Genomic DNA, 288,358 nt, shown 5'->3' on the forward strand with positions numbered 1-288,358 from the left:
GAGCCCTCTTGAGAAAATGATATCTTGGGCTGGGGAGGTGGCTTGGTAGATAAAACATTTGCTATGCAAACATGGCATCAGAATCCAGGGACAAGGCAGGCAGGCATGGGCAGCTGCCTGTAACCCCAGAACTCAGGAGACAGGGACGGGGATCCCTGGGGCAGAGGGGCCACCTAGACCAGCTAGAATAGGGGACTCAGTTCAGTAAGAGCTGCTGCCTTGACAAACAAAATGTCAAGAGGTAAAGAAAGGCACACAATGTCAACTTCAGGCCTCAATGTGTATGCATACATACATGCATGGAACACTCACACACACTTGCCTTGCACACAAGCAAATATCATACTCAAATGCATATACCAAAATAACATGTGACCACGTCAGGGGTCATAATCCATTGTTCATTCATCCAGCAGTGTCAGGAACCCAGGAGCATCACTAATTCTTGACTTAGACAGATGCACAAAAGGTTCCAGTGTTTAAGATGCCTTCAGAGGCCAGGAGGAGCACTCACCTGGACTCTCAGCCCTCTGAAGACTGAAGCAGGAGGAAGGAGAATTTGAACCTAAGCGACATAACAAGAGCCTGTCTCACAAAAAAAGGAACTTCCAAGAGCGGAGTCAGGGCTGTGGAGTGGAGGAAAGCCTGTGTCTGGGGCAAAAACGCCACAGGGAAACCAGAAAAGTGTAAGGAACAGAGGATCTGCCGGGGGTGATGAATGCATTCGGACAGTTTGTCAAGTACATGGGCCAGGACCTCAATGAGGACAGACACCAGGTTCCTGCTGTGATCATCAAAGTAACCAACACCAGAACCTCAGAGGTGTGCCCAACTGAGAGAGCGCTATGAACGTGCATCCCTGAGATGATGGCAGGAGACCCAAGACACTGGGGAGGAGCAGGATAGGCCAGAGGGAGCTGCACTAAAACTCCAAAGAAGTTGGTATCTGGCTAGGATTAACATCTGGAGTATACAGAGAACTAAACAAGCTAAAGACTAGAACACTGGCCAAGATGCTTGCCACCAAGCCTGACAACCTAAGTTCACTCTCCTGGACCCACATGGTGGAAAGGGAGAACAGACTCCTAAAAATTGTTCTCTGCCCCCCCACATGTGCCATACACACACATCTATACACAAACATGCAGAAATAAAATTATTTTATAAAAACTAAATATCAAAATAACAAACTAGTCAATAAATGGGCTAATGGAATGAGCAGATAGACCTTAAAAGCTAAAGTACAAATAGTCAATAAACACATAAAAAAACTATTCAACACCTTTACCATCAGAGAAACGCAAATAAAAACTACACTGAGATTCTAAGTAATCCTGGTCAGAATGGCACTTAGGAAACTGTGGATGCAGGTAAGGATGTGGGAAAAGGGAACCATCATGGCGGGAATTTAATCAGTCTAGCCCCTATGGAGGTTCCTCAGAAAGCTAAAAATGACCTACTCGATGGCCCAGGTATGTAAGTTAAAGTGTCACAGAGGCACAGCCTCAGCATCCCCTGTAGCACTATTCACAATGACCTAGTATGGCAGTTTGAATTAAGAATGGCACCCATAGGCTCATAGATTTGAATGCTTAGTCATCAGGGCATGGCACTACTTAGCAGGATTAGGAGGTGTGGCTTTGTTGGAGGAAGTGTGTCATTGAGGGTGGGTTTTTAGGCTTCAGAAGCCCAAGCCAGGCCCAGAAACTCTTTCTTCTTCTCCAGCTGCCTGTGACTCTGGGTATACAACTCTCAGTTACTTCTCTATCACCATGTCTGCCTGGGTGCCAGCATGCTCCCTACCCTACCATGATGATAATGAACTAAGCCTCTGAAACTGTAAGCAGACCCCCAACTAAACGTTTTCTTTTTTTTTTAATTTTTTTTTAAGATTTATTTATTATGTATACAGTGTTCTGTCTGCATGTACAGCTGCAGGTCAGAAGGGGGTGCCAGATCTCATTACAGATGGTTGTGAGCCACCATGTGGTTACTGGGAATTGAACTCAGGACCTCTGGAAGAGCCACCAGTGCCCTTAACCTCTGAGCCATCTTTCCAGCCCCTAAACGTTTTCTTTTGTAAGAGTTTTTTGGTCATGGTGTCTCAGTCCAATAGAACCGTGACTAAGACCCAAGTTCCAGAGCCAACCTAGGTGCCGATCGACAGAAGAACTGATTTTAAAAAATGTAGTTTATACACAGAATGGAACTTTTTCAACTATAAATAAGAATGAAATTGTTTGCAGAAAAATGGATACAACTGGAGACACTCATATTAAGTGAATTAAGTCAGTCTCAGAAAGACAAATATTGCGTTTTCTCTTATCTGTGGGCCCTGGTCTTTACAGATACATAAAGTATATATGCAGATGACATGGAAGTTGAAGCTTAGCTGTCTAAGGGAATGGAGGAAAACAGTTGGAGGGAGAGAGGGGCAAGCAGCGGGGTGTGACGGGGAGAAGCTCCTTAACGATGTACCTGTGAGGGAGTCTTGTGTGACTCTCTGTGACTGCAGAAAGTGAGGAGGGTGGACAGTGAAAGAGAGGAATTAAGCCCCAGCTCCCGGTTGCCCAGGCAACAAGGGCCGTCCTACAGAAAATTAGAATAAAAGGTCATATACAGATGAAGTAAGCTGCAATTAGGGAATAGTTCGCACCAGGTCTGCCCTTGAAGCAGCTAAGGTGTGGGAGAGGGTCCTGTGCAACTGACAAAGGAGGCCACCCTCCATGACCAGTCTGTGGCAGCCTGGAGTCCTCAGGGGTCCCATCTTCCATAATTGGGGTGTGATGCCATGCATAGCAGTGGTCCAGGCTGCAGAGCCCAGCTCACGCCTGAAGGAGCAGGTCCAGTGTTCCACACCCGCTACAAGCGTCTTCAGGTGAGAAAGCACAGGCGCGAAGATTTTAGGCTGCAGCCAAATCCACACAGCTGTCTGTGGCAGAGGCAGATCTGACAACTGGTCTCTCTGAGAGAACACCGAAAGCCATTTTCCAAGCAGGGTGTAGGGGTGCAGAAATATATTTCCAGTTCTTAGGAGGCAGGAGGATGGAGAGTTTGAAATCAGCCTGCTCTGCAAAGCAAGCACCAGGACAGACTGAGCCATACAGTGAGACCTTGTGTCAATAATACCAAAAAGTCTGCAGAGCAGGCGGCTCCCTGAAAACCCCGAATGGTGCAGCGCCTACCCCAACAGGTGACCCCACACGCAAAACACAGGATTCTTCTCCAAAAAATGAACCTCTTAGAGAGACTGAAGAAAACAAGGATTCATCAGACAAGAGCAGATAACTCCGAGAAAGGAGCTCACACAGATACACAGACATACACACACACAGACACACCTGCACATGGTGTTCGGTGGGCGTCTGCAGTGAGGGGACAAAGTAAGGAACAAAGAAGCAAGAAAATTGCTGGAATGGAGGGAGCGAGAATGAATGAAGACAGTGGAGAAGGATGGTGGTCCAAGCTGAATAAAGTCCACCATAGCCGTGCATGGACCTAGGTACCCTCCAGAGGAGGGCCTAATTGGTCCTTCCCCATGGGTCAGGGCACACAGGTCGTCTGCTTTTCCTCTGTCTGACCCCACCTTGAAAGTGACTCCTTCCTCACCGAGGGAGCAGTAATGGAGAAAAACAAGAGGCATTGTGTTCTGGCTCACAGCCCCGTCCATGAGGGCGGGGGGTGGGGCGGATGCCAGTGTCTAAAGTCCTGATTGATCGTCTGTGATTACGGCCTAAATTCAGAACATTCAGGTGAGAGACTGGGTGACCCTGATGTAGGAAGCTGCATTCAGAGTGCTAACTAGAGTCGCTTGTCCTCGGGGAGGCCTGCTCGTTTGACGGCGTCCCACACTTACTGTGTTTGAACAGTGGAGCGTCAGCCTGGAGAGGATCGCAACGATAAAGGCTTTGAAGTCACAGAAGCCTGGGTTGCGGTTCGGCTTTCTCCACGTCTGGCAGTGTGACTGACACATTTCTGGGACTTTCTGATCTCTTATTTCCTTGTATGCAAATAAAAGAATGATTTTACCCACGAGGCCAAGAGACTGCGATTCTCATCCCCCCCCTAAAGGAAGGGCTCTTTTCACACGCAGCAGCGCCTGCCTTCTGAGGGGCTAGCAATCACTTGCATCCTGGATCAGGTGACTGCTGTGGTTTGAATGAGAAATGTGCCCCAGAGGCTCCTTTAATTGAATACTTGGTTTCCATTTGGTGGCACTGTTTGAGAACCTTGCGGAACCTTTAGGGGGTGGCGCCATGCTGGAAGAAGCTTGTCACTCGAACCTGACCCCACTTCCTGGTCTCCCTCTCTACTTCCTGTGTGCAGGTGAATATGATCTGCCAGCTTCCTGTTCCTGCAGCTATGATTTCCCCAGCATGAGAAAGTCTCGTTGGTACGATAAACAAAAATATACCCTTTCTCCCTCAAAGTTGTTTTTCTGTCCTGGTATTCTGTCTCAGCACCAGAAAAGATTAATGCAGACTAATGGTGGCCACATGCCGTGTGTACCACAGGCAGGTGTGCTCCTGAGGCCCCCTCTGAGTTACTGTCCTTCAAATCACCCTTGGTGCTAGTGAGGAAACTGAGGCACACTAGGAGGTTGAACCTTGGAGTCTAGGTCAGATAGCAAGAACACCAGAATGTGCTAGAAATGAAGTCTACAGGCCCTTTTCACCCCTATGCTCTTGGACCTTCAAATATAGGCACAGAAGAGTGCTGCTCGGGTACACCATGGTGACCCCACAACCCCGGGGTATGTGGGAAGTGCTTACACCACACTACACCAGGTGTAAGCATGTGTATACTCTGTGATGTTCACACAGCAACGATATCACCCAACAAGGCAGTCCCTCCCATACGTACCTGTCATTAATCAACATAGGACTGTCTTGACCAGGGTCCCATCATGCTTTAGAAAGCTCTATAGGAATCAGCTTCGGTGGTGCACACCTTTAATCCCAGCACCCAGAATGCAGAGGCAGACAGATCTCTTTTAGTTCAAAGTTAGCCTGGTTTTCATAGCAAATTCTTCATCAGCCAGGACTACATGATAAAACCTTGTTTTGTTTCTGTCTTGTTTACGTTTTCAAGACAGAGTCCCACTATGTAGCTCTGGCTGTTCTGGGATTGCTGTGTGTGTGTGTGTGTGTGTGTGTGTGTGTGTGTGTGTGTGTGTGTTTTAAATTCTGTAACTAGGTCTCTGTTACAGCCAACAAGCCAATAGCCTTTGCTGGTAGAATAGGACTGTCGTCCTATCTACGTGTGTCATGTTGGGACTCCAGGAATGTGACAGATGCCGTCTATGAATTTAACCAAGCCAGAGGCCGAGCAGCCAGGCCAGGGTCATTGCATTTCCCTAGTCATTTTGAGCATCCTATTTCCTGTCTAAACCACTTGGACTACATAGCCCTCACAATCTTTCTTGGGAGATGCAGAAACGAGTTCAGAGGCTGAGGCCAGGTTGAACCCTCGGAGTCTGCGACTTCCTTCTCTGCATGTGATCCAGGAGGTCTGGCTAATCTGCGTGAGAGATGGTATAGCCGGCTGTGCTCCTGCTGCGCGGCCCCTCTACAGCCAGTGCTCCTGCTGCGCGGCCCCTCTACAGCCAGTTACGCTACTCTCCGCTGTTGAAGATGCTACGCCCTTGATGGCAGGACACGAAGAAAACAAGCTGGAACGGAGCTGGAAGGAAAATCGACAGGCTTACCCAGCTACAGCCCTTTGAGTTACAATAAGGACTGGCCTGGCTAGATGTGACCATTGGTGAAAGAGCTGCGTGTACGCTGTGGAGGTAATGAACTGCGCTCTGATTGGATTTGAGGCCTCCTCTACAGGAAGGAACATGTCTGGTACTGTAAACCTGGATAAGTCCTGGCAACTGGAAAGATCATAGGCCCTAGGCGGAACTCACGGTTATTACTTTAAGTGGACGTGTGATCCAGCTACCTTCTAAATAGTCACGTTTATATCTACAGACTAGCGATACTCTCAGCCTTTTACAGAAAAAGTTATCATAATAGGCAGTGATTAATGCAGAAACTCAGATTGAAGGACTGACTAAAAGGGGGCAGTGGAGTGCTTGGCCTAAATAAGTCATCACCCCTTCTAAGGCTGAAGGAGCAGAAGAGCCAGACGGCAGTTCTGCTGCGAAAACACATCTCCGAGGGGTTGGAGAGATGGCTCAGCGATAAGAGTACTTGCTGCTGTTGTAGAAGGCCTGGATTCAGTTCCCGGCACCCACACTGCCACTCACAGTCACTTGTGACACCAGTTCCAGGAACCCCTGTGCCCCCTTTCTAGCCTGCTGGGTACCAGGTATGCATGCGGTGCACAAACAATACACATAGGCAAAACACTTCTACATACAAAATTAAATAAATCTTTATTTTTTTTAATGTCTTCTCGGGGCTAAAGAGATGTCTCAGTGGTTAAGAGAACTGGCTTTTCTTCCAAAGGACCTGGGTACAATTCCCATCACCCAGAGGATAGCTCATAACTGTCTGTAACTCCAAGATCTGATGCGCTCACACAGACATTCATGCAGGCAAAACACCAGTGCACATTTTTTTTAAAAAAAAATGTTTAAAAAAACCCAAACAAACAAAGAAACAAAAATGTCTTCTAGACACGACATGGCCATTGCTCTCACTAACTCACCACAACTGTGATTGCCCCTCCAAGACCCACTCAAGACTGGGCCTGCCAACATTTCATCACAGAGGAGCACATGAGGCCCCGCCTTCCCTGAGGGAACAATTGACAGTGATGGCTTAGGGAGGAACCTCAGCTTCTTAAATGGTACAGCCGCTGATGAAGTTGCTTGGTTTTGCCCATGCGCTAGTAAATAACCTTCCATTCACGCTCGTAAATGCAACCCCAATTACACATGGTAGGTCACACATGCTAAAGGACATGAAAGTAGGCATGCATGGGTGGGGATGCTTGGAAGAAGAAGGGTTTGAGCAGGAGAAGAGGAGAGGAGAGAGGACAATGGGATGAAATGACAGACATCATTAGGTGTATATATAAAGCCGTCAAAGAGTCCATGTTTAAAGTGTTGGGCAATTTTTTTTAAGCGGGAATTTGAGTGGAAGGAGATAGGGTTGCCTGGTTTGGGGTTTCTCCACGAACACTTCAATCCAGCTGGGTTCTCCAAACATCAGTCCCTCAGGATCAAGATCACACTATAGGAGTGTGTGAAAGAACCAGACATTTTCTATGGTTTTTTTTTTTTATATAACTTTGACTCGAAGCAAATTCCAACTCACTCTGGAGGTTCTAAAGTTTGCAGCCTGAGTCTTCCAATCCTAAGCTCATTTCAGAACACATGGCACCTGTCACCCACCCAAGTGGACCACTTCAACTTTAGTGTTCTGTTTTCCCGTTGTGTGACTCTGATCACCTTCAGCTATAAACGTGGGTGTTGGACCATTGCCTCCTACGTTTCTGGTCTTAGAAGAGAACTCTTCCGTGTCTCCCACAGTTCAGGAGGGATAATAGGGCATCACAGGAAGAGCAGTTAGTGCTAGGGAGTCACTGAGTCTGAGCAAGAGAAAAGTCAAAGGCTGCACTAGACCTGTGACTGTCTCCTGACCTGGGTGCCTTCCAGGACCTTGTCCCAACCCCAGCTTTCCTGCTTCTTTCCGGCTGCATGGAGCCTGTTCTCTGTGTTCCTCTCTGTGTTACAGCACCGTATCATATGCCTGCCTGGATCCATCTATCCATCCAGACCAAAGGACTAACCAACGCCAAGGGCTGTGTCTCACCCTCCGAGGACATCCTCCTACATTATCACCCTTGCCACTAAGCCTTGCTTTGACCATGATGGCTGCTTCTCCCGCAGCTATCAAAGATCTAACAGTTGAAGCCTGTTCATTGAGAGGGGTGAAAATGTGTTCTCACTGCTTGGTTTCTCACTTCTCAGTAAATAGAGAGTGTCCTTCCTGGGGCTCCTGTTTCTTGGTTCTCCCTTCCCTAAGTTGAAAAATCACCAAGTCCTCTTACAAGGATATTTTCTTTTTTAATAAAATTTTTATCTTTATTATTTTTAATAATGTATAGGTGTGTGGTGTGCCTGTGGTGTGTGTGCATGGAAGTACATGCACATGAGAGCAGGTGTCTTTGGGGGCCCAGAGGAGCCAGGTCCTCAGCGGTGGAGTTACAGATGGTTGTGAGCTGTCTGATGTGACTGCTGGGAACCCAGCTCTGGTCCTCTGGAAGAGCAGCAAGAGCTCTTAATTGCACTGAGTCACCTCTCCCGCCCCAAATATTTGTTTTTATTTTATGTGAATGAGTGTTTTGCCTGCGTGTGTGTAAGTATACCATGCGTGTGCTTGATGTTCGTAAGAGCCACAAGAAAGCGTAGGTTGTCTTGGACCTGGAGTGACGAACAGCCATTAGCAACCGTGTGAGTGTTGGGAACTGAGCCCAGGTCCTCTGCAAAAGCAGCAAAATGCTTTTAGACACGGAGCCAGACTACAGGAATGTGTTCACGAGCTACGGGAACTCAAGGAAAGGATGCTGAGTCGGGTGCGGGTGTTAATCTGTGTTTCTTCTAGTCCTCGATGCCTGTATTCATCTGTCTGGCCAGATTCTTTTGTGAAGTTCTGCTAAGGAAATTCAGCCCACTGACATGTAAGCTATTGTGAATACATAAGCGTCTAAAACTTGCTCTATCCAGAACTTTCTATCCTCATCAACCAGCACTCTGTGAGCATTTATAAAGTCTGTAACACAGTCTTGTACATGAGAAATGGGATCACTGTCTTTTTTAAAAGCAGCTAAGAAAATAAACCAACATTTTTTGTTTGTTGGCCAGAAGCTGATGGTGGGTGCGCGTATGCACACACATATGTAAATACATGAAAAGCGTCGGAGAGAGCAGGGGTGTTTGGCTAAGACTAAAGGCGCATTGAGAAGGAAGGTGGTGGAATTAGATGTTGATACAGTAGGCGTTTCAAATGTCACGCCTTGGTGGTAATGGGAAGGAAGGGAAAAAAGACAAACGGCTCCTTTAGAACATATCAATTTATCATTTTCCCATTGGCAAACACTGAAAAGAGCAAGCGAGACTGTATGCTTTTCCTTGAGAGCTGCCCTTTGGTTCCCAGAGCGATGGAGTTTGGTCTGATGTCAAGGTTACTATGGAAACGATGTATGCTTATGAGCAGCAAAGCAAATAGACATATAAGACTCGGGTAAATCATTAATTCATTAATATTATTACTGATGGCGCTTGGAGAGACTTACATATTCCTTCTTTCTTCCAAGCTCTCAACAGTTTTCTTTCATCACAAAACAAACACTTGGATGGCCACTTTATGGATAATTATTCCCTCTTTGCCTCATACTCCAGAGACGAAGAAGGGCCCGCTTTCGGATCTTAATGGATCAAAGGAAATGGTAAGTCAGGACAGAGAAGTGTGCTTCACGGATTTTCTTTCTTGCTTTTTTTAAATTTTTTTAATTGATGGCTGTGGTTTTTGTAGAGAATAGAAAATGCATTAGGAACAGTTTGACTTAATCATCAAGCCCCTTCAAGTCTGACAAACAGGCTTGAATAGGAGGCAAGCCACATGGCCTGGCCCACGAACATGTCTGTTTCAAAGAAATCCTTTCCCATGATTAGATTTCATGGCAACAGGGTAGGCAAGGGGGAGCTGGTAAGAGATGCCAGCTTCAGGGGCTGGTGGGGTGCAGAGATGGCTGCATTCGCTGCCAGCCACCAAGCACCTGTGAATCCCTGTATGTCTGGGACAATGGAACATGAGGTTGGCCCATCCCCAGGAGGCGATTGTTGTGATGGGCACAAGTGTCCAGCTTTCTGTCTTTCCGGACCAGCAGGCGACAAGGAGTTGGTGTTTTCTCCTCTTTCAGCAGAGGTCAGCAATGATGGAGAAGCAAGCTGGACGATTGTCTCTCTTCCCCTCTGACTCTCTTGCTTCCCTCATATGCCCCATTTCTGGCTATTGCCTTCTCCCATCAAGTCTCCAACATCCGTGATTGTGGCACCTAGATTTTCTCCAGTGAGGAGCAACTTGGAATAGCAGAAAAGGCTGGCTAAAGCACCACATCCATGGGAATGACCTGGCACTCTGCCCGCCTTGCTGTGTGACCTGAGCCATTTGCTTCACCTCTCTGTGCTCTAGCTGCCCCCCCATACATGGTCCTGTCACCCACCGGAAGGGCTGCTTGAGAGCATTGCACACCCGGTAGTGTCACAACAGCAAGCGAGGCAGAAGCCTGCGAGAGACTGTAGCACAGCTGGCTACTCGTTGGCATTTTTTGTCCCTTCCCAGATGCATGTCTTCTGGGCTTCCGTAGAAACTCACATGAGGAGGACCTCCAGGTTTTATCTTGTGTTCCCCTCAGTTGATCAAGCAGGACAAATTATTGGAACCGCTGCGTTTCCTCTCAGGGTGAGCTTGCTGACGTGAGGGATACCAAGGTGAGGTTTGCCCAGCACACAGCTATCAGGGGAGGAAGGCAGGAAAGCTCCTGCCTTCCTGGCTGGAAGGTATGCTGAACATGGGGACACCTTCAGGAAACCCCTCCTGCTACTACAGCTTGCTCTGTGGTTCTCTGGTCACCTGAGAAAACACCTGGATGCAGACGCCAGCCTCATCTCCCAGAGACCGGAACTGGGAAGGTCCAGCCTGGGACCCAGAGGTGGCTTTTTCAACAGCACAGCTGATGTGGGGGGTTCTGAAGCAGAGAACAGTGGCGTGCAGATGACAGCCAAAGTCTTGGTCAAGGGTCACTGCTACCCTTTCATGGTAACTACATAGCCCAACAGTCACTAGGGGTCAGGGCTAGAGGGCTGGGCTCCCTCTCAGCCTGGGGTGGGGATCACGTGACTCAGCAATGTTCCCACAGTACTTTTTCGCCTGTCATCCCCTGTGCCCTTCTGTGAACTGCCCCAGGCACCTCTTCGGACCTAGAGACATTTAGAACCATCAAGTCATAGGGCGCAAAATGAAAGTCAACTCCTGCCCAGATCGCTGGCCTGTCTGTCTGTACCAAGTTCACGGTGCAAGGCTCTGGGTTGTGAAGAGCAGGGAGCTGACACAGACCCGATTTCCTTCTCTGAATCATGCGCAGTGCTTCCAAAATCCTGTTCCCTGGAGAAACAGATTCCAAACCTGGTTACAAATCTGAGCAACAGTGGGGCCCCTGCATCCCCACTGGCTCCCCGCGTGTCCATGTCAGACCCAAGAAGGGCCTGGGATGGCTGAGAAAATGACAGGGGCCACAAAGCTTTGTGCAGAGAGGCGTCTGCACGCTGCTCGGTGTCACCACCACGTCTGCCCTGATGGCTCCCCAGAAGACTCTTTCCTTTGGAACCAGGCCTCCCATGACAAGAACGGGCTCGTTCTATTTCAGCAGACTGAATTCTAACTGACACATTGAACAGGTTCCCTGCGGCAAGGGTTCTTGAGCTTTGTCGTTTTCACTAAAAATATGATTTATAATATATTCCTAGTCGCCAGCCACTCCTCGCCCAGAAATGAACACTTCCCACAAACAGGCGGTCGACTCCAGGTATCTTGACCCCGCATAACAAACTTTTCCTTAGTAAATGAACGAGGTGCAGGGGTCGGGGTACAGCATAACAGTCAGGTTACTTTCATTGACTTTTAATGTTTTAAGTCATCAAATACTTGGGCTGTGGATTTAAGTTCACTTAGTTTTGTTTTGTTTTGTTTTGTTTTTTTGCCTACTACTGTACGCGGATCTATGGTGAATGGTGGGAGACTGTGTGTGGGTCATTCTGCCGGCCGCCGGGCGGCGCTGACTGACAGTCACGGAACTACATGAGGTGCCGGGCCGGGAATCGAACTTGGGTCCTCGGGCGGAGTGGTTGGCTGCTCTGCCCCCTGAGCTGTCTCTCCGGCTGTAAGTTCACTTAGTGCCTGTAGAGAACTCTCACTGCAAGCACCAGGTGTAACAATGCACACTGTTATCCCAGCACTCGAGAGGTGGCAGGCGGATAAGGAGTTCAAGGCCATTCTCTGCTATAAAGGGAGTTCAAGACCCACCTGGGCTGTGTCAGGCCTGGCCTTAAAACACAAAGCAACATGCTCAAATCTTGAAATTATAACAGCGCAAGAGTGGCCCGCGGGTCCCTTCAGAATTCCGTGTTTAAGAGACTGAGGTGGGGGTGGGGGTATAACTTGACGGCAGAGTGCATGGTGCAAAGCTCTGGGTTTGGTCCCCAGCACAAGAGAGAAAGTGGAGTGGGGAGGGGCGGGGAGAAGGGGGGAAGGGCAGAGGGAGGGAGGGAAAAAGGAGCTGCCCTCCTTAACACTTTTTTTATTTTTTAGTTTACAAAAGAAAAACAGTATTTGTTGCTCCTTTAATAACCAATGTGACTGCAGAATTCCAGGTACTAGAAATCAGTCTGCACCTCTCAACCAAGCTTCCTCAGAGATCCTTTGTGAAAATCACACACACAAAAAAACAGGTAGGAAGCCGGCCGAGTGGCCTGACTTCTCGGAGAAGCCCGGGTTAAAATTGCAAGCTCGTTTTGCTCGAGATAACCTGGTACTCTGAGCCGCCCAAGTGGCAGGAGTGGGTTTGATATCTGGAGCTGATTGCTCAGCAGAAGTCAAGCCGTTGGTTTTTCAACAGTGTCTCCATATCACGAAACTTCCTAAAAATTGTCAAGGGGGAAACCTGAGCTGGCCCAAAGCCAGCCTGAGTGTCACTAGGACAAAGCTTTCCTTCCAAGATATAATTAGGGCGCTAGGCCTTTCATATTTGACTTGACAAGAGTCTTTTTTTCTTTGTTCTGCCTGCTACTCAGGGCTTTAGCAGGCCTTCACCGTTTCTTTGTTAAAAGGGATAGCTAGGGGGAAAGTTATACAATAATCATAATTTAAAATCAAACCCATCCAGGGCAAATGTGTATGTATAAAGGATAATGCTGGTTTTGCAGAGTGATGTACATCTCTTATTGAATTGTAAACCACCCAGGTTCTTTATTCGGAAGCACTGAGGGAGAATGGACTGACCATAAGAACCCAGGACAACCAGCTGCTGAGGCGAAACAGCAGCCAGAGTTGCAACTCCGGTTCCACGCGGCCATAGGAACAGCTGAGTGAAGCAGACCTCTAGAAGAGTTCTGGTTCCTGAGACAGGTAGAACTCTCCCTGGTGTCAACACTGCTGGTTTTGGAAAGCAATGGACGCCATCCTGTGCACTGTGGGCCTGTTCTCACTAGGGGTCAGTAGCAGCCTCCTTCCTCCAGGTATGACAGCCCAAAGGCCTCCAGACATTGCCAAGTGCTGCTTAGTCAAAGGGTAGAGTTGTCCTGGGCTAGGAATCCCACCCTAAAGAATGATGAAAACGGGGGGCACTTAGCTGTGTTTGCAAGGGAATGAGAAAGCTGCTCTTAGGTGTTGCGTGGAAACCAGAAGTCCCAATGAAAACAAACAGGTTACAACGGAAGAAAAGACGATTTTGATAAGGAACGGGGAGACCTGGAGGAGCTTCTAGTCCTCGTTTTCGTGATTAGCTCATACCAGCATCCTTTCTCCAACAGACGGCTCTTTGAGCACTACAGACAGCAAAATCCGGTGCTGGTGGGGGAAGGGAAGGGTCGGGCGGGCAGGCGGGAGGAGGGAGTCGATGGCGTTTAATCTCAGCTAGGAGCAAAGGAAGGGGCGCATGTGGTGGTCTGGGAGCCTGCAGAGGGTGAGAATCACAGAGAATTCCAGGACGGATCTCTCTCTCTCTCTCTCTCTCTCTCTCTCTCTCTCTCTCTCTCTCTCTCTCTCTCTCTCTCTCTCTCTCTCTCTCTCTCTCTCTCTCTCTCTCTCCCCCTCCACTTTTAAGGAACAGTAGAGACTTCCAACCCGTGTCGGACACTTGACCTGAACCCAGAGAGACCTCTGCAGTAGAGGACTGAACCAAACCCACGTAAAGCATTTCCCCTGGTGGCCACCAGGTGGCACTCTGTGGCCTCCCATAGCGTCATGTTGTACCACAGGCTTTTTTCTTTCAGACTAGTATTACATCTTGCTCTGCCTCCAGCATATTTCAGAATTCTCCATAGCAGGCAATCATGCTTTCGTCCGTCCTTCCTGCCTGGCCTTTCCAACACGCTTTCCCCCCTTTGGGGCCCCTTTCCCTATTATGTGAGTGACACCCCCATGCCTGAAAACACCTAGAATTCCTTAGAAAGGACCCACTGTGAGCTCCTGAGTGAGAAGATGAGGCCAACTGCAGTTCTGGGCTCTTGGAGCTTCCTGGTATGCCCACTACAGGAAAGAGTATTTCAGGAATGGTGCCTACCATGCACCTCTGCCCGCCTGCCTTTGTTTGCCCTGGCTTCTAGGAATCTCTCCGATTCCTAGGAATCTTTCCGACCTTTGTATTACCTGAAGGCAGTAGAGTACAGAATGCTTTGGCTGAATGTCGTTGAAAGGAACAAAATTAAACGCATGGTGGAGACAAGGAAATATTCAAAACTGTACCAGCTGTAATCATCAAAGGTACAAGCTGTCATACGCCCAAATAGAGAATGAAGTTAGGCTGGGGTGCGGGAGCTGTCTGTCTGGAGAGGCTGGAGGGCAGTGTCGATTTACAATGTGATGCGGGCTTTGGCAGGGCACAGGGAAAGAACACAGGGCACTCCGGTGCAGGGTAAGGCGTGTACTGTCGCTTGGAGGCAGAGACAAGAGACGCCAGTGTGGAGCAAAGGCCTCTAGACTTTAGTGGGGAGGGAGGTAGCTGGGGATTCCAATCCCCTCCCCATTTAGTCTGTTTCCTCTCATCCCAAGACATGCACAGCCATCTCTCCCAGAAGTCTAGAGTGGGGGAGGGGCAAACCATCAGTTACTTAACATTGTTTTTCTGGGATGCTGTCTGTGTGGTGTTGGGGTTGAGTACAGCATAAAAACAAAGGCAAAAAAACCAAGTTGGAAAGCACCTGAGATGTGTGTGTTCGGCAGGGGGAGTCATTCTGGGTGGGTGTTCATCCTCAGAGGAGTCTAGACGAGGCCACTGAGTCATGTCACTATCCTGAGGGGGCAAAGATGAGAGATGACCGTGTGGTTGGCAGGGCAACCTGTGGTGGTGATAATAGCTAACATACGGAGCCCTGGCCACACGGCAGACATTTTCTATGACTGTCCCTCACCCTCTTGTTGAGCTCACACTGACCACTGTCCACCTGCATCCTTAGAGGAAGACGGAGCCTGTCAGGGTTACAGGACGTGCCTGGGTCCCACGGTTGGGCAGTGCTCCAGGCAAAGATGTATGTGCTTGATGGTGGAGCTCTTCTCGGACACTTGGAGGGGTTGGACGACAGGAATGGAGCCGCCTCTGAAGGAGTCCAGATTGGTGGTTCCATGTTGGCCCGGTATCTGTTACAAGAAGCTAGGACAAACAGACATGGTGGAGCTTATCTGTAATCCAGAGGCAGGGAAACCCAAGTTCCGGGCTGCTTGGGTTGCATAATGAGAATTTGTCTCGAAAAGAAAGAAGAGGAGGAGAAGGAGGGAGGGATGGAGGAGGGAGGGGGAAGGAGGAGGTAGAAGAAGGAGGAGGAAGGAGGGGAGGGGAGGAAATCACACCGGTTAGTGTGGAAGTCGCAGGGAGAGAAGTGGAGATGATGTGAAGTAACTTACCCAGGAGTAAATGTCCTCACCCATGGAGTGTTGTAAGAAGAGCACTCATGCTTCTAACGGCCTCTGTAGCAAGCAAAGCAGATGTCAGTAACTCATTCCACGTATGAGAAACCGAGTCACAGCAACAACTCAAGAGTAGCTGGGCTCCAGCTCGGAAGCTCCTCCACTGCCTGTTACACTGTGGGGATGGTTCCATGGGGACGTGGCTGGCTAGAACAGTGCGATCAGGAAGGCTCAGCTTTGCTTTCTGACATTTCGCTTCCCAGCGTCTGCTCTAGCCTGAAGACACTAGATGGAGAATTCCAGAAATAAACAACTACTGAACTTTGAGTTGCATGGCTTTTAGACATCGCGTGATGAAGTGTTACCACTCAGCTCTGCACAGCCTGACGAGCGAATCGTCCCGGTATGCAGTGCATCCATGCTGTGTGTGCTACCCTCTCCTTAGGTGCTGAGTGGGCTTCTCTGCTACCCCAGCAGCTCCTTCCTTATCGCAATGCCTACGCGTAAGTAGCTTTTACATAGGGCTCAGCACCTTGTTCCGACGTCTAAGTCATTTGTTATTCTTTCTCATCATGGAGGCATTGTATCACCTCACAGAATAGCAACAAGATAGGTGGGTATGGTGTTGTAAGGCAATTTGAGAGCAGCCATATTTATATAATTTTTTTATAGTAAATTGTTGCGACTCATTCGATTTTTGTTTGGTTTGTTTGGTTTTATTTTGTTGAGACCGGGCCTTGCTATGGAGTTCTGGTTAGTGTGGGGCTCACTGTGTAGACGGCCTGTCCTGAAACTGGGGGAGTCCTCTTGCCTCTGCATCATTAGTGTTGGGATTATGGGCGTGTGCCATTTATCATACATGGCTTTCTGATTATTTTATTCTTGTTAATGTCTTACTGTATTAATTTACAAGCTTCATCAATGGTATATATACACATATGCATACATATTCTATAAGAGAAAACATAGTGTGTGGGGGCCTTGGTACTGACCACGGCTTCAAGCCTGTGCTGCGGTGGGTGGGGCACGACACATGCCTTGCAGGTAAAGAAGATGGCAGCATCTGCTGTGTGCCAGGCATAGCGATGACTAACATCAGTCAGTATTCCTAGTGCCCCGTTAGGTACGGTTTCCTTTGCTTAATGGATACTGAGAAATGTGACTTTACCCAAGCTCCCACACCGCCTCCCCAGCCCCCAAGATTAGCAGAGCCAAGTTGGAGACGACAGAATTGTGTGCTTCTCCCTGTTTGCTCTCAGGACGTCTGTTTTTGTGAGTGACTGCTGTCAATCAATCATTTCTCTCCCTTCTCTGGTTAGGCGTGTAACCTGGAGGGAGGGTTTCCCTTTCAATGCTTAGGAATGGCATGGACCTAGGCTGGAGCCAGCTCAGTGGCGAGCGCTTGCCCAGCGTGTGTAAATACCCAGGGTGGGTTGGAAGGAAAAGGATGCTATGGACAAAATAATTCGTGAGGTTTCATGATTGACAAGATGGTGGGAACAAGGCCAGAGAAGAGAGGGAGAGGAGTGACACAAAAATCGGGGATCAGGAAAGTGATGATGGGGGAGGTCAGAAAGGGATGGGTCCCGTTTAAAGAAAATAAGTTGTGTTTGAGAAAGGTCTTGCAGGGAGCAACATGGTTCACATGTCAGAAAGACAGCGGGACATCAAAGGGCAGAGGGAGGGTAAGAGGTGTAGGCAGAGAAGCCATCTGTGAGTCACCCAGACGCCCCAAGGCCTGCGTCAGGGGCGGGGGCTGCCAGATCTGTGCACCCTTTCCACACCCCGCGCCCGACCTTTACCTCCACTGCGCTGCGGCTGCCCGCTGCCCAGCTCTGTCATCACCAGGCGTTTCTAACTTCTCTCCGCGATCCCACTCCCTGACCACAGCTTCCGAGCCTGCCAGGCCTCTCACGCCTCCAGCTGGCCGGGCCCTTGACCTCATCCTGATCCCGGCTCCTTGCGTTTTCCCATGGCACTGCCTCCCCTCAACCGGCTCCCCACATCCAGGCCTCCCGACCACGGCATCGGCATCGTGTCCGTCTTCTCTTGCCAGCACCCCCAACTTCTTGGCCCTCGTGCTTCCTGCTTTGCTCATCAGGCTGAGCCGGGGATTTCGCGGCACCTGTCTCCTCCATCCTCTGCCAACCTCCAGGCACCCGTGGGGAGAAAGCCCCCACACATGACACCCAGAGTCAGCCGCTGGCTCCACACCGTCAGTGGCCTCCTCTCCCCAAACCTTTTCCAAACCCGCAGCCTCTCCTCTAGTTCACCCTGGAGGAATCCTGGATGTGCAGATGTATACTCTGACTGTGTTTCTATCTAGGAGTATACATGTTCTATGTACACACACAAAAAGGTATCCCATCATCCCGGGCCACCCCTCCTCCATTCTTGTTTTGCAGATGAGATTTCTGAGATTGAGTTTCTGTGATATGAGGGGTCAGAGGAGGGGGGATGTTGACCGCACCTGACCCACCTGAGACCCACAATCACTGAGGGGTTATTGTTTGGTTTATTTGTTTTGGTTTTTGGCTTTTCAAGACAGGGTTTCTCTGTGTAGTCCTGGCTGTCCTGGAGCTTGCTCTATAGACCAGCCTAGCCCCAAACTCAGAAATCTGCCTGCCTCTGCCTCCTGAGTGCTGGGATTAAAGGTGTGTGCCACCACCGCCCGGCTTCAGTTTGCTTTCTTGTAGAACCCAGGGCCACCGCTATGGCACCACCCATAACGGGACAGACCCTCCCTTACTAATCACTAATTAAGAAAATGCCCTCCAGGCTTGCCTGCTTGCAGCATGATGGGGGGGGCATCTTCTCAACTGAGGTTCCTCTCCAGTGACTGTAGCTTGTGTCAAGTTGACCCAAAACTCGCCAGCACACGTGGGGATTCTAAATTTAGTCACATTGACAGTGGAGATTAACCATGTTCTCTGCAAGAGCACCAAGTCTTAACGGCTCAGCCTCTCTCCGACCCGCGTCTTTCTCTCGGTGCTCAGTTTTGTCCTGTTCGGCTTCACTGGCACCTTCCTCCCCAGTCCAATCTCAGATGGTGTCATCGGATGGAAACAGTTTCTACCATCTTGAAACTTACACTGTAGAGAGACAGATGATAAGCAAATGAGTGAATGGCCACTTAAAGAGCTGCAGGCGGTGTCCGTGCCATCAAAAGGGAGCAAAGGCCAGCGACTGAGAACTTGGAGCCAAGTGGCTCTGATAATGTGGTCAGCAGAGACTTTAGCGGGAAGAGCACACCTGTCACCCACCTGCCCCTTAGGGGACATTTCTACCTATTCAAGGGCTATGCATCTGCCCATGTTCTAGTAGCCATTGTCCACAAATGAGGAGCAAGGGTCTCAGGGATGGGTGATGAGTTCAAGGGATGAGTTACTGGGATGAGGGGTGGGTGTGGTGAGAGGCAGCCAAGACTGATGTGGTAGCCCGGGGTGGGTACCTTGGCTCCTTGCAACAAAATGGTCCTGTGCACAATGAAAATAGGCTAATTAAGTTCTATTCAGCGGCCACTGAACATCCTGTCCTGGGTTGGGGCTGGCAGGTGGAGACTTAGGTGCAGAGTGTATATTATGGCCAGTTCTGTCTAGATCACTGTGGAAAGTGGGGAAACGGGAATGAACCAAGGGAGAGCAGTGGCTCTTCCTCAGTGGCCAAAGGACATCTGGAGCGTGTGGTCATCTGTGCTGTGGGGCCCGGGCAGGACTCAGCTCCTGCCACGTGGCCACTGAACTGGTGAGATTACTACCAGTTTCAGCATTGATAATGACAAAGGCCACTGGCTAAAGTCGTCTGCTGTCCTCCTGTATTGAACATTTTCTTTTCGAACTATTTATTATGTTTGATTATGCATGTAAGTGTCTGTGCACGTGAATACAGGTGCTATGGAGTCCACAAGGTGGCACTGTTACCCTGGAAGTGGAGTCAACAGCAGTTGTGAGCCACCTTGTGGGTGCTGGGAACTGAACCTCACTCCTTGGCAAGATCAGCAAGTGTTCTTAACAGCTCAACAGCTCCCTGGCCCTAGCTCTTTTGCTTGGTGCCCATTCCTTTAGCTTCATGTGCATCTTCCTTCCCTGTCAGATCTCAGACCCCCATGTTTCCTATTTCTGCCTTCTGAACGGGCCATTTGCCACTGCTCCTGTGTCCATATCTTGGACTGCTTCTCTTTCCACAAATGTGGTTGGGACTCACTGGGAGCACTCACCAGGAGCACTTACCAGGAGCATTCACCAGGAGCACTCACCAGGAGCACTCACTGCTGCTCCTCCCCGAAGAGTTCAACTCACTGCATTGTCTCTCAAATTGTTCCAGAGTGAGGCTTCAATCTGGCACATTCTACTCCTGATTTACTGTCACCTACCCAGTGTGACGGGCAAATTCCTCACCCTAGTCCCTGGCATCTGTGAAAATGTCAGATTCCATGGGGAAGTGGAGGATCAAGGGTCTCACCAGTTGGCCTTAAATACCCCAATGGGCACGAAATTAATCACAGGGTCTTCCTAAGTAAAAGTGGAAGTCAGGAGAGTGTTCAAATCAGAGAAGGAGAAGTAACCATGGAAACAGAGAAAACAGAGGATGGCAGGTGTGAGAAGGCAAATCTTCAGCCCTGTTTTTCTGGCTCTAGAGATACAAGAAGGGGCCAGGAGCCAAGGGATGTGAGTGGGCTCTCAGCTGGAAAAAGCAAAGAAATACATTCTTCCGTAGGGACCCCAGAAGGAAGTGGCCCTGTAAACACTTTGATTTCAGCTCAGTGAGACTCATTTCAATCTTCTAAATTCCAGAAGATATGGAATTATTTTTTGATATTTATATCATGTGTTATATGTATGGATGTTTTGTCTGCACAGATAACTGCACACCATGCATGCCTGGTCTCCCCAGGGGTCAGAAGAGGGTGTCAGGCTCCCTGCGACTAGAGTTACAGATGACTGTGAACCACTAAGTGTGTGCTGGGAATTGAACTCCAGTTCTCTGGAAGAGCAGCCAGTGCTTTTAACTGCTAAGCCGTCTTACCAGACCCGAGACTTGTAATTTGACGCAACCCTGTCTGAGTTCATTTTGTACAACAGCTGTCACAGAATCATGCTCCGAATGATTCGTCACCCAACTCTGCTCTTTGGCTTCTGGCCATAAGGGTTCCTACCTGTGTGGTCATAGGTCCCAAGAACTTAGGGTCATGCCAGTAACATGATGGCGGATGAGATGAATTTGGGCCATTGGCTTGTGCTATGTGGTTTTTGCTCCGAGAGTTTCCTGGCCCCCCATCCCGGGGGAGTTCTTTCATCCTGTCATGAACACTGTTGCATGAAAACAGGTCTGATGAGCGCACAGCTGCTTGAGGTCCTGATCAGGAGTGCCGTCCTTACACGGGCCAGGCTGCTAACAAGCCAGGAGGTTCTGTTTTCTCTAAAAGTTTGATGACTCTCTCTCCCTCTCCCTCCCTCCCTCCCCACCTCCTCTGTGTTTATTGTGAGACAAAGTTTTACTATGCAGCCTTGGCTGGCCTAGAACTCACAGATATCTGCTTGCCTCTACCTCTCAAGCATTGGGATTAAAGGTGTGTGCCACCCCCTTGATAAATTTGATGACTTTTAGGATAGACATGGTGACACACTTAGAAGAAGAAGGCAGGAAATTTAGTAGTTCAGGACCACCCCGGGCTACAGGAGACTCTGTCTAAAGCAACAAAACTCAAAACACATTTGCAATCTTTGTTGTTGTTGTTTATTGTTTACAGACTTCTCACTGTTTGGAAGTCTGGCACCTGGTTCTGTGTGAGCTGCAAGGGTGCTGGGGCTCCCACCTGTCTTTGTCTGGCCCAGTGGGTTCTCAGGGGGCGCACAGTCCAATATTCAGCCTAGAACTCACACAGCTTCTTACTGGTGTCTGGAATCTCCCAGCAACTTAGCTCTATCTTACCTTCGGAAGTTCCAGCCATGTGGGCTTGCCGTCTGTGACCTGGGCTCTCTGACTTCACCTGGTTTGTCTTGCTGTCTTTGGGAACAGCTTTCTTTCTATGAACTGGGAAGTAGGTCCAGACGGAAAGGCCAGGTGAGTGTCGATCTGCTTCTCATATCTCTGTTTGCTTGGGGATCCCAGGCTTGGGGTGCCTGGTAGTCAATGTCCGGAAGCTGTCCACAGCAAGAATGCAGATCTATTAGTTACACATCAGGGCCAGCTACACTTTTGGTTGTTGATTTTTTTTCTTCGTTTTTTTTTTTTGAGACAGGGTTTCTCTGTAGCTTTGGAGCCTGTTCTGAAACTCACTCTGTAGACCAGGTTGGCCATAAACTCACAGAGATTTGTCTGCCTCTGCCTCCCGAGTGCTGGGATTGAAGGTATGTGCCCCCATCATGGAGCTCACTGTCTATTATTTGTGCAAAATTAGATTCTCTTTCTTTTTTTAACATGATAACTCTTTTTTATTTAAAAAAATCTATTTTTCATTTTAAATACCAACCCTAATACTCCCTTCTTCCTCCCTCCCTCGCTTCCCTTCTTCAAACCTCCCCATCCATTTCTCATAGTGGGAAAGGCTTTCCTTGGGGACTCAGCAAGGTCTGGCATACCAAACTGAGGCAGGATCAAGGCCCCCTCTCCCTTACCCCCGCATTCAGACTGAGCAAGGTATCCCCATAGGCAATGGGTTCCAAAAAGCCAGTTCATACTCCTGAGACAGGTCCTGGTTCCACTGTCAGGGGCCCTCCCCACAACAGATAAAGTAATATAACTGTCAGCCACATTCAGAGGGTCCAGTTCAGTCCCACGCAGGTTCCCCAGCCGTCAGTCTATAGTCTATGAGCTCCCACTAGCTCCTTTCAGCTGTCTCTGGTTTTTCTGTTATGGTCTTGACCACTGTTGTTCATATGATTCCCCCCCCCCTCCATCTCTTCACCTGGACTAGATTCTCCTTTTTAAAGTGCATGGTTTGGGAAATTCTCAAGACAAGGGACGAGCAAGAACCCTGGCACTAGAGAAATTCCTAGGAATCCCCAAGGATGACCCCAGCTAAGACCCTAAGCAATAGAGAAGGTGCCTGAACTGGCCTTGCCCTGTAGACTGATGATTATCTTAAATATCACCATAAAACTACATTCAGCAACTGATGGAAACAGAGGCAGAGACCTGCAGCAGAGCTCTGGGCTGAGCTCCCAAAGTCCAGATGAAAAATGGGAGGAGTGAGAATATGAGCAAAGAGGCCAAGACCATGATGGGGACACCCACTGAAACAGTTTACCTGAGCTCATCAACTCCAGTCAGACAGGGAAGGAACCAGCCTAGGACCAAACTAGACCCTCTGAATGTGGGTGACAATTGTATGGCTAGGGCAGACAGCAGGGCCACTGGCAGGAGCACCAGGATTTATTCACACTGCTTGTACTGGCTTTTTGGGAAGCCATTCTCTTTGGAGAGATACCTTGCTCAGCCTAGATATAATAGGGAGAGCCTTGGCCTCTCCCCAAAACAATGTGCCTTACCCTTCACTGAGGAGTGGATGGGGGCTGGGGTTGGGGGCAGGGAAGATGGAAAAAATGGGAGGAGGGGAGGGAGTGGGAACTGGGATTGGTATGTAAAATGAAAAAGATAGTTTGTTTTCTTTTTCAAAAGATAAAATAAAATTTTCAAGATAAAATGCACAATTGCTAACGACTATCACAGCCACGGCAGAATAGTTCTGTGATCCTAAAACACTACCCTTCCCAGTGTTTTGGAAAAAGTAGTCCAGGCTGGCCTTGAACCTGTAGTGCCCTCCTAAATCAGCCTCCCAAGTGCTGGATTACAGATTGTACCACCATTCCTGGCTTTGACCTTTATTTCCTAGCCCCCCCCTCCAGTTTTATCCTTTTTCTAGAATTTCACTAGAACTTCATACAATGAGCTGATTTATGTTGGATTTTACCAAATGCATCTTCATACAGTGAAACTACACAGTACACAGTTCCTCCTGTTTGAATCATTTTGTTCAGCATAATTGATTTGAAAATTCGCTCATTTTGTTTTGTCACTATTGTTTCTTTTTATTACTGAGTGGTACCCCCTGTATGGACATACCACGATTTGTTCAATCAGCCATCACTTGGTCCCTTTCTGGGATGCTAACGGTTTGCATCTTCATGGGTCTTCACTCTGCTGCGCCCGCCCCCTCCTGGGATTGTCTCCACGCCTCTCTATTTCCTTTCGCGTGGGTCTGCCGGTGGTTATTTATATTTTGCAGCACATGGAAGATCTCAGCGCAGTATTTTGGCTTCTAGTATTTCTGCCTTAAATGCCGCCTGCTCGAATTGTCGCTCCCTGAAAAAGAAGCGGTGTGTTTCCTGTGGCTTATCAGGTTGTCTTTGTCATTCTCGCCAGCTCTACTCTGACACATCTATAAATACACTTCGTTTTGCTTCTCCCGTCCTGCTCTGTGTTCACTGAAGCTGTGGTTTAGAGCTAAGTATTGTTCCTAGACCTGGCTCTAATTCTCTTTCTAGGGTCTTCCTTCCATTCTGTTCATCATTCTTAGTGCATTCTTACTGTGCTAGCCCCCCATCTCTCTGTTCCAAAATTCCTGCTTCTTTTTAAAGATTTTGATTTAATTGCATTTGTTTCCATATGTTTTGTCTGCATGGGTGTCTGTGCACTATGTGTGTGCAGTACCTCTAGAGGCCAGAGAGGGCATCTGTGCCCCTAGGACTGGAGTTAACAGTTGTTTGGGAACTCTCTTGTGAGTGCTGGGAGTGGAATTTGGATCCGTTGGAAGAGCAGCCAGTGCTCTGACCTGCTGGGCCAGCTCTCCACTCCCTCTATTTCTTTTATTTTTTTTTAAGATTTATTTATTCAGTTTTTATTTATGTGTGTGTTCTTTGAGTAAATTAGTGGGTTGATGGACCTGAAGAAACTATCCAGCAAGAAGAAACAAAACTATTAAATATGCAGAAGAGCTAAATTAAGAGTCTCTTACACACATACATGGAGTATAGAAATGCTTTGGAGCCAGCCCTTGAATATTGCTTGCTGGCTTGCTTGCATATCTGTGCTTAGCTTTCTTACACAGCCCCAAATCACCTGCCCACAGTAGGCTGGTCCCTCTTGCAGGAACCAACAATCAAGACCATGCCCCTCAGGTGCGTGCCTAGGCCTATTTGATGGAGGTAATTCCTCAATCGAGGCTTTTCTTTCAAGCAGCTCTAAGCTGATTGGGACAGAAAGAGTGAGAAGACAGGTATCTGGTGGCATTTCCTGATGGCACACAGTTCCCATATAGAAGTTGATACACAGCAAAACTTCTAGTGAGAGGGCAGAAGAGGAACTGATGATGTCACAGTTAGCTTTGTCAACCTGACCAGCCGGGAAGAAGGAACCTGAACAGAAGAATTGCCTCATCAGACTGGTCTGTAGGTATGTCTGTGGAGCATTTCTTTTATTGTTGATTGAAGTAGGAGGGCCCTGTACCCTGTAGGTGGTACCATTCCTAGGCACATGGGCCTAGGATGTATAAGAAAGCAGGCTGAACAAGTCAGGAAAAGCAAGGCAGTAAGCAACACCCCTCGGTGGTCTCTTCTTCAGCTCCTGCCTCCAAGTTTCTTCCTTGACTTCTCTCCGTGGTGGGCTCTTAAGTGTCAGGTGATTTTCCCTGCTTTTCAGAACTTGCTTCCTCTCAGCTTCCTCTGGAAAACCACGTGCATTTGGACCAATCTGTTTGCCTTATACTTCATCCACTTGTGCCTCTGATTTCCCTTTGCCTGCCTGCCTGCCTGCCTGCCTGCCTTCCTTCCTTCCTTCCTTCCTTCCTTCCTTCCTTCCTTCCTTCCCTCTCTCTCTCTTTTTGATTACTGAAGTTCCTGGTTCTTTTTGTATGTGTGTAGTGGGCTCCCAATATAAATATATGTCACAGGTTACACCTGAAGTTGAATCCCTGTACACCACCCCGACGTGGTGGCTTGCTCATGCGGTTATCTTAGGCAAACAGTCACATAACAGTGAAAGACACCATTGAACCAAGTGAAATATTAACTTGTTCACATCCGTTCAGTCAAGGCTGGGATCCTCCATCGATTCTGGGTAGTCAATACCACATGCCGTTTGACAAATTTAACTTTCTTTTGTTTTTTTTTACCCATAGTTCTATTTGTGCATGTGTGTCATTTTGCCTTATAAAAAATATTTTTCCTTTACTTCCTCTTTCCCCCTCTTCCTGAACTCTTTTAATGGCTGTATTCCATCAGAGTATGCAATATTTTCTTGATCCTTTCTGAAAATATTGTATGTCATAAACTGTCCATTCATTAATATTGATTGTTCCATCATCGCACACTGGGCCTTTTTTCTAGGTGCTGGGCTGGAGACACAATGTTAGAAGCAAGCATCTCTATTCTTGCAGCTTGAGTCCTAGCAGTAACCAGGTAAGCAAAAATGAACAAAACCAGTATGTAAATTCCGCAGGGCAGAATGTGTTAGGCGCTAGGCTGATTAGATGTTTTCATTTGTTCGTTTTTTGTTAAATTGACACCAGCTAGGGTCACTAGCTTCACAGGAAGAGGGAACTTTAACTGAGGAATTGCCTCCATTGGACTGGCCTGACAGGAAGTCTATGGCACATTTTCTTGATCAACGATTGATGTGGGAGGGACCAGGCCACTGTGGGTGATGCCCATCTCTGAGCGGGTGAACCTGCGGTGTGTAAGAAAGCAAGGTGAGAAAGGCACGGAAAGGAAGCCAGTAAGCAGCGTCCCTCTGTGGTCTTGGTTTCGTTTCTTGCCTCAGGCTTCGCGGATGGTGAACATTAACCTGGAAGCTAAATGAACCCTTTCCGCCTCAAGTTACATCTGGTCGGGGTGTTTATCACAGCAACAGAAAGCAAACTAGAATGGGTGTTTAGAGAAGATTTCTGGGGCCTGGGGTTGGGTGAAGTATGCAGACCTAAGCCAACTGACCAGGAAGTTCATTAAGTCACTTGAGTTAGGTGTCTTGGCAGTGCCTGAAAACCCAGCTACTGGGGAAGCAGAGGTGGGTCACTCCAGCACAGGAGTTTAAATCTAGCTTCGACAACATGGGAGCTAGGTGCTCTTCAAGCAAATCAGAGGCAGAGCTGGGCATGTCGCTTGGTGGTAGAGTGCTCACCGAGGTTCAAATACCAGTAACACAGATGCACAGAAGGTAACAGTCTATTTTGGGAACTGGAGAGAAGGCTCATTGTTTAAGAATGTGTACTATTCTTTCAAAGGACTGAGTTCTGTTCCCAGGACCTACACGGTGGCTCACAAACCCCTGTGCCTCCAGTTCCGGGGTATCTAATGGTCTCTTCAGGCTCTTGCACAGGTATGGTGCACATGTATTCATGGAGGCTCACACACATACACATTAAGGAAAAAAATAAACCTTAAAAAAGAAAGGAAAGGTAATGCTCGTGTGGGTGGGGGAAGAGGAAAAGAAGATATCTGAGCAGGTGAAGGAAGCATAGCATACTCGTATCTGTGGGAGGGTATCTAACGCAAAAGGCACAACATGTGCAAAGTTCTGTGGTGGAGGGAAACTTTCCTGAGGCCGGAGGAGGTGGAACTTGGAAAATGGGGTCATCAGTAATACCACTTTGGGGTATATATCCAAAGGATGCTCAATTATGCCACAAGGACATGTGCTCAACTATGTTCATAGCAGCTTTGTTTGTCACAGCCAGAACCTGGAAACAACCTGAACGCCCCTCGACCAAAGAACGGATAAGGAAAATGTGGTACATTTACACAATGGAGTACTACACAGCAGAAAAATGACATCTTCAAATTTGCTGGCAAATGGATAGATCTAGAAAACATCATATCGAGTGAGGTAACCCAGACCCAGAAAGACAATTACCATATGTACTCACTCATAAGTGGCTTTTAGACATTTAAGAAAAAGCAGCTTACAAACCACAATCCCAGAGAACCCAGACAACAAAGAGGACCCTAAGAGAGACATACATGGGTCTAATCTTCATGGGAAGTATAAAAAGACAAGATCCCCTGAGTAAATTGGGAGCATGGGGACCATGGGAGAGAGTAGAAGAGGAGGGTAGAGGAAGGGAGAGGAACAGAGAAAAATGTAGAGCTCAATAAAAATCAATAAAATTTAAAAAAAGAAAATGGGGTCATAGTGGATTGTGGGGAGGAAGCTAGCTAACCATTTAGGGAATTTCAGTTGAATTTCTGAGTGTAATGGCAATTGATCAGTGGTTCTGAACAGAGTGAAATATTAATTTTTTTATTTAGAATGTAGTTAAGAGGTAAATAAGGGGCCTATGGCAGTATTCCAGAAAATGGGACTAGAGGAGAGCTGGAGTCATCAGAGAGGAGGAAACCTCAATTGAGAAAATGCCTCATAAGATTGGGCTGTAGGCAAGCATGTGGGGCATTTTCTTAATTGGTGGCTGATGGGAGGGTAATGGGGGTATATCTTTGTGGATGAAACCATCTCTGGGCCACTAGTCCTGAGATCTATAAGAAAGCAGGCTGAGCAAGCCTTGGGGAGCAAGCCAGTTAGCACCACCCCTCCATGGCCTCTGTATCAGCTCCTGTCTCTAGGTTCCTGCCCTGCTTGAGTTCCTTCCTGTCCTGACTTCCTTCAATGACAAACAGTGATCTGAAAGTGTAATCCAAATAAACCTTTTCCTTTCCAACTAGCTTTTGGTCATCATCTTTCATTGCGGCAATAGTAACATCGAGACAGGGGGATAATTTTCTAGAAGATTCAATGCAGCTTTTGTTTCACAATAGAAGTCAGGAAACTAAGAATGAAGACCTTCATATGTGTATTTTACTATCAACAGCTTCTCAAGGCAAAAATTGGCAGGTTTGCCTTGCTAGCCTGGCAATAACACTCTGAATTGTCCTGAGCCCGCCTGCCAGGTTACCTCATATCTGGCACTAAGTCACATAGCGATAGTTGTGGAATGGATGAATACGGAGTTAGTGAAATGGAAAAGACCCATGATACTTGACCCTTAGTGCTGTTATAGTTACACATTTTAAGTGGCATTAGTAATTGGGAGAGCTGCCAATCACAGCAATTTTCTCCAGTACCCTTGCTTCTTTGTTTCTCTCCCTCTAGACTGAGTTCCTTCAGGGTTGAAACATCTTTTGCCAGTCTTTGTATGTCTAGTTCCCAGTACAAGGTTTGACAAAACAATTCTTGTATGTACAATCAGTAAAGTATGGTGGATAGAAAATATATGGGTTATCAACATCTGCTAATTCTGATGAAATACATTCATTTCCTTTAAAAACGCATTGTTGCCTTACTACTGGCAATTTGAGTTTTTTTTTTCTTATTTACTTCTGCAGTTGTTTGGATAAGAATGGTCCATGAAGGCCTATGTATTTGAATGCTTAGTCACTAGAGAGTGGCACAATTTGAAATGATTAGAAGGATTAGGAAGTGTGTCACCCATGCCAGACCCAGGTACATGTTTGAGCCCCCCTCCCCCACACCTCTGCTTGCTTCTGGATCAGGATATAGTTCTCAGCTACTTCTCCAGCACCAAGCCTGTCTGTTTCCATGCTTTCTGCTATGATGATCATAGACTGACCCTATGAAATTGTAAGCAAGCTTCTGATTAAATAATTTATTTTATAAGTGTTTCTTTGGCCGTGATGTGTCTTCATAGCAATAGAACAAGGACTGAGACAACTTCTAATTGTGTGTGTTTTTCATTCATGTGCTTGTGCATGTGTGTGTGTGAGTATAGGGATGAAGGTCAAAGGACAATGTGTTGGAGTTGGTCCTCTTCTACCACACAGTCCCAGGGACATCAGGCTTGGCAGGGTGAGCTATTTTGCTGTCCCTCAGTGTTTTAAAACCTTGATGAGCTATTCTAAGTCCTTGACAAGTGACAAGTATTATCAATAGATGACAAGAAAACACAATGAGCCAGCTTTCAGGGTTTGAGACTTGGCACTGATGACAGGTTGCTGTATCTGAGGGAGAAGCACAGATTAAATACTTAAATGTGAGGATCCGGGTCTTCTATCCTCTCAGGGGGACCCACCCCCAACGAGGTCCCTTCATGTGGAGGCCTCTTTGCATCTCTTTGCCTTCTGCCCCACCTCTTATGGGGATGATTTGGCTGTGTGTGTGGATTTGAGACAGGATTTCTCTGTGTAGCCCTAGCTGTCCAGGAACTTACTTTGTAGACCACCAGGCTGGCTTCGAACTCACAGATGTCTGCCTGCCTCTGCCTTCCAACTGCTGGCATTAAAAGTGTGCGCCACCACCAGCTCTAGAAAGTACTCTTAATGTCAGTTCCAGTATGGGGATATTTCTGACAAGCCTCCTCTACCCAGGTCCCCTATTGTGATGGTTAAGATTAATGGTCAATTTGACAAGCCTCTGTGCATGTTTGTGAAGGATTATATTGATTAGGTTAACTGTGTGAATTAAATGTGGATGGTACAATTCCACCGCCTCTATAAAAATGAGGAAGCCAGTTAGCACCAGCATTCGTCCATCTGTGTCTGCTTCCGGCTACGGATGCGATGTGACCAGGTCCCCCCAGCACTTGCTTCCTGAGTCCCCATCATGTTGGCCTGTAACCTCAACTTGTGAGCCAGAATAAACCTATTCTTTTTTAAAGCCGCTTTTGTTAGGTGTTCTGTGGCTGCAACAAGAAACGAACGCCTCTCACGGAGACACTATTTTCCAGATTCCTCTCCTTGGGGAAGAGCTTCCTTCCTGTTTCTTTCCCAAGGGGACAGTTCTGTTCAGCTTCCTCTTCCCCTCGGGGGAACCTCTGTCCGAAGTCATCTTCCACAGGTTCTAGGTTTCCCAATGGGAGAACCTCCACTGCAAGTCTCACTCCAAGGAGCACTTCAAGCTAGTATCTCTTCCTTGGAGGGGAGTCTTAATTCCAGGTTCTCTTTCAATGGGACTAGGTGGCCCAGCAACATATCACCTGAGGGGAAGTCTCTTTCCAGGTCCCCTCTCACGGCCTATATCTCTGGTCAGTATCCCCTCTCCTCCCTTCACAAGGAGCCTCGTTCCCAAGACCCCTCAAAGGGCAGCATCCATTATCCTGGGGGCACCGCTTATGCCTGGTATTCCATCCCCAGAGAGAAACCTCTGCACGCTGTCTTCACCTACGGAGGCCCTTCCTTAGAACGAACAACTGTCCCTGACAAGACACCCTACCGCCCACCCCATCCCCGCCCCCTTCGGCTCAGTAGTCTGTCCTCTGGAGGGCGTGTTTACCCCGGTCGCCCCACTGAGACACCGAAGACCCCCCTCCCTCCTTCCCCGTGCATGAGCAGGACTTCCGCTGGACCCCCTCCCCTCAGGCGGGACTTCCGCCCTCACCCCCCCACCCCCCCTCCCGCTGCGCCGCGTCGTCCTCTCCGCCCGAGGCGAGCCGGCTAGTCTCGCGCTCTCTGCCTTGCAGCGGCACGGGATCTGGGTGACGCGGGCTGCGGAAGCCAGGACCGGGCGGATCCCGTCTCCGTCTCCTGTCCTGTCGTCTGTCTCCCCATCTCTCGCTCTTCTCTCCGCCTCGTCAGGCTCGGCTAAGAGCGAGTGGCAAGATGGCGGCGCCCAGGATGCCACCCTCCCGGCTGTCGGGCATCATGGTGCCAGCACCCATCCAGGACCTGGAGGCCCTGCGTGCCCTCACTGCGCTCTTCAAGGAGCAGCGGAACCGGTAACCACGCAGGGGCTGCTGTCTAGGAGGAAGAGGATCCATGGAGGGGCTCTGGGCTGGGCTGCTGGCGAGGCGGGGCTGCGGGCGAGACGGGCTCGGCCCACGCGCGGGTTGCGGCTCTGTGGCGCGCGCCTAGGCCTGCTCGGGACGACGGTTTGCCCAGGCTCGGAGGGGGCAGGCGGTGGCAACGCTGGTCCCCAGGCTGGCTGTGAGGAAGCTGTTGCTTTGGCTCCTCAGGCGGGGCCCTACGGGCGGGCGGTGGCCCGGGGAGGCGTGTTCTGGCTTCTGCCACTGGGTTAAAGGGAGATGCCCAGGAGCCTGCAGATCCGGACTGGCTTCTTGACATCTGCTCTACATTGCCTCCCACCTCTCTATTTCTCGCCTTGAAAATGGGAAATCGGGTGCATGTTTTCAGTGCTGCGATGAAATAAGACGTGGGAACAGAAGTACGCGAGGCTGTCAGGTCCTGTTTTGTAGGATTGTTTGTGCTGCGGTTTCCCTTTCTGTTTAATGGAGACGATGTTGGAGGTACCTCCTTAGTGGAAACGTAGTGAGAATTTAATGAGATTATGCATGTTATATCCTTAGGACACCTAGCACTAAACAAGCGTTAGTATTTTCTCTTTATAGTCATGGCCTCCCCTGTACCAAGCGTTGTGCTTAGTTATTGGAGCGAGAGGTCACCGAACCTTTGCTTTCTCGTGGAGGGAGCTATCATGCAATCCCAGTGTGTGGACAGAGAGCAGAGTGGAAAAGAGCACATAGGCTTGGGTAGGTTCAGTGCTTTCTAGAACTTTCCATTTAAAACAACAACAACAGAGAATTGCTCTAATCCCAGCACTCGGGAGGCAGAGGCATGCCAATCTCTGTGAGTTCGAGGTCAGCCTGGTCTCTAGAGTGAGTTCCAGAACAGTCAGGGCTACATAGGGAAACCCTGTGTTGAAAAACTAAAATAAATGAATACATAAATAAATTCTATACTGAAAAACCAAACCAAACCAAGCAAGCAACCAACCAACCAACCAAGTAAGCAACCAACCAACAAGGTAGATAGAAAACCGAATCAGGCACAGTGTCACCTGACTTCCTTCAGTCCCAGCATTCAGGAGGCAGAGGCAGATGGATCTCTGAGTTCAAGACCAGATTGGTCAACATTGCAATGGCTCCTTATCTCAGAACAAACAAACCAACCCAACCACAGCAACAACAACGAAAGATGCTGCTCTGAGCCCTTTCCCATCTGCCGTGTAGAAGGATGTGCATCTAAAAAGGGTGTTGAAGGCCCCTGGTACTGTTGCTTGGACTTGTGGGCAGGATGCTGATCAGTGTGATCCTTCTGGGAAATAATGTTGGCTGATCTGCTGCTTGGGCCTGTCTGAACCATCCAGGACCTCTGCCTTAACTGTTAACGATATATTGAGCACCATGAAACAGCCTTTGCAGGGGGCTGAGGTTACAAAAACAAATGTGAGGTAACTCCTTTCATCAAACATAATAGGGGGTTGCTGTGTAAGCGTACTGTGGTAAAGATCTACACGGTAAAGATGCTGCCTCCCAGAGCCAGCAAAGACGGATAATTGGAGAGGGCCTGGGAAGATGGTTCAGTGCTTAAGAGCAGCTCGTACTTTCCCAGAGGACCAGAGTTTGATTCCTAGACGGCTTATGGCCGTCTCTAACTCCAGGGAGGGGATTTGATGTCCCTTTCTGGCCTTTATGGTTATCAGCCATGCACACTGTATACATGGACATCCATCCACCCACACATGTAAAATTACCAGGGATTTGAGGGCTAGCTAGAAAATACAGTGTCTGTGAAGGGGGCATATACTGATTCTGTAGAGTTGCAGAGAAACAACACAGATCATATGTCTGGGCCAGAGGAGACAGCCTATCTTTGTTTCCTTTATGTAACTTGTTGAGAAGATTAAGACCCATAGCTCTCTTGACTTGGTTTGTTCTGAGAGGAGAACTATGGGAAACCACTGATGGGTTCGTTAACAGAAGTGGTTTGATAAAAATCTGTGTGTGAGGAAAGTCTTTCTGATCGCCATTGGAAAGGGAACAGAGAAGCAGGAGGGATGAAGCAGGAGGGATGAAGCAGGAGGGATGTTTCAGCAGAAGTCCCGGTGAAAAAGTACCCAGAATAAGGGCAATGTGGGGAAGGGTAGGGCAGTGATGAGGAACTTGTAAGATTGCATGGGAAGGACTCAGGGACCAACTGGCTTGTTGTGGGGTGAAGAGGAGAGTGATTCTGGGCTTAGGTTGCAGTTCCTGTGGAGCAGTGACCCTGTTTCCAGTAGTTTGGAGATCAGAAAGGATGGACTGGTGGGTAGGTGCTCTGGTGGAGAATGCAGTTGTACGGTGGTGCAGAGTTCTTGATTCTGGTTCTGCTTTGTCACCTAATTGTTTTTTAAGATTTAATTATTTATGTATTTGGGTATTTTGTTTATATGTATGTCTGTATACTAGAAGAGGGCTTCAGATCTCATTATAGATACTTGTGAGTGGAAGAACAGCCAGTGCTCTTAACTGCTGCACCATCTCTGCAGCCCCTCATTTGAGAGAGAGAGAGAGAGAGAGAGAGAGAGAGAGAGAGAGAGTCTTTTTTTCTGTCTCTCTGTATGTATGTGCATGTGCACAGGTGCCTGTGGGTCTCCTGGAAGTGGAGTTCTTAACTATGTTTTTGTGTGTCTGGGTAAATCTAGTGTTTTTAGCCCAGACTTCAGGTGTTCCAGGAGGATCTTTCCAGTTCTTAAAACACTTTTTCCCTCTTTAAATATCTGCTTAAAGATTTGCTTTTAACTTGCTTTCTAGTTTGCTAATTTTTCTTCATCAAACCTGCTATCATTGTGTTTTGTATTGCAATTTTGAATTAATATATTTGTTTTTATATTCCTGTACTTTGTTGAAATTGATGTTCTTTCTCATTTAATTCTTAAACATGCTGACTATAAAGACTGGATATGATAACTTTTTATTGTTTTTATCTTTTGTGTGTGTGTTTGATCATTTGGTTCTTTTTATTGAACGCTGACTATTTTGTGTGAAAAAATAAAAGCCTATTCTGGCTATAGTTTCTTTATAAGATATTTATAAATGTAAAACCAAAATCAACTTAAAGGACATTGTTTTCAAGGAGGGAACAACTATTTGTCTATTAATTGGAATAAAATGAACCTTGACCTACAGCTCAGACCAGTCCAGAAAGATATTTCAACATGGAATATAGATCTCAATATCTGAGTATCTAGAAGAGAATAGTTTCTTTGTGACCTAGGCAAACTTAAAAAAAAAGTCAGCCTCTTTTAGTAGTACAGAATAACGGGGTTTTTTATGTTTTCACATGTGATGTCATTGTCCTTTGTTATTCACACCCATCGTTACCCATAGCTGCCCCACCTCCCTCACTAAGCATCATTTCTTACCTAAGACATAATAACATTCTATTTAAGTGAAATACTTTATCCATTTAGACTTAAAATTAAACACTAGATCAAAAGACAAAATGATGGCCAGGCAGCGGTGGCACACACTTTTAATCGCAGCACTTGGGAGGAAGAGGCAGGCTGATCTCTGTGAGTTTGAGACCAGCCTGGTCTAAAAAGTGAGTTCCAGGACAGCTAATACTACACAGAGAAACCCTGTAAGAAAACAAAATGACAAGGCATAGACTAAAGTATTTGTAATACATACATACACACACACACACACACACACACACACACACATCCCTGATACTAACAAAAGATGGTTTCAGAATGTATAAAGTATTTGTACAATTCACTAGAAAGATAGTCCATTTTAAAAATTGGGCAAAACCTCTTGTGCTTTAATATAGATGTCCAAATGCCATTCAGCTTTATTCAGTACTCAGTGGCAGCTAGTGAAAAGCAGTGAATGTCGCAGTGAGATACCATTTTACACCTTTCAGCTGGCTGTTATCCAAAAAGATGGGAAAGAACAAGCATCGGTGAAGATGTGTAGAAATTGATGCCCCCATTTTTTGGTGGATTTGGGTGTTGAACCTTGGTCCTTGCACTTTTGAGTTAAGTATTCTGCTACTGAATTACATTCCCAGCCCGAAATCGAATCTTTATACATTGTTGGTGAGAATGTAGAATGTTGTAGCCAACATAAAACCAATTTGATGGTTCCTTAAAAAGCTAAGCGTAGATTATCACCAAGAAATTAAAGGAACTGCAAAAAGATAAATACTATATGATTCCGTTTATGGACCATAGGGCAGATTCATAGGGAAGTGAATTTAGAGGCTATCAGGTTTTGGGCAGCGAGGAATAGAAAGTTACTACTTAATGATTAAGAATTTCAAGTTTGGATATTAAAGTTTTAGAAATAGGGAATAGCTGGGCGGTGGCGCACGCCTTTAATCCCAGCACTCAAAAGGCAGAGGCAGGCAGATCCCTGTGAGTTCGAGGCCAGCCTGGTCTGCAAGAGCTAGTTCCAGGACAGGCTACAAAGCTACAGAGAAACCCTGTCTCACAAACCGAGAGGGGGGGGGGTAGGTAGTAATGATGGCTGTTGAGTTGTGAATGAAATATTGCAGACTTAAAAGTAGCCAACATGGCAAATTTCATCTTTTTTTTGTCATTACCAGAATCATCTGTTGTATTTATTTAGGATGATGATTTAAATCAAATAATTTGGGCACAGTAGATATTTAACATGAAAAGCAGTTGTATCAGAATGGTCATCAGAAAAATAGTAACAATTTTACACATAGTAGCTAGAATATTATTATATACTATATGTATATAACTAGAATATTTTTCTGTCTGATCACTTAGGATAGAAATCCTGAGAATGTTACTCTCTGAACAGTTAGGTTCTACCTGGTAACTGAAGGCTACTGGAAAGAATCCTTGAAAAAAGCCGGGAGGTGGTGCATGCCTTTAATCCCAGCATTCAGGAGATCCCAGGCTGGCGGATCTCTGTCAGTTCCAGGACAGCCTGGTCTACAGAGTGAGTTCCAGGACAGCCAAGGATGTTACACAGAGAAACTCTGTCTCAAAATAACCAAACAACAACAACAACAAAAAAGAGTCTTTAAAAAATGCTTTGAGGGAGCCCCCCCATGGTCCAAATGAGGAGCAGAAGGAGGAAGAACATGAAAAAAAAACCTCAGGACCGCAAGGGGTGCGATCACCCACTGATACAAGGGGACTGATCTAATGAGAGTTCACCAAGGCCAGTTGGACTGGGACTGAACGAGCATGTGATCCAACCAGATTTTCTGAATGTGGCCGGATTCTCTGAATGTGACTGGCCCGGAGCCTTTCTGAAAAGCCATGGACAATGACACTGGGACTTGTTTCCTCTGCATATATTGGATTTTTGGGATCCAGTCTGTTTGGATACTCACCTTCCTGGGCCTGGAGGGAGGGGGGAGGAACTTGAACTTCCCACAGGGCTGGAAGCCCTGACTGCTCTTAGGGATGGAGAGGGAGGAGGAGGGGGAGGGGGGGAGTGGAAGGGTGTTGGGAGGAGGGGCGGAAATGGAAACTTTCATAATTTAATAAACTTTGAAAAAAAATGCTTTGAGGTACAAATCACTTACATACTCAACAAAGATTTAAACAAATAGCTCAAACAGTTATAGGTCACTGGCTCTTAAGATGGTCTCAGTCAGGCTCAAGGACGCACTGTTCCACGATTTCCCGCAGGTTGGGGTAATCCATTTCAGCTGCCACTCGCTCTTTGTCATTTATCTGCTTGTTGATGTCTTCTTCTGTAGACTGAGTTCCTTCAGAATGTAGATTTCCAACTTGTGTTTGAACAGCAGACACCGCTGAAGTTTTACTCTTAAGCACAGTCCAATAAGAGTTGCCAAAGAGCAGTGAGGTGCTGTTGGTGTGAACTTGATAATAACCAAACAGTCTTCTTCATATATTTCCTGAACCTCCACACAACTCTCTATCACCACCTCCAGTTCTTCTAAAGTATTAGGCTTTTCTTGGTCCCGGATAGTTCAAATCAAATCATAAACCTCTAGCGCTTTCTCTTCCAAGAGCTATTTTAAAATACAGATCACACAGCATATAATTCACTCATTGAAGTATCCAACCACATACAGGTAATATACGTATTACAATGCGAATTTCTTAAATTGTGGTAAAATAACTGTAAGATGAAATTTGCCGACAGTCACCAGGGATGGCGGAACGTGAGGATGGAACAAGTGTCCGGGCTGCTCTCCTGGACGCTGAGCAGGGTCCTATGGCTCTCAGGCTTTTCTGAGCAGGGAGCCACCATGGAAGAGAAAGCGCTATATGAAGAAGACTGTTTGGTTATTATCAAGTTCACACCAACAGCACCTCACTGCTCTTTGGCAATTCTTATTGGACTGTGCTTAAGAGTAAAACTTCAGCGGTGTCTACTGTTCAAACACAAGTTGGAAATCTACATTTCTGAAGGAACTCAGTCTACAGAAGAAGACATCAACAAGCAGATAAATGACAAAGAGCGAGTGGCAGCTGCAATGGAGAACCCCAACCTGCCACCCACATTAATCATCAGTCAACAAAATGTACCACAAGCTTTGCCCACAGGCTAGTCTGGTGGACATTTTCTCAACTGAGGTTCTACCTCTTCCAAAATGACTAGCCTGTGTTGAGTTGACATAAAAGAGTAGCCAGCATAGACCTCCACATGTGCGCCATGGCACATAGGAACCTGCTTGCTCACCCACATACTCATTAGTTTTAGGGTCTCTATCTGTCTGTCTGTCTCTCTTCTTCTTCTTCTTCTTCTTCTTCTTCTTCTTCTTCTTCTTCTTCTTCCTCCTCCTCCTCCTCTTCCTCCTCCTCCTCCTCCTCCTCCTCCTCCTCCTCCTCCTCCTCCTCCTCCTCCTCCTTCTTCTCCCTCCCCTCTGTCTTTCTTCCCAAGACAGGATTTCTCAGTAACTATGAACTGGACAGAGATTTGCCTACTCCTGCCTCCCAAGTGCTGGGATTGAAGGCAGGTGCCACTACCACCTGGCTCCTCATTAGTCTGTACACACAAATAAAAAATATTAAAAATTAAATAGTAAAATTTGCTGTAAGAAAAGTAGAAGGATTGGGTATTGTTTGTTAACACTGCTACTAATCTGGTGCTTGGGGGTTTTGCTTCATGAACGTACTCTCTGTGCCAGACAGTGCTTGCTTTATGTTTCCAGAACCTGAGCTGAGCTGACTGATTAGTGAGTGAATGAAAATCTAGGGGGAAAAAACAAGCCAGCTAATGTAAGAACAGCTGATAACTGCTGTGGACAGCTGAGGCTCATTCCCCAGGAGCACATGCACTGTAGCAGCAGCTTATCCTGAAGATGCATGGCTTATGTAGTTGATTAACTTGTTCTTTGGTTGAAAATTAATCCTGATGTCATTGGCTGGCTGGGCCCAGGTGTGGCCTGAGTCCTAGCATGAGTTACAATCTACTCTTCTGCTTAGGTTTTCTCTGGTCTGAATCTGCCCGATCAAGGTAGCAACAACCTGTGGAATCTAAGACTTTTAGGAGGAGCACTTTTGGAGCAGGATATAGTCCAGCTGCAGAGGCTTTCACAGGGTAAGGTTCATCTGTCTCTACTCAACATACTGGATGTTCCCTGGGTTCATCCTGAAGTTTGGATGAGCCCTGTTGCTAAGGGGTCTGAGCCCTTGGCTACCTTTCCCTTGTTATTCTCGGGGTGTGACAGTTGCTATTTCATGGAATCACTAGTCAACGGAAGTGCTAAGATGTCCCAGTGAGCCCCAGAGTTCTAGATCCTTCCTTCATCTTGTTGAAGAAGCTATGACTTCAGGGTGTGCAGAGCTGATGCTCTCTGTGTTGTAGTAACTGCAGTCTTTGCCCTCTAGCCCCCTGCCTGAGAGCACACAGTAGTTCTCTGGAGAGAAAATTGCCGAGCCCCTTTTGTACTACCTACTGGAAGTTTTCTTTTTTGAAGGTACATTTTTGTTGATTGTGTGTGTGTGTGTGTGTGTGTGTGTGTGTGTGTGTGTGTGTGTGTGTGTGGAAACCGTATGGCCTGTATTCTCTCCTCCTATGCAAGTCTCAGGAATCGAGCTAAGATGGTCAGGCTTGGCTGTAAGCGCTACCACCCTCTGAGCCATTTTGTCAGACTGATGAGTTCTTTTGGGCCTAGGACTTAGCTCATTATAGCCTAGGGTTAAGTGTAAGGACACAATCTGTCAGTGGGTCACTGGGAGTAGTGAGGGCAGCAACCAGTTTTTCTTATTGATACTTTTCACTGTGAACCTTTACCTTGAGTAACAACTTTTTTTTTCGTGTTTCCTTCTTTCTTTACTCACTACACCTTCTGTGAAGGTTTTACATTTTCTTGTACCTGATCCCAGTGATCTTGGCTTAAAACCTGGTATTTTGTTGATGATTTAGATAGTAATAGTATTAGAGATCCATGTGTCTAGTTCCTGGGCAGCCAGCATCTTTGACCAGGTCCTTTCAGTGAAGCGCTCTGTGCTTCCTACTGGACATGGCTTTCCATGTAGCCTGCATGTGGGCTGCAGTGTTTGAAGGGCTTTTTACCCTTCACATGCAGAGGAGTCCCAGCCTGGCTCTGAACCACACGCATCACAAAGTGCAGGGAACATTGAGCCCCTGTCATCCAGTCAGGATTGGTCACAGGATTCTGCTTTGTGGATTTGTTGACTTTTTAGTTTCAGACTTGACTGTAAGGGAGTGTTCCCGTTGAGTTGCTGTGTGTGAAGGTATATATAGTTAGGCTCTACATTTTTAATTTTTATAACTGAACAAACTAAATTGCTTAAAAAGAGGGAGGTGTTAAAGTGTGAATTTTTCTCACTGTCTCTTCATTTCAAAATGGAATGCCCTTTTTTCTCTTTACATTTTTATTAGAGTGGGCATGTTTGAGTTCTTTCCACCTTAGAGGCCATGGGAATTGAGCTAAGGTTTTCAGGTTTGTTACTTTATTTACCAGGCCACTGTGCTAGCTCATTATAATAGAATACTCTTTCTCTACCAGTCTTTCCCTACTGGATAGCACTCTTATCGAGGGAAGGAACCATTATATTTGGAGCATCTCCTGGCAGGATGCCTAGATTGTTTTGACACTCAGTGAACATTGAATTGAATAGAACATTGAGGATAAACCAATTGACACCATTGAGAAAAAAAATCACTAGTACTTAACAGTACTAGTCAATAACAAGTATTTTTAACCCTAAAAAGCTGTTCAGGGTGCTGTGTTATTTATTCATTTGTTTGACTGACTATATTGTTGCTTTTCTCATTGCTGTGGCCAAATGCCTGACAAAAAGCAAGCTAAGATTTTGTCTCACTGACTATAGTTCGTCATTGCGTGAAGGCATAGTGGTAAGACCTGTTGTCTTAGTTAGAGTTTCTGTTGCTGTGGAGAGACACCCTGACCACTACAACTCCTAAAAAGGGAAACATTTAACAGAGTGGCTTGTAGTTCAGAGGTTCAGTCCATTTTCATCATGATGGGAAGCATGCGGAGTGTAGGAAGACATGATGCTGGAGAAGGAATGGAGAATTCTACATCTCGATCCGAAGGCAACAGGAAGTGGGACCGACACTGAGCTTGAGCATAGGAGACCTCAAAGCCCACCCCAGCAGTGACACACCTCCTCCAACAAGACCATACTTACTCCAACAAAGCCCCACCTCCTAATAGTACCGTTCCCTATGAGTTTGTGGGGGCCAATTGCATTCAAACAACCACACCTGTGAAGCACTGTTCACACTGTAATGAGGAATTGGGGTAAGGGGTGGGAGTAATGCTGGTGCTTTCTGGACTTCTCTTTTTTTTTTTCTCTTCTGCCATTTGGGCATCATGTCTTCCTCAGTTAAACCTTTCCAGATAACTTTCATAGACATGCCTAGAAGTGTGTCTCCTAGAATGATTCCAGATCCAACCAATTTGACAATGAAGATAGGAAATTTGCCAAGTTTTGTGGGGCAACTATAGGTTATATAGTAAAATGAGCTATATTTGGCTTGCTTCCAATACTAACAGAAATAGCGCAAGTGTTGTGACATTACATTTATAAACTCCGTAAACCTTCTTTATTTCTGTGTATATACACACTTGTAATTTTCTTTCTTTTTGTTTTTTGGTTTTGTTTTGTTTTGTTTTTTGAGACAGGGATTCTCTGTGTAGTTTTGGAGCCTGTCCTGGAACTCAGTCTGTAGACCAGGCTGGCCTCGAACTCAGAGAGATCTGCCTGCCTCTGCCTCCCAAGTGCTGGGATTAAAGGTGTGCGCCACCATTGCCTGGCTTTCCTTCATTATTTATTTATCATTTCAATTTTCGTTTTGTTATGGGTTTAGTATGAAATGACTGTCACTAGTCATGTGTTAAGGACTTGATTGCTAGCTGATGGGTTTTTGGGAATTGATTAAATCCTGATTGCTTTGATCAATGGATTAGTCACTTGATGAATTTATCATATGTTTGTATTGTTGAGAGGTAGTAAAAGGTAGGAGGTGGGGCCTAGTTGGGAGAAGTAGGTCACTAGGATATGACCCTAGAACAGTGTTCCTCAACTTTCCTAATGCTGCAACCCTTTTATATAGTGCTTCATGTTATGGTTATGGCTAAAATTAAAAAAAAAATTGTTGCCTGTAAATTTGCTATTCTTATGAATTGTTTTTTTATTTGTTTGTTTTGTTTCTGTTTTTTTGAGACAGGGTTTCTCTTTGTAGCTTTGGAGTCTGTCCTGGAACTCGCTCTGTAGACCAGGCTAGCCTCAAACACAGAAATTTGCCTGTCTCTGCCTCCCGAGTGCTGGGTTTAAAAGCGTGCGCTACCACCACCTGGCTACTCTTATGAATTGTAAAGTAAATATCTTTGGAGGTAGAGGTTTGCCAAAGGGGCCGTGCCCCACAGGTTGAGAACTGTTGCCATGTTATGCTTTGGTCCTCTCATGTGTTTCCTTTTTTTTGCTTCCAGTCTGCCATGAGATTCTTCTCTGCTGCATCCTTCTGCCAACAGGATGTTCCCCTTAAACTTAGAGGGCCAGGTGACCATGGGCTGAGCATACATATGCTCTGAAGTTGTGAGCCAAACTAAATCCTACCTCTTATAGGTTGTTTTTTGTTAGGTATTTGGTTATAATGGTACAGATATGATGATAATATTAGAAGTCTTTTCAATCTCTAGGCCTGTGTCCTGTAATTTTGCCTCTTTTCAAGACCATCACAGAGTATTAAACGCTCTCAATTACCTGCCATTCCCTCAGAGACAGGTTTCCTATTTAACTCTGTATTCCTAATTCTTACATTCACATCTAGCACATAATGGGCATTTGATAGTATTTTTATGATTTTCTTGAACCATTATATGTAAAATAAAAGCACAGAAGAGACTAGTTAAGAATATATAGGAAATATCAGTTATGACAGATAAATGATTTCAAGAGATAAAGAATGACTTGTGATTCTGAGTTGCTTGCATAAATATATTGACTAATTTTCATGAAGAAAGCAAATAATTAAGACTTTCAGAGGGTAGCATTCCACAGGAGTAAAATAGAAGTCTGACGGTGTACACTCATACACTTGGATTTTTCCTGAACATTACTGAGCCTGTGGCCGGCAAGTCTTTGAGTGATCTAGAAGAACAAAAATAACACCCCCCCAACAAAAATACAGACAAATCATCAGCTTAGATGCCATATGGCTTTTTGACTCAGCCATGATTCAGTTCAATTGTTTGAGAGAACATCAAGTTCCTCCATAAAAAGAATTATGTGATGGCAGTCTCCTTTATTTTTACCTATGCCATGAGCTGGAATACACATGGAACTATTTGGTAAGGTGTCTGACTCAGCTTCAAAATACAGAAGTGCTCAACGTGAGGCCACCTCTCATGCAGTTTTCTTAAGTGGGTGAAGTAGTTAGGAAAGAATTTGAGTCAGCAAATCAAAACAAATAAGGGTATGATTGTGACTCTCAGAACCCTGAGAAGGGCATTTTAGTTCTTTCATCCTTCCAGTCTTTTGTAGTGGTCACTGACTCAAGGGCTCGGTCAGGGATCTGTGAATGTGGATACTGAAAAGCAAAGGAACCCTGGGATTGTTATTCAGCTGAGCCAGGTTCTCTGGCCATAAGACTAAATAAGCTGTAGTGAATCTATGAGTGGTTGTTGCCACCGAGAAGTTAATGTGTACAACACCTAGAATAGTGACTAGCTTATGATAAGAACAATGTAAATGTTAGCCACTGTCTTTGTCCTGGTCACCATTATCACGATCATGATCACCGTAGAGAACAGAAATTATATCAAAAGACATTAAAGAAGACTTACATGATGAAATACCAATATATTATTGAAACAGCAACAACAAAGACATATCTTTCCCAGGTTGACTTGTGAACTTAGTGTCCTTCAAAAATAACATTTCAGTAAACATTTTGTTAGAAGTGCTACTCAGCTTCTGAGGACAAGCCTTTCCCAGAGGCTTTCAGCAGTGGGAGGTGTTTTCTGTCTTCTGCATTTTGTAGCTCAAGAAGGGCTAGGCACTCCCCTTGATTGTCGCCGGTGGTGTCAGACTTCTCTCCACCATTCTTGTCTCTCCATCTGACTCTTGGGTTTTTTTTGTGTGTGTATACACATACATACATATATGTGTGTGTACACATGCATATGTACATAATACATATACATATGTGTGTATATTATATGGTGTCTGTGTATGTACTTGTAGGTGTTGTGTCCATGGAGGCCAGAAGATGAGCTAGGATTACATGCAGTTGTGAGCTACCTGTAGTGCTCCCATCCTCTATAAGACCAGCCAGCACTGGTAACCATTGAGCTGTTTCTTCAGCCCTTTCGTTTGTTTTTGTGATATGATCTTGGCTGTGTAGTCCTTGCTGTCCTTTAGCTCAGCCTTTCTGCCTTAGCTCCTAAATGCTGGGATTACAGACTTAAGCCACCTTGCCTGGTCCCTTCAACTTTTTGTCCATGCTATGACAATATGCTTGTTGAATCAGTCTTGCAATTTAAATATCTGTGGGCCACCCATTCTATTCTTGAAAAGTATAGTTTTAGCATACAGTTAACTGTGTAATGATTTAATTGTCTTAAATCTTGGTCATTTCAGTGTTTGCATGGGCAATCCTTTCATTGCTCAACCGCATTCCCTTGACTGTCAGTGAACTCAACTCCCAAGTGTTCTCTCTTTCACATTGCCACGTGTTACACCTTATCTGGACCTTATTTTTCATCCAGCTCCTTTCTTCATGATCAGTTTCAGTAGCCCCACTTCTGGCACTTGACTTGCCTTTTCTCTAGGACCCTTACTCTAACCTGCCTATTGATTCTGTTTTCTATCTATTCCTCACTCTTTGTGCTTCATTCCCTTCCTAATTTCACATTTCTCTTTTTAGTTCTGTTTGGGTTCATTGATCTAAGCATTTCCTTACATCCATGGAATTAAAGTCCACTTGTTTGTGTTGTCACCTAAATAACTGGATGAGGCTAGAGGAAAAAACAGTCATTCTTAGCTTACTAGTCCTTTTAAATTGAAGATTGCCATGTAACAGTGCTGATTGGCATTCATAATTGTATGCATTTATGGGGTACACTGTGATGTGTTGGTATCCATATAATGTGATATGATTAAAATTTGTTAACATAAACATCAACTCTCAGATCTATCCTCCTTTTTTCTTGTTGGTTTTTCAAGACAGGGTTTCTCTGCAGCTTTGGAGCCTTTCTGGAACTCACTCTATAGAGCAAGCTGGCATTGAACTCACAGAGATCTGCCTGCCTCTGCCTCCCGAGTGCTGGGATTAAGGGTGTGCATCACAACTGCCCAACCCTTCCTTAAAAAAACCCTATTCTTTAAGTATAGCGATATAACTTGCATATTAAATAATTATAATAGAATGATTTGATATAGTTTTAAACAAGAAAGAAAGAAAAAAATTCAGGTTACAAGCCCCTACCCCTCATAATAATTTTTTTTAATCACCTTTTCTTAATGGGTCAATTCAATAAATGTATTCAGTGACGAAGTGTGTCTTGTTCCTGCTGCACTACTGGTCAGTGGAATTCTAAAGAAAGCGCAGCTTTCACAGTCGCTGCCTCAAAGGACTGACACTTGTCTTCTTTTGGAGTGCAAAGGTGGTTCTTGCTACTTCAGTACATAGAAAGCTGAAGTCACGTTATCTACCACAATTGTGTTAGAGTTGAAACTCAAAAGAATCAGCTTTATATCTTTGTTTATGATATTTTATTTTGGAGATAGGTTCACACTCTGTAGCCCTGATTGACTTGGAATCCATTATGCAGACCAGGCTGGCTTCAAACTTTGATAGATCTGTCTTCCTCTGTGTGATAACACTGGCTAGTGAGTTCTTTTGCCTATACTCCAGCCTTCTTCATACCTATTATTACCCTCTTTAGATCTGCTGCTAAACTTTTAGACTTCCCCAGTTTATGCTGTTTGGATATCTACACTTGTACAGTATAGGCTAGGATCTGTATATGAGAGAGAACATGTAGTTGTTCCTTTCTGAGTAGTGCTGTCTTTTTGAGTAATGCCCAAACTTATTTTTGTATTGACTATATTAATTTGCACTCCCACAGCAGTGAATAATAGTTCTTTTTTTCCCCATATCTACTCTCACGTTTGTCAGATTTCTTCTTTTCTTTTTCTTTTTCTTTTCTTTTTTTTATTTCTTGATAATAGCCATTCTGACTGGAGTGAGTTATCTCAAAGTGCTTTTAATTTTCATTTCCCTGATGAAGAGGGATGTTGAACCTCTTTAAGAATAGTTATTGGCTATTTGACTTTTTCTTTTAAGAAGCATCTGTTATTTTATTAGCCTGATTGTTGATTGACAGTTTTGTTTTCTTGGTGTTCAATTTTTGTAGTTCTTTGTAAATTCTGAATGTTATCCCCTTCTGATGTTAGCTGGTAAAAATGTTTTCCCATTCTGTAGGCTCTTTGTTTGCTTTGCCAACAACTCTCTCCCTCTCCCTCTCCCTCTCCCTCTCCCTCTCCCTCTCCCTCTCCCTCTCCCTCTCCCTCTCCCTCTCCCTCTCCCTCTCCCTCTCCCTCTCCCTCTCCCTCTCCCTCTCCCTCTCCCTCTCTCCCTCTCCCCCTCTCCCTCCCCTCTCCCTCTCCCTCTCCCTCTCCCTCTCCCTCTCTCTCCCTCTCCCTCTCCCTCTCCCTCTCCCTCTCCCTCTCCTCCCTCTCCCTCTCTCCCTCTCCCCCTCTCCCCCTCTCCCTCTCCCTCTCCCTCTCCCTCTCCCTCTCTCCCTCTCCCTCTCCCTCTCCCTCTCTCCCTCTCCCTCTCCCTCTCCCTCTCCCTCCCTCTCCCTCTCCCTCTCCCTCTCCTCTCCCCTCCCCTCCCTCCCCCTCCCCCTCTCCCTCTCCCTCTCCCTCTCCCTCTCTCCCTCTCCCTCTCCCTCTCCCTCTCCCTCTCCCCCCTCTCCCTCTCCCTCTCCCTCTCCCTCTCCCTCTCCCCCCTCCCCCTCCCCCTCCCCCTCCCCCCTCCCCTCCCCCTCCCCCTCCCCCTCCCCCTCCCCCTCCCCCTCCCCCTCCCCCTCTCTCTTTATGTTATTGTTATTTAGAAGCTTTAATTTTATGGAATCCCATTGTGAATTCTTGGGACTTAGTTACTGTGCTATTGGAGGTTGTTGCAATTGATTTGCTTTAGAACATTCTTGCTGAACATTCATTCTGTTTTCCTCTTGTAGTTTCAGTGGTTTAGGTTTTTAAATAAGGTATTTGATCTATTTCCAGTTGACTTTTGTATAGATAAAAAAATATCAATTTTTTTTCTTCCGCAGGTGGATATCCAGCTTTTTCAGTGCTGTTTGTTGAATAGCTAGCTTTTCCACTGTGTGTTTTTGCCACCTTTGTGAAAATAAAGTGACCATTGCTTTTTTTTTTTCTGTTTACTTTCAGGTCTCCTGTTACTATAGCTCTGTAGTATAATTTGAGGCTGGGAATTGTAATATCTCCAGCTGTTTTGAAACTTTCCTTAGAATTTTTTGGGCTATTTTGGACTTTTATAGTTCCATAAAGATTGTTGGATTGTTTTCTCTGATTGTGAAGTATTACATTAGAATCTTGATGGTTATTGTGTTGAATATATAGATTAAATTTGGTAGTATAGTAATTTTCTATATGTTAATTCTACCCATGCAGGAACATGGAAAGTCTTTCCATGATCTGAGTACCTTTGGTTTTCTTTTTTAATGCTTTGAAGTTTTCATTGTAGAGGTCTTTTACTTTGGTTAGGTTTAACCAAACTAACCCTGGGTTGTCTGTCTGTCTATCATCTATCTGTTATTACCTATTATGTACAAGACCTTGGGTCCCAGCATGGGAAAAACAATCAAAATCTGATTTCTGCCTACCTAGCTGGCCTTGCAGTGTCTTCTGTTTCTCTTCCTATGATCAGTTTTTCTTTCTTTCTTTCTTTCTTTCTTTCTTTCTTTCTTTCCTTCTTTCTTTTTCTCTCTTTCTATTATTTACTTATTTTAGGTTAATGTACAAAGTGGATTTCATAGACATTTTCATGCATATATATCCTTGTGCTTTTGTTCTTTTTTTTTTTTAAAGATTTCTTTATTTTATGTATATGAGTGCTCTATCTGCAGTATGCCTTTATGCCAGAAGAGGGCATCAGATACCATTATAGATGGTTGTGAGCTACTATGTGGTTGCTGAGAATTGAACTCAGGACCTTTGGAAGAGCAGCCAGTGCTCTTAACCACTGAGCTATCTCTTTAGCTTCCCACCGCCTTTTTTTGAGACAAGGTTTTTCTGTGTAGTAGCTCTGGCTGTTCTGGAACTCTGTGTATCAGGCTGGCTTTGAACTCACAGAGATCTGCCTGCCTCTGCCACCGGAGTGCTGGGATTAAAGGTGTGTGCCACCACTGCCTGGCATCTTAGTAATGTTTTACATAATTCTCTTTATTCTTTTGTGTTTATTTATTTCATGTATATGAGTGTTTTGCCTTTATATGTGTATGTGTACCATGTGTGTCTGATGCCAGTGAATGTCTGAAGAAGGTATCTGGTCTCCTAGAGATGGAGTTATGGATGGTTGTGAGCCACCATGTAGATGTTGGGAATTGAATTCAGGCCCTCTGCAAGGGCAGCTGGTCTGCTCACTGCTGAGCCATGTCTCCAGACCCTTACATGTATTCTCTCTCTTCCTAAGACAAAAATTTTCCAAGGTTTGGTGGTTGTAGTCTCCTGTATGCTCTAAGTTTCCCTGAAACTGCTTTTTAGGTACGCCTGTGGATCACAGTTGTCACAGAAAGTACACACCCCACTTTTGGAATAGACCATCCATCCCTCACCTTCACTGCTTTCATGCCAGCACTGTCCTGAGTTTTCTGTTACACAGACTCCTTTCCTGGTTCTTGTATCTGGTATAGAGCTTGCTTTCCGTCTCTGTGCTGCTCTGTCCTTTCGTTTATCATGATGCGTTGAGCTACGTTTGCTCTGATGAGGAAAGAACTGATTGTGATGAGGATGAGAGGAAAGGGGAAACCATGGTTTTGTAGGGTCGGGAGAAGACTATGGTATGTTAGGAATCTTAGTAAGGCAGGAGTTGCCAGACCTGGCTCACCACCTGTTTTATTATGGCCCATGAATGAAGGGTGGTTTGTACATTTAAGTAGTTGCCATCTGAAAGTCATGGGAACTTTAAACTGCGATGTTACAAGGTCTTGCTGTGTAGGCCAGAATGGCCTTGAGCTTGACATCCCCGTTTCTCAGCTTCCCAGATGCCAGTGTTACAGCACAATAAGCTACACGCTTGGCTGTAATGAAGTTGTTTTTTTAAAGATTTGTTTATCTTTTAATTAGGATTATGTTTGGGAGGATGTCTGTGTCCATGAGTGCCAGTGCCTTCAGAGGCAGATTGGTGTTGGAGCCCCTAGATCTGAAGTTACAGGAGGTTGTAAGCAGCCTGATGAGGTGCTGGGAAGGACCTCCAGTCCTTTGCGAAAGCAGTAGTCATTTTTAACCAGTAAGCTACCTCTCCAGCCCTGACACAGTAGAGTTCTATTGAACTTAGCCATGTTCATTTGTTTCACTGGCATCTAAGGCTCTTTCTGTGATAAAGGGCAGGGTTGATAAGTTGTTCTGGCCGTCAGAGCCTGAAATATTTGCTGAGATGCTCTTTACACACAACTTCTGTGACCCAGCAGAATGGATTGTTAGGGCTGTCAGGGACCACCTGGGCCTGGATGGGAGCGGAGAGGGTAGAATGCATAAAGAAGAGGCTTGGTCTTGGGAAAGGTGGAGTCCAGAATTTTGCTCTAGGCTCTTTGTGGCAGTTGATATACATAATTTCTGCTTTTGATCAGCCAGACCAAATCAGTAGGCAAAGTTTATGGTTTTATGTAACAACCAGCAATTAGAAAAAAAAGCTACGAGCTTTTAATTATTTTTCTTAGCAACAGTGGTTAAAATACTCTAAATACACAAGCCAGTTATTTTTAATACAGTGGTCGGTATTAGAATAATTCTTAAACAAGTGCGATAGTCTTAGTTGCAGTTACAATGTCTAGCAGATAGTTTCCTTTTCAGTAGGAGGTCTACTGATAAATTAACTGTAAAATGTGTATACATATGGTATATTAGGCTTGTCTAACCTGTGACATATAATCACAGGTAGTTTTCTTTAATTTTACTCAAACAGGACTTGCCAAGACCAACAAATGTGTTGAAACTTGAAGGAAATGAAATTCTACCTTTTGTGTAACTCCAAGGAATTTTTTTGTCCTCTAATACAACATTTCATTTATACATTGTCTTCAGGGTATGCATTCCTATCTAATAGGGACGTCTAACGGCTGAAGTTTAATTGTCTCCATAAGTACCCTGCCTTCTGCGAATGAAGTAGCTAAGCTTCTTAAAGCCTTTGTGAATATTTTTGTTAGTTTGGTTAAAGTAGAACTGACAGCAATTATTATTAATAATGTTTGTAATATGGGGACGACTGACTGATCTTTACCAGCTATTTCATTGTCGTTAATCATTACATATTTAGATGCATTACATTGTCCTGACTGTGAACACAGACTGTGCAGAACTGTAATGCCAAGTAGTTTTCTTTCAAGGCTTTGGAGAAGGGAGAGTAGTGGGGGAGAGGTGAATGCTTTTACTGTTGTTGAGAAGAACATCTTTGTCCTCATCTAATAGATAGTATTCATGTTTGTATTATTTCAGGTAGGATTAATTGAATCCATAGCTATTTGCCATAAGACCCTGCAGGAATTTTTTGTCTCAGCTTTTGTACAGGGAAACAAGCATTTAAGACATATTCTCCATCTTTGGGAAGTTTAAAATACAGTCAGTTTGAGCTATAGACTCTCCTTACAAATTAATCTGTTGTAGTAACTAATGGGGAAGGAGAAATGAAATATTCTAAATAGGAATCACGACATCTGCCTACATTAGAGCCACGTCTTACAAGGTGACTGCTTTTCTAGTTTCTGCATCTAGAATATGTGGCTCTCTTAATGGGAAGAAAAAGAATTAAGTTAATGTTTCTTAGGTACTGCCTCCATGTGTACCAACTTCCCTGGATAACACGGTGCAGGCCTGGACTACTTTCCTTGTGCTAGATGTCCTTGTTGTTTAAGGTAGAAATTTGAAAATCTGTTAGTGATGCAGTGGACTAGGGATACAAGAGCCAGCTTGTCTCTAGTTTGCAGGAGTACAGAGTTTAGGGCGTACAGATTGGAGTAGTGGATGAGTTTCACCAGGGATATGGTCTTCAAGAGATTTCTGAAAAAGGAGATGTTTAGGCTGGAGGGTGTAGCTCAGTGGTAGAATAGTTTCCTTAGAATGAGAACCACAGACCAAGTTCTTGAGGGCAAAGAACTGGGTGGGGACTGTGTGACAAGTGTATGTTGGTGGAAGGGCACAGGACATTGGGAGTGCATGGTGCTTTCAGGAACCCATAGGTCTAGAACCTGGGGACAGCAAATAACAAGGATCACTTTCCTGAATTATTATTTTTTTCATTCTACAAACACAAGTTATTTGTATCTGACATTTGTGCCATGTGAGCTTACTGTGTAGGAGCTATTTATGGTCATTTGGGTTTCAGGAATCTTTTGAAGGGTCTTCAGTTCCATTTTATTTGTTGCTATTAAAGTATAATAAGGACCCAGTGCATCCATGACAAATGGATTTGTAAAACTGGGAATTATATTTGTAGGTTAGTTAATGAACTTAACTGTTCTATACATTATAAAACACCACCATTCTTGAGAATAACTATCTTCTTCAGTCTGTCACCCTAGTTTTGTGCTGCTTCAGTTGTCAGTTTTAGTAAGGCAGGTGGTAAGAGCTCGAGGGATGCCTGGTTTTCAGGGAAGACTGTTCCTTGTGGACAGTGGCATCTGTGAAGGACCCGCTGAAAGAATTAAGACTAGCTCCGTCATCACAGGTGTGAATCACACCTCTTAGCCACCTGAGGAGAATAGAGAAATTACTGTAGATTATTCTAGTTGTAGAACTGTTTTCTTACTATTTTTGCGCTACTAAAGTTTGAACCTAGAATTTGCATACTCGTCAAATGTGGTGCCATGAGCTACCGCAGCCCTTTATTTTTATTTGTAAGACCAGATAATAAATGTTGAAACTGCATCAGAACACATACAGGTAATTAGATTTAACCTTGTCGGAAATTTGTGATACTCTTGTCATTCTCCAGTGTTTCACCCTCTTGAGTATTTTCTCCAGCATATTCGTTAATCCTTAATGCTATCACGGGAGTGCTAGTAAATGTTCATTTTTAAAATTTTCCTGCTGGTATCGTCAGCAAAAATGTGTTACATAAATGATTGCTTGTTATAGTTGCCGAGGCAGGTGAATTTCACTTTTTTGTTTGGTCACTAAGTTGCTAAAACACTGGGTGCAAGTTTTATGACCTGTCTGTGGAGACAGTGCTGACTGGAGGAATGAAGGTGCAAGCAGATAATTGTGTGTGTTTCTCAGTTTTTAGTTAGTTAATCAATACACTGCCTCTTTCCTGAAACAAGTTTCAGGTACCTTAAAATTAAATAAATTTAAAAAAAAATAAGGGAAGAGGGTAGAGTTGTAGGTCATTGGCAGTTGCTTAGCATGTGGGAGGCCCTGAGTTTTGCCTCCTGTTTATGTCTGTGAAAGAGATAAGTAAGGAAATTGGGGAGAAGAGAAAAGCAGATAAAGTGGAATTCAGACTGTTGTAAAACATGAGCTGTATATTTGTCTCTGGATTTTTCAAAGATCCAGCCATAGGAAAACATAGAATTTCTGTGTCTGTAAGACTAAAACATACTAGATAATACACAAGAAGCCATGGCTGTGTCCCCTGGTCCTGGGTGAAGGGACATTGATGGAATGTCTTTGGTGATGTCCAGGCAGCACAAGGTTGTTACTAGTTTGGAGTTTCTGTGGTCTGACTTAATCCTGTCATTCTACATTGAGGACAGAGGAGAATACTCAGAGATGGTCAGGACTGTCCCTAAGAGTTTCTTAAATATCTAACATATCTAACTGCTAACATGGCAGTTTTTCTTCAGTCTATTTATTTATGTATCAAGACAGAGTTTTTCTGTGTAACCCTGGCTGTCTTGGAACTTTCTCTGTAAACCAGGCTGGCGTTGAACTCAGAGACCTGCCTGCCTCTGCCTCCCAAGTTCTGGGATTAAAGGCGTGTGTCACCCAGTTTTTCTTCTGTCTTTATAAGCAAATTACTGTTTCTTTAGGGGATTTATGAAATGAGGAAATTGACTTTCATTTAAGTACCAGATTACACCAAAAAAAAAAAAATGTCATCTTCAGAGCCTTGGAATGATAGTAGGCTATACTTCTGGCATGAGAGAAGCATGCCAAGACTGAGGTGCCTGAGAATGCAGCTGTAGGTCATCTTTCTGCCGACACTCATCCTCATGGGGAGCTGGCACACTACAAACCCTCCTGCTCCCTCTCTCTCACCCTCTCAACGTGCAAAATTTGGTATGGTTGTTGCTGGCTTCATGGGATCTAAAGAGAACAGTGACAGTGTTCTCTTGTCCTCTACATAGTCCTTCTAGAATATTGTTTCCCAGAACCCAGGGCAAGGCCCATAGTGGGTAGTGACAGATCCATAAGCAAGAGACTTCATCTGTACTGGATTTGGATTGTCCTGGGGAATGCAAGTACTGGAACCAAAGAACTTTAATTGGAATTATGGCTCTGGCATTCATTTGGCCAGGTGATGTGGGCAAGCAACTCCTTCTCTTCCATTGCCCATAGAATGGAGAGGACACTGTTGATTAAGACATTTCAGTGGTGGAGCGAGAGAACATGTAAGGACGAACAGTAGCGCCCCACACATCGTAGCTACTCAGTCTACACTGCAGCTTATAACTTCTGTTTCATAATGAAGGAGCTGGAATAGGCAAACCTAGATTCCCCTGCCTCTGGAGTAGGTAAAGCAGTTTTGGGGATGGGACATTTGGAAATCAGTCAGTATATCCCGCTTGCCCCCCCCATCCCGGTTATAACAACTCTGTCTTTTTCCAGGGAAACAGCACCCAGAACAATCTTCCAGAGAGTCCTGGATATCTTAAAGAAATCTACTCATGCTGTTGAGCTGGCCTGCAGGGATTCTTCCCAAGTGGAGCACCTGGCTTCCAGTCTTCAGCTAATCACTGAATGCTTCAGATGTCTTCGGAATGCGTGTATAGAGTGTTCTGTGAACCAGAACTCTATCAGGTAGTGACACACATTCCCCCGAGTGTTTTTTATATGTTGGCTAATGTTTTGGCTTTATAGCATTACCTGTTGTTTTTACAAAACTGACCTTTACCTCTACAGGAAAACATCCTTTATTTCTTGTATTCTCTTGTTTAACAAGAGAGATTATTCAGCTTTCCTGTTTGTAATTTGTAACTTAAAATATTTGATACTTCATATGACAGTGATTTGAGTTTGGCATTGGTTCCATATCTCTAGGTTTGGCTTGCCCAAGTTCACATGTAGTTTTTGGCCTTCTTTTAACTGCAATTGTTTCAGATAGCCTGTATTTACATTGAGTAGGAATAGTTCATAAGTTCCTGAGATTATCTGTTTTAAGACTCCTAAGCTTGGAGCACTTTCCGTCTGTCTTAGGCTGTGCCTGTTTTTGAGAAGTGTTAGGTCCTGACCAGAGGATGCTCTCTGTCGCTCTTTATGTTGTACAGCTTTTACACCTAGAGCCCAGCTTCTTTCTCTTGCTGTGTTTATTCCCCCTTTTTGTTCTTTTTTTTTTTTTTTTTTTTTTTTTGACAGGGTTTCTCTGAGACAGGATTTGTCTGTCCTACAACTTGCTCTATACCAGTCTGGCGTTCAACTCAGAGATCTACCTGCTTCTGCCTTCCAAGTGCTGGGATTAAAGGTGTGCACTACTGTGCCTGGCTTTCCCTCTTACTTTTATAGAATCAACTACTATTAATTTTTCTTTTAAAGAATATTTTACTTGAAATGAAGTCTGAGGTCACAAGCAGGACGTTCACCTTTCTTTCCTGGATTTGCATCTAGACAGGGCCTCAAGGCCTCTCCATCATTGTTGTGATGGGTGAAGTTGAGATGGTCCAGGAGACATTTGATTCCCTTGGCTGCTTAGACAGTCTTATACCTGCGGCTTTGATATGATTAATGAGATTTTTAAGATGAAAGGAAAAGAGGAAAAGGTAGAGTTGTTTTAACATCAATACTAAAACAAACCTGCCACCTCTTTATAGAAATGGCAATAATCTTACTAATAATAGTTAATACTTTGATTTTTTTAACTAATTAAATTTTAAAACATTTTTAAAGATTTGTTTTTTATTTTTATGTCTGTGTGTCTGCCACATATGTATTATGGGTGCTCTTTGAGTCCGGGGAGTAGGATCCTCTGGAGCTGGACCTGGTGGGTGTGGAGAACTGAACTTGCACCTTATAGAAGAGCCGCAAGTGCTCTTAACTGCTGATCCATCTCTCCAGCCCAATACCAGTATTTTAAAACAACGTTATGTTCTGGAAACACTGGCCAAAATGCCAGTTTCTTTTGTACTTTCCCAGGTGGGGAAGGATAGAGACTTGAAGCTGAGGGTTCCACGGTAGGGTTCCCTCAATTTTAGTAATTCACAGAACTCAAGAAAGGAGGTTTCTGGTCATTATAAAGGGTATATACTAGGAACATCCAGGTAGATGAATATGCACAGGACAAGGTATAGGGTGGGGTGATGTTTCCATGTCCTCCCTGGTATGCCATCCTTCTGGCAGTTTGATGTGCTCATCAACCTTCAGGCGCTCCAGGCTCCAACGTTAGTTTTTTAATGGAGTTTTCATTATATAGACATGGTTAATTTAAACCATTGGTTGTGGGTATTGAATTCAGTTTTCATCTTGCTTGCCTCTCTGAGACTGAAAGTTGGGTCTTCTGGCAGCAGGGACACCATTCTGAATCTGTGTCTGGGTTGCTTTTCGAGCATAAATTCAGATGTGATCAGAAGGTGTTTCTATCATTCAGGGAAGTATAAGGGTTCCTATAAGTATAGGATCGCCCCACCAGGTGCTCAGGACAAAGACCAACTACAGATTGCATCATTACTGTGTCTCTTGCCAATATAAGGTCACTTAAAAACAAATAAACTGATAAGGAGTTTAGGTTCTTTTGCTATCCTAGTTCACCCATTGATCTTAAACATTCACATTATTTACATTCAAAATACGTTTTGGTGCTATCCTAAGGTCTCCCACATTCTAAACCCATTATAGCGTCAGCTCATGTTCAGAATGCCTTCTAGGCCTCATTAGCTAGAAGTCCCACATCTAATCCTCTGGGTTACCTAAGTTACATATGAAACTGTATAGTGATCCATCTTGGGACAAAGTTCCTCTTTGTCTGGGACCTGTAACACTAGGAAATAAGTATCTTTTCTCAAATCCAGTAGGCAGAAGATCACAGTACACTGGGCAGTTTGAGGCGTTTCTCTTTCCTTTCCTCACAGCTGTAGGATGTTGTCCAAGGACTCTTGGCACTACATAGCAGAGATCCCCATTCCTGTAGTCTCTAATAACATGTTCTCATTTTCTTCCAAACGTTGCCAGCTGTGCCTTCATGTGTGCGTTTCTACCAGAAGTCTGTCTAAGGCACTGTGATTTTTTTGTCCATGTGTCTTAGGGTTCTTTTAGCCTTTGCCCGCTGACCAGAGTCTCTTCCCTTTTCAGGTATTTGTATAGCTGCACCCCACCAATGCTGTGTCAAAGATCTGTGTTACTTTGCTTTTGTTGCATTGACATACTATCAAAATCTTAAATAACACACATATGTTATCTTACGAATTGGGAGTTCAACAGTCTATAAGGGGTTGGCATAGATAGTACTTCTTTCTAGAGGCTTCTGTGACAGTATCAGTTTGCCTTGCCAGCTTTCAGCCCTACCATTTTTCTTGGCATATAGCCTCCTTTCTCTTGGTTCCAACTTTCTTGTGTTCCGTCTGTAATGAGCCTAGTGATATATTAGATCTCCATTTAACTCAGAACAATCCTTCCATCTCAAGATTACTGATTTGGTCTTGTCTGAAAAGTTCTCTTTACCAGATACGGTAATAATTAGATATGCACATCTCTGGAAGCTGTTATTCTGCCCGCTGTAGGAACTGTTGATCAATAGTCTCAGCATATACATTAAATCAGCATTTGAAATTCAGCATTAGAGAAGAGCATGTATTTAATTTAATTTTGTCTTAAAATTTAATACAGGAACCTGGATACAATTGGCGTTGCTGTTGATTTGGTTCTTCTCTTTCGTGAACTTCGAGTGGAACAAGACTCTTTGCTAACAGGTAATGTGCAGTATACTTAATAGATTATTATCTTGAAAAATGTTTAAAACTAATGCTCTGAGTGTTTAGTCATTCACTGAAACATGTTCTGTATTTCATGGAATGTTAGAGTTACTGTGAAGGAAAGTTACTGTGACTTCCTTTCTGTCCTGTTGTAGGCTGACTTGTTTCTTCCCAACTTCTTATGCTGAAGCTTCTCTTAGTCTGCATGAGCTGCTGCAGCAAAATACTTTAGCTTAGTTAATTAATAAAGGCAGGTATTTATCAACCTAGAAGGCTGGGAGGCTCAGGATCAGGGTTTCAGCATATTTATTGTGTGGTAGGGGCTTGCTCTCTGACTCAATGAAGGTGACTTCTTGCTGTGTCCTTACAGAGTAGAGGGGCAGAAGGAGGCAAAGGAACTCTTGAACTCTTATAAGAGGCACTAACTGCTAGATCTAGTTAACACTCACAGTCCCCATTGCTTACTACCAACACTTTGGAGATTTGACAATCAGCATATGAATTTTCGAAGGACACACATATTCAGACCATAGCAAAATCCTAACTTCCAGTGTCCAGAATATGACTGTGTTTGAAGATAAGATTTTACAGGAGGTTATTAAAGTACAGTAAAGAAATTTGGTGTCTTCTTGAGAAAAGGATAGTAGAACACATAGGTGAACACCATGTGAAGACACAGGAAGCAGATTGCAGACTATTGTCAGGAAGAGAGGTGTCAGGAGAAATCAGCACTGGTGGCATCTTAGTCATGGACTTCTAGTCTCCAGAATGGTAGAAGGTAATTGTTTGAAGCTGTCTAGTTTGTGGTTCTTTGCAGTAATAACCTGGGATGTCTGATGCCTTGCCTTGTGTTACTTAGAAATGTGACAGACACTGCTTTTGGTTTGAATATGAATGCCCGTCACAGACTCCTGTGTTTGAACACTTGATCCTCAGCTAGTAGCACTGTGTTGTGAGGTTGGACATAGAGTCTAGCTGGCTGATATAGCACCATATTGGGCAGGGCTTAAGGCTTACAGTCTATCTCTAGTTCTCCCTGAGATCTCTGCATCCTGATTGATCAGGCAATGTATCCTGTTATGATTTCCACTGCTCTAGCCACGCTGCTCCACCTGTCACTGTCATTTCTCCTCCACGATGGACTGAGCCAAAATAAATCCTTCCTACCATAAGTTACTTCTTTCAGGTATTTTATTTTAGTGAAGATAAAAGTAACTAATATGGGTGTGATTCCAGCAGTGACCAAAGCAGACACCTCTGCCCCCAGGAACTCACATTCCAGTGAGGAGACCTGGATATGTTAAGTCTGTTAAGTCAGATTGCAGTCTAGTACTACTCACCTCTATGATTCCTTTTGTTGCTTGTGAGAGTCCCACCTCTAGTGCTTACCTATCCACTGGGAATAGGGTGTCAGGTAGCATTAATATAAACATGCCTTATGTAAAACAGGAGTTAAGAAACTAGTCAGTCCATTACTTAATGTGACAGAAGGGGAAGGTAGCTCTTCTTAACAGCTGTTAATGTGGGATTAAGAACAGTGCTCAGCTTCTTAGCTGGAAAGACTGGAAGGCTCTTAGACTATTTTGAAGCCATTTAGTTTTCTGTATTAGTAGGGTTATTGCTTCTCCTTTCTACAAAGATTATTATCTTACCACATCATTAAGTTAAAAAATAAAGTTTTTGTATATGATCTTCTTCTCTAAGGAAATGAGATATTATGAGTAAATGTAAATTATTTGATATAATCTTAATGTAAGTATCCATGCTTATTAGATATACTATGTTATGGGTTAAAGTAATTGTTATAATAGACAACACCTTTACCATATTTAATGTAAATACTTCCCTTCGGGGGAAATTTAACCATTTAAAATAGATTTGATTTACAATTATTTCTTCTTTTTTTTAAAGATTTATTTATTTATTATGTATACAACATCTGCCTCCATGTATGCCCGCATGCCAGAGGAGGGCGCCAGATCTCATTACAGATGACTGTGAGCCACGATGTGGTTGCTGGGAATTGAACTCAGGACCTCTGGAAGAGCAGTCAGTGCTCTTAACCTCTGAGCCATCTCTCCAGCCCTTACAATTATTTCTTAACTCCCGTTTTTATATAATATAAGGCATTTATTTCATTTCAGATTCATTTTACTACGATTTTGGAGTCTTACTATTTGATTTAGTATGCGTCTTTTAAATCTTAAATCAGTTACACCTGGTGTGACAGAAAGTGATGATTCCTAAAAGTTAGCTACATTGTCTAAGAGTTTATAGATGACATCTCGGCTCTAAACTTTCCTGAGTAGCAGTATTTTAAGAGGTTGATAGAACATAGAATTTATTTGTAAAGTATTTTAAAGATGTTTAATATTAAAGGTATTTTTTTTTTGTAGCTCTGCTTTATGATGAGGCCTTGGTACTCAGAGTTGGAGGATTTAAAAACAATGATAAAGTAACAAGTTTCATTGTGTTGCAAGGAAAAATCAGTCTGTGAGGTCTGTAATTCAACCACTGTTCAGATGCAGACCATTTTGTAATTGCTGGAAAACAGTGACAGCTGTCTATGGACATATCAGCTGTCTGTCGGCTGATTTCTTCTAGTGGTGTATTTGTGTGGCAAGTGTTATGACTCAGCGCTATTAGAGGGGAGCTAACCCCTCCCCTTAAACCTTGGGTACTAGCCCCACTCACCCACACATAGATTTCTCTTAAAATTATGCCATTTGTTCTCAGCATCCCATGCGCTCCTCTGCCCTCCAGCATCCTTATCATCACGTTGTACAGTCTCTTGCTTTCCACCATAAGACTTCTTTCCTTGATTCTGCACTTCCTCTTTCTTTTTTGTGCTATCCCGAATCTCCTGTGCAAGACTTATTTTTGTGCAGAATATGATTAATGATTGTTTCATCCTTTCTTCATTGAGTTGGATAACCCAAGAAAAATAGAAAGGGGAAGATCCTAAACATGCTTTTATAACATAGCTAAGTGGTGAAAGAATACATTGATTGATGTTAGAGAATAGATCCCTGTGGATTTTTTTTTATTTGTTTGTTTTTTCAATTTTGGTGGAGCTGAGAATTGAACTTTGGGCTCCAGTATGGTAGGAAAGCTTCTGTCTGCCACTGAGCTATATTGCTAGCCTTAGTCTTATTTTATAAAGGACACATTAAGAGTTGTTTATAATTTAGATAGCTTCAATACTATCAGTTTAACTAATTGATATTTTTCCCCCTGGTAGTACTGGGGTAAACTTAGTGCCTTGGGCATGCTAGGCAAGCATTTTATCATTTAGTTATGTCTCCCAAGTCATTCACTTAACATAAAACTAACTTTTTTAAAGTGAACGGTTGAGTGGCATTTAGAACAGTCTAATATTGCGCAACCAATACCTGTACAGAATTAAAAATGTTTTCTTATGCTCAAAGGTATAAGAAAAGCAATTTCTCTCTCTTTCCTTCTCTCTGCCTCTGGTGTCCACAATTTAATGTTCTGTCTCTGTAAATTAATTTATTCTGGATATTTCAGATAAATGGAATTGTAGAACTACATGGCCCTTGGTCTGATTTCTCTTATTTTTGAGGTTCAGTCACATTCTAGCATGCATCTGCATTTTGTTCTTTTGGATTAAATAATACTATATTGTTTTCCGTTCATCAGTTGATGAACACAGGATGTTCTCACCTTTTGGCAATGATGAATAATACTTTGAATGTGTACATGTATTTGAGTGCCTGTGTTCAGTTCTTTGGAGTATGTGCCTAGGATTAGAATTGTTGGACCTGAGTATTAATTACCATGTTAAGGATTCATTCTGTCTCTGTGTCTTTGCCTTTCTACTTTCTTCTCCCTGTCTCTGTCCATCTGCCTGTCTCTGTCCACGTTATGTTTGGGTGTCTACAGGGGTCACAGGAGGACTTTGGATCTCCTGGGGCTAGAATTACAGGTGATTCTAAGTTGTCTGACATGGGTGCTGGGAACTGAATCTTGTCAATCTTCTGCTAGAGTAGCAAGTACTCTTAACTGCTGAGCCCTCTTTCCAGCTCCTGTTTTGGGGAGCCACTAAACTATTTCCCAATACAGTGGAGCCATTTACATTATATCACCAGTGTGTGTTCTAATTTCTTCATTTCCTTGCTGACACTTTCAATTTTTTGGTTTAAGTCATCCTAGTGGGTAGAAAGTAATGTGTGGTTTTTATTTGCATTTCCCAAATGACTATTGATAATGAACATTTTTTTCATGTATGTATTGGGCATTTATAAAGTTTTGGAGAAATGTCTGTTTGAGTCCTTTGCACAGTTTCTTTTTCTTTGCACAGTTTCTTTTTCTTGATTGTGGTTGTGTTTTATTGTTGAATTGTAGAAGTTACTTATGTAATATATTGTAGATATTAGGGATTATGCTAAGTCTGCAGATTAGTTTGGGAAGAGTTGCCATGTTGACAACATTGGGTCTTCTAGTCCATGAAATGAAAACTTTTTTTTAAGACTTCAGCTGTCTGTTTTAAGTAGCTAACCGGTATTCTGTGGCAGAATTGGAAGAGAGACAAGGAGGAAAAGGAAAGTTTGTGGTATTTCTCACCACCTCTAGGAAAGGAAAGCCCCTGGTTTTTATTTGGAATTCAACAGTGACATTTGCATTTAATAAGAAGCTCAGAAGTTATTTTCATAGTGCCATAGTTCAAACCCAATGAAATAGCATTATAAAAAGTGTTCTGATTTCACTATCTGTTAATTCTTTCTCTGAGAACCTTATTTTAGGAGGATTGTTGTCAGGGTAACTGTGCCAGTTTTTTGTTACTGCTTCTGAGGTAAGAACTGTAATTATATTGTCAAAATAATATTTAGAGTATTATTTTCAGGCAATAATTGCAGTGGTCTGACAAATATATTATGGTCATCAAATTTTGTGTAAACACAAGTATGAGTTATTTTAATTGAGCTATTGATGTTGTTTTTGGCATATATTCTTTCCTAATCTGTAAAAATAATGCTGGCATTTTTTAGGGGCTTTGCACTATTCTTAGTGTTTACATAAAGATCAGTTGATAAGCTGTTTGGTAAAGTAAACTGTTATTTTACTTGCCTGCAGTCTTCTTGCTTGAGCCTAGGCCATCTGTAAGTCTTTTATTTCCCAGAATGATGTTTTGAATTTTCAGAGTTTTTTGCTGCTTTTCTCTCTCTCTCTCTCTCTTTCTCTCTCTCTCTCTCTCTCTCTCTCTCTCTCTGTCTGTCTGTCTGAGGAGCTCTTGTTCTGCTTGACTGTCAGGTCAGAATATTCCTTTCCCTCTTTTTGCATGTTAAATTTGAGTGTTATAATCTGAAGTATTTAGTAAAACTATTAATAATTTTTAAAATTATGGCTTATTGGGAAAAAAGGTTGATACTTTTATATTATAGACATACAGTAAGCATTTATAATAGAACTTCTAAAAACTCAGAAAAGTAAACAGAAGAAAATACAATTTTATGAGCAGGCTGTGAGAAGCCCTTGAGTTTTAGTTTTGGAATTCTTGGTGCATTATTTTCTTTGAGTACTTTTAAGAATTGCGTGTTTGAACCTTGGGCACAGTTTTGTAGGAAGCTGCCAGGCTCCTGGGTTCTTCCAGCCCAGCCTCTTGCCTGCACTCCTCCAGTTCCTGGGGCCTACCTGGTTCCTGTAGTTCGACCTGTGTGCTGCCTCAGTGTTGCTTCTCTTTTAATCCCGTATATTACATTTTCTTGTTTAAAATCACTGACTTACTCTCTGCTTACCATGACTGGTTTAGAGGTTACTGTTCTCTGAGGCTCCTACTTGATGCCACTTTTCCCTACTGGTCTCTCTTCCCTCCCTTTGTCCCCTCCATTCACTCTGCTAGTAAGGGTTCAAGAGGAGACAGCAACCACTGTGTAATTTGAATGAGAATTTTTTTGTGTATTTGCATATGAGCTGGGTTTTTGCTATTCAACCCACATTGATGTTGAACTCGTTATTCTTCTGTTTCCACTTCCTGTATGCTGGGGTTTTAGGCCTAAACGCCATACCCAGCTGGGTAGTAAGATTTAATGTAAAGAGTTGCTGTCATAAATTAATGGTATTGACTGGTAAGAAATAGTGAGAATCAGGAGTTGAGAATTGTGGATAATCCCAGGGCTCAGGCGGGGCCTCTCTGACCTCATCTCCAGTCTGAGACTCTTGGGGTGGTTGCACTCCTGGTTCCTTGGCTCATTGCAGAGCAGGTACTGACAGGTAGTGCTGTTGAGCATGGTGGAAGTCCACCTTTAGCTAGTGTTTAGTAGACATATTAATATCTCTTTTAAAATTGTGACTTACCTGAAAAAAGGTTGGTACTTTTATATAATAAACACTCAATAAGCATTTATTATAAACTAATTTTTTAAAAACTCAGGAAAGTAGACAGGAAATAATGTAATTCTGTGAATAGGCTGTGAGACATATTTGAGTTTTAAATTTTTTCTTTTTTAAGTATTTTTATCTGTTGGTATAAACAGGAATTTGGTATTCAGTTTCTTTGTTATGTTAACTAATTCAGGTTTTTGGGTTCTGGCTGTTAGCACTGCTGATGCCATGCTTTGTGGGAACGGGGCCTGGAGAAACTGCTCCCTAGAGCAGAGCAGAGGAGAAGGTCCCTAGGAGGAGTAAATCGTGGTGACAATGCTGTTAGCAGAAATGTCTTGAGGGTCTGACACCTTTGTTTTCATAGAGCAGACATTAAAGTTTTATTTGGAGCTGGGAGGCAAAATCAAGAACTGGGGTTATCTACTTAAGTCTGTTTTGACTGTGACCTATTGTTAATGCTCATGGACTCCGGAACCTTTGGCTCCTACACCCTCATCACATGCTGTTTCTAAATGTGTAAATTGTGTCAGTCTAGTGGGTGTGGAGTAAGCCTCCTGGTTTGCTCATGGTATTGAGTACTTTTTCATCCCTGTCTGCCTGTTTTAGATCATACCACTTTTTTTTTTTAAACAACATTTTTTGCCTGTTTTTCTGTGGCTTATCTGTCTTTTTATAATGGTGGATAACCAAGTGCCATGGCATATGCCTTTAATCCCAGCACTCTGGAGGCAGGCAGGTAGATTTCTTTGAGTTCAAGTTCAATCTGGTCTACATAGTAAGTTCTAGGACAGCCAGAGCTACATAGTGAGACCCTGTCTTTGAAAAAAAAAGAGGTAACTCTTTGAATAGACTGTGAGTCCAAAGGTCGTTGTGTTTTTCATATACTGTTCTGTGGCAGTATTTCTGTTTTCCATGGAATCTTCTGGGAAAAGGTTTATTAGTTTTAACATTTATTACTATCTTTTCCAATGGATTCAAAGACTCTCCAATTTTTAAAACTTCCTGATTTTGGCACTTCATATTTAGGTGAGGGGTTGGGATGGAACTTTTTGTCTTGTATGAGGAAGTATGGCATTGTAAGGTTTTCTGTGCTGACGCCTAGGCACCCTACTTCTAATTCTTCTATAGACCATTGTTTATCTACAGTTAGCTGCTGATACCTCTGCCATCACTCATTTGATCTGTTTATTCCTGTCTCAGATCCACCCTGTGGTGGTACCTTCATTAACTGAACTAGCTGGAGACTGTGAACGCAGATCTTCTTTTTACTCTTCACCAATGACATAGCTATTAAAAGCCCTAAATGTCTTCATATAAGTTTTAAAATGGTTTTATTAAGCTTCCTATAAATATGTATGGCCTCCATGATGTAGAATGACACATACATGTGTATGTGTGTGGACTCGCCTACTTGGATCTAGACTGACAATTACATTTAATCTCTAGATAGAAACTCAGTCATATAACTCTGGACCTATGATAGTTCTTCCCTTCCTTAGTTCTGCTTTAATGCCTCTGTCTTTTTGTAGTTTCCTCATTGGTAGTGTGCCCACCACTACCACTTGTATCTTGGCACTTAAAATCATTTTCTTTTTAGATTTGTTTTATGTATATGATGATTTTGCCTGCATGTATGCTGGGTTCCCTGTGGAAGTTAGAAGAGAAGGTCCAAGCCCCTGAAACTAGGTTCACAGTTGGCTGTGAGCTGCCACGTGGATGCTTAGGAACCCTGGGTCCTCTGCAAGAGCAGCCAATGCTCATAACTACTCATCTCTCCTGCCCTATATCTTGGTATTTTTATAATGGCATCCTTGTCCTGTTCCCATGTCATCCTCTCTTACTGGAGACTGAGACTGGAGCCTAAGAGTTTATACGTGTTAGGCAAATGTATCACTGTTTGTGTCTCTTAGCCCAGTGTCATTATGCTTGGTTGTTTTCTGCCTGCTTGTAGAATTACAGTTTTTTTTTTCCCGTAAATGATTGACTTTGGTGAAGCAGCTTTTATAAGCTCTTTTTAAAATTTGTAAACTTTATTATAAAAAAAGTCTTACAAATAAATACACTTTATTAATTTACACATTTAAAATAATCTACATACATTAGCGTTTCATTGCTACTGTGTAATAGTTTGATTTGCTCCTTTTTAGCCTTTGGGTCTTTTGTCTTGCTGGCAGTGGTATTTTTGTTCTCTGGTAATTATAAATGGTGATTGCAAATGCCTTGGACTTCTTTTGAAAAGGAATATTTGTCACCATGCCTGGCCATCAATTCTGATGTGTGCTGTCAACTTTTTGTTTCTACCTAGTTTAGGTTAAGGAAGACCCTGAATGGGGATACTTGGTAGTTTGTATTTCTACTTTAGCTGTATATATATCACTTTCATTTATGTTTTGATACCTTTGTTAATTGTGTCATTGTGACTTTGTTGTGTTTCATTGTAAGAAATTGACAAACTGTTTTCCAAAGGGACTGTACCATGTTCTGTTTTTACCTACAGTACATGAGAGTTTGCGTTCCACATAATCTCCCTAGCATTTGGTGCGGTCACTTTTCTGAGCTTGTGGCCATTGTTTTGCTGCATTATATTCTAAATGTCAGTTAGGTTTTTATTAAATTTTACTCAGGTCTTTGAGATATAGTGGTATTTTTGTCTGCTTCTTCTAGGATTTGTTGAGAAAAGGTATCTTAGAACTGTTCAACTTATTGCCAATATTTCTCACTTACTGTGGTCAGTTTTTCTTTATATTTGACAGTATATTACTAGATAACTTCCAATTTAGAATTTTTACATGTCTGTAATGATTATTTAACATATTTCCAGTAACGTCTTTTGCATTAATACATATTATATCGAATTTTAAGTGGCCTATTTCTACTTTTTGACTGATATTTGATCTGTCTCCTTTTAACTTTCTTTAACTTGCAGTATTTCTATAACCTTATGTTCTAGGTATGTTTTAAAAAAACTTTGTTGCTTTTTAAAAATTCATTCTTAAATATAGCTGTGTTTTGTTTTGAGACAGTTTTATTGGACTGGTCTTGGCATGTCTTTTGTTAGCATGATCCTCCTGTTTCAGCATCTGGAATGCCTTGATTACATGTGCAGACATACCTAATTTGTAGTGAACTTTTAATTGGAGCATTATTCAAATTTCATATAATTTGAATAATATTTCATATAATTATATTTTAGTTTATAATCTTTAAGAAGTTAATTTTACAGCATTGCTTTGATGAGGTATATTAATGTCATGCTCAGAATTTCATTGTGCAGTGGGATTCTCAGATAACCAATCAATTTTTCTCCTCTCTCTAATTCCCTCCTCTCTCTCTTCCTTCTCTACCTCCCTCCATCCCTCCTTCCTTTCTCTTTTTTACTCTCCTATGTAACAACATGGGAAATATTTATTACTAAGATGTGTTTATTCCTTATGTTGAGTCTGTTATCTTCAGTTTTTACTTTTCTATATTTCTAGCTTTTCGTTGTGGCCTGCAGTTTTTAGGCAACATTGCCTCACGGAATGAAGATTCCCAGGCCATTGTTTGGGTCCATGCTTTCCCAGAGCTTTTTATGTGAGTATGATGTTAAGATTTTTGATTTTTTTGTTGTTGTTGTTTTTGACCGACTCCTGAAAAGATTGTAGATATAATTTCATTTTTATGTATGAAGTTCACAAGCAAGAAAAACAAGGTCATAGTGTAGTAATAGAATTCAGGATAGTACATATTCTTTATTCTTTGTGGCTGTTATCAGGTAGGTGTTAGCTGAGAGAGGTTATAAAGGAGACTCCTGGGCCCTGCCAGTGTTCTGTACCTTGGTTTGTGTGGTGGTTCCATGATGCACATGTCTGATACTCACTGAGCTCTGTACCAAGCTGTGTGGCCCTGGAACATGCCAATTTATCTTTAGGAAATAAAGATCATGAGGAAAGTAGTGACTTCATTAAGGACCCTGAAATTGATACAGAAAAAAAAACCCCCTACAAACAGAAGACATTAAAATATGGGCAGTGAGTTAATCCTTTATTTTTTACGGTTGTGCACATACACGGCCCAATACTATTTTTGGTAGAAATGGAGAATTATAACGTTTGGATAGCATGTGCTTATCAGTGTGAGATGACTTTGACTGTGAGAAGTGGGGGTAGCCATTCTGTTGTTCATTCTGAGTAATGTGGTAATCTGTCACTAGAAGATAATTCTGTTCCCTTTGCCAGTGTTAAGAGATGAGTTCTGAGCTTATTCATTACTATAAATGTGGTTGACCAGTCTGATGACTGCTGTAAGGAGTCTATAACCAGTCTGGTTATTTATATTGGATCTTGAATTGGTTCATATTACGTATTACTTTAAAACACTAGCTCTATTAATTTGTAATTAGTTGAGCATCACAGTAAAATATAAATTGGTGACAGAAGTGAATAGGCAGTAGAGGGACACTGTGTAGTGGTTGTGGAGGCCAAGTTTCTAGTGTGAGCAGTGTGGGTAGCAGGACAGCAGCTATTACTGAAGTGCTTTAAGTTGGGCGTGATTATCTCTGTTGTTATAAGTCCTGTAGACAGGTGAAATTTCTATAGATTGTCAATAGTAAAGGGTATAACTGCACTGTGACGCTAAGTGCTGCTGTATAAGGTCTGAGCTTCCCTCTCTGGTTGTGCTTGTTTTCTGGGCTTGTATATAAGTTATGGTTATTAGATGAACTCTTATTTAGTTCTAGCTCAGAGTACGTTTCTCAGATGCCTGAAGTGTGTGTTTATACATATGTATCTATTAATAAATATTTATTTATAGGTATATATCTGTTATCTTTACAATTAATAATAAACTGTGGATGGAAAGAATGAATCTCAAGCTATATAAATTCATATGAATTATTTTACAGTTTTTTTTAACATTTTCTATTAACTGTATGTATATACATGTGTTTGTGCTATGGCAATTATGTGGAAGCCTAAGACAACTTTCAGGAGTCGGTTCTTTCCTTTTCACTTTTGCATGGGTTCTAGAGATGGAAGTCAGGTTATCAGGTTTGGTAGCAAGCTCCCTTATTGGCTATGCAATCTCATTGGTGTACCTATCTTTTTTTCTTTTTCTTTTTCTTTTTTTTTTTTTAAAAAAATAGACAAGGTGTCACTTTGTATCTCTGGCTACCTGGCCTAAAACTTGCTATGTTAACAGGGCTAGACCTTGTAATTCTCAGGAGATCCACTTGCCTCTGCCTCTTGAATACTGCCATTAATAGCATGCATCACCATGCCTGAGTTGTGAAGTTTAAGTGGGGACAAAAATCAAATTTTAGGATGAGCCATGATATAACTGACAATAAGTGATTTCACTAAGTTCTTGTAGCTAATAGGACTTAGGAGTAATCATTCTAATTTTTTTCTATATTTAAATGTTACTTTTCAGTTCTGAGTCCTAAATCACATGCAATTTTTTATTGTCTTTTTTGAGATTTATTTTTATTTGTAATTATATATGTGTATACATGTTTGTGTGTGGGTAGAGTGTATGAATAAAGTTGCCCTTAGTCAAAAGAGTGTTGGGTCTCTTGGAGCCAGAAGTTATAAGCAGTTGTGAGCCTCCAGGGGTAGGTGCTAGGAGCCAAACTTGTATCCTTTGCAAGAACAATTTGTGCTTTTAGTCACTGAATCATCTCTCCAGTCCTACTTCATTGTATCTTACTGTTATATTTACTGTTTTTATAGTCAAAGATATGCTTTGTTTCACAGCACCATTGTTTCACACATATTTATTATATCCTAAAAATACCAATATATACCAAGGATTACTATTATTTATGTTACAATCTTATTTTACTGGTTTGATAATTGGACTAAGAGTCTAATTTCTTTGTTTGTCAGGTCTTGCTTAAATCACCCAGACAAAAAGATTGTTGCCTACTGTTCAATGATTTTGTTCACATCTCTTAATCCTGAAAGAATGAAAGACCTGGAAGAAAACCTCAATATTGCAATTAATGTCATAGAAGCTCACCAAAAGCATCCAGAGTCAGAATGGCCGTAAGTATCTTGCTGGAAATTTATTTGAGGCCACCCTAACAGATCATTTTCCTTATAGAGGTTTTAGTAGTATATTGAGACAGGGCCTGCTTGTTTTCTAGGCTAGTCTTCAAGATTTGATCCCCTGCCTCAGCCTCTCAGGAGCTGAAATTGTGACTTCCACATCTGACTTATTCCAGCTATTAATTTATTAATTTATTTACTTTTTTGTGGTGCAGATTAGTTGAGTTCATGTAGATGAGCTCTCCCACTGAGCTACAGTCTCACCCCTTTGTAGAAGTTTTAAGTAAAAACTCGAGGTATGGTAGTTCTTTTGAGGTTGTGAAAAAGGTAAAGGCTGGGCTTAGCCTTGAGTAGGAGATTCTTTTTCTTTTTCTTTCCTTTTTTTTTTTAAGTTTTATTCATTAGCTGGGCGGTGGTGGCACATGCCTTTGGTGTAGGAGGTCCTTCTGTATATGTGTTGCTTTCATTGGTTGAATAAAGAAACTGCCTTGGCCTTTTGATAGGGCAGAATTTAGATAGGTGGGGAAGACAGAACAGAATGCTGGGAAGAAAGACAGACAGGCAGATGCCATGGTTCTCCTGCCCAAGATGGATGCTGGTTAGAATCTTTCCCGGTAAGCCATGACCTTGTGGTGAACACAGATTAATAGAAATGGGTTAGATCAAGATGTGAGAGTTGGCCAAGAAGAGGCTAGATATAATGGGCCAGGCAGTAATTTACTTAATACAATTTCTGTGTGGTTATTTCGGGGGTTAAGCTAGCTGGACCGGGTGGGACGGATCAAAGGGCTTCATGCTCCTCACAAAACTCCTTTAATCCCAGCACTCAGGAGGCAAAGACAGGTAGATCTCTGTGAGTTTGAGGCCAGCCTTGTCTATAGAGCGAGTTCTAGGACTGGTTCCATAGCTACTGAGAAACCCTGTCTCAAAAAATACACACACACACACACACAGAGTGTTCTATCTGTATGTTTTCATGCATGCCAGAAGAGGGCATCATATGTCAGTATAGATGGTTGTATGCCACCATCTGGTTGCTGGGAATTGAACTCAGTACTTCTTGAAGAGCAGTTAATGCTTCTAACCTCTGAGCCATTTCTCCAGCCCCAAATAGGAGTTTCTAAAGGTGGTAAGGAGAGGGAAGGCCAGTTTTGGTGTCTGAATGAACATGGTACAAATGTCTCAGCTTGCCATTTTTACTATGTTGATCCTCCCAGTCCAAGAGCAGGGGAGATCTTTCCATTTTCTGGTATTCTCCTCAATTTCTTTCTTCAAAGACTTAAAGTTCTTGTCAAATATGTCTTTCACTTCCTTGGTCAGAGTTATCCCAAGATATTTTATGCTGTTTGTGGCTATCGTGAAAGGTGAAGTTTCTCTGATTTCCCTCCCTGCTTCTTTATTCTTTGTGTATAGGAGGGCAACTGATTTTTTGGAGTTGATCTTGTATCCTGCCACATTACTAAAGGTGTTTATCAGCTGTAGGAGTTCTTTGGTAGAGTTTTTGGGGTCGCTCATGTATACTATCATATTGTACAGGTTGCTGTATTTGTTTTCAGGCTTGTGAAGTGTATACATGTAGTGTCTGTGTTTATAGTTGTTACGTAATCATGTAGTGTCTATGTTTATAGCTGTTACATCATCGTGTGATGTTTATATTTGCAATTATTACATTATCTCTTAACAAATTGACCTGGTTTTCATTGTAAAAATTTTGTTGTCTGTATTTTATTTTTTATTTTTCACATTTTAGTAGTTCTTTCCTATTAATATAAGCATCTTTGTGGATTTATTCCTAACAATGGGCAGTGTGATCAGGACCTAGGTGACCTTCTGTAGTGAGCCTTGGGTAAAGTATAAACCTTTTCAGTTTGAGCCTCTTAGATGAAATATTATTATGTTGAAGTTTTATCTAAATTTAAAATGATTTACTTTTTTGGATATCATTTTTATTTGAATTACCATATACAGCTGCTGTCATATGAAAATCTTACATGTTTTACTTGGAAAACACCCCTCAGTATGCACATGTAACTTTTACTGTCATTCAGGATGAGTCCTCAGAGTCAGCTTACTTAGAGCCAACTTGTAGCGAAGTTCTGTTTTATTTGGTAGGTACTTGATAGGTATCTGAGGTTGTATCTTACCAGCTTGGAATAAAGAACTGAGCTCATAGTGGGCAGATACAAAATCTCCTTGAGAGTACCTCAGAAACTCAGTGGTCACCAAGTGGACGGGAGCACCGGGGAGGTAGGCCTCAACTGGTAACTCTGCTCGTGGGCTGCATTTGGCTGGAACCATACAGAGGCCTCCAGAAATTACTTTACTGTTAAGTCTAAACAGGTTCCTGAAAATTGGAGAAGACCCCCTTTCTGCCCTCTTTCCCTTGGTTGAACGTGCAGATGACTGATAAAGAGCACCAGTAGCATGAGGTTTTATTATCTTCTCATTTTTTTTTCATTAGTCTTAGAAAAGGAAAGATGTAATAGCTCCAAATCTGTTTGGATGTCCTGGAGTAACATGAAAGTGTAGGTGAGAAAGTCTTTGGCATTGCGTTTGGTTTAAGTAGTTGGATAATGCCTTTTTCTGTACTTACAGTTTTTTTCATAAGCTTATTATGAAAATTTTGCAAATAAAAATGGTCACATAGCCTGGCGGTGGTGGCGGCGCATATCTTTAATCCCAATAATCAAGAGGCAGAGGCAGGTGTGTGTGTTTGAGGCCAGTCTAATCTACAAAGTGAGTTCCAGACAGAGAAACCCTGTCTTAAAAAACAAATCTCCACCCCCCCCCCAATACTCTCCAATGAACTTCATATTTAGAATAGCCATTCTGAGTCTGTGGAGCTACACATCAGATTTTACACATTCATCTTTGGATATGTTTTTATCCACTTACCCCTCCCCACCAAATCTCAAATATATATGATAGAATTAGAACTAGAAAATCACTTAGCTTTTTAAAAAATATCTTTTCATAACTTGTGTCCATACCTACATTCATTTCTTTATCCACCAATATTTATTCTTTCTTGTTGTCTTTTCTATATGTTATACTGTACCCACATGTACACTTGTCTACATATGTTTTTGTTTAGATTCTGCATCCAGGAGAGAATGCGTTTTTTTCCCCGTCTTGAGATTGTGTGACTTAGAGTAATATAATACATTCTAAATCCATCCTTTTCCTATCATTTTTTAATTGCATTTTTCTTTAGAGTTGAATAGTATTTGTGTGAGTGTATGCATGTGTTTAATATTGATTAACACAATTATGTGTTTAATATTGTGTTAATTTCTCAGTGAACAATTAGGTTGATTCCAATTATTTGCTATACTGAATAAAGCAGCCATAAACAAACATGGAAGTGCAAATATCTCTATAGCAAGGTATGGCATTTGCTGGCTAATATGCCCAGGAGTGAAATAGCTGGGTCATCTGGCAGTTGTGGCTTTTTCTCTACTGTTGAGGAGTATTTGGGGAAGTAAAATTTATTTTCTAGTTGCAATATTGTGTTTTTTGGGTAGTAGTGTCATGGGAGGATAATCTTGCTGTGTTGTCTGGGCTGGCCTTGAACTTGGCAGTCTCTCTGCATAAGCTTCCCTTGTTCTAGAATCATAGGCACACTACCATATTTGATTGAATATTGTGTTTTTAACAGATGTTCTCATGAGAAAAGTTTTGGTTTCCAAATAACCAAATTATGTATGAATGGGCTTTGGGATTTCAGTTTTATTTGTGAACCTAGCTTGGAATGCTTACTCCATTTGATAAACTGCCTAAATTAATATGAATACTATTGACATTTTTAATTATTATTCATTATTGTTAGAAATATTTAAATCTGAGTAGTGATTGGCAATTTTAACGATCTGTAGACAAAATAGAATACTTGTTTAGATTTTTTTCCCCAGAGATAGTGGGGGTGGGCCACAGGGCTTTTGTAGGTAGCGCAGCTGAGCTACTACCAGTGCTGGGTTTATGTTTAGGAGAGGGCAGTGTGGTGGTAACTGGTGTGTGTCATTTGATTATCACACTCAATGACATTACTTGTTAATGAGAGAGTAAATTGTATATTAGTGTATTTGCTACTTTATACTCAACTTTTATTACTATAACAGTATTTATAAACATCATATTCCATAGTTCTTAAGTCTTACTGGTACCTTCTTTTAGATAAAATTGAGAACTAATAATGGTATTCAATCTTTTTAGATGTCACAGAGGTACTTTGAAGAAATATGTTTATAATCTTTGCCTCAGGCTTCCGTAGTCCTCTCTCTGTCCAGATGAGCACAGTGCTTGACAACGTGGATGTTTTCTTGGTAACTTGAGTACTCTTAAAGAGCAGAAAATCAAGCCAGGATTCATCACTGCATTGTCGGCATATCTTTAAATAACAATATGACATGTTCATTTTTCTGCCTCGTCTTACAGCTTCTGACTAAAATCGTGTGTTATGTTTTCTGTCTAGATCTGAAATTGTAGCTAAATTTTATGTTCCTGTTCATAGTGAAAAGCTTGGATAAAAGCTGAAGTAGATTTGCTTTTCTATTTGAACCAACTGAATTATTTTCATAAAATTTCACATGGAAAATTGGAATACCCCCACCTTGTTACTACCAAAAAAAAATAATTTGTGAACCTCCTAAAACAGAAAATCATAGTAAAGTTAGGGCTTTAGAAATGGCTCAGTGGTTAACAGTGCTTGTTGCTCTTACAGAGGACCTGGGTTCAGTTCCCAACACCCATGATGTGGCTCACCATACTCAGCCTGTAACTCCAGTTCCAGAGGATACATCACCCTCTTCTGGCTTCTGTCTTAGGCATACATGTAGGTGTACCACATGTATGCAGCAAGTACATACATACAGGCAAAATGACCATATGTATACACATAATATTTTTAAAAGACTATAGTAAGAAAGTTCAATGAAGTGAAAGGCTTTTCTTTTATGTGAGATGTGTCTATAAAGTAGGTAAGGACATGCATGTTTCACTGTATGTAGTAACCAAATTTCCCTTTCTTTTCCCTGTAGGTTCTTGATTATTGCAGACCACTTTCTGAAAAGCCCGGAGTTGGTGGAAGCCATGTATTCCAAACTCAGCGATCAGGAAAGGTAACCCCAAGACTGGGTTGTTTTGACTCTTTAGCATTCCATATAGTGTCCTGTAGTCTGGACTGAAAGCTGTGTGGTTTCTCATTGGCAAAGGCCTCCAAGTACATGTGTCTGTGCAGTGCTGGTTTTACATTGCTTGCTTAACATCACAGCACAGCCATAACAGACAGTGATTTTTTTTATAGGATTATTGAATTCAGTTTGATGCCATTTACTTAGTAAAATACTACATGTTTTAAAGAAATATAAAAACCTTTAAGGACAAAATTTTATAATAATAGTTTATTCAAGTACACATTATAGTTGTATGTTTAGGATGTGCTTATTTGTTCATATAACTAGTTTGATTATTCTGAGTATATATTGTTGGCTTATGATTTTCTGGTAATTGATTCACATGAAATAGTGTGCCTTTATTAGAGAGGAAGAACATTTACAAGGCCTATTCACGCTCAACCTAGTAGGTAGTAGAGGGTAATCCAAGTAGTATGTTTCCTACCACAGAAGTCAGGATGGTAAAATGATACTCTGTGTATGCATGAAGCCTTCAAACATCATAGCACAGAGGAAAGGACATGCAGGTCATGTCTCTTTCAAGAAGAGAGCAAGCTGGTTTTAAGGTGTGGTGCTGTGTGTCTCTGACATTGATGGCACCCAGAGAATAGTTTAGACATCATGATCAGTTATTGCCTGCTAACTCCAGAAATGAATGAAGAGTGTCTACCAGACTCCTGAAAGAAGTCTTCACACTGACTTAGGTTGTACTGGAGTTGTGTCTGGTGGTTTGTATCTTGAATGGCAGTATGGCCCCAGCCACATTGTTAGCTATAGTAAGTTTTGTTTTTTAAAACAGAGCAATCAAAAGTATTCTGGCCCAGGATTTGTACTTGTGTTTTTCATGCCCTCAGAATTGCACATGTGAACATGGATATAATTTATCTGTACTAACACATGTTTTCAATATATATAACCATGTAGTATTAAAACATGACCTAAATGTAGGAAGTTGTACTACTTTCTACAGATGAAAGAATTACAAACATTTTCACCACCAATTAGGGCTAAAAGCAAATTTTGTTACTTGAATCATTTCAGTAAGTGAATTCTGACTGCCTGTGGTAGTTTCTGTATGTGTTTGGGGAACAGAAAAATATTTTGTTTTGGTTGAAATAAAAAAGATGCTTATGAGAGAACCAGTGGGAGAGAGCACTGGGCAGATAGGACAGGATTGAACTTTGTTTTAGCAACAAAATATTTTGTCTCAACCAATACATTTTTATTATGTATTTTATGGTTCTAGGGGTCAAACCTAGAGTCTCATGTATGATTTGGCAAATGCTCTGCCACTTAGTTACATCATATAGCCCAACCAACAAATATTTCTTACATCCTGATGAATACACCAGAGAATTAACCTGCCTGTGAGGATTATGCCTCATTGGTGAGCGTGAGATGAAGTATGAACTGCTCTGATGGTGTCGTTGCAAATCCGAGAGAAGCAGTTATTAGTTGGAATCCCTCTGTACTCACAGTGCTGTGGAATCCGAATCCTGGATTCTCAGGCTAATTTGGGAGAGAGCCCTTTATGGTAATTGATTGACTCCAGCCATTGAAGGGTGGCTGTGAATATTTTTTTTTGCCCATGCTGATATGTAGAGGTCCATGTTGGGGAGAAGCGACTGTGAGGATCTTGGGTTCTGGGTGAAGTAGAAACTTGGTATGGTACCCTTTGCCTCTTTCTGAGGAAGATAGAGTATATTCTTTAGAAGTTTTCTTTGGCAGGTCAGTAGGACTAAAACAAGAGTTTTTCTCAGCAGGTTTATGTGACGAGTAAATTTTTCTCCTGCGCATGGAGAATCCTTAGGAGAACAAAGGAGACAATGTGTAATTTAGAATGTTCCCAGATTCTGTGAGTCAAATAAGGAACCACATGTGAGAGCACCAGAGGGACATAGAAGAATCCTTTGAGGTGTCGGACTGTGTCTCCAGCCTCCTGCGTTAGAATATCAGACTGTCCACATTTTAAAATATGTTTGTGGATCAGTTAATAAAACAGGCACTGTACTAAGTATCTGCTGGTGGCTCCTGGGGCATGATGGTGAACAGTGAGTATTAACGAATCAATCCCACACCAGTTATGTTTTAAGGGGTTATTTATTTGGCGGGGGGTAAAACTTACATACACCATAAACCGTCAGGAAGGGAGCCTAGTCGCTGGAGCAGGAGCCGGGAGCAGCAGCTGAGACCGAGCACCGGAACCAAGAGGGCCTATTCCGGATATGCTTCTCTTTTTCAAAGAGAAATATACCACGCCCCAGTGGGCTGGTATTTCAGCAGCTATTGGCTGACGGAGCGGAAGTCGCTCCCCGCTGCACTGTGGGCTCGTATTTCAGCGACTATTGATTGAGGCAGCGGAAGTTACTCCCACAACACCTCCCCCTTTTGTTTAAGTAAGAGAGTTCTAAGCCTACTACGAAATTATATACAGTAAGTACAAACCTACACAATTATATACAATAAATACAAATATCCTATTCTAACTAGCTTAAGTCTTGTATAAGAAATAACTTGGCCACGTCATGAAAAGAAAGTAACTACGTTTATATAATCTTCAATCCCATCAAAGATCTGAGAAGGGAAATAATGTTACCTGAGTAATTAGGAAGTGCAATCAAACTTCCAGAACATGTAACAAATCACATAGACAACTGGCTACCTGGGCAAACACCCAAAATCACGTTTGCAGCGTTGAAGCAACCAACTTTGGCCTAACGTAACTGACATACCATTTTCAAAGGCAAGGAACTTTTCAAAACTATCTTATCCTGTCTTGGCAGGATATGACAGTCCTGTTTTATCCATTTACGGATACTCTGTAACTCTGTCAGTAGTTGAGGTATGGGCATTTCTTTACCCAAAGGCCAGTTCTGCCAAGAAGAAAGGCTCCAGGTGGAGTGTCTTTGGTGCTCAACATTCTCTCGGGAATAGATCAGTGTTGCCAGGAGCGATTGTGTCTCCCTACCACAGAACTCTGAGTTAGATTAAAGGCCATTTTCTACAGCTCTTTGAAGAGGTTGAAGATTATCTATCTATACTGAATATAATGTCTATGTATCTAAAGAACCTGATTAGTCTAATTATAAATGACAAACTTAGATGACTATTGATCTATATTATTCTCAATATCTATCTAACTTAAAGACTGAAATAGTAAACAACTGTGCAATAAATGGGGACAATATAACCTCCAAGTATAAACAATGTGCAAGTATACATTGCAATATGGTAAATATATATATCAATACATAAACAATATATAAGTATCTTAATCAGAGGTAGAAGTGTACAATGCAATATGGTAAAATATACATATATCAATACAATATATATATGTCAATACATAAAAATGTTTTAAACAGAGGTAGAAGCATGCATGCCTAAAATAGTCAACATAATTTAAGTTTGTATCAATATATAAGAATCAATACCAATATATTTGTCTAAAAACAATAACTCACAAGTACAAAGCTATTATCCCATAATCCAATTATCCCTCTTTTTTTTTTTTTTTTTTTTTTGGATTCCTGCGCTTATAAAATTTCTCCCCCAACCCTCAACCCTATACTAATTATAACCAACCCCTAAATGATGTCCCTAAACCCAAGGACAAACTTTACTGGGAGAGGGGACGTCGTTCTCTAGAATTACTTCCAGCTGTCATGGGGGCGACGTTCTTTCTGGGGGATCCTGTGAAAGTAAAATGATGGTTAAATTTCAAGATCAATGTCTTTTAAAATTGCAAATAGTCTCTGAGTATTTTGTGGAGGTCTGGCCAGAATGTTGTACAAGATGTGCATCATTTCAGCTAACCACGTTGGCATCGTCTTGTGCAGCTGGTACTCAAAACAGGTCTTGTAGTAGCGCTATCAGTATCATGATGTCATATCAACCAGGTGGAGTTGTTGTTATGGGGCCCCATCTTCTTCCTGGAAACTTCAAATGTCACTGCAGGAAAAACTTATTGTTCATTGTGGAAAAATTAAACATTAATCATATATATTAATCATATATTAATATCATATATTATATGATTATAATAATATATAATCATATATTAATCATATAGACATATACAGACATACATATATTCAATGAAAGACATGATAGATATATTCACTGAAAGGTATGATAGATATGAAGAAAAGTAAAAATGTTTTCTAAACTCATATTTCTTTCTGTCCCATATCATGGCTCTTGACATGAGACAGAAACTCCAGAAATTCTGGGTTTTTCTTTTAACAACAGGCTTGGAATTAGAGAGGGACTGAGCCAGAGTCCAACTCTAAAACCAGCTCTATAAATTTAGAAATATGATTTAGTATATTTTACTTACAGAACCTATTCAGTTTTCTTGATAGTCCTTATTGTGCCATTATTTTCCATCTGTCAGTATTCAGATATCCAGGGTCCCTTGAACTTTTCAAAAATCAGTGTTTTCCTGTGGAGATAAGAACAGAACCCTGCCCCCATTCTATATGTTTTTCTTACCAACTATGAATATCATCATTGTGGATGAGCTGTCATTTCTCCTTTCCAAGAGGTTTCTCCTCTTCAAATCGAACCTTTATTAATTTTGATGGTATCCACAATTTTTCTTCTCCTGTGGAAACAAGAGCAAAACCCCTTCCCCAACGCAGCACATCTCCTGGCCTCCATTGAGAGGTCAGCACATCTTTGAAATAAACAGGTTGGTTTAGTTCAGAAGTTTTTTCCATTATCCAATGCCTCTCTGCTGCTGTTGTTCCTTTCTCATTAGCATTAAGAAAATTCAAGGTTAATAAAGCATTATGCAATCTATTTCTGGGGGTATCTTTCGTCCCTTTCTGTTTGTTTAGCATATCCTTTATAGTACGATTTGATCTTTCTATAACGGCTTGACCTGTAGGATTGTATGGTATACCTGTAACATGCTTAATATTATAATAAGCAAAAAATCGTTTCATTTTCCTAGATACATAAGCTGGACCATTATCTGTTTTTATTTGTGCAGGTATACCCATAATGGCCATAACTTCTAATAAATGTGTGATTACTGAGTCAGCTTTTTCTGAGCTTAAAGCGGTTGCCCACTGAAAGCCTGAATAAGTGTCAATGGTGTGATGTACATATTTTAACTTGCCAAATTCTGGAAAGTGAAACACATCCATCTGCCAAATTTCATTCCTTTTAATACCCTTTGGATTAGTCCCTGCAGGCAATGGTGTTTGGTTATAAAAAGAGCAAGTAGGGCATTTCTTTACAATCTCCTTAGCTTGTTGCCATGTAATAGAAAACTCTTTTTTCAAGCCTTTGCTATTGACATGATGTTTTTTATGAAATTCAGATGCCTCCAGCACACTACCAATCAATAATTGATCAATATCTGCATTACCTTGTGCTAGAGGACCTGGCAGACCTGTATGGGATCGGATATGCGTTATATACATAGGGCAGAGCCTGTTTCTGATCATGTCTTGTACCTGGATAAACAATGAGGTCAGTTCTGTATCATCAGGTATAAATTCAGCAGTTTCAATATGCAAAATAACTCTTTCTGCATATTGTGAGTCAGTAATTATATTAAGAGGTTCTTTAAAATCCCTAAGCACCATAAGGATGGCATATAATTCTGCTTTCTGGACAGAATCATAAGGACTTTGTTCCACTTTACTCAATTCTTCTGATTTGTAACCTGCTTTCCCTGATTTATTAGCATCGGTATAAAATGTATGGGCTCCGGTTATTGGAGCATCACGGACAATTCGAGGGAGGATCCAAGAAGTTCTCTTTATAAAGTTAAGTCTCTTGCTTTTTGGGTAATTGTTATTGATTTCTCCCAAAAAATTAGCACAAGCTCTTTGCCATGGTTCATTGTCTTCCCACAACTTTTTTATCTCATCAGCAGTGAAAGGCACTATAATTTCTGATGGGTCTATACCTGCTAATTGACGAAGTCTCAATTTTCCTTTTATAATCAATTCAGAGACTTTTTCCACATAAGTTTTTAATTTTTTACTTGGTTTGTGTGGTAAAAAAATCCATTCTAAAATAGTATCTTCCCTCTGCATTAAAATTCCTGTAGGAGAAATTCTGGAAGGCAATATAACTAGAACGCAACTAAAATTTGGATCCACCCTATCTACATGTGCCTCCTGTAATTTTTCCTCAACCATCATCAGTTCCTTTTCTGCTTCAGCTGTTAACTCTCTGGGACTATTCAAATCTTTGTCACCATCTAAGGTTTTGTTTAAATGAATTATTAGATCAGGTGTTATCCCAACAGCTGGTCGTAGACTGGAAATGTCTCCTAATAATCTTTGAAAGTCGTTAAGCGTTCGTAACCGGTCTCTCCTGATTTGTGCCTTTTGAGTCTTAATTCTTTGTAAGCCTATTTTATAACCTAAATAATTAACAGAATCTCCTCTCTGAATTTTTTCAGGAGCAATTTGCAATCCCCATTTAGGTAATACTAGTTTTACTTCTTCAAACAGCCTTTCTAAGGTATCTTTGTTTTGATCAGATATCAGGATATCATCCATATAGTGGTATATTATGGACTTAGGAAATTGTTTGCGTATAATTTTCAATGGTTGGCTTACAAAATATTGGCACAGGGTGGGAGAGTTCAACATTCCCTGTGGGAGGACGGTCCACTGGTACCTCCTTGCAGGCTGAGAGTTATTATAGGTAGGCACTGTGAAGGCAAACTTTTCTCTATCTTTTTCTTGTAATGGTATAGTGAAGAAACAATCTTTCAGATCAATAACTATAAGAGGCCATCCCTTTGGTAACAGGGAGGGCAGAGGAATTCCAGATTGCAGAGGGCCCATAGGTTGAATAACCTTGTTGATAGCTCTAAGATCTGTCACCATTCTCCATTTACCAGATTTTTTCTTAACAACAAACACAGGAGAGTTCCAAGGGCTGGTAGATTCTTCTATATGTCCAGCATCTAATTGCTCTTGTACCAGCTGTTCTAAAGCCTGTAACTTTTCCTCAGCTAAAGGCCACTGTTTAGTCCATATTGGTTTCTCAGTCAACCATTGTAGAGGCATGGCTGTTGGTACCTCTGAAGAGCCATCAATTGTGTTGTGTTCTTGTATAGCTCTAATGGCTGGTTTCCGCCATCTGTAATATCTTGTAATATTGTCCTCAGAAATATGGGCTCTGGAAGCAGCAGGAATGTTAATTTGGGTATTCCATTGCTGCAATAGGTCACGGCCCCACAAATTCACTGCAATATTTGCTACATATGGCCTTAGTTTTCCTATTTGTCCGTCTGGACCTATACAATTGACCCATCTCGTGCTTTGTCTTACTCGAGATAGGGTTCCAATTCCTAAGAACTGAATATCTACCTCCTGAAGAGGCCAATGCGGATGCCAAGACTCTGGTGTAATGATACTTACATCCGCACCTGTGTCCAGTAAGCCAGTAATAAGTTTGCCATTTACACACACTCTTAGCTGTGGCCTTTGTTCATTTATAGAAGTCTGCCAGAATATTCGTTTACTTTGTCCTCTTAGATTTCTTGATTCATTCACCACATTTAACTCATCCTTCAGGCCGTTATTGCTTTTAACAGCAGGCATGGGGCATTCTAATTTCCCTGAAGAGGCATGTTCTCTGCAGTGATCGGAAATGACTGGACCACATTTGCCATGGGGGGCCTTCGAGAGGCCCCCTATTGAGTTTCCCGATGGCAACGGGTTGCCCTGTTTATCTCTTGTTGACCTACACTCATTCGTCCAATGCCTGCCCTTTCCACATCTCCTACATAAACCTGAAGGCTGAGTCCTCCTATTCCTGTTATTCCTAGAAGAGGCATTATTCCTGGACTTCCATTGTCTGCAGTCCCTTTTCATGTGTCCCATTTTGCCACAATGAAAGCATTTTGTAATCTGATGTCTCCTTTTACCTTTGGAAATTGCTTCTTGTACCCATGTTTCATTGCCATAATCAAATGTATCAACATTCATTGTATGTAAAACCCATTCGTCCAAAGGCGCTGATCTGAGCTTTAAAGGCCCCAGGATCCGTTTGCATTCTACATTGGCATTCTCATAAGCCAAAGACTCAATTACTATATTTCTTGCTTCTGGATCAGGTATCCCTATTTGTACAGCCTTAGTTAGTCGTTGCAAAAAGTCACTAAAGGATTCTCTCTGACCCTGTTTGACCCTGACATACGATTCTACTCTCTGACCTGAGTCTTGAACCCTGTCCCAGGCCCTTAATGCTGCTGTAGCACATATGGATAAAATGTTTTCATCATAAAGAGCTTGTTCCTGAGGATCAGAGTAAGGTCCTTCCCCTAGAATTTGATCTAGAGAAACCTCAATTCCTTTCGCTGATTCTTGTTGTTGTAAAAGTCTGGCCTCTTGTTTGAATAGGCATTTGAAATGCCATAAAGGTCCGTTCTCAAGGACAGCTGATGTGAGCTGGTTCCAATCTTTAGGGGTGGCCCTGTTGCTCAGAGCCCAGGATTTTAACATCTCCCTAACAAAGGATGAATGTAGTCCATAATTCACAATTGCTTGTTTAAATTCTTTCAGATCATTCATACGTATAGGCTCCCATGTATGTTCTTTAACGACCTTAGGGTTTTTGGAGCCAGTTATCTTTTCTGATGTTATTACTGGAAAGGCAGGTATAACTCTATGTAGACTGAGAGTTTTTTGAGGTGAAGGTTGCCTTTCTACCTTTTGCTCCTGTTCATCAGAGTCTATGATTTCCTCAATCTTATTAAATCTGCTCACCATTGCCTTCTGTAAGTCCTGAATCTCCTGTCCAGTATTATGCTCCAAAGCCTTCATTAACGATTCTAAGGCATGGAGCTTGTCCGTCAGAGACACGATATCCTCCTTGGACATAATCCTCATGGCATGTACTGTGCCTTCTTGTATGGAAATCCTGTCAATTAATCTATCATACCCTTTTGATAAAGTCCGATTTTCACATTCAATGGTTATAATCCTCTCAGCTAATGTTTCAGCACTTACAGTCATGGACTGGAGGTTATGCGTCATTTTGGTTGTCCCCTCCTCCAGGGCAGTGACGCTCCCTTCTAAAGAAGCAATATCAGAATGTACCTTCTTGATATTTTGGCCAGTTGACCGAGTCATATCAAACAAAGATCTATTCTCCTCCTTGAGAACTCCAAACTCTGATCTAGTCTCCTGCTTGAAAACTCCAAACTCTGATCTAGTTTCCTCCTTGAAATCTCCAAACTCTTTTTTGAGGAGGTTGGTATCAGTCTGAATTGTTCTTAAGGTTTTAATCTCTGCCCTCAGCATTGTAGATTCAGTCTGTAAGGACTGTATCTTTCTTATAAAATAGCCAAACACCAGAAAAGCAACAGATCCCAGGAATAACAAAGTAAGAGGAATATCTGAGACATCCTTCAGAATATCCTCCATAGCGCAACTGAAAAAACCATTGAACTTTTGGATAGTAATATTTTCCGACATTTTCAATCAAAGGAAATTGTACTTGTATGTATGTATGTATGTATTTATTTTCAACCGAAAAGAAAAATCTTACCTGTAATGACCGTTGCCTGCCAGTAGGAGGTGGGGCGCACCTGAATCCACGTGGCAGTGGTGTTGATTGAGAAAGTAAACTCTAGAATATATACACTCAAATCCAGAGGTTAAATCCACAGATCACAAAAGGTCAGAGAGCTTCTAGTGGCCAAAAAACAAGGCAATAAACAAGGCCCTGCTGCTCTGTTCAACCGGATGCAGAGGGTCGTGACACAGCCACTGCGCTGTTGCTAAAGAGGCCTAGTGCTTTGGGCCCCGTGTCCCTGTGCTGGGATTAAGGGTCAAGCTGCTTTCAGCACTCCTAATCAGTTATGGGTTTCAAACAGCTTGCTGGAACTTCAAAGGGAGCTTGCGCTGTGAGCTCTTTGACTCACGTTGCAAGGAGAAATTTAAAAATCCGTGCCGAACAGGGCAAAGTAAGCCGGCAGAGACTGTCCGGACCTGTGTATCCTGGGAGGCCGAGCTGGGGGTGGGGGGGTGGGGCGGTTCTTAAACCAAACGCTGGGCGCCAATTATTAACGAATCAATCCCACACCAGTTATGTTTTAAGGGGTTATTTATTTGGCGGGGGGTAAAACTTACATACACCATAAACCGTCAGGAAGGGAGCCTAGTCGCTGGAGCAGGAGCCGGGAGCAGCAGCTGAGACCGAGCACCAGAACCAAGAGCCGGAACCAAGAGGGCCTATTCCGGATATGCTTCTCTTTTTAAAAGAGAAATATACCACGCCCCAGTGGGCTGGTATTTCAGCAGCTATTGGCTGACGGAGCGGAAGTCGCTCCCCGCTGCACTGTGGGCTCGTATTTCAGCGACTATTGATTGAGGCAGCGGAAGTTACTCCCACAACAAGTGAGCACACTCCCTGCCTAGTGGAGTGGTGTGGCCAATAACTGTACATATGTCAAAGTCCTCTCTTCATCTGCGCTTTCTTGTCATTGTTATGGGTTTCACTCTTTTACCTAGGGGCTGACAGTCCATTGGGAACAGATTATTTTGTGAGGGAATTTTTAATACACATGTAATCAGTTTGTTTGGTATGATTCAGTAATAATGAGAGCCAATATTATGCACTTTCTGGTCCCTGTTCTTGCTGAGCCCATGTAATTGTTAGGTAGAATAGGTTGCTCTTTAGAGGTAGTGTGCACAGTGCTCAGGTTCTAATGTATGTATGTAGCACAGGAACAAAGGGCAGGTGCTATTTGGGTGGCTCACTTACTTAACCTTTTTAGAGCCCTGTTTCATCTATGCAAAGGGATAGTAATAGTCACTTGATGGAATTACGATAACTACCTAAATAGATGATATATTAAGGTCTCAGTGTTTGCGTAGTTAGTAGTCAGTAAATGTAGGGAGAATGCGCCTTTGTTCCGATGTTGCCTAAGCTGTTCTCAGACTGCATTGACCTCTCAAAACCTGTCATTAGAGACTAAGATCGCAAAGCACGTGCCCCCATGCTCAGCTATGAATTTCCATTTCTGCTTATGGCTTCTATGGTTAGTACTGTGCTGCAACCATAACTCCCTCCTCCTTTGGAGGTTGTGGCTTTTCTCCTAATTGTATCTCTGGAAAGCAGTGGTTAGACAAACACTGAGAATACAAAGACAAATGCCTGATGAAGGTAAGATTTGTTCTGGCTCACAGTTTTAGAGGTTTGAGCCTGTAGTTTAGCTTCTGGGCCACTGTGAGGCTTGGGAGCATGTTGGGGAGTAAAGTGGCTCACTTCCTGATGGGCTTTCAAAGGCATGCCTTCACTGATCTACTTCCTCCAGCCAGGCCCATCTCCTAAAATTCTCCCATTTCCTAAAATAATATTACTGTCTAGGGACCAAGACTATGTGATAGAATGGTGTTTGTATAAGTGTATGAGAGCATGCCTGTGCACTCATGCATATGTGTGCACTTTGGGGTGTCTTCCTCTTATTACTTTCCAGTTTCTTTCCATTTATCCATCCATCCATCCGTCCATCCGTCCATTCATTCATAGGTAGGATCTTTCACTGAACATGAAGTTTATGATTTTGGCTATCCAGCAGGCTCCCAAGTTCTGCTTATCTCTGCTTCTCCCATCCCCCACCTTGGGGCTATGGGCATACAAGGCCATGGCTAGGTTTTATGTGGGTGTTAGGAATTAAAGCTCAGCTTCTCTTACTTTCATAGCAAATGCTCGTATACGCATTTAATTGTTTCCCCAGCCCTGTTCTTAGGTGTCACTGTGTAAATTGTGTGGGGGTATTTCTTTCCTTTCCTTTCCTTTTCTTTTCTTTTCTTTTCTTTTCTTTTCTTTTCTTTTCTTTTCTTTTCTTTTCTTTTCTTTTCGCCAATAGAAAATCTTTATTAGCTGGAGCTGGTCAGTGACATCACCGGGTGTTTGGGATCCCAGTGTAGCCCCAAGCCTTTCTTAGGGTGAGCTTTTAAGCACAAAAGCTATGTCCTGAGTTGACACACTTCAGTTAACAAGAACAGTTAGCCAGAAGTGAAACTACAGAAGCCAAAAACCAAGGTTAGTACATTTTTTTTAGATGCTCCCAAAACTATGGAAATTGATGCATTAGGTCTTTGTTTTCATTGTAATACTGTCTTTGTGCTGGGTTTTATGGCTTGAATGGTACTTCCATTATGGAGTCAGTTGTGCTAAGGTCTGGGGGCCTCTTACAATTGAAGTGTAATATGGAAGCCTTTTTGTCTTTTTCAATACATTGTCTCTGAGGCCTTACCTAGGAGGAACCTTGAACGTCTAGGGCTCCTTCTGTCCTATCAGTCTTCTAGATGCTGGGGTAACAGTCGCTGTCCCCAGCATATTCTGGCTCAAGTAATTTTCTTTTTAATTTATTAGATTTTAAAAAAAGTATCAATCCAAGTCCCCACTCCTTCCCCTTCTCCCACTCCCTCTCCTCCTCCCACTCCCTCCACACATCCTCCCACCCCACCCCCATCCAATCCTCAGAGAGGGCAAGGCATATTGCTTTGTGGAAGGTCCAAGGCCCTTCCCACCATATTCAGGCTGAGCAAGGTATACATCCAAAGAGAATAGGATCCCAAAAAGCCAGCACATACAGTAGGGATAAATCCTGGTGCCACTGCCAGTGGCCCCTCAGTCTGCCCCAGTCATGCAACTGTCAACCACATTCAGAGGGACTAGTTTGGTCCTATGCTTGTTCCTTCCCAGTCTAGTTGGAGTTAGTACACTCCTATTACCTCAGGTAGACTGTTTCAGTGGGTGAACCCGTCATGGTCTTGACCTCTTTGCTCATATTTTTACCCCTCCCACTCTTCAGCTGAACTTTGGGAGCTCAGTCCAGAGCTCTGCTGCAGTTCTCTGCCTCTCTTTCCATCAGTTGCTGGATGAAGGTTTGTGTTCCTTCAGTATTGGAGCAGGCTGTCTTGTGGGGATATTTCATATTCGGCTGTGACTTGGGCATTGTGTTTTCCAGATTAGGGATTTGAGTGAGACTCTGTAGTGTAATGTTTACTGAGGTAATACTCCAGCCGTGATTCTGCTTAACTTATTAAAGTGCAGAGGAGGTTTGTCAGCAGTATTTATTGCCTCTACTTGGTTAGCATGCTTGCTGTTCTGGGTAATACCATTTTCGGCCTTTGTAGCATATAGTATTCAACAGATCACACTTTTGGAGAAGTTCAAATCTAAATTGAAAACTTGGTAGAGATACCAGTCTTTGAATTTCAATTTCAGATATTTTATTTCTTGCTCTAGAATGCTCATGAAACACTCTTTCCTCCTCTTACCTTCATTCTTTGTCCTCATTAAAAACTTTTCAGGGTTGCATATATGTGACTTTAACAACCATAGTTTGTCCTGTGTCACTTTAAATATAACTCAATGGGTATTTTTTTGCTATAGAAAATTGCACTGTCTTTTGCATGTTCATTATTTAAAACAACAACAACAACAGAAATCATAATTTTGAGAGAGTATGTACCTATTTTGTCACAAGTGAATTAAAAATGGTCATGTCAGTCAGGTGATGGTGGCACACACCTTTAATCCCAGCACTTGGAAGGCAGAGGCAGGTGGATCTCTGTAAGTTCGAGGCCAGCCTGGTCTACAAGGGCTAGTTCCAGGACAGGCTCCAAAGCTACAGAGAAACCTTGTCAAAACAAACAAAAAACCCCAAACAAACAAAAAAAAAATAAATGGCCATGACAGATAGTGAATTAGACAAAATCATTTACACATGTGTGCACACATGCATGTATATGTATGATGTTTTTATATGGGAGAGTGGGTTCCTGCTGGATTACAGATATTTGATATTTTATACTCATATCTTTAATGTAAAATTAATATTATTCTAAAGATTAAGTGTGATAATGTGTATAATGCATAGATTGGTGTTAGCTTCTTCACTTTGCTACTGTTATTTTGTGAATGTATTCATAAACCTTAAATTCACAACCTTTCTGAGATGTTGAATTATTTTCAGTCTTAAAAGTAATGGATATAAAAAGTGTATTGGATAGTTCTTGCTGCTAGTAAGTCACATAGAAGAAACTAAACATTTCTTCAAAAACAGGCAATTGATAATTAGCTTTATTAATAAAAGTTTTTTCTAGCTAGATATTAAAATAAAATTTAAAAATTTTTAAAATGAAAGTAACTCTTAAAATGTCCTCTTGAAGTCATTCTTGGTACCATACAGCCTAAGTGTTACATACTGATGCAGAACTTTTACTTTACAGGGTCACACTGTTAGACATTATGATAGCCAGGCTGGTGGGTGACGAGCAGCTGACGAAGGATGACATCTCTATATTTTTGCGCCATGCCGAGTTGATTGCAAACTCATTTGTGGATCAGTGTAGGAATGTGCTAAAGTTGATCTCGGAGCCTCACACAGAGGATAAGGTAAGGAGACAGATTTCATAGCCCTGGAAGGGGAGAACAGACAGGATTTTAGTTCAGTCAAGTTCTCTATGAGGTTTCTTTCTTAAAAGGTTTTAAAGATTTGTTTTTATTTATATGTGTGTTTTGTGTGAATGTGTGCCACATATATGTGGGTACCTGTGGAGGCCAAAAGAAGGTATCAGATCCCCCAAAGCTAGAATTACAGGTGAATGTAGACTGTCTTATGTGAGTGTTAGGAACTGAACTTGGGTCCTCTGGGAGAACTTTTCATTGTTAACCCACCTCTCCAACCACTCTTGAAAAGTTGAAGTGTACTCCTTGAGTGATAGGTGGTTTTAATTTAGAACTTAGAAACACAGATAAGGGGAAACAATGCTCTTGCTTTTTCCAGTACAAGTTAGTGTCTTGAAAAGTAATTCTAGTTGGTACTTTTAGTTAAGTAGATCATAACACACAGACATGTGTTAAAGACACAGAGATAGATTTTCTGCCATTTATTTGTCAGTTCCATAGTGGTCATTTAACAAATACTCATAATTGGACAGGATCATCCCTGTGATTAGACATGTAGATTGTCTCTGCTTCTACTCACTGTAAACAGTGCTGTAGTTCAACTCTGTGTGTCCACGCTCTCTTGCTGCTCTTGCAAAGGACCTGAGTTGGGTTCCCAGCACCCAGTTGACAGTTCACAACCATCTGTAACTCCAGTTCTAGGAGATTTAATACCCTCTTTTGGCCTTTGAGGGCACCAGGCATGCACATGGTATACATAATAGACTGATAAAATACTCATACATATAAAACAAAAATAGATCTTTTAAAATAAAATAAAATTCTAAAACAACAGCAACAACCTTTTAATAAAGGTTTCTGAGCTGCTGTTGCAAAGTTATTCCCCCTTCCCAGGGTTGGGGCTCCCCCACCCCACCCATCCTGGTTAACCGTCTCACATTCTCCTTTGCTAACCCTTTCTCTACTAAAGGCTGCTGAAGCTAGTTGGCAATAATTCTAGCCCTGCCTTTTCACTGGAGAACCTCTGCTTGTTCCTATTTCTTTACCCTTCTCTCTAAGTTAAAGTCAGGATTGTTTTCTCTTGGAAACTGCTCAGTAGCAAAATAAAAGCACTTCTGGAACAGCATGAAAGATGCCCCTAAAGTAGCATGAGAGCAAGTGGATTAAGCTAGACTAGGATGCTATTTCTGTGAGACTTAGTAGTGGGCTAGACTCCTGGATAATGACAGAGCACAGGTCAAGTTAGCTGGGGTTTATATCGGGGGTGAGAGTACTTCCACAGGGACACAGGGAACTTTGTGAAATGTTATTCATAGCGGTGTACTTTGACAAACTCTGTTTTGTATGCTTAGAGGTGTATGTTGTGTATAAACCGTATCTCAATGAAGTCGATTTTAAATATAGTTTTAGAAAAGATAATAGATCACTTGTGTCCTGGTAAGAGTGATCGAGAAAGGAGTGGTTGATGCTAGAATGCTGTTGACAGCAGCTTGAGACAAGGTAGGAGACACTCAAACAACATGAAATGGTTTGCAGAGAAGCAGAAAATAGATCCTGGAGAGTGGGTGATCATGGGAGATTCCTGATTTCCAGTGTGATTGAAGTCATGTTCAGTGCTGTGAGAGTGCACAGCCCTCCTTGTGCTTGGATTTAAGGCCACTTGGCTGTTGCCTTCATGTTGACAGCAGTTCTCTTCCTGTGAAAGACAGGAGAAAGTCTCAGAATTGATTTACCTTTCTGGAGATGGGTGCTTCTGTTCCCAGCAGGGGGAGCACTGAGGTGTGTTTTAAAAAGTAATGGCATCAGTCCATAAGCTGGGGTTTCAGGCTGAACAGAGAGGTTGACACATGAGCACTAGCCTTAATCTCTCTCTGCTTCCTGACTGAGGACCAGCTGCTTCACTCGTGTTCTTGCTGCCACAGCTGCTTTTGTCAGCACTCTTGCTGGCCACGATGGAGCAAACCCTCCAAGTGTGAATCAAAATAAACCTCTCCTTTAGTAACTTTTACCAGGTATTTTGTCCCAGCCTTGAGAAAAGCAACATATATATGTATCATACTATGTTAATATGTTATTTAATATAACATATAAGTTGCTTTTATATAATACATAATCACATATTAGTATATAATCATGTACACATATAATATTGTTTATGTATAATGCATGATTATATATGTAATATATAATAAATATATTAAAAACTAATTTTTAGGAAACAGTAAAAAAATTGAGTATTTATTAAAACACAACTGACTTTAAATTGTTCACAAGAACTGTGTGTTTAAAAGTTTTAGCATTGTAGTGAGATATACCTGCACTCACTACCCCCCCTCTGTTGCATGCATGGGAGTGTGCAGGTGTATATATCCATGGAGGTGCATGAAGAAGCCAGAGCAGGATGTCAGGTGTCTTCCTTTATTGCCTCTACCTTACTGTCTTAAACAGGGTCCCTTATTGAACTGGTAGCTTGTGTTTTTCTTCAACTAGTTTCTGTAAGGGAGGAGGAAATATGCTAATTTGCATGTATCATACTTTGAGATAGAAAAAGGTACAGTGAGCTTGAAAAAGACCCTTGATCCAGTATTCCAACATACTGTATTCTCAAGTTTTATTCTGGAACTGGTTGATGCTGACTTCTAACAGTCTGCTATTCATAACTTTATGGACTGGCTGTTGCTTGGTTGTCAGGGTCATCATGGAAGTTAGTGAGTGCTGCATATCAGGGCTCTGCATTCATCTCCCCCAGCCACTGACCAGCAAGCCAACACTGATTTCCTACAAGAACAAAATATTTAATAAAATTAATAAAGTTTTCAAAAGACTATGATTGAAAATAGCTATGCTCATAGAAGTTCTTTGGCCTGTGGAGTTTGAAAATACTGAGGCTTTCTTCATGTCTCCATACAGAAGCAGTTGCATGGTAAGGTGGCTGTGCTCATCTTTTGATGTACTCTTGGTACTGATTTCCAGGTTTTGGTACCTGTTTAGTCCATTTTGGCATAGTTTAAGGTTGAGTTTACTGAATCTCAGTTACTTGTCTTGAGCATCGCCTTTCCTTTGACAGATTTATATTTCCTGATTCCTGTACACTTTGAGACTTACTATTTCCTTATAACCCCAAATTAAACAACTTTTTGCACTAGCAATTAATATGAGTAAGAATGGTATCTTTGCACAAACTGGTAAAGATCATATTTTTGCACTTTGCTCATGCTTTACTTTTCTATAAACAATTCTTTAGCTGATGTCCATGAAACAGAGTTAAGTTTCTGGTTTGCCCATCCCCTACTTCTTTTCTACAGAGCCGTGTGTGGATGTGTGGGTATGTGCGTTTGTGTTTGTTGTTGTGTTATTGTGCTAAGGCTTTCCTTGTGCATTCCCACCTTAAGTTGCATCTCCTTTTCACAATGTTGTATGTACTGTGTGCTTTTTTTTTTCAAAGAAATTGAGGCTTTAAAAAATTTTGCAAATGATTTATTTTTTTGGTGGTTTTTTTGAAGCAAGGTTTCTCTGTGTAGCTCTGACTGTCCTAGAACTCACTGTGTAGACCCAGCTGGCCTCAAATTCACAGAGATCTACCTGCCTTTGCCTCCCGAGTGCTGGGATTAAAGGCATGTACCACCTACACCAGGCTAATCACTTACCTATTAATTTATTTATTTGGTGTTGTAAGGTATGATGTGTGTGTTTGTCTGTGTAAGTGTGCAGTTCACAGGACAACTTTGGGGAATTGATTGTGGAATATTAGTTTAAGATATAAATATTCATTTATGCTGTGGAACATTTAATGATGCACAGATGTGTTGAATTCTTTTATGCCGCATTTGTTTAAGTCTGTAAAGCTGTATTACTTTGCCTGTCTAAAACACCTGATTGGTCTAATAAAGAGCTGAATGATCAGTAGCTAGGTAGGATAGAGAAATAGGTCAGGCTGCCAGGCAGAGAGAATAAATAGGAGGTGAAATCTAGGCTTGAAAAGAGCAAAGAACAAGAAAAGGATTAGAAAGAAGAGGATGCCAGGGAACAGACACACACACACAGCTAGCCCCTGAGTAAGAAGATAAGAAAGGTATATAGAATAAAGAAAGATAAAAAGCCCATAGGTAAAACATAGTTAAAAAGAAATGGAATAATTTAAGTTAGAAAAGATGGCTAGAAACAAGCCAAGCTAAGGCTGGGTATTCATAAGTAAGAATAAGTTTCTGTGTATTTATTTGGGAACTGGGTGGTGGTGGGCCTCCAAAGAATAAAAAACAAAAACAAAAACAAAACAGTTACAGCTTCCCTCCTTCCAACATGTTAATTTCAGAGTTTGAGGTTTAGGCACAAGCACCTTTATCTTCACTGGCCCTGCTATATGTTTTTCAAAGGTTGAACAAGATTTCACTATTAGAGACATAGTTTTTTTCTTTTCCCCTAGAATCTGTGTTATTGACCAAAAGGAGGTCGGCTTAACCCCACCTAATATATTCTCCATACTCATTAAATTTCTTTTATTAAAAAAAAAATCAACATTAGCTGGATGGTGGTGACAGTACACACCTTTAATCCAAGCACTTGGGAGGCAGAGGCAGGTAGATACTTGTGAGTTTGAGGCCAGCCTGGTCTACAGAGTAAGTTCTGGGACAGCCAGGGCTACACAGAGAAACACTGTCTTAAAAAACTAAAATAAATAAACAAATAATAAAGCCAACATTGCTTTGGTGTATCACTTAAAAATTGCTCTCTTAATGACTTGAAAGATTGCTCAGTGGTTGCAGCCTGTACTACTTTTTAGAGGACCTTTTGAATTCCCAGCACATACACACCGGTAGCTCACAACTACAAATATCTGCAGTTCTAAACAAGTAAATGTGGGTTTATACATTCTTAAAAATCCAAATGCTGGGTCAAGAGTATGTACATTAAAAATGGTTTAGCAGTATTTTGAATGGCACACCAATCTACTAGAAGGCTGCTGCAACACTTTACAAATTTTTTAAAAGATGGATTTTATTTTTAATTTTATGAGTGTGTTTATGCACATGAGAATGGGTTCCCAGTGAGGCCAGAAGAGGTCTCTTTCTCACTAGTCTGGAGCTCACTGACTCGTGCAGCTGTTGGGGATCATGAGCACTAGTGCTTTGCCTGTTTCTGTCTCCTCAATATGGGAATTACAAGAGCACACTTGGCTTTTTCACGTGTGTTCTGGAGATCAAACTCAGGTCCCATGCTTATGTGCAAGCACTTCACTGCCTGAGCTATCACCCCCACCCCATCTCAATCTTAGTTTTAAGACAATAAATTTTTAACCTTTAATTATGTATCATATGTGTGTGGTGTGGGTGTGTATAGGTGACCATAAAAGCCAGAAGCATTGAGTGAGAAGCAGCCTGAATTATGTTGAGTCAACCCGCTGTTTCTCCAGTAGACTTGTCACCTAGAGGAGATAGTCTGGGCTGTCGGCGCTTAGCAGAAGAGAGTGCTTAAGCATTGTGGAGCTAATGGATTTACCCCTGATACTGACTTCAGACTTAGAATCTAATCTTTTTATATCCCTCTTAGCTTTTTATTAGCACGTGTAAGCTTTGAAATAAAGACTCAAGGCATTAAAGTTTGTTATTTCTTGATATTATTTTGAGATTTGTAGAAAACAAGACTTGCCTTAAATTTTTCTAATGTCTATAAAGAGTAGTATTATTAAAAAGAACTTTTGTTTTGAAGAATTTTATCTTCATGACCTAAATTTATAGGTGCTACTATGTTTTGTCAAATAATATATACTTGAAAAAGTGTGGTTTAAAATATATAAAAATTACAACTCTGAAAAATATATTGGAATATTGGGATGTCGTAGAATTGGCACATGGGAATTTTCTGATTGTGCCTCTGTTTCATATAAACCATTTATATGAAGTAGCTGTGAGCTAGCATTTTCAAATAATATTATATTTTCCATCTTACCAATAAATACATTGCATACAGGCTTAGATTTACCCGGGGCTAATGTAAGTTCTTGAAACTAGTGGTTTTTTAGACCTTGGGGACATTATAGGACTTTTGTTAACAAGAAGTTAATGTGTTTAATGGAATGTTTGTATCTTTAAAGTGTAACTTTCATACTGAGAGTACTTTTAAAAGAAAGTATTTGCATAAGCATTATGTATAGGTTGTGCTTTGGAACATTTATCCCACTGTTGGAAGATATTTTTGCTTCAGTAAGAGCTTCTCTACTCTTTTCTCCAAGAAGACATATAATGACATGGAGTTTTGCCCTCTTGATGCATCTGTTAGTGATCTTTCAGAATATCTGGACACTTGTGTTTCTCTGCAGATGTGTCGCATGGTACTTGTTACAGCATTTCATCCTCTTGTTATCTATAACAATCAAAGTTAAAACTCTGATTCCTAGCAAGGAGGTTTCTTTATCTTTTTAGGAAGCACTGGCTACCATTCGGCTTCTGGACGTCTTGTGTGAAATGACATCCCACACTGAGCTTCTTGGTTACCTACAAGTTTTTCCTGGTCTGATGGAACGAGTGATTGGTGAGTGAAACAGCAGACATAGTATTTTTAGTTAAGAAATCCTTGACATGCTCTGTCCTATAAATGCAAACACAAACCCTTATTGTTGGTGCTTTCAATTGAGATTCTTTGAAATTTTTCCTTGACTAGAATTGTGGTGTAATGCTAACAGCTCAAGTGCTTAAGCTGAGGCTGAATTGTTGTTCCTTCTCTGCTATGGAGCGTGGGTCCTCCTTAGTAGGATGTTGACTAATCAGGCCCCTCTGCAGATGCCTGCAGTGTCACCTTATGGGAATGTTTTTGATGAAACCGATGGTGGGGATTTGCAAATAAGTTTTATTATACCATAAATTATATTTATAAAATCTGGTAATTTGTTTTCCCCAATTATACTTCCAAAAGCAAAGAATAGTGTTTTACTCAGGTTAGAGATTTAATCTTGTAACAAGATTAACAATTAATAATTAGGAAACCAGTATTTGAAGCATTACTGTCTTTACTCGAAAGCTGTTTGCAAATTAAGTCCTAAAGAACCTCCGTTCATGTAGATACCCAAACCTATGTTTTGCTTGTCACTGTGCAGTATTTTACTTAAAAGAAAAATAAAAACCAGGTACTTTGTCTAGATGTCAATATAGAAGGAAGATATCTTTGTATCTAAAAGTGTAACTGAACTAACAGTGATCTGTAGAAGACATGTAATTCCATTCCAGAGCTCTAGTTTGAGTGTAGTACTTTTAACGATAATCAGAATAAATAACCAAATTGGGAATCATGCAGCTAGGGCCAGTATGGATTGCCATCCTATCTCTGCCATGTTACTACTTCTCTGAGTCTGATTGCTTCTTGTAAAATTGTGAAAATGATGGCTGTATTTAATAGGTTTGTTCAGAAGGTTAAATGAAATAATGTGGGAAAATGGATAACTCCTGGAAGTCTATTTTCATAGGCTTCTTGGGAGTGTTCATAGAATATAGCAGTATTATTTTCTGTGATTACAGCTAATGTCAGTCCATGGCTGAGGCTGATTATTGGCCACTGAGAAAGCTGTAAGTAATTACCAAAAACCTCTTAGGATTTACATTTAACCTGACTAGCTATCACATTTGATTTTGTATAAATAAATTGGAATTGAAAATCATTTTATAAGAAAAAGCTTGCAACGTTTTAGTTAACTTTCCTTTGTGGATAAATAGAAATTCCAAGTTAAGCTAATTGTTACAATCAGCTTCCTTCAAACTGATACCTAGAAAAATTAATGCAAAAGCAAAGAAGCTGTCCGGTTATTGTTACTGCTGTTGTATTTCTGGTGGTTCTGAGGATGAACTGAAGCCTATGCACTCTAGGCAGGTGATCAGCTGCTGTGCTGGGCCCCACACGCCAGTCATTATTGAGGGAGTATTAGATGCTTTGTCTACTTCATTTTAGTCCACTGTGTTTGTTTATGGAAATCTTAGATACTGTGTATTTTCTTATGGAAAATGAACTTTATTCTTTTGCTCTAGATGTTTTACGGGTGATTCATGTTGTTGGAAAAGATACCACGAACATTTTCAGTCCCTCTGACTCTCTAAAAGCAGAGGGTGACATCGAACACATGACTGAAGGGTTTAAATCTCATCTCATTCGTCTCATTGGAAATCTGTGTTACAAGAATAAAGAAAACCAGGACAAAGTAAGATTATTTCTTAATGTGTCACATATAACTTTGTTTAGACTATACTGTTTAGAATTTAGAATACCTTCACTTGGCAGGGGAGTGAAATCTTAGGTGAGTTCTTAGAAAATTAATTGAAAAGAATGTGGTTAATGTGTAACAAAATAGTATGTTACTTCTTTTTTCCTAAAAATAAGCACAATTTATCATACTTGACATTTTTTGCTTTTTATTTTAGTGGTGTGTGTTAGATGTGTGTGAAACAGTGTAGGTGCACGCACATGAAATTGGCTCTCTCCTTTCACCATCCACTCCAGAAATCAAGCGTAGGTTAGAGGATCTGCAACAAGTGATTTTTTTTTTTTTTAATCCACTGAGCCTTCTGGCTGGTCCTGTATGTCAGGTTTTTGCTTTATGGTCTGTATTTTTATAGATTTTTGCATTGTCTTTGTCCTGAATGTATTTGAGGCATTCTCCTTTCTTGTAAATTAGCAGTGTTTGTCTGAGATCTGTTTATTTAAGCACTCTATTATGATATAGGGAACAGTCAATAAAACAAAAACAAAACCAGCCAGGCTTGGAGGCAAGTGGATCTCTCTGAATTCCAGGTTATCCTATTCTACATAGCAATTTCCTGGCTGCCAGAGTTACATAGTAAGATGTGGTCTTCAAAACAACAAAGAAAAGCAACAGACAAATGACATTAATAAGTTTGGAAATTTTTCTAGTCATCGACATTTCAGAAACATGGAGCCAGGTGTGGTGAGACACACCTGTTATCCCTGCCACAGGGAAGACCAAACAGATGGATCACTACTTCAAGGCCAGCCTAGGCTACATAGCAAGACTGTCTTAAAACGAATAAAACCAAAAAGCTGGCATTATTGTTAGAAAAATCCTTGATCTGTGCATCCTACAATTATGGGTGAATAGTGTCCTATCCTGAGTCTTTAAAACTAAGTGTTCTGACTGGATATGTATTTAGCTTCTGGAAATATGAGAGGCCGCCTTTAGAACCTCTTGTGTTCTGTCTTTCGTACTGAACGTTGCAGAGCCGATGATATTGAAAACATAACATTAATATTGTTGAAAGAGTGGCATGATGCTTAGGTCTCATTCTTCACAATGAATTAATACCCACCTCCCTCCATTCCCCAGATAGTTTTTGTTTATGTAGCCTTAGCTGTCCTGGAACTTGCTATTTAAACCAAGCTGGCCTTGAACTCACAGAGATCTGCTTTTCTCCGCCTCCTGAGCACTGAGATTAAAGATGTGCCACCATGCCCAGCTGGAACTAGTGGTTCTTTGTCTTATGGGAATTTACTATGGGCAGTGTTTGTTTTGCTTATTTAAATATTAAGTCTTCTGTAGGTTATATTTTCTAAGACATATGTAAAAGTTCTTGTTATTGTATACATATTTCTAAGTGTCATTTTACTATACTCCTATAGAGGCATCTATTTCTCCATCCTGTTGAATCTTTCCAGTCCACGTGACTGCTTTGAACAGTAACATATGATAGGCATAAGCTTGTATCATTTGTGGCATAATCTTTAATTTGCCCCCTTTTTAGAATCTAGTTATGTAGGAAGTGCTGATTCCGTGAGACCGCTTTCCTATGACTTGTTGAAGCCGTGTAGAGAAGCCTTGGAAACTGAGATACAGAGAGTGGACCTAGTCAAGAAGCACCATGGTACCAGAAAAGTTTGCAAAAGCCACCTTGGAAGTATATGTAGCCTTGGTTCTTTATGTGACAGGTGATCCATGCAAAGCCTTTTCTTAATTAGGGACGACAGCACTGTGAGAAAAAGTGAAGTTAGAAAAAAACTTGTGTAGATTTTCCTTCAGTTAATAGTGTAGGTTGCTGCTGTCAGCCTTACACAGTTATAAACTGGATGAAGACAGTCTTGTGAAGACATCCAAATTGACACAGATTCGTAGATTCTGGAGTGAAATTGGTACTAGAAGAAGGGAATGAGACAAAATGTGACTTACAGAAAATCTGCATATTTTCTAGCTGGAGAGGGGGGGAGAGAACAAGGCTAGCAAAGTGTCTCAGTGGGTAAAGGCACTTGCCACTAAACCTGATCGCCTGAGTTCAGTCCTTAGGACCCACGTGGTAGAAGGCTCTGGTCTGGCAGGCTCCAAGCAGGTAAGCTGTGGACAAAATAGTTACTGAAATCTGAGTTGTCAGTCTGAAAAGTTTGTTTAAGTCAGTAAAATAAGTGTTCGCTAAAACAAAAAGCAAAGAATAACACTCTGTAGAGGAAAATAATATAATTAAGAGTTTCCATAGAACAGGTTATACAGTGTCTAGGAGAACTGTCACTCAAGAGGAGCTGATGCAAATCACAGAGATGCTGCCAAGGATTTTAAAGGAGCAGTTCTGAGAGCGGATAGACAATAGTGAATAGAGAATAAGACACTTTACCCGTCTCTTTAGGAGCATAACAGAGGGACGTTCCTTGTGTTCCATGATTGTTTTGCTGCTGTTTTGGAGTGACTCCTCACAGGAACACGCTGTAGTGATCCTTAGGTTTGTGATAGCTCACAGAGTCAGGAGCAGGTTGCATCCCAAGAAGCCTGGAGTGTACCCAAGTGCTGTGTAGAGGACCCTGGGGCCCCCAGGAAGTTGCTGTATGTTCTCTAGTAGAGCAAACACTTCAGAAAGCATGAAGGATTCATTCTTTGAGTGTGAGAATGCCTCTCTATCCCAGTGTCTTTCCTGTGCTAACAAAGGCTCAAACCTGAAAGCATTACCTCTAGGGGACCCCCACACCCACCCACGTACTTCCTTTTTTTTATATTCTGGAAGCTTCTGTATTCTTGTAGCTCAATCCTGTTTCCAGTTGAATAGTGAAAATGTATTTTCCTAGCTTATTAGTTCTGCAAGGGATAAAGTTCAGTATCTTTCTAAAACCTTTATTACAGTTCTGGGGAAGTGGATGTTTGGGGGATATAGTTCTATATATGTTAGTCACTAATTCCCAGGGTGTTGCTTAGGTGGTTGGTTTGTCTTCTATGCAAATTGGAGCCTACAGATAAATTTGGCTTTATATTTCCAAGGCTAAAAAAAAAAAAAAAGATTCAGGGTTGGGGGAATTTGTGTAATTTCACCAACAGAAAAAAGGAGTGGACGATTTGTTTTAGTGTCTGTGTTGCTGCATCATGCCTTCTTATGGGTATTGTCAGCTTTGACCTTTGCACAAGCCTTGCAAAAAAGCTTTTGCTAGGGATGTGAAAGGAGAGGCTGTCCAGTGGTATATTGGCAGAACCCAGAGTAAAACTTAAATTTGTCCTCCTGTGGATTTCCAGGTCTGTACTTGGTCTCCTGCACTCTACTGCCTCTGATTTTGGAATTTTCGTGCAGTTTGGCAGGAATGGAGTGCAGTTTAAACTTCCTGAAGATCTTCAGCCCACAGGCCATCAAGTAGACCCTTTCAACTCCTTCTGGGTTCACTTATGAAATGCCAGTGTACTTTCTTCTGTGTTTCTTATTCATTCCTTTGTCAACTGTGAATATCCCTAATCTTCAGGGCCCTGTTTTTGATTGATGGAAATTTGTTTCCTGGGAAGCTTCCATTCTAGGAATGTTGTGAGAATTCTTCTCTGGGTGAGACAACTATCCCCTTCCTACAAACTCCCATGATTCTACCCAAGTTCATTCTGGGGAACCGGTGAGTCTTGAGGCTTACTTTGGGTGAGAGAGTACTAGTAAGAGGGGGGAGACTCCAAAGCAATAGCCAAGAAATTCTTCACCTAGTGTGGATAATGGAGTCCCCATAGCCTTGTAGATGTAGTTCCTTAGCTTTCCCAGCCTATATGTTCTAGCATCTCCAGAAGCTACTTACAATTAGGGAAGAATTTCGTTCAAATGGACTGGGGATACAGGAGGGAGTAGAATCTCCTTTTCTACTGGTAGGGACGTCTTCTTCTCCCTAGTGACCTCTAGTTAGGGCTTTTGCAAGCAGGCACAGCTTATGAAAAATGCAGTTGTTTTGCTTAGAGGACTATGTTCTTTAAGGACATCCGGGGATCTTGCCTCTGACCCAGTCAGTAATTCACAATAGAATCTTTCATAGAATCTTTGTGCATGGTGTTAATTCCTCAGAAGCCTTCGCAGAGATATTTTCAGCCCTACTGTATTTTTGCTTGTCCTGTAACTCCATTCATAGTAATGTGATGTCCAATAGCTGGCTAAGGCACTTTATCTGTTGCTTTTTGAGTTTCCTATTTTTTGTATCTTCATTGGGTAACTAGAGCCTGTGACTCCTATGTTTAAAAATAAAAAAGATTGACAGAAAATTTGTTGCCATCAATTTCTTAAGTGGAGAAACTAAGGCTCAGGGAGATTTCAGTGTGATTTAATTCAGCTGTTATTTATTGAATACAGACTTGGAGCTGTGTATTCTGGAAATGCCACTAATACTTGTAAGTGGCAAACACACATGTACTAGTATTTCTTACCCAACAGTTCCGTTCCAGAGGCCTGCCAGAGAGGATCAGAAGGGTGACTTTATATTCTGGGATGGCCAACCCAGAATGGTTCTTTCTGCTCAGAGCTGGGCTGCCATGTCGTGGAGGTATTAGAATGGGAGACATCTTTCTTTGTATTTACACTTTTGGACAACCTGCTCAGAAATTTATTGAACCCAGTGCATCTGTAGGTCTTGAACTGATCCTTCTGTGTCGCTGGTGGGCTGCTTCTGGAACTGTCCTTACTGAGTCATGACAGAGATGCTCCTAATCCTGCAGATGTCTCCTTTTACTGTCTTTTGTGCTCCACGTACAACATCTTTGCAATAGCTGTAATGATTAGTTTACTTTTAAACCTCTGTGGACTAGATGGAGAATGATTCTGTTTTGCTTTCTATTATAAGAAGCACATGGATATTGATGTTGTAAACACAAAGAAACCGGTTATTCTTTGCTTTCTTTGTTAGAATATGGAACGTATAGCTTATCCTTTTTCTTCCCCATTCTTTTGCTTTTCACTATTGTTACTGCTCTAAGTAAATGCCTTATTTGAAGAAAAAAAGCTTTTATTTCTTAAAGCTAAATGTGTTATTTGAAATATCTGGGAAGATAACCAGTTTATCTACTTTCTCCCAGCCCTCCCCCCAGTGGAAACTTACTTACTAAAGTATATACACATGTTGGTTGTCAGGTGCATTCTGCTCAAGGCTCCCTGGCAGTTCTGATTAGTTCTTCCTTCTTTCCTTTCCCCTCCTCTTTGTAGAGATTTCCAGCCTTGGTGTTGGAGCCTGGTGGTCTTTGTGTTAACATATGTGCACACAAAGCTTTCATTGCAGTCCATCTGAAGAGGTTCTGTGTGTGAGGAAGGTGCAGCTCACGACTCCTGTCCAAGAACCGTCCTCTAGGAAATTGGTTCTTAAACATCTGTGACCATAAAATACATTTGTCTTTTTTTTTTTGCTCTTTGTATTATTCCTTTAAAAAATTTTACCTGATGATCAGTATGCATTCAATTAAATGAATGAAAATTCTTAAATGGGAAAGTTTACCTTTTGTGATCTATAATTTTTTAATTAAAAATTCCTATTACTATACAATGTGACAGTATTTTCATATATACATGCTATTTTACTTTGTTCATACTCATCCCCTGCCCCCATTGTCTACTCCAACTCTGTATTCCTCAGTGGTTTCTGTCTTCCTCTACTGGTTCTTTTAAGTTGTGTCCTCCCCATTATATTTTCTTTTTTAGGTCCTCATGATCAAACATAGGGCCTTGTGTTTGGTAGGAAACCCTCTACCACTGAGCTATACAGCATCAGTTGGTCTATGACAATTTATCTCAAAAATATTTGTTGTAGGGACTAGAAAGAGATGGCCTGGCGGTTGAGGGTATACTGCTCTTGTAGAAGACCCATGTTAGGTGGCTCACATCTGTCTACGACTCCAGTTCCAGGGGAATTTGATATTCCCTTTTGACCTCTTGATTAGCGTGTGCTAGTGTCTTCCATTGAACTGCTGTAGCACAGGCCAGGGTGCTGGAGTCCTCCTTCCTGTCTGCCCTGTGCTCGCGTGGGGCTCCGCATCCTCGTGTCCTTATGTTGCTCTTCAGAGCTCCTGGTCACAAACTTTAGAATTGTTTTGTAAATTTAGGTCAACAGGAAGCATGTTCTACTCCAGTGTGCCCTCTCTTGGTGGTTTTGCTCTTCTTCCTACTCTGCATATGGAATTGCCTTCTGTGTGTGGATATATCATACACATGCTTATTTTGCTTTTCTTTGTCTATGGTGTGTACAGATTAACTACCAGCCAAAGAGATACATGGAAAATTTGATTTTTGCCCTCTTTTACCTTAACAGGCTAGATCTGTCTGTTTCTAGCTATACTGTCAACCCCACACCTCTTTTCCTGAGTTCTGCTTCTTAATCACTCTCTTATAAAAACTTTTCCTCTGTGTCTTCTGGGTAATATTGCTGAGAAATTTATTGTATGGACCCAGTCTTCCCATGGATCTTGAGCTGATCATTCTATATGGGTGATGGGTTGCTGAACTGCAAATGCATTCAGACGTCATCATCAAGTCATGATAATGCGTTTGTCCATCTTCTCAGGGCTCAGTTCCTTGCCAGTCTGTTCCTGGTTTTTTGGAGCTACAGAATAAGCTGTTCTGCTGCTGTTGTCCTTCGGTCATTACAACAGGCAGTGGGCTTGCAGTAGTACAGACATGGCTAAAATTACATAAACACAGACTGGCTTCTTAGTCAACCACATACTAACTGTAACTCTTTTAGTTCTGCTCTCAGTTTCTTGATTCAATATGGGGACAGCTATATTTTCCTGTGAATTCAATCCTCCAGACCCCACAGGAAAATATCTAACAAACTACCTAGCCTCTCCATTTTACCTGAGCCTCTCTTTCAGGCCATTGTTAAATAGATACAGTATATTTCATCGTTTCCTAACAATATGCTTAAAAAAATGTTACTACATTTATTTTTATGTGGGTGGTGTGTGTGTGTGTGTGTGTGTGTGTGTGTGAGAGAGAGAGAGAGAGAGAGAGAGAGAGAGAGAGAGAGAGAGAGAGAGAGAGAGTCAGGACAGCTTGTAAAAGAGTTGGTTTTCTTCTTCCATTATATGGGTTCTGGGTTTCGAACTTAGTTAGGTTCTTAGGTTTGTTGGCAAGTTCTTTTACCCACTGAGCCATGTTGCTGCCCCCCCAAAATATGTATTTAAGTAGAAATTTGTAGATAAATGTCATAGGAATTTACTATGTGTAAAGTAATCTTGATATCCTTGTCTTTCTAGGTGGGGATTGTTTAAGGAAGAAGTGAAAGCATGTAAGAACTTTCTCTAGGACAAGAATACTTTTTTCTTGTTAGGTTTACCACAAATGCTTTTTTTAGTTGATTTTTTTCTCTTGCTATTATCCATTAAAGAGATGAAGTATTTTCTATCTGTCTAAAATGTATTCTCGAACAGTTCTGAGAGTATAGAGGGATTTCCCCCCTTATTTGTTTATTTAATGTGTGCCTGTGTGGCAGTTAGAGGACAGCTTGTGGGAGTCAGATCTGTCCTTTACCCATGTGGGTTCTGCAAATTGAATTCAGTTCATCAGGCGCAAGGAGGGGCCTTTACTGACTGAGCTATCAGCCCTGGAGAAACTTTGAAATCTCAGATCTATGTCCCCATAGCACTTTGTGCTTCTCCTCAGTCAGAGGTAAGTTGCACAGAATCACAGCTTATTGATTTGATGATTGAATGTATAGACAAGATCTGGCTTGCTTAGAATTCCACTTCTTTGTAATGTAATCCGAGTTCAAGAAATATGTCAAAATTCATAAATCAAGCTGTCACCATTAGTTTCTTGAACTTACAGTTCCTGCTACAGAAAGTGAAATTAAAATTCCTATCTTGAGGATACCAATCGAGATTTAGTTTGTTGCAGCTGTACTTTTTTTTTTTAAAGGCATAGAGGAGGGCTACAGTTGTAGCTCAGTGGAAGAGCATGCACCTAGTATGTATAAGACCTTAGATTCAGTCCCTAGAACTGCCAAAAAGTAAAGCATTGAGGATGGTTTATTGTTTGACTTCAAAAATCCCCTTTTTCTGTTTTGTACTTCTGTGGGAGCGGCATGGCATTATTTAAAAGGGAGACTTACATGAATAGTATGAGCTGTTACTGCAGCATGCCAGGGATCCATCCTTTGTGTTTCTTGATGGTATCCCTACTGCCGGCTGAGTCAAACTGGTGAGCTGCAGGCTCAGTGAGAAAACCTGTCTCAGCAGAGTGGAGAGTGATTAAGAAGGACGCCTGATGTTAACTTCCAGCCTCCACGTGTGACTATGCAGCAATGTTGATTTCTAACATGTTTAGTTTTTTCTTGCAGCAGCACATAGAAGTTAAGAGAAACAGAGTTATTCAACATGCATGCATGCACACACACGCACATGCACACGCACGTGCATAAAGGAGGATGAATAGAGAGGCCCTTTTTATCTCTGACAGGAAGGAAATGGTAGTTCTTGGTGGCTATAGCCATTCTTTTTTCCATTTTCATAGTTGGTGCATATGTTCTTAACTCCCTCATCTAGTATCTAGGAATTTAAAAGAATTTCAATTCAGATTTTATAGAAAAAATTAAAAATAAAACAGTAGCATATGATCTGGAGATTTTACTAGCAAAAAATAATTAAAGCTCATATCAAGGTGACTGGGGGCATTCTTGGGTGCATATCAATTTGTCTGTGTGAAAGAGAGGCAGAGGCAAGTGAACAAAAACAGAAGGACTATTCCTGCATGTTGAGTCAGTCTCACTCTCTCTCTCTCTCTCTCTCTCTCTCTCTCTCTCTCTCTCTCTCTCTCTCTCTCTGCAAAGGAGTAGGATTTGAATTTAACTTTTCTTGGCAGGGACTCTGGTTTGGGTGTGTTAGCTTTTGGTGAATGATTAGTTTTAACACTTTTACTACACATTAGAATATAATGAGAACCCAAGTACTTTTGACACTAAGTTTTCCTTATATCTCTAGACTTCATTAGTATGGACAAATAAAGTTTTTATTTGAAGTGTCAGACTAGCACCTTTTTTTCTGAGGGAATAAAAAGGACAGACCTGTCTATCATACAGCTACGACACTGTCAGCCTCTGACATGATTAGTTGTTTGCTTTTTCTAGCAGCGAAGGATCAGCGTTACATCTTATAAAAGAAAATCAGTCTTGAAGTAATTTTCTGATCCCTTATTTAAAAAGCCTGTTGCTTGTCTTATTTTGATAGAATTTAATTTCATACTCATCATGTTCTAGTAGAAGAGTGGCATTGAGTCTCTTGTGCTGTAATGCTTAACTCAGATCTGCATTACTCTTATGCAGCAGTTGGAATAAGGCCATTTCTGTTTTGTTCTTCAGATAGGAACTGCCATGCTGTCCTGTCATCATGGTAGAAACTTGTAGTTTAGTTCAAGTATGTATTTGCCATCTGCTGTGTACCAGCTGGTGTTCTGGACAGTGAGAATATAGAAATGGGTTTGGCATAGTGCCCTCTTGAGGAAATCATGTGCACAGGGAAGACAGATGTAAGTTTGTGAGACTGAAGAGTGGCTGGCTGCAGTGTGTGCCAGGAAGAAGGAAAGGCCCCACTCAGTTCAAGAAGAGTGCACCCCGTGCCTAGGTGAACAAAAACGAGGGAAGCTGGGGGAGGGAGCAGTCTGTGAACTCTAGAATTTTGTTCTTCCTTGTCACTGTCCTACTAACGACCCCCTGTGCTTGAGCTACTATCTCATCAGTGCTAAAATCCCTGCCTCTGCAGACCTTATCCCAGTGGGATCCTGGGCACCTCTTCCCATGTCCTGTTCTGGACTTTCATTTCTGGTTTCTGAGAAAAATGTAAATGCTACCCAGTGATAGGCCAATGCCCAAGACTTCAGAACCCTACCAAGGGTTAAGCAGAAAAGCATATCCTGCCAGTCTCTCAGGAGCTGCTGAGAGCAGCCATGAGCCAGGGACCTACAGTGTTTTTTGTTTTATTTTCTTTTCTGAACCTTCCCTTGACTGCCTACTTCCTTTATTATAGTCTTCCCTTTAGCATAGTACATGGAAACTTGATTTTAGAGAGAAAAGCCAGTTTAAATTCCAATTCTTTCCTTCTTTCCCTTCTCTCCCCTCCCCTCCCTCCTTTCTCAGTAGGCAACCCTTCACATGCTTCATTTTTGAGTTTTCCTTCATCTAGAAATTAGAGCTCATTTTCCTGATCTCATGTTTGCTGTGAGGAGTAAGTTGTCATTACTACAGTGACATCTACCAGTAACTACCTTGTAGGAGTGCCTCAGTGTGTATGCTAGTGGACGGTTTTATAGTCCTGCTTTCTTTTAGCCTATACTCCTCACAAACCTGAATTCCACCATGTTGTTTGGCCTTCCTAATTCTGTATACAGGGGCCATGTTCTTAGTACCTCCTTGGTGGTCGGTGGGTCTCTTCCCTCCGTCCAGTACCTTGTCAATACTGTCACAGGCTCTTGAGCAGGCAGCCCCATGAAGGATACCAATGGTGCAGAGGTTAAGGTCCATGCCAGTTTCTTCTCTGCTCATAAGTTTCCATAGCCTTCTCCCCACAGTGTAGAGTGGCTAATTCTTTCTAGTAAGCCAGTTTCCTGGTACGCAGGAATGTTTAGTGCAGAACTCTATAAAGAAAATTGCTTGTTTGCTGCTGTATATAGCACCCAGAGCAAACCTCCTGTCCTCCTTTGTGTGCCCACACAGTTCTGGTAAAACCTGGAGGAGCAGAGCTGCTCACTCAATCAAGTAAGCAAAGACCTAGGTGGCATTTCACCATCTTCTCAATGTTTTCGTTCTGTTACATGTTCCATTGTTAAGCTTTCATTTCCTTTAGGTCAGATTTGTGTAAAAATACTGACACACCTTGATTGAGAAACATTTCAAACTTTAGTCATTCTTTTACATATTTGTGTGAAGGCATTTCTAGTTCTTTTCTTGACAATAAACTCTGATCCTTAGAGTTAGGAGAACAAAAGGGAATGGAGAAGCAAGACTTGTGCTGTGTTCTATGTCCCTTCCACTTGCTCACTGCCCTCATGATGGCTGCCCTCACCTCTCTAGTCATTACTAAATGGAGGTGAAGGGGTTCTAACCACCGCAGTAACTAAATACCCTGTAGTTCTCTGTCCTACTAATAGTAATCATTTGTATGTATTTGAAAGTTCTGTATTTCTTTTTAGGAAAAGTATCATTAGCTTAGATACTCACTTTTATTGGAAAAATTAAAAGTTGAACTTTAGTCAAGATCTTGCCAAGGTTAGTCACTTGCAAACTGAAAAACAATCGTGTTAGTCCCAGTAACACAGTGAACATGGTGCAATGATTATTATGTGTCTGGAACCCTTTTGAGCCCTTGCTTGTATCAGTGTATTTATTTTTGTAATATTTTGGGGGGAGTGGGCAATATTATCTCATCTTAATTTGCAAACTCAAATGTGTGGGCATTAAATAATTTTCCTAGAATCTCATATAGTCAGTGGTAGAACACAAGAGTCCAGGCAGACTGGCTTTTGACACAGTATTCTCAGTTTCCTTATCTGCCCACCCGTGGAATGGCCACAGCTTAGGAGTTATCTCTGAGGCACATAGTTAGTCATAGCTATAGTTTTTATGGTTTTCTATGATATGATCACAGATTTGATTTATATCTGCAAATGTATATAGGATAACCCATATCTTTCAGGTATAATAGGAGTTACGGTGGGGTTTTTAAATTAGCATAAATTTCCTTGGTTTTTCTAGACTTTTAAATTAATGTTGAATACAGTCTTGAAACACTGCTCTTTCTAAAAAGAAATATTGATTAAAAGATGTTTTATATATCAACATATATTCACACAAGCAGAGTGGATACTTAATTGTTTAAGGGAAATGAACTAAAAATGAACACTAAAAGAAAATTGATAAAGAAGGACATGATTTAAGATTATTTTCAGTTTTTGTTTGAATTTTTCTGATGCAGGCAGCATTTCAGGCCCCACTGAGAGTTGTGGCCAACACAGTGTGGATGGAGCTTCTTCCAGTTTATCTGTGGGAGTGAGGTGGGGGAGCAATTGTCCTTTTTTTGGTTGAGTTGTTTGTGCTTCTTGTATTGTGCATCTTACATTACAAATCCTTCCACAAGCTCATGTTACTCTTGGACACTTGAATAATTGGTTTAATGTGGGACTGATTTCTGGGAATGATTCATCACTATTTGCTTAGTATTATAACTACTGACAACGTTGAATTTACCTGCTGGAAAAATCCAAGAGGAAATGTTTAAATTAAGTCACTAACCTACGGAGAGTTGGGGACAAGAGGAGGCATTTGAACTAAGATTCATTTTCTCTAACCCTCTACTGTCTATGCCTGAGAGGGCAGAAGGAGTGCTCCTCCTGAGGAATGGATGCTGAGTGAGAATTCCCAGTGTCCTAAAAGACAACTGGGCCTCCTTCACACAGCCTGGGACAGCCAGCCAGAGGGGCTGTGGAGGAGGAAGGCTGATCTGGGCTGTGGTTGAAGAGTATTGACAGGAAGAGTCTGACTGATAGACTAGGCAGGCCATAGGATCAGGGAGGGGAAGGCATGTACCTCACCTGCTGTGATTTCAGCTCTAGAAACCTTGACTAGTACCCTCTGCTCTCCATCCTCAAAGGAGATAGATAAACAGAAGCTTCAGCTAACTCTAGTTGGTTTAAACTATGAGTTGGTAGTGTTTGTTCTCCCTCCTCATGGAGCAGCTGGTTCTCATAGCAGCAGGAATCATTGGGCATCCTGGTCTGAATTCAAAAGTCTGCTGCTGCCCCTTGGGGCTCCTGGTAAAGGTACTCCTAAATGGGGAGTAGTGAATGATTTGTTGAGAACTTGGAGAGAGTGAGAAAAAAAATCCTTTTTGTCTTTTAAAAATATGGTTGTTTTTAATCTTGAGAAATCTTTTCTAGCCATTTTAGAAGATAAAATATCAATCAGGTAAAATGATTCAGTAGGTAAGGGTACTTGCTGCACCCTGGTGACCTGAGTTCACTCCCTAGAACCCATGTGATGTGGAAGGCAAGACCTGACTCTGGCAAGGTGTTCTCTGACCTTTACACACTTAAAAAACCAGACCTGGGAGCTTGTACATATACATTATAAAATACATCTTAAAAAATAAAAGAGTATTAGTGCTTGTGATGGCTGATCTGGGTTGTCATCTTGACACTCTTGGGAAGAGGGACCCTGAATGTGGAGTTGCCGTCATCAGATTGGCCTATGAGCATTTCTGTGAGGTATTTTCTTGATTGCTGATTGATGTATAAAGGCCCAGCCCACTTGGAGGTGCTATCCCACCTAGGCTAATGAACATGAGCCTAAAGAACAAGCCAGTGAGCAGCATTCCTCCGTGGTGTCTCTGTAGTACTGTCTTTCTGCGCTCTAGCCCTGACTTTCCTGCATAATGGGTAGTCACTTGTAAGGTGAAATGAACCCTTTCCTCCCTAGGTTGTTTTTGCTCTTAGTATTAATCACAGCAACAGAAAACCAACTATGACAGTGCAACATTAGTAAATACTAATGCTGGTTCTCCTTTTAGAGTTATTCTTTACTAGTGATTTTATATAGGAGTCAGCTTACATTTACTAGAAAAATAAGCTCTGGCTCCACGTCTTTAAATAATCTAATTGTTTTAGCCTACACTGATAATAATGGCATTTTGGAATTTCTGCTGTGTATACTATTTATTAATTTTGTTAAAATTTTTAAAAGAGGAATAAAGTTCTGCCTTTGTGTTAGGGCACATGTATAAATTCATGTATAAATTGATACTACTCAGTCTGACTGACCTAGTGACACATTGCCGGCAGCCGTAGTGGCTCAGGAAGTTTGGCCTGCAGTCTGATGGCCCCTGTGCTACCTCTATAACCTGACCTCAGTCAACCTATTGTCCCATGCTCCTGTCTGGCCTACCTGTGGCTCAGAATGTTCATTTTTTTACCTTCCTTTTTTCTGAGGAAGATCCACAGCTCCCTACTTGGCTTGTGGTAATATCACTTGGGTAATTTGTATACAGCACTGTATCTGCCTGGAACATGGCTTTCCCTGCTGTAGCAGGTGTGCTAGCCACTTCAGACTCAAGAAAGTGGTGCTTAGGAAATTGCACACTTGACTTTTACCTACCCTAGTAATATGCTTGAACCAAAATACACCTTTACTTAAAATTCAAAATCAATACTATTATTGATCTGTAAACACTGAAGTTTTCTAAGGAACACCATAGTTTATTTCAAAGTTCCTTTGTGGTATTTGCCTTCTTAATCTACAACTTCTAGAAGTTTGTGGTGAGTGCCAGGTTTCCTGCTCTGACAGCTATCTCTAAAGGGTTGCTTTTAGCTAGGTTGCAGGTGTTCATTTAAGCATACTGGCTGAGTGCTTGTGTGTGCATGCGCACACCCCAGACAGTGCCAGAAGCTGTAATTTAAAGGTGAGCGGGCAGAGGAGTATGTAATGTTTTTATCTTCCGGGCAAGATCCTGATGTACAGCTTCATGTGACATCTCGTTTTTTAAAAGCCCGAGGCATCTGTAATCTTTATAGCAAAAATTCTAGTGCTATGTTTTGCATTCCAGGCTTACCGTCTATCCTGCTCCGTAAATATATGGCTCTTGTGGACTTATAAATCATGACAGTAGGACTCATATCCAAAAAAGCAGAGATTTAAATCTTTACAGAGCTCCTAAGATTTAATGTAACTTCGACCTTACTCTTCCTCAGAAGTTAACATTCTTACTTAAAGACAGCACATCTCATCTCTTTGATAGTAACTTTAAAAACATATTTCCAGAGAAACAAACATTTAAGAGCATAGTTAACACTAAACTTTGTGCAAAGTCTGGAGGAAGGAAATAAAACAGGTAATTGCCTGTAAACAACTCACAGCCTAGAGGAAAACACGAGAAACTGAAGATCCTAGGATCTGTGTCTCTGCAGCGACTTCCCCCACCCACTGAGACTGTGAGGCACTAGCAGAAGGGAAGGCTTCTCCAGGCAGCCGGTGCCACACAAGCTTCCGGACGGGTGGTGGTGAAAAATGCTGTCCTCAGGCCAGGTTCACCAGATGGCCACAAATCCTTCCCAGATTCCCTCTTGCTCTTCTTACCTTCATGAGAGTTCACCTCTCAGGGAGGGGCTTTACTTCCCTGAGCATAAGACCAATGGGATTATGCAGCAGTTACTAGAATCTGTGATCTATTCTTCCCCCTTTTCTCTCTTTCCTCTTCTCTCTCCTCCCCTCCCCTTCTTGTCCCTTTCCTTCACTTCTTTTTGAGAGGGGCTGGAAGCAGTTGCCCATACTTGGTGGTCCTGGCTCCTTTTAGGGGAACTTTAAGCCACAGGACTTTCCCATCTACAGACAGTGTCCTTGCCCTCATTAGCTGTCTTGCAGGCCAGGTGTGCCTGTGTGCATACCTTCACTGACATGGTGCTCTGTGTGTGTAGAGCACGTGTAAGATTTTTCAAGGTCACAAAAATTGTTCATCAGTACTCTGTTCTGTGGTTCAGAAAGCTTCATAGAGGGCCCACACTGTGACAGATACTTTGATAGCCCTGCAGGTCCCAGACAGAGTGCTATAGTGCCATTTTTTTCTAAGGTAGTTCATGACTTGCTATGGGATATCGTGCTCCAAGATGAGAGTGGTGAGTGATAAGGCTTGGCAGTAACAAAGTAAAGTCACCTGTTCTTAGTGCTGCCTGTGTACCAGGCACTCAGAACTGCAACAGTTTTAAGTGGAATTCACTCACTTCATGTGGTGAGTGGTACAAAAGAGGAGACTGAGGACCTGAGAGTTAAATTATATGCCCAAGGCTGTGCAGCTGTTAGATAACAGGAATAAGCCATCCTATTTAAAGCCACTTAAATTTGTGTGTATTGTTTCTTACTGCAGCATAGCATCATCCACCTTAGTTCAATTAATTGGAGAAGAGCCACCATGCCAAGGAACTATCTGGAATGCGTCTGCAGATGTCTGCATTAGGAAGAAGTGGAATGGCAACATAGGGTCTGATGAGGGACAGATTTCAGACAGAGTTGGGGAAAAACAAGGCAACAGGCAGCATTTCTTTGATTGGCCAGTGTTGTGTGAATGCCTTACTTTTGGTGACATAATAACATACCCTACTCTATAACATCCCAACAACAAAGTGTGATCCTACCAATGAACTGATTGGGCTTTCTTAAAGAGCATGGGTGAGGAGTTGTCACCAGAGGTGTGAGTGGCCCCAAAGCAGTTGCAAGGAAAGCCTTGACCCAGCATGCATAATAGCTTCCCCATACTGACATGAGGGAGCCCAACTTCAGCTAGTCTCCTCCAGCCCGTGCACTTTAGCACTGAGAGCATGAACAGTTTGCTCAAAATTGAATACAAATGACTGGGAGGAGTGGCTGGGATCTCAAGTGAGGATCCAGGGAGCTTCCTCACCCCTTCCTTCTGTTGAAGCAATGTCAGCAGTCAGCAAGCTCAGTCTTGATAGACTATTGTAAGCAGGCACAGCTGATCTGATCAAGATGGCAGCTGTTTTCCTCAGAGGTTTGTAATCCACAGTAGTCAAAGAAGTAGTTGACCTTTGGGGAAGCAGTTGCCTTTTCATGGTCACTGTGTGTTCTTTTAGACTGTCTCAGTATTGGGATGCTTTTATGATTTTGAAATCTAAAATATGAGCACTTGGCCTTTAAAGATTGTAAGTTTGTTTTACTTCACTACTCTCCCCCATCCCCGCGTCCCCTCCCCTACTGGAACTTCAGCACAGTGCCTTCCTGAGGTTAGTGCTGTCTTTTTGTTTGTTTGCTTGTTTGAGAGTTTCATATGTGCATATAATGTGCTTTGATCAAATGTACTCCCAATCCCCCACCTCCAGTTCCTTCCATGGTCCCCTTTCCTCACTGTACCTCTCAATTTTATGTGCTCAATTTTTTTAAAACCCATTGAGCCCACTTAGCGCTGCCAGAGTGTTTATGGTTTAAGGTTATCTACTGGAGCATGGGTAGCCTCTCAAGGGCTGCATCCTTGAAGAAAAACTATGTTTCCTTCTTCCAGAAGCCATCTATTGACAACAACTTCTCAGTTAGGGGTGGACTTTGTGACCCCCCCTTTCTCTGTCCATGCTAGGATTTTGTCTGGCTTGATCTTGTCTTGTGCATGCTGTCACGGTGCTGTTAGTTCGTGTGTGAGAGTACTGTCATACCCAGGAAACATGGTTTTGCTGCAGTTCTCTGCTGCGTGTCTCTCATCAAATATCAGTGACTCTTGGGATAGAGGGATGTAATATAGATGTCCCATCTAGGGCTGAGTACTCTGCAGTCCATTATTACACAGGTTGATCTGTTGTGAGCTTTTGTTTTAATCACTGTCTATTGCCCACCCCCAAAAGAACTATCCCCACTTTCTATGAAGGTTGAGAGAAGCACTAATCTCTTGAATATAAGTTTTTAGGAGGCAGTTTACAACTGTGGCCATTTAACAGGAGAGTAAAAGTCTTCCTTTGGACCTGTAATCGTGGGTAAATGAATATTCTTTACCAATGCTTTTCCCAACACTTTATGTGACATTTTCTCTTTTTTAAATTTCTTTTTTAGAAAGCTAGGTGTGAAAGTAGTGACTGATTCCATTCTAATGGCATGTAAAGACACAGAAATGCCTTTTAGAAGACCAAAATGGAAATGTAGTGAAATCTGACTTGTCATAGGAAATATTTTCATAGTATTCCTCCTGACTCTAGTGACTTGTGTGTTTTTAGATAAGACTTTGCTATTCCTTTTGAAATCATGTACCTTTTCCCACTTTGCCTACTCATTATTAATAATTCAATAAAAATCTTTTTTTAAGCCATACCCCAGCAAAATAGCAAAAGTTGATTGCTTAACATAAACAGCTTTAATTTAAGTTGGGAAAAGATTAGTCTTTGATGATGGAGGTATTGTTCCATTGTTTGCTGAAACAGAAGAGGCTGATTTACATTGATCAGGTGGAAACTGTACTCAAGTGGATTAAACTGGAATCTAACTTTAAACCCACTGCTACTATTGTCAGGGTATTGTCAGTGTATGGTCCCACCTTAAGCTGGTGAGTGGACCCACAGGCCTTTGATTTTCTGACTCCTGAGTTTTCTCAGTTTTATGGCATTTCCTACTTAAGCTTCAAATGAGCTGAACAACAATTGTCAGTTGTGAAAGGTGACTGTTTATTTACAACAGTTAAAAAACAGCTTAAAGTTATAGGTAAAAAGAGAATTGGTTTCCTATGTGCTGTGCTGCTTTTTTCATGGTATTTTTGAAGTGGTCTTGTGATTTTTTTTTCCTTTTGTCTCCCCAGACAACCCTGGATTTCTTTCTTGTAGGGCCAGTACCTCAGTTTGTTTTCTCCTAACAGAGGGCCCTGACCCCGGGTAGTTGCCCAGTGTTTATTGAATATCTCGCTGTGCTACACTGAAGAAGGGGTGACTGTTTCTTACTTATCTTTGCTGTGATAGGTTACAGATAAAGCAGTTTTTTTTCCAGTCAGAAACAAATGCAAGCAGAGAATCCATTGGACTATTGTGTTTTCTTTGATGAATATTGATTAACTTAGGCAGAATCAGAATGCACCTTGAACTTGTTGATCCTTACTGGGTAAATCCTACTTTGTCTCAGGTCAAGGTTCTTCCTTGTTCTCAGTCTGGCTCAAGAAAGACTGGGCCAGAGCTGTACTTGAAGGGGATAGTGAAAAAACAGGATTCCAGAACCTGAACTCTGAGGGTCTGATAAGACCTTGGGGCTGTGTCTCTGTTGCTTGCAAGGTCACTAAGCTTAGGGCTCTGCCTCCTGAGGCCCCTCTAGTCTCTGTGTTGTTACCCCTAGCCCTGTAGCCTTCTGCTAGCAGACACTCTTCTTTTTCATGGTTCCAGATTCAGAATGAAAATAATTCCAGGGTTTTACCCTGCGTTTGTTGCCATTCTTGGTACACACACACAATCCTCAGATATGGGCCCTAGACCCTGGGTATTCTCTGCTGTGCGTAACAGTAACCCCTACCCCAGACACTCTGTCTCAGAAGCTTCTCTACTGGGCTGGAATGTATGGGGAAGTGAAGGACTTTGCCGGCTGAGGTCTCAGGATAACAGCAATTGCCCTTTCCTAGACATGCTGTGGCTACTTGGTCTAGAGGCACCTAGAAAAGGGCCTTGCCTGTGGCTCTCCCTTCCCTCCTGCATCCTGATAAACTCTTAGCTTGGGGAAGGTTGGCATGGGACAGGAAGGTGCAGCAAGAGCCAGTTCTAACCAGACAGTGTGATGGTGAGAAGGGGTCTGATAAAGGAGCGAGAAGGGGACTAGCTGAAGAAGGTGATGTTTGGAGGCCTCCTAGGAGTTAAGACAAAGATATGGTCTAGATGATGGGAGGACTCCAGTATGCAGCTGAAGCCTGTGGGCCTTTATCCCCTTTAGCTAATGTACCATTCTTCATTGGGGCTGCCCCTCTCCAGAACTGTGCAGCTCTTGTTTTTTGTTGGGTTTTTTTTCCCCCTTTCTTTCAGGCTTTTGGTCATCTCTGCAAAACTCTTCCTGCCTGTGCACACCTGCCTCCACCTGCATTTTTTCTTTTTTTCTAGGTAACCTGTTACTATCAGGCCTTCTAGGTGTGAAAAGCACCTCTTTGTGATTGGCTTTAGTTGGTTCTCCACACTAATAGCTTGTAAACCTTCAGGGTACCAAGTCTCTGCACATTTCTCAGAGGTTTCTAATGGATACAGGGTACCAGCTCTATGGACCCTTTGCTATGCTTTTACCCCATTTTCTTACCTGAGGATGCTAACCATCATTAGGAAAATTATAATAAATGCTATGAAAATACTCTTCTTGAATTTTACCAGCTAATATTTCCTAGTCTCTCGTAGTAGCTTTTTGTTTTGTTTTGTTTTTAATCCTGCAGAGCTTGAGTGTCATCTTGATCAGGTGCACATGCTGGTCTCAGAGGCACAAATTGCAATCATCAGGCCACTAGGTAATCCTCGCTCACAAGTTGTTCCCCAGCTCCCCAAACCCAGGCTCTGGTATTGGGCCTCCAGGAGCCATGTCTCATCAGAGTCAGGTCCTCTTGCTTAGTAACGCTGCTGTCTGCAGACTCTGATCTTCATTGTTCTCACCTTTGCTCACACTTCAGGACATTGGTTAGAATTTAGTGGAAGTGTTGCAGTGGAAATGTTTATCATATCCTCTTTCGGTCTCCAGTGTTGCTTTGAGACTCTGAGGAGACCCTGCTCTGCTTCTTCCAATCCAGACTTATTTGACTTTGTCTCTTCAGCCCTGGGTTTTTAACTCGTTTTCTTACCCTTTGTCTTTACTCAAGGCCGTTTTGTTGACCTTCCCCGTTTCACTCATGATAGGTTTAAGCCAAGGTAGAATTTGTTATCTGTCTATGTGTCCTTCTGCTTCTGTTTTATAAATGATAAACCCTTTTAGGAATTCTGATGGAGCATGTTTAAAGAGACATGCTAGTAGGAAAGCAATGTAAAAATATGCTCTTGTGGAAATATTAAATATCGCTGGGCTCTAAAGAGACCACCTCCTCCTCACAGGTCACCTCTGGAACACATTTCTCCTCAGAGCAGTGGCAAAAGGAAATGTTTGCCTTAGTGTGGGATGCTAAAGAAGCAGTAGTGGCAAGCAGACCTGCATGGTGATATATGGAGATGGAGCCAGGAGAAGGCCTCCCTGGAAGCATATGGGCCATGGAAACCTGGCCATTTAGATCTTAGCAGATCCAAACTCTGTCAGGAGCCAAGGAGAAAGGAATAACTCACCAATACCAGCCATCTGTCTCAAGATTTGTGGAGTCCTTTAACATTTCTAAAATAAATACCTATTGGAAGAAGTGACTTCAGAGGGTCACACTGGGACCAAGGGTGTCGCTGTGGTGGACTGTTCCCACCCTGTAACGCTGGGCACTGTCTAAGTTCTCCCACTTTGGCCCTTCACATTTCAGTGCAGAGGTCCTAAAGTTCCTCCATGTCATAAATCATTCTGCAAGCAGAAGTAATTTCTTAACAATTTGAAAATCTTAGTCTTGCTGCTAAAATATTGGCCATTTTTACATAAGTGCTCTGAAAGGCTAGGTAGTAGTTCTGTGAACTTGTTCTTGTCTTTGGGGTAAAGGATTGTTTCTATGGATGCTATTTCTGCATTTATCGTTGTAGCAGCATATTAATAATATTTGTTTTTAAATAAAGGCCTAGGTAAGAAAGTTAATCTTATTTCTTTAAATGAACAAGTATAAATAGCCAGAAAATTCCCAAGAAAAGAAAAATGGCTGGTCAATTTGTGTGTTTAACATGTACCAGTTTCACATCTAGAAACTGTAGGTTATTGTCCTAAAAAAAACAAGCGAATGGGACAGAACACATAAATACACAAGTAACTGGAGGATTTTATTAACTTAGTTAGCTTATGATAAAAGTGCCATCTGAGATGATTATAGGGAAAGAAGTCTTTAAAAGAGGTTGAGGCAGTGAGGATGTTCTTTATTCAGAACATTGCATCTATCCCTTATGATATATACTTGTTTGGATAATTTCCAAATGTCATAGGTATGCATGTGAAACCATTTGGGTTTTAGAAGAAAATGTGAATGGATTCTTTATAAAAAAAAAAATGGGAGTGGGGAAAACGGTTTGTGACTCAGTCTGTGTGGTGATTAGTGTTGGCAACTTGGCAGGATTTGGAGTCACCTAAGAGACAAGCCTCTAGAGACCCCTTTGAGAAGTTATGTTGTTTAGATGAGATAGTGTGGAAAGATACACACTAAAAGTAGGAATATAATTTCCTGGGCATGGGTCCTGGACTATATAAAAAGAAAGGGCTAGACAGTGATGGTGCATGCCTTTAATCTAGCACTTGGGCACCAGAGGTAGGCAGATCCCTGTGAGTTTGAGGCCAGCCTGATCTACAAGAGCTAGTTTCAGGACAGCTAGGGCTGTTACACAGAGAAAACCCTGTCTCAAACAAACCAACAACCCGTCCAAAAGAAAGCTGGCTTTGCACAAACATTCATCATTCTCTGCTTCCTGATTGTGAATGCAGTGTGACTCAAGTTCCTGCTGCCCACATTTCTTGCAATGAGCTGTATGCTTGAATTGTGCACTGAAATAAGCCTTTTCTCTCCTGAGGTACTTTGTCAGTCGTCCCCTGCCCCACCCCATGGCAACCAAGACAGTTTGGAAGCAGAAACAGAAGATACTGGCTAATTTATTTTTAGAAGCTTGATGGCACTAAACACAAACCAGTTTGAAATGGTAGTTGAAAATAAAGACTCCTAAATTAAATAACAAACAACAAACAAAATCCTGGCATCTGTAAATACAGAGAGTTTCTAGAAATTAAGAAAAAGACCAGCAGCCTTAAAGAAAAATGGGGAGGGGGCAGATAGGAACAGACAATTTGCCAAGAAATAAATGTAATGATACAAAGGATCCTCAGATTAAATATTGCTGCTTGGCCTTGATCGGCAACAGGGGTGCAGGCTAAACTACACACTAAGAAAGTTGGCTTCCAGCCACCTTTCAACACCTGTGTTTGGTAATACAGCACATGACAGATTCCTTGTGTACTCTTGTAGAAATGCAAAATGGGACAAATTTAAGAATTTAGTAACCCCCAACCCCCATAAAAACACATATACATTTGCTCTTCACTCAGTGGTTTGACTTTTAGGACTGTATCCCAGAGTCCAGACCAAAGTTACTGCTGCAATGTTTCTAATTCTGAGATGTGGCAAACAAAGACATCAGTCACTGGAAGACGTGGTAGAGCAGTACAGTGAAGTACAGCACACTAAGAATACATGGCGCAGAGCCCTGTGTTCTTTGGAGGAGTAGAACAGCATAGTACTAGGCGAGAACAGCACTCACACAACTCTTTGCTAGCTTTTGTGTACTGTGGACAAATCTGAACACACACATCATGTGGTTATGTTGTTAGTCACGTATTTTGAAAAAGAAAGCAAGAAGAATAAATAAGGAAAATTTAAAGAGGAACCAGGGTAGAATAGATAGGGTTAAGAGTTAGAATTCTCTGAATGTACTACTTTTAGTATTAATTTGAATTGCCTTTTTTACTCAACTAAAAATAAAAATGGGCATGATGTAAAATTTTCAAAGAATCAATTAAAAATCATGCTTAAAAATAAATTTTAAAAAGGGCTGATGAAAGTTGAACTGAAATTCTTTATTGGGTAGCCAGCTATCACCAAGCTCGATGGGCTTTTCACCACTACCTAGGCCTTAGCAGTTCGTCTAACAGCTAATATCACGGCAGGATACCTATTAACTCATCTCATTGGAGGAGCTACACTAATTCTTACAAGCATCAGCCCACTAATGTGACTAGAAAAAGCTATCCCCCAAATCACTTCTACCTTCCACACCTGTACCTAGGGAATCAGTTGCTATTACCTCCATGTAGAGATGCTAATTAGCTAAACACTTTTACTCTGGTTGAAATGGCTGAATCTAAGAACCAATTCCTGTAAGTTGTCCTAACCACCACATACATGTGTTTCCACACACGTTTCCACACATGCACACAACATACCCTTAAAGTATTTATTTATTTGTTTATATAATATATGAATGTTTTGCCTCTGTGTATGTCTATGTACCATGTGTATTACTTGTACCCAAGGCCAGAAGAGGGCATTGAAATTTACTTGGAGTTACAGATGGTTACAAGCTAGTTAAGACTCTTAACAATTGAGCCGCCTCTCCAGCCTTATGACTTCTTCTTCTTCTTCTTCTTCTTCTTCTTCTTCTTCTTCTTCTTCTTCTTCTTCTTCTTCTTCTTCTTCTTCTTCTTCTTCTTCTTCTTCTTCTTCCTCCTCCTCTTCCTTCTCCTCCTCCTCCTTCTCCTCCTCCTCCTCCTCTTTCTCCTCTTTCTCCTCTTTCTCCTCCTCCTCCTCCTCTTCCTCCTCCCCCTCTCTCCCTCCTCCTCCTTTTTTTAATTGGTTTTTTTCAAGGCAGGGTTTCTCTGTAGCTTTGGAGCCTGTCCTGGAACTAGCTCTTGTAGACCAGGCTGGCCTCCAACTCACAGAGATCTGCCTGCTTCTGCCTCCCGAGTACTGGGATTAAAGTTGTATGCCACCGCTACCCGGCCACAACATATTTTTAAAACATGATTTAGAAAAGAAAAATTTATAGATGTAGTCTCTCCTTGAGAGAAGCTTTTCATAGGTGCTGTAAACTAAAAGCAATGAGCAGGAAGATTTTGAGTTTGAAACCAGCTTGGGCTATGTGAACAAGTTATGTTTCACTGTGAAGAAATGTGGCTAGTGTGTGATGGAAAGTAGGAGAAGGTCTAGTAAAGATTCAGAAAGCTGAAGAAGCATACTGACCACATGTTCTCTGTTGGCTTTGAGAGCTAATGTGAACACGCCAGTTGTGAAAGGTCTTTTAGGGATCTTTTTGGATATTTGAACATGAATGAACATGAACTGAATGCTAGGTATTGTTAAGAGATTTTAATTGATCCAACTAGATAGTGCAATGGCAATCTTTATTTTTGTTAAGGTGCATCTGCTAGAAATATTAAGTTATTAGCTAGTTATATAAATACATGAGAGAATCTTCAGTGGATTTGAGAGTCACATAAGGTCTGAAAGAATTTCATCAACTGTAATGTCTATGGATGGGTACCTGTTCCCCTAACCCCATGCACTCGGTAAATACAGGTATATTTTGTTGTTATCGGAAAAATAACGGGTATTTCCCTGTAACATGAGGGTCGGCTTGTTGGGGTATCTGTTCCCGTCCGGTACCCCACAGCTGGCAAGTCCCAGAGAAAATCAAGCACACAGAGATCTCTATAAGTTATAAAACTGATTGGCCCATTAAGTCAGGCTACTTATTATTTCTTATGACTTATCTTAACCCATTATTCTGATCTATGTTAGCCATATGGCTTGGTACCTTTTTCAGCTGTCAGCTTACATGTTGCTTCTTCAGTGGTCTGTGCAGCAATGGCGGAGGGAGCTTCCTGCTTCCTAGAATACTCCCAGTCTCTTTGCTCCACCTCTACTTTCTGTCTGACTTTCCTGCCCATACTGCCTGCCTGGCCAATCAGCATTTTATTAAAATATGACTGACAGAATACAGATAATTCTCCCGCATTTCCCTGACCTTTACTTAGTATGGGAATAAACTGATGGAGCAATCAAGGAGGAAGTGGTCAGGGCACTGCCTCATGAGTGGACAAAGGCCACCGCAGAAACCTGATGTTGGAAAAGTACAGATGGCCCAGAAAGCATCCTTTCAACTCAGACTTTCCTGTGGGAAACACAGAGGGAAGCGACGGAGAAGACTACTTAGGAACAGCAGCTGCCAGCAAAGGCACTAAGGAGCAGGAAAGGTTGAGTCTGGCCAGGGCCAGGTAGAGATTCTTGAAAAGACTTGGGCAAAGAAGTCTTTTGTGCCAAGGGCAAGTTCCAGTCTGTCATCTACCTAAGCAGCCTGTACTGACTGCTACTACTGACTTCTAAAAAGTACATGATTCAGCTATGCGGTAATAGTACTGGGAAGTTCATAAATAGATATTTCTTGATGGAATGTAAAGGATATATATATTGGTTGAATAAAAACATTTGCCACAGTAAATGTATAATTGAAAATAAAATTATTTTCAATTTATAATTTAATATTAAATTAAATTATATTTAAATTATATTATTTATATAAATTATATATTTAAATTAATATTAAAATAATATATAATTTATTTTCAATGTATAATTGAAAATAAAAGCCAGGTTTATTGGTGCACGCCTTTAATCCCAGTACTCCGGAGGCAGAGGCAGACAGATCTCTGTGAGTTCAAAACCACCCTAATCTTCATAGTTCCAGGACAGCCAGAGCTATGTAGTGAGACCCTATCAAAAACAAACAAACAAACAAACAAACAAAAATACCATCACCACCAAAAAAAAAAAACAGAAAACAAAGAAAATCGATAAAATAAAAATAGCCACAGAGCAGCCTGTAAGACTTGAAGCTAGTGAACAGAGCTTTGTACTTGTAGAATAAGGATGGCCATGGCTTCCTTAATACAATATGGGACCAAGGCAGTGTGTGTGCCTTTTTCACTAAGCAGATTTGTAGCTCCTGCCTTACAGATGAGAAAGCAGAGATTGTCCAATCTCTTTGTAGCAGACATTATTGAAACCCCTCTTCAATCCTACCTCGAGCAAAGACTTTATGAAATGAATTTCACTACTCATAAAAAGAATTTTTTTAAAGCCTAACAGGGTAAGATGGAATAGAAGAAATGTTTTGTGCATGACATTGAGTATTGGAAAAGAAGTGTGTACGTTGTAATGTGACCTGTGGGCCTGTTCACAAAATTTCTGAATACCTTCCTGACATACTTCTACCTACCTTACCTAATTTGTACAGGAAACCTACAAAGTCCACCTCCCTTCTCTTTCCTTCACTTCTCACTTCTAGCATAAGACTTGGCATATTATCTCTAAAAGCAATTACTGATCCTACAGTAGTAGGGACACATCTATTTCCAAAGCGGAAGGAGGATCTTGTCTGGAGCATATTTGGAATACACTGACCTTGGGTCCTCACTATCCTAACTTAGGAAAGGTGGAGTTGAAACAGATGGGAGGGACAAAAAGGTCTAAATTCACAAAGGATGTGTAATTGGCAGCACACCAGGGGCTTTTTGGCTCTGAACTAGAGCTGGGCCTGCCTGTCCCCCTCAAGTCTACAACTCAGCATAGGATCTAGAAACAGAGGTGTTCCTCTGTCAGGTGACTCGGTTGTGATTTTTTTTGTTTGTTTCTGACAAGGTTTCTCGGGCTGGAGGGATGGCTCAGAGGTTAAGAGCACTGCCTGTTCCTCCAAAGGTCCTGCGTTCAATTCCCAGCAACCACATGGTGGCTCACAACCATCTATAATGAGGTCTGGTGCCCTCTTCTGGCCTTCAGGCATACATGCAGACAGAATATTGTATACATAATAAATAAATAAATAAATAAATAAATAAATATTTTAAAAAAAGAAATTTCTGACAAGGTTTCTCTATGTAGCCCTGGTTATCTATTTGCTGTGTAGACCTGACTGGCCTTGAATTCTCAGAGATATGCCTCCTGAGTGCTGGGATTAAAGGTGTACATCACCATGCCCAGTTTTGTGGTGAATTTTGAAGAAATGAAGACTGGAGTTGAAAACAGAAATACTGAAGTTTGCAGCAGGTTATGAGGCTGCTAACAGTTTATAGTTGACCCAAAGTTTTGTCTTACTCTGTTCAAATATTTACTTATTTGTTTGTTTAATCATCTTCAGGGACTACTTATTCTAAAGTGTTTAGATTTTATTAAACTAAAATAACTTTGACTGTTGGAGGGTATGATTTGACTTCAGTAACTGCCAGTATGGCTGTCAGCTGTTTTGGTCTATGAAATAAGTTTTTCTCCTAGGTGCAACTAGGAGCATGGTTTGCAGTATCATTAGTAAGAAAGTTCTAGTAAAACACAGTTGAGTAGAATCTATACTTGAAGACTTTGTGACCTGGATTGTCAGATAATTTAACAGATACTTTTATAGCTTTTGATCTGTCTCATCAGTGAGCCTTCTCAGCAGGCTTGTGAGCTGAAGCTGAGGTCCCTCTGTTGATTAGAAACCTACAGTTCTGAGAGATGAAGCGGAGCTCCTGTGGGCACAGACTTCCTGGCCCTTTCGTAACTTACTAGTACCATCCTCTGCTTTCAACATCTGGTTTGCTTGAGAGATGGCCTCATGCACAGAGCCCAGGGTTATAGCAATGCCTTTGATTATTCTGTGATTTTAGTTTTTGTATCTTTCAAGATGAAAGGTGGTAGTCTGCTCTTTAAAAATTGGAGTCAGCAGAAACAGTATTTTTCAGTAGAAGGTATACAGATAAAAGGTGGTTGTGTGGCATTCACTATTATCTGGGAGCTATGAACAAACCAAAGTAATAATGGAACCAGTAAAGAAAGTCTAACTTTGTGAACCATTGAGTTTATTTGGGTCACTTATAGGAATATGGATGATGGGTTACTTAAAGGAGCATGGATAACTCAAAAGAAGCTAGGCCACCAGAAAGCTACGATGCCTGAACTCTTTAGATAGCATACTGGTAAGTTGGACTCTCCTCTTTTTTGCAGTCTTTACTGCCCTATAACCTTGGGAAGAGAGATATATTGTGACTCTGATAAGTCTCAGGGACTTCTGAGACTTGTGAGTTGTGTAGATGATTCTGAGAACTGCTGTACAGCAAGGATGTAAAAAGTTGCAGTACTTTATCTGTTTTTTTTTTCCAATCAAAATTTGTTCTGGACCATGTTACCTTGATCGTAAATCATTTATTTGATCTTTTCATGGTCCTTTACAGTTTATTAGAACTACACTCTAACCAAGGCAGCTTTCTGGCCTGATGACTTTACATTTTATAAAGCACTTTCGTGTGCATGTGAGTGAAAGGGTGATACATGACATCGCTTGTGTTTCATGGAATGCCCATCATTTCTTTTTCCCTTAAAACTTTTCTCACCCAAGTTTGGGTATAAAGTTCCATCCTTAACTGAGGAGCTTTTGGCAGTTTTTAGCTGTGCAGAAAGGAAAAGTCAGTTTTCTATAAACGTGTAGTCCCCGACCAGTTGACCTTACTTCAGTAGAAGGCCATTTGCCCAGAATATTTGGATAACACAAATTGGCCTTGAAGTGGGGATGGGATGGGGAGTAAGGGCACAAGTTGCATTGGAAGCTCTCTCTGGGAAGAGTTAGGGAGGGATAACAAGTTTGATCAAACAGTTGTAGGAAGTTCTCAACAAACTAAGAAATGTGAAAATTTAAAAATCTTTTTTTTTGGGGGGGGGAAAGTTTGTATGTTCTTAGCCATGGAAAGCTCTTCTGGGACCTATTTCTGAGCCTCAGAGTTACAGCTGAACCCTGCTTTAAGGGACGTTTGATAATAAAGAAAAGTTGCAGCCAGAAGGCTTGACAGGCCTGGTTCTAAACCAGGTGGCTCAGGTGCTTACTAGCTGAGTTGAAGCATAATGAGTGCCAGCTTTATCATTTGAGAAAATGTTTTGTCTGTGAGTTGCTGTGAGTAAAGGCTGGGTGGGGGGCTGGCGTGTGTGTGCGCACCTATTCCGTTAAGTGGTACTCAGTGAATGACAACTGCTGCTGTTCTTTTCCCTTGGGGTTTTAGGGCTCCAGCTCAGAGCACAGGATACACTAAACTCTACTTACATTCAAATTATATTAGACTTTTACTAATAATTCTGAGCCAACTTTTTAAAACTTCTCTAATAGAAGGAATTGTGTTCTCAGTTTTTTGTTTCCATGTATCACTCTGCTCATATTTTTTCTGTTAAGTATAGCAAGTAGATCTCTTAAGTAATATGTATATCATTTAAATGATGGACAATGTTGAGTTGAATGATTATATATGTATTTGTGCACATTGCTCATAATAATGTCATATAAACCAGAAAGGTACTTTCATAATTTGGAATATAACGACTTGGGTTTTCCTGACCAAACTTTGCTGTTGCTCCTAAGTGCTGCATTACACTACTGAGATAGGCCAGCCTTGAGGACAAGTTTGTCAGGGTTACTATGTACCAGATACCCTATAATTACTGAGATTATCCAGCTAATGTAAAGTGCTGTTTAGTTTTTGTTATTCAGTCGTTACCATAGCTGGAGTTGATTGGGTGTTTAAACCCTTTTGAACTCAAGCTTCTTTTATGTTGATGGAATATTTCGTGTTTTAATACCCAGTATAGAGTGTGTGCTCAAATATTTTTACCAGGTATGTGTTTTTTTACAGGTTCATATAATATATAAAATGCATTTCTGTTCCAAGAAAAATATAAGTGGTAAACAGTTGGGAGAGGGCTTGCATATTTTCCTTTATTATCCTGTCTGATGATTAATGCTTTCAGTTATGTTCACCTCACGTTTAACCAGGTTAGTGTTTAGTTTTGGTTAGGTGTTTTCCTTATGAGCACAGGAACAGCCAATCCTGTGCTCTGCCTGTCTTCCAGATGGAGTCTTTGCATTGTTTCCAGATCACGGTGCTTAATGTAAGGTCAGATTTTCTTATGAAAACAGATTTTGGATTAGCTCTGTCTGTGCACTTGCACACACCCCTGCACACCTGCCTGCGCACCTAACCTGGAGTCATGTTCTGATTTCAGGACGCAAAGGCTTCAGATTCTGCTTTATAACCTTAAAGTGCAAAGTGAGACTGAGTGCACTGTCACCTGCAGCCATCGCTTTTGTAGAGCACAAGGTCTGGTGAAAGAGCTCGATGACTGTGAGCGCTGCATGCAGGGGCTGCACACTATGGCGTGTGCGTCTGTTTTTGTAAATAAAGATTTCCTGGGACACTTAATCACAGTTAAGTAGTCATGACAGAGATTGTGTGACTTGCAAAAATCTAAATTATTTTCAACCCTTTACAGAATAAAGTTGGCAACACCTGACAATTTAATTTAAAAAAAAAAAGCTATTTGAACCCAACTTGATCACACAAATACCTATAGGAACTTGACTGTCTTCTATGAGCATTTTGGGGTATGTGTGTGAATATATATTACATGCTTATTGAGTGCGCCATGCTGTTTTCCAGGTTCACGGGGTAGAGCATTGAACACAAGAGACATAATACCTGTCTTCATAGAACATGAGGCCAGTGGCACATATTTTATAAAGATAGCAACCACATTACTTTCCTAAGAAAGAGTAGGGAAGTTTCTTTGGCAGGAGCCAAAGTTAGTGTAAATCCATGTTTGCTACCCTCAGAAGTTTTCACTGGAAGAGTGAATAACTAGATGTAACCAGGCACATCTCTGGCACATTTGCTCAACAGAGATGAACACATAAGAAGTTTTGATTCACCACTGAATAAGTAATCCTTATCACTGCTTAGGTACAAGCAGTGCAAGAGTAACAGATTGTTCTTGTAGAAGATTGTCCCAGTAGAGAAAAATAAATGAGAATAATAAAAAGCCCAGTGCTTTCAATATGTTAATATTTTTTGTGAATCTGAGTTAATTCATGGAGTTTTATGCTCACTCCTTGTTTTTACCCCTTTAAACAATAGGCTAGTTTCAAAATCCTGGATACTTTGGAGGCTCTTGAATTTGTGTATCAGGAAGAATACAGAGTGCCTGGGAATATAAGGATCAAATTAGGTTCCTGTTCTTTGAAGTAGTGATTATGTTCTAGGAATGAAGAGTAACATTTAAAATTATGGAACTAACCAGGCTGCAGTGGTGCATACCTTTAATCACAACACTTGGGAGGTAGAGGCTAGTAGATCTCAGTGAGTTTGAGGCCAGTTTAGTCTACAGAGCGAATTCCAGGACAGCTGCCAGAGAAACATTGCCTCAAAATAAATAGATAGACAGACAGATAGATAAATGAATAAATAAATAAATAAAAAAGAAAAGAAAGGAAGGAAGAAATTATGGAACTAATCAGTAAGTGTGATAGTCTAGTTAAATGATCTTTGTACAAAAGGTGTTAGAACCTGAGTATTTTATTACATCTTGGTGTCCCCTCATGTTTGGGATGAGGGTGAGAAATACTTTAGTGAATATTATCAATTAGAGTGTCACAGAACCTAAAAGATGGCTTGGGAAAATACACTTTTTAAAAACTTGAAATTTTTAATTTTATTTAGTGTGTGTGTGTGTGTGTGTGTGTGTGTGTGTGTGTGTGTGTGTGTGTGTGTGTATTTGTGTGTGTGTGTGTGTACGGACACAGGAGAACTTGCAGACCTGACCTGCACTAATCATTTTTTTCCTTTGGCTGGATACCTCAGAAAGTGTGTTGTTTGTTGTTTGTATTTTGTTTTCTGTCCTGTAAGAAGGGCCACTTCGACAATAACCTGACACCTGTGGTTTTCCGTGTGTCTAGGTGCAGAGCACTACTCATGGAGTTACAAGACCCATTCTTGAGACACATGATCTGCTGCTGCTGCTGCTTTTTTAAGAGTTCAGTAGGTGGATGCACTTATGTGTGTCTATTTGGGTGCCTGCAGCAGTCAAAAGAGGGTTTTCGGGGCTGGAGAGATGGCTCAGAGGTTAAAGAACACTGACTGCTCTTCCAAAGGTCGTGAGTTCAATTCCCAGCAACCACATGGTGGCTCAGAACCATCTGCAATGAGACCTGGTGCCCTCTTCTGGCATACAAACATATATGGAAGGAATGTTGTATACATAATAAATAAATAAATAAATCTTTCAAAAAAAAAAAGAGGGTTTTGGGTCCTGTGAAGCCAGGTTGTTTTGAACATCAGCAATCATATGTGATTGCTGGGACCTGAGCTATGTTTTTCTACAAGTGCTTTACTGCTGAGCTGTAAGTGAAAATGGAATTTCGTTAAGCTACATATTTAACTAGTGCAGTTTTCATACTCGTATTTCAGAATATAATTCAGACAGAAGCTGAAGTAGAAGGAAGGAGGCTGTTTTGTTTACCTGTTTTTCAAGGAGAGAAACCTTCACAGGTGGGAGCAAGACTGGGCTGGGTGTGTCAGATTGAGTGACCATCTTGCAGTGAGCAGCCACAACTGATTTCACATCTTCAGAAAGAACTTCTGCTGTTTTTTGTGATGGTTCAGTAGAACTTTTTCTTTTTCTTTTTCTTTTCCTTTTTCTTTCTTTTTTTTTTTTAGTTTAAATAATGTTTTTACCTTGGCAAGAAAGAAAGGAAGGAAGAAAAAAGCACTAGAAAAGATGGTTTGCTCAAAAACACATCCAATGTGAAACACTTAATCCTTGATAGACACAAGCAGTGCAGACACTAATATGAAAACTAGGAGTTGAAATCTAAAGCTGTAGTCTGTGACCCGATAGAGATGTGTTAGAATCCGCAGGCACTTTTTGAAAGCACAAGAGAAAATTACCTGTAGTGTGTTTCATAGCATTATCTTGGGGGACACAGGCACACATCTACAAACACAAATCTTTGATACAAAAGAATCAAGATTTATACTACAATCCAGAAAACTTGGGCCTAAATGAGAAAAGGCAGCCAATGGCCACCAATCCTAGGATGAAATAAATGTTGAAATTACTGACAAAGATTGTGAAAAGGCCATCATAGTGATGCCCCAAGGAGCAGTCGTGGACACACTTGAAAAAAATTAAGGAAATCTCAGTAGAGTAGAAGACACAAACTTTAATAAACTAAATGGCAACTTTAGAACCAAAATAAATAAATGACAAAAGAATGAGATAAAAATAACCCCACGTCATGGCTCACTAGTTAATCCATAGAAACAACAGAACAAACAGCCAGTGAATTTGAAGATAGAATAAAATTACCCAATTTGAAAATAGACAATAAAAGTAAATTAGGAAAAATATTAGCAAACCCCTAGAACACGTGGGACTTTAATATTTGACATTCTGTTTTCAGATTCACCACCAAGAAAGGTAAAGTGGAGCTGAAAGATAACCCTAAGAGTATATTTCAACTGGGTAACAAACCTACACATGGAGGAGGGTCAGGACTGGTCATGATTCCTTGGCAATAGCTGTGGAATAGTGAATGATTCGACTTTGAAATTTCCTATGAGCCCAGTAGCCTACCCATCCTGTTAAAACAAGAAGGGATTTGCTATCAGTATTATTCAGTGTGACTAGGAGCTGCTCCCTCCCTTTAACCCAGGCTGCATCAACTAGCTTTTCCAATTGTAGTGTAGAAAGTTATTGTTGTTGATACACCGGTTTTTGATAGTCAGACTTTCTTTACTGTAGCAAATACTTGAGATAATCTCCTTATGAACAGAAAAGATTATTTTGACTCACACTTTTGGAAGTTTTGACCCATGGTATGTTGGTTTTGTCAGTTTAGGCTTGTGATGACACATCATTACAGACATGCATGAAGGAACAAACCCTTTCACTTTATGGTGGTCAGCAAGCAAAAGAAAAAAGTCCCCTTGAAGAGCATGTCCCCCATGACCACCTGAAACCTGTTTTTGGATGGTTTTCAGTACATTTGATATTGCTTTAGCTACCCTCTCTGCCTCTTTCCCTCCTTTTTTTTTTAATGTTTGAGACAGTTTTGTTAATAGAATCCACATTGGCTTTGTGTGGCCACACTGTGCCAGTCTTCTAAAAACCAGGTTGCAGGCATTTATAATTATTACAGGTATTCCATTATCACCACACCTGTCATCCTTTTTCTGAAGATGAGAAATATTTTCATGGAGTTGAAAAAAATGAATGCATACATTTTTAATTAAACAGACCTGAGCTTTGCCCACCACTAAGCATTGTGACTTTGAACTAGTTAACTGCTATGAGTCTCATGATCTTTATCTACCTGATAGGAATGCTAACTGCTGCCCTGCAGACCTGTGTGAGGATCAGATCTTGGCATAGGTCTCCCTTCACGCTCACATGTCCCATTTTGTAGCAGAGCTAGTAGCTTCTGTACTGCATTTACCTGGTACATAACCTTAATCTTAGTAACAAACAGGTATTTCAAGGGTTTTCTTTGGCTCCATGTGTCCCATTTAATAGAGGGCAGCCACATGATTCCCCCAGAGGTCTTTGCCAGCTTGCTAGGCTGTGTGAGTGGCTAAAAGGGAGGACAGACATGCATTTGGTTTCCCCGGGTTTCTCATTAGCTTTATTCCTCACTATGTCCAGAGGACGCTTAGTGTAGAACAGTACCTAAGCAGATGTCCTGCTGGTCTTACACATAGAGATGCTCATTCCCAGTCTAGTGTGGCAGATAGTTAGATGACCCAGAATATCAGTCTCCCAGTGGATAATAGCACCGTAGGCAAGTTGGTCACCAAGCTCCAAGACTCGTTTTCTAAGGGCCAGAAGCTCAGCTGATATTGCAACAGAAAATGGAGATTCTGTCCATGGGTTAAAAATTAATGACCAAATGCGTTCAGAACAGAATTCTGTTTGTTCAGGCACTGAACTGTAGCGTTTTAGATAATGCGTTATGGGTGGGAATTGCACCTTAAGTAGCCAAGGTGAAGTGAATATTTTTATAAGCTTGCTGTCTGAGTCGTTTTTGTTCTAAATGTAGCTGTGCCTATTGGCACAGTTGTGCCAGAACAGCTTCTCAGAACTGCCTGCTTTCTCAGCCACTGCCATGGCTCCCAGTCCCTTTTGGTGTTATGCTTTCTCAAGTCATATTCTGTGACTTTGGGGTGACATCTAGGTAGAGTGGAGCTGTAAATAATGTGTACTTGTGTGTTGAAGAAGTGCTTTTCTTGATTCATGTTTTCTTCTGCTTCAAATAGATCTTTCATGTAATTCTTTAGACATGTCACTGGTCATCTTTTGACATTTCACTTCATTAAACTGTCTTTAAGAAATGACAGTCAGGGTTGGAGAGATTGCTCAGCAGTTAAAAGTGCTGACTGTTGTCTCAGAGGACCCAGGTTTAATTCCAGCACCCACGTGGCAACTTAAACTATCTGTAACTTCAGTTCTAGGGGATCCAACACCCTCACAGACATACATGCATGCAAAACACCAATGCACATGAAATAAAAATAAATAATTTTTAAAATAAGAAATGGTGGTCATTGAAAACTAACAATACTTATGAATCAGCAGATTTAAAGTTTTCTAGAACACAACAGAAATGCTATAAGTAGAAGTATAAATTTAAATAATTGTATTAATGTCCACCATTAAGGGTATTTTCTAGAAGCCACATATTGTTCTGGTTCGTTTTCTCATCATTAACTAAAGTGACACCTCTGACTGTAATGTAGGTTTGTTTGGTTTGGTTTGTTTCCCTTGACTTTTATATGAGAAGTGAGTCAGCTTCCTTCAAAGCTGTACAGATGGCAGTGTCTGTCTCCCCTCTCTGCCTTTGTGTCCCCCAATGGATTTCCTGCCATTACTCCTTGATTGGGAGAAGCTCCAGGAAGTGAAAAGGCTAAGCTAGAGCCCATCCTGGGGAGGGCCATGCTCTGCATTCCAAATCCCTGGCAAATGCCTTCTGACATCTAATCCTAAAGTGTCTAGTTGATTTGTATTTGGGAAAAGTAGCCTCAGACCCTCTTGTAGGAATGCAGTGAGTGAATTTTCATTCACCAGATGTTGCCCAAGTTCCTGCCTGTGCACTTTCCTCCTAGTTTAAGAACAGTTGGGAGTAGGCTTTATGTGTTTGTTTGATTATTTTTAAGTCTTGTGTTTATAAATATAGTTAGCTTCTTTAAAACTACCTGACTTCATTCGTCATTTAAGAAAAACCAGTTAGGTAGAAGGTTTTGTGAAATGTGCATGTGTTTGTTTGTTTGTTTGCTTGCTTGCTTGTTTTAAAAAGGAGCAAGTTACCAAGGGCATCACAAACTTAAAGATGTTTGTATTTGCTATCTATGTATGGTATGTGCTGAACTTTCTGGAATTTGATAGCTAAACTTAGAAAATATCTCTTAAGGGGAGGAGAGAGGAAGGGAGGGGAGCGGAGAAAAATATATAGCTCAATAAAAACAATTTTAATAAAAGAAAAGAAAATATTTCCCACTAATCATATTTCTTTTTGTCCCTCTAGAACAGTGGTTATCAACCATCCTAATTCTCTGACCCTTTAATACATTTTCTCATGTTGTAGTGACCACCATCCATAAAATTATTTTCATTGCTACTTCAAAACTATAGTTTTGTCGGGCGGTGGTGGTGAACTCCTTTAATCCCAGCTCTTGGGAGGCAGAGGCAGGTGGATCTCTGTGAATTCGAGGCCAGCCTGATCTACAAGAACTAGTTCCAGGACAGGCTCCAAAGCTACAGAGAAACCCTGTCTCGAAAAACCAAAACCAAACACAGAAACAAAAAAAAACAAAAAAAACTATAGTTTTGCTACTGTTAATGAGTTGCAATATAAATATTTGATATGCAGGATATCTGTGAAAGGGTTGTTCATCCTCCAAAAGGGTTATGACACACAGTTGAGAACCTGCTCTAGATGGCTAAGAGCCCAGCTATATTATTGAAGAGATGCTGTGGTTTACACAAAATCTCACTCTACTCAATTGCATTCACTGTGGAATCATAGTCTCTCCTCCCTCCTGTACTCTTGTATGCTACAGTGAGCTGTTTCTCACATTTTGTTCTCCTGGGTAAGGAGAATTACTTAGGGGATGCGGTCTCTGAGGCCTCTGTGCCCTCAAAGTGTGCCTGCACAATTCTTGAGCTTTATGTGCCGCTCTCCACTTCTTACATGTTGGGTTGTCCGTCTGTTCTGTCTGCATAGTTGTTGCCCTGTTGGTCCTGGTCCTACCTTGATTGGGTTCCAATACTTTCTCAGGATGACCCTGGCACATACTAGTTGGTCAGAGTCTTTACTGTTAAAGCCTTTATTTCCTAAGACCTTAGTTTAGAAAACCTAAGCTGGTGGGGAAATGTTCAATCTTTCTAATAATATAAGGTCAAGTAATCCCCTACTCTATAAAGTTGTTATTAAATTTTAATTATGGGTAAAGCAGTATGTAATTAGGAATCATTTTACTGCTATGTTCTTTAAACAGAAATAAAGTATTAAGTTTCCCCCTAGGCCCATGACTTTGCTAGTCCCAGGTTCTTGACCACTTCAACAGTGTCATACATGGGTTCCATCTCATGGAATGAGCCTTAATCCAAGCAGAAAGTTAGTTGGTTACTCTCATATCATTTGTGCTTCTATTATACCAATATATCTTGCAGGTGGGTCACAAAGTTTGTAGCTGGGTAATAGTGATGGTTCTCTTTCTCCTGCAGTAGTTTACAAAGATCTTTCCAGTGCCATGATTCTAGGCAGCAGGGACGAATTTTCTCGTTAGACATCAGCTCGACTTCTCCATCTTCTATGACATAAGTGTCATTTTTAGCAGTTGGGCTTTACCCCCTTACTGTCAGGTAGTGCTGAGCAACTGATAGCCTTGGCAGTGACCTTTGATACTTGGCTTTGCCAGGGATGGGGAGGCTTAGTCAACAATTAAACAAGGTGTAATCCATGCCTATTTACTTGGCATTGTCTTCCTTATTATTTGGTGACTCCATTTAGCTTCCTTTCTTATATGTATATATTTTAGGAAGTTTCTACAGGAGTGGGTCATTCTTATGATTTTTCAAATGCCATTTAGTGTTAGTTGTCCCTCCCCGTATTCCCATCTTTACCTGTCTCTCCTATCATAAAGAATATTCTTAACATTCCAGCCTAGCCCAGCGCTTTCCCTCCGTATCTCAGGGAATGAGCTACCAGTGCCACTTAGCTAGTTAGAGTCTCTCTTCGCTCCTTTCCCCACTCTCCTTGAAAGCAGTTCTGGGTCCCAGCCTAAACTTTGTCTTCATTTCCCTTTAATCCTGTGATCCAGACACACATCACTCTGTGTTCTGCTTCTGCAGCAGCTTTCTCACAGGTATTCTGGGTGCTGCAGAATACTTTATACTCTCTGCTCAGTTCTTTATGTAATTGAATCTAAACTGAAAACTGGATATGGTAGCTTGCTGATACAGCCCAACACTAGGGACACTGAGGCAAGAAGATCACGACTTCAAAGCCAGACCGGTCCGCATAAGGAGATCCTGCCTCAGAAGACAAAACAAACAAACAACAACACAAGCAAAAGCCTTACATTGGAGTATTCCATTCATCTCCATAAAATCTTCAATGGCTCTCTGGTCTCTACAACTTTTTATTTTACTCTTCTGTGTATTGTGTATATATGCTTAAGATTATAATCCCCAAATTTAGATTTAGTTGCTAGGACATGGGTGGAAGTTTCAGTACTTTTGAAAGTTCTCTGCATGATGTGTAGAAGTGGTAAAGACCAAGAACCACCTTCTGCATTGTAGATATTGCTAGGCCCTAAGCCTAGAGCTTCTGAATGGTGTAAGGCCAGGTGTTTGCATCTCAGAACAAGCTGGGTTGGTGATTGTGCTGCTGGTCCCTAGAACACCCTTTAAGATAATCTTTAGTGTTTGACTTCTTTGTTCTCCAGATTCTTCTATCATTGCCAGTGGCTTTCTGCATGCCCCCATGCTGGTGTGACTTGTCAGACTCAGGTTTGTTCAGTCCTTTCTTTATGCATCAGTATCTGCTTCTGGTTTGCTCTGTCTGAAGGCTACTGGTGTTGGTATCTGGCCCATCTTCATGGCTTGTTCACTCTCATAGGTGAGGTCTCAGAACAGTTGTCACCATTTTATAAGATCTCTCTGGCAAACATCTAAAATAATGCCTTGCCAATCGCTCAGTTATCATCCTGTTTGTTTCTTTCATAGGCATTAACATTATGCTGTAATTATATTTTACTTCTCTTCCTCTTTCTCTCATTCTCTTTGTGGTGTTGGTTAGGACTTAGTTGGAATTGGTGAGTGTAAAGGTGGAGTAGGTCCATAGCTGGAATTAGTTACAAAAGATGGTTTGTCTTCTTCACATACATTTTAAAAAGTAAGTAGTTACCAGTCATCTAAGAGATTAAAGAGTAAGTGAAAGTAGTTCTTAGGTAACTGAGGGCTCTGACCAGCACAGCTGTGATCTCTGTGATTTCTGCTGCACTGGATTGCCAGCCTTTTCAGTCGGGGCTGTGAAGTAGAGAAGTTGGGGAATTTTGCATCAGCTCAGAGCAAGAAGCGTTCGAGCCAGCTGGCCTTTTCTCTGGTGGTCTGATGGTGTGCTGCTTCACCTTTGATCCCCAAGACCATGGAGTGTCCACTTTTGGGAAGAAGCTCTGCATGTCAGATTTTCTGCTTTCACCCTCTGGCTGCTCTGCCAGCACTGAGCTACTCCTTCTTTCTCCTCGGCCACTAGAGAGGAGGAGATATTTTGCCCTCAGGAGACCTTAAGTGGGTCAGAATAACACATGTATCTTATTAACTCGAATATCACACTGGCCTTGAGGCAGATAATGTATTCCATTCTGATATTCTCCTGTGAGAAGCCTAAACTCATTATCATCAGATGTCCACAAGAGATACTCCATATTTGATTATTAATTCTAACTCATTATCAAATTTCCAGGAAACTGTAAAAACCCAGAGATAATATTACAAGTCCAAAGACATTAAAGTTAAATCGTTTGTCCATGTGTGTGAAAATACAAAGATGTGTAAGTTCAAAATGTGTTCTGAGTCTGCTCTACCTCTGACTGTGTGCATGTTGGCATACTGGCATCATCCCCATGGCTTTGGTTTGCTCAGCTCTTTATGCATCAATCCCTGTGCTGCGGATTTTGTTTTGGCATGAGTGTGAGGGTATCTCTTTATGTAGCCCAGGGTAGCCACGAACTCACAATCTTGCTATCGAATTCCAGGTACAAACATGTGCCACCACCTCTGGTCTAGATGGGCTCTAGCTGCTACCAGTCCTTCAGTATTTACCACTGTGTAAGTACAACCTCAGAAACCAGCTCTCAGAATCCATTGCCATATCCTAGATACCACAAGGAATCTGGGACAAGGAAGGCCCTGAGAGTCTCATTTCTGCTTCAACTGAGTTTTGCCAGCCCCTGGCAGTTGGTGACAGTAAAATTTGGGAGCAGTCTTTTCTCACTGAGTTTTTGGATTCTGTCTAAGTTAATCTCTTTTTCTCTCATGGGGTTTGTGGGACACAGCCATACTGCTACTCCAGAAATAGAAGGACATCCCTTTCCTGTAACCCAAATGTACTGTGGGTAGAATGCACTACATCCTCATTCCCCCTTGTCTCTTTATTTTAGTAGAATGTCTTTTATTTATTCTTTGACAATTTCATACATATAAACCATTGATTTATTGATTATTTGTTGATTATAAACACTCCTTGTAGGAACCCCCAACTTCTCCCTCTTGCTGGCCCGTTACCCCAACATAATTCCTTTTGTATCCTTTTGTTTTTCTTGTTTTGGTTTGGTAATAATACCCTGAGTCCAGTTAGTGCTGTCTGTTGGAATGCTGACTGATCTTGTGCAGGTAATCATAGCTACAGTGAGTTCATGGGTGCTTTGATCATGTCATGTCCCCAACACAGTGTTTCCCTGTGTTTCTCCCATCCTCTGCCCTTTACATTCTTTCTGTTCCTCTTCTGTCTTTTGTCTCCCTTAGGTCTTTTGTCCAGGGAAGTAGGGTTAATGGATGGCTATAGCTGTCCCACCCAGGACTGTGCATCTATTAGATTCCTACTCTCAGCACTTTGACCACTTAGGAATCTCTGCATTTACTGCTGCTCACTGCACAGAGAAGCTTCCCTGACAAGGCTGAGGGCAGCATAGGTATAAGCATCAATACTTAGAAAATAGCAGTAGGCACGTGACCTCCTGAGCTGTGGCTTTGTTGGTTTACAGTAGCACTGGGCCTGAATTCCTTCTGTAGAGCAGGCCTCGAATCCATCCCCAAAGCAGCTAGTTACTCCTGTTTGTAACCTTTGTGTGCCATTGTGCCAGTGGGCACGCCTTGCCTGGCAGGCGCTAATATGATAGCAGGCATGGTTAGCTGTAGGATATACTGCCAGCAGCCAATAGAGAACTTTTGGCACTATGAAACCTAGTCAGCAGGAAGCTTTCTCCCCTGATTTCTCTGCATCCTGCAACAAAAGTGTGTTGTGTCTTCAGAAACAGGGTCTTACCATCTAGTTATGGTTAGCATCTGAGGTTGACGACAATATCATGTATTGTTTTAGGATTCTCTGGGGTCCTACTCCTAGGGGTATCTCATAAAAGGTATCCCATACCCAGTACTAAGATTTTTATTTAACAGTCTATGTCTTCTGCCAGAATCATTATCCACCTGTGTAGGGTATTTGTGTTTAAACTCCTGTTTTTTAAAATTATGTCTTAAATTAGTTTACAAACATAGTAGGTTTCTTTAGGGATTTTTTTTCATGCATCCTTAGTTATGGTTAGCCCACCCTCACATCCAACCCCCATCCTTCCCCACACCTCAACAGTATGGCTGCCTAAACCAGACCTGAACAATGACAGCACTAATTGACATGACAACTGGGATGGGAGGAATCTGGTTGTCCGCCAACCTAAATGAAGAGCTATAGGCAATTAAAGACTGCAGAGAGAGAGAGAGAGAGAGAGAGAGAGAGAGAGAGAGAGAGAGAGAGAGAGAGAGAATATCTGTCAGTCTTTCCTGTAGATGAGGCCCCAGTGGGTTATTCAGTGCCAAGTGGTCAGCCCTAAAAACACTAATCAGACTCAGCAGTTGTATTTATATATTTGCTTATTTATTTGTTTATTTTTGTGTTTGTGTGTATGTGTGAAGTAATAATAATTAAAGAATAAGAGACTGTGAACGTTAGAGGGAGCAGGGCAGGGGTAGGGTGAAATATGGGAAGGACTTGAGAAGAGGGGGTGATGTAATTAAAATTTTCGAAAAGTTACAAAATTAAAACAAGAACAGTCTACTCCTCTGTTAGCTCTGTCAGTCTTATACTTCATTATTTTCTTTCCTCCCCTACCTCTGTCTTGTTTGTGAGCCTTCAAGAGCCTCTCATACCAGCTCCTCATGGCATCCTTGAGCATCTCTGATTTTTAGAGATAAAATGTTCCAAAGACCTTTACAATTTTAGTATATCATCAGATTAACTTTTTTACATCATTACTTGGGAGCAGGTAATGTTTGCCCTTTTTTCTATTGTTATGATCTGTTGCCAGAGGTTTTTGTCCCATCTGGTCCCACAGCCGTTCAGTCGCAAAGAAAAATACACAGAAGTCTACATTAATTATAAACTGGTTGGCTGTAGTAGGAGGTTGCTTGTTGGTTCATTCCTGGCTGCTCGGCTCCAAAATAATCACACAGAAACTATATTATTTGCAATACTATTTAGCCAATAGCTTAAGTGTATTTCTGGCTAACCTCATATCTTAAATTAACCCATTTCCAGGTAAAATTCCAGCATCTGTCTCCGTGGGGCTACATGGCTTCTCTCTTACTCCGCCTTCTCTCTTCCAGCATTCAGTTTTCTTTTCCATGCCTAGTTCTACTTACCCTATCATAGGCCAAGGCAGATTCTTTATTCATTAACCAATGGCATTCACAGCATACAGAGGGGAATCCCACATCAGTTGGCCTATTAGCTCGGGATTCTTATTAACTCTCATATCTTAAATTAGTCCATAATTCTTGTCTGTGTTAGCCATGTGGCTTTGTACCTTTTATCAGCAAGGCATTCTTATATTGCTTCCTCTGTGATGACTGCAGACTCAGCCTTTCCTCTTCCCAGAATTCTCCTATTCTGGTTGCCCCACCTATACTTACTGCCTGGCTACTGGCCAATCAGCATTTTCTTAAAGCAATACAAGTGACCCATCTTTACAGGGTAGAAGACCATTGTCCCACAGCAATGATCTACCTAAACTAAATGAGTACTTTATGACAGACAGGCCTCTTAACAGGAATTCTGATACAGCCTCGTTTAGTTTAATGGGTTTCTGAGAATGAAAGAAGTTAGAAGTAGGGCTGAGCTTAATTTTTACTTTTCTGTGCAGACTGAGATTAATTTGAGTGTATCAGTGAGAATCATTTCCTTGTCTACATCTTGATCTGTGCTATACTTGAATTTTTTTTTTTAGAAAGCTGCCTGATCTTGATGCATTTTTTGGAGACTGTTTAGTCTAGCTAATGTTGCAAGATTGGTGGTGAGGAGGATTTAAGTGATCCTTTAATTTTCTTGTACTCGTTTGTCTTACTCAATTTAGAAACCGTGTGATATTGGCTTCATACATTTGTTTGTTAGCTTTAACTTTTTCTATTCTGTTATAACAGCTGTGGACAAACCATGGTTTGTTCCTTAAAGCGTGGTGGCACACATTGTTTGAAGTAATATAATGTAGTTTATAAACAGGCTACAACAAGTTAAAGATATATATTCTGAATTCTAGAGTAACCATTTGAGCAAAAGATAGAGGAAGAGTTATTAAAAAAAATCTAGCAAAAATTGAAATATTTCTATAATGCCATTATAAAGCATGAAATTCTTAGGAGTAAGTTTATGTATAAATTCCAGACCTGAAAGCCATAAAAAGTTACCAAGAGAAGCTGAGTTTTAATGAAAAACTGACTGTTGTAAGGTTATGTCATTTCTTCCCAAGGCATCACCTGGCAGTTATTTAGGCTATACCAGTCCAATCTCATAGGTTCTTTCTCTTTCTTTCTTCCTTCTTTTTTTTTGGGGGGGGGGGGGGTAAAAACTGACTTTCAAGTTTTTTGGACGAGACCTGTAGTAGCCATTATTGGTTGAATTTTGCATCCTTTCCCTTCCTGTGTTGAAGTGCTATATGTGACCTTACTCGGAAACAGTTATTACAGGTGTAATTAGTCGAGTTATGATGATATTAAACTGGCTTCCTAACTCAGTGTGACTGGTCTCCTTATACAAAAGAACAGTTTGGATACAGTTCACAGGTATAGGTCAAACATCATGTGAAGGTCAACACAGAAATCTGCAAGCTGAAAAGGACCCACCAGCAGTTGCCCAAAGAGAAGCCTGGAGCAAATTCTCTTCTACCACCTTCAGTAGAAAGGAAATTTTAACAACAAAAACTATTCTGTTCATCTCTTAACCTTCAACTCTTTGCCACCAAAGCAGAGAAATGGTTGTTGTTTATCCTATGAGCCATTTGCTCTGTGCTGCTTTGTTATAGCAGCACTGTCAAACCAGTACAGCAGCCAAAGCAATCTTCAAAATCGCAAACAAAACAGTGCGCACCACTACACCTGGCTAAAGTCAGTCAGTCTGTCTGTCTGTGTATCTATCTACCAACCTACCAACCTACCAACCTACCAACCTACCTACCTACCTACCTACCTATCTGTAGTGCTGAGAATAGAACCATGGGCCTAGAGTTTGCTAGGCAAGTGCTGTGCTGCTGAGTTACACCCCCCAACCTTGGCTCATTCTTTTTGGCATGAGATTGTGATCTGTGAGTCTGCCTGAATATCTATGTTATGAATGCATTTTTTACTAAACAGTAAGGCCTGACTGGAAAAGATTCTGCCCCACCTTAGTATTGTGTATGCTCTTGAATTTTTCAAGGTTTTTCATTCACCATTCAGTGTCCAAGCAACCAGGATTATTAAGGCAGTTTCTTGGCCAGCCCAATGCATGTTCCCAAAGGAGCTTGCTCCCCTGTAGGACCTATATGCTTTCATTGTTTCTCCAGCATCACTTGCTCATGTAGGGCAGAAAGGAAATAGATAACCAGTTACTGTCCTCTGTCTACACCGTTTCCAGGACCTAGATGTTTGTTTAAGCTAGGCTTACTGTCTTGTAGGGCAACATTACCATGTAAAAAGAAAGTGTTGACTGAGCTTGGCTCCTCCAGAGAACTACAACCTGTGACTCATTTATTATGGGTTTGCAATCAGTTCCTAACATGTTAGGTAAAGAAACAAACAACTTCCTTATTTTATGGAGTGCTAACAGAAGAAAACTCATTAATTTCTTAATTGTTCTCTTACCCCCAGATAGTCGCTCTACTGGTGTAGCTGCAGCAATAAACCTGAGTTCTGCAATAACAAATTCTGTTGTCAGGGAAGGAGTTGCATTGATGTCTGCTGTTCCCAGTGACCTTACCCAGTGTTCATTCTTAAGTCTGTAATTATGTATTTGTCATCTGGGTCTAGAATAGTCCTTGTACGTTGAAAACAGTCAATGAGTTTCTATAAAAAGTTTCCTGTAGCCTTTTGTAATGCAGTCCTGTGAGTGAGGTGTTTACCTAGGAGTCCAAAGTATCAGTGGAGCCATGATGTTTAATATATCTTTAATTTACCTGTATAGCTTGCTTAGATTTCAGTATTTATGTGTGATTTCACTTCTATCAAACTCCTACCAACTTGATAGACCTTAGAATTTTAGTTTTCTTTATTTTTCTTGCACTGAATAAATCCTGAATAGTTTTTTATTTCTTCTTTCACTTACGAGAAGTCGACAGTTTAGCACCATGCAGAAATGAAATGAAAGTATGTATTTGGCCCTGTTGAAAATATACTTGCTTCCTTGGGCTTCTAGAAGTCCCCATTCCTTGCTACAGTCAACTAACATCATAATCTGTAGATTTTTACATCCCATTTTGTAGATGAGAAAACTGAGTCTCCAAGGTTGGGATCCTGGCCGACCTCAGCTCCCAGCCCTGTCACACCTGTCTCCTGATTCCTAGATTGCTGCTCAGGCTCCTTATATAAATGCTAATTCTTTGCAAGTATATTACAAATCTGTACTATCCTACAAATATTTTTCTCTACTTTCATTTGTCTTTTTTTCTTAATGTCAGATGTTAACTCTCATTTCTGGACGTGAGACCTAGTTGGTAAACATCTTGTTTTCTTTGTAGAAAAGGATTCTGATCTCTATTTTGGTAGGATTTCTTTGTTTTTAAATTAAAGCTCAGATAGGGAGTTTATCCTTAAAAGGCAGCATTAGAGTGTAATCTACTTCTGTTCTTTTCAAAATGACTGCCCAAATGCCCTGTCTTAAGGAAGAGTGAAAAGAATGAAGTCTTCTCTGTGCTCATATGTCTGCTTTTCTCTTTGTGTGTGTTGTGTGCACGCGTGTGCATCTGCATATCAAGACCAGAGGGCAGCTTCAGTGCCCTTCCTTGACACCATCCACTTTGTTCTGCGACAGGGTTTTATTGATGTGCTAGGCTAGACTATTGACTGTCCACCTTGTGCAAGTGTGTACCACTGTTCTGGTTTTTGGTGGAGTGGGGGATTGGGTATTATTGTTGTTATTGTTTTAAAAAAAAAACATGGATTCTAGGGTTCAAACTCAGGTCTTTATGGTTGTAAAACATGCACTTCACTGACTGAGCCATCTATTTAAACCCTATATATCTGCTTTTATATATTATAGGTGAAGCAATATTATAATCAGGAAATTACGGAGGTGAAACGAGTCATCTATTCTGTAGTCTTGACCTGGTTGTCCGTTTTCTTTCCCTTTAGGTGAACGAGCTGGATGGCATTCCTCTGATCCTGGACAGCAGCAATATTGATGACAACAACCCCTGTATCCTTGACTATGACCCACAACCAGGTGCTGTAGCCTGGCTTGTTCCTGTCTTGGTGTTTGTTCAATATGTAAGATGGCTAGCTCATAGAATAATGAGTTAATTTTCAAGGTAACCAGGACATCTGAAAACAGCATGTGGCTAAAATGTGTGGCAGAGACAGCTCATTCCACTGTATATCGTCTTCCAAAGTGTGTGTGTGGTCCTTGGAATAAGCATACAACACTAGGCTTGTGTTCACTGTAGAGATCTTAGACTCCTGTCAGTTAGCACTCTTTAACAAAGGCTTGACAGCACAGAAGCAGGAGGAGCATTCTGCACCCTAGCAATAAGAAACGTTTCTGTGCCCATCAGTTTTCCTTGCTCAGGGCCCTGTCCTGCAGCCCCCTGCTGCTGAGGTGGGATCCCTGCCCCTACTTGGGTTGTTGTCCATCCTCCCTGGCTAGTGTTCTGCGTGAGATTTTAATTATTTCTTCAGTGCACCAAGTCATGATGCCAAATAAAACTAATTTAGTATTGTGATTGGTCAGGGACCTGGTGCAGCCTCTTTAGGCTTGAAATGAGACCTATTTGATGATCAGAACTTACCTGATGAGCCAGATTCTGTCCTGCCCTTTGCTCTGGGCCCTACACGTGGCCTCTGCTTTTGCACTGTAAGAGGAGTCCTTATGAAACTGAAAGTTGAGAGAGTAAGGCTTGGTTGGATAGTGAGGAGCCCATCCTAGGATGAGTAGGGGTGTTTTACCCAAGAGAACCTTCTCTTGGGGGCTTCTGCTAAGAAGATAATCACATTTCAGAGTAAAGTAAACAGAAAAATGCTTAATGTTTTGTTAAAAATACTGTCATTTGCCCAATTTATAATATAAAATCTGATTTTGACACAGCAGCTCATGAGATCAGGAAAAGCCAAATCAAGAGCCTTAGAAGACTCTCCTTCAAGGCTCGAAAGAATTGACACACTTCTTTGTGACTGTCATCAGTCACTGCATAGTACTCAGAGTAGAGTTTGGATGGCTTTTTAGCTCCAAGGAAAAGGAAAGACAAAAGACGAGTGTTTCTGTTGGGGGGGGGGGCAGTAGAAATTGCAGATATCTTTTCAGGCAGAAAGCCAGTTGTCTTGACCACGACTACCCCCAGTTTGTCTTCATAGTCCCTAAACTGAGAGTGAGGACGGGTTTTTAGCTTTGGTACTTATCTTTACCAAAGTCCAAAGGGGAATGCTCCAGTATACTACGTGGAATAGTGTTCTCAGCACTTTTGTCCTTGTTTAGTCTTTATTGTATGTTTTCATGTGTTGTGGCCTTACTTAATTCTGACAACACATGAAGCAGATGCTTATATGATCAGACCCCATTTTGTAGATGAGGAAATAAACCAAAAGTCCCAAGTGTTTGTCCTAAACGTCAGTCAGAACTTATGCTTGTGAGTAGCTGGTTCTCCTGTCCTGCCTCCATAGGAGTTGCTGAGATGAGGTGAGCATATGCAGCCAAATCCTGTGAACATGCCCATGCAGTAGAAAATGACTTTAAAGCATGCATGTCATGGATGTCCATGTAGACAACTGGCTTTCGTGGCGATAATTCAGCATTGGGAGACGCTTAGTTTGTCTCTAAATCATTAAGAAAAGAGAATATTGTAAGCAGTTTTAATGTGTTTGATATTTCTTTGCAGTTTCATTTATTAGTCCTACCAGATTTTAAAGTCATATAAAGTATGTTTACAGTAAGATGAACTACATCCTGAAATATCAAAGCAAAAGGCACATAATGTTGAATTGTCAGAAATGAGAAGACATTACACCCAAGGATTCATTTTTCAGTTATAGCTGTAAATTAAAATCTGATTACCAGAGCAAATAGAGAAACAGTGTGTGTCACGTTGCCTACCTTACCCATGTGTGCAGCTGCACAGCTCCTTTGCTTATGTTTCTCTGCTTCTGCTCACAGCAAGTTTCCTGAGAATTATCTCATTACCTTGACGTTACTTTTCACCTCCCAGTTGTTCTTCTTTCTCGGTGCTTTTATTTCTTAAATGTTTTGTTGAAAATCATATATTTATGCTAGGTGTGTTGACACATGCCTTTAATCCCAACACTAACTAGGGAGGTAGAGCCTGGTAGATCTCTGTGAGTTCAAGAACAGCCTGGTCTACATAGTGAGTTCCAGAACAGCCACAGCCAGAACAACATAGTAAGATCCTGTCTCAAACAACAAGAAGGGGGGAGAGGGGGAGAGGAGAGGAAAAAGGAGAGGAGAGGAAAGGAAGAAAGGAAAGAAAAAGAAAATAATGATTTCTTTTGGGAGTGGGGCGTTTGAGACAAGATTTCTCTGTGAAACAAGTCCTGGCTATCCTTGAGCTCACTCTGTAGACCAGGCTGGCCTTAAACTCACAGAGACCACCTGCCTCTGCCTCCCAAGTACTGGGATTAAAGGCGTGTACCACCAGAACCTGGCAAATAATGTATTTTTAATGGCTCTTCTTTTTTCAAAGTACTAGAAGGCGTTTAATGGGAGAACTGTAGCTCTGGCACTGTCTACACTTTGGATTTTTATTTAAATTTTGAGAAAAAGGTCTTGCTGTATTGCCTAGTCTGGTCTCAAATTTTCAGTGGTCCTCCAGACTCAAGGAGTATGCCACTATGCCCAGAGCTCCATTCTTTTTATTCCACCCTTGGAACTGTTTTTCCTTGTATTTGCCTTTGTCTATGAAAATGTTATACTGTGTTTCCCCCCCGCAAGATTTATTTATTTTTATTTTGTGGTTATAAGTGTTTGCCTGTAGGTAGATAAGCACATCATGTGTATGCAGTACCCTCAGAGGCCAGAAGGTGTCACTGGATCCCCTGAGTTACAGTTACAGAACTGGGATTACAGACATTTGTGATCTGCTGTGTAGGTGCTAGGAACTGAACATGGGTCCCTTGCAAGAGCAGCTAGCTCTCTTAACTGTTGAGCTATCTCTCTAGTCCAGCCCATAAATTGTAATAGATAACTTTAGTACTGCCTGTTGACTTCATGGTTGGAACATTTAGTTCTTGTATATGCCATATCATTTCCCTCAGAGATTCAGTACTGCAATTAAGACTGCAGACTTCACTCCCACTCCCCATTGTACATTTATAAAAGGGCCTGAGCATCTCCTAAAATGTTTATTTGTCCAGGAAGTGATAGGGCACCCTTGTAACCCAGTACTCAGAAAGCAGAGGTAGCTAGCTACCTAGCAAGATTCTGCTTCATGAAACAAGCGAAAAACTAAACCTTTATAAAACATGTTCACTTGCCATATGAATTATGTTTGTTATATTTGCTCTTACATACAAAACATAATGTTCTTGATGAAGCCATTTATATATTCTTATACTGGGATGTCTCATTTTTATTATTTGTATGTTATATATATGTTCATGTGGGGAGTGCATGTATACGTGCGTATGTATAGATAATGAATGCATATTTGTGCACAAGTACGTGGGGTCTAGAGCTTTTACTTTGCATGTTTTTCTCAGTTATCTTCCACCTTTTTTTTTTTTTTTTGAGAAAGGGTCTATCACTGAACCTGGAATGCCTAGATTTGGCTAGACTTTCTGACCACTGAGCACTGCTACCCCATTCCTCGGCACTGAGGTTACAGATGATTTTGTATTGAACTACACTTGTCACTATCACTGGACACATAGGATATGGACAGCAGGTCGCAGGTGTCTGTAGACACTTTCACTTCTTCTTTCACATGATATATACATGGCATGATTTTGTATGTTTCTGTAAACTTCAGGACCCACAAATGAGAGAGAACTTGTCATACTTGTCTTTCTGAAATTGATGTGGTTTGCTTAATATGACCGTCTCCATTTGCACCCATTTTCTTAACAGCAAACCTGATTTCTTCATGGCTGAAAAATTTCTGTCTATACATACACCGCAATTTATTTATCCTGTCTGCTGATGGACATGTAGGCCGGTCCCATAGTTTAGCTATGATGAGCAGTACTGCAGTAAGTATTGATGTGCAAGTGTCTCTGTGAGGTATTGACTTAGAATCATCCAGGAATGCCATGGCTGGGTTGGCTGTTTCCTTTGCTTTTAGTTTTTTGAGAAACCTCCATCGTAATTATCATAATGGGTGGACTGAGTAAATCCCCACCACAATTAAGAAGGGTTTTTTGATCATATCCTTGCCAGTGTCTCTAGTTCTCTGAGTGCTATTTTCACTGGGGTGAGACAGAATCTCAGTATCGTTTATTTGGTTGTTTTTTGCAGTTCTCTGATGGGTGCAAGTGTTAAACATTTTTTTCATGTATTTATTGGCCATTCATACTTACCTTTGAGGGTTGTCTGCTTACTTCATTAGTTCATGTAGCTGGGTTGTTTGGTATTTAGTATTCAGAGTTCTTTGTATATGCTAGATACTAATCCTCTGTCAGATCTATACCCAGCAAAGATTCCTCTCAGATTTTGTAGACCATTTCTGTACTTGAAGAATTATTTCCTTGGCTAGTCATTAGCTTTTACTTTCATGAACTATTGTTTGTTAACTGTTGGCATTATTTCCTGAGCAAATGGAGTGCATGATGGAATCTTCCGATCTCAGGCCCCTTACTCCTCTTCTGAGGAAGTTCAGCCAGGACTGCTAAAACCCCTCCCATGCTCTAACTATGCTGTGTTTACTTCTGTATTTGGAACCTCATAAAATAGGTTTCTTGGGCCAGTTGGTGGTGGTGCACGCCTTTAATCTCAGCACTCGGAAGGCAGAGACAGGTGGATCTCTGAGTTTTAGGCCAGCTTGGTCTATAGAACAAGTTCCAGGACAGGCTCCAAAGCTACAGAAAAACCCTGTATCAAAAAAAAAAATTAAAAGACCACAACAGTGTGTGTGTGTGTGTGTGTGTGTAGATATAGGGATAGAAATACACACACATACACTTATATTCACATATATGTTTCTTGGGCTAGCAAAATGAATTAGCAGGTAAGGGTGCTTGCTACCAATCTTGACCACCTGAGTTTGATCCCTGGCATTCACTTTGTGTGAGAGTACCAACACCCACAACTTGTCTGACTTCCACACATGCTATAACACATATGCGAACACACACCATAATTAATGAAAATAAGTATTGTATGTGTCAGTATTTGTTTAGTTCTGTGTATATATTTATCACCTTCCCTCTCCTTAATTACTTATTTCTCCACATTCTGCCTGGACTCATTCCCCTCCTTTTAATGTGTCTTCATTGTTGGAGGACAATGAGTTTATTTGAAAATGTTTTTCTTGGGCTGGTGGTTCATGGGGTTAAGGCACTTGCAAGTCTAGCAACCTGGATTTGATCCCAAAACCCATATACAAGTAGAAGGAGAGAACTGACCATACAGAGTAGTCCTCTGACCTCCACATGTACATCCTCATACATATGTATGCGCACATGATTTTTAAAGTGATTTTTTTTAACAGAAAATTTTTCTCTTTGGCCTCCAGTTTTTCATTGTTGTGTTAAAATGTGAAGTCATTGTATTTTGTCAAATTAGCTGCAGGGACTTGACTCGACTATTTATGCTTTTGTTTATTCCCCTCCTTTCCCAGAAGGTTATTTCCATTCTTAGTTGTTTCTGATGTGTGCTCCATGTTCTTTACCCTGCTACTTGACTTAATGGGTATTCTGGTCTTCTATTGAGATGAAGGAGAGTCACTGGGGGTCCACCTATTCTCCTTGGCGTGTGTGTGTGTGTGTGTGTGTGTGTGTGTGTGTGTGTGTGCGCGCGCGTGTGCGTGTGTGTGTAGGTCAACCTCAGGTGTCGTTCCTTTTCTAGTGCTATCTGTTTTATTTTTGAGTCAGTCTCGCTGGAACCTGGAACTTGACACAATTATCCTATCTCCAGCTCCCCTGTGCTAGGATTACAAGCGTGTGCTACTCACCTGACATTTTATGTGAATGTGAGGATCTAACCTGGGTCCTCATGCTTGAATACCAAGCACTTCATGGGCTGAACAATCTCCCTAGACCCCAGGCCCACCTACTTAAATTTGCAAGCAATTCTTTTGTTTTTTGGTTTTTTTAGGGGTTTTTTCTTTTGTGTGTGTGGTGGTTTGAAAAATGGCTCCCATAAATCCACAGGGAGTGGCACTAATAGGAGATATGGCCTAGTTGGAGTAGGTGTTGCTTTGTTGGAGGAAGTGTATCACTGGGGGTGGGCTTTGAGGTCTCAGATTCTCAAGCCAGGCCTAATGGCTCACTTCTCTTCCTGCTGCCTACCAATCTAGATATAGAACTCTCAGCTCCTTTTCTAGCACCATGTCTGTCTGTGTGCTGCCATGCTTCCCAACATGACAATAATGAACTAAACTTCTGAAACTGTAAGCCAGTCCTGATCTGACGTTTTCCTTTATAAGAATTGCCATGGTCATGGCAAGAGGGGTGGCTCAGAGGTTAAGAAAACTGACTGTTCTTCCAGAGGTCTTGAGTTCAATTCTCAGCAACCACATGATGACTCACACCCCCAGAACACTGTGTGCATAATACATAAATAAATCTTTAAAAAAGAAAAGAATTGTCTTGGTCATGGTCTCATCAGAGCAGTAGAAACCCTAAGACTTTTTTTTTTTTTAATTTCTAAGGGATGGAGCCCGTTTTCACCTGTAATTGAATATGTACATGTTATCATCCTTGCATTCAAATCACTTCTTTAGTCTTCTATACTGCCCTCCCTGGTTTTACTCAAGCAGTTGTCTCATCTGTTAACTTCTTGTCTGTTTCCTTTTAGCATTTAAAACATTTAAATATATATATTTATACACATACATCTATATGTATATATATTTTATCTGTATATGTATGAGATGGAGCACATGTACTGCATGTGTGCATATGCCCGTGGAGAGCAAAAGAGGACGTTGGAACCCCTGGAAGTGGATATACAGGAGATTCTGAGCTGCCTAGTGTGGGTACTGGGAACCAAATTCAAGTCCTCTGCAAGAGCAACAAATGCTCTTAGCCACTGATCCATCTCTTTCTAAAATCTTTACATATGTGGGTTTGTGCCTTTAAATTTTTTTTTTCATGCCAGTGCACTTCTTTAATCCCAGTGCTCAGGAGGTGCAGGCAGGTGGATCTTTGTGAGTTTGAGGTCAGACTGGTCTACAGAGCTAGTTCAAGGACAGCCAAAGACTAGACAGAGAAACACTGTTTCGAAAAACCCCCACCCATCAAAATTTTTTCCAGTGGGACTTCAAAAGGGGTCAGAGACAGCACGTGTTTATAAATTTCATGGTTTTTTTAATGGCCGCATTTCCAACATACTGCCAAAATCAGTGGATATTTTGCTTTATTTGTATGTGATTTAATAGTTTGAAGATTTACCTTGTTTTGATTTATGTGTGTGGGGGTATGTATATACAGGTGTCCATGGAGGCCAGAAGACAGCCTTAGAATGCCTCTAGAGCTGGATGGAGTTATGTGTGGTTGTGAACTGCCCACCATTGGTTCTGGGAATCAAACTTCTGTCCTGTGGAAGAGCAGCAAGGTTTCTTACCTACTGAGCCATCTTTCCAACTCTATGACTTAATATTTTATCATAATTAATCATGTCCTTAGCATACTACCTTTCTTGGCTTCTGTGTTTTTCTCCTCCCCTACTCCCTTCTATCAGTGGCTCTTCCTTGTCTTCTTGGTTGCTACCTTTTCTGTAGCTTAAATGTGACGTGTGCCTAGGCTTGCCTACAACTCCCTTCTGTTGTCTCTGGCAGTGTTTATTGAATGTCTTTTATGTATCTGACACTGATCCAGGCCTTAGGAAAGACCTCCAGGAAGGTTGTTGATACCATCCAGGCAAGAGGTAGTAGGTGGCATGGCTCAGGCTGATAACAGTGCTGTCCTGTGCGTGATCACAGTTCCCATTGCCTGTGCACTCTCAGGACAAACTTCATGCAGAGCATCAACTCCCCATTTCACATTCCTAAATTAGCAGATCTAAAATTAAATTTAAAACTGAGCCTCTCTGCCCCAGTCAGTGAGAAGACATAGTCACTCGTGAGTTTCCTTTTTAATTCTTCTATGTAAAGTATTATCATGTCTTGATTCTTGAATTTATGTTTATTAATCAGGAAGCAGAACAACTCTAAGCCCAAGAAAACTTTTCCCCAAGGGTTCTTAAATTGTTCAGTGAGTCTTTATCTTAGGTTCAGGAATATTTTGAATTTGGTTTAACTCATTCATCCAATCATTTAGCCTAAACAAGCTTTTAATCAAGATTTAGACACACCTTGTTCTCCCCCCCTTTCTCTCTCTCTCTTTCTCTCTCTCTTTCTCTTTCTCTGTTGTGCGCACATGCACATGAACACACACAGCAAGCACACAGAATACATATTTGATGTGCCTGGATAAACTGTAAACTGGCTGTGTAGTGTCCTTGAGCATCCTCCAGGTATTGGGGTGGGGCCTGAGATTCTTGTCAATGTCCATCTTTCCCATGAGAAATCTGTATACCTCACTGTAAAAGACCTCTGCTTCCTCCTCACATGTAGATGGGAAGATTAGACTGGTCTAACAGTGGAGTATTCTTTAGAAGCAGTTTATGCAACTAGCAGGGATTTCCACTGCCAGGGGAAAGCCATGGCTCAGAGGGGAGCCTAACCCTGCAGGCCTGCACTGGGGTACTCCTGGGTCAGGGATGTAAGCCCAGCCAGCTCCCAGCTGTTCATCGCCCCCACTCACTCTTGGGTCACCCACAGTAATGACAGAGTAGCTGGTGCCATCGGAAAATTCCAGTTTCACTACCGCAGAGTCAATTTCTTATTTGTCAGTTTATTGTGGCAAGTGGGATTTTTTTTGTTGTTGTTCCCAAATAGAAACAGCTGAACTTTATTTGCCATGTTTTTCTTTTCATTCTTTTTTGATCTATGTTTTGATCAGTAGTCCTTGATGTGGGTTTTTTTAATATATTGTTTTTATTGGGGGGGTGGTTGAGTGGGAACAGGGATAGAAAGAGAGCCTAAGCTGAGTTGTTATGTATATTTTATGACCCCCCCACTCTTAAATCTATCTCATATCTAAATTCTCCCCTTGTGTTGAAAGACTACATTTGTTTAAAAAATAGAATTTACTTACATGAAGAAGTGTAAGCCTTTACAGGAATAATAATATGTAATCTTGTGCTGAGGAAGCATGGCATAGTGGCAGGTATGTCTACTTTGGGCCAAACAGACCTGGGCTTGCTTTCTGTCACTTCTTCACTCCAGACATCTCACTCTGAGTCTCTACCACCCCCTCCTGGGTTGTATACCATGTGTATAAAGCCACCTGCATAACCCCACACAGCTCCTTAGCAAGCACATGCTCTTGCGCACATGTCTTATTCTGGTTCTTAGTCCTTACAAGAAAGGTAAATTTTCATCTACTATTTCTGTGAGTCGATGATACTCCAGTAATGACATCCAGAGCAAAATGGAGAGTGAGGGAATATTACCACAGGCCCCTCATTCAAAGAGAAACAGGTCTCCTGATAATGGGGCTGCAGCAGAACTCTCTTGGGGGTGAGGGCTGGGGGCTGCAGAACATCCCAGACTCCTCTGTTTTACCATTCAGCAATGTTAATTCGTGGGGAATAGCCTTCACTGTGACCAATAAGACAATAGAGCTTCAAGAAGGAATTGTGAGGGAATATGATTTTTAGACGGAGGTAGACAGAGTTCCTAAGCAAGACACCAAACCCCCAATTGGGAATACTAGCTCTAAAAGAAAGACTGAAATGGTATTTGCTTTCAGTATATCTGACTTTGAACTTGTGTAATGTGGCAAGTATTCTAAAAAAAAAAAATCTAAGAAAAGATAATTCTGTTTTAAAAAACAGACAAAAGATTTGGTGTACAACTTCACTAAAAAAGAGAAATTCAGTGACCAATAAAAAGAACTCTACATACAATAAGAAGCCTCTATCTACTACCCCATTCCAGTGGCTGGGGAATCTAGTGGTTGATGGCAGAGGTGTGCAACAGCCTGAGCTTTCCGTCTTCCTATGGGGTATGGATTGTCAGTCTGGTCAATACTGAGGAACGTGTACCCGCTCTGAGCCAGCAGTGTACATCTCGGTGGGTCTCCAGTGTGTGCATGTGTCTGACAGCAGATATGGGCCGGAAGTGTCACAGCAATAGCTTTCTTAAAGCACTGTCAGGCTGAAATAAACTGGGTGTTTATCAATAGTTAAGTAGAAAAATAAATTGTGCTTGTGTTGGTCATGACACACAGTAAAGGAAAATAAACTGCTGTATACAAGAGATTGATGGTTTGGTTAGCATATTCAGCGATAGAAACTGGATATAAAATGCATCTGTGCTTTGATTCTTCTATGGTAGTAGACAGAAGAGTGGTTATGGGAACTTGGGATATGAGTATTGTTAGAAAAGGACTGGGGACTCCTGAGGTACTAGCCATGCTCTAAATTTTAATGAGGAATAAATACATACATATGAACAGTGATCAGTATGCACATTTTGGGTGTGTGCATTCTGTTGCACCTCATGCTTAAATATTTTAATCATTCACTGGGTGCTTTCTGTGTTCCACATCCTGCCTATCCATTGTCTTAAGAGTTGGTAATAATTGCTTCAGTTCTACAGATTAGGAAACTGAAGCTCAAGAGTTGAAGTTTCAATCAGAACTCCTCCAGCTCATGTGTATTGTCCTGGGCAACCCTAGGTTTGTCTGACGCCATGGCTAAATCCTTTTGTCCTAATTAAAAATCTAAATTCCCACCCGAGCCCCCTCTCTGCTTGGACACCGTGCTTCTTTCAATGGTATTTTCTTGAGGAAGAGATGGGCACAGCTTGTGTAGCACTGATCCTGGTGACAAGTATTTGATAAATTATTGATAAATTATTTGATAAAACTTGCTGTCCTGCCTGATCATAAGTAATGAGTTAGACCAGCAGTGGAGTGCTGAGTTGGTAGCCATCTTAGGATGTATTTCCAGCTCCTTCGTCCTTTAAGACTTGAGTTGTATATGTCTTCTTCAGGAATTGCTCCATGATCCTCAAGTCATGTGCCTCGGTTTTGTCTGTCATGGTCCCTAAACAGGTCGCATAAATCACTTTTTTCAGTTGACCTTTTCTGCTAGAAAACCCATCCCATGTGTTTTTGTAGCCCTGTTCCCTGAAGTATATCCCTTATCCTGTGGATTATGACCAAAATGTCCTTCTAAGCCCCTTTTGGTCTGGAATATCTTAAGTAATAGGTAGGAGAAGCCTTTTTTAAGAAGTGAGAAACCCTTTCTAAGCAGGATGGTTTCTGCAGAACTTCACAGAGTTTTAGCTAGTCTTGTGTGCATTTGGAACTTTGCTTGGGGAAACCAGAACCATCATACCATTTATTTGGTTTCTTTCCTGGGTCATTATAAAATGCCCTGCAAAAGCAACTGTCTAGCTCACAGTTCTAGGAAGTCTGTCATGGGGAGGAAGTCAAGGCAATGGGAGCTCGAGAGCTGTCACATTGTCACATCAGAGCAGAGAGCCATGTGTGCTCCGCTCAGCTTTCTGCTACCTACCCCAGTTAACCTAATCAAGATAGTTCCTTCCTGGCATGCCCCAGAGCCCATCTTCTGGCTAAGTCTAGATTTTTGTCAAGGTAATTGTTAACCCTAAGTACTACAGCCTTATCTTGGTGAATCTGAGAATTCAAATAAACTTTGGAGTGCTTTTTTCTGTTATGTTTCTTTATGAGGAACCCAACTTGTGACAGCGACCAAAGGACATCAGTGAGAAGCCACAGACTCTACAGCGGGGAGCTATGGACTTGATGTTCACCAGTGAGTGGAGAATCTCACATGCCTTCCTGCTTCCATGTTTTACTGCACCCAGCCTCAGGGACATCTCGCAGGAGGCAGCTAATAAACTAGGAAATTGCTCTGAGAGGATGCTCTTACAGCTGTTTGCACTTAGTATTGAGCAGCTGAGCAGCACTCACACCTTGTTCCACTGTTGAACTGACATCAAAACCAGAATTTAATAGTACTGCTTTCCTTTAAACCTCTAAATGTTTTTCTCCCATAAATCAGTTTTTATTAAAGGTGTAAAGTCTCGCGGGACATGGGGGCACCCACCTTTATTCTCAGCTCCTGAGAGGCAAAGGCAGGTGGATCTCTGATTTTGAGGCTGGCCTGATCTGCATTGTGAGTTCCAGACCAGCCAGTGCCACATATTGAGACCCTGTCTCAAAAATAATGCAAAAAAAAGTGTTTATTTTTCTTTCCCATGCCAAGATAATATGTAAATCACCTTTTCTGTCTACCGAAAGCTAGCGAGTGCCCGCACAGAAGGTGGGTGCACAGGAAAGTAGAGGTTCATTATGGGAAGACAGTGAGCAAGAACTGGGCCTCTGGCTGGGAGTGCACCAGTGACTCTCGGTGTGTATCCCTTGGCAGGGTTACTGCCATGTAGATGGGAAGTGAAGACCTGTTTGGGTAGCACTGCTGTTGGTCTGCCAGTGGCACCCAGAACAGGAACTTAGAATCCAGAGGACATGAGCATGCTGATGTGTTCATAAACGTGGGCCACTTTTCCTTAGGTTGTTTTGACCAAACCCATTTAAAATGAGTCCATACAATCAGTGTTCCAGAGCTGTGTTCCGTCTGACATCATCTGTCCTTTTCTTGCATTGCCAAAGTCACTCAGGTTTTAGTAGTGTACAGACTGCTGTGCACCCTGGCCTGTCTTTGAAGTGGTGGTAAGCATTATTTACGCAGGCACGATGGATACTTTCTTGTTTTGTCTGATAACCCTTACTCCAGGGAGCAGGAGTGAACCAAGCTTTGCTATATCTGGTTTTTTCGTACTGGAAGGGTTCCCCAGACTGATTGTCACTTCTGTCAAATGCCAGTCTGTCAGTTGTGAGGGAACATGCTCTGTCATAGATGACTGCCTCTCACTTTCCTTTCACTGGCCCAAGAGTAGTGATGATCTGAGGACATAGTTCTGTCTGCTAAGGAAGTGTTGTGAGAGTGGTGTAGAAGCTGTGTGCTTGGGTGACCAAGTATCAACGACCAAACACAAAGCTGCCATCATTGATATTATGCGACACTCACTCTTAGTCCTAAAAATTGCGTAAGTCTCAGTTTTAAAGAACAAAATTAGAATCTCATGCCTAAGTAATTGCACCTTAGTTATCTTCTTGGGATATTTTTAATTTAGAACCAACAGGAATTTTTTTCAGTCCTGCAAGATGGCTCATTGTAAAGATGCTTGTCACCACCTCCTGGTGGTGGCACATGTCTTTAATCCCAGTACTCAGGAGACAGGCCAGCCTGGTCTACAAGAGCTAGTTCTAGGATAAACTCCAAAACTACAGAAAAACCCTGTCCAAAAAAAAAGAAAAGATTCTTGTCACCAAGTTCAATGATGCGAGTTTCATCCCCAGAACCAACATGGTATAAGAAAACCAACTCCTACACAGGTTCCCCCCTGACCTCTATGGCATGCACACATGTACATAAACCCATAAAATAAACATTCTATTTTGTTTTTTGAGGCAGGTCATTACATCATCCTGGGGATCAGGAACTTTTATATAGGGCAGGCTGGCCTCAGACTTACAGAGAGATCTATCTATCTTTGCCCCTCAAGTTCTGGGACTAAAGGCTCCTTTCACCATACCTGGCTAACAAGTGGTTTTTTTTGTTTGTTTGTTTGTTTGTTTTTTAGAAACTTTTTCTAAATTATATATTTAGTATGTTGACATAGATATTTTGCACATCTCCCAGTTTCTCTGCATTGCAAAGTGCATAATGTAGTACAGTGAGTTTTTAAGTCTTGTCTTTGTATTTTAGGACTTTTATATCCAACTTAACAAAATTAGCAAGACTAAAATGGTACCATGCAATGGCCGCCTGCCATCACTACCTCTGAGGAGCTGCTCTCTGATTCCAAGAAGTTTGTCTATCAAAATCACAACCCCAGCCACAAGGAAGCCCAGTGTGATATGTATGTTACACCTCTCTCCACATTGCTTCATAAACCCAGTGTCACAGGTGCTGTCATCCCACTTAAGCAGCCTAGCAGTTCTCTGGCCATAGTCATCCCAGCCATCCCAGAGGATGAAGATTTGCCTTCAGACAAGGTGCAGAATTTAGAGTGAGCGTAGTATGGCTGCTGATGGGCATAGTGCAAAGACGCTCCTGGCACAGAGCCTAGTGCATAAACAGTATTAATACTTAGTACCAGTTTTTCTACAAAGCTACTGTTTGTGTTTTCTTTTTATGTTAGTTTCCTGTATTTCAAACAAAGGTGATTGGTTATGTTTAGGAAATTAGTAACATTAAAATTGCTATTCAAATACTATTGCCATGAGTAATACATATTTAGTAAGACACTTCAGAGATTGGGTAGCTGATTGCCATAGAGAAACATGTTCTAGGTAACCCTGAATAATCACTGGCATTTTTGTCTAAAACGACTTAGCAGAAACAGTCATTTTCTCTGGACAAAACATTGACAAACTACAGCCATTCAAAACTGTTAAATCGTAACTCACTGCTATTTTATTTTTAAAGCCATCATTCCTAGCAGGAAGTGTTGTATTCTCTTGTTTTTCTAGGACCAATACATTGAAAGAAAAATATATTTTTGTTTGATCCTGTAAAGAGTGTTACATTCTCTTTGAGTTAACTAACAGGCAGTCATTATTTCCTTGTGACCAATTATAGAAGCCAAGCCCTTAGACGACTGAGTTGAGGAAGAAAGGCAGACAGAAAACGAAAGGTGGGGAAGAGAGACTAGGCTAACTAGTGGGTGTTGGGATATGGTAGGGAGTGGAAAGGGACTGAGAGAATAAAGATAATGACGGAAACTTGCCGTGTTTGATGAGAAAGACGTGAACATCTAAGAAGCCCGGTGACCTCAATGTAAAGTGCTTATGATTCAAGCATGAATGCATGAGCTTGGGTCCCCAGGAGCCACGTAAAAAGCCAGTTGCCTGGTTCTTCTTTACTGGAAGACAGACCAGAGGATTCCCGGGGCTTACTAGCCAGCCATTTTAACTAAATCTTCAACCTCCAGGTTCATTAAGAGACTCTGTTTCACAAAATAATAAAATAATAATAATAATAATAATAATAATAATAATAATAATAATAATAATAATAATGGAGTACAGTAGAGGAAACTACTTCATGTTGATTCTGGCTTCCATGCATGCATACATGTGTACAAACATAAACCACACCCAGCACACAAAATAGTTTTTAAGAGATTCATGTATTATAATCACTTTTGAAAGATAAAGGAGAATTTTAGAATTAGCAGAAGAATGTCTTGTAACATATAAGAACAATCAACAAAGATTATTTGAAGTTTGTTGTCAGAAACCTTCGAAGTAGATCTTGAGATGATGTGTTCATTGTATGTGTGTTGGGGCGATCAAAGCCCTACCATCTAAAAGTACCACCATGTTTGTCTTCAAGCCTAAGAAATTAAAAGATTCCCAGAGAAATGGGCTAAGGACCTTGTAGAAATGTTTAAGGGAAACTGCTAGTATGAAATTAGAGGCTGCCAGATGGAACCTGGAGATCTCATGTCCTAATTTGCTTCCTATTACTTGATAAAACTTGTGAGGAAAAGCAGCATTGGCAGGAAAGAGTTTATTTGACTTATGCTTCCAGATAGGGTCCATTTTGCAGGAAGCCCAGGCAGGAACTGAAGCAGGACAGGCTCGAAAGCTACAGAGAAACCCTATCTCTAAAAAAAAAAAAAAAGTGTGTGTGTATATATATATATATATATATATATATATATATAATTTTAGCAAAAGTACATCAAAGTATATGAATCAAAAACTGACAAGTCTAAAGAAAAGGAGTTTGTTTTTGTTGTTGTTGTTTTGTTTTGTTTTCAGTTTTTTGAGTCAAGGTTTCTCTGTATAACAGTTCTGGCTGTCCTGGAATTGCTCTATGGACCAGGCTGGCCTCGAACTCAAAGAGGTCCACCTGCCTCTGCCTCCCGAGTGCTGAGATTAAAGGCGTGCACCACCTCTTCTTGGCTCAAAGTTTTTTTTAATAGTTGTCTACTTCAGTCTCCAACTTTGAATAATAGGTAGAAGTCTGTCAGAAGATGAGGGTGCGCAGAGAATTTAAACAGCATGCTGCACTAGCTGTATGTACAGAATATACAGAATGCAATGGCATGCCTGTTTCCCACAGATGCTTCCTGGAGTGTTTTCCAGGATAGACCCTGTATCATGACACAGATCAACTCTCAGTGCGTTTTCAAAGAGAATTAGTATGCACAGCTTTCATAATAGAATGAAATTAGGTGCCAAAAACAAAAGTTGTTCTTTAAGATGGGTAACCTGCATCTACATGGTTATGAGAAAGGAGAGAAGACTCAAATTACTAAAATCAGAAATGAAATAATACAATACTCTACTGACTCTATAGAAATAAGAATTATAAAGGTGCTGTGATAATTGTATGCCTATGATTTGGTTAACCTGAGTGAATAAATTCTAGATATTTGAAACTGTATCTAAGTTGCTAAGGAATGGAGACTGAGTATACCTGTCCTGGTGAGGAGGTCAGAAACCCTGCACTTGATGCCTTCCCTGGTGGAATCTACATTCACAGAATTAACACTGGTCATTCTCAAAATTTTCCAAAACATTGAAGATGGAGTAGCACTTCTTACTTCATTCCATGAGAGGAACATTACCTTATAATAGTTAAAGGAGACACTATAAGGAAACCACAGACCAATATTCCTTGGGAATACTGACATTGAAATAGTCAAGAAAATACTAGCAAACTAAATTCAGCTGCATATTAAAAGGATTATACACAACAATGCAGCAAGATTTCTTCCTGAAATGCAGGGATGGCTACACTAAATTGGTAAACCACATTAACAGAACAAGTGAAAAGATTGCACGGCCAATTCTATTGGTGCAGAAAAGCCATTTGCAAAATTAAAAAAAAAAAAACCTTTCATGTTAAAAACAGTCAGCAAACTAGAAATGCATTGTAGCTATCCCAACATAATAGAAACTTTTTAAGAAGTCCACAGCATGCATCACATTCAGTGGCAGAAAATTGGCCACCTTTCCTCCAAGGTGAAGAGCAAAGCAAGAATGCTCCACTCCTTTTTGGGTTTTCAAGACAGGGTTTCTCTGTGTAGCCCTGGCTGTCCTAGAACTCTCTATTTAGACCACACTGGCCTCAAACTCAGATCTGCCTATCTTTGCCTCCTGGGTGCTGGGATTAAAGGTGTGTACCACCACCACCTGGCTTGTTTTTCTACCTCTTATTTGACTTAGTTATGAAGGTTCTAGCCAAAGCTACTAGGCAGGAAAAAATGAAGGGCATTTAAATTGGAAAGGAAGAAATGAAACTGTCTGTTTAGGTGATTGACTATACACAGAAAACTTATGTATTCTAGACAATACTAATATAACTAATAAATGAATTCTATAAAATAGTAAAATACAGAATCAATGCATTAGAAACAATTATATTTCTGTATACTAATGAACCTTGTGAAAAAGAAAGTGTTCCATTTATAGTAGCATCATAAAATACTGAGAAATTAATTTAACCAAGCAGGAGGAAGGCTTATACAATGAAAATGTTGTTGAAAGAAAAGTAATCTCTAAGGAAATGGAAATATACTCATTTCATTGAAGGTTTTGATAATCTGTCAGTAATTCCGACTATTAGTATGTCTTTAGATTTAGTGCAACTCAGTAGGAAGACTAGTTCTGAAAGTCATAGGATCTCAGGAAACTTCAGAAACACTCCTCCGGGGTCCTTATGCTTCCTAAATTCTACAACTTGATCTCAGCTTTAAAACTGCCCTAAAGAAAGCCATTTGAACTAGTATAGTAGAATTCAGACCCAGAGATAAACCCTGGCATACATAGTCTCATAATTTTTTTGTCAAGGATGGGAATTTTTACTCTATCCACAAATAGTGCAGGTAAAACTGGACACTCACAGATGACAGAGATGGGGAAGCTGAGCAGCTGGGGCAGGAGGATCACTTGAACCCAAGAGTTGGAGTCCATCATGGACAGCATCATGAGACCCATTGCCAAAAAAAGGACATTAGGAAGGACCCTTTCCAAGACCATACATAACACTTTATCAAAGACCTAAAGATCTTACTAAAACTGTAAAACACAAGGAAGAAAATGCCATCTTTAGATTTGGGGATGGCTTCTTTTTTTTGATACAAATGGCAAAGTCAGCATACAAATTGGACTGCATCAAATTTTTTTAAAATTGTGCATTAGAAGACACCATCAACCATAAAAGGGTAACTTTTTGGAATGGGAGAAAATACTTATAACCAACCTACATAAGTCAATTCCAAGATGGACAAATGAATTAAAAAGATTCTTAGGCTGTGTAATCACCAGGAAAAGTACAGGAAAAGATACTCCATATCACGGGTCATCAAGCACACACAGCAAGCCAGGAGATACCTCTTCATGCTCCCTACAGTGGCTAACTGTCAAAGATACAGAAAGTTAAACAATTTAGGAAGGATGGGGAGAATTTGGATCTTGCGCACACTGTTAGTGGGAATCAGTATACAGCTACTGTCAAAACATTTGTTGGCAGTAGTGCTGTCCCAGAAAGTTAAGAACAAGATGATTATACAATGTAGCAATTCCACTTCTGAGTATACTTCCTTCAGAACTGAAAGCAGGGCCTTGGAGATATTTTCACACCCCTGTTCATAGCAGCATCATTTACAGTAGCTATAGGCTGGATGCAGCCTAGGTGTCTGTCCAGAGGATGAATAGGAAAGCAAAATATGCTCTTTGTGTCCCAGAATAACTACTGTCGTGCTGTGACGTAAACGAACCCCAAGGCCACAAAGTAAGCCAGTCATACGGTGTCATCTCTGCCACCTTGTACTTAGAATAGTCGGAACCATGGAGACAGGAAGTGGAAAGGTGTCTTCTGGCAGCTGGGGGAAAAGGGAACATCACTGCTTAATGGGTTTAGAGTTTCAGTCGTACAGCACCAAAGGTTGTGGAGAGGGTGGGCGAAGTGACTGCTACACAAGCCTGAAGACTTGGCCAGCCAACATAGTCAAAGTGACATTCTTCAGATGTCATCAAGGGAGCCTGTCTCAGAAAAATAAGATGGAGCCAGGCGGTGGTAGCACACACCTTTAATCCCAGCACTCGGGAGGCAGAGGCAGACCCTTCTAACCTGGTCTGCAGAGCAAGTTCCAGGACAGCCAGTGTTACACAGAGAAACCCTGTCTTGAAGAACAAAAAGGTGGAAACCAGTATACATCGGCATCATGCCCTGACCTCCACATGTGCACACACATACACCACACACAGAGTTGTAGGGATGGATATGGCACAGTCGAATTTAATGGCACTGAGCTGAGCACTGAGAAATGGTAAAGATGGTGAGCCCTATTTCACTGCAGTGAGAAATTGAAGAACAGAATTCAGCAGTCGCACCTTGTACTGAGTTCCTTCTCAGGGCCCATACAGAGTTAGTTCTTGATCGTTTGGACCCAAGAGCTAAAGCATCCACTTAACAATTCTTATCCATGATATTGTGATTTTATTTAATCATCATTACTATCCATAAAATATTACCCTTATTTTATAAAAGTGAAAGTTGTGGCAATTGCTTTTGTGCATGGCCAAGTCTGTTAGGCAGTTGACAGCATAAATGGCGGTCCTCTTTAGACCTTATGTCCTTGAGTCCCACACCATCACCTCATAATACAAGAAAATCTGTGATCCTCGATGTATGAATGAGGGAGCTTACAGCCAAGAGGCATGCCCATTTGAAATGACTCCTACTACAAAGCTCTGTACTGGAGCTAGACCTGGGCCTCATAACCTAGGCTAGGCATATGATGTCTTCATACCTTCTATATGAATGCTTCAGTCATGGTTAAGTTCTGGAGAAATCTTCCAATGTGTGATTAACAGTTTGCACTTTTGTTGGGCTCTTTATCCATTATAAATAACAAGCCATATTGTCTATATGAGATGGGAAAACACATTCAAGTGTTAACATTTCTAGAAGGGAATCCAGCAAGTAGTAAAGTGCTTGCTTAGCATGCACCAAGACCCTAGTACTACAAACAGGCAAACATGATAACAACAGAAATATTACAGTTTTGTAATAATCTCCTCCACAAAAGCACAGTATCTAGTACTAAAAGATAGATATATAAAAAAAAACTATAGAAATTTAATGTCGCCACAACAACTTACCTAACTGAAATAGTGTAAAATGTTTATTGACTCTTGTTTTCAGATTATAAATTTCTGTTGTAGGCTGCCTGTGGGAGGCTAAAGAGATGCAGTAATGGTCTTCCCTGATAGGAAGTCAGGCTTAGGGATTCCTATGCCGAGAAAGAATCAGGGCAGCTCTCCGCCACCTCCTTCTAATTATGTATTCAGACACCTCTTTCTTGTCCTAAGTCTTGGGGCCACACTCCACTTCTGACTGCTGACTTCCTGATGGTTTTTGTGAGGAGAAGGGCCAGGTGCAGCCTGTCAGCATGGCCATGTGACCCATGACCAACCCCCTCCTCCCCATCCAGGACTGGGTAAAACCTCACTAAGGACAGTAGGTCCAAATACCCAGGCCCCCAGCATTCACAGGAAGGGACTTTCCTGGCTCTTCTATGCCTGCTGTGTCTTGTCTTCTCTCAAATCCACTAGAAGCTTTTTGCTATTTGTGTTCTTCATTTAATCCTTCCTAGCGCAGGACTGTTTTTGACCCTTGGCTACACTTTATTAGTTCTGAAATGTCATTAGTGCTAGACCAACACTAATCTCCTGTAATTTAAATGGATTACTTTCTCGACTCCACATTTTCACTTCATTTTGAGCATCAGTTTATTAGCTAGTTCTGAAAGTGTTTTACAGAGATTGTTGGTCTGAATGCTGTCTGCAGGTTGGTGTTGTCCTGTGGGCTTTTGGGAGTGAAGGAAACCTGTTTTAAGTCTCAAACTTGACTATTCTTCCCTTCTTTAATGTCTAGGCAGAGCATGAAACTCAGAGTGCCAGGAGGAAGGTCTGCCCTGCTTCTTCTGGGGAGTCAGTCCCCACAGACAGAGATATTTGGAAGCTTCATGGCCTTGAGATGGGAGGTGAATGCTGGAGCCACATTGCCTGTGGCTATGCCCTGGCTTCTCCACCTTTTATTGCTGGGCATGGACAGGTTACTCAGCCTCTTGGTTTTCAGGATCTTGGTTTCCTCTTCAGAAGGTTGAAGATAATCATAGGGTTAGTAAGTGCTTAAAACGGGGACTGTCAACTAGGTTGGAAGTGAGTCTGTCGCTATTGTTTTGTTTACTACTTTTCCTTTTTATGCAGATACACTGACCATTCTCTTCTCAGCCTTGGCAAGTGGGAGAGACACTGAAATAAATGTCTTTCAAAGCTTCACCTGCACCGAGTGGTAGAGTGATCTGAATGGGCTCTTCTATTCCGGAGTTCTAAGCATTTTATAAACATCTATTGTCCCAGCAGGTGGGGCCTTGCTGTAAAGCTCAGCCATGACACTGTTAGTGGGGACCTGGCTATGACTGGCGTCCTGGGCATTGTTTTCTTTAGAAGTCTAATAATCTCCCCAGCTGTCCCCACAATAATGAAGGTGGATGTGCTTGTGTTGTGCGTCTGTATGTGTTCCTTAACATCTCACAGTCCAAATCTGAGCAAGCTGTCTCTGGTTAAATAGTTAGATCATTTAAGCTGTACATACCAAAGGCCAGATAAGATAGGAACCTGGCAGGTGAGCAGGAAGCCCAGGAAGAAAGCACCCCAGAGTGCTATAGAATACTGCTCATATGCCCTGTGTTCAGTGCACGTGCTGGATACTTCTTAGCATGTCTCAGAAGTGACGTCAGAGTGCTGCCCCAAATACAAATGGAACCACTTGTGGCCCCAAAGCCCTTTGGTGTGGTCTGGGTTAGAAGTGGTATTGGTTGTTTCTGATCCTGAAACCTGTAGTGTGATAGGGGTGCCAGACTGTGCCTGCTTTGTACCACGCTCTGCTTTGAAGTGGGTAGTAAAAAGGATTCCAGAATATGTAATGTACAAAATTAGTTTCAGTGCTCTAAGATCCTTCACCACCAAAACCCCGTGAAGACAAGGTACCTGCGAGCACAGCCCTTCTCGCCACAGAAGCATTTGGAGTGGGCAGTGCGAGTGATGACTGCCTGGCAGGGAGAATGTCGTCTTCCCATGACTTCACTGCCAGCTGGATGGGCCCACAGTATGTTTTCTTTCTCATCTTGGATGCCGGGTGGTGTGCATCTGGGATTGAAGGAGTGAGCACGGAACCCGGCCAGGGTCCAGGCAGAGGGCGGTATGTGGCATGGTTCCCCACCCTACCCACAGATGCTGTCAGGAAATGGGAGCTTTCAGAAGGTGGAGCGATGTGTGGGCTTCGAGGAGGCCCTTGAACAGTGTCTCACTCCTCTTTAAAGGTCACTCTAGGAAAAGTAGGTTGGATGTTGTAAAGAGTAAATGTGGCCTTTGCACAGAAGAGCAGGTCTCTAGCAACAGAGCTGTTCAGGCGGTTTTGCACCATCTCTGCAATTTCTTTCTGTCTCCCTTGTGGCTGGAGAGGACAGGAAAGCATCTGGTCTTTAAAGTGGTGATAATTCTGAGGTGGCTTTCCCTCTGTGTAAACTACTTGCAGAAACTACTTGCTATTTGTAGCTTGTATTAAGAACACATATTCCATATTCTTCACATTATGGCCTATAACTCACGAATGTGGCAATTTTTTCTTTCCTACCCTTTTCTGTTTGTTTTTCTCTTTCCCGCTTTCAGTGTTGGCAGCTAGCCATTAGCAAGTTGACAGGTATGCACACATGATGTGAGCTGTGTTCTGCTAGACATTTGTTAGACAACAGGCCGCAAACCGTGGAATGGCACATGCAGCACTCAATGAAACCCTTGAATATAGATGTACCCTTGCATTAAAACACACAACGCAGAAGACAGTTAGATACAAGATAATCCAACAATTTAGGGCAGTAGGAGGAGCCAGTGTGGGCGGTTTGTGGTGGTTACTGCATACATTGGTTCCAGCACCATCTCAGGAACTCAGGAGGATCTGTCCCCACTAAGCCTTCCTCTTTAGTTTCTGAATGAAAATAGTGTGTAATGAATGAGTGTTGATAACTAAAGATAATGATAAAAGTTAACAGTTATATAAAATGAACTTCATTCTGAAAGCAACAGAAATCTCTCTGGATATCTAGAAATGATCGACCTGTTCAGAGAAGCTAAGTAGTTGTAAAGACAGTAAGCCAAAGAAGCATGGGGTTTAACATGCTGCCATTCAGATGTTGACCTGTGGCTTTGGATATGCAAGGAACTAGTAAGCAAGGGACTATTAAAAGTATGGAATTGGGATACTTACATTTCGTTGATAATAGTTTAGATATCAAAGGCTTTTACTTTAATTTTAGGATATATATGTACTTGACATAATACCTATATATGCATGCCATATAATAGTTGATCTTTACCTACATAGTATGTTGAAAGGTTATTTTAGACAGCGAGCCAGTGAAGGAACAGGATCTGCATGCATACAGCTTTGGAGGAGCTACTGCTATAGGGCAGAAAGCAGGCATGGCGGTCTTCCAACAAAACTGTGAGAATAGTTGGTGACAGAGAAGTCTCCTTCAAGGGCCTTTACAAACCGTTCCATGGAAGGATTATCTGAGGACCAGAGTGAACGGTAAGTGCCTGCATCACCACTAAGTAACACCCTTTTCAAACTATGCAGAACTGAAGTTTAAGAGCATAGCAAGCAGTCCTGTTATAAAACTTGTAGAAATGGTTTATATTACTAAAACCGAAGTGTGCTTATTCCCCTCATATAAAGCAGGAAAACCTTGAGGGTAGGGACCAGGAAACAAGTGCTCAGCACCCCAGGCCTTCTTGGTAGGAGCTGGGTGGCCTCCATCTACCTTCCCCTCAGAAACAGGATTAACTCATAGAGAAGGGGAAGCAGTGCTGCTTGGGAAGCACCTGTAGAGTTACTGTCAGAACGAGAGCTGGAAGGAGGCTCCTGGAGAGGAGTCGGCAGGCAGGACGGAGGTGTGCAGTGTGGCTCTGTTCTCCCACAGAGCCCTGGGTCACTCACGTGTCCTGGTCGATAGAGAACTGAATTTTTAGACTCTGAAATTGATTCCCTAACATATATGAAAATTATATCAAATATATAAAACTGTTTATAGTTTCTTGCCAGTTACTTGCCAACCCCCATTCTCAGCAGGTTCCCAGAGAGGGTTTGGGCCTTGGCAACAGTCATCTTTAGAACTGAAGTCTGTTGGATTTGATTACTAGAAACATTCTGCCTATAGCTGGATGAAGTCTGTCTTAACAGGTAACATTTTAACTCAGTTGATTGTACTTGAAAGCTGACTTGTATGTAAGTCGGCCGGTTGGTATTAAACTGCTTGTGAAATTTTTCCTCCAATTTTCTGCCCACTAATACTGAGTCACCTAACCTGTTCACAGTTCCAGGCTTAGCATGGGCCCACATGGTACCCAGCTGGTACAGGTATTCTCAGCTCCTCCTCCTCTCTTGGTGCAGCAGCAGCAGCAGCAGCATGGTGCTAACTGCCACTGTGGTCTCTGTGGCCTAGGTCACAACACTAGAGTGTTCTGCAGAAAAGCTGCAGCACTGATTGCGGGCCCTTTCAAGGCAGTTTTGTGACAAACAGGCTCATGCCTTCTATTTGTAGTAGCTATGGAAACAGTAGAAGCGCTCTTTCCAGAGCTAAGCATACAATAAAGGACTTCAAGTATTGGTAGGATTAGAGACTTTAGAAGATGTTGAATTTTCTCCCCCACTCTTTCTTGTTCCCTGTCCCTTTACAGAGGGAACAAGAGGGCAATGTGAATATTAACTGGGACTTGTTTTAATCTCCCTTGTGACACTTAAGACTGTCTAGGTCTGAACTGACTACTCAGGCTCCAGCCATTCCCAGCACACTAACAAGGAGCCCATACATATTCATGACCCAGGGCTAAGGATCAGACAACTCTTAAGATTGTGTTTTGCAGTGTTTCTCTTTTCAATTCCATCTTCTGAAAAAAAGTTCTTTCTTTTTGTCATCTCTGAGTACCGAGTTACACGAATAAGAAGTTCAGGTGCTGTGGCCTAGTGGGGTGACTAGTTAACAGTGGTGTACTTTAAATTTCAAAAAAACAGTAGAAAAAAAGTTGAGTGTTTTCACCATAAAGGAATAGCAATATTGGTGCTAACACAGTGCTTAGTGAGTAAAGGTGCTTGCAAGCCTGGCAACCTGAGTTTGATCCCAGAACCCACACTGAAGTGAAAGAGAGAACTAACAGTGGAGACCCACAGAATGCCCAGCTAACACGGGCATTATCATTCGCCCCCACCCCTTCCCGGTACAGCAGCAGCAGCAACAACAGGAGCAGCATGGTGCTAACTGCCACTGTGGTCTCTACAGCCTAGGTTACAACACCAGAGTGTTCTGAAGAAAGACTCCACTGCTGACCTCCATACATGCACCATGGCACACGTGCTCCCCAACACACAACACACATCATGTATACACACAAATAAAAGGGAAAAGAAGGCCACCAAGATGGCTCAATGAGACTAAAGGCACTTGCTCTGCAAGCCTACCAGCCTGAGTTCACACACACCCCAGAATTCATGTTAAGGTGATGGAGAGAACTGACTCCACAGAGTTGTCCACTGAGCTCTCCAAACACGGCATGCACACCCTGTGCACCATGCATGAGCATATAGACTAATGATAGGTAAACTAATTATAAAATTGCTGGATGAAATAGATGTGAGCATTGCAGTATATATACATATAGATGTTGAAATGTCATATGGAGCCCCAAAATATGAACAATCATGTCTTTGATATGTGAGTTTAAAAATTAAGTTAAAAAGAAAAATTAGAGCCTGAACACCTAATAACAATCTGGATGGTAGTACTAGCCCAGTGTTCTCATTTGAGTAGAAACAGTCCAGAGGACTTTTAGGCAGTATTTGTTCTGTTGATGGACAGCACTGTCAGCTGCTGGTACTCACTTCGAGAGAGGGATGCTTCATGTCTACCTGAGAACATGTGCAGGACTCTGAGCTTTATGGAATCCTGGAAAAACTGGTTGATGCCGCTGATAACATGAAAAAATGTTAAAGTCACAGTTTAGTGACAAGTGCTGGTGTTGGCAATTCATCAGTTCTTTCTGATTTCCCAGGTGCTGAGGTGTTGGTTCCAGTATACTCTTATGATAATAGTTCTCCCAGACCCCTCCACGACCTTCATTTCCACATCTTGGCACTTTCACTATCAGTTTTGGAAAAGACAAAAATGCCTTTTCTGCTTGGCTTTCAAGGCTTCTTCTCTCAGGTTGTTGGTTCTGTTGTGTGTTGTCCTGAGAGCTCTCCCTGAAGCCTTCATCTGCTAGAGTTCTCACACTCGCGCCCCTGCAAAGCTGCCTTTTCCTCTCACAGGCAGCAGGCCTTACACCAGGTTGTTTTTGTATTCTGTATGTAATTTAGCTTCCAAACACTTAGGGGTGAGTTGATGATAAATTGCCATACTCAGAGAATTCTTAGGCCTACCCTGAGATGAATGTGTTTGAAATCAACTTTTCATAGACTGCTACTTGTCTTGGCCCTTTTGCTTACACAGCCCAGCATCCTTGCCTGTCTTGCATTTGTGTTGGGTTTGTTGTTCTGGAATGATCAGGAAACCACTGGGATGTGAGGGCAGAATATCACTGTTGTGGAGCTCGCTTCAGTGCCATCATGACTGTACCTGTGTGACACTAGAGAGGACGCATTTGCCTTTATGCATTCAGCTGGTATTTCCCTGCACTGTGCTAAGACAAAGGACAAAGACAGGTGAATAAGACACCAATCATGTGTGAGAAGCTCACAGTTATTTGGGTACACAAAAATACACACAAATGGTGGGAACTTGCATAATAAGTGCCCTAGTGCCCAAATTAACAAATGTGTTAATTTATTGAGTGCTAGAGACAAGTGAATTAGGTACGGTGCCTGCCCTTGAGGTACTCTTAGCTAAGTGCAGTGCAGTGTGAGAAGCAGTGTTGCTAAGAGTGGATGCCTCTGACAGCCTTAGTTTATACTGGTACTGGGGAGTAGCGAGATCCCTGGAAGGCTCCCCGCAGTACCTGGGACTCAGCTGAGAATGGCTGCTGAAAAAGAAAACAGGGAGGGGAGAGGGGAAGTACAACCAGGCGAGGACCAAGGCATACGAAGATAGGCAGTATGATGTGAGGTCTAAGAGGCAAGGGTCCCCAGTGAGAGGATGGCAGGGCCATTGGCGCTCCCCAAAATGCAGCTGGCTTGGTAACTTAAAGTTGGGTCGTGATATCTTCCTCCAGAGACAGTGTTTGCAACTGGTAGTGACAGTGTGTCACCACTCAACCACCCAGCCTTTTGATTGCAGGAGCTCTTAGAAAAATCTTGATAACCTCAAATTTGTCCAAGTTCCTTTATCTTTAAGTTAATAGCCAGAAGGTCTCAGGAAGGAGAACGTGTTTTGTTATATCTGTGGGCCAGCCCCACCTCCAGTTTTACACATTGTCTTTCCGAGTTTGCGCCTCAGATGTTTGCTCCTCTAGTCACAGCTCATCATAATTGCCGCTTCCTCATTTCTATAAAAAGTGAAGGGATGAGTTTGTATAATAATAGTGCCACCTTTGGTGTAGAAAGAGTCATAGAAAATAATTTGTTCAGAAATTACTTCTTGTGCTGGAAGTGTCTGGCACCCACAGATGTTATTTTTATTTTCTGTGATGGCACAAAGTGACCATGGAAAGGGGAGAAATGCAAATTCGGGTTTTATTTCAGTATTTGTGTGGATTTGGTTTTCAGAAAAGAAGCAGAGCCTTATAAAGGAATGGGACCTTGTCATGATAGTTGGCAGACAGACTGCCAGGTGAAAACAGTCTCAGCAAGGGTGATAAGTGCAGACGGAACATCCGCTGGCAGTGCAGTTTTTGTTCTGTACCTTGGGAAACACTCAGCCATTGATACCCTCAAGTGTTTCCCGTGACAAACCTTCAGATGCCAACAGATCGTTCATTCATTCATTCAGGGCTACTAAGGACTTTTTTTTGTACAGGGTTCTGTCTAGACCCCATCGTTCCACAAACATGAGGCCAGCCAGAGAAAGGGTCGTGATCAGGAAGGGAGCTACCCTGAGATGTGTAGAAGAGGGACAGGATTGTGAACTAGGGTTGGATTATAAAGGCTAGAATGGTGCAATCTTCTAAAACCCTATAAATACCCATTGATCATATAGTACCCCTGTGCTTAATGCTTGCATTTTTTGTAGTGAATAGATTCAAGTTCTAATTTCGTTTGAGGTTACTGGACTATAGAGAAACTGGTTCATTTTTTTTTTAAGTACTGCAAGAAGAGCCCCCACCTTTATTACTGTTGACAGCCTCTTGTGGGTTTCTTTTCTGATTGAAATGTCTCAGAACCAGTCCTCTTGCCAGAGAAGCCTAGATCTGGATCCAAGGCTTGGCCTCATGCCTTTTAGAACCTTGTGTACCCCTGTCTGCCTTTGGAGCTGCCTGAATGGTGTATCTAATGGCTACCAGGGAAAGGGTCCTTTTTGGGGGATGTGTGCTGGGGACCAAAACCATGACCCAGTGAACCACTGTGCTACATCCCCAGCCCTCTGGATTTGATTATTTTGGTACGCTATTGATTGTGAGCAGATAGGCCTATTTCTCTGGAAATATATTTATACTAGCCTAGGCTCCTGTGGTTCGCTCTGGACCAGAGTGAAGACCTAAACAAAAAGCCTATCCTTGGTAGTCTCTGCCTTACAGAATGCTGGATAGTAGCATCTTTCAGTTTTCCTGAGTGTTACACAGTTCCTGCCACCTGAGTAATCATGAATAATGCAGCAATGTGACCCCAAGCTTCTGTCGTCTTCATTCTGATGTGGGGACACCAAGTGGGGCATTTCATTTGAGGGCCTGGGCATGGGGAGGCAGTGAGGGTCGTGTGCTTTCAGGGCATGAGTGTTTCACACTGAACCTAGCAAATCCTTCACAGCTGAGGCTTTGTCTCTGAAATACTGAATGAGAGAAATTCCATGGTGACTCCTAGGAAACCATTCTTACCGATAACTGCACTTTAAACAGAACTAGTTTCCTGTCTGATTTTTTCCCCCCAGAGCCTCTGACTTGTCTGCAAATCTCCTCTTGTCCTTCCCTAGTGATTTAACATAATGCCCGGGAGTGTGCATATGTGTACTGCTGTGTTCTAAACCTCGGCAGTAGCTGCACCGGCTCTTTGCCCCCCCCACCACTGTGTGTGTGTGTGTGTGTGTGTGTGTGTGTGTGTGTGCGCGCGCACGCGCGCACGTGCATGCATGTGCATGTGTGCGTGTTCATGATCTTGTTCATTAGACACTCTGTGAGCTGTTCTCCGGGGCTGGCTGCTGAATCACATGTGGGATGCACAAGCACGTGTGCACTTTTACGGCCTTTTAAATGGTTTCCTCGTGGTGTGTATATTTATATTCTTTCTAACCCTCTAGAAAATCTCATCAGTATTTTTGTACTCCTCCAACAGTCATGTGAGTTACAGAAATGGGGAAGTGTGCTGTTAAATTCCTTCACTGTGCTCTAGTTATGATGCAGTGGGTGGTGTACGCCGTGCGAAATCTCACTGAAGACAACAGCCAAAACCAAGATTTCATTGCAAAAATGGAGGAGCAGGGCTTGGCAGATGCATCTCTGCTGAAGAAAATGGGTTTTGAAGTTGAAAAGATTGGAGAGAAACTGATTCTGAAGTCCAATAATGACATCCCCCCACCTGTAAGTACTCGTATGTGAACTGTTCTCCAATCTCTCCCTGAAGCTGCCCTGTGTCCCTGTAACCTTGGAAGTGAGAGGTTGTTACAGAGAACAGAGAAGACAGGGAGAAGTTGCTAAATAAGCAAACCTGAATAGTGCTGCAAAGAACTTTTTAGTCAGGTTTTGTGATTCCATTTGCTTAAAATTACAACTAATGCAGATCATGACATAAAAAGCATACTGAAACGTATATGTTATAAACAAGTTCCTGGCCGGAACCGGGCTTTTTTTAAAGTAGCAGCATTCACTGCAGCTTTTTGTGTGCTGTCGCGTATGTCCTTTAAGGGTCTTCCCAGTGACCATGACGTAAGCAAAGCTCTGCATTTTCCCTTTGATGGTTCTTGTAAATAGATGTGCTGTCGCTATGACCCTGTTTCTGTTTGTTTTTTTCTTAGTGAATGATCTCCATCTGAACACGTTCAGAGTCCATCTCGTGAATCTCTCATCTCTGCAGTATATGAATCCCAAATATTGGAAATGTAGAGCACAGATGCGGGGACCTCTCGCCCTTTAGAGTTCAATGTGTGTAAGCTACAAGTGGACGTTTCCTTTATTTCTGTGCAGTAAGTGTGACTGTCTGCCTCACCTTTGTCCCCCTGGGTAGAACACGCTTTCCAGTCATGTACCTTGTGCTTACCGTTGTAGTTGATAATAAACATTTTTGAGGGCATACCCCCTACTTGGCAACGACTGGGACCCTTGATTGGATTCTGTGCATCCTTTCAGATGGCAAGTATGCTTCATTCCTTTGATTCTCTACTTCTCACTGGATTTCTGAGCGCTGGCGGGCACTTGAAGTAAGTTTCTCACTGTGACTAATTCTACCAATCTCTTTTCTCCCCTCCGCCTTTCCAAAACATTGACATGACTCATTTCCAGTTAATTAATTTGAGAGCCCTCCCTCTTCATTTCATGCACTGTGTTGTCACTGAGCCCTGTCCTTTGGACGTTAGAAAGGAGTGAGAATGGGTGAGAGAACATGTGGCACTTAACCGTTTGTATCCCAGGTTGACTTAGAGTTATGGGTTCCATAAAAAGGCAGGTGCTTACTTCTTGCCCATATCCCTGCCTCTTTGACACAGAAGGAATACTTATTTTCTTCTTGGTGTGCAGCCTCTGTGTGAAAGGGACATCCATAGCATCTTCTGCTTAAAAATGTGGCTGCAACAAAAGACCACTCAGTTTTAACTTGGTTGCCATAAGTACAGACGTAATTTGGAAGAGCAAGAATATATTGGGATCTAGCTAGCTTTCTTACATTTTTATACCAAGTAGACATGGAGTATGGAGGCACTGACTCTATGCAGCTACCTGAATTACTAATAAAATCACCGTGAGCTGGTGGTTCATAGTGTGGGTGCTTAACATTATTTTGCTGAGCAAGCAGTTCAAAACTAAAGTATCAGGAGACATCACATGGTTCATATTTATACTTACTTCCAAAATAAAACCAGTAAAGGTCCAACCAAAATCTTCACAAAAATACTATTCCACAATCGAGTCCTTGTAAGTTTCTTCATGGCCATGCTTATCTTGCTTTGTAAGAACAACTTGAGCTGTTAAATATCAGCTTTCCCATACATAGTTCACTGTCTGATGTGAGCTGTGGAAGTTAGAATGCATTTGTGATCTCCAGCCATTACAAAATGTGGAATAACAAAGAAGCCATTCCCTTCTGGGGCATCGAGAGTTAAAATCTTTTCTCCATAGAGGTCTGACCAAAGGGAAAACAGTGGGGGTCTCTTTCTCCTTTTAACAAGTTTACAATGGACATTCTTTTTTCCTCTCAATGGGTGTGTACACACCAGTGGAGTCACACAAACATGTCGGTATGCACCATATAATAACAAACACAAATAAATAAAAGGAGCCTTGTGAGAATGCAGAATAGGCTATGGCTGTGTGCTCTAAATAGGAAGTGTGGGTCTTGCAGAGTGAAAACATGCTGATGACTGCATTGTGGCTCCTTTTGATTCCCTGGAGATGAAGGGTTGAGCACAACAGCGTCCCTGTGCTCTACCAGTGGGCTTAGGGCTTCCCAGAACCTTGTTTTACATGCTGTAGAGGATTAATTTGCCACCTCAATCAGCCCTTTGTGGGGGTGGGAAACAGGGCAGCCCCACAAAATTTGTAAAGATACAGAGTAGTCACAGTGAGTTTTGTGACCATATTGTTTTCAAGAGCAGATCGACAAAGCTTTTGGCCTACTTCATTTTCACAGACAGAAAAGAAAGGATCCTTGGCTTGGTGATAAGGCTAAGGGTTTACAGAGTGTTTCTTTTGTCATACCTGACAATAGGGAAGACTCTAAAACTGTGTTTTTAGGAATTGTGTAAAAGCAAATGTGAAGGTGCATGTCTTGCTTAGTGACTCAGAATTCAGCCATGGCACTTTGGGAACTGCTACAACCCACTCTTGCAAAAGCAGAAAAGTACATAAAAATGATAAGGGTGTAAGAAGGACTGCTAGTTAATAAGCTTCAGATCAGATCTACCTGTGTGTGTCTTAAATCTGTTCTCCTTTGAAGGGATGTAGAATAACACCCAGCATTTAAAATTAAAATTTACTGTCTTTTCATATCTATGGAAAAACTTAAAGATGGCAGTCAGGCATTTTGCAGCAGGAAAACTTGTTTAAAAATTATCCCATCATTGTAAAGGTTCTGCACGTAATAAGCTTTTATATGTGCAGCTGTGAAAGAAAGCAGAGAAGCTGAGACCAACCTATAAAGATAAAATATGAATTTAGTATCTCATAGTCTTTTGAGGGAACCAAAAACCCCTCTCGGTGCTGTCCAAGGTTCTGATAATTTCAGCTCCATCGGCCTAGATCCTTGTTTTCAAAGTTCCGGGGTCTTTTTTCCTGTGGGCACAATGCTTGTTCTCCTCTCCCTTACACATTTTTATATACTTATTTTTTTAGATCAACTATTACATCCTATTTTACAATATGAATTTGGTGACACATGAATTTAAGCCAAGTCTTTTCTGTACATGCAGTGATTCTAGCATTGACTCTATCACACTTCCAGTCTTTTCTCATAACCAGAGAAAAATCCATGATTGTGACTCAATGTTTTAAATATTTTTATAATTCTATTTTTGAGACAGGTGTACCTGCAGGTGCTGAGATTGAAGGCATGTGCCACTACATCCAACCTGTGTTCTTACTCTACCTAAAACCTAAAAGCATGACTTGCATTCTTTGTTTACTCAGGCGTGGATGATGTTCACTTTCCATCACTAAAGCAGAAGCTGGGTACCCTGTTAGACCCGGGAGCTAGGGTCCTGCTCTGTCATCAGCAGACATTAAAACAGATACTGTAAGCTGTCTGTGGTTCTTTCTCATCACTGCAAACATGGTTCCCTGGAGCCTTTGAGGACAAAAGCACATGATTCTGTAGAAGTGCTTACTTATAATAATCAGTTGAGTCACCTAGTAAATCTCCCCAGGATCACACAGCAGTAGATATTTAACAGCTAATCATTATAGTCAGGTGGACAAGAATGAGTGGGAAAACCATGTGGCTGCTTTTCGTGGAAGCATGGAAGTCAAATGTGGCAGAGCATGCTGAAAGTGTTGCCCAAGACACAGCACAAAGGAAACTGAAGGCTGTAGATTTTACAATTACAAAACCTAAGTCCAACTCTCAACCGCACTTTTTGCTAACGGTGTAGCCTGGAATGACGTGCTTGGCCTCTTGAGCCTGCATTTCCTCTCAGAATCCCAGGTGCTAGAGCTAGAGCAGTGAGCAGGACAGCCATGGTCCCTCCCTCATGAGGCTGCGTTCTGATGAGTCTGACAGGAATCCTGCTAACGTGAACATGCCATGAAACAGGAAGAAAATAATAGGGTGTGCTTTCTGAGTTTAGTCACATGTGCACAGAGGGCTGAAAAGGACTGAAGTAGATCCTGGAGGATGGTGGAGCAACATCCTACTGGATGGAACTGGATGGCTGCCTTTGTTAAGCTCCAGAAGTGGTACTAGGACTCAGATCCAAAAGGAGAATGGCGGGACACTGGCCATGGGGCGAAAAGGCTAGATATCTTGGTCTACAAGGCACTGGAAGAAATTTGACTTTACTTGATGTACATTCCAAAAAATGTGGAATCTGTTTTTGCAAATGAGAAGGTTGAGTTTACAGTTATAAATGACTACCCTTGTTGCTGTGTGGGAAATACAATGGAGAGAAGGAATGAAGATGTGGTGCCAAGCAGTAACTTATACCGATAGTGGAGACTTAGACCAGCATGATGTCAGTGGAAACAGAGTTAAGTTGGTGTATGTTGGAAGTAGAGCCCTTAGGATCTGCTTGTGGGATTCTTGAAAGAGTAGATGGAATAACCAAGAATAACACACAGGCTTTTGTTGAACAGCTAGATGTGTGGTGTTGCGTTCACTCAAATGGAGACCCTTCACGCAAGCAATCGTTTTTACTAGTGTACTTACTTTGGGGCACAGCATCCAGTCTTCCCTTTTGGTCAGTTTTTTTTTTTTTTTTTTTTTTTTAGACATACAATTGGTCATAAGTAGAAGACTTGAATTCACAAGGCTAGACTGGACTGGGAATACATGTTAGGAGCCACTGGCTTCACACACAGGTGATGCTGTAAACAGTCTTAGGGACTGTGTGGACATCCTAGGAAGAGACCTGACTCTTAGCCCACATCTCAGACGTCTACACTGAGCATCGTGTGTGAGATAGCGGGCTATTGCAGTTTCTACGTCAAAAGAATTTTAGTGACCTCATCATCTTCATAGAACATTCTATGCATTTTAATTTACATGTATGTCAAGTCAGGGACAATACATGGTTAAAGGTTTTCTCAGAAAAGAATATTAGAAACAAAGAGTTAGAGAGCAAAAGATGGACAGACCAGGCCCTGAAGTTGGCTCCTAGTGGATACTCAGCTTCCTGAAGAAAATAAGTCATTATACACCTGGATAATTCTGACCCAATGTCCTTCCAGATAGTTAGTGGCCTCTTGCGGATTCTTGCCCATCAAAGGCTGGAGTCCCATACGGCCAGTATGCATTGTATGCTCAGCCTACCTGACTGACTAGAGAGGTAGAGTGGTCCTGCCCAGTCTGATAAACAGGTTATGCCTCACGGAGTAGGCATGAGGACTACAGGCTTTCTCTCCATGGCATCAGGAGGATTCTTTACAGTTTGGAGGGAGAGCATATGAGACTGTATTTTATCTCAACATGTATAAACAAGCTTTCAGAAGTAACACATTGACCCCAACAGGGTCAACATGTTTACAGCTTTGGCAGCCTTTGGGGGTAAAAGCTTGGTTTTTACCTTTTTTGGAGACATTATTTTGAGCAATTGAAGATAAGCATGTTTATGAGTGAAAGGGCATTTTGGCAGGTATTGTAGACTGAGTTGTGTTCATGCCTCCCGTCAAGTATATGCACCAAAATCTTAGCCTCCAGTCCTCTGGAATGTGATCTCCCTTAGAGATCTTTAAGGAGATAATTAAGGTGATATAAGGGGGGCCCTTGATATTTTGGTGGGCTCTAATCTCGTAAAACTTCATACCCTTACGAGAAGGAAATTTGGGCACAACTTCAGAGAAAATACTGTACTAAGACTAAGAGAGAAGACAGGCATTTATAGGGCAAAGAGAGCAGCCTCAGAAGAAACCATCCCTGCTGTCAGTGGCAAACTCCCCACCCACATTTATTTAAACACTAGAGGTAGAACATGGAGCCCCTGCTATGCTAGGCAAATGCTGTGCCATAGCACACTTTTTTTTTAAAACTTTAATAGAAAGAAGGCACCCTTCAAAGGTTAGCACCCTAGACTACCGTGGAGCAGAAGTTGTTTGGAAGGTGTGCTAGCCAAGAGTTTCTGAAACATAGGAGATAAACATAAAGCCACAGAGTTAAAAAAAAAAAAAAAGTCAATGAACCTGGAACAATGTAAGTCACAGGGGAAAATGCATTGTAAAATTACTGAAAATCTACAACAAGGTCACCAACTATAAAGCATCTTGACAAGAGGGTAGACAACTCTGGAGCTCTTGACTTGGCCCACAGTAATCCTTCCTCTTAGAAACTATGCCTTATATGATGCTGACACCTTGAAATCTCGCTTGCTTGCTTGCTTCTATCTACCATTATAGTATCACCAGGGTGGTTAGGTTTACAAAGACTGAGGCTGCAGCTGGTCTTGCAAAGAGGCCTCTGCATAGTGGATAAGTATGGAACCGGGCCCTCCTCCCATTCCAGCTTTCAGTGACTGTCTTCATAGCAGGCTGAGAGCTAGAGCACCAGCAGACATGTATGTGGCATGCTCATCCACAGAAACTGACTACCATGTGCATTTCAAGTATGTTTGAGGGTAATTTATGTACAATAATTATTACAAGACAGAACACTGATTGCTGTCAAGAACGGCTGTTAGGATAACAGCTAATTTACCAATAGAAAGGTAGGAACAGAAGAAAAATGAATCTTGTCTTTGAAGAGCTGAAAGTAAACAACCACTAACCTACATCTTTATATGCTTCCCCAACAATAAGAGTCCTCAGTAATGAAAAGAGAACACAGATAGCTGTCAAAAACAAAAAACAAAATTCTGTGGAACTTATCACTACTAGACTAACTGAAGGCCTTTCTTAGGAAATGGTAAGATAAACAGGCAAAGGTGATCCATATCTGGGCAGGTAAAACAACTGCATCCAGGACCACAGCAGACGTTCTTTTAAAGTATGCATGGAGCCATTTACTATAATTGATCTCCCACTGTGACCTCAGACAGCCCAACAAACTCAGAGTCATTCCTAATACTGTCTGATCAGAGAGTATCTAAGCTATATGTCGAAACCAAGGTGACTAGAAAGTCTCCCTAAGTGTAGAAATTAAATAGAGAAATGGCAGGAAGTGGAAGGTTATAAAAATGCTGTATTCTCAAGTTTGTGAGCAATAGCAAAAGTTATTCTTAATGAGCAAATGAGATCTTGAATGCACATACAACGGTCCATATTAAATAGGAAGGAGGAGAGCGTAAGCCTGAAAGCTGAGAACAAAGCATAATTAAACAGGAAACAAACATAGAGCAAAAATGATGAGGCCAAAAAGTGGTTCTTTAGGAAATGTATTAAGCCAATAAAGTTGTTAGGAAAAGAAACACTCACAAATACACTGTTTGTGTATCTTGTGAAAGCAGAAGCCCTAAGAATATCGTTATTTTATGGTAAGCTGGCTTTTTAGATGAGATAGACAGCCTTTTTTCTTACAAACAAAGGCAAGATACATTTGTGGTAACACACAACCAACAAAAGGTGGTTCTCATTTATAATCTGAGTACCCAGAGATGCACAGATACAATAAAACATTATTTCTGTTTGCGTCTAACCTCCAGGTAGAACTGTAAAAGTACAATCAACCCTGTCTCTGTGGATTTTGCATCTCTGGATCTTTCAGTTGGCAGGAGGGAAATATCTCCAGCTGGATATAGTGGTACATATCTTATCCCAGCACTCAGAAGGCAAAGGTGTAGTTGGTTTTGGTTTTGGTTTTGTTTTGTTTTGAATACTCTTTGGAGACACAGCCAGCTCACAAATAAATATATGGAGACATATTCTTTCTTTTGAATGCCCAGCCTTAGCTTGCTTATTTCTAGCCAGCTTTTCTTAAATTATTCCATCTACCTTTTGCCTCTAGGCTTTTGCCTTTCTCTATTCTCTAGTCCCTTTCTTTCCTTCTTACTTCATGACTGGTTGTGTAACTAGGTGAGTGGTCTTCTCCTTTTCTTGCTCCTCCTGAAAAAGGGCCATCTTTCTGCTCAGCCCCCACTAAAGAACCCTCACTACACTTTGTTCCTCCCTACCCCTTCCTGTCAGCGAGTTGCTGACTCAGCCTCCTGACCTCAGGTTAATTTTACTTAAACAGATGTAACACATCATTGCATCATTAACAAAAGCAGCAGGAACAAATGTAATATACCATTACACGGTTAAAATAATGTTCCACAACACAGAAGCAAATGGATCTCTATGAGTTCAAAGCCAACATAGTCTATATTGAAAGTTAGAGACAAACTAGGGTTGTCTCAAAAAAGGGGGGTAAGAAGAATGGATGGAAGAAAGGGAGAAAAGAGAAGGAAAGAAAGAGTCTATTGAACGTACACTGATTTTTTTTTCCCTGTCAGAATACCCTAAGTAACTGTTTTGTTTACATGGCATGTACATTGTACTAGGTGCTCTAAGTAATCTAGAGAGGACCTAAATGAGGGGAGGGATGTGTAGAGACTGTGCGAATACCGCTTCCTTTTTAATTAGGGACTTGAGCATCTTCAAGGGAATAGTGATCTGTATGTATCCAGCTGTGTACTCTGGAGCTAGGAAGAGGGATCAGATACATACGGGAGCTGAGCTAAATTCCACCATTCCATGCTGCTTCAGCAGTATCCAGGCAAGCCAAAGCTTCTTTTTCTTGGGACTCAACTTTGCCATTTAGCGTTTGCTTCTGGATCTGTAAGTAGACTCCAGTCCCAGTAGGCACCTAACCCATGAGGAAGTATACCTCCTGGGTTACAGTTCCGTGATACATTCCATTTGTGGGTAACAGGATCTTGAAACAGCTGGCCACATGGAATCAACAGTTGGAAAGCCGTGAGGGATCGATTTGCTTTCTGTCTTTTATACAGTCCAGGATCCCCTGACATGGGTCCCACTCACAATTAAGATGGGTCTTCCCACATCATTAGCATAAACAAGGTAATCCCCTATAAGCATGCCCAGTCACATCTCCCAAGTGATTCTAGATCTATCAAGTTGCCTGCACTAGCCATCAGAAAGAGACAACCGGGGGCTGGAGAGATGACTCAGAGGTTAAGAGTACTGCCTGCTCTTCCAAAGGTCCTGAGTTCAATTCCCAGCAACCACATTGTGGCTCACAACCATCTGTAATGAGATCTGGTGTCCTCTTCTGGCCTGCAGGCAGACATGTAGACAGAATACTGAGAATACTGTATGCATAATAAATAAATAAATCTTTAAAAAAAAGAGAGAGAGAGAGAGAACCTCAAGGAGGTGGCAGGAGGGCTACCTTCTACAAGCCAGGGAGGGTCTCCAAGGAAACCAATCCTGTTGACACCCTGATCTTGGCCTTCAGCCTCCAGAACTGTGGGGCAGTGTGTATTGTGTAAGCTGCCAGCCTGTGGCATTTGGTATGGCAGCCCTAGCCGACATGAACGTAGTACTTAGTATCTACTGAAGGTTGCATCAGTAAAATGCTTTATCCTTTGCTCTGGATAAGCTCACAGTGTAATATAAGGGGCATACATGAGTTAAGCAGTTGGTGGGTCCCAGAGTGACCACAGAAGCATGGGGCCCCTGGGGAAAGGCTTCCTGGAGCAGACTATATCTCATGATGGTATGGACGGGAAGGGTATTCCAGGCAGGGAGCCAGGATACATGGGCTCAGGCCAGGAACCACACCTGCAGGAACTGCTTAATGGTTTGTTAGTGCCAAGGGCCATCTATCAGAAAGGGGCCTTGAAGCAGAAATCAAGAGGCACTTCCTACTAACCATGGCGCGTGAGCCACATTTAGGGGCCCACATAAGACTTTTAAGAAAGATCTCTGCCTGCAGGAACCCACAAGAAAGAGATACATGTTGCTAGTTAGAAGAATTAATGCCAGTGGTTTACTAAGTGAATTGGTCTTAAAAATGCCCAGCCACGAGTCTGCTGTGGCTCCTGCTGCATGGGCTAGGGAAGTCAGACACAGGAAGCCTGGTCTTGGTGGAAGGCAGAACCAGTTCTAGACCCACTCAGAGTCATCTCAGGATGGGCAAAGTCCATTGTCAGTCCTTCCTCTCAGTATTTACTCAGACTGTCACTTCTCAAGGGCCTGTTCGTGCCGCTGCCTCCTCCATTATGTCCTTTTTTCAAGAACTCTGGCCAGCTGATGGTTAGTGCCGTCTGCACATCCTGGTGACATGCCCTGGCTGTCATTGTTTGTTTCATGAGATGAGAGGCTCAGAACCAGAGACAGACCCAACATCTCCATGAGCCACAGAAGGTCACTTCAGTCTTGGAAATGGTCAGGACAGGACAGCCCAGCATGCCTTTTTCACTACTGGGCTCTGGCATTCCCAAGCTCTCTTGTCTGGCCATTCATCTTTTTAGCAAATGCCAACTGCCAGACCCTGGACCAGCACTAGGAAATAGATAGTGGTTTTCCACCTGAATCAACAGAAGGTGCTACAAGACCAAGGAAAGTGCCAGGAGAGGTATGTGGTTCTGGGACTAGAAAACCAAACAGCAGCTGTCTTCCCTGGAACATCCAATTCCACCCACTCCTCTCACCTTCTTCAGGGCCTATGAGCAGGAGCTCCCCACTGAGTGTCCTGGCCTCCTGCACCTGTGCCCACTCTCCTCTGTCCCCATGCTGGACTGTGCAACCAGTGTTGGGAGATTGTTGGCAACGGTTGTTGTTTTCCCTATGTGACATTCTTTTACTCATGTCTATTTTATTTTGTATCTTTAGTTACTTGTACTTGGGGATTTTATTTTTGTTTTCTGTTTTGTTTTTGTTTTTTCCTCCTTTGAGGTAGTTCTTTGCAACATCTTACCATAGAGTTAGCTTTTTTTTTTATTGATAATTTTTTACTTGCTTATTCGGGGCCTGTTGGGTTTTCATTTCTATCAATGGCATATTGATAATAAAATTACCCATACAAACTTAAAAAACCAAGTTCCACATACCCTTTGATCTCTTATCCTGCCTACTTTTCATCATACTTTTTGTTTATGTGATTCCAAAAGGACAAAGAAATCTATAGCAACACTTAAAGTTATATTTAAACCTTTGTATCTTGTGTTTTGCACTTGCAGGTAAATCAGTTTTCAACATGTCATGAAGATACTTTAAAATTGAACTATTATGTCACATTTTGGGTTTTTTGTTTTGTTTTGTTTTTCAAGACAGGGTTTCTCTGTGTAGAGCTGGCTGTCCTGGAACTTGCTCTGTAGACCAGGCTGGCCTTGAACTCAGAGATCCACCTAAACCTCTGTCCCCAGAGTGCTGGGACTAAAGGCATGCACCACCACCACTCAGCCTTTTATGTCATTTAAAAAGAGATTTCAATAGAATTGTGAGAGAGGAAAATATAGTTCCTATCCAAATCCATTTTTAAGATGAATATGCTTTTGATGTTCAGAAATATTTTTCTTCTATAGTCTATATATTCATTTCACTTTACTCAGAACTTTATCCTAATTTAATTTTAATTTATGCTTTAGAATCTAGCACATAAAGATGTCTGCAAAAAGTTAATTATAAGAAATATTGAACACACTTGTACATAACTTGTTTAGGTCAAAGATAAAACTAAAAGCAAATTTGGAACATGTTAATGTGAAGAAAATACAAACAAAACAGCACTTGAGGAAATTTGGAACTCAGAAATGCTCCATTAGAAGAGAGAAGTAAAATCAGTGGTCACCACAGAAACCAGACAGATGTGAGCAATAAAGCAAGAAGAAAGTCCTACCAATGAAAGCAGAAGTCAGTGAAAAAAAAATGTGCAAGCAATGAAGTTAAATCAGAAACTGTCTTTGGAGAGTCACGAGGTTGGCAAATCTCTAGCAAGTGCTCAAGGAAAACCTCAAGTATGTGAGAACAGCGGAAGAGGGGGCATCACAACAAACCCTACAGTCACAAGGCAGAAAGTGAGGCTATAGTTTTAGCAACTTTATGTCCCTTTATGTCAGAAATGACCACTTAGATGGAATGAATGGTTTCTGTGAAATGATTATTAAAATGGACAAATGAAGACCCAAATACTCTGTATATATTAAAGAAATTGAATTTGAGATTAATCTTGCCACAAAGAAAATTCCAGTTCTCTACCTTTAGTCTGCTTTCCCTCTAAAGATCTGGAGTGCAGATCTGTCATTGTCATTCCCTTACCAATCCAATGGCTTACCCCACAGCAGAGTATTAGGATCATTTGTGGTCCAGCTGGTGCCTACAACTTTCTACGGTTCTTGCTAATCATCACCTTCTCCTACCCTGAGCCACACTGATTACCTGAGTAATCAGTAGCAGTACTCAGTACCCCCACCAGGGGGCACTTGAGGATGTGTGGGAGTATGAGTTGTCACTTGAAATCAAGAAATGTCACTAGCATTTAGTAGTCCAGGCCCCCAGTGTCAAACATCCAGCAATGCCAGGGACAGGCCCCACAGTGAAAAATGTGGGAATGGCCAGTAGAGCCATGAAAACTTCGCGCAACTGAACTTTGTCCCAGTTTTAACTCTAGAACTTAGACATGCCATTAACTTTGCATAGAGCCATCTCTTGCCTGGCTGGCTGACTCCACTTTGGGACTTCACTTGGGAACCTTCCTCAACAAATGTCCAACAAATTTATAATTATACTACATTTGTCTTCCCTTCCCCATTTCTTAAAAGATAGAAGTCAAGCTCAGTTTTAGAAGCAGTCTTTTAAGTTGAATATTCTGAGACAGTAGAGGGGAGGAGATACTAATATTTACTCAGTCACCATGGTGACCCTCCTAGCCCCACCCCCACACCCTGTCTTGTCTTCCTGAATGTTGTGGTGTCTCCTGAGCTGCAGTGCACACCGGAACTGATGGTACAGATCTTCAGTGCCCCTTTTCCCTCCCCACTCACCTCTGCCCCGAGTTCCAGTGTCCACAGGGCTCTTGGTCCCTGTTGGCCCCACCCTCCCAGCACAGACCCACACTTGAGAAAGGACCTTCCATCTCATTTTTCAGAACTCAGGACAGAGATGAGCTTCACTGGCGTTTGGGGATTGCTTTAAAATGTTCACATTGGTAATTATGGGTTGTGGTATTATTGAAATCTGAAAAACTCAAGGAAGAAGTCTCCCTGGATTGTTGTCATTGATTCTTTGCTGCCTTAAGTGTGGCTGAGTCTAAAGACTTGTCAGTCAAGAGGGAGGATTAGCCTCACCCATATGAAGGGAAAATTAGGAAGGGAAAGAAAAAAAAAATCCTTGTCTGAACTTGAAAATGAAAATGCTGATGTGGTTTTTATTCCAGAAACATATCTTACTGATTAAGAGCAAGGAGCGCTACTGGCTCGTGGGTGGGCCAGCTGTAGCTGGCTCCTTGTTCCACCGGGCCAGGCTCACTGCCACAGAATGTCAGAGGCAGGAGGCCCATGTAGTCTGTGCAGGTGGGCATGGTTGTATGCACACAAGGAGCTAAAGGCAGGCAGGTTCCTGCTGTCCACTTGTTCACCTCTAGGTAGCCATCATCAGGAGAAGCGACAGAGCCTGATCACACAGGGGCTGGACTTGCCCACTTACCCACTGCATGGCCGTGGCCAGAGATGGGTTCTTTTCATCTTCTTGTCTACGAAGCAGAGGCAATTGCACCTATCATTGAAGTGTTGCCTGCACAACTTATGACGTGTTAACACAAACTAGATATTCCCTGGATGGTCACCCCAGCAGCCAAGATGGCAGTTCCCAGTGATGCTTCCCCCATGCCAGTGCTCAGTCACCTCTTGAAACAGCTTTTCTCCCTCTGGGCACTCCTCTATGGTTGAAGCTGCAGGAGTGGACTGAGCTCTGGTGAGCCTTAGTTTCCATAACTGTAAAATGGGCCTGACACTCTGCACATCGACCACACAGGGCTTGTGGCTTGGCATGACTGCAGAGGCCGCTGCCAGGCAGGCAATCTTCGCCAAGAGCCAGATTCCTCCAGGCCCGGCCCAGCTGGCGTTCTCTCCAGTTTCATTGCGTTGGGCTGCAGGGCGATGCAGCCATTGATAATGGTGTAATTGGGGTGACTTGGGTATTTTCCTAGGTGCTGCTCCTGATGACTCATGCTTGGTAAGTCCACATTCCACTGCCATCAAGCACAGAAGACGGTTAAATAACCTAGTCAGGTATTCAGGTTTCACAACTCTAGTGTCTGAATGTGAGGTCCTTGAGTTACCCAGAGACTCCACACCTCAGTTGTTTACGTGGAGCTTTTGTTCCCAGAGCCCTACACAGATGGGGTTTTCTGTGAGGCATTTAGCTGGCACTGGGAGGGCTTCCAGCTGCGGTCTCTTCCCAGCCATTAATAACCTGCAAATGATAAACCTATTCAGTGGCCAGGCTGGACCTCCAGTGCCTGCCTTTCCCTGCCTCCCCTCTCAGTCTTGCCATTTGCTTCCCTTGCTCTTCTGAACTTCCTGTTCCCTACCCCCACCTCCCACCCGCATCCCCCCTCCCGGCACCTCTGTGTCCCTCTCCAGAGGCCTCTGTCTTTGTGTCCTCTTTTCTCCCTGGCTTGTGCTCCAGGCACACCCACCTCCTACTCTCCACAGGCCAGACCAGCTCAACAGTGGAATGAGGTAGGGACTAGGGTGGGTCCTAGAGAAGCCTGCCCCAACCACTGCCTAAGTCAGGGTGCACTGAGTCCTCTATTCGTCTTTCAAGGTCTGAGCTCCAGGGAGCTTATGGCTGCATGGGTCAGGAACTTCACTTTGGTCTGACTGAGGTAGACAGGCACACAGTATCAGTAGAGCAAGACAGAAAGCAGGCCCAGGACAGGGATAGCTGGGCTTGCCCACAGGAGGACCCCTCACTCTAAGTTTCTGTTCTCATGTGCAGGGTGGTCCTGGGCCTGAATCCCAGCCTGGCCAGAGGTGGTCACTGCTGGCCCAGTGTGAGCCAGACCTAACTTGACAAGCAAGGTCCCAGCTCTCTGGGAGGGACAAATGAAAGAACACTGGCTGCAATGGGCTCTAAAGGAAGGGGATGCTAGCGGAGTGGGGGAGCCAGACCCTGTGCTGCAGCCTGCAGTGGAGGGTGGAGTGGACCCACTCCTAGTTGTGTGGCTTGGGCAGGCGCTTCCTCTGCAGTGGCGATGCTGCAGTCCTGCATGGCCTGCACCTACTCTAAACTAGGAAGACAGAAACTAGAGGCCTTCAGAGCAAGCCCTAGATCAGGCAGGTTGGCAGCCTGTAGGCTCCCAGCTAGAGAAGCAGTGTGGTCAGAGGTGATCCTGCACTGCCCTCTGGGGGATGGCCTGGAGGGAGGAGGAGGCAGCAGCCACCTGCTTCCCACACAACCTGCCTACTTTCTGGCTGCTGCCACCTTGGAGGCTTTCTCCCCCTAGGTAGCCCCTGGCTACCTCCACTCCTGGCACCACTACCACCACCACCACCAGCAGCAGTAGCAGCCCAGCTAAGGGCGAGAGAATAAGCTCCCCTGCTTGTTCCAGGGCTTGCCTGCCTGCACTTTTAACCTCTACATCCTAGGGCTAAGAGGCAGAGCCACTATTGTCATCAAATGGAGATAGCTAAGGCAGAGAGACCCTTGCTGTGCCACCTCTGCCAGAGATGCAGTGTGAACATGCCATTGCTGGTAACCACCTGCCTTCTGTAGCTTCCCCTCTGCCCCCAAAGCCAGGTGTCACTGCCATCACACTACTTTCCATCAGCCCCCGCACACCCTGAGCACCCACACCCCATCTCCATGTGGAATTCTCACCAGGCAAAATCCCAACCCTAGCTTCATGCAAACTCCTGTCCATTCCATGGCGCAGTGTGGTAATCCAGGTGTGACTGTGGCCTCAAATATCCCAGTGCCTTTTCTCCCTGCCGCGGCCATGCAGCCCATTCCCTTCAACACTTGTTATCTGCCAGCTCAGGGCCTTCCTGCTTCTAGAAGCACCACCTTCCAGAAGCTACCCCCCCTCCAAATACCCAGGGTCTCTCCCAGGCCTTCTCAGTTGCTAGCACAGTGGAGACCCCTGGCTATTCCTCCCTCTCCTCTCTTCTACGTTTCCCTCCACCTTCCCCACATTGACTCTGTCAGCAAGTCTTGGGACTCCACCCTCCAGAGCTGTTGCTGCTTCTCACTTCCCTGACTGGCTCGGCCACCTGGCTGCCTTTGCTCTAAGGAGACTGACTGTCAGTCAGTTCTCCTGGCTCCCTGCCTCCAGTGTGGCCACTGCATCTCTACCTTTTTAAGCCTATGTCACCTTCTGCCAAATGCTTCATATTCTCCTTTTGCTTAGAACAAGCAGGAGGCCTAATAGTCGTAGGCAGCTCTGGCTTCCTCATTGTAGCAATCCAGTCACAGATGCCGGGATGCTACACACACACACACAGGTTCTGCTGGGCCTCAGGATCTCTGTATGTCCCCTCTACCGGAACACTCATTTTTTTGTACACTCTGGCTTACTCCCTCACCAGCTTCCTGGTTTTACCCGAGTGTCATCTCAAGGATAGTGCGGCTGTAACTCCCTCCCTGCAGTGGCCCCTTCCTGTGCCCCTCCTGATCTGTACTGTCACTAGCATTCCAGCATCTAGGTCATGTACCATCTGGCTCATAAGGACATCAGAATCTAAGACAGACTATGAGCTATGTTATATGCCCAAAACCCTCTCCTGTGAGAATGGCACACCACTGGCCCTTTACCCCTTCCAGAAGCCCTGTCAGGGAGGTCTACAGGCAGATTGTCTGAGTCCCAGAGCATCCTTAGCCATGGAAGAGTTTTAGCTCACGGTGTTAAGTCCAGGGCCAGAGCGGGTGGTCCTGACCCCACGCCCTGGACTGTCAGAGGGTCAGCATCAAAGCCGGATTAGCACCCCTGCTTATCCCCAACTGCCACATTCTTGTGAGAGCTGTAAAACTGGAAAGATTGGCAGCCCTAGCCTTGGACTCAGATACACCGTAGCCACTTCTCACACCCTACACATCTCATGCCCACACACTCCCACACGACCAAGGAGCTGGGTTCCTCCACCTTTCTAAGGACTGACCGCAACTGACACCAGTCTGAACTGCAGGGTCTTCCTGACAAGACCACTCACTGTCTTGAGTCTATCTCAGAGGCAGGTAGACTCTGCCGAGAGAGGCAACTTAGTTCATGGCAGCTATTCTTAATTCTGTGTGTGACATGGTTCCAGTATAGAACGTATGACCATGGTGAGAGAGAGCTCCACCCATTTGGACATTCCCCAGCCACAGAAACTACCTCTCCTAAGGTAGGAATGGCAATTGTTCCCCTACTGATCACTGTATAGCCATGATGGGGTAGGTGGTGGTGGTGGTGATGTGGTCTTTGTGAGAGTAATTCCAGGTCCCACTTGACAAGGCTCACATGACAATCAAGTCCTCACCTTGTAGCCATAGCTCACCTGCCCAGGTGAGTCCATCTCGGCTTTCCCCTGACCTGCCGTGCCACTGTGTGTGTGGCTCCTCAGTCTTTTCCTCCAGGTTGGGAACACTTCTCTGTGTAGAGACATCAGCAATAGTCATGGATTCTCAGTTCTCGTTCTTGCCATCGCTAACCGCTGAGCTCGAGGTGTTTTTGCTCAGTGTTCATATTGGAGCCTAGGGATGGCTGACTGGTGTGGCTCTGTCCAGAGAATGGCCCCAACCAACTCAGGTACTCAGTGACCTGTGTCACATCACATCTCTGTGGAGCCTGCTGACAGGTTGTCCCCATCACCACCACAAGAAACTCCTCAGCCCCCCTGAGCTTGGTTAGAGGTGCAGTCAGGAGAGGGCTCTCCATGGGGTCGTATCTTAAAAGCAGAAGGTAGGCAGCCCTTGACTTAAGAAGAAAGGGTGCTTCCACTCCTGGGCAGGATGGAATCGCAGGCTGTTGTTTCCTCTGCCAGATACAAGCCCAAGAACCAAACAGTCCATGTGGAATGGTAATTTTCAAGACATTGAACATCAGGCAGGTGCACTGATCTTTGAAAGACAGAAAAAAAAAAAGTCCTCCATTTGACATTTCCTTCTGCCTTAGGAGATTCCAGGCCACTGTAGGGAGTGAGAATAGAGACCTTACCAGTCCCAGAGGGCTATCTTGAGTGGGTACCTGGAGCTATAAGCCCAAGAAAAAAAGACAGCCACGGAGGGTGGGAACCTGGATATGTGTAGAGATTCGTCAGTGCCACCCTGGAATAATGTCTGTCCCCAAAGCTTCATAATCCTGATGGGACATTTGATGGCATTGAGAGGTGGGGGCTAAGTCAGTAAAGTATTGCCTCAGCAGTGCCAACAGGTGGCCCTACATTGAACCTTCATGCAGACCTGTCTAATAGATCATGACAGCAAGACCCACAAGGGTTAAGCCAATTCCAAGGAACTTGGGAGTGTCACAGAGCAAACTTCAGTGTCCACTGGAATACACAAATACGCAGTGTGTAATGAGGTAAAAAATCTTACAAATGTCAACTATCCAATCAAAGACAATGGAGCATGCAAAGGAAAAGGGTTCCCTCAGAATGAGAAAGTGATCTTCAAAACTGAATTGACACAGGTGTTAGAATTACAAATACAATGAAAATATCTGTCACAACCATATCCCACTAAGTATGATACTCGAAATGTAAAGGACTAAAGTGTATCAGGCTCGAGTCTGAGTCTTGGAGACTGACTTGTGAGCCCTTAGGTATACATATGTGAAGTCAGCAGAACACCAGACTGACAGGAGAAAAGTGATCGAGACGCAGTGGCAGACAACCACATTGAAACCATAGAGAAGGAGCCCTACAGCTTAAATGCTGGGAGAGGGCTGGGGAGACAGCTTGGTCTATAAAGTCCTTGCTGTAGAACATGATGACCCAAGCTGGAACACTGGAACATATGTGAAAAACTGAATTTGGCCCTGTACATATGTAATCAAAGCTCTGGGGAAGGAAGCGAATATGGGGTATCCCTGGGGCTCCATGGTCAGCCAGTCTAGCATATTTGAAGAGAAGCAAATGAGAGGCCCTATCTGAAAGACAGAAATGAAAGGAAGGACACGAAAAGAAAGAAAAGAGAAGAAAGCATTACCTGGCATGGGAGCTCACATCTTTAATCCCAGCATTCAGAGGCAGTTGACTCTCTGTGGGTTCAAGGTCAACCTGGGCTATGTAGTGAGTTCCAAGCCAGCCAGGGCTACATAATGAGAATGTGTCTTACAAAGTAAAGTAGACAGTGCCTGAGGGAAAATGCCTCTGGCCTCTACATGTCTATAACACACACATAAAAAAAAATTTGAAAAAATAATGACCAAATGTTTTTGAAAACAAAGCCTGCAGACATGTGAATTCAGAAAACTCCAAACACAAGCGTGAAGAAAACACAAAGGAACATCACAATCAAATTTCTATAATAATGAAGAGAAAACCTTTGAAGCAACAGTTCGTAACTGTAAAGTACATGTTACATAAAGCAGAAGAGATCATGCTAGCATATTTCTTATTGTAAGCAATAAGAAATAATCTAATAATCTAATCCTACACTCTAGAGTCAGAGACAGGCAGATCTCTGTGAATTCAAGGCCAGCCTAGTATATATAGCAAATCCCAAACCAACCAGGGCTACATAGAGACCCTGCCTAAAGGAGGAAGAGGAGGAGGAGTTGTCAATCTAGACTGTCTCTCAAAGAACCAAGAGAAAGAAAGAAAAAATTATCTAATCATTGACATAAGTTTTAGCTTTACAAACTAAACCAGTGAAAAGCTGTAAGCCCACAGATCTGAGAACTGAAATTCAAAGAAACAAATTAAATAATAAAGGTTAAAGTGAAAAAAATCACTGAAATATAAAAGAAAAATTATAGGAAGAAAGTGAAAATTATAGGAAGAAAGAGACAGTGGCTGTCTCTTTAAGAAGATCAATAAAACAGAACTCTAGCTAGACTAGTCTATCAGAAAAGAAGGAGGCGAGGCTAATAACACCAGAATGAGAAAGGAGACATCACTACAGACTGTACAGATTCATGGATCCTATACCTATAAGGTTGACAGCATGAATGAAATGAGCCTCTAAACTCACTTGAGAAGAAATAAAGTAAACTGACTGTATCTATGAGAAAAATCAAAAATACATAAAACTTCAGACCTTTCATTAGTGAAGTATATGGAACAATAAAAGAATTCTACATAAATCCTCAAAACATGAAGGAAAAATGTACTTCTTAGCTTATTCCATGACACAAAACCATGACAAGAAAAGTAAAGAGCAAAAGATCAGGAACTGGACAAGGGTGCACTTACCACTGCTGTCCACCACCATATTGGAGCTTCTATCCGGGCAAGTCAGGCAAGCAGGAAAAGTAAAAGGAATCCAGACCTAAAAAAAGTGAAAAGTTGGTTACCTGCAGATGACATAATTATTCTGTAGAAAATCCAATAAAGCTACAAAAGACCAACTAGAACTAACCACCAAATTGAACAAGTTTGAACAAGGTCAAAAGGCTGTGGTACTGATATGAAGGAATGTTGCTAAAAAAGACAGGCCTCCAACAGTCTCACATATGTAGTCATCTTGTTTTCTTACCAAGACAGTTTGAACTACAGTGTGACAACCTTCTTAACAAATGAGTCTTCAAGTATTTGCATGCAAAATGCTAAAGAGCAAACTTCAATTTATACCTGGCCCCATGGCCAAAAATTAAGTCACGGTGGACTTTCAGCCTTGACGTAGAACCTAAGGATTGTGATCTTGGTTTAAATGGTTTCTTGGATGTTTGTGCTTTGTCGTTGTTGTTTGAAGGTGTGTGTGTGTAAGTCTGTGCAGTATGTGTGTGTGTGTAAGTCTGTGCAGTATGTGTGTGTATGTGTGTGTGTGTGTGTGTGTAAGTCTGTGCCGTATGTGCCCCAAAAGACCAGAGAGTGTTGAATCCCCTTGGAGCTGCAGTCGCTGGATGCTGGAAACTGAACATTGGTCCTCCGCAGGAGCAGCAAGTGCACTTAGCCACTGAACCATCTCTCCAGCCTCTGATTTCTTAGTTTTGACACTAAAAGCAAGATTTAGGAAGGAGCAAACTAGCAAATTTCACCTCATCAAAACGAAACATTTCCACCGCTTGAAAGCCATTGCAAAGAGAAGGAAAGGATGGACCACCGTGGCAGAAACTATTTTTGAAGCATGCATCTGGTGAGTTCAGATACCAGAAGGCCCTGAATACAGAGCATGTAAAGGTTCCTCAAAATTCAGTGTTTAAAATAAACTATCATTTCACAAAAGAAAATACACAAAGAGCAATGAGGATATAGACATTCAATAGCACTTGTCATTGTGGTCATGAAATAAAATGAGCTACCTGTCTGGTAGCAGCTGCACATAGAGCTGACAATTGCCAGATACTGTCAGGGTGTGGAGGGACTCAAACTCACCGCTGCCATTGAGAACAAATGTAAGGGAGTAAGGACACATGGAAATCAGTTTGGAAGGGGTTTTAAAAGTTAAACATATACTGGCCATATGATGCAGACATTCTAGCCTTATATTTACCCAAGAGAAACAGCACAAGCTGTCCCTACAGAGACCAGGACATGAATATTCATGCCTGCTTTATGGGTAACCAAATACTGAAACAGCCTTAATGTCTAAGAGCCTGAACATATATCTCCCATGTAGAGGGGAAAGTACACTGCAGTGTAGCCTCAGGATTGCACACAGCCCTAAAGCTACACAATAGACACACCGTAGTGTAGCACACACCAGACACTAGTGTAAACACCAGGCACACACTGGTGTGGTCATGAAGTAGACATACCATGGTGTAGCTATGTTCACTGGACAGTAAGAACATAGTAAGAACGCTGGAGGCTGGAGAGATGGCTCAGTGGGTAAGGGTGTTTGCTGTACAAGCTTGAAGATTTAACTTCAGATCCCAGAACCCACATAAAAGCCGAACCCGGCTGCATGCACACAGTCCTGTAACTCTAGTTCTACGGAGAACAGAGACAGGAGGAGCCCTAGGCCTTGATGGGCACCAGCCTAGCTCCAGGCTCAGTGAGAGACTCTGTCACAAAGGAATAAGGTAGAGAGTGATAAAGCAGGAAACTCAGCAGCCTCCTCTGACCTCTGTTAGCATGCACACCTTCACACACACAAGCACATATAAGCACACAGATAAGCACACATGAGCACTCTAAAAGAGTGGAGGTTGAGGAAGAGGGTAAGGAAATTGCTGATACACTATAGGACGTGATCTAGAAATAATTGTTCTAGGTAGGAAAACTAGGATTTACCTAGAATCTAGGAACTACAAATTTGTATGGCAGAAAGCAGGTAGATGGTTGCTTAGAGACAGCGAGGAGCAGGGGGCATGAGTGGCGGTCGTCACAAAGGGCCCCTGTGGGAAGATGAGCTGCTCATTATCCTGAGTTAGTGGTGGTGGCTTCACGGATGCATATGTGTCAAGACTTATCAAATGGTACACCTTAAATACGCATGATAATTGCTTGGTGATTGTACTTAAATTAAGCTTTTAAAGACGAGCAAGAGGAATGTTCTAGAAGTGAGGGCCCCCTTCCTGCACAGGCTTTAGCACAGTCTGAACACACGGCAAGGGGTAGCGATGGCCCTTAAGAAGTGACTGCCATTTCGAGTCTGTTTCCCTGTCTGCAGAGTCACTGAAATCCAGGAGCCCCTGGCTGAGCTCTGGCTAAGTGAGTCTGCCTAAGCTGGGTGGTATGGGAGGACCCTGCCCTCATGAGAGCACCTGGGACTAAGAGAAAAGCCACATAGAGCCTGGGGGATGTGCTCACGAGCTGTGCTGCAGACGCCTGGCTACTGTGTGGGAAGGGGACCCCGAGCTCATCACAGGCATGGTTCCTGGCAGATGCTTAAAGAGCACACCTCTCCTCTGTGTCTGGATAAAGACACTCAGGCACTGTCCTGGGCAGCTCCATTGATCAGGCCCAGGCACCTGGGGCACGTGGTGATGAGACCCAATATCGAAGGTCTCACAAACGAGGCCGTGCCAGCACTGGTAATGAGCAAGGTATGGGCTGGACTAGAATATCTGCCCTCAAGCTCCCTAGCTTCCCTGAGTGGGTAATGGTTTCCTTTAACCTACCATCAGGGTCTTCAGGGTCCCTAGTTATACGCATAGTGCACAATGCACACAGCCGTGGGGCTGGGCACCGATGCCACTGGCACCAGGTGTCCAGAAATGGATGACTGACAGATCCCAAGGGGAGAGGGCATGGTGTCAAGTTGGGTGCTTCCTTGCAGCGTGGACATGCCATGTGTTTTTCCTGTTGGTGATGGCCACATGACCACAATCCCCCTCAGACGGGAGAAGATGTTGTTGTCATGGTCCCCTTAGCAGAGGTCGTGTGGCTCTAACAGACAGTCCACTTTAGCCAGTGTTTATAACCAGCCCTTCCTTACCCGCAGGCCCTTCATGGCTTTGCCATTTTGCCAGTAGATATACCACAGTACTGTTTTTAAGGGGAAAAAAAACAACACAACTTTAATTCTGCCAGAAATCAAATCAGAGAAGCCAGGCTGCTGACCTGATATGCAGGCCTGTCTGGGTTGTCACTGATTGATTCCCTGTGTGAGAGCAGGTATTACACCTTCTCGGTGGGAAAGACATCAGACTCCCACCTAGCAGGCTGGGCAGCAGGGGCCACTTGGTCCCACAGTATGTTTTTCATGATTAAAGGGATCATCTGTGGATTGGGGAAGACCAGGCCTTTCTATGAGTTTTCCTGAAATGGGAGGGTTTCCACCCCAGCCCTCCAAGCCCTCTTGCAAGGCTCTACAGTTCTACCAGTGCCCAGCTCTCTGGCTCCTCAGAAAAAGAGGCACCTAGAAGTTGGTGGGGATGGGTCAGGACTGCTGACTGGGGCCCCCTCACAGGAAGGTGGAGGACAGCAGATACACCTCAGTTCTCACACCTGCCTTGTCTACATGGAGTGGGAGCTGAGGCTAGGAAGAGGCCATGCCTAATAGCAGCCTTGTTCCTCACCTGAACCACGGAGAGGGGTTGGAAGAGAAAGGACAGCCCAAGGGGCAGGCTGTGTCCTTTGGCAGCAGGAATGCCGCAGGTTTCACGTAGATGATGCTTGGTTCCGTGCAAAGCCTGACCTGGTCCTGACCATCCAAGACTGTTCTGATCAGGGAACTGCTTGATGGCTTGTCCCCGGCTTCTCCACAGGCCCCTGTTCACTACAGGGACCCAACTGGTCCTACAGAGCGGAGTCCGTGAGATCCTGTATCTCTTACATTTTGAAAAAGAAGAGTAAGGAAAGTGGAGAAAGATGGGCCAGTCCAGGTGACCAGCCAGTGCAAGCCTGCCCAGCTGTGCTGGTCTGTCCCTACTCCCGCTGGCCCTGGGGTCTCAAGCTGGCAGGAAGTAGCAGCTGGCACCACACATAGTGAGGGCTCTTTGCAGTCACTCTGGGCCCTCAGAGTGATGGGCACTTCTCTCTCTGAGGACCCTGCCATGATGTTGGTGAAGGACTAGCGTTGGCTGAGCACAAAATGAACTAGTTCCTCCTTTTGTCTAAATTAATCATTTTAATAATTTTATGGGTTTCATTATGAGAATTTCACATATAATTTTATGTTCATAATATATCATTATACTTTGCTCATAATTGTTCCCCCTACAGACTTCTCCTGCCCTGTCTGGTTCCATTTCTCCCCCTAGATAGTCCCCTTCCATTTTCATGTTGTATAGATGCATACTCACACACACACACACACACACACACACACACACACATACATACTCACACACCCTAAATCCTGCATATCCTATTTTGCCTTCTATTCTGTGTTAAAAATTGTGACCAAAACCAACTTGGAAGAGGAAAGGATTTATTTGGCTCATTCTTCACAGTTCATCACTGAACAACGCTGAGGCAGGAGCCTCAGCTGCTTTTCCTACAGAGCACTGGCACCATCTACTCAGAAGTGGCACCGCCTATTGTGGGCTGGGCCCTTCCACGTCAGTCATTAATCAAGAAACTATGCCCCCCAACCTCATGTTCTTTCTCCCTCTTAAAAAACAAAACAACAGGCTGGGCACCTTTAATCCCAGCACTTGTGAAGCAGAGGCAGGCAGGATCTCTGAGTTCAAGGCCAGCCTGGTCTAAGAGCGAGTTCCAGGACAGCCAAGGCTACACAGAGAGACCCTGTCTCAAAAAATAAAATAAAACCGGGCGGTGGTGGTACATGCCTTTAATCCTAGCACTCGGGAGGCAGAGTGAGTTCGAGGCCAGCCTGGTCTCCAAGAGCTAGTTCCAGGGCAGGCACCAAAGCTACAGAGAAACCTTGTCTTGGAAAAAAAATAAAAAAATTTAAAAAAAACAATAAAAATGAAAAAAAAAGGTATTGCATCATAGATAGGCATGCCTGATGGAGGCATCAACTGAGTCCCTTCTGCCCAGGTGGCGGGTTGTATAAAGTTGACAAAAACTAACCAGCACACTGTACGAGTGTGGCATTTGTCTCCCCGGGCCTGGCTTAGTCCACTGATCTGCTCTCCACCTGTTTATCTGTAAATGACATCATTTCATTCTTCTTTATGGCTGAATAAAACTTCACTATGTATAGACGACTCATTTTCTTTGTTCTTTGGTTTGCCTGTTTATTTGGTTGGTGTTTTGAGACAGGGGTCTCTTGTAGACTTGAAGTCTTGTAGACTTAAACTCGCTCTGTAGCTAAGGATGGCTTGGAGCTCCTTGCTGCTCCTGCTTCTGGCTTCCCAGTGCTAGGAGCACAGACTTGCATCACCACACCCGGCTTTCCGTGTATCTGTTGATGGGAACCAGATTCTACATCTTGTCTATTGGAAGTCAGTCATTTCTTCTGGCTTTTGACCAAGGTGAGTCCCTTTCCCTTGCTGACCCTCAGTCCCCGTCACCATAGTGGAGCGTGACTGACCTTCAAGCTACCAAAGAACTCGGCAGGCTTGGAGGCCACATCTGCCTTGCACAGTGTCATCCTGAGGCTCACCTTTGCTCACTGCGGGTGATGGGATGTCACTGTAGTGTTTGTGTTTAACAGACAAAGCTTGCCTAGAGATCAGGTGCGGAGCTAGCCACACATTAGCCGTAAAGGGCAGGCAGTGGTGGCACACACCTTTAATCTCAGCACTCGGGAGACAGAGGCGGAAATACCTCTGTGAGTTCAAGGTCACCCTGGGCTATGTGAGATTTAATAAATCTAAAAGAGAAACAGAGCCAAGCATTGGTGACCCACACCTTTAATCCCAGCACTGAGAAGGTGGAGACAGTGATATGGCTGGGTGAAGAGAAGAATATAAGGCAGGAGGAGACAGGAGCTCAGGATTTGGTCTGAGGTTTTATAGAGAGGGCATTCAGTCTGAGGACTTGTAGAGACAGGACACCCCATTTGGTCTGAGAATTTCATAGGGTAAAAAATAGTGGCTGACTGATCTGTTTCTCTGATCTTTCAGCTTTCACCCCTAATATCTGACTCTGGGTTTTTTATTATTAAGACCAATTAGAATTGACACTACAGCCATGACTACGAGTCCTTTCTCGCCTTTGTCACCAGCTCCGCCTCTTATTGGTCCCCTGACAGCCTCGAGCACATTTCTTAAGCGCTCCGTGCTTCAGTGTCCCGATCCGATAGGTCAAGGTGATGCCGGTGATTCCCAGGGTTCACAGTCAAGTTAGGACCAGACTGTACCGATAGGTCACCCAGCCTGTGTGGGCCCATTTCCCACCTTGGTGGCTCAGGCTATGAGCTCAGAAAACCTGGGCCGGGCCTGTAGGGAGTCACATCTGAGCGAAGTCCCCACCTGCTGTCTGCCATGGGACAGAGACCAGGCTCCGGCGTACCTCTGTCAATTCCAGTTCCTTCCCCAGCCCTCCAGAAGTCTGGGCAGGCCTGTGGCTGCCTGCCCTGGAGTGGATCCCAGGCTGAGGGAGGGAATGGGTGAGGTAGAAAGGATTCAAGGTGCCTCCTTCTGTCCTTCGCACCCTAATAGAAACCCTTTCCAATCAGGAGGTGTTCCCATGGCAACCCTGCTGGGCCTCTCTGCCTGCATAGCTCCTTTAGTGTCTGCTGCAAAGGAAGAAGCCATTGCTGGCCTTGCCACCATCCCTCCGTACCTCGCCAGGCCTTTGAAGGCGTGAATGCCTCTTCTCCCCTTAGAATACAAGAACACGTCTGAGCAGGGACATCCCCCAAGCCTGCACCAAGACACAGAGAGACACCCATCCCCCAAAGCTACCCACTCACTTCATGACTGGTCCCCGCCTGCCCCTGCAGGACAGATTGCCTTGGCAAGACGATTGGATTATAATTAGCACTCATTAGCACCTCAGCAATCTGCGAGACAAGTCACCTGTCGCCAAGTCCCCTTCTCAAGAGCTGAAACGATCCCTGTCACTGATTCCTGTGAGTTCAGAGCATCAAAGGGAGATGAGCTGAGCCAACCACCCTCTGCAGAAAGTAATCCAGGCAGTGTCCTTGGTGTGTGTCCTCCACCCTTCCTGCCTGTGCTCTGGAAAGTTTTGTTTGCAGACCAACAGGAGGCGGAGAGGTTGAAGCAGTGCTCCCGCTTTACCCAGAGGCTGGCTCAGGGGCAAATTACCTCTCCATGGGCACACAAGCAGGCCCAGTGTCAGCACCATGTGCAGAGAGAAGCAGGGGTCCCATCTCTGCTGAGGGGTACCCACCACCAGGCAAGACAATGAAGCTGCTGTAGGCACCTGCCTTGGCCAGCTCTGAATGGGCCAGGAGCCTAGGGGTGGATCCAGTAGAGGAAGAGCCATCCATCCCCTGGGAGCTCAGAGTCTATGAGAGAAGCAGAGTGCTCTCTGCAGGCTGGACACCCCCTTCAGCTCTTCTAGGGGAAGGATTATGAAAGCTGAGGGCTGGGGAGACTGGCCAGTGGCCCCCAGCACATGCCAAGCCTCTGGACAGACCATGTGTCCCTCACTGCCACCAGCAAGTAGAGAAGTATTGTCTCCCAACAACCAACTCCCTCCCTCCTTCATGATATCCGGTGGGTGGAAACAGAGTCACTTTAGAGACAAAGTTGCTTGATCACCAATGCTGTGGGTCTTAGGCCCATCCAGCCCATTTCCCAGATGGGAATCGGTTATGCGAATGTCACAGAATGGCCCCTAACTCCCTAGTCTGTGATCCAGGTGTGTGGCCTCCGCCTAGGACCGAGGTCAGAGAGCTGTTTTCGTTTTCCTTCTGGCCTCTGCTGACACTCTGGGGCTGGGAGGCTCCGCCAGCTCCATACACAATGAGCCATTTAGAGATGTGGATGTTCACAAGAAGAGACCCTGAGGAGGAGGGAAGAAGGGCCACGGGCTCGCCAAGCTTCTGTGGGTGGCAGTTGCTGCTGTGGAACGGGACAGGAGCTGTCTTGAAAGGAGGGCAGGTCAAACACCCTCAGCTCAGTCACCAGGTGCAGCCTGAGCTGGCAGTGCCTGTTGAGGAACGACAGCTCAGCTCTTGGGTCTCTGGGAACAAACAGAAAAGGGCTGCCTACCTTGGCCTCAGCTGCATGTGGTGACTGCTTGTCTAGACAATAATAATAATAATAATAATAACAGTAAAATAAAAGTGAATGGGATCTGGAGCTTAAAAACTGGGCTCTCAAGTCCATGTACCCAGTGCCCACCCTCAGGAGTGCCAGCTACCCTGTGCAGCTCCCAAGCTTCTCTCCTGGCCCCTCATCCCTGCCTGCTGTTCCTGGGCATCTGCCATCCACCACTGCCCATTGCTCTATAGCAGGAAGCCCCGTAGAATGGGGTTGTCCTCGTTAGAGTTCCCATCGCTGTGATGCAACAGCACTACCAAAAGCAAGTTGGGGGAGGAAAGGGTTAATTTGGCCTCTGCTTTCACCTGTTCATCATGGAAACCAGGACAGGAACTCAAGCAGGGCAGGAACCTGGAGGCTGGAGCCAATGCATAGGCCTTGGAGGGGTGCTGCTTACTGGCTTGCTCCCCATGGCTAGCTCACTTGCTTTCTTATAGAACCCAGGACCACCAACCTCAGGGATGGCATTACCCACAATGGGCTGGGCCCTCCTCCATCAATCACGAATTAAGAAAATACCCTACAGGCCCGCCTAACAACCCAATCTTTTGGTTGCTTTTTGTTTTTTGAGACGGGGTTTTTCTGCGTAGCCCTGGCTGTCCTAGAACTCACTCTGTAGAGCAGACTAGTCTGGAACTCACAGAGATCCACGTGCCTCTGCCTCCCAAGTACTGGGATTAAAGGCGTGCGCCACCATGCACAGCTTAAGCGTTTTTCTTAGTCTAGGTTTCCCTCTCTCTGATGTCTTTAGCTTGTGTCAAGTTAACGTAAAACCACCCGGCACAGGGCACGGGTCCAGCTCTGTGTGACTCCGTGGAAGCTAGCCAGCCTCTCCAGCAGGGACAGCAATGCCATCTTCCTAGGACAGCTGGCAATCAAGTGAACTCCACCAGCGCTCAGGCCAGCACTGACAAGCGTAGTCAGGAACCCCCTGAGGTAGGCTGTCTGATTAGTTACCCAGGCTAGACACAAGGTTATAGGTAAATAGACAGCAAACAGATCCTTTCTCCTTGGGCCCTCAAGAGTTGGAGGCAGTGTGCGATCCTTTCTCAGACTGGTTCCACCTCAGGGTGCAGTCTGAGCTAGTAGGGCTGGGAGAGGCATGGAGCTGCCTACTGGTTTGAAAGAAGCTACTAGTCACAGGCCATGTCTTTCCCGTTGTCACCATGTTCGTCAGCAAAGGACTGTCTTCAGGGGTCCATGCTCATGTCCTGAGTGGTCTTGGCCAAAGTGATCTTCAAAGGGAATGACCTCAGTAAAGAGCATGAGACACTAGGAACCTGTGACTCTAGGGGAGAGCCCTCCACCAGCCTCATGCCCCTTGAAGGGCTTGAAGCTCAGCAATTAGGTCCCCACTCTCTTCACCCAAGGGTGTCACATGGGCAGGAACCTAAGACACCAGAAAGACCCTGCAAGGCTATGCCGACATGGAAACCATAGGCTTGGCCTCTCCGGACTCAGTATTCTCATCAAAGCCTCAGACATTGAAAGACACCCATGAGCCACTATGGGCAGAGGCTGTCCTCACTGCTGTCCCTGCTCTCCAGAAGGGCTGGCGCCACCAGAACCCCGAGGCCTGGACACTCCATGGCTTACCGAAAGCCATCTTCAAACTGCCTGCTGGGAGCCATCAGCGGTCAAGTTGAAGCAAAAACCTCCCTCCTTGCTTCACTGGCTTCGGTGACAAAAGCCCTAAAAGAAGAAGCCCCTCCCACCAAGGGCCTCTGTCAGGACAGTCATCTGACTCACTCTGGGACATCTGTGGCCTCCCAGGCTGAGGACTCAGAGAGAACAAGAGCCATGCACTGAATAGGTATTCATGTCCAGCCGTCCACATTCATCAGGGTCCCGCAGCCAGCTCCTTTCGGGCGCCACCCCCAGGACCCCTACTACCTTCAGCATTCTTGCCCTGGGGGGTGGTCCCCAGCACTCCATCACCAGGGCCTGCCACTACCCCAGAGGCCTTGGGAATTGTCCTAGGGACACCTGTCCCGTGCTGGCCGGCTGCAGGCATACAGGGTCATGGCTACTACAGCTTATTCACACAGGCCTGAAAGGAGGCCCGTAGGGAGATTGCCTCTGGCCTCTCCCCTTCCTCTGAACTGCACGGAGGAGGGGCTGGCCCAGTCAAACAGTATTTTTTCTGTTCTCTCCTGAACAAATAGAATTCAATTAGGAAAGAAGAAACTGAAGCCCAATCAAACAGTGCACGAGAAAAATCCCTGCAAGAAAGCAACATCTTTTTGCGTCCAGAAACAGTCGGTAGGATAGATGGTTCCCACATGGTGTCCTCCCTCTCTCCTTCCTTTTTTCCTTTACTCTTCTTTCTTCCCAATCACACAAGGTGCACCCAAGGAGGGCAGGCCTTGGAGAGGGCCCATGACGACAAACTGTTCATTCCATTGGTTACCTACTCCTGTCCCTTGGAGGACAAGGCTGCTTCAAAGGCCAGGCATCCAGAAGAGGGGGCCAAGCCCAGGCTGCTCTCGCAGGCCCTTCACGGGCAGGGTTAGTAGGTATCTCTGAGCCCTGCTTCTCCCCACATCCTTGGGCACTTCTACAAGGACCATTCTGTCTGCTTCTCCTTGGAGACTTGGCTTCTGCCCAGAGCCATCAGGCTGCTGGCCCTGACTGGGCTGAACCTCATTATAGACCAGACTCTAGATCAAACCCACATAGATCCGCCTGCCTCTGCCCTGGGAACTGAGATTAAAGGCGTGCACTACAGAGTGTCTATGTGAAGGAGGGTAGAGCCTTCTGTGGTCTGGGAAGAACATCCCATAGAGCACCAGTGGGCATGAGACTGGTCCTGGGATGCTGGGAATGGGGGCTTCTCATCTCCAGCTTCCAAATAAAGACAGAATGGACACAGGGCTCTCTGGTGCTCTTGCCCTTCAGGTGAGGCCCCCACACCCAGTGGCTGTGGCACTGGGGAGGCAGCGAACGTGAGGATGTAAAGGGGACCTTGGAACTGGTGATTGGTGTCAGCAGTGAGCACCCAGTTTGTATAAGTTTGATGCCATTCAGACATGGCCCCCCTGTGAGCCAGACTCGGGTACCCAGATGTTCTCTGTGTGCGCCAAACTCAGCACTTAGGCAATAGGCTCCTCCCCAAGGCTCACTCCTCACCGTGACTGAGATCCCAAGCGACGACACTACTGTCTTTATTGTAGTCATGCGTGTGGCATTGCTGATAGTCCCTGGCACCATTTTGGGTGTCATACCCAGGCCTGGCCCTGAGCTACAAGACACAGGGCCTGGACTTGCTACCCTGTTCTTTCCTCTATTCCACAGCTTCCAGGTGTGCATGCGAGGAGCGGGTGTTTCACACATTCTTGCTATCGCCTGTAGCAACCTTACCCCCATCTTAACAAATGATAAAACAAGGTACAGAGAAGCGGCTAAGAGACTTCTGGTCCCCAGCTGGTCCTACATACCTGTCCTTTCCCTGGAAGGCCACACATGAGCCCCTCCACATGCATCGGCCCCTCCTAGGCTGAGTGGCTCAGTCTCATTGAGCACTTCCTCGCCCAGCTGTGGACACTGGCCAGGCTGGGGAGAGTGCTCTGTAATTTCCCATGTAGCTGGGCATGTGTGCGTGTTATCGGGTGATACTTAAATGGTAACCTTTTCCAAGGCAAACCCAAGTAAGTACGTATTTGGGAACTGTAATTCCAAGCTTGGAGGCCTCCCTCAGGCGGATGGGGAGTGTGGCGTCATGACCGCGAGCCAGTCCCTCCTCAGCGCTGGGTTTACAGCATGCAGCTGGGAGGTGAACGCCTGGGACCAACACTAGGGTTTGTGGCCCTGGTCCTGCCCATGCCACTTGACAGCTGGGAAGAGGGTTCCTAAGGTGCCTGATGCCACACCCCAAGACAGGGTCACAGCTGTGGGCATAGAGCTAGACACCAAGCATGGAACTTGGGGCGGGGCGGGCTCAGTCTTCATCCTTGCCGAGACTGTAGGAAGGAAAGGCTCAGATACACCGAGGACAGGGACAGGATGGGAAGGGACACAGAGTTAACTACGTTCCAGCAACAATGGGGAGCTATGGGAGGCATCTGAGGGAGAGGCACAGGGCATGTGTACAGATGGGCTGGGTGGTTAGCCTGACCGATAAACTGTCTGCTCAGCTGGCATGTGGACCTACGTTCTGATTCCCAGTACCACTGGAAAAAGCTGAGCATGGTGACAGAGTCTGCGCTCTCAGTACTGGGAGTGAGAGACTGTCTCAAAGAACAAGGTTAAAATGTATAGATAAGGACATCTCATGTTATCCTCTGGCCTCCGTGTGTGTGTGTGTGTGTGTGTGTGTGTGTGTGTGTGTGTGTGTGTGTGAAAACGGGGAGGGGGGAAGAAAAATGGGATGGTCTCAGATAAATGCCTTTTGGTTTTGGCCCCATGCTCAATGCCAGATGATTCTTGGGGGGGTGTCAGGAGGAGGAGGAGGCTTTGTCTCCACAATATGTGTGGGAAGAGGTCAGAGGCCAATAAGCTTAGGAGCCATCTGAGATTAGAACAGGTCATAGATTCACAAAGAAGCAGAGCTGGGGGTTTGGCAAGGAGAAGACAGAATATTGACCCAGACCACCAGAAGCCTTAAAAGAAAATAACTGGACCGGATTCGTATGTATATGGTGTGAAGGAATTCACAAAAAAACTAACTCAAAATGAAAGAATTGAAAGTTTTAGTTAGAAAAAATCTTTGTGGTATTAGATTTGGCAAAGATTTCCTAAACTGTACAAAAACTAAGTATAATACATTGGTACACTGATCTAAACATCACCAAGATTTAAAATAGGAGCCAAGCGTGGGGGCACATGCCTTCAATCCCAGCACTCAGGAGACCAGAGGCAGTCTGATCTACATAGCGAGTTCCAAACCATCCAGGGCTACAAAATGAGACCCTGACAAAGACTTAAAATTGGACTGGCAAGATGGCTTATTGGGTGAGGGTACTTGCTGTTAAGTCTTATGCCCTGAGTTCAATCCCTGAATTATACATGGAGAGAGAATTGACTCCCAAGGTTGTCCATTGGCTCCCACAAGCATGTTGTATGTGCATGGACATACACACATGGACCCACAGATACACACATACTCACCTGAATGAACACATACATAAACATATATTTTAACTTTTCTCTCAAAAATTAAGGTTGAAATTGATAGGCAAAAACATTATGTTAACCTCTGATCTGCACACACACACACGCACACATACACTCACACACACACACACACAGAAAGAGAGAGAGAGAGAGAGAGAACCTTTGAATGTTAGCATATACTAGCTACACAACCCATTTGTGAGTTCAAGGTGGCCCAGGCACCTTGGAGCAAGTTCACAGGCCTAGCTGCTAAACCCCAGGATGAGGGAGGGGCAAGCCATTATACCTCAAGCGGCTCAGTGACATTGGCTGTACAGTGTGACAGCAGGGGCACTCACTTATGACAGGTCAGCTGGGAAAGGGCAACCACGGGAATTACAGGAATTATGGGGACCAAGGGAGGGACAATGAATGTCCTGCACAGGAAGCCATGGGGGAACAGAAGACACCTGAGTGCCCTAGTGCATGTGGAGGGCAGGCTGGAAGGCAGTGGGGGTGACGGAGGGTGGCAGAATGCCTGACCCCTTCCCGTGTATGTCTCCCAGCTGCCTCCCTGCCAACTGACTGGCTAACAGGTACGTGCTTGAACTATGGAGCCTTCAGCAATTTCTGGAAAGACTGTTTAACACTATGCCCCTTGAAAAGGAACCAGCACACACTACCCCTAGATGTGGGGGAAGGGAGCCCCTACAGGAGCCCCACTGCCCCTTCCCCATCTTGCACAAGACTGCCCTTTCCAGGAGGCCGCCCTGCCTCCATTTACCCTTCTACTCCATCCCGTGCTGTCAGGCCATGCTCTGGCTTCCACTCGCCTCTCGTGTTCTTTCTAGACCAGTCTTTGCCCCTACCCAGGATCCTGTGTTCTTGGGATCACCCAAGGGGACTAGAAAGGAGAGCCTCCAGAGACCAACAATGGGTAGCTGCTGCAGGCAGAAGTATGGTGAGCGCCTCCCAGCTAACTGCAAGTGACGCCCCCTTCCCACAGGGACAGCAAGGCCCTTCTTCCCAAAGGGGACTTGTGGTCTAAGGGACAGAGACCATGACAATGTGTCAGTTCCATCCAGCCCCCCACCCTGTTATATCTGCTTCCCATACTCCCTTCCCCCCCTCCCCACCCCCATTTCACATGTTCAGCCCTCAGGAGTTCCTGACTACCACAACCATGAGGATCTCTCCGTCTGTTGGTCTCTGTCAGACACCAACCTGGGGCTGAGTGACCGACCTCTCCCTGTGCTGGGAGGTGGGGCACAATGCCCGCCAGCCTGAATGGGGCCTGCTGGGGCAGCAGAATTCGATTCTGCTGACAGTGGTGACATCACGTGACACTCAGACTCCAGTGCCCAGAGGCCCAGAGAGAACAAAGGCCGTGAGCTGCGGTGACCAACAGTGACTGAGCATTGCAGGCCGCTCAACTGCTTTTCCCAACACATTAGAGGACTCTGGAGGCCGAGGCTCCCTCTGGCTTCATTACACATGACATAAATACCATTCCCAGGTGGCGGCAGTTTGAATGTCCACCACCTGGGCGGTGCCTGCCCTCAGCCCTGGGAGCTGCCCTAGGTGCCGTGTCTGGAAGGAGCAGAAAGAGCCCAACACGTTTCACACAGCCTGGCAGCCCCTTTGTGAGCCTAGCATCTCAGCTTCCAACATGTCCCCAACACGAAGGGACCAATCTATCTGCCCATGCTACCTACTGTGGGCCACTGGTTGAGTGCTAAGGAGGAAAGACACAGAGGACTCAGGTGCCCATTCTGATGTGCCCTGCTTGGGGGTTTGCTGCTGCTCCTTCCTAGCTCAGGTCGTTCCACTGCATGCAGACACTGTGAGCAGCTCCCTTGTCCTGGGCCACTCTTGGCTCTGTTTGCTGAATGATACAGATTTTGTTCATACATTCAGTTCAAGTACATCCTCCTCCACGAAGCCTTCCCTGACTCTTGCACCACACAGAAGAACATTAGCCTGTGCTTCCAAAGGGCAGGGACGTTTATCTTGTCATCTTGGGACCCTAGGCTTATGATGGGACCACAGAAGATGTTTGGTAAATCTGTCAAGAACATGGTACTGTGGGGCTGGGGAGTTAGCTCAATTGGTTACCTTGTATCTAAGAAGCCCTGAGTTCAGTCCCCGGAACCCAATGAAAAAGTAAGCACGGCTGGGAGGGATGGCTGGATGGCTCAGAGCACTTGCTGCTCTGGCAGAGGACTGGAGTTCTGGTCCCGGAACCAGACATGGACAGTTCATAACTACCTGTGACTCAGGATTCAGGGAATCTGAATCCCTCTTCTGGCCTCCAGAGGTACCCCCCCACACACACACACACATCAATCTTTAAAAAAATCACCTGCAGAGCTTGTGAGGTGGCTCAGTGGCACTGACATGGTGGGTCACAACTATCTGTAATTCCAGTCCCCGGAAGATCTGACATCTTCTTCCAGCCTCTCAGGATGTCGTATGCACAGACACGCATGTAGGCAAAATACCCATACGTGTCAAATTAATACAAATTTAAAAGTACTCAGGAGGCAGAGGCAGGGAGATCCCTGTGAATTCCTGGCTAGTCTAGTCTGCACAGAGAATTCCAGAACAGCTAGTCCTGAAGAGGGTGGGATAGCAGAGATGTGTAATGTCACCCCCTTATAATCCCAGCACTGGAGGTAGATCTCCGGGGCTCACTGGGCAGCCAGCCTAACTAATCACCTTCTCAAATTACAGACCAGTGAGAGATCCTGTTCAAAAAAAAAAAAAAAGATGGTGTCTGAAGTTGTCCTGTGGCCTCCACCATCACATACCATACACACAAAGACCCTGAGACTTGTGTGTGTGATTTTGCATCAAGAGACAGCATATAAAATCCCAGAGGAGAAGTGGGTCTCAGGATCAGCTGCGGGTGAGGTCAGTCCAAGTGGCTCCCTGACACTATGGGCAGAGCACACCCTGATCCAGTCCTCTGGGGGCTCTGCGCCCGTTTCTCTGGGTGTATATGGCATGGTAGCAGCTGGCAATGGCTTCTAGCTTCCACAGCCAGGTCTCTGGAGGTTCCTGGATGTGGGAGATGGGGCTGAGTTACTAGGTATTGAGCAACTGTTATGGCCTAAGGGATCTCTGCCGGATCTTCTGTGAGGTAGTAGCATCATCACCCACCCTGGAGAGGCAGGGAGAGGGCAGTGCAGAAAGAGAAGACACCTGATCCCTTCTCCTCCCCACAAACGCACACGTGTGCTCAAATGGCTGAGTTTCTGGGTGCGCTAGCACCTCAGCCTGGCAGCTGCCCCGAGGCGACCCACAGATAGAAGCCAGAGCAGGGTGGTGGGGGCCCAGGCAGCCTTCTCAGCACCATCTGATGGGAGCTGGATGCCCATGCTGCGTCCTCATCAAACCGCCCTCCCTGCTGGGGCCAAGCCAGGCCTGTCGGCAGCTGCCGGCCCCTGCGGCTGTTTTTCCTGCTCCCACGGACACCACATACTCTTGGCCAAAGACAAAGCTGATGGGACCCAGATGGAAGCTGGGGCGGCCTAAGAGGGCAGACAGGGCCTGGTGAGGCTGGGGGCTCCACCTTCTGGTTTGGGGGCCCTGCTCTGACCAAGGATAGATGACGCCAGCCCTGGCTGTAATCCAGGTACCTCCCAGAGGTCAAGCACCGGCCCCAGAGCGAGCCATCGGTCCCCACGCAACAATATGTTGAGGGCCTGGGTGAGTGTCCTGGTTGGAGCAAGGGAAAAGTCTCAGGATCATTTGTAAGCAAGTTGTCAGGATGGCCCACTAGCATCGATGGAAGGACACGTCCTGTGTGGCACTCTGGGCTGTGTGTGTGGTGGTGGTGCATGGGTCTCTCCATGCCTCTAGTTTCCATGGTGTAGCTGTCACAGTACCCACTGGCAGTGGCTTTATGAATAAGATGGGGATAATTACTGTATATGAACAGGCTGTCCCGGGCCTGGTAGGTCAAGCCCTTGACCTCGGGGCCAGCTCTTCTGATGTGTAGAACATAGGGCAGCCCACTATTCCCTGTCCTCCATCCCAGGGACCCTTGGCTCCCTGTGGCTATCATCATGCCCACCTTAATAAACATTAAGTCTTAGGACACACACAGAAGCCACGGTCTCAGCCCACCCTGACGAGGCTCCGACCCTTTCATGTCAGCCTGATCTTAAGACAACCGCAAGCAAGGCCTAAACACAGACCGAGCTGACCCCTTTCCCATCACCTCTGCCTTCACCGTTCCCCTTGTGCATTTCCCAACCAGACCCTGCCCCAGCAAAGTCTACTGAGGTAGAGTGTGTTCCCACAAGGCTGTCTCTGCAGCTCTGAGCCCAGCAGCCTGAGAAAGATCAACTGTCACATCTTGCCCTTTTCTGTCATTGGCTCAAAGTTTTCAGTTAGCAAGACTTCCCTGCCCTTTTTCTTTCAGAGATAGCAGCTACAGACCCAGGGCCTGAGGTGGAGATAACCCCAGGATCCTGAAGGTCAGGACAGGCCTGAAGCAGTCGCAGTCAGGAGCCAGCTGGCCCTTCTGCCTGGTTCAGCCCACGGTGGTGAGCCAACTCTGCTCAGAACCTCTTGCCTACACTTGGGGTCTCCTCTTCCATCCCTCAGTCCTGTCCTTCCCTGTTTCTCAGACCTCAGCCTCAGGGGGACCAGAGCAGAGGCAACCTAAAGGAGACCTGGTCTGGCACTCAGCCTTTAGCTGCTCCTTGTACACCTATTCCTGAAGCAGTACTGGGCCCCAAGCACAGGTCTTCTCGTTCTGGGTGATGAGCACATGGAGCTCCAGCCCCAGCTCCTGCTTGGTGCCATGCTGCCCCTGAAGACAGCTGGCACCCTCCTACCCTTACTATGCCCCCAGGGTTCTGCTCTTTTCCCTACAATTCATGGGTACATACATGCACGCGCGCGCAAAAAACACACACCCATAATCAATGCTAGAACTTGCTGTCTGGGCTCTTTTCTGAGTATGGCCGGTCTTCAGGAAGCCTTGCCCGCCAGCATGGTGACACCAGCTAGAGATCTGGACTGGGTGGCAGGCGTGTGCTGTCCCAGTTAGTGCTGATGGTAAAGGTCTCTTCGAGGGACAGGCACCGTGAGGGCAGGTGGGACTCATAGGTGTGTGTCCCCAGGGCAGAGGGCCCATGGACATGTCTGTTCCACCACCGGTTGTCCCCCCTCCTGACCGGATGCTCTGGTGGGGCCCCTCGGCCTTCTCGTGGGCCGTGACTAAATCGAAGCCCCCTGGCCCGCCCCACTGACGCGGCTTTGTGTATCAGGCCTTTCTTTCTCTGCCGACCATGGAAAAGGCCTCGTCAGCGTCCGCTTTGTCTGCCCTGTCCGCCGCCGCTGTTCTCAGGGCGGACAAAGCCGGGCCGTTCACAGCCGCCCGGGCGGATGGAGCGATTCACTGTTTGGATAATTCGACCACAAAACCCATGTGGCCCTTTCGCCTCCATCAGCTGGACTGGGCACCCCGCCCCCTATGGCTTTTCAGGGCTCTCAGGAGAGAAAATTCCCACAGGCCCCAGGGCAGGCACAGCCCTGCACAAACAGCAGCTCAGGCCTGAGACAGCACCGAGTCTCAAGGCTGCCTGGGGCAGGCGTCCAGCCTAGCTGCAGCCAGGTACCTGCTGCCCAGACCAGGATCCTGGGTCCTGGAAGGTTCTCCTGGCACGTTCCTGTTGGTCCACGCTGCCTCACCCTCGCCTCGTTTTCTACGAATACAAGCTTTGTGGCTAAAACACATCAGACGTCTTAGAGGGTCCAAAAGTCCAAAAACTGGGGAAACAGAGGAAGGCTCGCCTCCTCCACCTGGCTGTGTGTCCAGCTGACTCCACTGAGGGATAAGAGTGTGTGGAGGTGCAGGGATCATTAGTCCCCCCCCCATCCACAGATACCCACCTGCTGGGGCCCCAAGGGCTAGAGGCCACAATCTCCTCAAGGACCCTTTTGGACTTGTGTGCAATCACTGGCGTTGTTTCTCTAGAGAAGACCTCTCCAGGCACCTTGCCTCTCTTGTCCCTGCTCTGATCCCCCTGTACCTCCCCTCCCAGTCTTCTGCCTCCTTTCTCCCTAGGCTCAGCCCAAACCTGTCTCTGCCATGCCTCCTCCCTCCACTTTTCAGGCCACCCACCGGCAGATCCTGTTGGCTCAACCCTCTGAGTCAACTCACAGTTTAAAGTCGAAACTCCTGCCTCCTGGTCAAACCCACTTTCCCTCTTCTGATGGCCAAGTGGCCCTACTTCCTCCCTGGTGTCCCATGATTCTCATCCCCTACTCTCTGTGTACAGGTTTCACACCCTTGAGCCTCTTGTCTGGCCTCATCTGTCCGCTACCACTTCTTAAAATGTGTCTCGTGACCCCACACGGTCATACCATAAAATGGAACAACAATGAAAATTTGTGCAGTAGGGAAGGCTTCTTCTTATTAATTAATTATAATTAATTCAAAATCAAACACATGATGGACTCAGGATGCCTCTGTTGGTGTCTTCCAGTGTTGAACTAGGTGACTTCGCTATAGCCTTGCTTATGAACACACAGTGTGGTCACTTTGCATCATGCATGCCTCCAGGCTGTGCAACACTGCGCGAGACACCTCGGCTGTGACTCCTGTATGTTAGGAGCTGTGGTGTCTTTTATTGTTCATGGAAAGTTCTAATTGTTTAATTACAGGAAACCATACCTTTAAAATTTTATTCTTAATTACATGCACGTGTTGGGGGAGATAACGTGCATGTGAGTGCATGTGCCATCAGAGGCCAGAAGGGGGCGTTGGATCCTCTGGAGCTGGAATGACAAAGGATTGTGAGCTGCCATGTGGGGGCTGGGGATTGAACTCGCGTCCTCTGCAAGAGCAGCCAGTCCTCTTAACCAATGAGTCATCTCTCCCTGCCCAGAAAACAAAGACTGCTAATATTTCGCTACCGTCACTCCTCAACATAGAGGTAGCAAGTCAGTATCTTTGGACTGTTGTGTAAAATGATGAGATTTGAAAACTGATATTTGTGGAGCTGGAGAGATGGCACAGCAATGAAGAGCAAGTACTGCTCTTCCAGAGAACCCAGTTCTTTGGAACCAATTCAGTCTCCTGCATGACACCAGGCAGCCTGTCACTCCGGTTCCAGCAGATACAACAGGTTCTTCCCATCTCTGTGGGCACCAGCATACACACGGTAGGACACACACGTAGACATTGATAAGGCTGATTAATTAATTTTTTAAAATTTAAAATTGGTCTTTGAATTAATAACTTCAGTTTCATTGACAAAACACTTTGGCTTGGGATTAAGGCAGAATGTCCAACAATTTCTGGACTGTCCATAAATACAATTCTGTCAATGTAAGGCAAGTGTTCTTGGCATTGACAATTATAAAATCAAAACATGAATCAGCTTGGAAAAGTGCTGAATGTGCTCAGTGTCCTGCAGAACCAAATATTGAGTCAGATTTGATTCTTTGTGTAAAAGTAAACAAAATTATCCTTTTTATAACCCAAATTTGCTTTATCATTAGTAAATGGCAAAAGTATATGTTTACCAATGAATTGCTTTCAAATAAAATTCTCTGTGGTTTATTACTAGTAAATCTTTGGTTCATGTACCTGCTTTATAAATACATATACCAGGGGATTCATAAAAATGTCTTGGACAGGGTTAGAGAGATGGCTCAGTGGTTAAGAGCACTGGCTACTCTTCCAGAGGACCCAAGTTCAGTCTCCAGCACCCACATGGCAGCTCACAACTGTCTGTAATCCAGTCCCAAGGAGTCCAGCACCCTCTTCTGAACTTCATAAGCACCAGACACACAAGGGGTACACAGATATACATACAGATAAAACACACACATAAAATAAAATCTGACAAACTTAATAATTAATTAAAATTTCAAAGGCCTTGATAAGAAAAGGTCTAAGCTGACTGGCTAACACCACCAGGCTGTGCCAGGTCCCTTGCTCTCAGTTGCTCCCCCTACACCCTGACACCCATGGCTCTCCTTCAGATCTCAGCTAAGCACCCTTCCCAGTGAGCTCCACCTGATTCCCAGTCCCTGCCCCTGTGCACAGAGCAGGCCTCACCCTCTGACACCCTTGCCTTGTGACATCTTCAGTATCCCATTCCCTCTTTCATCTCTGTGCTGGAGGAGCAGTGAGCCTGGGAAAAGTTCCTGCTGGTCAGTCCTGGTCACCACAGTGTCCCCGCGCAGGACACTGTAGTGACTAGCCTATGCTAGCACCCAGTTCTAGCTCAGAAATGGGCTGAGTGTTACCAGGCCCAGAGGACCTCGTGTCCTGAGCGGTTACCCAGCACAGTCTCTTCTCGGCTACTTGGTGTGTGTACACCACACACACACAGGGTGCCCTTCTCTACCCAAGGCTGCTGTTTGTCCTCCGTCACTCTAGGCATCTTACAGAGATCCTTCAAATGCATCGGCATCGAACGAATGGCTGAGCACATGGATCTCAATGGCTCTTCATGAGTCCCCGCTTTGTAGCTGCTGATAGCCCATGAGCCCAGACCGCCTCACTGAGGACAGCACCAGAGGTAGGAAACTTGGAATGCCTCCAGGCCTGCTCTGCTTGTGGCCCCTCCATAGCCTTCTTCAGTGTAAAGTGGACAATGACCCCTTCTCATTACTTCCTTTCCCAGCCTCTGGAACCCCATCTGTAGTTGGTTTTATTTTTAACTCTTTGGGGGCCTTCCACCCAGCTCCCAAATAAATACATGGAAACTTACTCTTACTTATGAGTGCTCAGCCTTCCCTTGGCTCATTTCTAGTCAACTTTTCTAACTTAAATTATCCCGTTTCTCTTTAACTACATTTTGCCTCTGGACTTTCACCGTTCTTTATTTTTATTCTATATATCTTTCTTTCCTTCTTACTCTATTATGGGAATTCAATCCATTTCAGATGGGCATGGTTCTCTGTGGATAAAACTGAGGATCTCTCTCTCTCTCTCTCTCTCTCTCTCTCTCTCTCTCTCTCTCTGGTGGTCAGAGCAGAAGCAAGTCTTGTGTTGGGTCTCATTGCCCTTGGGCTGAACAGCAAGGCAACAGCAGCTGGAACAGCAGTGGTGGTATCTACCTTGTTCTATATTCATGAGTCTGTTTTTCCATTGCGCTCCTAATACTGATCAGACTGTGGGTTTTTGCTTCATACTCCATGGTTGGCTGGGTGGCTGGGTGACTGACCCCCAATGTCCTCCTCTTCTTCTCCTTTTCTCTCTCCTTGCTCTTCTCCCTATATCTCTCTTCCGCCAGCCCCGCCTACTTCTCATACCTGCATAGCTATTGGTCATTCAGTGCTTTATTAGACCAATCAGGTGTTTTAGGTAGGCAAAGTACCAGAGCTTTACAAAGTTAAACAAATACAACATAAAAGAGTGCAACACATCTTTACATCATTAAAGAAATATTTTGCAATGTAAGTGAATATAGCCCATCTTAAATTAATATTCCACAACACCCGTCCTTGCCACTTCTGGGAGTGGCCAGCAAATTCGGGGTCATTCAGACAGTGCTTGGAGATAGCAATTCTTGAGAGTCAGCCAGAGTCCCTGAGGTCTCCACTGGCTGTGGGCTCTGCCCCCACCCTGTGATGTTCTACACTCATGACTAACTGTGCAGAGGCAAGTACCCAGAGGAAACTGTATCTAAGTCACCAGGTCCAACCTCTGTCATCTTCTTTTGCAGCTGGGCCTCTGGCAGTCAGGCCCCTGCAGGAGGCCTTGGCACTGGTGTGGATTCTATTTGAGCAGCCTTGGCCTTGGGGAAAGGTCTGACTGGGAGGTGTGTGTGTGTGTGTGTGTGTGTGTGTGTGTGTGTGTGTGTGTGTAAGGAGCAGAAACAAGCAGAACTCCTCAGAGTTCTCACCCATCCCTTCCTGTCCCATGAGTCCAAGGTCCTCAGCATGGTACAGCCCAGCCCCCTCATTGTGTAAGTAGGGAAACTGTTGTTGTTTTCCGCTGAAGGCTGAAGATGGAGTAGTCTCTATTACACCAGGCCGTGGCTTCACCTGGAAGCTCACTCTCCAATACTTACTGCAGATACAGTCCAGTGAGACCTAAACTGTGCTCCACAGGTCCCCACGACTGCAAAAGTGTTCAGCTACAGAAGAACGACTCAAGTCAGGAAGCATCAAGCCCTAGCCTGGAGCCACAATGGGTTGGCAGGAGATGCGACTTCCTCAGTGAGCCAACACCTCCCTTCAGGACACTGCTGGCCACCTGTATGTAGCATGACACACACCCCGTGTCACCCTTCCTCTCTGGTTGGATGAGGTGCTTATTAGGAGGGCACTAAGCTTCACCCTCCTTCCGTGGGTATCTATGAGCTGGTCACCAGGACAGGTCCTACTTGGAGTTTCTGGGCCTCAATGTGCTCTGCGCCCCAGCATCTGGACATGACATCACAGGGCTGCTTAGGGAGAACTCCAGGGTGGGTAGTAAATCCCAACAGTGGTGAGGCTCTTCCCCCATTCTGTCTAGAGCAACTGTCTTAGTTAGGGTTTCTATTGCTGGGATGAAACACCACAAGCAAAAAGCAAGTTGGAGAGGAAAGGGTTTATTTGGCTTACACTTCTAGATCATAGCCCATCATTGGAGGAAGTCAGAACAGGAATTCAAACAGGACCGGATCCTGGAGGCAGGAGCTGATGCAGGAGCCATGGAGGGTGCTGCTTACTAACTTGCTTCCCCTGGCTTGCTCTGCCTGCTTTCTTATAGAACCCAGGACCACCAGCCCAGGGATGGCACCACACATCATGGGCTGGACCCTTCCCCACAGATCACTAATTAAGAAAATTCCCCACAGTTGGATCTCATGAAGGTATTTCCTCAGCGGAGGCTACTACCTATCTGTTGACACAAAACCAGCCAGGACAGCGACTCAGCCAAGTGGCTGCAAATGAACCACACAGCAATAATGATTGAGACACAAGCACTGTGGAGAATGGTGCTCTGATTAGAGGCAGAAGGCGGTGGCAGCCAGGCAAGCTGGGCAGATGCACAGACTCTACAGTCAGCCTACAGCAAAGCAGAAACTGCAGGTGTGTGTGTGTGTGTGTGTGTGTGTGGTGTGTATGTATGTATGTGCAGTGTATGTGTGTGTGTGCAGTGTATGTGTGTGTTGCGTGTAAGAGTGTGTGTGCAGTGTATGTGTGTGTGGTGTGGTGTGTATATATGTATGTACAGTGTATGTGTGTGGTGTGTATGTATGCGTGTGTGCAGTGTATGTGTGTGTGTGGTATGTATGGATGTGTGTGGTGTGGTGTGTGTGTGTAGTGTGTAGGGTGCATGTATGTTATCTTTGGTGTGGGGGTGTCTATGTGGTGTGTATATGTGTGATATGTGGGGTGTGTTGTATATGCACATATGTTTGGTGTGTTGTATATGCACATATGTTTGGTGTGTTGTATATGCACATATATTTGGTGTATAGTGTGTGTGTGTAGCAGCTGCACATTCACATGTATGGACGCCTCTGTGTGTGTGTGTGTGTGTGTGTGTGTGTGTGTGTGTGTGTGTAGGACAGAGGTTGACTGTCTCCTCAGAGGCTCCCGTTGTTTATGTTGAAGCGAGATCTCTCACTTCAAAGCTCACTAATTCAGCTCTCTGGCCAGCCAGCTTGTTCTAGGAATTCCCTGTCCCTGCCTCCCAAGTACTGGCGGAAGCACCCCACCCATGCAACCATTTACCAGACAGCTTTCTCCAAATCTCCTAGGTGTTGTGGTGCCAGTGAAAGGAGCTGCGATGCCACCACAGAGCACGCACCTGCCATCCTTGCAGCTAGAAGCCCCAGAGCCTCTGCAGAGCAGCCAAGAGACCTATGGCGAGAGATGTGGAAAGTTGGTTCTAGAATTTTAACAAAAGTTCGTGTAAGAATTGACTAGGGAGCCTGGGGTAATGGTCCAGTGGGGAAGAGCATTTGCTGCCCCAAAACGAAGACTTCAGTTTGGATCCCAGGACCCATGTAGAAATCCAGGTGAGTCTGTGGGTGCCAGAACCCCAGTATTGAGTTACAGAGACAGGCTGATCCTAGGAGCTCAATTGCTGGCCAGCCTAACCAATAGGGTCTGGTCCAGTGAGAGACCTTGTCTCCAGGCAACAAGGCAGAGATCTGTAGAGAAGTACATCCAACACCCTCCCTCTGGTCTCTGCCTATAGACAGATGTGTGTACCGTGGCATGCAAAACACACAATAACAATAATAACCACAAAAAAGAAAAAAACAGTAATAATCACAACAATACTAATAATGATTAGGGAGTGCAGAATGGTTGCCCAGCATGCACAGGGCCCAGAGTTCCATTCCTAGCACTGATGTAAAAAGAAAAAAAAAATCAATGAGAACACTCTTCCTCATTTTAAGACAGGTTGTCACTATGTACCCAAGGCTAGCCTCAAACTCACAGTTGTCCTAACTGAACCGCTTTAGTGTGGGACCGCAGGCGTGAGCCACCATACCTGACCTTGTTTTGAAACCTTTAATCAGTATTTCAAGCAATCCAGCACCCCCAAACTGCCAGCATTGGGGGCCTTCTACAGCATCTCATTGCAGACACCGAAATCCATTCATCTGTAGCCCACAGTGAAATGGGACGAGACTTGGGGGGGGGGGGTAGAGTGGATCACAACTGTGCAGAATGGACCGCCAGGAGCCATGGGAAAGAATCCTCAGCAGGGATGAGTCTCTCCACAAGGTTTGTACAAATATTTGTTGGCTGAATAGAGGCCAAAGGCAGGATGTGCCGGAGATCTGGGCTGAGATATTCACTCCAGCACTGTGGAGAGAGGGCTTGTCTTAGCCCAGAGACTCTTCACATACCGTGGGCAGGTGCTCAACCATTGAACTGCACCCCCACCCCAGAGAGGATTTTCCTAACTATGTGTTACCTTCTTTTTCTGAAACAAATTTTACCCACACACATGTGCACATGTGTGTGTATGTGTGTGTGTGTGTGCACGATGTGTGTGTAGGGGAACATAGATGCACCTGTGAGCTCATGCAGAGGACAGATGAGGACACTGGGTGTCCTGCTCTCACGCTTCGCCGTGTCCCCCCCCCACCCCCGAGCAGGGTCTCTCACTGAACCTGGAGCTAGCTGGAGGCAAGCAAGCCCCACTGACCTGCCTATCTCCACCTTTCATGGTGCCACAGTTTACAAGGATGCCCATAAACTCACCTGGATTTTTATGTGGCTGTTGGCGATTTGAACCCAGGTCCTCACGTTTTCTCAGCAACTGCCTTTACCTGCTAACACACTCCCAGTCCTCTAAGACGGGTCTGTGGAAGGCAGCAACAGATCCACAGTTAACATGCAACTTTGGAGGATACTCAGGAAAATAGACAAAAATAAACCTTCAAGGTAGAAGGACCATACTGCGCAGAAATAACGGGGACATGTGGAGGTTCCCGCATGTGTGACGAAGAAGCCAGACTCTGCTGGTGATTTCGTTATGTTCATTCAATAGGTAGAAAAAGTGTGTTCCCACTCAACTCATTTAAATCCCTTTAGAATAATAGCTTATTTCGATAGTTGTTTGGTTTGGTTTAGTACTGCGCCCAGGCTATTCTCAGATTGAGGTCCTCCTGCCTTGGTTTCCCAAGTGCTAGGATCACAGGCGTGTACCACCACACCTGGCTTTATTATAAAGATTTCATACAGAATTATTTTGTAAGTTCACCGATGTGATAAAAGTAAGTTCGGGCTAATGAATAAATATTCAAACAACTAAATACATTATCTTTCAGGTCTCCGATTCTTTCTTGAAAAAAAAAAATGTCCTTGTTTGGATGCCAAATATTTGTTGAGGCAACATGGGGGCCAGCTGCTTCCTGCTCTGCCTCCAGTGGCTCCTTGGTCCTCCTGCGTTCTTCCTCACCTCATGAGGTGCCTGATGCCTCCATGACTTCCTTCTCTCCTCCATGCCCACCCCTCTCCAAAGTCTCCAACCTTCCCCTCCCCCCTCCATCCCTCAGGCCTCCAATCTTCCCCTCTCCCCCACCCTCCTCGGTCTCTAACCCTCCCCTCTCTTCCACACTCCAGCATTGCCTGCTCTCCTCTGTCCCTCCAGGTCTCACCTCTCCCATATACCTCATCCTTCTTCCTGGTCCTCCAGCCATCCTACGGTGTAGACCCGGGACTGGGGCTTTAACACAGGACCAGACAGATCTCTGGGACATCGTAATGCCCTAAAGACAGTACAGTGAAATCCAAATGGCCTCACTACCCTGTCCCCTGTGATCTGTTTTCATACCTGAAGAGGCTGCTGTCATAGCTCAGTGTCACTGTACTGAGTCCTGTGGTCCCATCCTAGTGTTTGGGTACCATTCCCAGCTTACTGACTTTCTTTTCTTAGCGTGAAGGGCACAGAAAGGCTGAGTGACATGTCCTGGGATCCGACTAGAGGAAGGGGTTCCAAGAGGTCCATACAGGGCTGCCAGGCCTGCCTGCCTGCCTGCCTGCTTGGGTGACCTGGAACTTGGAACTCTCTCCCTTGTTCCTTGCTTTCTCACTCTTTTGACCAGAAGGCTGGGAGCCTTTGGAGGGGACTCAGCATAGTCCCTGTCCTCAAGATTGCTCCCCCTGCCTACACACCACCCCAACCCGACACCCAGCTCTTGCTTCCTCATGGCCTCCTCTAAAAAGCTCTCCCAGCCTCGGAGGGCTTCTGACCTGGACACGGGACCTGAGTGTCCTTTCCAAGGGGAAACTCATCTGGCCAGAACCCTGGGGGTCACTGAAGCCAAAGCTCACAGATGAAGGGGTGAGGGACTCCAGCATCTCTAGCCTTGGTCCCACTTCATTTCCCTCAGGGTGTGGCACTGGATCCCCAGGCCCTGGCAATATTCCCAGCAGCAGTTTGGAACCAGAGGTGCTTGGAGACCAAAACAACAACAACAACAACAACAACAACAACAACAACAACAAAGGCTGTCCAGGCTTCCAGGCTTCTGCCATGCACAGGGCTGTCAGACCACTGGCGGCAGGGGCGCCAAGGCAGCTTATCCACCTCACAGAGGAGGTGCCTGAGGCTCCAGAGTGTGGTGCCAGAAGCTGCAGGTGGTGGAAGGGCAGTGATCAGAGCTCCTGGGACTCTTGTCCTCCAGGATTCTATCTTCACCCCAGGGGAAACTGAGACTCAGCAAGAAGTAATTGGCTTGCTGACACAACATGCGGGCAAGTTACTTCACAGGTGAACCAGGCCCCTGGTCCCCAGTTAGGTCTTCCAGGAACAGGACTTGTGGGTGTGTGTGTGTGTGGGGGGGGGTTGAGAGGCATAAGACCAAAGTGACAGTGAGGCCCAGTCCTCTGGAGAGAAGTGCTGGGTGGGGGTGGGGGTTGGAGGGGGGAGGGCCTGGGCTGGCCAGACCTCCTCAGAGAAGGGAGCACAGCTTCTTATAAAAACCCTAGAAAAGCTGCCTTTGAACCGGTTTGGTCAGTTTTAAAGTCCCTAGGGGAACCTGAGTTCTTTCCACCCAACTGATAACTATCCTGGGCCTACTGTGCGCCTTGCAGCCCTTGTGGGGAGGGGGAGGTTGCACTGTTTGGGGCTTCCTCTCCACAGTCACTGAAAGCTCTGTGCCCCAGGGTGCTGGGACCGAAGCCAAGAGCACCCTCAGCCCTGTGTCCTGTACCAATCAGGGGCTCATGTCATCTGGCTCTGGGTTAACCTTGCTGTATGGATGGCTTCTGGGTCAGGGGAATGGACAGCCTGGGAGGGGCTTGTAGCACAGAGAACCAGCCTGGCCCCGCTGAGTGAGCTCCCTCCACCTCTCCATGTTGACTCCCGCCTCACCCCGTACCTCACCATCTGTAGCTCGCCCTTGCCCAGAGTCCAAACTCCCATATCTCAAGCTCCAACCCGTTCTTCTTCATCTTCTTTTCAAAAGAATTTTGGTTTTCTTTTTCTTTCTTTTTTTTTTTAAAATTATGTGTATGGCTATGTATGACCGAGTTCAGATGTCCACAGAGGCCAGCAGAAGGCATTAGATCACCAGGAGCTGGAGCTGCAGGCTCTCGTGAGCCTGTCGGGATGTTTCATAAACCAGATCACCTTCCTACAGGAGTGCTAGGAACCGAACTCAGGTCTTCTGTAATAGCACCATGAGCTCTTATGGTGACGGCCACTGAGCCATCTCTCTAAGCCCATTCTTTCCTCCCTCTGGTGGTGTCGTTTGTTGTCATTATAACTCAGTAAAACTCGTCACAAATCACTTAAAGGAAGAAAGGCTCATTTGGGCTCACAGTTTCAGAGGGTCTTGCCCGCAGCTACTTGGTCCTGTGCTCTTGGGCAGAACATTATCACTGCATCAGCCTGTGGCCAGTGAGGCTACCACCTCATGCTGAACAGAAAGCAGAAGGCAAAGTAGAGCCGGCAGACCCAGTGTAACCTGTGAAGGAGCCCTGGACCCCATGGTGACCTATTTACTCTAGCTGGGCTCCATCTCCCCAAGTTTCTAGAACCTGTCACAACCCAGGACAGTGATTGATACCAAACGTCCAGTCCATGAGCCTGTAGAGTTATGTCCTATCCAAGTCACACCTGTCCTCCGGCCCAGTTCTAGGCTGCCCAAGGTCTTTTCTTGAAGAATAGGGGTTCTTGATTCTAGGGTGCTCAGGTCAACATGGGAAGTTTTAGGATTTGTGCGGAGGAGACTCCTGTCTCGAGATAGGATGGCAGGCGATCTGAAGAGAGGACCTTGTTCCCGGGTAGCTCAGGCCCTGAATGGGGGGCTCTCCACTCATTCGCTCCCCTATTATCGCTGATGTCATGGCCAGCTTCTGCAAATGGCAGATGTTCTGTCTCTCCTTAAGGACTGTTACTCATACCCACCCCAGCATATCCACCCCAGGGCTGGCAACAAGATGACCTGTTTACAGCATTGTCAAATATTACAGGAAAAACATTGGAGAGGTTTGGTGGGGGGCAGACAGGGAGAGACTCCAGTGCGCTCAGGGCCAAATTCCCAGTGGTTATCTGAACCCTCTGCTGCCCTGGATCAAGATCCTTAGGTGTGGGAGCCCCCATAGGCCTGCCTTAGAGGTGCTGTAGACAGATCAGGTAATGCTCAACAGGCCAGGTGGACACGGTCACAGGGACATTGGTTATTTCGAATGACTTCTGCATGTTCTTGGGTGCAGAGGGTGACCACTTCTGAGGTCCAGGGTCAGTGCAGGGGTGACATCTGGGTGGTCAGTGAGCATTCACAAGCCTGTCCAGGCAAGGACTCTACTACCTCTTAAGAATTACACTGTCCTAAGCAGGAAGATGTCATTTGTCGTGACGTACAGGAGGATGGCTGCACACCTCTCTCTCTCTCTCTCTCTCTCTCTCTCTCTCTCTCTCTCTCTCTCTCTCTCTCTCTCACACACACACACACACACACACACACACACACACACACACTATACAGCCACATTTTAGTCAGTGGTCAGTCATATGTCACGGGCCTCCCTAAGATCGTGATGGACCAGGAAAGTCCTGTTACCCAGTGATGTCACAACTCAGTGTTTGGGACAGCACTATGTGAACAACCCCAGTGTTGTCAGCGGGATAAAAGCTCGATGCGTGCACCACATGCGGTGGGTGTGCTCAGCGTGCGCACCACATGCGGTGGGTGTGCTCAGCATCGGCTGCACACCAGGCTGTGCTCCATCTGAGTCTCACTGTGCTCAAGGAAGCCTCACTTAGCTTGTGTTTACAGCATTTCTGGATGGCACTGAGAGTCCATGCGGGGTGACAGGATGACCAGGCACCCTCTAGGTCTGTGAGAGATGTCTCCTTCAGGGCTGACTGCTCCAGGCCCAATTAAAGGTTCACATTCAGACCACAGCAAGAAAATCTCAAGTTTGCTCTGTGAAGGCCATGCATTCACCTGACCCTGGAAAGAGATCCATCCCAAGGATTTATGTGTTTTCTCCCCTAATCACCCTGCTGCCTAGAAAGCATCTTGGAGACTTCAAGGCTGCAGAGAACTATAGGCCAGAGCCCCTCCAACTATGATATTTTCCAAACCATGGCACTGACTGGTTAACAAGAGCATCTTGTAAGATTTGCCAGAGAGATGTCCCTCGAGCAGTAGGAGGGTAAGCAACAGTCAGTTATAATGAGCAACACCCGAACACAAGACGTTAGGAACGGCGGGGCTGGAGGTATGCTGGTCCTCTGTACTTCCTGCTTAGTCTTTCTCTAAAGGCAAAACGACTCTACAGAGAAATTGATTCTAAAAAGTAAAAAAGCCCAAGAGTTATCCACACGGGGCCTCATTAGGGACCCTCGCACAAGGGCAGCACTGGGCAATGCCAACATGTTCCTGAGAGTTATCCACACGGGGCCGCATTAGGGACCCTCGCACAAGCATGGCACTGGGCAACACGGACAGACGTTCCTAAGAGCAGGTATGTGAGTCAGACGGGAGATGGGAAGACAGTGTCGGGAGCACATGTCTGTCTTGTCAGGCATGTAGCCTCAAGGGGTCAGTGACCAAAGGGTTTACAGGTATCTGGGTGCTGTCCACCTTCTGAGCGGATGGTTCCACAGAAGATTTGGTTTCTACCTCTCTGCTGTGCCCACTTCCCTGTGGGTTCCACGTCATTAAAAATGTCAAGAAAAAATAGGATTGGTGAAAGGGAAGTGGAGACTCCAGGCAGGACAAGATGTGTGCTCCTCAGCAAAGAGGACGTTGTCCCTCACGTCTGAAATCCAACCACAGATGGCATATGGCTTCATTCACAACTTGGGTGCTGCGTGTGGCTGGAGAAAGGGTCTCTGTGTTCACAAAGCTAGCTGAGTTTGGGGTCAGCAGCCCTCCAAGGATGAATCACAACGTCTTGGAAGGTTGCCTTCTGATTCAGGAAACACCCTCTCCACATAACCTCAGCTCGGCCTAGAAGCCAGGGAGATGTAGTCCCTGCCACATACCAGGATCTCCAAAGTTAATGGCCTCCACTTCTAGAAGGGGCAAGGGTAGGATTCTGAGTTCCCCCTGAGCGCCTCTTTCAGGCAGTTCTGAGCTCCCCAGGGCATGCTACATCCCTCCTTGGTGGTGACAGGGCTGGGCCAGGCCAGGGCAGAGCCGGTGACATCATAAAAAGAGCTTTGCCAGTACTTTCCCGACCTCGGAAACCCCAGCATCCCGCTCCAGGAACTGGCCTGCGGCACTGGCTTTGGCTGGCTGCCCCAGGAGTGTGGCAGGGAGGCCCAGAGCCGCCCCCACCCCCCCGCTCCAGCGTCTTCTCCTTCAGTCTCTTCCATTCCAGAGCCTTTCAGGGATCCTGGGCCAGTGTGGGAACCAGCAGGGTCAGCTCCTCCATCCCACCCCTGCCCTCTCCTTTCCTGCAAGAAAAATAAACAGCTGTCCTGCTTCTGAGACTGGAAACCCCGCCACAGTGTGGCCTCCACTGAGCCCAGCTGTGGGCTGACTCACAGCCCGCCTGGGTGGGGGCAGCACACAAGGGCCCAGGGCTGCCCCAGGAGCCCCTCAGGGACCCTTGCCTCTTCGAGCCCCAGAATCTTGCCTAAGCCTGGCAGGTGAGAGGAAGCGTCCATTCCAGGACACCTGGTCGAAGCCGCATATATCGTGTATTCCCTCCAGCCAGGCCCTGATCTCTTCCCTTTCCAGTAGCATCCTGGGCTCAATCCAGAGGCCAGTGCTGCACCTCTGACTAGCTATGGTGTGGTCAGGAAGGAAGGCTGGAAGAAAAGTGATGTGGTTCAGGGTCTCCTGAAGGCCACAGCCAGGCCTCACACGGGGCAGGAAAACACAAGAGGCACAGTGACCGTTAACAAGGGTGGGAAAGGGGCCTATGAGCCCTTGACTGCCCACCATCAGATTCATGATGTCTCTATCACCATCGAGCTGGTCATCAGACTTTGCCAACCCTTCTTCCCTGCCCTCCTCCTTCTTCTCCACCTATAACCTTCACTCTCACGGGTTAGCAAGATGCGATGGCAGCTTGTGCCCACCCTGTCACCATGTGGGGCAGCTCATGTCCCTCGACCCATGTGGGAGAAAGAGAAAGGGAGGAGTTTCCACACTGCCAGAGGTGTTCTGTAGCTGGCATCATTGGAGAGGTGACAGAGTGGAGTCCAGGACAGCATACCTCCTTGGGACAACGCTGCTATGGGGCTGTGGGGAGCTCCAGGGCTCCCCAGCTGATGGAGGAGTTGGAGGCTCAGCAGAGGGCCTGATGGGGCAGGGGCCGAGGAGAGGGCGACTGAAGCCCCGCTGGGTTCCCACGCTGGACAGCAGGGCAGGTGTGGCCTCGGGGTCAGCGAACGGCAGGAGGTAGGAGAAAGCCCGGTGTCTGGCCTGGCAGGCAGGAGCATCAACCAATTAACCTGTAATCGCCCAGGGAGAAGCTAAGAGGATTTGCCTTTTGTCGGGCTAATTATTCTGCACCAACACTTTCCCTTTCCTGGGAGCTCAAGGCCTCTGCAGAACTTTAATTAAAAAGAAGCCACTTTCTCAATGGCTCCCAGGGCAGAGCTGCCCGCCTCCAGCCTTTGCTGATGATGGGATGATGGTCCGGGCACCTTCTCTGAGCTCCCACCCCCAGGACTCTCTTGGCTACCCCACCCCCAACGCTGTCAGGGCCCTTAGGTCCTCTCTAGCCCTACAGTTTCCAGAGTGGAAGTCATCCACCAATGGCTGTGTGCTGTGATGGGGAGATGGGATCTTAGGGGTCTCCCGGGACTCCACACCCCCTGACAGCAGGACCATTGCTTTCTGGGCACCTCAGACCTGCGTGTTGGGGGAGGGGGCAGGCAGGATCTTCATGGTTAACAAATGATGTTGAGTGAGGTCTGTGCATGTTCCAGGGCCCGAGCAGAAGCCATAGGCCCTCATTTCCACCAACCCCCAGTCTTGCTGAACACCTGAAGATCATTGCTCCAGAGGAAAGACTCACACTTCGTTTCTTGTGACAAAGCTGTACTGGGTTCCAATGTTACCCCCAGAAGATGGGCTTAAGTACCCACCACTCCCCTAAGGAAAGGACAGGCCCCTGTGGGTATATAACTGTCTTCTCTAGTCCTCAACAGGTTCCCTTTGGGTTGCCAGGACTCCAGCACTGCCAGGGGCGGCTGTGGCATGGCCTCCCCTCTCATGTGCAGGGACTGAGGACCTATGGGAAACCTGACTTCCAGGGCTAAACACAGGTCTTTTGTCCATCCCTACAGGCTCTCCCAGAGAAGAAGATGGGCCAATAGGAGACAAACTCAGCCCATCTTACTCAGGTTAACTGTCCTGTATCTGTCATTCACGAGCAGCATAGGCAGAGGTCTCCCCATGCCTCGTGTGCCTCCTAAGGGTTAATCTGTGTGGAAGATAACCCCGCTTTACAAATGAAGAAACCAAGGCTTAGACTGCTTTAGAGTGTGTGCATGTGGATGTGTGTGTGTGAATATGTGAGTGTGTATGAGTGTGTGAATGTAGCTGTGTGTATGAATGTGTGTGTATGAGCTGCGAGTGTGTGAATGTGTGATTGTATGTTGAGTGTATATGAGTGTGTGTGAGAGAGAGAAAGAGAGAGAATGCGTATGTATGAATGTGTGTGTTGTGTGTATGAATGTGTGTATGAACAAGTGGTGAGTGTGCGAATGTGTGCTGTGTATGAATGTGTGAGTGTGTAAGAGTGAGTGTGTGTGTGCGTATGCGTGAGAATGCCTATGTGTCCATGTGCGTGTGTGTACTGTAGGTGTGTGGGTATGGGTATAGGTGTCGTGGAGAGGTCAGAGGAAGATATGAAGTATCTTGTGCCTTCCCTTGAGGCGAGGTCTTCCACTGATCTGGAGCTAGCAGGGTCAGCAGCCACAGTGACTGCCGGGTCTGCCTTGCAGACAGTGCTGAGGTTACAGACATGCACACATCACATCTGCCTTTTAATTTAGGTCCCGAGGATCCTTGTGCTTATACAACAAGCATTCTTACCGGCTGAGCCATCTCTGTAGACCATGGTAGTGGTTGATTTTTTTAAAGACAGGCTGTAGCTACATAACCCAGGTTGACCTTGAACAATCGGTTCTCCTCCTGCCTCAACCTCCCAAGGGTTGGGATTACTGGTGGACGTCACCATACCTGGCTCATTCTTTCATTCACAGGGAGACCGGGGATGTTTGCTGCTGTGACCCTCCAGGACAGACTTTCCCACAAAGGAAACCACTAGCAGTTCTTCTTGAGGTTTGGTTTGTCCTTAAATACGTTTACTTTCCGGGATCCTGTCGCTGTTAAACCAGTGGGTGGAAACACCGTGCATTGGCTCAACATCCCACAACAATAGCCCACATTCCTAATGTGCTAAGCTCTGTCCTGAGCAGCGGTGGTGATAAACTAGCCACTATCCCCAGCCCAGTGGAGACAATGGCCTCAAGAGCAGCCCGTGGGAAAAAAGGGCAGTTGTAGAGGGAGAGCCCAGGCAGAGGATGAGGGCAGATGGACCAGACGACGGCCTTCTCCAGTGACAACTGATGGGCAGAGGGCAGTGCAGGCCTAAAGGCGTCAGAGAGGACTCAAGGCGGTGGCTTGGCCTAACCTTCATGTTTTTGCCATCTCCCTGAGTGGCAGCAAGGACAGAGTGGAAGGAAATGCAGAGACAAGGGACAGAATGGGGGAGACAGGAGCAACGGAGATGCACCTCGATTCTTTCCAGGGAACAATCTGGGAGGTTCTCACAACTTTTCCTGCCCCATGGGTGGGTGAGGAGGTCAGGGGTGGGGTGCAGACTGGTAGCAGTCCCTGATGGAGGTCAGATGGTCCTCACACGGGAGAGCAGGACAGAGCCACTAGCTGCTGGACACACCCTTAGCGCCAACATTGTGCAGCCATGATAAACCTGGCCTGGCTTAGGGCTGCATCCTTTGCCAGCCCATAGGCCCAGAGATGCTCACCCAGCCCCACTCTCCCCTCCGTGTGACTCCACCCACTTACCCTCATCATGCCCCTATCAGCCCACCTGCCAGGCTGTGTGGCTCCCCAAACCCAAACTGTGGAGGCAGCAACCACTAGTGTCTGACAGACACCCTCATTCCTTCACTCGGGGAAAGCCCGGGTGGTCTGTAGGAGGCAGAGAGTCATGGTCTTCGGAGAAACAGTGGGCCTGATCCCCAGACCCAACAATGTTCCCCTGGATGGTCCATGCAATTCTGTTCCGGATGCTGAGGGTTCAGCATTTCCTGGGTGGTTCTCGACATGCTCTTAATGACTCCTAGGTGGAAGGTCAGAGACAGGCTAAGGACAGGCAGTGACAGGCAGCCATGTACAGGGATAAAGGGGTGTGAGATGATGTCCTTGAAGATTGCACCAGGGCAGCCACAAACAGGGACTCTTTCGTTCCTGAGTGGAACAGGCAGACACACCGCCAGAGTGGACAGATTTCTGCACTATACACATCTTGACTTCAGACATCTGCTCCCACGGAATGACTGCTACTTTGAGACCCCAGATTGTGGCCATTTATTCCAGGTCTCCAGGTAGCAAGGGCCTTGTCTCTAAAGTGGTTTGCACACGGGTCTGAGTTCTTCTCCTAGTGTGGAGGTTCATACAAACGTCTCACGCCCTCCCTGAGGCCAGAGCTCCTTGGCACCCCAGTCTTGGCTAGATCCTGGGAAAGATACAGGGTGAACCTCCGTACCACACCTCACCCGACCCTCATTTTCCTTGACTATAGCTCAGGAAGTGAGCAATGGGATGGCACGCTGATAAAGATGTCTGCATTCCAGTGAGGGACAACAGCCTTACACTGAAGGAAGTTCCCAGAAGGCAGCCTCCTATAGAGGAAGACACCTGGCTAACCTCAGGGCATGGGATGCCCAAGGCACAACCAGAAGAAAAAGGCGCTGGGGCTGCAAGGGCAGGATGAGGGCAGGGTGAGGGCAGGATGAGGGCAGGGATGGGGCTAGGGTGGAAGGCAAGCTTCCTGACTGCTCCAGGAAAAACTGGTCCTTCAGGGGTCCTCCATGGTCTCCCTGCAATGAGACTGTGCCAAGCAGGCAGCCTTGGGGAACAGGCGAGGCTTCTTCTAAGTGCCTGTATTCAAGAAGGCACTTACTTCAGTCCCCAGATCAGTCACCTGTCATCCCAGTCCTTTTAACAATAAAAACACATATTTGTTAGGCGTGTTGTATGTGCTGGGGTTGAGTCCCCCCCCTCGAGTCTAAAAATAGAAGCATCTTGGGTCACATCCCTGTGGGGAGCCCTCCCAACCCACCGCCTGGTGCAAGGTCTGGGTTGGCCTCTCTAGCATGCCAAGCTTTGACTTCGCTGTCAGTTGGGGGAGGAGGGATTTTGGAAAATGGTGCTGGGCTGAGGTTGCCCATCTGGGTGGTTCACAAGGGAGATTTAGTCCTACAGGGTTGTACACACCCAGATGTATAAGGGGCAAAGGAACCCAGGGAAGGGTTTAGACACCATCCCCCAACAAGTGGTGACCCAGCGAGACCAGAAGGATAACCTGGTGAAGGAGGAGCTCTTGGAGTGCACAGCCAAAGCCAGCAGTTATGCTGGGCTGGTGTCAGGAGGACACAAAACCTGAAGAGATGTCAGAAAGCTATGGCCAGTTGCCTAGAAGGATCTACATCCTCGGGTTGGACCTGGTGACTCTTACGGCTGCAACTTGGTGCACAATCCAGAGACTTCAGAGGGCCTGTGAGGGTGGGGTGTCTTAGGAAGTACTCCCAGGGAGTCCCCTGAGGGGAAGGGGTTTGAGCCTGCTGTTCCCAAGAGGCCCTGTGAAACACTGTGGGCACCAGGCTCTCAGGTCTTGAGGCGCTAGGGAAAAGTCAAAAGGACAATAGCAATCTGTAAGATTGCTCTTACAGAGTCTTAGAGTCTATTGACTCTACGGACACACATCTTCAGAGACAGCACTGTCCTCACTCTGACGCCATCCCAAGTCCTGGCATCCCCCCACCACGACCTCGGCCTAGATAAGAAGTGTTAATGGAGGAGGAAACTGAGGCAAAGTGGGGCCAGTGCCACATAGCCAGTCATGATCAAGCCTGACTCAGAGCTCCACCCAGTTGGGAGTCCCTGATCTCAACCTTTTTCCAAGGCCGAGTCTGGCCTTCTGCCTACAGATCACGGAGGCTGGAGGGGGTCACGTGCCTACAGCAAGCGGCAGGCCCTCACCCTGGCTCTTCTCCATCCCCCGAAGATGATACTTCCACACATCTGAGGGATAGCTGGGGAGCCATCAGCCTCCCTTGATCTTGTCCTCTCTGGGCTTCTTCCAGGGCCTGCCTACCCCGCTCTTGGAAACTGCGCTGCCTGCCAAAGACGCGCGGGATTCCACTGTATCCCTGTGGCTGCACACCTGAACCATGGTAGTAGACGCCGCTCTCCCTGCTGGCTCACGGCCCCTTTACCTTTCCTGCAGGACAGCTAAAGGACCTCACAGGTTACTTTCTTGCCCTTACAGACCAGTCGCTGGGAGTAAAGGCCAGACCTGGAGATGGAACTTCCTGCCATCTAACTGCATGTCTGCTGATCCACTCCTCAGATCTGGGGCCTGCCTGGTCCCTCTGCCTGATCCCTCTGCCTAGTAGCCATCTACCCTCTGCATCCTTATCTCCTCCTAGCATGTGCTCAGCCCCAGCCTTGTAGTCTGTCCCCAGTCTTCCCAGTTCTACTTAATCCATCTACTTGCCCATCCCCTGGGCTTCTGGCCATGCTGAACTATACTGATTGACCCTCCTCATGCTACCTGTGCCTTCTGGGTCTCCAGAATCCTGTCCTGGTTTTCCTCTGGCTCCCTGTGGAATCATGGGTAAAGGAAAGGAGGCAAGGAGCTTCTGGTACCGAGCAACCTGGCAAGGTCAGGGTCAGGGTCAGGGGCTGGGTCAGATTGACCTCCCCAGAGCTTCTCACCAACCCAGCAGGAGTGAGATTACTGATGTCCTATGCCTGCACACGGAGCCTCATAGGACCTCAGAACCATACAATCAGAATAGCACTCTCCTTTCTATGGAGATAAAACTATGCTTGTCCCTCTAGTGATGGGGAGTCTACTCCATCAGGCTCAGCAGACCTGGGAATTGCGGCCTGAGGTCATCGCCGGTCCCTGACTAGACAGACCTCCTGGTCCATCCCAAAGTCCCCAAGATGAGAGATGCCTACAGGCCCTGATGTCACAACGCTTCCCAGTAGAATGGGACCTTAATACGGGGGAGCGCCACTCCCTGTTCTGTTCCCATATGTCCCAGTGACTCAGCTGTCCCTGCGGTGCCATCCCCTCCATGGTATTTGTCACTGAGATGGAATCGCTGTCTCTTGTCTGGGAACTGGGGATAGGACATAAAAGTGTCACCCTTCCACATGCCAGGGCCACTAGTAGACTGGCAGGTGCTATCCCATCCATCAGCTTGGTTGACAAGAGCCCACAGCCTTTGACAGTGGCCTTGTTAGTGTAAGGGGGCAGCTAGGACCAGCCTTAGCAGACTAATCAGTGCTGCACCAGGTCCACGTAGTCCTGGGGATTAATGAGATACCCCAGGGCAAACAGAGACCCCCGTGGGCAGGGAAACAGACCCAAGGAACAACATGAAGGCTACTTGTAGAACATCTTTGAGGTCTGTGGAACTCTCTAAAACCCTCAGAAGATCCCAGCCCCGGGACCCTCGCCCTCCAAGTCTGGTCTTGGACACAGACACATTCTCGAGATCTCATGATGTCAGCCCACGGGCAGCCTGAGCTTACAGGGCAGTGGGAAGCAGGCTCTCTTCCCAGAGGGTCATCCAATGGCAAGCTGCCAGGGGATGGGGCGAGCCTTTCTGGCAAATCCTAGCCTTTGGGGCTCAAAAAGCTAGGTTCCCTTCTATACTTATGGAACTTTCTGGAACTTCACCAACTCAGAGTAGCTCTCTAACTCTCCAAACTCCACTCCCCTATCCCACCGACTCTCAAATCACCTCAGCTCCTTAAGTGGCCCTTCTTTCCTCCCCCATCCTCCCTTCTTCCACCCTTACTTCTGGTGTCAGTCTCAGGAGGCCATGGCAGAGTTTCCACAGCCCCATGCTCCCTGGTCTCCCCTGCTGTTGTGGGAGGTTCCCCACTCTCAGGAACCACAGGAACACCCTGCCTCCCCCCCCCCCAGGCTGAGACTCTCTGAGGGAAGATGTCCATCTCAAATACAGCTCTGAGCCCTCACAGTGGTCTACCAAGCTCCAGGCACCATGCTGATGAAGAAATGAGCCAGCATGGATGCTGTGTCCCATGCCCCACAGAAAAAGCTGGAGCTCAGGATCCAGAAGCCAGGGAAGGGTCGTGGGCAAGGCTCTTAGCCCGCTTTGCGGTAGCGGGTGGTGCCGGCAGAGTATCCAACTATATGTAGTTTCTGCGCGGAGCTGGGAACTGGGCCTCAAACAGCTCATGCCAAAGGCTTCCACGGGCTCAGCCATGGCCCTTTACAGGGCTCATCCAAAAAGATCAGGGTCCTTAGGTCACCCTCGGGCCTCAAGTGAATAGGCTGCTCACCCAGGAGGGACCAGCTGCCGGCCCCTGGAGATGAGCCAGTCTTGCTGCCCTGCTGCTGAACCACTGCCTGTAGGTGGAGTGAGAGAACTCTCCATCCCCTACCTGTAGCCTCCTTGAAAGGCCACGCAGGGCTTCAGCGGGGCTCACAAAGGTAATGTGCCAACAAGAGAGGACACCAGGCAGCCTCCCTAACGTGGGCTCCTTGTGTCTGGAGGTGGGGTAGGACTGTCTCCAGCTTAGCCCTTCATCAGTGCCTTCTTCAGACAACCTGCCTCCAGTCTGTCCCTGGTCATTGCTGTGGCATCGAGCTTAGGGCTCCCTGAGACCCAGGTCTTGAGTTCCGTCCAGGGTTTCACATTTGAGTGGCTCTCAGTCACAGATGGGGTCCTTCGAGTTCAAGAACCTGATGGACAGATAGGGCCAGCCTCAGTTGTGGTCCAAGGAGAGCGACAGAGGTGTTAGTTCAGAGGGCCCCACTGGTGTCAGCTGTATGTTCTATGGCAGTGACTCAGGGACCCGAGGCAGGGTCTGCCACTCTGCTCAGGGAGGGACTCCCGATCTCCTGGCACTCCTGGCAGAACATCCCGAGACCCATTTCCATTCGCCTCTCTCATGCCCTTACCCTCCGTTCCCATGCCACTCCAGTTAGCCCACAGCTCCACCCATCCACCCATCCTTCCTTCCTTCATTAAAGACGGTGGTCCATAGTTACTCTCTCTTGACCTCTCTCCAGTTCACCGAGATATCTAGCCCAGATCTTGCCTGCTGCTTCTTAACCTGGTCTTTCCTGCTTTGTTCTTAGGGATGACAATCCTGGTATTTCTCCTCTTAAGACCTGCCTCAGCCATTCCTTTCCCGTTGTGTGGTCTTTGGTGACGTCCTTGAGCCGGCATACCCCCCAGGTAGAATATGAGTTGGGGAGAAAGAAGACCCCAGAAGAACTGGGTTTACATCTTGGCTCTGGCTCTCATCTAGATGTTTCCCTCTAATTCCTGGATCTTGGTTAATCCATTTGTGAATGAGAGCTTGCATGGGAAGGAGGGTTGTGAAGTCGTGGGTAGTAGCAGCAGACCACCAAGAAAGGCCTGGCCTAGGGGTGTGCTCGAGATGCAAAGAGCTCCTTGGCTTGTGAGGAATCAGCCTGTGATAGGGAGCATGGTACCCCCCTTACCCACCTATAGGGCAAAAGTGAAGACAAGGTGGTGAGCTTGCTCGAGTGACCTGAGGGTGTGGGTATGCGTCGGGAGATGGTAGGAGAATGTCCCCATGGAATGTGGTAGAGAGAAGGAAGCATGCAGGTGGCCCTGAGCCAGCTGGACCATCACGCACATGGTCAGGGCATCCCCAGAAGAAGAGGGAGCCAGCCCGGGGGTTGGTACTAGGGACCATTTGTCTTCTGATATCCAAGTAGGAAAGGTCTGTTAACTGCCTCCTCCTCCTCTCCACAGGCCACTTCCACAGGCTCCCTACTGTCCTTGGAACTGTGGGTACCACCTGAGTGGGGGATGGGGCACATGGCTGGAGCCTTATGAGGTCAGAACTCAGCCTGGTTAGGGCAAGATTACAGGCATGAGGGAGCAGGGGTAATGGGGGCAGTGAGCTGGCTTTTGCTACGACTCCAGGCTCCCCAATGCCAGTGTCCCCAAATCCTATCTGGAGTCCACGTGACTCTTGTTGCCTGGCAGCCTGTGTTCTTGGAGCACAGAAGGCAGACCATTCTAGGAAGGGACGTGCTAGGCATGTTAGAAGAAAGGGCCCCGGGGCGTGCAGTACCCAGCAAGGTACAATGTTGACTAGAACTGAGGGGAAGGGGGTGTCACTTGAAGGATGACAACAACAAAAAAAAGCTACCGGGGACACCTGGGATGGCCCAGGTGAATGCTCTCTCAGCGCCTCAAGGTAGAGCCAGGGGCCAGACCAGGCAGTACGGACTCCACGCCTCAGGCAGGGCCCCCAAGGATGCGTGCCCTGGCCCTGGGAGGCCGGGTTGGGATTGAATCACGGCCAAGAAATAAGTACAGTCTGGGCACCCGGGCCAGGGCATTCTCAGGGCTCCTTCCTCATTCCTGGCCCTGTGGGAGTAGCCGGACCCTGCGCTCCGTTGCAGCCGCGCCACCGGGTATTTGATGACTGCCTCATGGGGACCCAGGGCTTCCTGCCAGCCTGCCCAGCCCTGGCCTGGGCCCCAGGCATGCTCCAGCCTACAGATCATCAAGCCCCAGCCTTGGACCACCTCCTGTTCTCTGATGGAGAGACTGAGGCTGTGCCTCAGGAAGGAACAAGGGTCAGACGCAGGGTCCTGCATATTCCCTTTTGAAACTCACAGCTGAAGACTCCTCCAGAAGACTTGGATCTGACACATACTCTGTGGGTGCCTCACAGGGCATATGGCTGGCTGTGGGATCAGCAGTTCCACCCGATGCCAGGCTTCCCAGGACAGCGGGCAGTGACCAAACCGGCCCCGCCACATGCCTTCTGACCCTGGACAGGAATGCCATTCACCGTAGGCAGTGCATGGTCACCACAGGCTGTGGCCAGGCAATCAGTTAGGGCTGCAAGCCCCTAGGGACTCTGGGCTCAGGCCCTAGGAAAACACAAGGCCCCTAGAAGTTCACCACAAAGAGCTGGGGAGACCCCAGATACTCAGGCCTAGGACTCTGAAGTCAATGGGAATGGAGGTAGAGAAAGGGCCTTCTACCTGCGCTTCCAGTCGAGGGCATACTGGGCCTAGACCTGTGGTTAATTCCTGGACATCAGACCTTTAGGCTTTGTGTCCTTGCAGCCTGAACCCTTTCAGAGAAGCTTCTAGGCCTGTGTACAAGCATACATCCAGGGATTCTCGCTGGCTGCCAGAGGCAGGCCAGCCCGATGGTTCCAGCTGAGCCTGGCCAAAGACCTCAAGTATGGAATGGAAGGAATCAGGCCTCTTGTCAGCAGAGGAGGTGAAGGAAATGGGAAAGACTAAGGGGCTCAGCCTTGGTGGGCAGTGTGTGTCCCCACCCTCAGGGCAGGAACTGCGGGGGCATCCCCCCATGGAGACTCCACACACACACTTTTCTGATTCCAGCTTTTATTGGGGCCAAGTGCTCCCCTCCAGAGGAGGCAGCAACACAGCCCATCAGAAGTAGGGCACTTCAAGGACACGTGGTGCCCGGCCACCTCCACCCCAGCACACAGCATTGGGACAGCCAGTGCCCTGCCTGGGTCCACTAACCACCTCTCTCCCCTAGGCAAGGTCTGCGGCTGACCGAGTGCAGGCGCAGGTGCCTGGCAGTCCAGGGACAGTGCGAATTGCCTCGGTGGCACCAGGGGCCCCGAGGGTCTGTTTCAAGCAGAAGGAGGAGCCTGGCTTGGGGGACGGCAGCCAAAGCCATCCCCCATCCCCTCCAGTACCCAGTGTAGGTCACAATAACTTAAGAGACATGACAGACGGGGGACGCTATATAACAATATAAGTTAACCAGGCTCCTCACAGGGGACACTGGGCTATGGATTAGGGCATCCCAGGACTTAGGGTGAGGAGATGGGACCAGGATCAGGGTGGGGTATCTCCAGCGGCCCAGAGGCTTGGAACATTCTGACGTGATAGGACCCACAGCCGGATGCAAGGCAAGGGCAAACAAGGGTCACTTTCTCCAGGCTAATGTCCAGGCCACCTGGCTTGGTGACCACCAAACCCCACATTCCCGTGGATTTCTGCTATGAAAACACCTTAGTGTAGGGAAGGCTGTGGGCAGTTGTGCCATTGGCCCTGGCAATCCCTTACCTCTGCCATGTGTTGTGGAGGAGAGGGAAGGAGATGCTCAGGTCTGAGCTCTTTTGTCCCTGTCTGAAAGATCCTGAGGAGAGAGGACATCAAGCTTCCCACAGACCCCTGCTTGAGGGCCCCATGTCCTCATAACGTGAGGACCCTCAAGCAGGGGTCTGTGGACAGTGCGCAGGGGGCCTGGCAGATACATCCCTAAATTCTGGATGCCGATTCTCTGGCATCGGAGTCAGAATGGAAGAGGGTGCAGCCTCCCAGCACCTCGGCTGTTTCCAGGGTTTGGGCTGGATGGGGCTGTTGGGGGTGTAATTCACAGAGCCATGGGGTCTCCAGAAAAAGATTCAGATTGCTCTGCGTCCATCTGTCACGCGGGACAACCGTCCCTGGCCTCTCCTGTGGGGCAGTCTCGGGGATCAGGCTGGCTCCAGGGTAGAGGGGGATTTGTAAACTGGAGGTGGAGATTGGCAGCAGACTGGAGGATGTGTGAGGGGCTAGAAAAAAGGAAGAGGCATGCCTGGAATCTGACACAAGCCATATTTGATTTGCATGACAGTTTCCAAATGGAATGGAGAATGGACTGTCCTGAGGCCATCTCAGGCCTTTGTAGACCCGCTAGGCCCCTCCCAGAGTGCTGCCAAGGAGTTCCCCTACCAGCCAGCCTCCGTGCCAACCCTGACACCATGGGTCCTGCAAGGAGCAGAGAACCCTCAAGAGAGGGGCCGAGGAGAAGAGAGTGAAGGGAGGTGCCGGTGGGGCAACCTCCAATAGGGTTAGGTCTGGCTACCCGGTCGTTAGTACTGAGTTCTCAACTGGTGCTAAGAAAACATAAATAATTTTGTCAACATCCATCCACACTGCCGGGGGCCAGCAGGACACCGCTCAGGAAACAGTTTTGAGTGTGGCTGGTGGGTGTGGCCTTTCTCTGTCCAGCCACCAGGCAGGGAGGTGATCCTCAGAGTCTCGTGGTCACTTTGACGTCCAGTTTCCCGAAGAGAAGTAAAGGAATTTGTCTCCATTGGGTACCAGACCGATGCGTTGGCCTTGGATGCTGGGTAGGTCAGGGCACTGTTGTGCGTCTGGAGGGGACAAAGCAGGTAGGAAGGAGCCTGGAGTACCCCAGTACCCTACCCCCAATTCTACCCTCTTGTGCCCACAGCTGGCAGCTCCGGAAGCAAAGAAGGATGTGCAAAATGGCGAGGGCCGCGGGATGGGCGGGCGCCTTGTGCGCCTGCGCGGCGGCCTCACTTGCAGGTGAAGACCTCAGTGCGCTCGCTGCACGTGTTGCACTTGACAAAGCAACACCAGTGGAATTTGCAGTTGCACTGCCACACCTTGGTATACTGGTGCGTGTTGTAGCCGCGGCCGCAGCACATGGTGTCACAGCCGTCGGCGCCGGGAGAGGTGCGGTTGCACAGGCGGCCCTGAGTGCCCACGCTGCCCGTGGCCGCGTCCTCCTCACAGTAGTTGGGCGACTTCTCGATGTACACCAGGTCCGTCTCCATAGGCTTCTGGTAGCTGCGCAGTTGCTTGATGCGCAGGAAGGTGGGCTGGCGCAGGCGGCTGGCGCGCACCACCTCCACCTGCACGGCTGCGTTGTATTTCTCCTTGAGCAGGTGGCCCACCTCACGGAACTTGGGCAGAGTGGTCCAGCAGGTTTTGGTGGTGCACGAGCCCGACACACCGTGACACTTACATTCAAGCTTCATGCGGTCCTCCAGAACCTATAAGCGACAGAATAGAGGCTCAGAAGGGAATGGAAGAGGCTGAGTGCCCTCCAGAATTCCCAGTGTCTCCTCTATGAGCTCATTCGCTTAAGCTGCTAAACATGGGTTCTCATGTGCTCTCAGCAGAGACTGGTGTATCTGATCAGAGTTATTTGGTTAAATTCAGCCCTAATGAGGAAATGGGACAAGGGCCACTTGCAGGGCAGCAGGTAGGGACGCTGTGCTGGGAGAGGCCCAGCAAGAGCAGTGATTAATAAGCACCGGCCCTTCGTGTCTCCATCTCCCTGTGACTGCCTCATGCCCGGTGCAGGGCCTGGCATGCAGTCAGAGCTTAACAGCCAGCTGCTTAATGACAGCCTGGCGTGCCAGTGATGGAGGAAACCAGGAGGGTGAGGGCACGGGTCAGCGAGGCCCAGTCGTGCCATCCTCTGGGAAGCCGACAGCCAAGCCTAGCCGGTTGTTATTCTTTCTCCCAGATGCGTGAGGGCCCGGGATGGGTGCAACCCTGTGTTTTCCTTGGGCCTCCCTCTCGCCCAGGAAGGCCAGTTCCCAGAGCCAGCCCTGACCCCAGGTACTCATTTACCCAGATCGAAAGGGCCCTGCCAGCCGGCCTGATGAAAGATGGGGAATTACTGTTAGCTGCAGCCCTGTGGCAGCGGAGGGGCCATTTGTCAGCTGTCCCTGCTTCACTGCCTTACCGCCTCCGTCTGGGCCTGCTGGCATTTGGCCCCTCATCTTTTCCCCACCCCCGTAGAACTCATTGTCAAGGGCACCTGTTCTTAGCCGCAGCTCTGCCCTAGACAAGAAGCCTAGTCAGTGAGTGTGTGAATGAAGAGAGAGATGAATAGATGAAAACAATGAGTGACGGGAAGAATCTCACAGACACTGCCTCCACCTCAGCAGCACCTTCCCTGGACCTCACAGAGGACCTCTGAGACGCAGGGTCCAGTATAATAAACAGGAGGAAACAGACTCATGACTCCCAGGGCCTAAGGGAGCTCAAGACTTTGAAAGGCTCACATCTTGATCCATAACCATGAGACAGAACACTGGGGATGCTAAGAGTCTCAGGAAACTTCAAAGCCTGCTCCCAGTGACACATCTCCAGTAAGACCACACCTCCCAATCCTTCCCGAACAGTTCCACCAACCGGGGATCAATTATTCAAACATATGAACCTATGGGGGCCGTCCTCATTCAGACCATATCTGTGGGAAGCAAGCCAGTGTGCGCAGTTACCTAGTGTACCTAGTGTTAGCTGTGGAGGCTTCCTGGAGAAGGTGATGCTTATGGTGGGTGTGGGTAGGGAGTTGGAAGGAGCTCCATGAGGGCCCACCAGAAGACACAAGAGTGCCGCTGAGAATTCAGGGGAACATGAGGCTCCTATGCCTCTCGTTGTTGGATGGACCCTGGGCGGGTATCACCATGACTGTTCTCTAGCTAAGTGAATGATGGCTTGCAGTGAGGACCAGAGAAGCTGGTCAGGAGGAAGCGGGAGACTGAGGTAGGGGTGCCTCGGGTGTCATGTGGGGGAAGGGGAACAGTGTGGGCTCCAGACTGAGTAGAATGGGTAGGCTGGAAAGGTTTGAGAGTCAGGCTAGCGTGGCCTCATGCACACTTGGGACCTGTTCCTTACATGCCCCATTCCTCGTCCATCCTGGTGACTCTCCCGCCTCTGGTTCAGCTTTGTCTGGCTCTGTTCCCTTCTACTAGTCTGCAAACCGAGTAAGTTCCCTGCTCTGGCCACCTACCCACCAGTTAGAGTGGTCCTCCCAAATCCCAGGCAGGAGCAACAGGTCCCTCAGGACCTGGCTGACAACTCTCCTTCAATGGCTGAGATCAGAGGGGGTTCTGGTTGGGGTCGTGCAGGCCACTGGTCGGCTACCAGTATCACTGCAGCCTGCTGGACACCCTTGCCCTGGCTGCAGCTCCTGAGCCTCATCTGGGATCTGTAGCCCGCTGCTCTTTTCTACCCCTGCCTGCCTGCCTGAGGACATCAGATCCTGCATAGCCCTGCTAGTGACAAGGGCAGATGAAGTTGATTGGGCAGGTGTTTGCAGAGTGAGGGGCTGAATCCTCGCTTGGCTGGGTCCCCTGAGCTGGAGCCTCGCCGGGAGGTGATCACAGGATTCAAGAATGCGCCGTTTCCTTCTCCAGAGCCCTCGCCATCAGAGCGACAGCAGCCGTGGCGCCAGGGACAGCCGGGAGCTTGGGGCACTGAGACCAGCCCAGGTGCTCAGGAGACACCTGGAGGTTGCAGAAGGGGTCCCCTTCCTGAGGCTGACCGCTCTGCCGCCTGGTTCCCTCCAATACACAAGAGTGTGGTGCCAACGGGACCCAGGTGAAGGGCTGACATGGAAGATCAAGGGCCTTGGAGTAGCGCTCCATTTGACCAGGCTAGGGGAGTCACCAGGCTGGGGCTGAAGTCCTTTAAGAGGAGGTTGGATAGCCCAGGGAAGTCAAACATCCCTATATCTCAGTGGGGCAGGCCTGGGTGGGCAAGGTGCCTCACATTCATTCAGCCAGGGAGCAGCTGAGGTCTCGGAGACAGGCTGTCAGTGGAGTTCTTAAGACCCTTCCTTTCCTGAGCCCGTGGGTGGCTTGGCCTCTCCAGGGGTCTGGGAACTGTAGGGACATGGCCTTTGCCTGCCATTCTTTCTGACTCTGGGTCCAGAAATGACTGTGGGTCTTGCTGGCCTCTAAGCAGCAGCCACACTCTGGGCTTGGTGTGGGTTTCCCTCCCAGATCTATACAACAGGAACCAGAACCCTGTCATAAACCCTCGGTCAGGACCTGGACTGTGGCCAGCTGGTAGGGTGCTGTCCCCAAGCTCTCAGAATCAGCTTCCAGCCTGGTGGGTATCAATGGAAGGACCCCAGTTCTGTCCTGAGCCTAGCACCTGACCCTCCCACAGGGACAGCCCTGACCATCACCATGTCTGAATAGGGGTAAGAAATCACTGACGCCACCTTCTCGGCCTACTGCCCTAGTTCCACACGATGGTGGGAACCCAAAAGGGACAAAACTGTTGACCTGGCTCGCCCACATTTGAGTGTTCTTTGGGAACAGTCTCCTTCTGCCCAGACACCAGGGGGCACCTCTCTTTAGTGACCAGCACAGCCTGTGAGGTGTCTAGGGACGAGCAGCAGGGCTGGGTTGGTAGCCATGGTAGGCTGTACTCTGAGCTCAGCCATCTCACCCCAACCCATCCAGGATCCCTGCCTCAGTTCCTGCAGCCTGAGGAGAATGGGGAGTGAGATGGTAGGGGAGCTGCTGCCCATACTTCTGACCTCACCGGGACGAGATGAAGGTAAAATGGAATCGTGTCTGTCCGGAATAGGGTGGCGCACAAAGTCTCAGTCTTAGGGGTGTCCTCATTTGAGACAGAAGAGACAACATTCCAGTAGAGGCCACACAGTCACCAGCAGAGGCCAGACCAAAACAGACAAGAGCCAAGACATGCCGAGGCCTCTAGAAATCGGTCAAGGCAAACAGGACACCCTCCATACCCTACCTCCCAGAGCCTTTGGAGAGAACACAGCCCTCGTCATACCCGGATGACAGCTTCAATTCTAGAACAGTGGGCGCACATCTGTCTGTCCTGTTTCTACTGTGAGTCTGAGGTGCCCTGAGCCATCTGTCTGATGCCCTAGGACCCAGCACTGGAGTCATGACCCCAGGCTCTCAACCTTCCCCCGCCCCACCACAGCTAATGCTAGCACCAAGCTGCTTGGAAGAAGAGGCTCACATGCAGCCACCAGCTGCCATTTAGGGGTTCAGGCCAACATGTGCTCACAGCTTCAGGGGGTGAGGCTACTAGAGGTGCAGCAGAGGAATCTGGCAAGGTATCTAGCGTCTGTTGTGCCAAAGGGGAGACTAAGGTTCAGAAGAGGGACAGGGCCAATCCCCACACAACGAGGGCAGAGCCGGTATAAGGACTGTGACCTTTAGTCAGTATTTCTTTTAGGGGATGGGGGTGGAAATCAGTGTCTTACTATGTAGCCCTAGCTGGCCTGGAACTCACTATGTAGACCAGGATGGCTTCAAAGTCACAGAGATCCGCCTTCTCCTGCCTCTTGAGTGCTTGGATTAATAACATACACCACCACATCCTGTTTTCTCTCTTTTTGAGACAGGGTCTTGCTATGTATCTCAGCCTAGCCTAAAACTCCAATCCATCTCAGCTTCAATGAATGTGCTGCCATGCCTGGGTACCACTGACCCTTGACAGCCTTTTCCTGTGGCCTCCCTGTTCCTAACCAGCCTCCACCTAGCCTGCTCTCCAATGGCCCGTTCTCCATTTTGGTTCGTGGTACCGTTTCCCTTCAAACCTCTTGTATGGCGTGTGACCTGTTCCTATGCCCTCATCCCCTCAGCCAACAGCTGCCAGGACTCACCCCTTGCCCTTCATTTTGGTTTCCAGTCCCACTACCAGCCTCCTTCCTGTATCTCCAGGGACCACTCTGCCTTAACACCTGCACCTCTCTACCAGATCAGTCCCAGCCCTAAACTGGAGATAACGCTAGCTGGTCTTCAGATGGCCCTTTACCTGAAACCCTTGTCCCCATGAACAGAGACCAGAACTCAGGCCTGGGGGGCCACTTGACCAGCTCTGCAGCAGCTCGCCCTGGGGCTCACTTTCCTTATCTGCAAATGAGGGACAGTGAAATCTTCCTTCCAAGAGAAAGAAAAAATCAGAAACAAGCCACTGAAGAGACTGGAGGGGCTCCTATGAGGGTCCAGCCTTGCCTACCCTCCATGTTAGAGGCCCCCTCTTCAGAATCCCTGGCAGGGCAGTTTTAATCATAGGCTAGGAATCAAACTTTGTCTGTAGCTAGGGGCTCTCTGTGCATGCACTGCCTCCACAGGGTCACGCTTTCCTCATCTGTTTGTGACCATAATCTAACAGCCCCCTCTGGGGGACACCACACATTAAAGTCAACCCTGGTTCTGTTCTACGCCAGCTCCTGCTTCCTGGGGCCTGACTCATCAACCCATCTGGCTCCCATTGGCTGGAACTGCTTGCCGTCATCCTCCAGGATCAGGCTTCTTGCCTTTCCCCTGAATATCCTTCAAGACCCCACCACTCCTATGCCACCTCCTCCGAAGAGCTCCTGGGCCTTCCCAGGGACACCTAGGTCCTTGATACCCTCAGGTAATCCCAGACTCCCTAGCCAGTTGAAATCCTCTCTACTGCCCAGCACAGAAAAAGGACAGAGTGTTAACTGAATAAATGAATGAGATAGTGGTCTTGGCCATGTCCCCTGAGGAGAGATTCATCATTTTTCTTTGCCTGGGAAGGCCAGTTCATCCCAGGCCCACGAAGCCCCTAGGCCCTGCAGGCATGGGTGCAGCCCCTAGAGTTGAGGAACCAGATTCAGTCCGTGCTCTGCTCGGCTGGCTGCCCTATCTCGGGCCATCTTGCCGCCGTGGCAGCCGCTCCTCGTAGCGCATTATCTGCGACTCTCATCTCCCTGTGGCAGCCGGGCTCATTCTGACTTCTTCCCTAGTGTGTGCTGACCTGATTGTCCTCCATTCCCACCCATATGCAAACCTGACGGTTCCACGAGGTCACAGCTGACTGGATGTGCCCATCTTGAGACAGTGATCTTCCTTCTTCCTCTGTCCTCAGTTGTCTGTTTCTGTTTGTGGTGTGTGTGTGTGTGTGTTTGTTTTGGGGGGGGGGGTTGTTTGTTTGTTTTTGCTTGTTTGGTTAGCTGGCTGATTAGCTTCCAGATCCACAAAGTGGGCTAACTATGATCTGGATCATAATATGATGTGATCTGGCTATTATGATATGGACTTGGCCCACCTGTAGGTCCCTAGCCAGGCCCCTCTCATGCTTTACATAGAAATGGGTCCCACACGTCCAAACCCTAGATGTCACGCCTGTACACCAGGCAGGAAGATTGCCTGGGCTGCAGAGAAGTACGGCAGTGACACCAAGAGGATTGGGTCCAAGCGCTTTCCTAGGCAGGTAATATGCCCCCTGTGCCCACTATGCCCACCATGCCCGCACGCTACCTTTCGGCCTGCCTCATTGTTGTGGAGGTTCATGAGGCGCCTGGCGTTCTTTTTAATCTCGCGAGCATCTACGAAGCGTCGGGAAAAGTCGATGCCGTAGCGCACGTCGGCTGAGCAGCCTCCCCACTTCCAGCCTTCCGCCTGGTTGTAGTAGCCTTGCTTCTCCCGGTCACAGCCACAGTTGCTCAGGTTGCCCTGGCTGCAGGCAGCTGTGACAGCATGGGCCACGCCTGCTGCGGTGATGGCGTAGGTGAAGGCAGCCTCACGACTCCCTGTGGAGAGAGGCAAAAGGTTGGGGCGATGAGGCCTTAAAGTCCTGAGTCAGGTGGTCACAGGGGATGTAGTCAACCCGCTGTGAGACCCTAGGCTCAGAACCTGCTCTCTAAGAACTCAGAACGCACTACACTGGGGCCGATGAACCCCACCCTGAAACGGGGCAACAAGGACATTCGAAAGGCATTTGTTTCTGCAGTGAGCCACCCGCACACACCACTGTCATTTTCTGTTTTCCTGTTCCCAAGGGACAGGTCATTTGTGTTCTGTGTGAAAGGTGATATTCTGGGCCATGAGGAAGAAGCGTCTCTGTACTCCAGAGCTCAGAAGCCTCCCTCTCTGCTCATCTTCAGTCGGGTTCAGGCCTCGGTCTCTCCCAGGCTCCCCTCTCCTTCCAGCCTCTGGGCAGCAGCCATGCATCAGTAACCACCGCCCAGGTGTAGTCTAGGCAGAACACCCACCCACACACCCTAACACCGTCACCGGCCTCTACTGCAGAGCCAAGTCCATGACCAACAGAGCTGAGAAGGGAAGCCATCTCCCACCCCAGCCCTGCTGATACCTGCTTGCCTCCCTGGGCCCTCTCCCCATCCTGTCAGAAATGATGACTCAGGCCTTCCGGGTGTGTCTCACACCTCCCGCAGAGTTACTCTTCTTTGGGGGTAAGATTCCCTGCACCTCTTGGGGCTAGGTTCTAATGTCTCATCCAGGCAGCCTTCTTAGGATGAAATCCTCATTGCTTGGATGGGGGACCCTTTCTACCAGCTTAGCCCTACAGGGGATCCCTTATCTTTGTAGGCCCAAAGGCTCCTCAAGGCCGGGCAAGACCTGCCCTGTTTTCTTTATCTACCTCAGCCCCAGGCTGGGCCATGCAAGCCTTCCATCTTGTACTCAGTCTTCTCAGTTCCCTCCCTCTTCACCCACCCTCTCTTTCCTTCAGGACTCAAGCTCATGGTGGGGGATGGATGCCCAGCAGGCTCATGAAGGGCATCTCAGGAGCCTAGGCTAAGCTCCAGTAAAGGATGGCTCCCTACCATCTCATCTGCAGACAGCAGGGCCAGTGGTCAAATATGGTTAGGGTGGTGGAAAACCCAAGACCCAGCCTTAGCGAGGCCCGGGCCAGCACCTGCCTGTCCTAGCCTGTCCTCGGTACCTTGCTGCAGGCCCTGCTACTGGGGGCTGTGTCTGCTGGGTCCCACCAATACAGAACAAGGGCTCTGCGTCAAGTCAGGTCCATAACCCACACCAAGAACCAACTCTATGCCTGACCTAAGCCTACCTACCTCCCTACCCACCAACCAGCAGGGGTGCACAGGAGGGCATCTTCCTTCTTAGAAGGAGCTCATTGGGGGGCCCTCTTCCCTCAAGGTGAAGACAGGGTGGAATCCAGTATCTCAGGTCTACAGCAGTCTCCCCTCACCTCCACTGTCACTTCTTTTCCCAGGATCTGTGGGCTCTGGGCTCCGATTATGACAGAAGAAATGAGAGATGAGAGATCACCCTTAAGCCCAATGGGCTATGCACAGTCCCCTGTGACTGGTGTTGTTCTCAGAGGCCCCAGGGCTGACCTGTCCCTGCCCTGGTGGACGCTGGCCAGGAGCCCCAGACAGAGCAGAAACTGGAAAGGTACAGGAACCTATGTTTCTGAGTCTAACTTGGGTCACTAAGTCCCTAGGGGAAGCTGGCGCGTTCCCTTTTCCCCTCTGATCAGGTCTGGCAACTTCATCTGACCAACTGTTGAGGGTTGATGGAGGTGGCCAGTCCAGGGTGGGTCCTGGGGTGGAAGGGAACTAGACAGCCACTGAACTCAGGATGGGGGCTCTGTGGAGGCCGAGCTGACTTTCCAGTGTGCCCATGTTGCAAGTATCCGATGTAGGGGGGGTCTAGAAAATTCAAACTATTTTGCTCTAGGGGCAGACAGCAGTGGGTGTCATCATCCACCACCACCACCACTGCTACCTCCACCGCCGCCCCATCACCACCACCCAGGCCAAAGCAGCCACTGGAGACATTCAGCCTCTTCCGGTCCATCCTGGAAGCCTATCTTGAAGCCCCAGGCAAGCAGGCAGGTGCCCTGGCTGGCAGGTGTGTTTCGGGGCGACCCAAGGCGTCCTGCCTGAGTCCTGCTTCAGGCCTCAGCTCTCACCTGCTTATGCCCACACTTGCTCTGACTCAGTTAACTCAGCAGTTACTCATCAGGCTGCCTCTCCTGCTAGGGCCGTTTTTATTTGGTTTTAATGAGCCAAGCCCTCCGTCTGTTGCCATGGAGACGGGGGGGCGGGGACGACAAGAGGCCAGTGGTAGTTTGTAGAGAAGAACAACCCACGTGAGGTCAAGCAAGAGGGGCTGCCATGGGCTGAGGGTCCCCGCAACTCGCATGCTCTAATGTGTTCGCTTCCAAGGCTTGAACGCGCCTGACTCAGCGGGCTTGGTAACTCGCCCCAGGCTGTGGCATGCCCAAGTGTTGAGTAGGGAGGGAGGGTTGACTCCCGGCTTCCCCATGCCTCCTGGGGCCTTGGCTGGGACTGCTCAGGGCCCTAGCCTGCTTCCTCCAGGAGAGAAGAACTGACTCAGAAGAACCTGACCTTTCCAGATGTAGACAGCCTGGGCTTAAGGACCTAGTTCAACAGCCATCAATGGCTCCCAAGATTTCTGAGATGAATTCCTGTCCTTGTCCCCAAAGCATCCAAGGCCTGATAGCGTACCCTCTCCCACCATAAGCAGCAGCCCAACATGGCCAGGGTGAATAGTGGCCCATCTGGGGATAACTGTAGTCACCTCAGTGCAGAGAATCTATTTATTTGTGGAGAAAGGATCTCCCAGCTCCCTGCCTCTTGCCTGGCAGGCGGTGGCAACCCTGCCTTTAGTGACACTCAGTGTCTCCATGTAACAGGCTCTGGATGCAGTCGGGACTCTCCCTGTTCCAGAGTGTATCCTGGAGGCAGAGATAACTTCCTCTGGGCAACAAGGAGGTCAGTTTTCTCACGCATCCCCCAACCAAGGCCATTTCCCGAGTTCTTGGACATGGGTGGACCTGGCCACTTCATTTTATCTTATCTTTCCAACAACCCCTAGAATGGGACATTTTCATTGTGCACATTTCTCAGATCGGAAAGCTGAGTCTCCTAGTGGCAATCTATTTGCTCTAGACAGTGGCTGCCGCGTGGGCTCAGGCTGTTTCGGGGGGACTGTTATGGCAGGAAGAAGGATGAAGTGAACGGCGACAGCACTCACAACCGTCCTGAGAGGACACTTGGCCCAGAGACCTAGGAGCCCTTTGGGACCTGAAACAATTCCTACACGGGTCTGCACACCTAAGCACTGGAGCTCCCAGTATCCCTGGAAGACACCAGAGATGGATGTGTAGGGTTTACAGCGTCCAGCCCTTATGTCTGGTCCTCCAGGGTCCCTGGATGGATTCTGAGTCTTATGGTCCTCAGGGGACCAGGGTGATACCAAGCCCCCCGTCCGTGGTGTTTGGCTACATCAAAGCAAGTACTATTAGCTAAGGGGCCCTGGCCAATTAAAGAGGGAAGCAGAGGGGAGCATGGAGGGAGACTTGGAGCAGGGAAGGTGGAGGAGCACTGAGGGGTGGGGTGGGAAGGCAAACCACAACTCCTCTAGAAGCCCAAGTCCTTACTAGCCTTGCGGGACGAGAATGTTGCCCTCTGCCTGGAGCCAGCTCTGGGTGCAAACGAAACCAGAGACAAACAAAACCATCACTACGAGGGAGAAGAGGTGGAGGCCAGCAAAAGGAACCAGAGGGTGACCAGGTACTGCCCAGGGCCGTGAGGCTGGCTGGGAACACCGTCCTCCAGGCTGGTACTTCCAGCGCTGCCCGGCAGTGTCCACTGTCTTCATCCTAAGTTAACCCAGGCTTACCAAGGCAGCAGATTCTGAGCCCACTACCGTGTGGGAGAAACACAGCGACAGATCAGAGGCTGGCCCAGCCACAGGGGGATTGCCCAGTATGGTGCTCTCCTTAGGTTATTCACACTCTAGCCCTCACTGGGCACATGGTACCTCCACCCAGCTGGCACAAGCTGGGCTCATAGGACAATGGATTCAGCCCTGCCTGCCACCTACCTACAGTGTCAGACTCGAGCTGAGTCTCCCCGCCTGCTGGCCTATCACACTGACCCCCAGAGAACACCACTAGGCAGAGACGATGGGCCCTGATGCCCAGAGTAGAGGCAGGACAGGGCCTCCTGCCTTGGGGGCAGAGCTGGGGCCAAGACTACCCCCAGACCTATCAGTCAAGCTACCTGCCACTTCCTGGCATCTCCATGGGCCACACACTATTTTTAGAATGCTATAAAAGCCAGACTTGGGCTCACAATGACCCCATGTGCTACACCGGGGAGGTTGGGCTACAAAAGTCCTTGGCTCCCTCTCAAAAGAGGAGTCAGGGATCAGCAAATCAGTTCTGGGGAGGGCCTTGAGGACTTTCCAGTAACACATCTTAAACAAGGAAACCAAGTGAGGTCCAGAAAAGGACAGCATACTGCCCAATATCATACTCAGGATATGGCAGAGCTCACAGACCAGTCACTGAGGTCAGAGGTCAAAGGTGGGGAGTTACCTAGGGCGTAGAGTCTTCTAAAAGCCCAGATCCTAAAATCAGCTCCTTGGGTGACTGGTCCTGGGGGGCCTTTCTGTTTCCTGGTGGTCATACATGCTCCCGCAGAGAGACTAGCCTAAGCTCTGTACCCACATATGTTACACACACAGGTTCTTTGTGGTACGCACATGCTTGAGCAACTGCATGTGGTGTGTGTGCATCACATGTCCATGTATTTGCACATGTGTGAGCTTTTGTTTGAACTCAGCACCTGGGAGTGCACACAAAGGAGCATGCCTGTGTGACCTGCACTCAGGGCCGCTCGTCTTCACCTACCAACCCTGCTCCCTCCTCCTTTGAAAAGTTGTCTTCAAGTCACTAATAAAAATGCAACCAACCAATTAAAAATGGGCAAAGGAAGGCAGATGGGCATGGCCCAGTGGAGAGTGCTTGCCTAGCATGTGGGAGGCCCCAGGTTTCATGCCCAGGACTGAAAGGAAAAAAAAGGCAGCAGAGAAGGGAATGTGTGTGCAAAGATTCTGAAGAGACATTTCTCAGAAAGAGTATGAAAATGAGCAGTAAACACGCGAAGAGATTCTTAGTGTCCAGTGTCTTCAGATTCAGCACATCTGAATCACGGTGAGATGCAGCCCATACCTACCGGGACGACTGAAACCAAAGACCGCTAATCTCACATGCTGGTGAGGGCCTGATGCTTCACGGCCTTGGACACTCCACTGGGGATGGGAAAGGGGAAGCCACCAGGGAAAAGCCTGGCATGTCTTTGGAAATGTAACGGTTGAGTTACCTGATGCAGCGACTGCACAGCTCGGGTACGTGCTAAGAAATGAAGTCACACCCACAGAACCCCACACACAAACGTTCACAGCGGCTCACAGTGGAAAAAGTCCAAGTACGCATCAACGATGCATGAAGAAAATGCGGGCTACTGGGGCTAGAGAGATGGCTCAGAGCCCTACTGCTCTTGCAGAGGATCCAAGTTCAGTTCCCAGCATTCATGTTGGGTGGGACAACTGCCTGTAACTCCAGCGCCAGGGTATCTGACACTTCTGGCCTTCCTGGACACCAGTACACACACACACACACACACACACACACACACACACACTTGTTTAAAAAAAAAAAAAGAAAACTTTCTTCTTTATACGGATATGTTATATCCATATAACAGACTATTACTTAGTCTTCAAAGAGAAGTAATGTTAACACGAAATCTTGGGCCTTGAAAACATAAAGTGAACGAAGCCAGACACACAGGCCTCACACTGCAGGAGCCCATTTCCAGGGATGTGCACAGCTGGCCAATCCACAGAGAGGAAGTGAACTGGGGGAAAAGTTAACTCAAGGCGCACAGTTTCTTCTGGGGCTGAGAAAATGTCTCAGATCTATAGTGGCACTGCGGAGACTCCAGACCTGCAGTACCACCCACGGAGCCCCCGCGGAGCCGAATGGCTGCAGCCCACTAAGAAGAGGGGCATTTAATGGTCTGAAGGGCTCCATCAGCCTCAGTTAGGTGCTCAGCTCTCTGTTAAGACGTGGGGCAAAGAAGAAGCTGGTGATTAGCCTCAGGGCACACAGCGGATGAGCCGTGGAGCTGGAGTCTGATCTGGGAACCCTGAGCTCTTGATGTCCCTGAGGCCTGAGTGCCAAACTGGAAAACCTGCCTCCTGCCTCAGACTGGGACCCTGGACACCTATGTCAACCCCACATCTCATTCTCTCCACCAGATACTATGTCAGAGCCTGTGTATCCCACACCGCCAAATGTAGCTCTGTTCCTGGCCAGGGTGTGCAGAGCCCTGGGGAGACATTTACATGTCCACCCCATCTGGCAAAGCTCTTCAGAAGGCCAAGCATAGCACGTGATGGTGGCGGAATATGCTGACCCAGGGCAGACAGGTTAGACAAGGCTCCTAGCTGCTGAGGTGGAGGGCAGCCATCAGCCTGTGCAGGGGTCAGCTGGAGGGCAGTGGAGGGACTAGGAAAGTCAGGCAGGAAAGGATACTGAAGGCGAGCCCTCAACGGTAGCCAAGACACAGCAGTGCCTCAGGCAGGAGGACCATTGGGGCCAAAGTCTGGAGGAGGAATGTTCTAAACACTCACTGCTTATCCCAAGAAATCAGGGATGGTCCTCAGTGGCCTCACACTATTGCTCCTGGGAGAGAACCAGGGTTAGGGCTTTCATCTGAGAGATAGGACATCCTTTGGGGTGTGGCTCTGATCTGAGCTGAAGGGAACCCTTTGGCCAACTGTTGAGGTTTGGGGACATCAAGGAGAGGCAGGTGCAAGGGTGCCTAATGGTGAACCAATGGGATCAGCAGGGAAGTGAGGGAGGGGACAGAAGATTCCTGAAGGCCTCAGACGTAGTGTTGGAGGACATCACCAAGGGTGGGATCAAGCCTAGGGGACTCAAAGAAATTTTTAGCTAGTTTAAGGGGGTCTGAGGACAGGAAGGGAGAAGGGACTACTGACACGCAGGCTTAGTCTCAAGAAGACAGCCCTACCGCGCCCACCCCTCACCATCAAAGCCAGGCCCAGGAAGTACTGGGTCTGTGCTATGAGACCCTGGCTGGACCCCTCTCTTAGGCCTCAGTGTTCCTATATGTAATGGGTCCTCTTTAAAATCTCCTTCAAAAGGTAGCTGTGCTCTCTGAACCTTCTGGAAGAATTCCTAGGCTACAGCGGGCAGGGATGTAAGAGGGTGGGCTTGGGCTGTGAGACACGGCTGGTGATTCCCCCATCCAAGATCCCTTCCCTCACACGGCCTACCAGGTCCCCAATATCCTCCTAAGTGTAGAACTAGAACTGATCAGGGAGTATCAGGATCCAATAGGATCCGTCTACACATTGAAAAACTGAGACCCACAGAAAAAGGACATACCTGGGACCGGTGGGTAGCGCCACTGGCCAATGGGTATAGTGCCTACATTTAGGGGGACCTTTGTCTGAACAGGGCCCCGAGTGGCTACTGGGCACAGGAACTGGGAAGGGAAAAGCTTGGAAGCCAGAGCAGTGCCCAGTATGTCCCTTATGACTACCCACGTCCCAGCCTGGCCCCTCAGTCCCAGCATGGACTCAGTCACCAGGGTCTAAATGTAAACCCTGCCTAAGTGGGTCTCAGGCAAGCACCCTAGCACTCAGTGTCTCAGGCTAGGGGCATCTGTGTGTAGCAGGGGACAGGGTGGAGACAGGGACGGTGAGGTGGGCCAACACACGATACCTCTGACCCCACGGGGATCTCCAGGCTCTGCCTGGTGCAGGTTAAGCAGGCTGCCTCACACTCCTGCCTACTTCTACCCTAGTAAAATGAGGTGGTACCAAATACCCCTCGAAGAGGCCTCTGATAGAGATCGCTGGAGCGGTATTACGTGTGCCAGGGCCTGAGTACCAGGAGGAAATGGGTGACATACTCTATGTGCTACGAATATCACCCTCTCAGAGACGGTCTCAGTGACCCTGAGGAGCTCAGTGACCCTGGGCCTGCATAGGTGCTGTATGAGTGAGGAGTGTGCATATGTATATGTGTGTGTGTGTGCGTGCACATGCATGTGCACGCGTGTGTCTATATGCACAGAGATGTATACTGTTTGTGTGCCTGCTTCCATGTATATGTAGGTATATACCTGTGTGGAAGTCCGTGAATGTGTGTTTGTACAAGTATGCATCTATGAGCGTGTACAGATGCATTTGTCTAGACGCATATGGCGTGTGTGTGTGTGTGTGTGTGTGTGTGTGTGTGTGTTTCCATGTGCCTATCTGTCCTTCTCTATCTCTCTGTGTCCCTTGGTCCCTTCTGGCTCCCACCCCACCCGGCCCCACCCGGCTTGGCTGAGTCAGTGTCTCCACTCCACTCTAAGCTCCTCTCTGCCGTTGTCATAAACAGAGCAGCAGGGGAAGGCCTGCCAGGTCCGAACATGCAGGCCTGCCTGCGCCCCAGGCTTTTGTTCCGACCCAGGGTGGCCCGCACATGCTGCTGTGCAGCCCTGTAGATAGTGCCCCCACTTGGGGGCACTGGGCTCAGAGGAGAGGACCTGGCTATACAACCGGGGACATAAGGGGTCTGTGTTGAGGTTCTGAGGGAAGGCAGAAGGCCCCTGGACAGCCATGGTCTCTCATTCATGTTGCCTTGGGACAGCGCTAGCCACCTCCACTTCTCCCTCCCTTAGGGTTACTGACAAAAGCCACCCAATGCTCTGGGGGAGAAGTGGGGTTTTGACCTCAGCCCCTCCTGACACAGTAGGGGAAACGGAGGTCCCAAGGACATGAGGCTATCTTAAACGTCACCTGGGTGAGCTAGGCCACTGGCCCAGGAAAGATCTCTCCTCCCAGCCCTGCCTGACTATGCTCCAGACAGGGCCTGACAAGGTAAAAACTCCAATCCTGGACAAGTTCCAGATGGCCTCTGAGGGGCTGAAGGATAGCCCAGGCCACCACACCCAGCTGCTTAATGCTGCGGAGCTCAGTGACAATGGTCTTCTGGGAGCAGCCCTCCCATCTGTGAGCTACCTTCCAACGAGGGGTGGAGTCCAGGTACTAGTCTGGGACCCCATCACATCCCAAGACAGCAACTGACTTTCAAGCTCCTGACTGTCCCCCGAGTCCCAGTAACCAGAATCCTACACATAAGAAATGTCTGTTCCGCTACCTTGACTGGCCCTGGTATTGGTTCAATGGAACAGTAGTATGAGATTCTTAGACCAGGTGTCCGAAGACCTCAAGGCTAGGGTCCTTCTAGGCCTGCCACTGTAGCACCAATAATAAAAACCCAGAGACAGATACTGGGGCTCACATTAAAAGATCAGAGAAGCAAAGCAGTCAACCACTGGAGACCTCTTACCTCTACACAAATCTTCAAACTGAAAAGAGAGTGAGCTCTTGTCTCATCCCTAGGCAGGACCCTGGCCTGGCAGACTGCAGGTGTTTAATGCCAGCACACTGAACCACCATAGGGGCTGATAACGGCAACCACCGTCCCTCACATTGCCTTGACCCATAATGCCCATAAATAACACGGGATGTCAATATGGGTGATCTTTTACTTAGCCAATATTTCCAAACAGCATCATTCTAATAGACCACTGGCTAAAAGGACGCTTACTTCTGGGGTCTAAGCCCTCCTGTGTCTTACACGGCTCTGCACTCAGTGGAAGCACACCTGCCAGCAGAGGCCTACAACCATCAGGCAGTCAGTGACCTTCTGGGGACAGTGTTCCCTGCCCTACAGAAGCCTGTGTGCAATGCCCTGAAACGGCAACCAGTACACGTGCTGAGGAGCCACCCTCCCTCCCCAAGGACCCTCCATTCTCAGGTGACCAAAAAGGGGTCAACCTACCCCCTCCCCAAGGGCCTCAGCTGCTCTCCTGATGTAACATGGGCGACGGCAGGCAGGGGGAACTTTGCTATAGGACACTGTCCCCATAAAAAATCTCACTCAGAAAACCAGCAGGAGTCAGCCGTGGTCTGCTCACGTGAGCGCAGATTAGGGGCGGCCCTTATGCCTGGTCATGTCTGAGACCAGCACATGAAGGGCGGAACGCTGCATGCTGGGGCTGGGGACTACAGAGCCCAGTCGGGGCCAGGTTAGCGGGTCAGGGGCTTTGGGCTCAGGAGGAACTGGGGATCAGGCATGCTCACAATCTTCCTGATGCTCTGAGCTCTTTGGGGGGCTCATGGCATTCCATCTGTCTTTCTGCACCCTTCAGCCTCAACTCTCCCACACTGCCACCTCAGCTTGCCCCCACAAAGCATCTGTGCTCCAAAAACACACTTTCTGCTTCCTGGCCTCGGGGCTTTGGCATATTCTGTCCTCTTGGTCTCCTTCCCTAGGCTCTCCTAGAGGGAAGACTTCGATGGAAGTCCTGGCTTGGTGACGGTGACTGTTAGCAGCTCTTACCCTTGCAAGGGAACCCACATTTCTAGCAGGCTTCCCTGGAATATACAGGCGCCCCACACATACACTCTCACGCCTCACCTCTGTCCCCCCCTCCCATCTCAGGGCACAGCTGGGCTGTACTGAAAAGGCATCACCTCCAAGTTCATTCTCAGTCAACGGAAGAGCCCTGGGCTGCCATCCTCCCTGGAGCCCTGTGGGAACAGTACTGGTCAGGCCAGAGGGCACCAAACATGAAACACCATGTCAGCCGTAGGGAATCTGAAGACTGTCTTGACCCTCTCAAAAGAACAAAAGCCACCAGCACTATCATTGTGCCGGACAAGACCAGTGTCGTGATCAGCATGGGAGTACTGATGAGTGTCCTGGCCATGGAGGTATCCAAGTCACTGCAAACATACTGGGGAAGGAGTGGGACTTTGCTGAGGGGCTTTTCTGTCTTCAGGGGGTTTCACATTTAAGTTTTAGGGCTGGCCCAAGGCCATAGGCAAGGCCTAAAGGGGGCTCTCCCACCGTTTAGACCATTGCGCCTCTGGGGACAATCATTAATTGGCCCAGCTTGAGAGGTCGCTCCCAAGAAAGGGCAGCCCGCAGCGGGGCTTCCCGGTGTATCCAGGCACCCAGCAAGCCTCTCAAAGCAGCCTGTTCACAGTACAGCCTGCTTGTTGATCCTGACTTTCAGCCACTGAGAATATATAGGCAAAGCCCCTGCGGTTCCCGCCCCTGCTCCATCAGCTCGGCCTGTGACCAGAGCTGCCCTGCTTGAGTGCAGCAGGAAGCTACAGGAGGCTAAGGCAGGGCAGCAAGACCCAGGCTGGGCTCCAGAAAGCCTGCCCATCCCAGGGCAGGAAGGGCTAGGGACAGGCAGAGGCTGACCCAACTTGAGGGTGTGGAAAAGCCCCCCAAGAGGGAGGGAGATGAGCTATAAAGAGTATAGCAGAGGGAGAGGCCTTTCAGGCTGCAAAACGAGACAGGAAGGGATCTGGCCTACTTGGGCAGACAGAAAAGTCAAATGGGGCTGGGGGTCTCTGGTGGGAGAAAATCAAGGTGAGGGGCTCTGGGCTAGGAAGGTAACCTTACCTTAGGGCAGCAGACAGCTACAGCAAAGATTAAACACTACTGTTTTTTGTTGCTGGCAATGGATTTGAAACTGGCTCATACAGACTAGATGGGCCAGTAGCTGGCAAAAGTGGGTGTGACAGGGCCCTACTGCAGCACCTTAGCTTAGGAGGTGCTGGGGAATCGAACCCAGATCCTTTGGTGTACTAAGCTAGACCTCGACCCACAGAGCAGAAAGAAATGGACACAGGGTGGCCTCCGTCTGACCCAGTAAATGGGACTGTGGAGGCCAGAGGACATTCAGAGCTTCCAGGGAAGGGTCAGAGAAGAGATCCCAGCAGGAACGAAGGGGTAGAGGGCTAGGGAGTAGAAATGACTCCAGACGGTCAGGTGGGTAGGGGGAGCTGGGGACAGTACATCTGAGGAGCCGGATGCCATGCAGAAGAGCCAAAGTGTCCGTGGACCAGTGAGACTCAGAGCATCAGGCGACAACGAGCTGCCGGGGTAACTGTGAAGACAGCCATCCACGTGTGCCTGGGGGCAGGACCTTATCTAGGGCAGGGCAAGGAACAGCTAGAGGCAGGAGAGAATCCAAGTTGATGAGTCCAGATGCAAGCCAAGGAATGGGAACAGTCAGCAACACAGGTCACTAATGACCTGGACAAGGAGCTGTGTGGACGCCAACAGCAGTGGGCTGGGCATGAGCGAGTCTGCTGAGGACTCCGAAGTGTTCCTGAAGTTCTTCATGCGCAGGCTCTCCCTAGGAGAAGCACCTGAGGCAGGAACAGTTCTCTCAAGAGCAGGGGGCACACATGGAGAAATACAAACTCTTGAACAACAGCGACATTAGCAGCCTGGGCCCCGAGGGTACAAGGAGCAGGAGGGACACACAGGGCAGCACTCCCTCAGTGGCCTCCTTCTGTGGACAGAGCTGTGCCCTTCCTGACTGCTGGTGGGTCCAAGGCCACTTCCTGAGGACAAGCTTTGAAGTTCTTCAGAAGGTGACATTGAGGTAAGGGGACGACTGGGGGGGGGGCAGGGGGAGCAAGACAGCATTGCTCCTGAGAGGACAAGAGAGTCACTGGCATACTGGGCAAGGCTCGGGGCCGTCACGTGTCTCTCTCCCTGTGTCTTGTGCTCCCGAAGTTCAAGCCCCCATTTCTCTGAGGCTTGCCCTGAATGCCAGATGAGGCGTCACAAGACTCGGGGTCTGCACCCTGGGCAAGCTAAGTGACAGCAGATGACCTTACAACGTCCACTTCTTCCCTGTGCTCACAGATGCCTCCAAACACGGCACCTGGGGAAGTGGGTGGGAAGCCACACAAGGCGGGTACCTCTGCCCACTATTGCCCTCCCCACCATCCCCCCAGCTGGCACCTGGAGGGAGTGAGCTGCACTTGGGTGGCAGAGCCCCAGGGAGGAGGCGGTGCCACGCTCCTGGCTGCACTAGGTGCCACCCACAGGCTGCTCACCACAAAGGGGCCCGCGGGAGTTTTCCCCTACACCACCCCAGCCCCACGCTGGCATTTGCAGCCCTGTAGAGCCGGCTCCTGCCGGGGCTCTGTGGCAGCTGCAGTCCTCTGGGGTACAGGGGACACTGTGGGCCTGAAGACTAGGCAGCCAACAAGCCTTGGACTGTTCTCCCATCTGACCTAGAGATAGTCTCCAGGGAAGCCAGAGTCACTGTCCCTGTCCACATGCTGTTCACAGCATTTATTGAACACCTACTGACATTGGGCATTGAAACCCAGACAAGAGCCTACAGGCTAGAGTTCACACTACAAATAAGAAAACTGAAGCTCAGAATAGTCCTGAGAGACACAGCCAAGATCACATAGCTGGATAAAGATCTAGATACTTTCTGGAAACTTCTTTTAAGCCTCTTTCTAACCCTGAGTGGGGTCCTTCCTGGGCTTCCCTATCTGTGAAATGGGCACCATATTGCTCATGCAGTACTTCAAGGGCAGGCGCCACCATGCCACCCCAAGGGCTGTGCCACCAGCAGCTACCCCAACTGACATGATCCCTGTCTTCAATGGAAGATCACGCGTGTTTCGCCCAGACCCACCCAAGCGTGAGGCATCCTTCCTGCAGGGCCGTAGCTATCACACCTGAGCATCCTGTAGGTTCTTCTGCTGGAATCCCTCAGCACGGAGCAGGTGGCATCTCATGGTCCTCCCTGGGTGAGCTGCAGAACTCAGCTCCTGTCCAAAGCCTCACACAGTCTCCCTGCTTTCCACATGGCAGCCACAGAAAGCAGAGGAGGGGCCTGGATACTTGATGCAGAATGGGCCCACTCACTGCATTGACTCCCTAGCCTCTGCTCCTGTCTACATGGGTCCCTGTGCCCCCACCCCACAGCCCAGAGCTAGGATGCTCATCCATACACACAGGCTGTGTGGGCTGTCTGGCCTGGACTTGGGTTGGTTGGTGGGTGACCTGGCCCCCAGCCCACAGGCCCAGAGACACCCTTACCTACTCGGAGCTCTTGCCCGAAGACGGTCTTCTCGCCCAGGGCGGAGCAGTTCCAGCGGCCGAATCGGAACTGGTGCTGGCATTCATTGATGCCCATCTGCGCCCCCTCCCCGATCACAATGATGGCATCGGGTCGGCTCTGGCAGATGGCACGCTGCCGTGGGGCCAGGCCAGGAATCTTGTTGCAGATGATGTTGGCTCCCAGGGCCACCACGGACGACAGTGCTCTGTGGAGGCAGAGAGAAGATGGGGGTTGAGAACCCCTCAGGTAGTCTGCTGTCCCCCACTGGCACCCAACACTCCCTCCGCTGAACCCCACCAGCCCTGGAAGTGTTAGAACCACAGACCCACCTGGGATCTGACAGCCTTGGCACAGTCCCCGGTGGTTTTGGAGAGGCACTCCCAACTCCCAGACCACTGGGCTTTCCTATCTCCTCCTTCTGAGCCCGAAGAAGGCAACCTCCAGCTCCTACCTGTGTGTGACCTTGAGGAGACACTCTGAGCCTAAGCCTCACATTCAGAGAATGGGTGTAAACACCTGCTGACCCCAGCATGCAAACAGACACACCTGAAATAGGGCCTCCCCCCACTTCTACATGAGGGGGTGCGCTGGGAACAGACAGGATCTGACAGGAGGTAAGCACCTACTGTGTGCTGGGCTGGGCTCAGAGCCTATGGCTGCCTTTGTAATGACTCCTGGCAACTCCCAAGGAGGAAGCCTCTTGCCAAGTTCACTGTGAGCTTGGAGTATTATCAACACAGTTGTTTGTTTTTGTAATGAGGGGAAATTCACATAACATAACATTAACCATTTAAAAATGTACAGCCCCGTGGCCTTTAGCACACACATGGTATTGTACAACCTCCGCCTCTATCAAGTTCCAAGCTTTTCTCAGCATCCCCAAAGGAAACTCTGTACCCACGAGCAGACACTCCCAGCCCCTCCTCTCCCAGCCCCCGGCAGCCACTAATCTGTCTCTGTTCCCACGGGGCTGCCGCTCGCTCGGACAGTCTGTGGAATCTTACAATACATGTGGTCTTTGGGGCCGGATTTCTTCCACTCAGTGAAATAAATGCTTTCAAAGTTTATCCGAGCCGCAGCACACATGGGTGCCTCGTTCCTTTTAAAGGCTGAATAATATTCCATCCGCACAAGGGGCCCTCACTGGCTGATCCACTCCCCATGGATAGATACCAGGCCCCACCTCTCAGCGGCGGCTGTGAAGGTGTACACGTCTGTCACTGTCTGAGTTTTCGATCTTTTGAGCACCTACTCCTGGGGATGGACTTCCTGGGTCATCTGGCGATTCTCTGACCTCCTGAAGAATCGCTAAAGGTTTGCCACAGCCATTTTACTGATCTTTTTGGTTCTAGGTACTCAGAGAAGGAGCATCAAGAGGAAGCAGAGAGCTACTATTTGGGTTAATGGTCAGGGCTCAGGCTCAGTTAGTGGTGATTTGTCCTTCCATGCACAAAGCCCAAGGCTAAAAATACAGTAACACATAAACTACATGTGGCGGCTCATGCCTGTGATCTCAGCACGCTGCAAGTGAAGGCAGGAGAATCAGGAGTTCAAGACCACTATCAGCTACTTTAAGTTTGGAGTCAGTCTGGGCAATAGGTGGCCCTGTCTCAAAAATGACAAAAAAGTCTCCGGCTTTAAAACAACAGTCTGAGCTGGGCAGTGGTGGCACAAATGCCTTTAATCCCAGCACTTGGGAGGCAGAGGCAGGCGGATCTCTGTGAGTTCGAGGCCAGCCTGGTCTACAGAGCAAGTTCCGGGATAGCCAGAGCTACTCACAGAAACGCTTTCTTGAAAAACCAAATGATGATGATGATGATAAAAACAGAGTGGGAGCAATGGTGAAGAGGAATTCCCAGGGGTCCCCAAAGTTGACAACTAGGCCCTAGGCCCTTGGAAAAATGGGGGCCCTTCTCTGCCCACTGCCTGTTTGTTGAGAACTCTGTGTTTTTCCAGGCTACCACACTCCCCAGGCAGCTGGGCAGTCCCCATGTGGCCTGAGTCCCCAGCATGTGCCGCAACCTCGGTGACACTCAATCTCTGTGACCCGCCCACCTGCTCTACCTGTTAATCTGGCCAAGAGCCCCCCCTGGGTCTCCTGTGACACAATGGGGTGAACACGCCCCAGGCTGGCGTTGAGGAAGGGCATCTGGGCGGGTGGAACTGGGAGCGGGCTGGAATCTGGGGAATCTAGCCCAAAGTAACTGTAGAATCCTCGGAAACCTAGCCAGGGAAACGAGATGGATGAGAACTCCACCGGGCACCACCACGGCAAAGCAGTCACTTTGGGACCAGACCTCAAGGGCGCTCCTTGATCCCAAATTCCTCCAATAGGCTTGGATCTCAAAGCCTCAACTGCCTACCCACGTCAACAGGCTAAGCCGTGGGGACTTTAAGGGGACACAGGGTGAACTATGGGAAGCAAGAAACCATTGCAGTGGCCCCAGGCCTACTTTCTCACCTACAGGCAGCTCCCTTGTCCACCCAGATCTGACCTTGCCACTCCCCCTGATCAATATTCATCCGTAGCTCCCCATTGCCTCTGCCTAAAAATATAAGCCTAGGGGCTCGCTCTGATGATCGCTCCCTTCTGCCTCTGCTGTCCACCTTGACTGTGTCCACATATCCCTCTTTTAGCATGCTGTCCTTCCTCTCTGGCTCCACCTGGAAAACTGCTTCTCCCTTCCACAAGCCCTGGCATTGAGGAGGGGAACAGTGGGCACGTGTTCTGAGAGTCTAAATGCCAGTCCTGCTTGCCCCGATGTTACTGTTTTTATGCCACCTCCAAGAGGAAGGTGCCTCAAGAACAGTGCCAAGTCCCAGTTGAATTTGGGGCCCAAGAGTGACCTGCTGAGGAAGGGCCCTCTTCAGCTCCCATAGGATGCCTGAGTAAATGAACAAGTAGACTAGATGCCTGAGAAGCATACAGGAAACCACTATTGGAATTCAGCAGCCAGACAACAACCCCGTTTTGCAAAGGATTTGACGTGTTCCCACAGAGACACAGGAGAAGCAAGCAGCATATACAGGGAGATGTGACCTCGCCCATCCTTCCAGGAATGCGAAACACTGCACACCCACCAGGATCCCTGTGAGCAAAACTGAGAGGCTGCAAAGCACCAATTGCAGATGAGGAGGTAGAGGAGCAGGGTCCTCCTGCCGCACCACAGTCGCTGTGGGCAGCAATCTGGCAGAAAGTTAAAAGTCACACACAAAGCTGCCCGGAAATTCCATGTTTTGGCATAGATCCAAAAGAATTGAAGACAGGTGTTGAAACAAAACCTTCTGTATACATGCTCCCAGCAACACTATTCACAGTAGCCAAAGGATGGAAATAACTCAATTCTCCATCGACGACTGAGTGGCTGAAAACAAAATGTGGTATGCCCATGCCATGGAATATTATTCAGCCATAAAAAGGAATGCCCCAGTATGGGAAAAGTTCAAAAAACATTATGCCATGAGAAAGAAGGCAGACATGGAATCCCAGGTGTCACCTGAGTCCATTTAAAGGTAATGTCTAGAATGGGTAAACCCACAGAGACAGAAAACAGGGGAGGGGGAGGGGACAGAGTCTGCCTGCTGAGTAATTGTGGAATTCCCATCTGGGTGATTGGAGCTATGTAGACTGGTGGTCGTGGGGCTATGAAAACACGAAATGTCATCGTTCTGTGCTTTAAAATGGACAGAGCAATAAATCTCATTTGCTGGGTCTCTCAATGTTTTTTTTTTTTAAAACAACCTGCAATTCCCAGGACTCTACAGACTTCAATACAAAGGACCCACCGGAAGTCGGCTTTCACCAAATGTGGGTGTTGGAGCTGTCAGGACGAGAATTCCAGCCCCTCAACCCAGTTTCTGCCCACACACTATTACCAGTGTATGCATCATAGGCTCTCGGGAGCACAGCCTAAGTGACCAGGTACCATCACAATTTGAAGAGGACATCAAACTTGTCTTCCTTTGTGCTAGTCGGAGTCCCACTGACAGTACCCAACACTCTCCTGAGGCTAGCCTCTGTGGAGTCTCCCTCACCCCAACCCTGCAAGGACTCTGCTTGGCAGGGGTGGGGACGAGTGCTCAGGGAGCACTGGGAGGCCTCCAGTCCCACTCGGAGTCAGCACTCCTCTTTCAGGGCTCAGGGGTGGAGGCTGAACTGTGCATTGGGAAACCATGTAGACTTGGTGAACCAGAGAGTGGGGCTGGGGACCAGGCCTCCTTCCTTTCTTTTTCCAAAGATATTATTATTTATTTAGTGCTTGTATGTGTGTGGGTGTGCCACAGAACATGTGTGGAAATCACAGGGCAATTCACGAGAGTCCTTTCTCTCTTTTCACCATACGGGTCCTGAGGACCCAACTCGTGTCAGGTTTGGTGAAGCATCATTATCCGCTGAGTCATCTCTTCCATCTTTTTACAGGGCAGGGGGACAGGGTCTCACCCTGTAACCCATGTTGACCTTGAATTCACTCTATAATCCCACCCTGGCCCCTTTACTTGGGGTCATAGGAGACTGCCACCCTATTGGCCTACCCCAGTTTGGGGTTTATTATCAAAGCCCAATCTGAGCTGCCTTCTTGCTGAAAAAGCCCTCATTCATTCATCTGTGCTTGTAGTGTAGAGATCTGGTTGCAATTTTCCATACCCTAGCCCCTGGCCCCTGGCACTGACTGATCAGATCCCAGGCTCCTAGTGCAGGTTAGACCCTGGCCGATCCAAATCTTTGGGACAGGGTAGGGGGCTGCAGGCAGAGCCCATGAGTGAGAAACCATGGCTGAAATTCTAAAGACGAAGTAACCTGTGCCAGCAGGAGACTGGTGGCGTGTGGGGCCTTGCCGAGGATATTGGCAGTGGGATGCGAGCTTGCCTGGCATCCTCAGCAGGCCACCCTGCAGGTGGGCCCCGGCTCTCATCCCACATTGGGAAAACCCTCTTTTCAGCCAGCAGCTGCCTGCTCAGGTGTCCAAGTGACCAGACCAGGGTGGCCTGTGAGCAGAGAAGCCTGTGGCAGGGGTTGTGTGCCTGCGTGGTTGACTTTTTCCGTGGAACTATTCTGTTCTGGGCTTGTCCCTCAAACGGCTCATGGGCCTTAGGACATGGGCGAAGTGCCAGGAACAGTGGGCCACACTGTGAGCCTACAAACCTTCCTCACCTCTGGCCTGGATCAGGCTCCTAGCAACAGCTCAGAGGAGCTGTAGACAAGACCTCCAGGCTCACAGGAGAGGCCACCAGGGGGACCTGAGTCTTGGGTTGCCCAGCTTTGACAATCTGGCACTGTGACAAGGGACACTGCCCTGGACAACAGGATGACCCTTCCACTTTCCAGAAGCTTAAGGGGGTGGGACTGCCTTCGTGACAAGGGGCTTGAAGGAGGAGTAAAGGGCAGAGGAGATCTCAACCTTGTTGGCACTGCCCAGTGGTAGATACAGGCTACCTATGCCCAGTCCTCTAACACAGTGGCTAGAGCCACAAATTCCGGTGCCGACAAGCTCTGTGGGAACCCTGACAATGCCTCTTCAAGGCTGAATGGGAAGGCTCAGACACACTCCCTAACCTCTCCACATTCCAGTTTCCTCCTCAGTAGAGGGATGTGAGAGCATCCTGGACACCTGTCAGAAGCCTCGCTTTGGCACATACACATGTACCCACACCACAGCTAGCACGTGGGGGGTCACCTGTATCCTGCAGGCCTGAGACTGGGGTCACTCGGTCCTTCACTGGACACACATGGCTGATGCATTCCTGGCTCCACCAGTCCCTCTGGGATGAGCAGTGCCCCACACCTCCAGTGGGAACCGGAAGCAGTGAGTGCCCACTGTGGGCTCCATGCCCACCCAAAGGGCCACCCTCAGGCTTTTCCTCCCTCCAATCTAGTCAGCTCCCTCACGGTCTGAGAACCAAGGGAAAGTAGTATCAGGGACCCCAGACAATACGGAGACCAACCAATCACCAGATGAGCTGTGGCCATGAGTTGGGGAGGGCCAGATCCCTTCTTCAGGCCAGGCTTCACCCTGGGGTCTCCTCCAAGTACCCTCTCTCCAGCACCAGCTCAAAGTAAAGGCTAGGGAAAGAGCGCTCCCTAGACCCAGGACTGAGATGGTGTTTTCCTTATTTGGTATGGAGAACACTCCTGTTTCCTTCAGGAAAGACACCCTCCAAAGCCGGTCCCGGGGGGGGGGGGGGGGGGGGAATTGAACCTAAATCCTTCATGCTGGCCGAGTTTTAAAATGTTTAAGTCAGAGAAGACCTACTGTGCCTAGGCTGAACTCAAGGCCCACTTAATGTTCCGATGGGAAAACTTCGGGGGGCCAAATGGGATACCAATTGTTATTCTCTTCCCCCAGAGGCCCAGAGGGCTTGGCTTCCTAGGCCGGCAGGCAGGCAAGAAGCAGGGAATGCAGCCCCGCCCACTGCCCCACACCTCAGTGGGAGAATGGATGAAGATGTTTGAGAGGATGAAGGCCTTCCACCAGGCATCTCAGATGCACTGACACACACCAGGGGCCCCTCACAAGGCAGTGACCTGACTCGCGGCTCACATGCCCAGCTGAGTGAAACGTGGGACACCCTCAGTGTAGCGGGGCAAGCGATAGCTGTAGGGAAGTCACGGGTCCATGAAAATCACACCAATTTACCTTGTCCCCTTCCACAGAAAGGGCCAGAGAGGAATGGTGTTATTGCTAGCTGCAGAGGAGACTGTGATGAAGCCGTCTCTCTCACTCAGAGGAAGCCTCCAGCCACCTCCAAAATCCCCGGATGTGTCCTAAGGTGGCCATGGAGCCAGGCCTTTTCACCCCAGAATCCCCTTTAAATCTCTACACACAAGAGCAAATGGTTCCACAACAGCAGTGACCTCTGCAGGGCTCTTCTCTCTGGCCTGAGCCCTTTCCACGTGGGACCAGGCTGCCCCCAGGCTGCTGGGCTGGGACAAACACACAGGATGGAAGTCATGGAATGGAAAGGCTGGCACAGGATCCAGTTTAGAACTGGAACTGAATCCACCCTGGCCTGGACACTCAGGGACCTGGGCACTCCTCTCTGAGAAGCGGGTGCCTGTTAAGAAACTCCCCCGGGACAGGCCCCTTAACCCTCTTGTCCCACAACCCTTACATGCTCCAGCTCCTGGCTTAGCCCCGGGCCCTGTCTGCAGGACACTCAACCTGCCCCATCTCAGGACCTGGCCCAGCCCTCCCAGCCTCAGACGCAGCCTCCTTAGCAACCTTCTCTGCTCTCTCCCACCTACCCCGTGGCACCAGCATTGGGCCTCTCTCCTCACCCTCCTGCTGTACCCCACTTTCCCAACTGCTCTCCCACTGTGGATACACCTCCTCATTGACATCGCATCTTCCAGCCCCCGTGGGGTCCCTGGACTCAGTATGTGACCCTAAGTCCTTTTTCCAAAGGCCATTTGCAACAGGTTCTGCCTCTCGCCGGCTGCTGAGTGCTCAGAGCACGTATTTCCCATCCCTGCCAGGTAACTGATCAGTCCAAAAATGGCCCCTGGCTTTGAAACGCCCATTCCTCATGCCTTCCTGCCCTGGTCCCAACTTCAGAAGGTAGGGAAAGGCTGGTCGAGCTCCCCTCTGGGCCCCCAAGACTTGGCCCGGCCAGCTGCCCAGCTGCCCAGCTGCTCAACAACTCCAGCCCACGCTCCTGGCCGAGGGTGCTTTGTAATTCTTCCTTCTTGGGCATCCTCCGGCAAAATATTTGAGGAATGTTCTAATTATCTATGATCGGCCAGGAAGGCGGGCCTGGGTCCACTCATCCAGGAAGTAACTGAGCAAATCCCCTGGAGGGTGGCGCTGAGCTCTCCCTCGGGTGGGCAGGTGTGTCCTGGGGGAGGGGGGGCTTGGGAGACAGGACTAGAGGAACCTCAATGTTCTTGCCAGGTAAGTGGGAATAGGACTGTCTCCCTAGTGTAGACTGGCCCCCAGATCAGAGTCTCCCGACACACAGCATTAGCTACGCTCTGAATTAGGTAAGACTGACCGGAGAGAGGCCACCCAGGCCACTAGGCAAGTCTTTAGGACAGAAGTGGTCAGAGCAGAACATGACCGGTGCCAAGGTCACCTGTCCTCCCTCTGGTCCTCCTTCAGTCTCTTGTCCTCTGCTGGTAACCCCGCTCTAGAGCTGTGCTCTGTTTCTCTTCCTCCCTCCCTCCCCATTTCTCTCTTTCAGGGTCTCATGGAGCCCAGGCTAATCTCAAAACCACGAAGTAGACAAGGGTGACAATGAACTTCTGATCCTCCTGCTTAGACCTCAAAGTTCTGGGGCTGCAGGTGTGCACCGTCTCAGAAGGAAGTACCTGGACCCAGGTGAGGCCGTGGAGGGAATGCCAGAGGGTAGGTCCAGCCTGGCCATCCAACTGGCCCTTTAGCATGCCTGACACAGAGCCTGCACCCAGAGCCACAGAGCCACAAGAGTCACCCACCCAGTTCGGGTGCCTACTGTTCTACCCATCCCCACAGTGGCTCCTCACAGTGGACCTTAAAGCCTAAACTTACAGAAGGAAAAACAGATTGAAAGAAACCTAGAAGGGCCTGGAGGTACCCAGGGACTGGAAAGGGCTGAGGGTTTGTACTTCTAGGGCTCTGCTTGGGAATTCAGCCATCCTAAAGCCCCTCCCTGACCTGCCTGGGCCTCAGTTTCCCATTTGAATATCAAGGGGCTCAGGTGAAAACCAGGGTACCCGAGGCTAGATCCTAAAGAGGGCCTCTGTGGCTATGGGGACTAGGGTCCAGTTCTGCTCAGTCTCTGACCCTTTCTGACCAACCTGGGCCTCAGTCTACCTATCTGTCAGGAGAGAGAACAGCCCAATATGATTGAGTCCCCTGAGGCAGCCCCTCCCACCGGCTCCCATCTTTCCAGGCCACTGATCCACTCAGCTGCTCCTGGTGTTCCCAGGCAAGAGAGTAGAGATTCTGCTAAAGGCTTTCCCACCCTTCCACATAGCTGGCATTCCATCCAGGCATCCCGGGACCCCACCCTGGAGAGAAAGAAAGCAGTCTGGGAGAAAGCGGGCGGTGAGCAGGCCTGCTGGAGATGGGAAAGCCACAGCCACAGAGTGGCACACACAGGAATGAGCAGAGGGGCCAAGGGGGCTGATGGATCCACAGAGCTCTTATAGGGGTCACTGTAAAGCCTCTTCAGAAATCTCAGGACCTCTCCTGGCGCACGAGGTCCCCCATAACATGCCAGGTCCTGACCCTAACGGACCAAGTCTTTGCCCAGGGAAGGGCACCTTGCCCCGCCAGCAGTCAAACAGGACTCCATACCCAGCTCACTCCTTCACCTCCAGGAAGCCCTACTTTATTCTTGCTCCTAGCATGGCCATGTGTGCCAAGTCCGGCGCAGGGGCTGAGGAGACATCTCTCTGGCCTGAGCCCTAGCTTTTCTCTTTGATTCCCACAGTACAGATGTAGATCCTCATATCCAGAAATGCCAGGGCCCCTGAGGTGGCTGAAGCCCAACTGGAGCTGAGAGGTTCCCCCCACCCCCCGTCAGTCCAGAATGGCACTGACTATACAACCTATGTGATACGGAGTGCCCTGAGGCATGGCTGGCCAAGACACAGACCTGAGACCTAGCGACAGATGGACAGGTGGGTGTAAAAGGTGGGAGGGAGCTGGCAGGCCCCACTGGCCTACCGCCAGTTTGGGAGTCTCAACGCTGGATGGCTGAGCCAGCACTTCCTGGGACACTCTGAGCATATTCTGAGCTGTAAGTTTGGGGACCAAGTCCCACACACAGAGGTCAGTGAGTCGCCATCTCTTACACAGACCTCAGGGCAGGGCTGAGCTCTTACCCAGCGTAAGATGAGAGACAGAACCTAGAGAGGATGGGGCCTGCTGGCCACACAGCACCCAGGACAGTGTGAGCCTCAGCCAGGAACAAGACCCAGCCCTACCATCTGCTACCATCATAGCTGGGAACCTGTCTGAGTCAGAAGACCCCTGGGCTCTGCTCCCTGGTCCTTCACCTTCTGACTTTCTCCATGACCTCAGTGGCCTCCCCAGCCAATTGCCTCTGATCAAATGCCCTGAGAAAGGTGCCACTCAATCCTAGTGGCCAGCCTGGCTAGGAGTTCACTCTTCCCATTTTCCAGAGGAGGCTCAATGAAGGGCAGTGTTTTATCCAAGGCTGAACAGCAGCTTGGCACAGATAAAGCCTAGTGCTTTGCCTCGGCCTCCCTGATACCCTCCCACAGCAGCTGTGGCTACCCTGCTCCTTCCCGTTACAGGAATCCCCACCTCGGAGGGCACATGGGAAGACGGCTTTAGTCCTGCCCACACACCCTGCCCCTGCACTGCTCTGTGAGGAGTCCAGAAGGAAACGCTGATCTGCAAACTGCCAGAGGGCAACACTGGCCTTTCAACCTCTGCTGCTCCTCAGGTGGGGCCATTGCACAAAAGGAGGACTTCCCTCAGGTGGAGTCACCGCCAGTACTCTACTGCAAAGATGGCGGAAAAGCAACACAGAACCTCAGGCAGGGCCAGGAGCCCCCACCACAGGTACCACACTCTCTGGCCATCTTGAGGGCTGTGCCCCTGGGGTCCCTCAAGCCACGCAGCTCTGTCCCAGAACTCTGGCAAGATAAAGAGCATCTAGACTGGTCAGGCCCTGACTCATGCTCTCTCCACATAACCTACCCGCCCAACCAGTCTCTGGGTTCAAATCCAGCCCCAGATGCCCTGACCAGAGACACGCCTGGCCTTGACTGCCCCGCCCTCACATTCCTATGCTAGAGGTGGCTTGGTTTAGCCCCCGTGCCAGCAGTCAGGGAGGAAAGAGACTCAAGAGCAGACTCCAGGCAGACTGGTCATGCCAGACTCCCAGGAGAGGGCCTTCTGGAAACCGTGAAACCTGGGACTGTGAAACCTGGGACTGTGAAACCTGGGACCATGAAACCTGGGACCTGTGCTTCCAGTCTGGAGTCAACAAGACAGCTGGTCCATTCTCACTCTGAAGACTTTCATCTAGGACAGGCCTCAGTATGAGAGCCAGGCTGGCTTTAAACTTGCGATCCTCCTTTCTCAGCCTCGAGTGCTAGGATAACAGGTGTGCAGTCCTAAGTCCAACCCCGAAAGGGCATTTAAAGTCAGTTTTACATCCAACAAACTGCTACTGAGAGTAATCTGGACTCCGACCTCCCTCTGCCTCCCAGGAACCCTGGCCACATGTAGCAGCTTCACCTGGGTTTGGTGGCAGACTTTTGACCACCAAGGCAGAGGGTTCTGGAAGGTGATTGAAGTATCAGCTGATGGGATTCTCAGGGGTTCTGGCTTCTCCCCCACCTATGTTCTATGTGCCTACCTGGGTGACTGCTTGCTGTCGCCAGCCCTGCTCCAGCTCTGGGGAAGCTTCACAACCAATAGCTGTAGTACTGGCTAATATTTACATCAACTTGATACGGGCTAGGGTCATCCAAGCAAAGGGACTCTTTGTTGAGAAACGCCTCTATAAGAATAGCCTGTAGGCAAGTCTGTGATTAAGGATAGAAAAGGGAGGGTCTACCCTACAGGGAGCGGTCTTAGGTACTCTAAGAAAGGCTGAGCAAGCCACGAGGAGCAAGCCAGTAAGCAGCACTCCTCCATGGCTTCTGCTTTGGTTCCTGAGTACAGGTCTTGCCTTGGTTTCCCTCAATAGACAGATCTGGGAGACGTAAGCCAAATAAACCGTTTCCTCCCCCAAGTTGCTTTTGGTTATGGTGTTTATCACCGTAATATAAAACCTCGCTACGATAGTTGCCATGGCCACATAGGGGCCACCGCATGTTAGCATCGTCTACTCCCAGTCTCGGCCACGGTTGCAGCACATCTGCACCGGTACAGGGTACAGCCGTTTCAGCCGCACACCTAACTGCTTACACCACGTGCCCAGAGCGCCAGACTTCCTGGTCCAGCAGAGCCTTTTGTCAGATTCCCTGGTGTCAGGCTTACATCTACTTGGATGCCCCCAGGACCAGAAACCTCACTGTCTCTCAGACAGCAGCAAGCCTGGCCCAAGTCTGGGGAGACTGACTCAAGGGCAAGGTGACCCTGGGTGGGTAGGGGAGCTGGGGGGAGGGGCAGACTGAGCTGGAAGACAAGGAAAGAGAGGGAGCCTGGAGTGCACCTGTACCCACCCCCACCCATCGGCCAGCCTGAGGGGAGGCCCCCAGCCCCACACCAAGGAGAGAGGACAAACGGCCGTTTTGTCCTTGGACAGCGGGCGGCCTGTACTACACAATGACCCTTTCATCAGGCTGAGGGAGCCCTGGGCCGGGGTTTCATCTGACAAGGGAGGGCGCCAGCCTCTTGTCCCCTTGGGAGGGGAGCTGAGCCCTATCCCAGCCGGACTCAGGACTGTGCAAAATGGAGGCCTCCAGGGAGCCTGCTGAAGCTGTTTCACCTGCCTGGGAGACGGAGAGGTTAGTAGGCTGGCTTTGGGCTGCACAGAGGGGCCCGGCTCTGGAGCAACCTGGGTCCAAAATATTAGTTTCCATCCCTGCTCAGAACACTGGCTCACACCCCAGCAGGGCATCCATGTCCACCAGGACACCTGCAGCAACAGAACCCTGGTCCACGTGCCCTTCCAGGCCAGCCTGAGGCTTGGAGGCTCGCAGGAGAGCGCCAGAGGAGAAACAGCAGGAAGCATCATTTTTAGACATCTCCCTTCACGGTGATCACCTGCCTCATCGCCCTGGTGACAGCTGGCAGTGCCACCTCGCCCCTCTGGGATGGGCCACCGCGGGAGAGCCATGTGGGGGTTAGAGCCAGGGAGGCAAGGTGATGGCATGGAGTCTGGGTGAGCTCATCTCTGAGGACCCCAGTACTGTGTCTGCCTCTCCATTTCCACGGGGACCCCTGGATGTGTTTGACAGCCATGATTGCCCATTCAGGACTCTGCTGTGATCTCACCTAGTCTGACTTAAGACTTCTTTCCACCCCTCTAAATATCCTGTTTAGATCCATCTGCAGGAAGCCCCCTGAGACACCTAGAGAGTACACCAGGCCCTCCTGACTCTGCCTCCACATCTCCCTCTGTGTCACTAGAGGCCACCCCCCCCCCACACACACCATGAGCCCATGCTATCCAAGAGTCACCTGTCCACTGAACTACCCCTAACATCAGGATCTGAACTGAGCACTGGCCCTGAATCTTCTGAGTGCTCCAGGCCACGCCATGAGGTTTGTGTGAGCTCCACAGAGTCTCCCTGAGCAGAGGTGTTAGTTAAGGTCAGGATACAGTCAGACAGGAAGAGGTGGCCCGAGGATGAGAACTCAGATTTGGCATGCCTCATGGTCTCCAGGACTCCAAGGATACCAGGTTAGAAAGAGCCTCACCCTCCAGTTTCCCCCACAGCCAAAGCCCAAAGAAGCGAAGTCCTCTGCACACACAGGAGCTGGGGAAAGTCCATTCCAGACTGTACCTCCCTCCCCTCTCAGCTGGTAAGTCCTAATACCACAGTGGGTTTGGGGTGGCTTTCTGTGGTTACAGGGGCTCCAGCTGGCAGGTTTCCTGGGAGTTAAGTTGTCCTCGGGTGTTCTAGTTCTAAGGCTGTTGTACCAATGTCCTATGGGGGGGGGGGGTCACATGCTTCCAAACCGAGAGACAACTGGGCCCGTCCTGAGCTTTGTTGCCCTGTGACTGGTGAGGAGACCTGGGCCCGGACCGATACCACCCTTCAGGTGACCCGTCCATGTTGAAGTCCTGTGACTTACACTGCCCCCCCTCCCGACTGGGATGCCACAGGAGCAGCCTGATTCAGCGCCCATCTCACCAAGGGTCATGGCCACAGGGCTTTTAGGACTGTGGTCAGCACCACCGGCAAAGCCACAACAGGAGCCAGGAAGAGGCCTGCCGGGGCCTGGGGAGGACAGTGGTGAGCACCCTCTGCACCCCCAAGCCAGGTGGTCGGTGAGTAACCATCCTGTCACCCATGACTCACAGCTCCCCAGAGCAGGCGGTTACCATGACAGGCTATACCGGAAGCCATGGGGGGGTCATCACAGCCAACTACCACATCTAGGCCAGGGAGGCCAAGACCGGAAAGGACCTGCCCTTACAGTAGTCCAGGCTGGTTCTGGCTCCAGGGTTGGGCCAGGCCCTCACACCAGCTGACCCAGCACTCCAAATGCTGCTTGTGGCCTCAGCTCCCATTTGCCTTCCCTTGGTCCCTTGCTGCTTCTACACTTGGTCCCCACTCTACAACATGGGTAGTGGTGGCCAGAGATGTTCTCCCAGCTGGGTCACACTTGGAGTCTTATGGGGCCCTTCCAGGCCAGCACACCCGTCCAATGTGATCAGCGGCAGGGACCCAGGCATGTGTCTGGGATTCACTATGTCCGCATGATAGCCCAGCATGGGGAGCTGAGAGAACAGCCCAGTTGAAAGGGGGCAGGATCAACTGTTGGCCAGTGTGTGCGATCCCAGCAATGGGATGGATGCCTTCTGGAAAGTTCTCTGGAACAGAACACAGCCTCCACTCAGGGCCCCTCCTCGCTGTGGCATCCTCTGGGACATTCCTGCAGTGTTAGAAAGGGGGGGGGGTGGCTCACACTGACCCCTACCACCTTCCACTGTCAGCAGACTTCTTCAGTTTAGGGGTGCCTAAACCGGGGCGGGGGGTTAGCACGCCATGCTTTCATTCTGGGCATAGAGGTAGCTTCATTCCTAGGCATCTTATACAGCCAACCCTGTGATACCCAGCAAGGTGAGGATGGCCCAGTACTACAATCACTAGGCCTGCCCCCCTCTCTCTCAGGAACAGGGCTTATGATGAACCAAGCAGGTTCTTTCTTTGTACCCCTCATGGCTGAACACCAGACAGGACTAGTTAGTGCTGAAGAAAGGAACCTGGTCTGCCTAACTCTCCACTCCCTCTCCCCGCAGCTACCACCACCACCACTCATGCTGGCCCCAGCCCGGGCCTGGATACACTTGAGAAGCTGTTCCTTTAAAAGAACTTCAACCCCCAGAGTGGCAGTGTAGTCAGGAAGAAACCCATGGTGGATACAGACGCTGAAGATCACCACAAAGCTGGAGAGAGCCCTCCAGGAGAAAACTGGGGGCCTCGGAGGTAGACTGGCTACCATTGCCAAGGAACCTTGCAATTGCTGTGTGGCCAATCAATCCATCTTCTTCTCTCAGACCCAACTCCTGGTCTCCACCCCTGGACACCTCCCCAGGAATACCAAACCTCAGCTGCTAGCTTCCCCAAATGATTTCTCAGACAGAGTAGCTGCAGGCTCTTCAGCAAGGCTTAAGACTGGGGTGGCCAGGATCGGGGAAAGGGACTTCAGAACCAGTAGCATTGGGAGTCCTTGGTTGATCCATTTCAAGGAAGGATTACAGAAGCAGGATTCTCTTGGCCAGGTCCCCACTGATCAGGCGGTGCCCACGGGCCCTGAGCCCTGCCCCGGGAGGCCTGCTACTCCCCACCCCAGGCGATGCCTCCGCAGCCAGGGCTGCCCGCCGGGCCTGGAGCGCTCCCTCTGCCCGGACCTTGTAATTATGTTCCACAGCCGGGGAAACCGCGGGCCTCGCAGCATCTGGCTGCGGTTGCGAACTTTTGTTTCAAGATGCGCGACTATTTATAGAAGGAAAACTGGTAGGATAGTAATTTCCTAGGAGCTGGAGGAGAAATTGGCCGCGTCTTTATTAAAAGGGGTGGGGGCGGGGCAATTTATCAGGACTGTGGCCGCGGGGCGGGGAGGGGGTGGTGCAGGGAGCGGGAAAGCGGCTGCCGCCTCAGGCCGCGTTAGGCGACCCCGGACGTGGCCCGCGTGTTAAGGAGGGGGCGGGGGAGGGGAGGAGAGGGAGAGGGAGCGCTGGCTCTGAGGTTTAATCAGTAGCATCCAGCTTCAATTCCCCCAAACGGCGGTTCCATAAATCAAACTTCTTTTTAAATCGGAGGCCAGAGCATATGCGTCCCATTAGGAACCGGGCGAAGCCACCGCTGTGCGGACGCGCCCCCTCGGCTCTCAGGGCCGCCTTGGGCCCTGCCCCAGCTTCCCGTAGCCTGGTGGGCGCTGCCCTACCCCACACACAAGCGCACTCTCCCGGCCTTGATACCTGGGCGCTCTGCGACCTGAGCGTGCACAGTGCGCGCCTTCCCCGCCTCCAGGAGAGGCGTCCAGCAGAACAGAGGCCAAGGCCTTCAGGCGCGGCAGGATGGCGCGAGTGACCAGAGACCTGGGGGACAACCTGGATGCGCTATTTGGTGGGGCGCAGCATGCACGTGTCTGCCACTGTGCGTGTTGGGAAGCAGATCTGTGCGTGTAGTTCTCCTTAGTGTGGCACGGCCGTACGCGCCGCGTGGGTTAATATGGCCTAGGGAGAAGATCTTCCGCTAATTCAGGATCCTACTGGGACGCGAAGGAAATCTTCGCTCTGACTGGCTAGCTCTGACCCTGGCGCTCAGTGCACACAGCCTAATATGCAAGGCAGTCGGATCCCTCTTAGGTCACCTTTTCTCTGTCCCCTAAGGTAAAATTTTCATTGCTACAGCTGCACTCCCAGGTGTTCTACCGCGGCGGCTTAAGCCAGCAAAGTGACCTAAAACCAGTTTCTGTGCTGCACGCAGGGCTCCCAGCGCCCCACCCGGGGACCCTCTTGCCACCTCCCCCGCCCTCCCTCCTACAGCAGTAGTGGCTAGGGGCTCCCTTCCCATCCACCCTACCCGCCACCCGCGGCACTCACAGGTAGCTGCCGCTGGACAGAAGGAGAAAGATCTGCGGGCAATAGACGGAGACCAGCGCGCTGCGCGGCGACAGGAGGAGCATGATGGGCCGGCGCGCCTGGCTGGGCTGGACAGGCCCCACCCGCAGGGCTCCTGCGCCAACCGAGGCTAGGGTCTCCGCGACCCTCCCTGATGCAGGGCAGCAGCGCTGGGCGCTAGGAGCCAGGGCTCGGGGACCGGGGGACAGTGGTCGCTCGTGTCTCGACGCCAGGACCGCGCATCGTGCTGTATCTGTGGCAGCAGCGGGCGCTGAGGCTGGAGTTCGGGGCGGGGGCCCGGCGGAGGACAGTGGGCGCTCCTTAGCGGCTGTCTGGTTCTCTGTCCGTCTGTCTGTGCGAACGGGCTCTGTCGCTCACTCTGGCTCAAGTCTCCAAGTCTCCCGAAGCGCGCAGCTGCCATTGGACAGGCCGCCCCTACATCCGCCTCCTCCGCGGGCGGGTTTTTTTTTTTTCTTTCTTAAGGGGAGGTTGACCAGAATGTGCAGCGGGTGCCGCCCCCAGGGTTTGCCCAAGTTGCCTTGGCCGGGATACCCTCGCCACAACCTTTGGCTAGAAACACCGCTACTGAGAGCGCATCTCCGGGAGGCACTGCGCGGAGGCGTGTGCGCCTCTTAGGGGTTGTACTCAGCAACGTGTGCTCATGTGTGCATGCATGTGCTTGCATGTTCTTGCAGGAGCACGGGCGGTCTATGTGCCCGCAGGTGTGTGTGCACAGATGCCCTGTGTGTGCTGCCCCTCTGCCTGCATGCAGCCTGGTTAGGGATGGCTGGGTGTGGGTACCTCTTACTGCACCTGGGACAGCCCTGCTCTGGGGCTAAGTTCTAATCCACCCACTTCATGCACCTCTTTGGAGAGGAAGGCAGGTGAAGGCCCCCAGTTGCTGCTCTCATGATGCAGGACCCTCACCTCTAGTTTCTTCATCTCTCATCTTTTGCTCTTTGAGAAGTTGGCTGCGGTGGGTGAGGAGAGATTCTTCTAAAGAACCCTCCCTTTTCTAGTAAATTTTTTTCAGAGCCTACAAATAGATTTTGGGTCCCATCTCCTATTTCTGCTAAAGCTGGCTGTAATGGAATGTACTTATATAGAGTATATGTCAGCTGTGGGGGGGTCTCAGAGCAAGGTGGACAGCAGGAAAGTGGGGGGGAGCTGTGCATGGTACATTTGTGATCCTGAAGAGTGGATCCTTGGCTCCTGGGCTTGGCAAAAAGATTCCCGGCCATCCAGGAGGCAAGAACCTCCCGTATCTTCAGACTTCCCTGTTGTGTTTGCCCCACTGGTTTTCCTATCACAACAGCACAGAGAAACCTAGGGCAGGGCTGGTCCCCGTATCTCAGTGACCTTAGCTGTTTCCTATCCCACCTCGGCTTCTTTCAGGACAGCAGCTCCATCCATGGGGACCTTAGGTTAGGCACTGTGACTTCCTAATGTCATTATGCTTGGAACTTGTTGGAAATCCAAGGCACTTCTGGGATTTTGAGGGCTGAATTCTGGCTCCTGCTAGTATGGGAGGACGAATGTAACTGGGTGGGATTTACTGCACATACAGAAATATGCAGCAGAGGCAGGCTGGGGGCTGAGATCACAAAAGACTCTCTCCCAGGAAAAAATTATCTGGAGGAGCCCCCAGGAGGGCTCCCACACCTTTGAGTGTCACAAAATTCCAACACCACTGCTTACGGCCAGGACAAAAGCCATCAGAATTAATGCCTCCGCTGCCCCGAAGGTTCGACCACCACTCCACTATCTTCAGATGAGGGTGAGAGGCTGCTCTGGGCACAAGTTCACCGAGGCGCCTGCCAGAAGGGATGAGAGATGCCTCCTCCAAAGAGATCACAACTACAGGCTTCCACCTATCCCTTTAGGATACATGCTCGCCCAGTTGGCTTTCCTGCCCTAATGGAGGACACACACAGGCAGACACAGGCGAGGGTACACACATGCGCTCTCGCTCTCTCTCTCTCTCTCTCTGTCTCTCTCTCTCACACACACACACACACACACAGAGAGAGAGAGAGAGAGAGAGAGAGAGAGAGAGAGAGAGAGAGAGAGAGAGCTATTACAAAGACGTCCATGCCTTCTCTTTGCAGGTCTCAGGGTCAGTCTCTGCTTTCCCTGTAGGTCATTCCATTTAGGTCTTTGCAATCTTTTTTTCTTTTTAACTCGAGGTGGGGGCAGTTTCTAGAGGGAAGAGTTCCCCTTCTGGGCTCATGGGCAGAGTTGGGACCATGCAAAGAAAAGCTTGCTCGATCCCTGAAGGCAGTGACCATGGGCACTAGGTGCCCAGACTGGGCTAGAAGAGAGACCTTCAGGGTCTCACTCACCCATTCTATATTCAATACTGACCACCATGCTGTTCAGAACAGCCAGAGGCAAAATCCTACTTCCAGAAGCGGAAGGAAGAGGTACAGAGATAACCCCCCCCAGGAAATACTCCGGGAGGGGGGGCAACCTTGGGAACCCAGGTCCCTCTTCTGATACCTTTTCTCATTGGCTGAATAGGAGGTTTTCTCGGAGGCCTCTTGTAGAACTGGGGCGAAAAGAGACTGGTCAGCAGTGGAAACCAGAGCCGGTGGAGTCAGGCACCCAACTCAAAGGCCTCGGTGCCAGAGCCAGTAGCTAGGATCACCCTGGAGCCTTCTCCCAAAGGGCTGTGAATCTCTTCACCGGCCCAGGAAGATCATTGCAGGCCGCTGAGAGTACGGGGAAGCCATGGCCTGCCCACCCCGCCCCCACCCCCAGCAGGCTCAAAGCCAGCACCCCTCACCTTCATAAACAAACACCCAGGGACACAGCCTACTCACACAAACCTACAATAAACACAGCCACCAGCAGCCGCAGACACTCCCGCCCAGGTCTGCAGAAATAAGGCTAGGACCGGATTTCCAATCCTGCCTCTGAGGCCACCAGGCTTGGTCCCTGCCCCTCTCTGGGCCTCAATTTCTTCACCTGTAAGATGGCGGAGGTGCAAAGGGCTGGGAGGGGTGCTGATCTGCAGCTACTGTTTCTACCTCTCGCCTGGAAAGCCAGTCTCTCAGGTGCCGGAACCCACCCCTCCTACAGGTCTGGTCGGTCACTGGCCTTCCCAGGGCCAAGATGAGGCTGGCCTCCGAGGCCTGGCGGCGCATAGTAGGAGCGCGGGGCGCGGCGGGGCACAGATGCCCGCAGGTGCTGGGGTGGGGGTGGGGGTCTGGCCTGGGCCGCCAAGAGTGACTAACGCCTGCGAGGTGCACTGCGCCCCGTTCGGTCACACTGCCCCTCCACCCCCAATATGGGGAGGCCGAGACAGATTCCGTCTAAAGGAGATCGCGGCTCAACAGGTAAAGACTCGGCTAGGTTCAGGAATGTGGAAATACGACTCGGAGCAGCTACGGCGGCGAGCAGCGAGCGCGGCCCGCCTGGAGCCCGCCCGCCCGGCCGCGCCAGGGGGAGCGCGGCGAGAGGGGGCCGGGCGCAGGGTCCCAGGCGGGCGGGGGGCGCGGGCCCCGGACGGAGCCCGAGGCTGCCGCGCCGGCCCCGCGGCCCATCCTGAGCCAGCCGGACGAGTTGTCAAGGTAATTTCAACATGTCCGGGTGATGGATAGAGACGCAAGGCCACGGAGGGTGCGGGGCCTGCGCGCTCGCGGCGGGTGCACGCTCCGATCTCCCCCGCCCGGGATGCCCCCCGCCCCCCGGCCCGGCGCGCCCTCCGGGCGGCGAGCGCTCGGCCCGGGCTCGGCGCCCAGCGCAGCCCGGGGGAGGGAAGGCGCGTCCCACCCCCGGGGCCTGGAGCCCAAACAGGTGAAAGTACGCGCCCGGCACGCTCGCCGCTACCCGCGAGCCCCGCTGCGGCCGTCCGCGGGCCGCGCTGTTCCTGCTGCGTCCTGGGTTCCGCGCCCCTCGGGAGCACTTCTGGGTTTCGGGGCTCAGATGAGTCTGCGAGGCTGAGGCGTGGGCCGGACACACCGGTCGCTCCGAGAAACGCCCTTCCCCCCCACAACTCGGGTCCCCAGGTCCGCTGGAGGAGGCTCTCGAGGCTGCCGGCTCCCCGTCTGCCGCCCCCGCCCACAAGAATACTCACCCGAGCTTCACGTAGAGGACGCCAAAGCAGAGAAACACGTAAAAGATCCACTTTCGAAAGTTTCTGTGCATGATCCAGGGAGGGGGGCTGCGCCATAGACAGCTGCGGCCGGAGGGGACGCGCGGGCGGGCAGGGGCCGGGCAGGGGCCAGGGGACTGTGAGAGGACCACGCTCAGCCGGCACTTCGGCTCGGGCGGCGGGCGACGCGCGGGCACCCGGCACGCGTTGCCACCATGGTGAGCCCAGGGCGCCGCAGCCGCCCCGTGCGCCCGGGGGAGTGTCCCGGGCTGGGAACCGCGACCTCCGAGCCCAGCGGAGTGACCGTGGGGCTCTGCGAGCGCAGGCCGGGGCCGGACACAGTGGGCGGGTGGGTGGGCGGACGCTGCCTCCACTGGGCTCAGCCGCCTGGGGCCGTGCGCGCCTCGCGGTGCGCCGCGGCGGCCAATGTGTCCGCACTTGTCCGCCTCCCCAGGTGACTCGCGCCCCGGCAAGCGAGCTGCGAGCAGGCGAGCGCGCCCCAGGTAGAAGGATCCGCCTCCCGCCCGCCCTCCTCGCTCACAGCGCGCTCTCTCGCGCGCGCTCCCTGGCTCTCCCCTCCCTTTTCTCCTCCCTCCCCCGTGACACACGAACGCATCTAACCCCGAGCCCCCCCTCCCCAGGCCAGCTCCCTTCCGATCGCCCTCCCAGGACTGCGTGGGAAGGGGGAGGGAGGGGGGAGGGTGCGGCTCTGAAGAGACACCTGCGCTCCTCTGATCCAGTGAGGGTGGGGGTAGGGGCGGGGGCTAAGTAACTACTCTTGCAGGGCCTGGTGGTCACTTGGTTTCCAGTTTCTAGTCGAGGACGCAAAGACCACCCACCACCATTTCCTTTCTAAGTGCAGACATCCTCCCCCTCGACATTACTCATTTGGGGGCTTCCAGGGCCACACCCCCGATCAGGCATCGCTGCCTGCCCAGCAAACTCCAGTGAAAGATCTTTCCAGCACTCGCACTGTAGAGCGCAAGCAGAGCATGGGACTTCAACACTGGTCGGCACACTAACTTTCCCACCATTAAGAGTGTAACCATGACAGAGACTCAGAGAAGGGTATCAGAAGGTGTCCCTGGAGAATTCCAGGATGAGGATTCTCTGTCCCACTCTGCAGGGCTGTCTAATGAGGGATCTGATTCCTGTTGATCAACCAGCGTGGGAAGTTAGACTTAGCCTTGGTGCCTGGCACATTCTGGATGGGTCGGGCTTGATTCTATCCTGGACAAGTGGGTAGCAGGGACCCTGCCTGTCAAGGCTGTCCTACCTCAGCGGACCCAGCTAGTAACCAGATACCTACTGGGGAGCCCAAGCCAGGTTTCCTAGTGTCTTCGGCTTTGGATAGCATCAAATGGAGCCATTATGACAAGGGAATAGACTAAGAGCGCTTAGTCTTTAAGGGTTATCCAGTACCCAGTTGTTTGGTGTGGAAATATGGAAGGGTAAAAGAGGGGTTCGTCCTCAGGCCTACCTAGCTCAGCTCGGCCAGTAACCTCGAGCTCAGAAGTTATCTTCCCTGTCCCTAATCCCCTTTTAATCTCTTTAAATCCTCTGAACTTTTGCCACGACCCAGGAGAGAGCCGCTCCTGGGCCCCAGGTTCAGAAGCCGGCAGGTGCAGCTGTGCAGAACGTTTTGGGTTGGAGGACTCTGTAGAAAGGAGACTTTGGACACCTCGAGCAGGGAAACTGAGGCACAGACATCAAACAGCAGTAGCAGTCCCACACCACAGTCTCCTGAAACTCAGGACATCGCACAACTTAGTGGGCCGGGAGCTGTGCTGGCCCGATGGCGGGAGTGAGCAGAGCTGCTTGGCTGGCGGATGCTGCCACCTGGTGGCAACAGGGAGTGACGCTTGCAGCTGGACCTGGACTTGAGATAACTTGGGGGTTCCCCACCATGCCTGGAAGTGTGGCGACCACTCCACCCATCACTGCCAACAGTCTCAGTCTTGGAATCGGTTAGCGAGACAAAGATTTGTGTGGCTGCAACCGGGGGCTGGAGCAGCGAGAGCATCCCCACGTGTTCTCCACCTGGGGCTTTGGGATTCCCACCCTATCTCACGTCCAGTCAGATCCGAAGGCCCAAGATAGGATTGGCTCTGGGATTCTCCATGAGGTGTGTGGCCGAGAAAAGTGGGTGCTTCCCCACCCACTTGGTAGATGGGACCCGACCTGCTTTGATGCCTTAGTTTCCCCAAAACAGAACACCAGGTTGCTAAACTTAGCGCAGAGGGTCTGAGGCACAGCGTCGTGCTGCCCTCTGCCGGCAGCATCTGGGAAGCGACATCGCCTAGGCATTCTTGCGGGCCTGTAACCACTGATAGGTTCATTTGACCTCGCCGTTTGAAGAAGATATGGTTAAGGTTTGACTCCAAAATCCCCCCACAACTATTTGTGGAACAAGGTGGAGACTCGCTTTTGCTGAGGGGAGCTTCTCTAAATAGGGCTGGGTTGAGATTGGTTAAAAAAAAAAAAGACAGAAGTCTCCAGAGCGAGGACAGCTTAAGGGCCTGGTTATCTGTGGGTACAGCCAGGCTCAGCTATCCTTGCCTGTGTGAATTCGGACAAAATTTTCAACATCCTCAGCCTGGAAATTATTATCATTCTTATACTCCGTGGTATAAGAGTATATTCTGATGTGTCTGCCTCCAAATGAGTATGAACAGTGGTGCTCGTCTGGATGAGTGGGTACCCAGGTGGATGTTGCAATGATGGATGTATGACGGATGTATGCATACATGAACGCATGGATGAATGAAGTGGTCGGTGGGCAGGGGGATGGATGAGTACCTGGGTGCATGGGTAGGATAGGAGTGATTGACACATACCTTCATAGATGGGTGAGTGCAGACATAGATGGATGGTGTCTTAGGTGGGGTTTCTATTGTGATAAAACACCATAACCCAAAACGACTTGGCGAGGCTTATTTCAGCTGACAGGAGCACATCACAGCCAATCACCGCAGGAAATTAGGGCAGGCATTCAGGGCATGAAAGAGGAAGGCTCCAAAGCAGAGGAATGCTGCTTACTGGCTTGCTCCCCTAGGCTTGCTCAGCCTGATTTCTTATAGCACCCAGGACCACCAGCCCAGGGGTATTCAGGCTCTGCCCTCAGTGAGCCGTGCTCTCCAACAACAATCATCAACTAAGAAAAAGCTCCATCGACTTTGCCCACGTACCAGTCTTGTAGTGGGGGACATCTTCTCATTTGAAGTTTCCTCTTCCAAAATGATTCTGTGTCCAGCCGACACAAAACAGGCCGGTACAGTTGGTCCCTTGTCAGCTTGACACACAAGCACATCACTGTTGGACTGGAACTTTCCTTTTTTCATTTGTCCCTAAGATGGCATCATATTAATACCATAATATAAACACTCCCATTTTGTTTTCTGTTTTTTGGTTTTTTTTTTTTTTTTTTTTGAGACAGGATCTCTTTATGTAGTCCTGGCTGGCCTGGAACCCGCAGAGATCTGCCTTCATCTGCATTCTGAGTGTTAGGATTAAAGGTGTGCACCATGACTCCTAGTAAACATTCTAACTTTGAAAACTTCCACAGTCCTTAAAAATTCAAACACATTATGAGTTCAGTCTCTTTAAAATACCCAAGGTTTCTTTTAAAAGTTCAAAGCCTCTCTAAAATATCCTAAGAATCTCTAAAATTCCAAAGTTTCTCTAAAATATCCAAGGTCTCATAACTGCAGGCTCCCATAAAAATCAAAAAACCAAGCTAAATACGTCCTTACTCTAAGAGGGAGGAACCAGGGCACAGTCACAATCAATTCAAAACAACACCAAAGTTCAATAGTGTAAAGAGTTCGGTGCTCGACATCCGGGACTTACTCATGATTCTCTGGCCGCCAAAGACCAGCAGGCTCATACTTCTCTGGCTCTGCCATTCACAGCTTGGTGCGGGAGAATTGTCTGTATTCTGTCAATCATGTATTTTAATAAAACGCTGATTGGCCAGGCAGGAAGTATAGGTGGGTCAACCAGACAGGAAGTAGAGGCGGGGCAATGAGAACAGGAATATTCTGGGAAACAGAAAGCTCCCTCAGCCATTCCTGTGCAGACCACCGAAGAGACAGCATGTAACCTGCCCAGCTGAAAAAGGTACTGAGCCATGTGGCTAACATAGATAAGGATAATGGGGTAATATATGTTATAAGAGCTAATAAGTCGCCAGAGCTAAGGGCCAATCAGTTCATAATCTTATGGAGTCCTGTGTGTGATTTTCCTTGGGAGTTCCGACTGTGGGGTACCGGGCGGGACAGAAACCCCAACAAACAAGCTGGCCCCCATGCTACAACAGCTCACACAGATGTCTCTTAAACTCGGACTGGCTCCACTGCACAGCTGTTGCTGCCATTGGTGGTCGTCCCACGGTACTGCAGTTTCCAAAATGCTGGGGTCTTCCTCTGCTTTTACAACAGTCTTTCCTAGGTTCTCACCAGGGACTGTGACCCTACCACGTGATGCCAAGTCCCAATTTTCCATGACCCCTTCAACCCTAGGGCTTTACTTCAACGGAGGCGTGCATTGATGTGCGGTTAGGCGGGTCGATGGATGCATGTATGGACGAATTCATGTATGGATGAATTCGTGTCTGGATGAATTCGTGTGTGGATGAATTCATGTATCTACGAATTCATGGCCTCTCCTTGTGCCAAGCCCTTTCATGCCTTCAAAACTATACCACTTGGGAGACTCTTACACATTATCAAGTTCAGCTACCAGCACATAAGTACAGCTTGAGCATCCTCTGGACCACAGCTTCTATGTACTGACCTTGAGGAAACATTTACATGGAAATTCATCCTTAATGATGCTGATCTCTTACTCGCAACTGATTCTTCAGCTCCAACTGACCAGCATCAATTGTCCTAGCAAAGCCAATATTTCACTTTAGTGGTTCTTAATCCAAAATATCACAGAAATGACCTCAATAGTCTTTGTTTTGCTCTGAAACTTCACAAGCCAGACTTCCATTGTCTGCACCCAGCGTTGTGTTCCAAGTTCCCACAACTGAGCTCTGAACACTCAATGGCTTTTACAGCCTAAAGTTTCAAACACCTCCACAGTCCTTCCCAAAACAACATGGCCAGGTCTGTAAGAGCAATACCCCACTCCTGGTACCGATTTCTGTCTTACCTGGTGTTTCTATTGCTGTGATAAAGCACTATAACCAAAAGCAACTTGGGGAGCAAAGGATTTGCTTCAGTTTGCAGTTCCACATCACAGTTCATCATCAAAGGAAGTCGAGGCAGGAACTTGGATTCAGGAAACTGAATCAGAAGCCATGGAAGAATGATACTTACTGACTTGCTCCCCAGGCTTGCTCATCCTGCATTTTTATAGCAACCAGAACCACCAGCCAAGGGTGGCACAGTTCACAGTGAGCTGGGTTCTATGACATTAGTCATCAGTCAAGAAAACACTCCACAGGCCAATCCAGTGGGGGCATTTTCTCAATTGAAGTTCCCTTTTCTCAAATGTCTCTAGCTTGTGTCAAGATAATATAAAACTAGCTAGCATAGATGAGTAGGGGATGGATGGATGGATGGATGGATGGATGGATGGATGGATGGATGGATGGATAGGGGATGGATAGATGGATGGATGGATGAATGCATGTATGGGTACATGCATGGATGGGAGAAATAATACATGGATGGAAAGGTAGGTGAGACATACATGGATGTATACATGCAAGGATAAATGAATGGGTAGGTATGTGGGGGGGTGGGTATGTGAATGTGTTGATTGAGCAATGTATGGGCAGGTGGGTGACTGGATGGATGGATGGATGGATGGATGGATTGATGAATGAATGAATGGATATGTGGATGGATAGACACAGTGTTGGATGGATAGTTGGGTAGGTAGATGAATTCATGGATGGATTTGCTGTGGGAGGATGCAGCAAGCCATCCCCATGTAGACCAATGTGGGCCATGGAGATGAATTAAGTCTAGGTATTTTGGTATTTTGCCTGGTACATTCTTGCTGTGCTATAACCTCTCTGTGCCGTGACTATGTTTTATTGCCATTGGTTAATAAAGAAGCTGCTTTGGCCTATAGCAAGATAGGATGCACCAGGTGAGAAATCCAAGCAGAGATACAGAAGAAGAAAGGCGAGAGTCTGGGCAGATGCCAGCAAGCTGCCGTAGCAACAAGCTATATTAGAGAACAGGTAATGATACAAAGCCACGTGGCAAAATATAGGTTAGCAGAAATGGGTTAATTCAGGTTGTAAAAGCTAGTTAGTAATAAGCCTGTGCAATAGGCCAAACGGTTTGTAATTGATATAAAGCCTCTGAGTCTTTATTTTAAAAGTACTGCAGGACCAGGCGAGACAGAAAAGTCTCAGTTTACACATTCCCAGGTTTTTGTTTGTTTGTTTTTGTCTGATTTTTTTTTTTGTTCTTGTTTTTGAGATAGGATCTCTTTACATAACCCTGGCTGTCCTGGAGCTTGCTATATATACCAGGTTGGCCTTGAATTCAAAGAGATCCGCCTGCCTCTGCCTCTTGAGTGCAGGTATTAAAGGTGCATGCCACCATGACTGGCGGATAGTCTTAAGCCCTGAAAGTTCCCCATCGCAGAAACTGCTCAGTCCTTGATAACCACCCCAGATCTAAAATAAAAGGAAAGAGACCAGAATTCTCCTCAAGCAACTCATTTCTCTGGGACCCTAGCAAGAAGTGTCCGAGAATGATCTCACAGGGCTGGGCAGTGAGGGTGAGGGGATTTGAAAGGTAACACCAGCTCACATGCA

General features: G+C 45.9%; 2 protein-coding genes, 1 long non-coding RNA gene and 1 pseudogene across 5 annotated transcripts; 3 read left to right on the top strand and 1 right to left on the bottom strand.

Annotated features, from left to right (window-relative positions):
• The first annotated feature begins 30,978 nt into the window (after window positions 1-30,978).
• On the top strand, window positions 30,979-174,792 carry Atxn10 (ataxin 10). Of its 2 annotated transcripts, XM_048444937.3 has the most exons (12): window positions 30,981-31,293; window positions 53,826-54,017; window positions 57,033-57,115; window positions 66,937-67,033; window positions 69,325-69,483; window positions 74,523-74,603; window positions 88,886-89,051; window positions 95,483-95,591; window positions 97,076-97,245; window positions 144,157-144,220; window positions 173,879-174,066; window positions 174,501-174,792. In XM_048444937.3, exons 1-12 carry the CDS (start codon window positions 31,178-31,180, stop codon window positions 174,501-174,503), a joined length of 1,428 nt encoding a protein of 475 aa, XP_048300894.1. In that variant the 5' UTR covers window positions 30,981-31,177; the 3' UTR covers window positions 174,504-174,792. The 2 variants fall into 2 exon arrangements, with proteins under 2 accessions (XP_085534666.1, XP_048300894.1); XM_085678540.2 differs by lacking the exons at window positions 173,879-174,066; window positions 174,501-174,792 and adding an exon at window positions 173,822-173,844 and having other exon boundaries at window positions 30,979-31,293; window positions 144,157-144,247.
• On the top strand, window positions 37,481-37,864 carry LOC125407387 (cytosolic iron-sulfur assembly component 2A pseudogene; annotated as a pseudogene).
• Window positions 144,255-158,540, top strand: LOC148118992 (uncharacterized). The gene is made up of 2 exons (XR_015735672.1): window positions 144,255-145,693; window positions 155,929-158,540. It is a non-coding gene; the product is annotated as an uncharacterized LOC148118992 (long non-coding RNA).
• A 63,224-nt stretch (window positions 174,793-238,016) lies between the features above and the next one.
• Wnt7b (Wnt family member 7B) lies at window positions 238,017-282,036 on the bottom strand. Of its 2 annotated transcripts, none has more exons than XM_085678541.2 (4): window positions 281,557-282,036; window positions 260,756-260,982; window positions 246,478-246,749; window positions 238,017-240,450 (listed from the first exon to the last, which is right to left on the bottom strand). In XM_085678541.2, exons 1-4 carry the CDS (start codon window positions 281,625-281,627, stop codon window positions 239,971-239,973), a joined length of 1,050 nt encoding a protein of 349 aa, XP_085534667.1. In that variant the 5' UTR covers window positions 281,628-282,036; the 3' UTR covers window positions 238,017-239,970. The 2 variants fall into 2 exon arrangements, with proteins under 2 accessions (XP_085534667.1, XP_048300892.1); XM_048444935.3 differs by lacking the exon at window positions 281,557-282,036 and adding an exon at window positions 277,461-278,011.
• Window positions 282,037-288,358: the final 6,322 nt, after the last annotated feature.

The sequence above is a fragment of the Myodes glareolus genome, chromosome 19 (genome assembly GCF_982192425.1).
Source record: "Myodes glareolus chromosome 19, mMyoGla1.1, whole genome shotgun sequence".
NCBI classification, from domain to species: Eukaryota; Metazoa; Chordata; class Mammalia; order Rodentia; family Cricetidae; genus Myodes; species Myodes glareolus.

Excerpts from the sequence above, each read along its gene's own strand:
- Atxn10 (XM_048444937.3), top strand. The coding sequence starts at position 31,178 with ATGGCGGCGCCCAGGATGCCACCCTCCCGGCTGTCGGGCATCATGGTG. Across the intron at positions 57,116-66,936 it reads ACAAGACTCTTTGCTAACAG|CTTTTCGTTGTGGCCTGCAG; the intron begins GTAATGTGCAGT and ends CTATATTTCTAG. Across the intron at positions 95,592-97,075 it reads TCTGATGGAACGAGTGATTG|ATGTTTTACGGGTGATTCAT; the intron begins GTGAGTGAAACA and ends CTTTTGCTCTAG.
- Wnt7b (XM_048444935.3), bottom strand. The coding sequence starts at position 277,543 with ATGCTCCTCCTGTCGCCGCGCAGCGCGCTGGTCTCCGTCTATTGCCCG. Across the intron at positions 246,750-260,755 it reads CGGGCAAGAGCTCCGAGTAG|GGAGTCGTGAGGCTGCCTTC; the intron begins GTAAGGGTGTCT and ends CTCTCTCCACAG. Across the intron at positions 240,451-246,477 it reads ACAATGAGGCAGGCCGAAAG|GTTCTGGAGGACCGCATGAA; the intron begins GTAGCGTGCGGG and ends TGTCGCTTATAG.